At 37.1% G+C, this 275,540-nt stretch overlaps 2 protein-coding genes and 1 pseudogene across 4 annotated transcripts; 1 reads left to right on the forward strand and 2 right to left on the reverse strand.

The window, feature by feature from the left end:
- The first annotated feature begins 29,076 nt into the window (after nt 1–29,076).
- WDR45B (WD repeat domain 45B) lies at nt 29,077–120,131 on the forward strand. Of its 3 annotated transcripts, XM_072640904.1 has the most exons (11): nt 29,213–29,539; nt 44,088–44,142; nt 46,797–46,871; nt 62,074–62,175; nt 67,470–67,557; nt 69,257–69,351; nt 88,400–88,590; nt 89,835–89,920; nt 92,018–92,119; nt 92,915–93,036; nt 93,632–95,161. In XM_072640904.1, the coding sequence occupies exons 3-11, from the start codon at nt 46,814–46,816 to the stop codon at nt 93,736–93,738; spliced, it is 951 nt and encodes a 316-aa protein (XP_072497005.1). In that variant the 5' UTR covers nt 29,213–29,539; nt 44,088–44,142; nt 46,797–46,813; the 3' UTR covers nt 93,739–95,161. The 3 variants fall into 3 exon arrangements, with proteins under 3 accessions (XP_072497006.1, XP_072497004.1, XP_072497005.1); XM_072640905.1 differs by lacking the exons at nt 44,088–44,142; nt 93,632–95,161 and adding an exon at nt 119,987–120,131 and having other exon boundaries at nt 29,077–29,539; XM_072640903.1 differs by lacking the exon at nt 44,088–44,142 and having other exon boundaries at nt 29,077–29,539.
- LOC140530380 (14-3-3 protein epsilon pseudogene) lies at nt 57,184–58,685 on the reverse strand (annotated as a pseudogene).
- Nucleotides 118,139–230,773, reverse strand: FOXK2 (forkhead box K2). Its single transcript, XM_072640901.1, has 9 exons — nt 230,164–230,773; nt 150,647–150,841; nt 137,525–137,672; nt 136,587–136,733; nt 129,658–129,851; nt 128,585–128,760; nt 126,925–127,221; nt 126,486–126,695; nt 118,139–120,332 (listed from the first exon to the last, which is right to left on the reverse strand). The coding sequence occupies exons 1-9, from the start codon at nt 230,643–230,645 to the stop codon at nt 120,136–120,138; spliced, it is 2,046 nt and encodes a 681-aa protein (XP_072497002.1). The 5' UTR covers nt 230,646–230,773; the 3' UTR covers nt 118,139–120,135.
- Nucleotides 230,774–275,540: the final 44,767 nt, after the last annotated feature.

The raw sequence follows: 275,540 nt of genomic DNA on the forward strand, positions 1-275,540 counted from the left end.
TTTTGAAAGAACTATTTTCTTCAGTGAGCTTTTGAATCTCCTTTTCCATTTGGCTAATTCTGCTTTTGAAAGCATTCTTCTCCTCATTGGCTTTTTGAACCTCTTTTGCCAATTGAGTTAGGCTAGTTTTCAAGGTGTTAATTTCTTCAACATTTTTTTGGGTCTCCTTTAGCAGGAAGCTGCTCTGCTTTTCATGCTTTTCTTTCATCTCTCTCATTTCTCTTCCCAGTTTTTCCTCCACCTCTCTAACTTGATTTTCAAAATTCTTTTTGAGCTCTTCCATGGCCTGAGCCCATTGGGTGGGCTGGGACACAGAAGCCTTGATTTCTGTGTCTTTGCCTGATGGTAAACATTGTTCTTCCTCATCAGAAAGGAAGGGAGGAAATGCTTGTTCTCCAAGAAAGTAGCCTTAAATAGTCTTATTTCTTTTCCCTTTTCTGGGCATTTTCCCAGCCAGTGACTTGACCTGTGAATATTCTCCTCACACCCACCTCGCCTCCTGATCCTCCCAGCCAGCATTTGGGGACTGAGATTCAAATGCTGCTTCAAGCCTTAGGGCTTTTGGCGGGGGCAGGGCTGCTATTCAGTATGAGATTATGTTCAGATGGTCAGGTCGGGGCAGGGCCACCTCTCAGGCTCAGTTCCCTCAGGGGGTTTATGCACAGACCTTCCACAATGGATTCAGGCTCCCGCCCGCTTGGGGAGCCCCTGTCTGCAGCCGCCTCTCAGCTTCTACCTCCCGGGGGGGGGGGGGCCCGAATCATGGGGGCACCCCAGTCCCCTCTCGACCCGCCAAAGAGACTCTCTCAGCGACCCCCGTCACCTGTGGCCGGAGGGACTTGTGCGGCCGCTGGAGATCCCGTCCCTGAAGCCTGCTCAGGTCTGTTTCTCTTGGTGCCATGGCTGCAGCAGGTCTGGGCTGGGCTGGGCTGGGCTCCATGTCTGCAGCGCAACGGACCTTTTGCGAGAGGTTTGCAGGTCCCTCTGTGGGTGGAGGGACCCACGTGGCTGCTGGAGATCCCGTCCCCGAAGCCCGCTTGGATCTTTTCCTCTCAGTGCCGCGGCTGCAGCAGGGCTGCACTCAGCTCCCAGTCCCGGCGCCCAGTCCGCAGCGCAAAGGACCCCCTGCGAGAGGTTTGCAGGTCTCTCCGGAACAGAAATCTCCCTCACTCCAATATTCCGTGGCCTCTGGGTGCAGAATTCGCCATGAGTTACTCCCCTGTAGCCATTCTATGGGTTGTGGGTTCGGAGCTATGTGTATGTGCGTCTTTCTACTCCGCCATCTTGGCTCCGCCCCCCCCCCCCCCCAGGGGAGGGTTTTCAGGGAAGGATAATAAGTTTTGCTTTGGATATGTGGAAATTGAGGCACCTATGGAACATTAAGCTTGAGATGTCCAAAAGGCATGTGCTTTTTAGATCTGGAAAGTATGTGCATAGGTACCTGGTGAGAAGGAATACTAAGTACATTTCAGGAGTATAAGTATTCCAACATTCAGTCACAAAGTAAGTGTCAGAAGCAGGTTTAAAAAACACAGTTCTGATACTAATCTGCCTTATCACAAGACTTATATATGAGGAGTAAGAGCAGGCAGAACCAAATATAATTTAGTTCAGTGTGACAAATAATATTAAGCATATTTCACATTCCAGGAATAGTGGTGGACTACAGGAATACAAAAAAAAAAAAATGAAACACACCCTTCCCTCAAGAAGGGTATGGCATTCTATTAAGGGGAAACAATATGAACCAAATATATAAGTAAAAAATAAATACAGAGTAGTTTCAGGCAGCCCGCTAACAACTGGCAGAGAGGGAGATAAGGGAAGGCTTTTAGAAGGTGATATTTTAGCTAAGCTTTGAGGGGAACTAAAGATTCTGAGAAGCTGAGGTGAGAAGGAAAAGTATTTCAGGCATGGGACATAGCATTTGCAAGGTACATAGGTTGATAAGATGACTAGAAATAAGTGGTCATAGTCTTTGAGGATTTTCCAATTAGCTGGATACAGAATTGGTAACTGAAAGGATGGTGATGCACTGAGCAGAAACACAGAAATTTTAAAGCATTTCAGAGTCTGAGAACTTGGAAAAAGGTCTTTTTATCTGGCATATTTTAAGTAAACCCAAAAGCAAAGGCCATTTGGTTTTAATTGGAGATAGCCAAAGGGGTGGTTGGCAGGATGAGGAAGGGAAGGGCAGCAGGGCAGTTCACTGACCTCCCCTTTCCACTGAGGCTAAGCCTGATATCTCAAAACTAGACCAGTTAATCAGTCTCCTCACACTGGCACTTGATCTGACACCTTGACACAAGGGCAGCATACCAAGTTTATAATGGGTAGAATTAACCCCTCCAAAATGAGACTGAGAAGGAGTAGGGAAAGTATACAATAAGAGAACTTGTCTGGGAGCCTTAGGCACAATGGTATTTCAGCTCTGTCAGAAAGATGGAGTCCAGGATAGCATAGCAAGATTCTGCTCCCAGAGATTGGTACATGGTTGTGTACACTTTTCACCTAGAGCTCCAGGTCCATGGTTCAGAGGGACTTGAGGGCCATGGCCGTTCCAGAATCAGGGAACTTGGGTTTGTTCATTTGTTATTTATATATTTACATGTGTATATATATATGTAGGGAGGAATGGAGTCCTGCTTGAATGGATTTGATTAGTTTTCTACCCTGATAATCACAGGTAAGGAAGCCTCAGTCATCTAGGGAACTGGAGATAAAAAACACCAAACCTGGAAACTTATAGATAGACAGAAAACACCTAGAAAGCACCTCCATAAGGTGGTTCAGTGGATAGAATACTAACTCTGGAGTCAAGAAGATCTGAGTTCAAATCCAGCCTCAGACACATTCTAGCTATGTAACTTTGAGCAACTTACTTAACCTGCCTCAAGTATCCTGTAAAATGGGGGTGACAAGAGCATCTACATCCAAGGGTTGTTGTGAGGATAAAATGATGGTGGTGAAGAGACAATTTGGAAATGCCAGCGAGGAACAAAGAGAATTCCAGTTCTCCCACCTCAAATAGTAAGCTGGTATTGAGTAAAAATGAACACTGTGCTGGAAAGGAAAGCCAGGGAGGTTGTGTCATCAAGAAGGAGACAGGTCTCAGTGAGAGTCAGAAAATGGAAGGAGTAGAAAAGGAAAAGAATTAAAATGAAAGCAGGTTTTTTGACTATGGAGCAGATATTCTAGAGATAGTGGAAAGGATGAGTAGCTTTAGGTAGGATATTACAGGGAGGGTTGGGATTGGGAAAGGGAATAAGGGATTGAGGTACAGGGGGATGGAAAATGAGGTTTGAATGATGACAGTCAGAGGTTTCTGGAATGAGGAGGGTATGACTAGGAGGAGTTTGTTAATTAGTGATGAATGAATTCAGGTAGGTTTTCATCATCCATAGGGTTCTGATCTCAGCATAGAGTTCTTTCAGGGTCTTATAGTTCAGGTGATGGAATAAGAGCTGGGAGCTAAATGAATGGTGTATTTCCCTTTGCCTCAAAACGGGGGGCAAGAGAAGAACAAGCATTTATTTAGCACCTACTATGTGCTGGGCAATGTGCAAAGTGTTTTACCTATGACCTGACTATGCCCAGTTCTAACATGAAGACATCATTGAAAGGAAGCTTTTTGAGAATGCCCAGTTTGCTTAACAAGGAGCCCATATAGGCTGTCTTTAGAACTGGTGAGACTGAGCTATCGGCTGTCTTTCAGCTGCACTCTTTCTGGGATTCCTATCTGCTTTACATGGAAGCCATGAACTAAACCATGAAAAGGGGAACAACTTGACTTCCCCTGATCATCTCTCTTCTACCCCAGCTCCAATGGGTCTGGTGGTCTTTGTTTCTGTTATGTGTTGTGTGTCCTCAGTTTCAGGCACCAGAAGTGATTCTAATAGGACCCGGGAGTTGAAGCCATGGTGATCTTGGAGGTGATCATTGTAAGCAGGGTCATGCATCCAGCTGGCATGGAAGCCCTAAGAACTCACAGTACCTGGGACCTAAGCCTCAAGTGAGGTTTTGAAAGGAACTGGGACTGTGCTCTATGGAAACCAAGCTAAGCAATGAACCTAACCCACTTCTCCCATCCAGGGACTGAAGTGGTGAGACAAGATCACTGGCAAGAGGAATTAGTTTATGTATTTATGAATATCTGTTGGAAATAAATATTTCTTTTGTAAAAAGTCTTGTGTTATATGAAAGTATTATCTCATTTAATCTTCACAACAACCCTGTGAAGTAGGTGCTACCATTGTCCCCATTTTACAGTTAAGGCAACTGAGACAGAGAGATTAAGTGACTTGCTCAGTGCCACACAGCTAATAAGTGTCTGAGGCAGAATTTGAACTCAGGTCTTCCTGCCTCCAGAGTCACTGTGCTTCCTGGCTGCCTCTAAGACCAGAGGTTGAAATAACACATTAGATTTGACAATGAAGAGATCATTGGCAACTTTTTAGTAAACAGTTTTGGTTGAACGATAGGACTGGGATAGGATATTTATTAAGGACTTGCTATATGCAAGTTAGTATGTTAGGTGCTGGCTTTGAGGGGGAGGGTGGGGTTAGTGATGAATAAGCAAAAAATAAGCTATAAGATAAGATCCCAACCCTGAAGAGGCCTAGATGATCCTTTCCCATTGAAGAATAGAACTATAAACAAAGCTGACACAAAAAGAACAGCAAAATTTGAAAATCAGACTGTGGAAATTACGTCTCCTACGAATCATTCTCTACCAGAGACTTGGAGCCTTCACTGTGACACAGAGAACAGAATTTTCTGTCATTCAAAATAGGTTAAAAGAAATGTCAAAAGGTGTCTCTCTTTTACCTGTATAGTACTTATATGTTTATTTGCACCTTATAAAGATATAAAAAGTGCTAGTTGTTATTAAGCTGTAAGGTTATGGAGCCAGCAGACTGCCTTAGAGACCCAAAGTTATTTTAAGCTTAAGAAGCTATTTTTCCTGCAACATCTTGCTAATAAACAGAATGTGAAATAGTTCCAGGAGGTAAAAATAGCTATACCTTCTTTGATTTTTTTCATAAAATTAAAAAGAAAAGCTTACTTCTGGCCCCTATGCAAGCTATAAATTGTTCTAAACTGAAATGCATCTTATGTGGAATCCTCTTTGTTAAGCCAATACTTTGGGGAGAGGTTTAAATTCTAGCCTTGACTTGTTTCTCTCTCTCTCTCTCTCTCTCTCTCTCTGTCTCTGTCTCTTTCTCTGTCTCTGTCTCTGTCTCTGTCTCTTTCTCTGTCTCTGTCTCTGTCTCTCCTGCAATTTCAGTAATAAGAATTTACTTGTTTCTGAGCATTTCTAGTTAGTTGCAGCTTCCTTTGCCCAGTGCTCATCTACTTGAGCCTTGGAGAACCATGGGACTAAAACTCAGCTTTTCTTTCTAAGGCAGACGGGAGGAGCAGAAGTGATGGCATAAGGTGTTAACATCAAAGTGCAAACATGCTAAGATACGATAAGAAACTGGGGTGTGCATTGTGGCTCAATGGGAAAAGTTGGCAGCTGCTAACAGTGTGTGAACAAGGCAATAGTGGGCCATTGAGTCAGTATTTTAGCCCCAGTGTAAAACAGCAATGGCAATGCCTCCTGTTGTGTTCAGGCCTCAGCACAGTGGATGACAATATAGCCACTAGCAGCAGTGGGCAGTGGTATGGGCCCCAAGGGTAGCTGCAGGTGGCATAAGGGGTTCATGTCCTAGTAGCAATAAGCAGTGGTATAAGCGACAATGGAAACAGCTAGTATAGTGGCAATGATGTGGGCTCCAGGAGAGTGACCACTGGCATGGGCAACAGTGCAGACAGGCCCATCATAGCCTTTGCTGACTGTAACCTTGAACTGATAAGGCCCTTTCATATCACTGTTATTATAGTTCCTAGAAGTTCATGGAAAACTGCTTAGAAAGGGCTTAAAGGACCAAGGGCTGGAAATGTGTTGTCTTCTGTTGACAGGAGGAGGTAAAACTTTTTATCCATTCCTACTGAAGGGGGATGGTAATCCCTCATCAGAGGCCTCTAAAGGGACAAATATTTTATATTCCCCCCACTCCCTCAAAGGGACTCCTAGGGAGTACAAGTCCTGGTTGGCGGATCAATGAATACTAAGTTGAGATAATACAAAGTGAATTTCAGTATTGACCCTGACATTGGGACAGGTTACAGGTAATGATGTCTTAGCTATCTTATAGCAATTGTTTTCTTTTCTGGCCAGAAACTTTGAGCATCTTGCTCTCCCAGATATTTTTGTGATGGTAAATTAGGCCATATTTTGACTCAATTCTTACCTAGCCCTTAGTCATTGAATAGGTATTACCTCAGACAAACTGAGATACAGGAAAGACCTTAATTTAAAAAGATCAAAGTTGCCCATTGTGTCCCAGGCCATCATCAGTCATCTTGACTTCTGCCTTGTCACTGGACTTTGATGAGTCTAGAGGAGAGAGTGAGGCTTTGACTTTGCATAGTTCTGCCTCACTTAAGTCCAATTCAGTGCAAGTCAAGACATTGCCCTTGTGATGTCATTGGTCCTCTCTGAGAAGGAAGGCTCAACAACATGTGTAGTATGTTCCTCTTGTCTGGTGATGAGAATTATTAACTGAGCCAGAAGTATCACTATGTTCACTATAGTCCTCATGTTCCTGTGCTTCTCATCATCATTTTATAGCAGGAGACTAACTGAACTGTGAAAATTTTGCATTACTCATCAAATAGATGAGATCATTACAATCTACTAATGCTCAGCCTTTCCGATGGGGGTGGCCTGGGATTTCTGGTCTCTGTTCTCCACATTCTGTTACTCTGTCATTGGGCACATTGCCCGTTTTCTTTTTCTAGCTTTCCATTTTTGTTTTTCCTTTCCTCCTCCAGTGCCATGCTTCCCTATCCCTAAGGTTAGGGTTAACTAATAACTACCTTGAGACTATTTAAGTGGTGGAAAGTTCTCTAAAAGACCTTCAAAACCTTGCATCCAAAGGATATAGTAAATTTTTTGTCATGTAGGTTAAACTTGTTTTTTCTTTAAAAAGGTAGTGGAGCTATCTTCAAGACTTACTTGACCTAAGAGCCATTGATATAGCTTCCTTGGTTGAGTATGAAAACCATCCCATAAGGAGTCAGAGGCTCATTTTTAAGTCTTGACCAATGAACTAGTATAACCCCAGGCCCAAGGCTCATTGGTATGGGACTCTTGTCTTGTATTTAGGTAAGGGGCAGGGCAGAGTTAGCAAGAGCAGGAAAGAGAACTGTTCTGTTCTCTTTGTCTCTTTGGCCTTTGGGTTTTACAGTAACTTCAGCACTTCTGGCTTTCAGCTCCAAGAGAGAAGATGGATGATGCCAACCCCACTTCAGGTTGCTGAAGAAAAAGAGTGGGAAGAAGCTGATGTGAAAGGAATATGCAATCTCCATCATGTTGCTATATCCTACTTGCTATAGAAGAGACTTCAGGGAAGTTTCTCTTGGGTGAGATCTAGAACTGTCTTGGTTGAACTGAGCTACCTTGCTCCCAACAGATTTCCTTCAATCTGTATTGTCTGGTATGTATTCTCATACGTATATTTTCTCTAACTCATATGTATATTTTTACTACTTATTTGGATAAATGAATGTCTTAGTTAAGAACTATGTGTGTTCATTGTGGTACTGGTATTTGATAGTCAAGCCTTGGATATAGCTTGGGGCCCTACTTCTCCCCAAAAAAGAAAAAATGATCAAAAGTTAGCTTGAACCTGAAAACCACATTCCCCAGACTAATATTATTCAAGGGAGCAAATAGATATAATTGTAGCCCAATACTCCCTCTATCTGAGGGAAGCAGAATAACCAGGCCTCTGACCTCCTGCTTCCCTTCCTAGCAGGAAATAAAGTCTGGAACCAGGAAGAAGAGGATGGAGAAGTCTTGTCCTAGCTCCCTTCAAGCCACACAACACCCCCATGCTACAGGCTGAGGGACAACCCTTGCTATACTAGCATGGCAATCCAGAGGCAGGGAGACTGTGCTCAACAGAGAATTCTTGAGTCAGTGCATTCAGTAATTCTTGCTAAATGTCTTTCCTACATTATGACTGAGTAAATCTTCTTTTGTTAATTGCAGATGAATAAATAGTCAAAACAAATGGGGCATCAGGAAGGCAGAGAGAGAAGAGAATTTCAAAGAAGTCATCATTCTATATGAACACTTCCAGTTACAAGGAACTCTCTACTTCACAAAGCAAGCCTAGGTCAAATGATTACTGAATTGGATTGAGTTGAATGACTCTAATTATTAGAAAGTTCTTCCTTTCTTGAACCACTGTCTGGTTCCTTGTAAATTTAGGATCATAGGATCACATATTTAAAACTGGAAGGAGCCTCAGTCAATCCAATTAATGACCCTCTTGAACTTTCTCTTTCTGAGAGAATACATATTAAACATCTATTCTTTAAAGTTTATTTACATTTCTATTTCACTAGCACTGAACGATGGCTTAAGATGGAGTATGATAGAACATAACAATTTCTAATTTGTGTATTTTTTTTTGCTTGGGAATGAAAAGTTAGAGAGATATGACAGGTATATTATAGAGAGAAAAAGAATGAGATAGAAAAAAGTAGATCCTTTGTCAAAATTTATCATGGTTTTTCCTCATGGTTTTTGCCATTTTTTGATCATCTTCATGACAAAGTGCCTATTCCAGGGGTGAGGGTAGGGGGAGGGAGGAAAAGGAATAGCCAAAACGGTGGAGTGAAGTGAACATTTTTTCTGATATCTCCCAACACACTCCTCTAAATAACTTTTTTAAAGTGTGCTAAACTTAATTCTGAGTGGAAAAAAAATTAAAAAAAATTTCCAACCCAGGGCAGCTTAGGAAGACAGAAAGAAACCCTGGGGTGGGAACTAACCTGAGCGTAGTACAGAAGCAGGATGAGTTATGGGCCTTGGAGACAGTGGCAGCAGCAATGGGAACACCCAGCAACAGTAAGGGAATTGAACACCTGGTCAGAAAGAGATTTCAGGACACCCCTGTGCGAGCACTGGATTCAGAATTGGGCAATTCTATCACCCACCACCCAGTTCCTAATAATAGCACCAGGGTAGAGAGGAGTAGTTCTATTTTTGAGGAAGTAGAGCAATGATCATAACTCTTCCCAGATCATACCACCTTTGAAGTACCAAAAACTTACAGACCTCCAGATCTAGCTATGAAAGCAGTGGGACATAAAAGTCAGAAGATTAGGACAAACATTCTCCCAACTCCAAAAGTGAGTGGAGACAAACTCTGACATAAAGCCAAGAAATGGGCAGGAAAAACAAGCAAACAACAAAAAAAGAACCTAACTATAAAAAAAGCTATTATGATGAAAGGGAATCTCAACACATGAACTCAGAAGACAATGATATGAAAATATCTAGAAGCAGACTCAAAGGAAAAAAATGTGGATTGCACATAAGATCAACTAGAATTCCCAGAAGAGCTAAAGAAAGAGAAAAATTAAAAAAGCAAGACAAAAAATATTTTAAAAATTAAAATGGGGGTGAAGCCAAGATGGTGGAATATAAAGATGGACCTGAAGAAGCTCCCCCACATAGCCCATAAAATACCTGTAAAAAATGATGCCAAACAAATTCTAGAGCAACAGAAGCCACAAAACGACAGAGTGAAAGAGATTTCCAGCCAAAGACAGGCTGGAAGGCCAACAGGAAAGGTCTATTGCACTGGGCACAGAGCGGGGCACAGCCCAGCGTGGGTAGCACACACAGCACCCAGAAGAGGCTTCAGGGTGCCACCAGCGGCAGCATTTCCCAGATTGCTCAAATTGCCAAGGACAGCTTCAAAAGTCAGTGAGAAAGCTCCTTCACTCAGGAGAAGGGAACATGGTCTGGACCACCGGCAGCAGCCACTGTAGTGGCAGTATCCATTTTTAGAGCCCTCCATCCAAAGCCCCTGGGGGAATTGAGCAGTTGATCTGAATCTCAACCCTGTGCACAGCCCTGGGTTGAGGAGGAGGAGCACTGGCATGGTAGAGCTGGAGGCAGTTGTGGAGAGGGAATTCTACTCACAGATTCTGGGTAGAAAAGTTTTTCGTTGCTCCCAGATCAGCGCACAGACCAGGAGAGGCGTAAACTCCTCTCCCTTGATTGTGCCACCTTGGAGGAACTGAGAACTTACAGGTACCCAGAGTATACCCTCCTCCTGACAAAGGACTCAAAAGTCAAGTAACTGACTAGGAAAATGCCCAAAAAAAGGGAAAAAAATAAGACTATAAAAGGTTACTTTCCTGTTGAACAGGTACTTTCTTCCACCCTTTCTGATGAGGAAGAACAATGCACACCATCAGAGGAAGTCAAGGCTTCTGCATCCAAAACCTCCAAAATAAACGTGCAATGGTCTCAGGCAATGGAAGAGCTCAAAAAGGATTTTGAAAATCAAATAAGAGAGGTGGAGGAAAAATTGAGAAGAGAAATGAGAGCAATGCAAGAAAATCATGAAAAGCAAGTCAACAGCTTTCTAAAGGAAACCCAAAAAAATGCTGAAGAAAATAATACTTTTAAAAATAGGCTAACTCAATTGGGAAAAGAGGTCCAAAAAGTCCATGAAGAGAAGAATGCTTTAAAAAGCAGAATTAGTTATTTCAATCACAGATATCTTGCTGCTTTGAGCTCCAGTACAGTTCACAGCTGTGATGCATCCTGAATCACACAGAGCCCATCAGGTAAAAACTATATATATTCAGGGAGATTTATATTGACTTGGGGGAGGAATTTGCTTAAGGGAAAACTTGCTTAGGAGGAAGCTTGTTTACCTGAGCTTGCTTGTCAGAAGATGTTCACACTTTTTGGCACTGGGCCAATTAAGCACAACCTATGGGGTTGTGATACCTTCTGGCTCTGAACCTATTAGTTGGAAACTATATACTGAGTATTTTATTTTGGGGCTGACTCATGGGAAGAAAGTTTCTTTGTGATTTGACCAGGTGAGACTCTAGGTAGCCATTGTTAAGGAGTCCCCTGGCTTTGTGAACCCAGATGTTAGTGCTCTCTGGTCTGGTGATTAGGTGTCTATTACTCTTTTTAGACAGTTGGAGCCCTGTCTGTTGGATTCTTTCTTGGATACTCACTTCTTTCTACTTATCTGTCTGCATTGCTTAATTAAAGTAAGATTGTTGACCCCTTTGAAGTTGTCTTTCCTTTAGAAAAGCAGATCAAAGAACCTGTGCCCATTCCCTAATCACATTTCTCACATGAGCTGGTGAGAAGAGGGGGCAACTACCCCTATATCTTGATGGGGTCAATTGAGACAGGCAGAACTTGTGCTTCCCCTAAATCCCCTCAAGCCTCAATGGGGTCCAGTTGAGGCACACACAGCATTCCAGCTGGTGCATTCAACCCTAAGTTTCCTCCCAAGGTTCCCCATTCACTGCCCACTGCCCACCTACTTTGTAGGGCAAAAGACAAAGAAGGCATATTTTCAGTAATAACCTCACAAGTTTATATCACCTTATCCCTATATCTCACTGCACAGCCACAGTGAATGGTTTATATTATTTATTGTTATATAATGCTCTACAAGCATGGTGGAGATGTTTTGAACCTTAACTGTAGGAACTTATATCTAATACCTGGGAATAAGAGATTGTTACGGCTAAGGATCCTGGGAAACTGAACTCTAAGAAATAACAAAAATTCATTTTACACACACTAAAATTCATCTTACTTACACTAAAATTCACCTTACCTACATCTAGGTTGTTCAAACTGCTTTTATTCCTTCCTACATATATATATTGCAGTTCAATAAATTGATTTTATTGATATTTGAGAGTCTTTTAAGAACTTTTAAAATTTATTTTGTCTTTAGATCACTTCTATTTTTGAATACATCTCTTTCCTCCTCTTTTGCCTTTGTAACAAAAAATTTTTACAAAGGGGAATAAAAGCAGTTCAGCAAAACCAAATGTATCAACAAAGTCAGGCAGATCCAACATTCCACACACATTTTATTCCACCTCAGAATTTTCTTAGCTCTTCTCTAGGACAAAATTGGGTAATTATATTACACAACATTCAATTTTAGTGTACTTTTTGTTCTTATTTATATTATTGTAGTCATTTTTTGTGCCTACTTCACTCAGTTCATGTTTTCCCATGCTTCTCTGAATTTATTTTATTCATCATTTCTTATGGCACAATAATATTCCTTTACATTCATATACCACAGTTTAGTTGAAAATGAAAATGAGGAGATGGGAAGTTTATGGGTACAGAACATTGCATGTATTTTCAGATTTTTTTCAATGTATTTATTGGTTTTACTGACTGTTTTTCCTCTTCTACCACTTTTTTTCTTGGAAAAAAATATTCTGTGTTATATGGAATGACACTCTGGGAGGTCTGAGGAGGAGAGATATAGGAGGAAATTTAGGTAATATAAAAACAAAAAAATAATTATAAAAATTCATTTAAAAATAAATTGAAAATGAAAAAGGAATCTTTCCCTCTTCTGACTCCATCTTTATTATTATCATGTGCATTATTAGCTTGGTACAAACACTTTATTTCTCTTCCCTTTAGGTATCATGACCTGGCCCTCCTTCTGCCGTTACTATTTTTCTCACTGGTAGCACCATTCATCCAATCGCTTTCACTCAAATCCCTCAGGATAAGTAGATGTATGCATTAATAGAAGTAGTTCAAGGATCACATATCCCAGAATCTTGTGGACTAGAAATAGGAGGGAGAATAGATACAGTCCTGGAGCAGATGCAGGATCTCCTAAACCAGGACTATTCCCCAAGCCAGTGTACATGCAGAGGAATTATTTGGCCTCTCTAAGACCTTGGACTGAGTCAAATGAGACTGCAAAGAGAAGCCAGAGAAAACAGGGAGGACCAGGACAAAGAAGGAACATTGCTGTAGGCTTTATCTAAAAAACTTCAAACCTACCAGGGATGTGCTGGTGAATGTTTAACTACTGGCTCTTGGGGGGGAAATGTAGACAGACACACTTTTAAATTTAATATTTATTGTTAATATTTTTCTATTATGTTCTTGTTCTTAAGTCTAGACAAAGCAATAAATCAAGCCCTGATTTGTAGTTTGCCAATTTCTAAGGTATAATGGTGCAATGTTAATTATATTAATGAGAGTTAAAGATCTTCCCAACCCATTAATGGGCCTGCCTATGAAAGGCAGCTTGATTCAGGGAGACTTGTTTTGTAGGAAGGCCCACACCTTTTGCTAATTTCTAATGAAGCACTGATTCTCAATCGTTGTGATGCTATCTGACTCTGAAAAGAGTGAGGTGAGGTTTTGTTTTGGGTCTTACTCAGTGAAAGTGTTTTTTGGCCAGATGAGACTCTGGGTAGCCACTAAGGAGCCCCCTCTTTGAAAACCCATATGTTGGTGCTTCTCTCTCTGGTAACTGTATGTATGTAATGGTCAGACATTTGGAAGCACTGTCTGTTGGTCTTTAGTTCTCTGTTTGTATTTTCTCTGAAGTTCTGGGTGCTGACTTTTCTCCTTGAACTAAATGAATGATATATGTGTTTGATTAAAGTGATTGTTGACCCCCCAAAAGTTGATTTCCTTTTAGAAAAGAAGATCTAAGAACCTATACAGCAGGCCCTCCTGTGTATGCTGGGGTTCTTGCTGATACAAATGGTCACACTGAAAATTTAATAATCAGCTCTCTATATTCAGCTGGCTCTAGTACATCCCCCAAATCTCACTCACACTGCAGGAACTTCTTTATTGCTGGTTGTTCCATGCTACTAGACTAGGGTCTGAGTCCCATGTATTTATCTTTTTTTTGTAATAAAAATGTTTTTGTTCAAAATGCTTACCCTAACCCTAACTCTTGATTGTTTTCAGGTGAACTGAATTGAATATCTTAGAAGGGACCTAATTTTATTGGATTTTTTTGAGGGAGTTAATTTCTGTTGTTCCCAGATTTATCTGGGAAGGAACAAAACACCACTTGTGGAGGGTTGTTGATGAGTCTTCAAAATGGAACTTATTCAACCTGTGTTTAATTAATGTTATATTTATACAAATGCTAGCTTTTTTTTTTCTTTGGGGAGATCTGCTACACCTGCCATTAAGGTCATCATCATCAGCTCTTCCTACTGGAACTTTGGACAACTTGCTTCTGGGTTTCCTGGCCCAAAAACTTTTGCCTTATCTTACTGAGGTTCATACTTTCATGCCACATACTTGCTGGAGGGAGCCAAGCCCTTTCCAATGTCACTTTAGTGATGAAAAACAGAGAATCATGAAAACGTGCTTTAAATGCACAGATGATAAAAGAAATATACAAGGGGACACAAATCAAGGAATTTTGCTTCTATAGCAGTGTAGCTCTGAGGAACTTATCCCAAATCCAAATCATCCTAATGAGTCAGATCTCCAGAGCTTGGTTACTATGTCCCCTCAGAGTTCTAGCCTGAAGGATTGAAGTGCTGTGAGGTATAACTTCTAGTGCTACAAAAAATCATGAGTCTCCATCAGTATACTTCTCCTCAAGCTTACCATCTGAGGATCATTTTAATCAGTTAGTCTTAAGAAGCTAAGAAGGAGTATTTATTAAGGTGGTACAGTAAGAACAATTGATACAAAGAATTTCCCTCAGAAGTCTTGTTGACGGTATCCAACAACATTGCTTAAAATATCATGCTCAAAAGCATGTGGGCAAGCACACAGCCCTACTTTACTCTATGGGTGACTGGAAAACATGAGAGCATTATCCAGAACCCATACAAGCATGCCACCATGAAACTAATGTATAATAGTGATGAAACTCTCTGTAGAATAGTTATGAACTTCTCCAGGGAACCAAATTTTTTTGATTCCTTTGAGACCTTCACAGGGAAATATTAATAGAATCAATAGCAAAATTCAATAGCAAAGTCTTTTTGATTGACATTCAATGATCACAAATGGACTTAAGGAGGGAAAAATATCAATAATTAAATGATATTTATATATTCAATAATATGTAACTTAGGACCTAGGTTCCCCCCAGGGGTCACACGAACCAGGACCTGATCCCAACAAATCCCAATAAAGATTCTCTTGGGTTTATTGCTCCCATTATTTTAGCAAAGTCTCCAAAACAAAACTTAAGTAAAACTCAAGTTCAGATGTCCCTGAAATAAGGGCAACCATAGTCTCTGCATAGGAGAAGGAAAGGGCAAAGAAGGAAATGAAGGGGTATTAACCACAACAAAATAAGAGATTAATATATTCTATTTAAAATTATATTTAAATTTACATTTTCCTCAACTCCTCCACAAACACTAAATATTCTTATCTTCCTGAATTCAAATCTGGTCTCAGACACTTATTAGCTGTGTGACTGTGGGCAAATCACTTAACCTCTATTTGCCTTAATTTACCGGAGAAGGAAATGGCAAACTATTCCAGTATATTTGCCAAGAAAACCCCACAAACAACATGGTTCGTGGGGTTATGAAGAATCAGACAAAACTGAACAATAACACACCATCATATACTCTCCATCTTACTGGTTCTAAATCTGTAAAAACCCTGTTCCCATCCCCCACTACCCTTTCCCTTCTTCCCTCAACCCAACCTCACCCTTTAACATCTTACTCTAGATCTACCCTCCCCTTCCATTATGCTCTCTTGAATTCCTGCTTCATACGTTAAAAAAAAATTGCTTCCATCTTAAATCATTTCAATTCTCCTTCCATCTTCTTATAATAATTGAGATCTCTTCTTGATGACAGGGTATTCTCACAACCTTTTCCAGCTCTAGACTTTCATTCATATTCAGTAGCTCACTGGTCATGTTGGCTGAGTTAGAAAACTTCTTGCTCCCCAATGACCTCTGCTATCCTTTGCCACCATTATTCAATAACCTCTCATTCTTTAGGTTCGTTTAACTTACCTTTATCACTCAGTCAAGATTCTGGTAGTCGATACCTACCAATCTCAAAGGCTCTCTCTTTCCTTCCTTAAAGTATTCAGTGCCTGACTCACTTTTCCCTCACCAACTCCTACATTCATCCTAGGGGATTTCAAACATATATTCCCTCAAATACCCTCAATTCCCAGTTTTTCAATTTACTCAGTTCCTATGACTTCCTCCTCCACACACAGAGATGGTCTGGATCTTGCTATCATCCACAAGTGTTCTACTTCCATGTTCTCAGGTCCTTCTGACTCCTGCACTGGTGCTCTATCCACTGCACCACCTAGATCTCACCTCAGACACTTGACACTCACAAGCTGTGTGACCTTGGGCAAGTCACTTAACCCCAATTGCCTCATCCTGGGTCATCTCCAGTCATCCTGATGAATATCTGGTCACTGAATTCAGATGGCTCTGGAGAAGAAGTGAGGCTAGTGACCTGCACAGCCCTCCCTCCTTCAAAACAAAGTCAAGTACAAGTCATGTCATCATTTCTCTGATGGCATGGTCTTCTTTGGCAACCGAGGACAAACACACACACTTCCATCTTCATAAGCTTTGAAATTCCTTTATCTGATCAGAATCTTTTGTCATTCCATCTTTCCCTGAGCCTTACAAGCCTTAACTATGTTTTTTATCTTCATCATGACCTTCAGCACCTCCACTCCCAGTTCTTACTAGGCCATCACTCCAGCACAGAATACATTCCCCTTCCTTCCCTATTTGATTCCTTGCTGAATTAGTTTAACTCTACACTACCCTCTTCTCTTGAGTCCCTTCCCCCTTTATTGTAATATTAATCTTGTTCTGTCAGATCTTAGCCTTGGATTATTCTTATCATCTGCTGCTTTCACTTCTAATCATGTGCTAATGAACAAAACTAGAGAAATGACTGAAACTGCTGACAGGGTTCACTAGAAATTAATGTTGTATAATTTCAACTGGACCCTCACTGTGGCACAACAATCCTTTTATACCTCCCTAATCAATTCACTATTCCATTCACCATAGCAACCATTCCAAGCCCTTTTCATGTCATCTCAAACCTCTCATTATGCCTCCCCTCCATCCCCTCATAAAGTGAGAATCTTGCCTAATAGTTCACTCAAAAAATTGAGACCTGAAAAAGATTTATTGAGAGCTCCCTTTTCTCCCATCCCCCTCATCTCATATTACTTCCTCCACTATTTCTTCCTTTATCCATCTCACATGAAGAGCTGTTCCTTTTTGCCAAGGCAAATCCCTCTACATGTACAAGTAATCCCATTCCATTTGTTTTCTCCAGAAGATTCCCTCTCTTTTATCCCCACTCTCTCACTAATTTTCAAACATTTTATCTATTGACTGATTCCCTCCTGTCTACAAACAGGTCAATGTGTCCCCCTAGCCTCCAAAAATCCTCACTTGATCTAAACATCCTTCCTTTTGTGGTTAAATTCTTTGAGAAGGCCATCTATAATCAATGCCATCACTTCCTCTCCTCTCATTCTTTTCTAAATTGTCCTCCCTCTAGCTTCATAAAATGAAGCATGATGAAACAAAATGCTAATATATTCTTAGGCTCCAATAATAGAGGCAGGTATCACTTATACCTCTTTTTGAGGGAAGTTGTAGTCTGCCCTACAGGATCTGAAGTATTGTGTGTCATTCTGGATACCACCTTTTAGAAAAGACATGGATAAACTGGAAAATGTCTAGATGAGGCCATCTAGAATTATGAAGGAATTGGGCACGTTAAACCTGTCAAAGAGAAGATTTGGTGAGGAGACATGTATCTGATAGTTGTCTTCAAGTGCTCATATTTCTGGCATCTTATAGAGGTATTGAATTTTTTTCTGTTTGGCACCAGAAGGCAGAAATAGAAACAATGAGGGGTTACATCCAACCACTATAGAATCCAACAAGTAAATCCAATCTTGATATAAGAAGGAACTTCCTAACAGTAGAATTACCTAAAAGTAGAACCAGCTGCTGCTTTAGGAGTTAACGTGTTCTACATCACTGAGGGTCTTTAACCAGAGTTGGATGGTAATTTACCAGATAAATTCAATTTTGGTTTGGATATGGATTGAATTTGATGATCCCTGAGAGCCCTTCCAATTTTTAGATTTATGATTCTGAAATAAAAAAGTAAGAACTCTCAGGCTTCATTAATAGACCAGAGTGCCTGGGATGAGGGAAATGATACTCTGTTGTGGTTAGAACAACTCTTAAGTACTGTGTTCAGGTCTTAGAATGACACTTAGGTATGCCAATGACAAGATTAAGCATGTCCAGAGAAGGATGATCAGGATGTTGAGAGTGCTGGAAACCATACCATTTAAGTATTGGTTTAAGGTGGAGAAGTAAAGGTTTAGGGAAGAAATGATATTTATTTCAAATATTTGAAGGGCTGCTATTTGGAGAAATGATTATATTTGTTTCCATTTGGTTCCACAGGGTAGAATTAGGAGCAATTAAATGGCAGAGACTATTTTAGATTGGCTTAAAGCATTTATTAAGTGCTTAGGGTGTACTAAAGCACTAGAGATACAACACAAGAAAACAAGATGGTCCTCTCTTAAGGAGCTTGTATTCTAATGGATAAACACAATACACATAAAGGCTAGGGGGAAGGAGAGAGGAGAGGTAAAATAACTAGTGTGAAGTTGGAGCTGACTAGAGGGAAGTTAAAATTGTGGCTGACACTTCTGATATGGCTAATGTGGGCAAGGACTGGACAAACATTGAGTTGACCTCAGGACAGAGTCAGCCTGAGGGGAGCAAGTGTGGAGTTGGAGTGGATCAGAAAGTAAGCCAATAGGGAGAAAACTGTGCCTTGAATAAAAATATGGTAAATAGCTTATAATGATTGGTAATAACCATGTGATATAGAGGAAAGAACGCTAACCTGGGAATCAAGAAACATGGATCCTTGTCCTGATTGGAATTAATTTGTTATATGGACAAGTCACTTTGCCTCCCTGGGCTTCAGTATCCTTGTGATAAGGAATGATATTTATTTACCTAAACTGAGCAAGTTTCTCTTTAAGGGGATATAATAACTCTTCTCTGTTGTGCTGAAAATCTGAAGGGTAAATTTCAGTGAAAATGACAAAGCATCATAGGTAAACCTATTTCCACCCATTTCTTTAGCCATCATTTTTAGAAGATGGGAGAATTAAAGTATGAAATAAACAGAGGAGAGGACTTGGATTGAGCCTTTGTGGAAGAGTTGGAAAGAGGAAAGGCTCCACTTTCATCTTCACGACTGCTGTCTCAGAATACAGGTGATTTGCTCTTCCAGCAATTGATTATAATGATTCTGTATAATTTTTTATTGATCCTATTTACAGTTAATTGATTTTGTCCTGTAACTACTTAAGTCATGTTCTTTGTCTCTGAACTTAGTGCAGAAATTCAGTTGGTCTGTGATGAGGTAAGTTTAGAAACCCAGTTCTCCTGCTGGGTTCTATTCACTGTTCTATTTTTGGCTCAAGGAAGTCTGTTATCCTCGAGGAATGCAGGTAGACAGCAGACTGTCTGATCCAGTATCTACACACCACCAAGCTAGCCTTCAAGGATGTCTGGTCCACTATCCACTATTTCCTTGCAGGCGATGAACATTTCTTAGTCATGGGAGGGAAGGATGAAGTTGTTCTAGTCTCTCATTTCCAACTTCCAACCAATTATATTGTTCCCTGCACCTCAACTATATACCCAATCATGTTGTTTTCAATCCCATGATGTTGCCAACCCTGTAGCCAACTGAATTATTTCCTCCCTTCCACTGTTCTGTTCTTTGTTCTGTATAACCCCCAAATTATAAAAGGGGAGCTGTCCTTCTACTCAAGGTCACTGGCTTAGAAACTGAGGCAGCCATAGACCACTCTATTGCTAGGCTCACATCCTACTAATAAACTGTTATCTTGCTCAGAGAAAGTGCTAATGAATTACATAATCACAGAGCCCAATAGCCCCTAGCAATATTCATAGTGGTGGTGCTAAAGAAGAGTAGAAGGATACTCACATGTATTGATTATCTAACCTTGAACAAAAGAAGCAAAGGGTAAAAATATGCCATGCCTCTTAAGAGTCCAAGATGTCCTGTATCCTTTATTAGGAAGTCAGCAATTTTTGGCATCAGACCTACATAGTGGCTACTAACAGATCCTTATGGTAGAAGAAGATGAAGAGAAGACTACTTCTCTTTGCCTAGTTGTTATTTTGCCTGTTTGAATGCATGCTACAAGGCATTTCAGGGGCACCTGCTACTTTTCAGAGACTGATAGAGAAAAAAATTGGAGACAAGAACTACTGGTGTTGTTATACCTTGATAGAATCATTGTCTTTGGAAGAACATAAAGAAAGATTACTAAAAGTAATTGTAAAGTAAATTGAAAGCAAAAAGCTAGAGAGGCTAGAGAAAAGTTTTCCATTGACAATCACTGATTCTGTAGAACCTCAGTGAAAAATGCAGGTCATATTTTATTTCAATAAGATATGAATGCTGAGCCAGAGAAGAAAGAACAATTTTTAGCTTGGTCACATCAGAAGAATATTTGAGACATAAGGTCTTATTAGTGAAAGTTTGTTAAAGAATCATGTTGCTGTCACCAAATAACCTTACATATATATATTATATATGTATATACATATATAATATATATATAGACATGATTGAGAAGGCACAGAAGCAGAAAGATAAAAACATTAAATTGTCTCAAAACAAAAAATAACACTTTAGACACTGATGGACATGAATATCTGCTTCATACAGATGTCAGTATTGGACTATGTTGATCCAAACAAGCCATTCATCATGCATAAAAATGCCAGTTTGGAGGGACTGGGAACAGCCCTAGAGTGATGGTTATATGAAATCAGTTGCATTTTTGACCTGAGGACTGGATAATAAAATCTATTGCCCTGTTTACAAGCTAGAGTTCCTTTTATTGAGATGGGTAATTACTGAGAAATTAAAAGACTATAAGGATGATGTGAAGTTACAAGTATAGATTGACAGTGAGCCATTGACATTCTAATTTGTGCTAAGTTGGATACTGCTTGCCAGAGATGACTGACTGCACTAGCCAGCTATGAGTGTAATGTACATTACCAGGCAAGGAAGATTAAAATGATTGTAAATGCTCTTCCCTGAAGGCCACATGACATTGAAACTTCAATAAGAGAGCATACCAATAGCACACGTGAAAACTGTTTAAATAAACTAACCCTCTTTTCCTCAGTTTTTTGTGATGACTGATGAAGGAAGCAGATGAGTGATGGACTGTGTGAAGTAATATAAGCCAAGAAATGAGGTAGTAAAGTCAAAGCGTTCAAATCCCAATCCTCTGAAGGCATTTTTTTTGTCTAGATAATAGCATAACTTGGGGCTTTGCAACATATAACAGGACTTCTTAAACTTTTTCCACTTGTGACCCGTTTTTGTCTGACAAATTTTTACGTGACCATAGGTTTATAGGTATATAAAATAGGAATATAAATCAAACATTTATTGATAATAAATCATAAAGAAATTTATTTTAAAACAATTCTTTGGTATACATATAATTTTGCCATTTATTAAAGATGAAAGCAAATTTGCATACTAATGAGATGGATATGCTTGTTTATTTTCAAATGAAGAATTAAATCTTGGTGGAACATTTGATACTGCAGGATGTAGAGCATCTCCAAAGTTTTTTTGAGTTGATTGATATTTTGATTTTATAATTGTCAATGCTGAGAATGTTGCTTTGCATAAATACAAAGTACAAAAAGGACCATTTCAGAAATTGTTGGAAATTCTGTCCCAATCTCAAGCCAAAATTTATTTAATGATTTTTTTTTAGGAAACTCAAGTTAAAATTTAAAAACCTGTGTTCTTTCAGAACTTGGCAAATTCTTCTTGAACTTTTAATGGCAGATGACTGATGTTTTTTATTTCAAATGAGTATGGTTTATGAACCCAATTTAGTTTTTTAGAATCAAAGTTTGAAGGGAAGTATTTCTGAAACTGTGTTTCCAGGCTCTTCAGATGATCAGTTATAACTCTTGCAATTCAATCTTGGGAAGGTTATTTTCAATTATAAAATCATCTGAAACTGCAAACACTTCGGAAAAACTATTTTCCATCCTATTTTTCTATATGTTATCTTTTTTTTAGTAAAACTTCCAATTTTCTTGTAACATAAATATGTTACAATTTTGTCCTTGAAGCAACATATTTAAATCATTGAGTTTTTCAAAAAATATCTGACAACTAACAGTTTTGAAAACCATATGTCATCATGAAAAAATAAGCAAGATTGGATTTCTGCTGTCAAAAATATAACTTCTTTTCAATTTCAACAATATGTTTAAACTTCACCCTCTTGAGATCAGAATCTCACCTCTGCATATAGTAAAGCTTTTGTAATCAGAGTCCATGTCTTTGCAAAGGTTTGAAAACAAATGACTGTCAAGGACATGGCTTTTAATGAAAGGAATGATTTTGACAGTATTTGAGAAGAGTAACTTCTAACTGGTGATTTTTTCTTTGGACTACAAGTGCCTACTGCTGGATCATGCAGTGAGTACAAGTAATGTGCTCCTTGTCATCAGCTTTAACTTTTGCTACAAATCCAACATTCTTGCCCATCATTGCTCTAGCACTATCTGTACAGATCCCAATGTGATTTTTCCACTGTAAACCTTCATTTGTGAAAAATTCATTGATTTTGAGATATATATCTTCCCCTCTGGTGTGCCCTTCCAAAGGGCAACAAAACAATAATTCCTTTTGTATGCTTCCTTCATAAACATATCTTACATAAAGTAACAATTGTGCCATGTTAGAAATATTACTTGTTTCATCTAACTGAATAGCAAACTTTGGGCTGCTTGGTAATAAGCTGCTGGAATTGGTCATTACTAATTTAAGAAATTCTTTTGGAAATAGTATCATTCAATAAAGAAATGTTAGGAATTTCATCCTCATAACTTTTTACATGAACTATTTCTGACATTTTAATAGCAGCAGGTAACATAAGATCTCCTATTGCGCAGGGCTTTTTAGTTTTTGCAATTAAATAACTTTTGTAAGATGCAAGTCAATATTTTTTGTTGACAGTAACAATTTTTTTTAAAACGTTTTTCTTTACTTGAAGATTTAAAAGTCTTTCAAAATATTCCTTTGGTTTATTGCAGTATGCTGAATGCTTAGTTTTAAGATGTCATTTTAGTTTGGCTGGTTTCATGCTCTCTGAAGTAAAAAATCATTACAAATTAAGTAAAGAGGTTTTTAAATCCACATTGCAAAAATGAGTCGACATATTTTCTTTTTCTTGTCAATTTAGGTGTACTACAATCTGATAGCAAAGACTTTGGTGTATTGTCATCTTTTACCTGTTCATCTAAATTCAGCCATATATCCATAAATGAAAAATACTTTTGTCCTAAAATATAAATATTACTAATAATTTCTCAAATAAATACTAGCTTTAATGTATGAAATTACATTTATCTGTGCTTAAGTTAAAAAAATGATGTTCACAATTACATAGACATACAGAGGTGATGGTGGAGAAATAGTATTAAAAGGCTTTTGTCTTGCTGCAATTAAATATTTATGTTTCTGCAAAAGAAAGCAATAATAGCAATTTTTAAAATCAAATATTCTAACACAAGATATAGTAATTTGATACTTATATGCTGAGGAATGATGGTAGGAAATATTAAAAATCTTTCTGTAATTAAACTGTTATGTTTCTGTAAGAGCGGAAAACTTTGTATGTACAGTAGATTGGTAACATATAATAGTCTCGAATATGAGCCAAGGTGTTTCTGCCAGCATTTGTTGATGTTGCATAGTGTGATGGCATGCACAGTGCAAAGTATGCATGTTATATGTGCAGAACCAAGGCTTCAGTGAAGTTGCATGATACAATATGGGCAAGTCCTGCCAGAAACATCTTGAATTCATTATATGTTTGAACTTGAATTAATTTTTGGTCATTCCACATTCAGAAAACTTTTACTGTTGCCAGATTTTTTGTGACCCCCACATTCAGTTACAAGATCCTATATGGGGTCACAACCCACAATTTAAAAAGTGCTGCAGTGTATAAGACTGTTACTGATTTCATACTTAGTGACAGAGAGTGGCTGGTATTACCCAATTCGTATTGCTCTGTGACCCCACTACATGATGATTTTGGATCTATGGGTCAAGAGAGTACCCTAGAGCTAGTAAGAAAAGGATTTTAACTGACTTTTGATGGCAGGAGATGTCACCAAGAAGTACGTGTTGTATGCATAGTAAAGGACAACTAGTTTGTGTTGCATATTTAATAGTGTACCAGCAAACTTTTAGAAATGGTCTGCATTGAATTTTATCTTTGGAAGGAGATAGAAATAATTTTTGGTGGAACTGATCACATCATCACAGGCATCCCCAACAAGAAACTAGAAAGTTTCCATGACTGTTCAAATATGCTAGGATCCATTGGGACAAATGAAGAGACAGTACAGTACACTTCTCAAAGAAATGTCAGCTTTGGTTGGCATTAAGATATCAGACAAATATCTTACCACTCTCTAGGAGACTGATAAGCTGAAAATTTCAGTCATACACTGATAAACATGTTAGGCACACTGACACAAGATCAAAAATCTCAGTGGGGGCAACATGTGACTTTCCTAGTACATACACAGAACTTAACCCAGAATAATACCACCTTTGTTTGCTGATGTTTGGGTGTGGACCATGCCTAGCTAATATTTGTCTTTGGGAGTTTCTGAAGAGATTCGAGATACCTACAACCAGTATGCATCTTGACTGATCGAAAAACAAAAGGAAGTTTACCACCTTGCTACAATTTTAACTCATAAGTATAAAGTCTGCCTCACTCAGAAAGAGACATTTCAAGTGAAGACTTTACATACTGTATCCCCAAGAACTAAGACAGCCTAGGCCTTCTACAAGTTCAGGTATGGGAAGGCAGGACTATTGTTCTCATGAGGATCATGATCAGCTATCAAATAGCACCAGTGTGGGACAAACTGGTCAGCAGGTCACAGAAGAGCAAGGGCTATTCTACCTATGACCAAAATAACTGGGGAGACAATTACATATGTAGCCAGAGAGTAATACAAATTCTTACCAATGCAATGGATGCTTTGTATATAATTACGCGTTTATTGATGCCCTTATGCTAATTGCTGCATGCTCTTGTTTTATTTTTTCCATTTTATGTTTACTTGCTTTGTATTAGCATTGTGTATATCTTTTATAGTTTGTTGACTATGCTTAGTTTATTGTTAGCAATATGCAAATAATCTTACTGTTCTATATATCTCATAGCCTATAGTCATTGGCAAGACTTGGTCTGACTGATCTAAATTATTAAAGACCCTGGGATTTCTCTTTTCTTTTCTGGGGAAAAGAAGAAGCTGTCACAAGATCAGATCTAAAGATCAGAGTTTTTTCTACTATAATGAACATTTAAATCTCCTGGAGAGGAAAGAATACAAAATACCAGGTTATCAATTGTGCCACCTATATTTTTCCTGAGATTCTTTAGTACATAGCACAGAGGAAGGCCTTAAAATAATGTAGATTCTCCCCAAGTCACTAAAGAATTATCTAGGATTTGGGACCAATGGCTTTTCCAAACACACTCCAGTAGACTTTCTGAGGACAACAGATATCAAAACTGGGGGAGTTCTTTAGCTCTAATATATTTATCAGATGAGAACACATTTTGCCCATTTAGTCTTGATACATTTATGAGGTAAAAACAAATCTCAATCAACTGATTGGTTAATCAGTTCTAAACTTCAAGCTAAGTGTGAAAAATTCTTAGAAATCATTGGATGAATTGTATTGAAGTTTCATAGGAATTCTATTCCAACTGGGCAAGGAATTTGCTCAGACCCTGAGGAACTTGCACAAAATTAGGAGCTATCTCACAATCAATCAGAAAGAGACTTCAAGGGTCTGGCAACAGAGGAGTGGGGAGGTCTAGGCTGGGCAGTAAAGACTCTTCAGCACAGGGGCAACAGGAGAAAGAGGAAGGAGGACTGAGAAGCGGCACATCAAGGAGAGAATGAAGAGGGCTTTGGCATCTCAGAGCAGAAGATTCAGGTTGTTGCCACTAGTTTTATCTACCTTTACAAGGACTGTGGGAAGTTCCTTCTTGATCTGCTTTTTATCGAACATCTCACCTCTCATATCTGTTTGTCCATAAACAGCGTAATATATTCTTCTTTATTTCTTTACAAGTTGTTTCTGAATTTTTCGTCATCTTCAAAGAGGCCAGGGTATAGAAATAACGTTAAATATAAATCAAAGAAGAGAGCCACATCTCTGCCTAAATGTTAAGAATGTTCCTAACTTGGGACTTGGAGTAAATAATTACAAACTCAGAGGAGGGAACTACATGGAGCTAAGGGATCACTACGTTGTTTTTAGGCTTAAAATGAACTAATTGTTGTAATGCTGTATTATATTTGAAAGACTTTTTTTTGGTTTTATTTGTTTTTATTGATGATTTAGCTGGTATAAGGAATTTCTCTTAAGGAAATTACCTTTATCAAAGTATATCTCCAACTGTTTTGTAACTTGAAGCTAAATGTCTTTCCCAGGATCACAGCTGCAGTATGTATCAGAGGCAGAATCTGAACCCAGGACTTTTGATTCCAGAGTGAGTACATTTTCCCACTGCATCACTCTGCAAAAGCTAGTTCTATATTCACTATATCCCAATGTCGTTTCTTTCCTATATGTGTTATAAATAGGGCCCCCCTGAGCCCCACACTCATCCAGAGTGAGGCTCACACCCTGTCCGATAACAAAACTTAAGCCTGGAGTGGAAGAAGAATCTTTTATTATGGTCCATGTAAGAAGAGGGCACATTTCCTGCTATGAGAGAAGTACTCACCTTAAACAAAGAACAATACTCGAGAAATCAGGAAAGCTTTCATTAATTTTTACATTCATTCCCCTTGAATGAACTGGTAGCTCATTGGGGAGTACTACAGTTTGTTCAGATCGATGCAGGTCCCTTTACACTGTTCCAAAATTCAAATCTCCCACCTCACCATTGGCTAGAAGGAGCCTCCTGAACACCTCACTTCCTGTTCTCCTCTCTGGTAGGCTTCCTCTGAAACAGCTTGTCAAGCCTCCGCCCAAGTTTCTGACCTTTTACCTGACCATGCTAGGCCACAACTCTGATTAACTGCTATCACTTAAAGCTGGGAGGAGTTTTAACCCTGTGGAAACAGAACTCTTTCCATTTGTTTCTCACATATGCACACACATGCATACATACATATGTGTCTATCCCTAACAGCAGTTTTTATGGTGGTAATAAACTGTAAACAAAGTTGAATGTCTATCGATTGGGGAATGATTAAACAAAATGTGGTACATGAACATATGTGCATGGTTGATCAGAACCCCTGATCAATTAAATAACAATCCAATTGAAGAAATTACAGAGGGTCTGACTTTGAATGGCCCATTGCAGTTTGTTAAGTGTGTAAAAAGTCCATTTGGACTAAAGTGGCCACGTTTATATATTAAAGAGTCAAGAAATTAGATTGAGGATTGCTAGTGATAATGGGGCTCGACCCTGAATGAGCATTCTCTGTATTTTTTTTCTCTGCCTACTCATTTATGAGGATAAATGGGAAGGGTCTGAAAGGATTCAGTTGAAAAGAGAACTACTGTGGTGAAGGAGCTCAGTTCTTGAAGATTAGCTGAACCTCTTGGAGAGTGCAATAAGGTGAGTAGAGAAGTAATTTCTTCCTGTCTTCTGTTAAGTAACAACATGTAACATTTGCTCACATAAAATCTGAGATGGGAATTCAAGGATATTTACCTCCAGGAACCCAATGTTCTGTTTTGAAAAGAAAACTTGGTGCCTGAGGTTGGGATTCTGGGACATGCTGAGGAGATTGTGGGTGCCCAGGGAGATGGCAGATTTCAGTTGAAAATGGAGGGATTGAGAATAGGGGGGAGAAGAAGAACTGAGCAAGGCTAAAGGTTCTTTCTTAAAGTCTGGAACATAGTAGACCCTTAATAAACACTTGATGACAATTAATTCTAGGGGAAATAATATACAATAACTACAATAAAAAAAACAACCCCAAAACAATCTCTAAAATTCAACTGCACTCAAACGAAAAGCAATGACCAATTTTGATAGGAGACAACAGATCGACTTTCCTTCTGTGAGGGAAATGACTGACCTTGTACCTAAGACCCTGATAGGACAAACAGAAAAACCTGACAGGAGGCTTTTGGCTGTTTCCAGGTAAGAGTTGTTGCTTCTTCTAAAAGAGTTGTAGCAAGAAAAAGTCTATAGGCTTGAAGCTAAAAGAGTATGGCAGTGTCCGACATTCCTCTGAAAAAGATATCCAGGGATTTTAGTTGAATCAGAAGACTAATTTCCAGCTGATCTGAATCTAGTAGAGACCAGAGACCACCAGGGAACAGTAAGGGAACTGAGATAGCATGAACTAAAAGTCCTTTAGCAGTGAAGCCCAAGTTGATCTTCCACATGGTGCTTGACCACTCTCATCCCCATGTTATCTATTTGTACCTTATAGGCATTTGTGGGAGACTACACCTTAGGTTTATGGGGGAAATGCTTTATTGCTATTTTTAATACTATGCCATTTCATTAAATGCCTTCACTTGGAACAATTGTTTTCTGGCTGTTAAAGAGAAACACATTTGGGGGGGCTCCTTGAGCCCCTTTTAGGGGATGAGAAATTACACTATACCTTGAATCTGTGGGACCAGATCTAAGATTTGGGGCATAGCCCTCCCAGAAATAGTTTTTTTCTCACACATAAATATCTAAAGAGGTCTTCTCACTACAGTATATCCTCCATACCTTTCCAGACTGAAGGACTGGTCTTACTTAAATTTTACAAAAGGGGGTTGCTGGTTCTTCAATCTTTTTTGTGCTTTGGTTGCTTTGGCAGTCTGGTGAAGAGTAGGAACCTTTTCTCAATATATCTTTATATGCATAAAACAAAATACATAGGACTACAAAGGCAATCAGTTTGTGAATTTAAATGAATCACAATTAATCACATTGTGAAAATAAATAAATAAATTGAATAAAGATTCCATTTTTCCCATGCAAGTTCACGGACCCCCTAAAAGCTGCTCCCCTTCTCCCAGTTAAGAAGGCAGGCAGTAAGTAGGAGAGTCATCCCCAGGGAGAACACACCCCTCCCTCCTCACGCCCAGGGGGAAGAGGCCCCGCCCCGCGCTCGGTGGGAGGTCAGGTGGGGGCGGGTGTTCGGCGCTTGCTCTCTTTTCCTGGACCGTGGTGGATGTGCTCGGCGCTCTGCGGGGCTCCCTGGCGATGCTGGGGAACTCACTAGTAGGAGAAGCCGCGTTCAGCAGGCCGGCAGCCCGTCTGGCCTGGCGTTGTGGGGCTGTGGCAGAGAAGAGAAGGAAGAAGGTCCTCCGCTCGGCTGACAGGAACTGGCTTTCTCCGGGCCCCGGGGCGCGGCATCTGGAGGCGAGGATGAGGCGGTGACTGGCCTGGGCCGGACTCAGCCGAGCGCCATGAACCTGTTGCCTTCCAACCCTCACGGCAACGGGCTCCTCTTCGCGGGCTTCAACCAGGACCACGGTGAGGAGGCGGCGTCCGCCCGCGTTGAGCCACCCGCGGCCGCCTTTAGCCCGGCCTGCCCCGGGCCTTGCGCGGCTGCCGCCTTTCCCTCCCCTCTGCCTGGCTCGGCCCCGCAGAGCTCTTCGCTGACGGCCTCCGCTGTCTCCTCCACCCCGAGGACTTGCGGCCCGGCCCGGGGCGCGGGAGGGCTGTGGCCGGGCCCTGGGCCTTCACTCCGGCCTAGCGCCCGGGAGCGCCTCTGCCCTGGTCCCCGAGCCCGAGAGTGGGAGGCGATAGAGGAGGCCCGGGAAGCCTCGGGCAGCCTTTCCTTTCTCTTAGGCCTGCCTCGACTGCCCTGTCCTTTCTCTCCGCCTGCTGCGCCGCCCCCACCTCTACCTTCTGTGGTCTGTCTACTCACCTTTGCTTGAACTAGTTCTATCGAAAACCCCCTCCTATCCTTTTAAAAACAAACGAAAGCCTTTGGCCTAAACGGATAATCTGCTCTAAATAATGCTCCCCTCCCCCATATCGCAGGAAAACCCCCAGGAATAAAGAAATTGAGACATGTTTAATTTCCCACTTCTTTTTTCCATTTTCAGATTTCCTACCAACAGGACTTACAGGTACTGTCACAGAAGTTACCTGTGGTTGTAGTCACCATCCTCTAGATATAGATCCTAATTTTAAAAATGGTCACAATACTTTAATAGTTGTTGGTAGGAGACAGTTGTCCACCATCCTCTCCTTCCTGCTCCCCCCCTGCTTATTTAGCAATGGAATCAAATTACCTTGAGAACTACTTTCTGTGCGATGTTTGAAGAAAATCTTGAGAGTATTTCTGACTTTAAGTCAGTATTATGCTGACTTTTAAGTACAGTATTAAGTTTTATAGCAATGTTGGGTTGATGGTATTCATAAAAACAAATTTTGGGTCTCTGAGCTCCTTTTTATTTCATTATTATTCGTAGGTAGTTGGATCTTGGACTTAAAGCTGGAAGGGACCTTAAATACTGAGTTCGATCCCTTCATTTTTCTAATGAGGGACTGAGGACCGCAAGGTTAAGCGACTTGCCCAAATTCACATAGATTGAAAATGGCAGAGCCAGGATTCAAATGATGGTCTTTTACTTTCTAGTTAGTATCTTTGCATTCTTTTTGAATTTTTCCCTAAAAATTTATCTGTGGAAGTGGGATTGAGAGGGGAAGTCTTTTGTTATAAACTTTTGGGGAGAGAAGTAGTTTATAAATATTTTCCGACTTTATTAGTTAACAATTTATAATCAAGAAACAAATGAGCAAATGTATTTATCAAAAATAAATTAGTTTCTTTCCTTTCTGTATTCTTTTGGAAGCTTAGTCTTTTGAAGAGATGGAATAAGTCCTGATGTTAGTAGAGATAGTCACTTTGAAATAGAAAGCATAGTATAGTAATTGATTTAGTAGGTTTGAAATAGCTTTGTAGAGTTAAAAGTTGTGCAGATGTAAGTTATTATTGTTATTTATACTTGTCATTCAATCAACATGCATTTATTAAGTGCTTGCTACATGCTGGGAATTGAATGCCAAGACTGAAGTAAAATTGACCCTGCCCTCTAGGGCGTTGCATTCAATCAGGGAGACAACATGTACATAAATGTACATAAGAAAGAAATTGGTTTTAGGAGGAAGTAGGTAAAAATTAAGGATAATCAAATTTATTTTGGTTGGTAAATATCTTTTTGAAAAATATTTCCAGGATAAACATACATTTAGGTTTTCAAGCATTGACAAGTACATAAATGGTAAAATTAAAATGAAGTAATTTTTTTAAGTAAAGATAAAAAATGCAATACATTTAAAACAACTAGTCATATAATACAGACTATTAGATTGACATACTTTATTTTATTTTTTAAAGTAGTTTTTCCCAATTATGTGTAAGGACAATTTTTGACATTTATTTTAAAAAATTTTGAGTTCCAAATTTTCTCACTGTCACTTCCTCCCTCAGACAGTAAGCAATTTGATATGTTGTACATAGATTAACATACTTTAATATAAAAATTATATCTTACTCTGAGACAAGTGTCTCAGTTTGTAAGCTTGACTTTTTTTTATTTTGAGAGCAAATCCTGCATCACTCAGCGTTTTGAACTGAATGTCAAACTCAACGTGTCCAAAATAGAACTTACTATCTTTTCCGAATACTTATCTCTTTATGGCCAGTTTCTGTGTTCTTTATGCATTGTATGCATAGTATATACCTATTTCAGGGTATTCACATCATTTTTTCCTCCTTACCTAAAATATAATTGAATATAAACTTCTTCCATTCATTGTAGCTTATTTAGGGTAGCGGTGGTAGTAGCGTTTAGTGAAAAGCAAATGACAGTTTGCTCAAAGTGTGGAATATTTGTACTTAGTATAGAGGCTAGGGTTCCCCAAGGAGGCATAAGGATGTGGGATCCTTCTTTATGGGGTTCCTTGGGTTAGCATGCTTTTGGGGGAGCACCCCATGGGCTCATTTATTTGACCATATTAATTCAGGAATTGGGAATCAGACTGGAATGAAGATTTACTAAATTAATAATGTTAAGATTATAGTGGGACTACTTAGCCTCCTTAAGGAAGTAACTTTCTAAAAGCAGTAATTCTTCCATGACAATCTGTCTTGATGAATGGAGTTTAGTGTAGTTTATTGTATCAATAAAATTACAGGTGTGGAATTCTGGAAATTTTAATTTAATTGAAAATATTTGAGAATGAATGGCAGTCATCTTCATAGACCATAATGTCTAGCACATCATAACTAATATAAAGTAAAAATAAAACCCCAAAAGTAAGCTTATGAAGTAAGTAATAATGGTGATCAGAGAGACAAGGAGTAATGCTAAAACTTATGCTTAATCTGTAATTAAACTTCTAAAGTTTCCCCCCCCCTTTTTAACCATTCTATGTTATCTCCACTTGATCTAATTTTTTCTCAGGCAGATTGTACATCAGTTACATTACAGATTACAGTATGGATTATAGTATAGGCAAAAATGGCTCTTTATTGTCCACCTCAAAAAATCTCCTTGAAGAAAACTTCGTTTTCCACCCTTTTTGTTTTCTTTTGCTGTCTTTTTCTTTCTCTTGCATGTTTTCCTCTTTCCTGATAACTTTTCAGTTCTCTTTGCTCGATCTTCATCTGAGTCATGCTTGCTAGTCATGAGGGTCCCACAGGACTCTTTCTTGGTTCCTTTTCTATCCTATATCTTATCACCTTCCACAGATTCACTTGTTATCTTTTTGCTGCTGATTCTCAGATCTGCTTATCTAGCCCTAATTTTTCTGTTGACTTCCATTCTCCCATCTTTAACTTCGGTTTTGACTTGAAACCCTGAGGGTCTTCTCCTCCCAGAATGATTTTTTTTTTTTTACTAGGTAAAAGAGGCCTTTTTTTTTTTTTTTTTTTTGCTCCATTTCTTACCTATCCTTAATCACTTAATGAATATTGCCTCAGATAAACTGAGACTTGGGAAAGACCTGCTTAAAAAGGCCAAAGTCTCCCACTGCATCCTGGGCCATCTCCAGTTATTCTGATCTATATCTTGTCACTGGACCCCAATGACTCTGGAGAAGAGAGTGAGGATGATGACCCTGCCTCACTGAAATCCAGTTCACTTGCAAGTCATGACATCACCTTCCTGATGTCATTGGTCCTCTTCAGAAATGAAGGACAAACATCAACCACAACTGCTTATTGGACAGCTCAAACTCAGTGTTCTGTGCGCATCGTAAATTCAACATGTCCAAAACCAAATTCATTGTCTTTTCCCCCCCAAACCCCTCTTTCTTCCAAACTTCACTGTTATTGTTAGGGGCATGAGCATCTGTGGTGTTATCTTTGACTCTTCATTCTCTGTCCATTCTGTTGCCAAGTTTTGTTGATCTTTTTGCCTCCTTGATATCATCTCTTGATGATGCCTTATTCTCTAGTCTGACACTGCAACCATCCTGGTGCAAGCTGATTTCACCTCACATCTGGACTGATGCTGTAGCCTGCTAGTTGGTCAGTCTCACCATACAGTCTTACTCTTACTCTATTCAGCTGTCAAATGTGTTGCTAAAGCGTAGGTCTGACCATGCTGAAGGCCCACCCCCATTCACCTGCAGGATAAAACTTTAAATTTACTCTATGCTCTTCCTCCCTTTTCAGTCTTCTTAACACCTTATACTCTTCCATGTATTCTGATATCCAGTGACACTGGCCTCCTTACTGGGTCTCTTTCTTTCTAGACTCAGGGCATTTTCATTTTTTTCTTTTTCTTAAATAATTTCTTTAGTTTTTTTATGTCATCATAGTTTTCTGCAGTGTCACTTCTCCTTTACCTTTTGGAGAGCCATGCCATGTAATGTACTGTATTTTTTAACGAACAAAGAGGCAAAAAATCAACACAGCTGATCTGTTGGAACTCCTGCCTCCACAAAGGGGTGGATTGGACATGTTGTCTCATATCTCTTCTTTCCAGTCATTCCTGATTGATATAATTTTGCTACATTCAGTTTAGATTTTGTATGTGGTTTTACTTTATATTTACATTGTTACGTAGATTGTGTTCTTGATTCTGCATACTTCACTCAGCATCAGTTCATGTAGATCTTTCCTGGCTTTTCTATTTTATCACATTCACATTTCTTATGGCACAATAATATTCCATGATATTCATATACCATGGTTTGTTTAGTCATTCCCCAGTCGGTGGGGATTTACTTTGTTTCCAATTCTTTGCTATCACAAAAAATGCTGCTATAAATATTTTAGTTTCCATGGGGACTTTGTTCTTAAAAATGGCTTCAGGGTATAGAAATTTTCCTCACCTTTTTTTGCATAATTATATTTTGCTTTCCAAAATGGTTGCACCAATTCTTAACTTCACCAAGAATGCATTAGTGTACCTATGATCCCACAGTCTTACCAGCATTCGCAGTTGTCATTTTTTTTGGTTATCTTTGTCAGTTTTCAGGGTGTGAGGTGAATTCTTACAGTTGTTTTGATTTGCATTTCTCTGTGTTAATGATTTTAAGCATTCATTTAGGTGATTGGAAATACTTTGCAATTTTCCTTTTGAGAAATATTTATGTCCTTTGACCACTTAACTATTTGAGAATGGCTATTAGTCTTATAGTTTTGTTAATTGTTTATAAAACTTGAATCTTTATCAGAGAAATTTGATGCAAATATTTTTCCCTTTTGTTGCAAGCTTTTTAGTTTCATGTGATCAAAACCATCCATTTATCTTTCGTAATTATCTCTTCTTTATTTGGTTAATAATACTTCAGCTCCCTGTAGCTGTGGGAGGATCTCTTTCTCTTCTACTTTTTAATTGTATGATCTTTAATAAAATTAAGGTCACATCCATTTAGAATGTATTGTGTAATATAGTGTAAGATGACTTGGAGCATTTTCACTGGTGTGAAATGTGCCTTTTGCCTTGAATGGTCTTGCTTCTCATCTCTGCCTCCTGGCTGTCATCTCTGCCTCCTGGATTCCCTGGCTTTCTTCAAGTCCCAGCCAAAATTCCATCATCTATCAAAAACCTTCCCTGATCCCTCTTAATTCTACTTTGTGGATTATTTCCAGTTTATCCTGTAAAAGACTTGTTTGCATGTGGTCTCTTCTCATTAGATTGTAGTCTCCATGAGGAGAGGGACTTAATTTTACCTTTCTTGTGTATCCCTAGAACTTAGCACAGTGCCTGGAAAAGTGCCTAACATTTATTGACAGACTGACCACATAATTAGATATGCCAATCACAGTTAGTAAGGGTGGAAGTTTAAAATCTGTCTGTCTCTTATCCTTCTCTAACATCCAGCAGTTTTTGAAACTCTTATCTTGGTTTTTTTCTTTTACTTTCTTCTAAAAATTACTTTTTAAATTTAAATTTTTATCATTACATTAAAAAAAAATAACAAAAATGGATTTCGTCTCCCTCATTGAAAAAAATTTATAACAGATACCTATGGGCAAGCAAACAAATTTCCGAATTGACTTGGCCCCCAAATATGAGGGTGCTCATTTTGCACTTTCAGTCTATTGCTTCTCTGTCATGAGGTGGGTAGCCTGCTTCTTCACTCCTCTGGAATCATGGTTGACTATTAAGAGTTCTGAAGACTTTCAAAGATGTTTGTTTTTACGGTGTTATTGTGCTTTTAGTTTTTTATCCTTGACTTCCTTCTCCTGGTCTTTCTCTTCTTTATGTATTTAATAGATTGATGAGTTCATCATTTATGTTAACATTAACTCGTCTGTGACAGTATCTGAATCTGTATAACAAACTCTAACCTCTTAATTTTGTCCCCATCTTGTATTTTAAATTACCTCTGGACCATCTATTTAGATGACCTGCCCATTAGGAAGTCTCCAACTTACTTATTACCTCTTGCCAAAAGAATTCTCCCTTTTGGCTCTCTTGTAAATATTTTATAATTCTCTCAGTTTTCCAGGCTGAAGTCTCAAAGCCATCTTTGACTCCACATATACCAATGGTCTGTTTAAAATTCTCATCCTCCTTGACCTTTCTGTAGCTTTTGATACTGTTAATCACCCTTTCTTCATGGATATTCTTACCTTTCAGGATTTTTGTGACATTCTCTTTTGGTTCTTTTGCCTGTGTAATTTTTTCCTTAATTCTCCTTTATTTGATGAAATTCGTCTCAAATGCCTTAACTGTGGTTTTACCATATAGTTGTGTCCTAGGCTCTTATTTCTCTGTTCTTGTTCTCTTTCTTGGTAAACCCATCAGCTCAAAGTCTAACCTATCTCTGCACTGATGACTCTGAGATCTACATATCTTGCTCTTGTCTCTTTGCTGAACCCTAGTCCCACATCATCAATTATTTATCAGACATTTCCAGCTGATATCCTGTGGAAATCTCAAACTTAACATGTGCAAAGAAGAAATAATTTTCTTCTTTTTTCCCCTGGAATTTACCTCTTTTTTGAACTTCCTATTTTTGTCAAGAATACAACAAGCCTTCCACTCTGAAGGTACAGTTTTATGTTATCCTCAACCCCTCACTCTCACCTCCCCTATTTCATTATGTTGCCAAATCTTGTTGGGTGTGTTTCCACAAAATCTTTTGAGTAAGTTCTCTCTACTCACACAGCCACCACCCAAGACTGAGGTCTTCATCCTTTGCTTGGTATATTGAGGTAGCCTTCTGTGTGGTCTTTCTGCCACAGGTATTCTTCCCCCATTCCAGTCCATTCTTCACAATGCTGCTGATGTGATTTTATTAAAGTGTAGATGTGACCATGTCTCTTTACTGTACAATAAACTCCTACTTTAGAATTTAGAGCCTTCACAACATGATCCCACACTATTTTTCTTGGCTTTTTATGTATTTTTTCCCCTCACAAATACCAGTGGTCTAGCCAAACTGGCCTTTTCATACTCTTAATCTTTTTTTCTCCAAGACTTTGCATTTTTTCCCCTTCATACTCAGAATGAACTCCCTTTTCCTTCTGTTGATATCCTTAGTTTCTTCCAAGGATCTCTGCTGCGCTGTATTCTACAACTCTTAATTATTCTTTATTCGCTAGTTATCTTGTATCAGTTTTGTGTCTATTTACATGTAACTTTTGCCTTTGTGCCCCCAGCACCTAACAAATACCTGGCACATAACAGGTACTTAATAAGTACTCATTTGTTGATTGAAGCTCTAGTTTAATCTTAAGAGAACTGCATCCATAAGTGAGCATTTATTGACCACCCACTGTGTGCTAGAGCTAGACCCTCTGTTAGGTATTGGGAATTGTCTTAGATCATTGTAGTGATCTGGGTGGCTAAGTATTTAAAAGTTGGTCATTATTATAATGTTACTGTTATTGTGTACAATGTTCTCCTTGGTTGATATGTCTTCCCAGATTTTTCTTAAACCATCCCCTTTGTCATGTCTTATATATAACAAATATTCCAACACCATATCATATACCAAAAAGACTATTTTATGGAGAACTCACACAGGGCATGCATTCATATGGTCAGAAAAAGTGATACAAGGATACTCTCAAGGTCTCTCTTAAGAACTTTGGAATTGATTGTGTGACATGGGAGACGCTGGCACAGGACTGTTCAGCATGGCATGCCCCCTTCAGAGAAGGTGCCGTACTCTGTGAACAAGCCAGAATTAAAGTAGCTCAAAAGAATCGCAAGATGCAAAAATTTGGAGAATCTGCCTCAAATGTTCACATGAGCTATTTCTTCCCAATCTGTGGTAGAACACTCTAAGCTTGTATTGGTCTGATTAGTCACAGTTGAACACATTGTAACTTGACTGTAACGTGGTGATGTCATTTTGGTCATCTTCAAGAAAGAACAACTACAATTTGTTCATCCATTCCCCAAGTGATGAATATCCCCACAATTTGTAATTCTTTGCCACCACTATAAATATTTTTTATATAGGTCCTTTTTCTTTTTTTTTGATCTCTTTGGAATACAGACTTATTAGGATGATATTATGGTATGACTGGTAGAGGGTATGCACAGTTTTAAAGCCCTTTCGATATAGTTCCAAATCTTTCTCCAGAATGTTTGGACCAGTTCACAATTACACCAACAGTGCATTAGTGTTCCTATTTTTCCACATCCCTTTAAACATTTGGCATTTTCCTGTCATATTAGTGGATCTGGTAGGTGTGAGGTGTTACCTCAAAGTTGTTTCAGTTTGCATTTCTCTAATTATTAGTGTTTTATAGCATTTTTTATATGCCTCTTGCTAGTTTGATTTTCTTCTCAAAACTGCCTATTCATATCCTTTTACCATTTGACATTTGGGAAATGGCTCTTATTTTTTATAAATTTGGTTCAGTTCTCTATATATCTGAGAAATGCAGCCTTTATTAGAGAAACTTACTATAAATATTTCCAGTTTCTTTTGTTCTAATTTTGGATGCATTAATTTTGTGTAAAACCCTTTTAATTTTATGTAATCAAAATTACCCATTTTACCTCCCATGGCATCTCATATCTCTTATTTGTTTATTAACATTTTCCTTATCCATAGATCTTTTAGGTAATTTATTCCATGTCCCTCTAATTTCCTTATGATATCACCCTACATCTGCATCATTTACCCATTTTGACCTTATCTGGGTACACTGTGAGGTGTTTGTCTGTGCCTAATTTTTGCCAGACTGGTTTTCAGTTTTCTCTTCAGTTTTTGTTGAATAGTCATTTCTTGCTCCTAAAATTTGGATCTTTGGGTTTATTAAACACTAGATTATTGTGATCATTTACTCTCATTATTTAAATTATGTATTTAATCTATTCCACTGACCAACCAGTCTATTTCTTAGCCAGTACTAGATTGTTTTAATGATTACCATTTGGGATTACCACTTTGTAATAAAGTTTGAAATCTGGTACTATGAGACTATGTTCCTTCATTTTTTTTATTGACTTCCTTGATATTCTTGACCTTTTATTCTTCCAAATGAATTTGGTTACCATTTTCTCTGTTTCTGGAACACAATTTTATTTTAGTTTGAATAGTATTGAACTGAATAGGTAAATAAGTAATTTAGGCAGAATTATCATTTTTATTATATTGGTACATCTATCCATGAGAAATTATTATTTTTCTGGTTGTTTAGTTCTGTCTTTATCAGGGTGAAAAGTATTTTGTAATTGTGTTCATTTAATCCCTAGGTTTGTTTTGGCAGGTAAACTCCCAAGTATTTTTATACTCTCTCTAGTTATTTTAAATGGAATTTCTTTTTCTATCTCCTCCTCTTGGGTTTTGTTGATAATATATAAAAATGCCTTTTATTTGTGTTTTATTTAATATCTTGCAACTTTGCTAAAGTTGTTGTTTCAATTAGTTTTTTTTAAATGATACTCTAGGGCTCTCCAATTATACCATCAGATCAACTGCAAAGAATAATAGTTTTGGTTTTTTGTTGCTTATTCTTATTCCTTCAGTTTCTTTTTCCTGTCTTATTGCTATAGTTAGCATTTCTAGAGTGATACTTAATAATAATGGTGATAATAGGTATCCTTGTTTTACCTCTAATCTTACTGCAAAAGCTTCTGGCTTGTCCCCATTACAGATAATGCATGTTCTTAGTTTAAATAGATCTTATTTACCATTTTAAGAAAAGCCCCATTCCTATGTTTTCCAGTGTGTTTAATAGGAATGGGTGTTATTTTGAAAACTTTTCTTACCTTTGTTGATATAATCATGTGGTTTTTGTTATTTTTGTTACTGATGTGGTCAGTTATGCTGATAGTTTTCCTAATATTGAACCAGCCATAAATGCCATCTGGTCATAGTGTATGATCTTTGTGATATATTGCTGTGGTCTACTCGGTAGTACTTTATTAAAAATTTTTGCATCACTCTTCGTTAGGGAAATTGGGTTATAGTTTTCTTTCTGCTTTTTACTCCTTGGATTAGGTATCAAAACCATATTTATGTCATAGAAGGAATTTGACAGGACTCCTTTATCCATTTTTTCGTATAGTTTGTGCAGTATTGGGACTAATTATTCTTTAAATGTTTGGTAGAAATTCACTTGCAATTCCATCTGGTTGTGGGGATTGTTTTCTTAGGGAATATTTATGAATTTCTTTGTAGCTGCTTGAAGTATTTTCTCTTTGGTCTGCAGCTCTGGAACTTGTCTATAATATTCCTGGGCGTTTTCATTTTGGGATCTCTTTCAGTTGGTGATCAGTGAATTCTTCAATTTCTATTTTACCTTCTGGTTCTAAGATATCAGGGAGTTTTCCTTGATAATTTCTTGAAATATGATGTCTATGCTCTTTTTATCGTAGCTTTTAAATAATCCACTAATTCTTAAACTATCTCTCCTTGATCTGTTTTCCCCAGTCATTTGTTTTTCTGATGAGATAGTTTACATTTTCATAATTTTTTCCATTCTTTTGACTTTGTTTCATTGTTTTTTGATGTCTAATGGAGTCATTACCTTCCACTTGCCCAGTTCTAATTTCTGAGCTATTATTTTCTTCAATGAGATTTTATACCTCTTCCACTTGGTCAATTCTGCTTTTTAAGGAGTTATTTTCTTTAGAATTTTTTGTCTCTCTTTTACCAAACTGTTAATTCTCTTTTCCTAATTTTCTTCCATTTCTCTCATTTCTTTTCCCATATTTCCTCACTTATTTGATTTTTAAAATTAATTTTTTTGCTCTTTTTTTGGAATAGCTTTCTTTAGTTCTTCCAGGAATTCTTGTTGGGCTTGTGTCTAATCTGCATTTTTTCCTGTGAAACTCTGTTTGTAGATGTTTTTATGACATTTCCTTTTCATTTTGTGTATTGAGCTTCCATTTCTCCATGGAGCTTTTTATGGTCAGGGCCTTTTTTGTTGTTGTTGTTGTTTGCTCATTTTATCAGCTTATTTTTTTGACTTTGAACTTTATGTTTTTCTTGGGTTCTGCTTATCTCTGGGAAGGTCATTATCCCATGCTTCAGTCTTTTTTGCCCTATTATTTTCAGAGCTGGTTCTGGGGGGAGGGGGATCTTCAAGTTTTCCATGCTTCCAAGGTGGTACAATTTGGGGAGAGGTATGGTCATTGTTCTCCTGGTCTGCTTTCTGGTCCTTAACTTGTTTCCTTGTGACATCAAGTCCTAGTGCCTGTCTCTGATGCTCTCTGCTCTGGAACTACAAGCAGGACCCATGCTCACTTCAGACCCAAGTGATTCTCTTCACCTTATAACTGTGACCCGGAACTGGGTAATGGACAATGGTATTGCTAAGCCTCCTCCAAGAGCCTGCATTGGAGATCCTTTGTGATTTTTTTTCTGACCAATTGCCAAATCCCCTTACTGTCTTTGGATCCTGAGAGCTCCTAAAGCTGTTGCCACTGCCACATTCTCCAAGCACGCATTTGGTGTTACTGCATCTTTCAGTGCAGCCAGCCCCACCCCACTGTCATAGCTCTTTCCTGACCTTCTAGTTGTCTTAGTCTGGAAAAGTTTCTCACCCTGACCTTTTGTTGGCTATGCTGTTCCATAATTTGATTTGATGTGATATTTTAAAGTTATTTGGAGGAGAATGCTGGAAGTTTGGTTAGAATGTTCCCTACTGTACCATCTTGTCTCTGCCCTCTACAGTGAGTTCGTGAAATTTGCCTAGAAAAGTAAACTGAAGCTGAATTTTCAATGGTTTTAAATGCCAAGCTGAGGAGTTTGTGTTTTATCCTGGACTTAATAGAGAATCATTGAAGGTTCTTAAAGAGAGGTTGGAAGACATTATTTTTAGCAGCTGTGTGGAGGATGCATTGGAAGAGGGAGAGGCTGAAATAGAGGAGTCCATGTCCATTTAGGAAGGTGTTTAAATAGTCTTGTTGTGAGGGGATAAGGGTCTAGTGATGGTCAGGTGAATATGAAAAGAAAGGAGACAGGTGCAAGAGGTGTGCTGGTGAAATTCTTAATACTTAATAAACATAATGGAGTTTGAGAGAGGGGAAGAGTAATGTCAAACTTGTGAAGCTGCCCTTAGTAGAAGTAGGAAAGTTGCAAAGAGTAGTGGATATATAATGAGTTCTTTTTTTGAAAACTTAGTGAGTTTCAAAATGCCTGAGACATTGAAGAGGAGATGGAGAACTAGCAATTAGTAATAGAAACTGGAGGGGCAAAGTATAATTTGTAGTGTGACAATTTCAGGGGGTCGATTGAACTTTCAGAGTGAGAAGGCTTCTGTGGAATGGGGAAATGTTTAATAAAATAAATGAAAATGCAAGGCAGTGTAGTTGATTTGTAGATTATTAAGTCAATATGTTGCCCGCAGGGATCCATTTTTATTTGAGTTTCATACCAGTGGTGTAAAGGAAGTCCAGAGAATCGAAAGTGTAACTTGGAGAAGAATGAATGGAAGGAATGGTAACCAGTGTCAAATGCTGCAGCGGGTCAAGAAGGATAAGGACTGAGAAAAGGCTATGAAATTTTGGTTTCAGCAGTGCAGGCACGGTTGAGATTAAATAATATAAATTTTTATGGTAAATAGTTGGTATATGTAAGACAGATAAACACTAGCACACAGGAAGGCAAAGGTTCATCACGCTTGGTCTGGTCAGACAGGAATGACACTAACAGCTTCAAAAGGAGTAAATAATCTTACTTTACTTTAGACTAGTCTTCTCACAAGGGTTACTAATAATGGGAGCACCAACTCCTATAGCATTTCCTAATCATCCTTCTTTCAGGAGCTGGCGAGAAAGGGGTGCAACTACCCCTATGTCTTGATGGGTTCAAATCTTGGTGGGTTGAATCCAGACCGGCATAGTTTTTGCACTTTCCTAAATCCCCTCAAGCCTCAATGGCAGCTGATTGAGGCAAACACAGATTTCGCCCAAGTCTTAAATGGGGGCTGATCAAGGCACACACAGCATTCCAGCTTGTGTATTTCAACCCTCAGGGTTCCCCACTTCTTGACCAGTGCCCACCTGCTTTAAATGGCAATACACAAAGAAGGCACCGTGGCAGCAGTATCCTGACAAGTTTACATCACCTCATTCCTGTATCTCACTGCTCAGTCATAGTAAATGTTTACAATTTAAGCATAAATGTTTTTATTATTCATCATTATATAATGCTACGCAAGCGTGGTGGAGATGTTTTGAACCATAATCATGAGAACTCATATTTAATGTCTGGAAACGAGATTGTTATGGCTTTGAATCTTGAGAAGCTGAATTCTAAGAAATAATAACAAAAATCCACTTTTCACACACTAAAATCCACCTTACAGCATAGTTGTATGAATTTCTCTAGTTGTGTTTGACAGGACACTTGTATGAAGACAAAAGACTGATTCTGGGTGGGGAGAGTAAGGAAGAATAAAAAGAAAAGTAATACTTTAAGGTTACCATTGAAGAGGGAAAATATGCTTCAGTAATTTCCTGCGAGTGTCTCTTTTGGGAATCAGAGCAATGTTTTTGACAATCGAGTAAATACTCTAGCCTTGGCCCTGCTTGATTGCTGGTTTTGAAGGCTTCTGCCCTTTTTAGCCCTCACTACTGCTATTTTGCTCTAACTCACTCCATCAGTGCTGCAGCTTTCTCATACTCCTTTCCACAAACACTTGCATCCAGTAACACTGACCTTCTTGCTGTTCCTTACATGAGATGTTTCATGTCTCTTTTCATGTCTGTTTTCTCTATGTCTTTGCACTGACTGTGCCTATGCCTGGAATGTTCTTTTACCTTACCTCTGTCTCCTAGAATCCTTAAGGCTTTCTTTAAACTTCTGCTCAAATGCCAACTTCTGCAGGAGACCATTCCTGGTCCTCCCAGCTTAGTACCTTTCTCTTCCTAGTTTTTTCCATTTACTTTCAGTGTATCTTGTATGTGCCTGTTGATGTGCTTATTGTCTTCCCCATTCAAACGAAAGCTTCTTGAAGGCAGGGACTTTTTGCTTTTTGTATCCCCAGTGTTTGACTCAGTTCTTGGCATGCAACAAGAATTTATTGTTATTGTTAATACTACTAATGATAACTAGCATTTGTATAGTGCTTTAAGGTTTGCAAAACGCTTTATATTATCTCATTTAATCCTCATAACAACATTATTCCATTTTACAGGTGAGGACACTGAGGCACAGAGGGGATAAGTGACTTGTCCAGGATCACACAACTAGTGAGTGTCTAAGACAGGATTTGAACTCGGGTCTTATTGACTTCAAGGCTAGTACTCTGTCCACTTGCCTGGCTGCCTCATTTAATCAAATGTCCAGCACTGTGCTTAGCGCTGGGAGGGAATACAAAGAAAAAACAAAAACAATTTCTGCTCTAAAGGAGCTTACATTTTAATGGAGGTGATATGTATATTGATAAGTATGTATGAAATACAGAGTAGATGGAGATTCACCTTAGAGGGGATAGACCAGTAGCTGCTGTGAGATCTGGGAGGGGTTTCCTGCAGAAGGTTGATAGTTGAGTTGAACTTAGTCTTGAAGGAAGCTAGGAATTCTAAAAGGGGGAGGTAAGGAAACTGAAATGTACAGAGACATCAGTCATTGAAGAGCAGAGTAGGCTAGTATAGCTGTACTGAGTGCTGAATAAATATTTGTTGATTGATTTGTGGTTAGCTCTTGATCATATTGGGGCTTCTTCCAGTGTTTGTCCATTGGAAGTAATGCTTCCTGATTTTTTATAGATCTTTTGATTCTGTCATAGAAAATATAGACTCAGGAAATACTTCCCCAGTTACACTGGCAGGCTGATCTCTTACAGCACAGTTACATTCTACACCCCTCCCACCCCTCACCCCCCGCAAAAAAATTCTAGGTTAACCTCAAAGATTCAGAGAGTATTTTGATTTACAGCTTATGAGCTCCCATTGGTGTTCTTCTTGCCATGATAGTCTATGTCAATTAACCAGACCAAATTAGCATTTAGAGAGGGAAATTAAGTGAATGATTAATATCATAGACAAAAATACTGAAGTCAGAAGGATGAGTAATTTTAGAGGGAAACCCAGTTTCTAGTGGGTTGAGGACATTATAGTGGGGGAGAAAAGAGACATTAGACTTTCCTAAGAATTGTTTTGTTCAGTCAGCAACCATTTAGAAAGTACTTACTACGTGTGAGACACTGTTATAAGCATTGGAGATACATAGAAAGGCGAACATGGTACTTTCACTTATGGGGTTCACATTCAGATTGAGACAGTATGCAAAAAAGTTGTACAGTGAAAAGGCGTAGAGTCGAGGATCAGAGGTTGTGTTTGAGGAGTGTATTGAAGAAAGTAAAATGCAAGAAGACTGGAAAGGCAGAAAACTTTGACTTTAAAGGACAATCATGGTTTTCTGTCTGATCCTGATGGTAACAGGCACCCACTGGAATTTATTGAATATAGAGATGTTAATCAAACCTGTGCTTAGGAAGATCACTCTGACAGCTGACAAGAGGATAGATTGTAGTGGGAGATCCTGGAAGTAGTCCTGGTGTGAGGTGATGAGGGCCTGTACCAGCATAGGCTGTGTGAGTGGAGAAAAGGGGACCATATACATGAACAATGTTTTGATGATTGAAATGATGAAACCTTGGCAGTGAATTGGATTTGTGGTATATATGCAAGTGAAGAATAGGGTTTGGCCCTAAGATTGTTAAGATGGGTGAATGGGAAGATGGCTGGTACCCCTCCATAGTAACAGGAAGTTGAGAAGAAGGATTTTTGGGAATAAGAAGTTCAGTTTTCAGTATGTTGAATTTGAAATGACTGAGAGACATTTAATTCAAGATGTCTAAGATGTAATTTATGATGGGAAACTGGAGCTCAGGCTAGAGGTAGATAAATAGATCCAGGAGGCAGATAAATAGTTCTAGTAGTCACTTTCACAGAGATGATATGAACTCATCACTAATTAGAGAAATGAAAATAAAAACAACTCTGGTGTTCCATCTCACAACCCTTTAGATTGGCAAAGTTGACAAAAAGGAAAATGACAAATATTGGAGGGGCTATGGGAAAACTAGTACTTTATTCCTCTTCTGGTAGAGCTGTCAGCTGGTCTAGCCATTCTGGAGAGAAATTTGGAACTATGCTCAAACCTGTTGAACAGTGCATACTTTTTGATTCAACTATGCCACATACTCTAAAGAAATTAAAGGAAGAGACAAGGGATCCACATATATAGTAGCTCTGTTTGAGGTGGCAAAGAATTAAGGGTGAGCTCATCAATTCTGACATATTAATGTGATGGAATACAATTGTGCTATAAAAAGGAGAGGGCTGGTTTCACAGAAACCTGGGAGAAGAAATGTATGAAATAGTGTATTGAAGTGAGTAGAACCAAGAGAGCAATTTATACAGTAACAACAGTGTGAAGACATTCAACTTTGAAAGTGTCAGGTACTCTGATCAATACCTTGATGACTGTCACCTGATAATCATCTTGATTTCAGAAGATTTTGATGAAATAGGCCTCCCATTTCCTGATATCTCTATCAGGATTGATTAAATTAAGTCAGGTTGATTAAACTCAGAGTGTAGATTGAGACACATGTTTTGGACATGACTACCATGGAAATGAAATTTTGTTTTTCTTGCTTTCTGTATGAGGGAAGGGTTGATCATCTTTTGAAAAAGGTTGTAATTTTTAAAAATGAACTGAATATTTGAGAAACTGAATTCTACTTCACTCTTATAAGAGTATATTCATACTCTAATTTACTTTTAAGACTTTTATTTTTCAGATTCCACATCTATTTTATCCTTTGGGCATGATTTGATTAGTTAATAATGCCACAGAATTTATTAACATGTTTCTCTTTCATTTCTTGTTTTAGGTTGCTTTTCATGTGGGATGGAAAATGGATTCCGAGTCTATAATACTGACCCACTCAAAGAAAAAGAGAAACAAGGTGAGGAATGTGTGCCTTGAGTTCCTTCGCCTCCATTCTGAAAATTCTTTAATTTTTCTTCAGATATTTCCCTGGAATCTTTTGAAAAGAAAATATTGCTTCCACATCTCCTTCATAAACTTTAATGGAACATTTATTTTCTTTGCGTCTTCTCTCAAAACCTCTTGACATCGTCTTCTACTGTCTCCTCCTTTCCCCAGTCTCTGCTAATCTTTTATATATGCTCTTAGTCCCATCTTCTCCTGATTTCTCCATATTTTGACTTTAATCATCCTCTCCCTTTCTCTAATCTGTAACCTCTTCCTGTCTCCTGGTTTTTCCTCTACTTTCGAACATACTGTTGTATCCTCTATCCTGTCAAACTGTTATCACTCATGTTTTTTTCATCTAGACTTCTGGAAAAAGTCATCTACATTCACTGTCTTCACATTCTCTCTTGCTCCTCAAGCCTTTGTAGTTTGTTTTCTGACTTCATTTAACTGAAACCAAACTCTCCAGAGTTACTAATGATTGCTTAATTGATAAATTTGCTGGTCATTTTTTTAGTTTATCTCCTTTTCTGTCTGTCGACACTGTTGACCATTCTTCTCCTGAATACATTTTTGTCTCAGGGTTTTCTTTACTGGTTCTTCTTCTACCTATCTAACCACTCTTCTACATCCTTGGTTATTTCAACATTTGGCTCATGTCCCTTAACTGTGAGTGTTCCCCAAGCTCTGTCTTAAGCCCCCTATTTTTCTTTTTCTCCACACATCAGCTTCTATCAACTTTATATAGATGACTACCAGATCTATAAATCTCACCCCTTGGTTTCCCCTGAGCTTTAATGCTGTGTTGTTATTGCCTTTTGGATATTGAAACAGGATGTCCTGAAGACATCTCAAATCAACATATCCAAAACTGGGCCTGTTATTTTGCCTTCTAACCGTTTCCCTTTCCAACATCCTCTACTTCTGTCAAAGGTATCACCATTATTTGACTTAACAAATTTCATAATCTTGTTTTTCTCCTTAGCTCACTCTCTCTAACCCCATATGTCTAGTCAGTTGTTAGTTCTTGCTGTTTTTCCTGTCATTGCATCTCTTGCATCTGATCCTTTCTTCTTACTCACATAGCTACCACCTTAGCTCAGGCCATCATCACCTCTTGCTTAGATTATTGCAGTGGACTCCTATTTGTTTTCTCTGATTCAAGTCTTTGTTTCAGTATAATTTCCACATTGCTGCTAAATGAATTTCCTTAAACTCCAGTCTGACGTGTGACTCTCCTATGTGACCAGTTCTTATGGTTCTAGTGCCTTTAGGATAACATTTAAACTCTCCTGTTTTAGCTTTTGATTTCCTTCTCAACCTTGATGCAACCTGTTTTTTCCCTTTCTTCAGTCTGTGATTCAATCACCTTAGCATTTATTTTTCCATCCCTTATACGTTATGTTGCATTTCTGGTCCGTTTGCCTTTGGGGCTGTCTCTCACACCTGTAATTCAATTTCTTCTCATCTTTGCCTCATAGAATCTTTCTCTTTCTTTAGAACACAGCTCAAGTACCACCTTCTTCTACATGAAGCCTTCTTGATTCTCTCACTGCTAGTGTCTTCTCTCTCAAATTATCTTGTATCCAGGTACTTTGCAGCTATTATCTTTATTTTTATTTTCTCCCTTGTTACAATGTAAACTCCTAGTGAGTGGGGATTGTTTGATTTATTGTATTTGTATTTCCAGCACCTTGTACTCTGCCTGGCACATAGACTCTTAATAAATGGTTGTTGTTTGGTTGTAGTATTTGTGTTCCATTGACTTAACTTATATTATTAAGAATGTCACCTATAAGTTTTGGGAATTTTTAATGCAGAAGGAACCTCCTAGTATTTATAGTATTTTAAGTTTTAATAATTAAAAATAGCCATTAAAGCTTAAAACTGCTAAGATTTTTGGAACAGTGTACATAGTAAAATCACTGTTGCCTTTGTTAGAAGGAAAACCTAGATTTAACACTGATATTTAATATCTAATGTTACCCTGTGTTAGAATGCAGTGCTCTTATATCATGAACTTGTACAGAGGCCACATGAAACTTCATTTTCATGTCCTTTCATTAAATATTTTGGTGATGCCCTGGACAGAAATAGGGAAGTTCACAAGATGGACAAATTTAGGGGTAAAGTTAATGGAAGTAGTGGGGGCAGCTAAGGGATGCAGTGAATAGGATGCTAGTATTGGAGTCAGGCAGATGAGTCACATCTGGCCCCAGACAGTTAGCTTTGTGACCCTGGACCCTGCCTCAGTTTCTTCATCTGTAAAATGAGCTGGAGAAGGAAACGGCAAATTACTCCAGTTTCTTTGCCAAGAAAACCCCAAATGGGGTCAGGAAGAGTTAGACATGACTGAAAATGACTGAAATGGACATAATGGGTTAGAGATGTCCAAAGCAATTGGAGATGTAGGATTGTATATATAGAGTTGGGAGTCACCTGTCTAGTAATGATAGTTGAATGCATGAGAGCAGATGAGAGAACTTTAAGAAAAAAAAGGAAAGAGACCAAGACAATCCTGTGATATACTCATGCAGAGGAGCCAAGAATTGAATGATCATCCTGCAGAGGACCTTGAATTAGAAAGATTGGTCATATAATAAAATCATTTACACTCAATAGGCATTTATTAAATACCTACTGTGTGCTAGGCACTGTATTAAGAATTTAGGATACTAGGAAAGGAAAAAAAAAACCCCAATCTAAAAAACAGTTCCTCTCAAGGAGCTCACAGTCTAATGGTAGAGACAGCATGGAAACAACAATGTACAAATAAGATATGAATAGGAGATAATCTTAGAGTGAAGGCACTAGCATTAAAGAATCAGGAAAGGTTTCTTGCAAAAGGTTGTTTGAGGAGTATCATTATTTTTATGTTCAAGTTTCCTAGTATGAGGGCAGGTGTTAGAAGAAAAAGACAGAGTTAAGTACCTAACCCTTTGAGGAAAGAAGACTAAGTAATGCCCTGGAGGTTGTTAAATAACAGCTATCAGAATTGCAATTGGGTGATAGATATAGATTGAAGAATAATCCTCAAAGGTGTTTCTGAGTGATGGTAGTAGAGAGAGATCCTGGAAGTGGCAGTGGGAGCAGGAAGTACTCTGACTCCCCTTGGCTTGATCAGTTAGTCAGTTGTATGAATGAAAATGTAACCAGTGTTGGTGGTCAGGGAAGCTGTGTCATCAAGGGAGCTTAGTCTCAGTGAATGTTAGAAAACTGAAGGAGTAATAAACAATTTAAGATGAAAACAAGTTTGTTACTTATGGAGCAGACATTCCAGAGAGCATGGTTGAAGTGGTGCATATGATGGGGATGGGATGGATTGGGTTGAGGATAATGGGAATAAGGGAATGGTCAGTGGGGACCAGATGGACAGCTAGGTGGCATAGTGGATAAAGTGTGGGCTGGGAGCAAGGAAGACTTATCTTTGTGAGTTCAAATCCATCCTCAGATGCTAGCTCTGTTTAGGATAATTTATTTTATCTTTATTATGAATTTCAAAATTAGTATTTTTGGTAATTTTACAACGTATATAATTATTAGTGCTGTAATACATATGTGTGTATATGTACATATGTACATGCATATATATATACAATTTATAAATAAATATACACAAGTTCAGGGTATGTGATCAAAAATTTTTACTTAAAGGATTTTGGAATCTAAAAAGTTTGGAAATCCCTGACTTAAGTCAGTTATGTGATTATAGAGATATGTTTTCAGTAGTAAATTGTCAGGAAGAGTCTGCCATGGGTACATATGTTTAATATTTTTCCAGCTTCTATTTCTTCAGATGCTGAGTACCTAGAGTCCAAGAGTGTTGACATCGTTATTTATTAATGACTATTGAAACATTGTTAGATTTATACCGTTTTACTTTTAGAACAGAACTTGTCTACCTCTGTTGTTGTTCAGTTGCTTTTGACTCTTTATGACTCCATGGACCATAGCATGCCAGGCCCCTGTCCTCCACTGTCTCTTGAAGTCTGTTCAAGCTCATGTTCCTTGCTTCCGTGATACTATCTATCCATTTCATCCCTTGCTATCCCCTTCTTTTGCTTCAGTCTTTCCCAACATCAGGGTATTTTCCAATTGAGTCCTGTTTTTTATGTGGCCAAAGTATTTAAACTTCACCTTTTTTAAATTTGTTCTTCCAATGAATAGTCTAAATTAATTTCTTTAAGTATTTACTGATTTGATCTCCTTGTTGTCCAAGAGACTCTCGAAAGTCTTCTGCAGCACTGCAATTTGAAAGCATTGATTTTGTGGTGCTGAGTTTTCCTTACAGTCAGACTCTCACAGTCATACATTGCTACTGGAAAAGCAATAGCTTTGACTGTATCGACTATTGTTGGCAAGGTGATATCTTTGCTTTTAAGTTTGCTTTTCAGATTTGTTATAGTTTTACTTCCAAGAAGCAAGTATTTTTTGCTTTCATGACTGGATTCCCTGCCTACAGTGAGCTTTGAGTCCAAGAATATAAAGTCTGACGCTGCTTCTGTTTCTTCTCCTTCTATGTGCCAGGAAGTGATAGGACCATTTGCCATGAGCTTAGTTTTTTTTAATGTTAAGCTTCAAGCCAGCTTTTACATTCTCCTCTTTCACCCTTAACAAGAGGCTTCTTAATACTTTAACTTTAATTCTTCACTTTCTGTCATCAAAGTGGTATTGTTTGCATATCTGAGATTGCTGATATTTCTCTCAGCATCTTTAATTTTGACTTTTGATTCATCCAGTACAGCATTTTGCATGTTGTACTTTTGTTTATCATATAAATTAAAAAAGGTGACAATATACAGCTTTATCCTATTTCTTTTCTAATCTCTTCTGATGTGGTTTGGGGTTGCTGGGAACCCAGAAATGTTGGGGTACAAGGTGGCATCTATTTGGAATGAATTCATGCACTCAAACCTTTTTCCAGTTCAATGACAAGGTTTATTGTAAAGTCAGTAGAAGTGGGCAGGATTCCTAGTGAACTTGCAACTTAGTTGGGGTGAGACTGATGCTTATATACAAAAAAACAATGAAAGGAACTGGTTGGGATTAAGGAGTAGTGGATACATGGGAGTAGTCTGGGTTGGATCATGTGTGTGTTTGTCCTTTGTTACCAAAGAAGACCATGCCATCAGAGAAATGATGACATGACTTGCACTTGACTTTGTTTTGAGCAAGGAAGAGCTGTGCAGGTCACCCAGTCTCACTTCTCCTCCAGAGCCATCTGAATCCAGTGACCAGATATTCATCAGGATGACTGGAGATGACCCAGGATGAGGCAGTTGGGGTTAAGTGACTTGCCCAAGGTCACACAGCTAGTGAGTGTCAAGTGTCTGAGGTGAGATTTGAACTCAGGTTCTCCAGACTCATCCTGCACCGGTGCTCTATCCACTGTACCACCTAGCTGCCCAGGTTGGGCCAAGTGAGACAGTGAAAGAAATGTCAAGTGAACTAATTAAGTGACCTAGGTGGACTGGGGTGGGCCAGCTGCCTTGGGTGGTAGTGCCAGCGATCTAGGCTACTGAAATCTATGGGGAAAATTAAGGGACTGGGTTGCTTACAAAGACATAGTCTTTTCCTTTTAGGAGTCTAGGTCCCATCACCCCATCAGTTCCCATTTTTGTTTCAAACTATTGTTTCTTGCCCCTTATACAGGTTCCTTAGAAGATAAGTAAGATAATCTGATATTTCTATCTCTCTTGCCACATTTTGTTGTATAATATCATTTTATTCTGTTGGTACAAACAGTAAATTTTAAAAAACAATTTCTAAGTCTAATGTCAATATCTTTTATCAGATACTTATTTCTTTTGGTAGAGCTACTCGTGGTATCATGATCACTTCATTAGAGTTTTGGGAGACCTAACTCAAGAAGGAGGAATGTGATGTTTAAAAAGTTCAGGAGACAAAGTTTCTGGGTAATTTTAATCATTTGATTAATAAGGCTAGCATGTTGTTAATAAAAGAGGCAAGTAGCACTCTTGAATGTCAAAAACCCCTCCTTGTAGCGGGCTCACAGTTCATGTACTCTTGGAAGAGTGAGTATTCCTGAGGGTGGCAAATAGTTCTGATTGGTTTAGTAGTTAATGAGCTCATTCTAATGAGACTCTTGGGGGTACATGACTTGAATCACCCAAGTCTTGGTCAAAGTGATTTATCAATTTCCATATCACCTGCCTGACAAAAGGGAGAACCCACCCATTTTCTCAGACCTGTCTGAGAAAAACACAGTGAGCAGGAATCTACCTATTAGCCTGAACTTAGAATTTCTTGTAGCTTTTAGCTCTGGTAAGTCTTTGAGAAAGATTCCCACACTAGTTAATTTCTGGATGAGGAAGTAGAAAAGGGGAAAAACCAATTCAATAATTAGTTATTAATACAAGGGAGAAATAATCATTTTTCTCAGAAACCAAGCTGAAATGGAGTAGTTTTACTTGCTCAGATTGCTGGAAGCTGCTAATTCATGATCAGTTCTTCTACTTTAGCTGACCTCCCCATCCTTAAAGTTAAAGTAATGGGAAGGAATTGTGGCACACCTTCTCCTTAAATATCTACCAATCAGGGTTTCTCTGCTTCAGAGGAGTATCCTTTTGCAGTTTTCTTGTTTTTCTTGGATTGCTTTAATTTTTTTTTTACCTAATTTTTCTATCATGTCTCTTAATTTGATTTTTGAAGTCTTTTTAAAGTTCTTCTAAGAACTCATTTTGGGATTGTGACCATTTGACATTGCTCTGTAGGGTAGGAGTAGCTTTTTTTTCTTAACTATTTTCCTCTGAATATGAATCCAGATCTTCTCTATCCCTATAGTGGCTATCTATGGTTGGGTTCTTTCTCCTTTGCTTACTTATTTTTATTTTGCTTTACACATACTGAACGAAAGAGGCTGAGTGAGTAGAGAAGGAGAAGGGGAAGAGGGAAGGAGAAAAACCAGAGAATTGAACATGCATGCAGGCTATCCAGTACTGCCTTCAATGCTAATCTTCTGTGAGGGAAGGTCAAAGTCAGCAAGAATGAGCAGCCATGGATTGTGGGGCTCTTAGCAGCACCATTTTGGCACGGTTTGTAAACAGTTTTTACAGCAAAACCACAACAATAAACGTTCCAGTGCAACCTGTATCTTCAAGCAAAGACTCAATTAATTTAAAAAATTGGTATAAAGGGGGAGGAGCCAAGATGGCAGAGTAGAAAGATACACATATGCTAGCTCCTAACCCACAGCCCATAAAATACCTATAAAGAAGAACTCCCAACAAATTCTGGAGCAGCAGAAGCCACAGAACAACAGAGTGGAGGAGATATCTGTTCCAGAGAGACCTGAAAAACCGACATGAAAGGTCCGTCTCGCACTGGACCCGGAGCAGAGCCCAGCCCTGCCTTGGCCACGTTTCACTGAGAGGAGCAGTTCCGAGCAGGCTTTAGGGACAGAATCTCCAGCAGCCTCGCAGGTCCCTCCACCCACAGGTGCCAAAGGTCAGTGAGAGAGTCTCTTTGGCTCGCAGAGAGGGGAGTGGGGTGTCCCCCATAACTCAGGCCCCCTCGGGAGGCAGCAGCGGAGGCAGCAGCAGACAGGGGCTCCCAAAGCAGGCAGGAGCCTGGATCCATTGTTGAAGGTCTCCACATAAACCCGCTGAGGGAACTGAGCCCCTTGTGGCAGCCCTGCCCCCACCCCAGCACCTGAACTTAATCTCACACTGACTAGCAGCCCCGCCCCCACCCAAAGCCCTGAGGCTGGGAAGCAGCATTTGAATCTTAGCCCCCAAGCACTAGCTAGGCAGATCTGGAGGCGAGGTGGGTATGGAGAGGAAACTCAGAAGTCAAGTCACTGGCTGGGAAAATGCCCAGAAAAGGGAAAAAAAATAAGACCATAGAAGGTTACTTTCTTGGTGAACAGATACCTCCTCCCATCCTTTCAGATGAGGAAGAACAATGCTTACCATCAGAGAAAGACATGAAAGTCAAGGCTTCTGTATCCCAAACATCCAAAATAAATATTCAATGGGCTTAGGCCATGGAAAGAGCTCAAAAAGGATTTTGAAAATCAAGTTAGAGAGGTGCAGGAAAAACTGGGAAGAGAAATGAGAGATGCAATAAAAACATGAAAAGCAGGTCAACACCTTGCTAAAGGAGATCCAAAAAAATGCTGAAGAAAATAACACCTTGAAAAATAGGCTAACTCACTTGGCAAAAGAGGTTCAAAAAGCCAATGAGAAGAATACTTTCAAAAGCAGAATTAGCCAAATGGAAAAGGAGGTTCAAAAGCTCACTGAAGAAAATGGTTGTTTAAAAATTAGAATGGAACAGATGGAGGCTAATGACTTTATGAGAAACCCAGAAATCACAAAACAAAACCAAAAGAATGAAAAACTGGAAGATAATGTGAAATATCTCATTGGAAAAACAACTGACCTAGAAAATAGATCCAGGAGAGACAATTTAAAAGTTATGGGACTATCTGAAAGCCATGATCAAAAAAAGAGCCTAGACATCATCTTTCATGAAATTATCAAGGAAAACTGCCCTGAGATTCTAGAACCAGAGGGCAAAATAAATATTCCAGGAATCCACAGAACACCGCCTGAAAGAGATCCAAAAAGAGAAACTCCTAGGAACATTGTGGCCAAATTCCAGAGTTCCCTGGTCAAGGAGAAAATATTGCAAGCAGCTAGTAAGAAACAATTCAAGTATTGTGGAAATACAATCAGGATAACACAAGATCTAGCAGCTTCTACATTAAGGGATCGAAGGGTGTGGAATATCATATTCCAGAAGTCAAAGGAACTAGGACTAAAACCAAGAATCACCTACCCAGCAAAATTGAGTATAATACTTCAGGGGGAAAAATGGTCTTTCAATGAAATTGGGGACTTTCAAGCATTCTTGATGAAAAGACCAGAGCTGAAAAGAAAATTTGACTTTCTAACACAAGAATGAAGAGAAGCATGGAAAGGTAAATAGCAAAGAGAAGTCACAAGGGACTTACTAAAGTTGAACTGTTTACATTCCTACATGGAAAGACAATAATATTTGTAACTCTTGAAACTTTTCAGTATCTGGATAGTTGGTGGGATTACACACACACACACACACACACACACACAGCACAGAGTGAATTGAATAGGATAGGATCATATCTTAAAAAAATGAAATTAAGAGGTGAGAGAGAAATATATTGGGAGGAGAAAGGGAGAAATGGAATGAGGTAAATTATCTCTCATAAAAGAGGCAAGCAAAAGACTTTTTAGTGGAGGGAAAAAGAGGGGAGGTGAGAGAAAAACATGAAGTTTACTCTCATCACATTCCACTAAAGGAAGGAATAAAATGCATACTCATTTTGGTATGAAAACCTATCTTACAGTACAGGAAAGTGGGGGAGAAGGGGATAAGCAGAGTGGGGGGGAGGATGGAAGGGAGGACAATGGGAGGAGGGAGCAATTTGAAGTCAACACTCTTGGGGAGGGACAGAATCCAAAGAGAGAATAGAAGCAATGGAGAGCAGGATAGGATGGAGGAAAATATAGTTAGGCTTACACAACACGACTATTATGGAAGTCATTTGCAAAACTATACAGATATGGCCTATATTGAATTGCTTGCTTCCCAAAGGGAAAGGGTAGGGAGGGAGGGATGAAGAGAAGTTGGAACTCAAAGTTTTAGGAACAACTGTCAAGTACTGTTCTTGCTACTAGGAAATAAGAAATACAGTTAATGGGGTACAGAAAGTTATCTGGCCCTATAGGAGAAAAGAGAAGAAAGGAGGGATGATAGAAGAGAGGGCAGATTGGTGATAAGGGCAATTAGAATGCTCGGTGTTTTGGGGTGGGGAGAGGGGACAAATGGGGAGAAAATCTGAAACCCAAAATTTTGTGAAAATGAATGTTAAAAGTTAAATAAATAAATTTAAAAAAAAACCCCATAAAATTGGTATAAAATTCGGTTTAAACAATTATAAAAAGGAAAAATGCCACCATGTGCTCCCTACAATGTGATAAACCTCTCTCTGCTTCACTTAGAAGTCTAATGGCATTCCAGTGTAATATCCATTTCTAATGATTGTCTTGCCACATCTGGTACGGAGATGATACAGTAATGCTGAAAAAGCCTCTATGCAGTCCTGTTAGTGTCTTAAAGAACCTAAAAACTGGGACCAGTAAAATCCACAGAAATTCACTCTTACCTTTAGGAACTTTGAAAACTGGTGAAAAAAAAAAAAACCAAAAAACCCAAAGGGCAGGAACCTAAATTCTGAGACCAAATGTAAAAGTCAGATTTGATGGTTCTCAATGACAATGGGGAATTTTCGAGGGGTGGGATGGGGAGGAGTGGGGTGGTCGGAGATGAATTCTCTTGTTGGCTGTGATGTCTCTCACTGGTTTTCATCTTCCGTATACTGTAATACCTCTTTATTCTGTTCATCACCCTGCATATCAGTGTCAGGATATCATGTAACAACTGCATGATAAGTGTGGAGTTCTTATAGCTTTCTTCACTCAGCATATAATAGTTCTGCAATTGCATCATCAAAAGCTGCTTTTTGCAGGCACAGTCAGGGGAATTAAGAGTTTCCTAGTAGAATACAGAAAAGTTGAGAGCAAGACCTAAGCGGATGGGGTATGTTGAGAAGGTCTGTCATTGTGATATCACTAGCAGCTTTATAAGCCCCCAGGCTATTCTCTGCAACCTCCTTTCTGTCATTTCCTGTGGCACATTCAGCAAGATACCCGTGATAGTCCCCTTTCATTTTATAAAAGATAACCTTGGACTCACCAGTGTTTGCTGCTGGAATGAGGTATTTGTCCAGTACTTCCAGAATGTCACAACAGATTAATTTTAGTTGTCTCTCCCATTTGCCAATATTCCCAAATCATTTTTAGTTTGTCTTCTTCCTTGTTTTCTTCTTTCTGTTCAATGCTGCTGATTATCTGCCAGGATGCTCTTCTGGCTCTAATCACATTCTTATATGCAACTGTCAGTAGGTTTCTTTCTTCAGCTGTCAATTCCACATCCATTCCTGCTTTCTTCATTGATTTCCATCGTTTTGTCATATCACTTGGCCTGCTTGGCCAGTTTCACCTGGTATACCAGATCCTCCAATCACCCATAGTGGTGGTAACTTTGACCGGGTCTGCACAACAATAACAAACGATGGTGGCTCAGACTCTCTTGTCAGCCTCTCACTCAGCATCTGGGCAGCAAAGATGGTAGTGCGCCTTTTATATTGTTTTTAGCAACTTATTATTATAATCAGCTCTAGTCCTGGGGTATGGGGAATGGTTTCCCAGGCTTCAGGTTTTTCTGAGCTTTGTCGTAGTTCCAGTCTCAATACTCCTAAGTCACTGCTAGGTCCCCCAGCCACACTGTGTTTGCAAATGTTCTTGGCTCACTGTGGGCCTTCAGCTACAACCTTCAGCTCTCTCCTCTGTTCTGGAACCAAAATCAGGGACTCGGCTCTCCTGTCAGTACCTACAGCTACCAGTATACCACTACCCTGCTACTGCATTCTTTGTACCATGCTGTTCTCCTACACACAGACAGGGTGTGTGCTAGCACCTGCTAGCAGTCAGCTGGATCCCTGAACTGCATTTATTCAGCATTGGTGGACTTGGCATCCCTCAACAGGAAAGGTGCTTCAGTCTTCCTCTCCACAGATGTCTGACCCCCATACTGTCTGTGAGGTGAAAGTTCCTATGGCAGAGGCTGAGGCTGCTTCCCAGCCCGGCTGCTCCCAGGGTTGGTTGGTTGTTGCTTCAGCAGAGACTGCCTGGAGGTATTTGTACTTCACTTGGGCCATGCCTCTTTCTCTTGGAGTCTTTCCTGAGGTCTTCTCCAGTTGTTCCAGGAAGACCACTGCTCCACCCAACTCCTATTAATTTTTGCAGCTCTACATTCACCCTGGGACACTGTTTTGTCTTGTTTATGGAGGAAGTCTGGAGAGCATGGAATTTTCTTATTTACTTTACCAAAATCCTCATGAAATATATTTCTTGTTAATTTTGGGCTTATAATGAAATCTACTGTAATCAAACGTGCCAGAAACAGTGCCTGAAAGTATATTCTATTACAGTCTTTGCCTTTTTGTTGTTCAATTTTTAGTCATGTCCAACTCTCATGACTCCATTTGTGATTTTCTCAGAAAAGGTACTGGAGTGATTTTCCATTTCATTCTCCAGCTTGTTTTATAGATGACGAACAGGTAAATAAGATTAAGTGACTTGTCCAGGGTCCTACAGCTAATAAGGGTCTATGGCTAGATTTGAATTCATGAAGATAAGTCTTTCTGACTTCAGGACTGGCACTCTATCCACTGTGCCACCTAGTTCCCCTTTTGTCTTTTGGTTTTATTTAAATAGCAAAAATTCCCATGTGGATATAGTTTAGTTTCTTTAGAAATAGATCATCATCTTGTTTGACCAAGGTTTGACATTTAAAGTTAATATTTGGTGGTCTAAAACCTGTCCTTTTTAGTACCTTGTGCCCCCTTTTCCACCACAGAAAGAGGACATATAAGACTAAGGGAGCTTTTGTATATATTTCACATATTATTTGGTCAAAGAATTAGCAACTGATGGACCACTTATGTGGTTATGAACCTCTTCAGTCATAGCCAGGCTGGTCCTTGGATATCTGATATTCCATTGATGTCTTTCTAGCTTGGTAGAACCTCTCAAAACTTGTGCTGGCTTAGCTTTTGAGACCAGGCTTTCTCTTCATATCTCACTGAGACTTTTGATAGATCTTAGTGGAGAATCCTGTTGGGTAGTGGTAACATATATGAAAATGAGGGATTAGACAGTTCTCATTGGATATGAGAGTTGAATAGTATGGAAAGGTACATAATTTTGTTATAGTAAGTAATGTGTTCTACTTTATTACTGACTCAGTTATGTGTAGATGGAAGATAATTCTTATGAATAATTTCAAAGCAATATTTATATTAATGTATGAGGGAGAGGATGGGTTCTGAATGTGGAACTTAGCCTCATAGTTAAAAAAATCACAGTCACTAAAGTAGTTTATTGTCTATGTTGTGCAGACATAATGCTGAGAAACTCTTTATGGCAACACTGAGATGGGTAGTATAAATATTCCTATCTTAAATGCATGAGGAAACTGAGACTCAAAGGAAAAGAATGACTCCAGTTCTTTTGATGTTGGTACTGCTTGTCATTTTATTCTATATTCTCTTCTGCAAAGAAAGGCCTAAATTCATTTCTTTCTCTGTGTATGTTTTTAAAGTATTTGGTTCTTTGGGAGTTAATTGGTTTTTTGTTTTTATATTTAACAGATTAAGTTGTTATGATTTATCCAGTATAGTGGATAAATGATAGTAGGAGCAAAAAATGTTCTTAAAATCACTCTTATTCATGAGGTGACCTCTTGAATTTGTCACCTTTTTTCTACTGGCACCACAACCACCCTAGTCCATTTAAACCAGGTCTGTGAAAAATGGTGGGTTGCCACTGTGCATTCTCCTTTTTGTCACATGACCCTCAGCAATCAACCATGGTCAGTCTGTTTCTAACCTAACCTATCCGTGGCTCGAAGAAATATACAACTTGTGCAGGTCAGATTTAAACCTTGAATTGTCTTAGGAGGATTCTGAAGATCACCTGGCAGGATAAGTTACCAGACACTGAGGTCTTCGAACTAAACTGCCAAGCATTCAAACTCTTCTGCAGAGAGCTCAACTCTGATGGGCTGGCAATGTTTGAATGCCAAATGTATGCTTGCCAAAAAGACAATTTTATGGAGCACTCACACAGCACAAGTGCTCGCATGTGATCAGAAAAAGTGATATAAAGATACTCTCCAGGTTTTTCTCTCTCTCTTTTTAAAAGTTAATTAGTTAATTTTTAGTTTTCAGCATTCACTTTTACATGATTTTGAGTTCTAAATTTATCCCTCTTCCCTCCCCCTCCCCCAAAACAAGATGCAATCTGATATAGGCTATAAATGTATAGTCATATTAAGCATATTTTCACATTGGTCATATTATGAAAAAAGAATCATAACAAAAGGGAAAAGCTATGAGGAAAAGAAAAAGAAAATAGTATGCTTTGACCTGCATTCTGACTATAGTTTTTCCTCTGGATGTGGATAGCATTTTCCATCTTGAGTCTTTTGGAATTGTCTTAGATCATTGCATTGTTGAGAAGAGTTGTCTATAGCTGGTCATTGCACATTGTTGCTGTTACTGTGTACAGTATTCTTCTGGTTCTACTCACTTCACTCAGTAGCAGTTCATTTAAGGCTTTCCAGGTTTTTTCAAATTCACCTGCTCATCATTTCTTAATGGAAAAATAGTATTCCATTACTTTCATATATCACAGCTTGTTCAAGCATTTCCCAATTGACGGATATCCCTCAATTTCCAATTCTTGGCAACCACAAAAAGAGCTGCTATAAATATTTTTGTACACATGGGTCCTTTTCCCTTTTTTAAGTGTCTCTTAAGAACTTTGGAATTGATTATGTGACATGGGAGACATTGGCACAGGATCACCCAGCATAGTGTACCCTCATCAGAGAAGGCGCTCCATACAAGTTACACACCATAACTTGATTCTAGCATAGTGATATCATTTTGGTCCTCTTCAGGAACGAAGGACAACAACCACCTCTTAATAGGATTGTTGTCTTCTACCTGCTCTTTTCCTACCCTTTTATCCCCAAACTCTTCCCTCTCCAATGCATCTTTCACACAGTTGCTAAAAGATCATAGATTTTGTTTTATCATGTAGATCATATGGAAATTTGCTTAATTTTTCCTTTCATACAGTAAATTAGCAATTTTGAATTTTGAAGAGATGTATTTTTTATTTGACAGCAGATAATTTGTATTGAAGACATGTCTAGGATGTTCTCATAAGACAATTAGACGTTACTCCTAATATCTCATCTAAATAGAAACTTTTTATGAAGATGCTAACCAAACTTCTGATTATGTTTCCTGTTCATTATTTGTATTTTTATTTATTATATCAGTGCTACAGAGCACAGGTATAATAACTATCAAAACTTTGGTCCTTCTCATAACTTCCTGTCCTGATAATTCTAGTGCCTCTCTTCTTTTTTTTTTTGAAGGATAAGAATGCAATAATGGGCATTGCATGTGTTTGTTGAACTGAAGCATTGAGTTTGATGTGTTTTAACTTTTTTTAAAAAATAATTCTTTTCAGAATTCCTTGAAGGAGGAGTTGGCCATGTGGAAATGTTGTTTCGTTGCAACTATTTAGCATTAGTTGGTGGCGGAAAAAAGCCTAAATATCCCCCTAATAAAGGTACAGTAGTTACACATTTAATAATTTTTTACATTGTATAATACTTTTAATTTTCAGGGTGCTTTCATTTCTCTTTCCTAGTTTTATCCTGTGTTGCAATTTAATTTTAACAAAAGAGTAAACTGAGGCAGATCTCTGTGCAAGATAAGATTTATTATTATTAGCAGGGGCACACTGTCTGTCAATAAATAGGTCAGTGACTTGCCTTCATTAATTCCAAAGACCCCAAGCAAAAGAAAGTTCCCCTTATATAGGTTTTGGGGAATACAAAACAAAGAATGGAACAGGACCTCATGGAATTGAGGGCAACATCATTGGTTTTAGAGCTGAGGCACAGGGAATACCATGATCAGTTGGAAGTTTGGTGATGGGGTTAAATAACAACCCCCTTTCTTCTCTCATGAATCTAAGAAGTACTCATTGTTTGAGACCAGATGTTGGATAGTGCCCTAGACTTCTGGACAGCAAGTCAGACATCTGGAATGATAGCTTGGTGGAGTAAAGATATCAGGCCCCACTCTTTCTATTCACACACATTTCCCAAAGTTAACAGAATTCTTTGAGGTAAGAATAGATAGACTTTAAAATTTAACCTATTACAGGCCAGCTAAACTCTGAAATAAGTTCAGAGACAGAGAACTATGACTTAAGCAGTTACAGGACGAAAGCAGTTAAAGGGCAAAATCAATTACTTATAATAAGATAAAGAAGAAAATGATACAAGATTAATTTTAATCTTCTCACCAGTGAAGTACCAAAGAACTAGGAAAAAAAGTATGTGGTTTCTTTACCATCTCTAGGAAAAGAAATTACAAGTTAACCCATTTCCACAGTGACATGTGGGCCAGTTTTCATTTGCTAAGCCAGTACCTTTGAATTTTTTTTTTTTAAACAAAAGTATGAGGAATCTTTTTAAAAAAAAAATTAATATGATAATAGCCATATGTAAGTAAAAAGCAGCTTAACTTGATGAGTTTTTTGATAGACATTAAAGTTTCAACTTAATTGATAATTTAAATTGGTAGCAATGAATATCAGGTTCTAGTGAACCTAACAGATAAGCTTTAAATTCTATAATTAGTTCAATTTAGATAGGGAGTAGAGGAGAAAAGAGGAATTTGAAGGAAAAGAGGGTAAATTAGAGAAAGAGAAAACCAAAGATGCAAGAAAGTGAGAGATGCATGAACACAGGAGTATAGCCCAGATGAGTTATAATTGAAATATTTTGTCTAGTTTATAGCCTCCTCTTAATTTCTTCTGTGTACTTCATAATGTTATCACTGTCCCACTGTCCTTTGATTTTTTTTTTGTTAGCTGGTTAGCTACTGTTCACAGCTGTTTAGATACTCTTCTAAACCATTGGAGGTTCTATACTAAATCGAGTTAGCCCCAGAATCCTATTTCTTGGGTTGCCCCAATAGCCAGATGAGATGAAGGTGAGTGGCAGCATTCCTCATTATTAATTTTTAAGCCTTATTCAGAATGATTTGATACAGTTTTTAAGGCAATTATGTGGTGCAGGAGATAGGATGCTGAGCCTGGAAGACTAGAATTCAGCTTCTAGCTTCAGACACTTAGTAGCATTGTGACCTTGGGTAAGCTGCTTAACCTCTGTCTGCCTCAATTTCTCACCTGTAAAATGGTGATAATAACAGTACCTGCCTCCCAGGGTTGTTATCAAATGAGAAAACATAAATGTGTGTTTCTTTCCTTTTGTTTCCTTTAAGTTATTGTAGTAAGAGAGAGTCAGCACATTGTGAAAGGTTGGGCTTGGAATTTGGAATTATAGAGTTCAAGGTCTGCCTTTGACATATATTAGGTTTGTAACCTTGGGTAAGTGATTTAGCATTTCAGTGCTTTGGGTTATTTTATGAGGTTATAATTTATAGGCAAGTTTTGTAGACCTGCAGCAACAGTGGAATGAATTTCTGTACTGGGAGTTCTGAAGAAAAAATGAGGAAGTCACAGTTCTGGGAAAAATTATTGCAGTAAGAGAGAAGGAAACTGTTTAATTCTTTGAAAGTGAGGTGTCTCATATGTCGTTAGTGTTCAGCTTCTTTTTCCACATGATTTCTAAAGACTTTGATGCAGATTCATTTGTAGTATACAGAGCTAGTTGTAAATGTGCTGCACCCTAGCATTCCTTAGTATGGCTATAAAGATGCAGTGCTGCAAAAAGTTAACATACCTTCATGGGGTTACTTTGAGTTTGGTCAGATAATCATGTAAACGAGAGTTGTAAGTAGGAAAGTTATAAGTAGAAAATCACTCTGTCTTTGGGCTAGGGGGCAAGGAAATGATTCCCTCTTTCTGGTATTTTTTTTTTTATACTTTATTCCTGTTTTCCTGCATTCCAGAGATCAGTGCCAGTGTTAGCTCTTTTTCCATATTCTCTAAGATGTGCTTGGTTCTTTTACTGTGTTTTAAAGCAGTGATACTACCTCCTTCACTCCCTGGTTGCAGCATGGGAATGTTCTGGAGTCAGCTAAAACCAACTCACAGAATCATTGTTAAAATTTGGGTGTGAACATTTATGTCTTGGAAATCAGAAATTGGCCAACACTAGAAATCATGACTTGATTCGTTGTTGTGTTGATTGTCTAGGCTTGAGGAAGTAATGGAGAAAATGTTAATGATGCAGATTAAACTTAAAAATGTATTGTTAGGACAATTTTTCCCCTTTGAGCCCAGAACACACCCCTGAGTCAGTCCACAAAATACAAGGGGCAAGGTGTTGCAAAGGGAGGAAAAAATACAAAACATACTTTGACCAGTAATAGGATAAAGTCACTATAGTTAAAATGACATTTACTCTTTCCTTCACCTTCCCCGCTCTTTCTTCCTATACCAAGGAAAGTATGAACACCTAAAGATTTTGTGGTATAAAACTCCACTTACGGTGCGAAGTTGCCATAAGTTCCTTTTGTAAAATTTCCACTTTTTCTCACATACTCATCCATGAAGGGAAAAGAAGCCACTATAGTGCATCTTTTTCCTTTCCCCATTACTACTTTGCTACTTGTAAAGGGATCTAATGTTCCTCTATTCATTTGGAGGATGCTTATATGCATATATACATTGCTCTGCAAATACCAGAGGCTGCTTTTGTAGGACACTACCACTTCGAATTGATTGGTCTTTTTGTGTCCCCTAAAATCTTAAAAAATAATAATAATAATAATAATGCAGTTGTGCTTTATCTGTATCATGGAGGCTTTGCCGAAGACTCTGGGTTTTTCCATTTCTAATAAAGGAGAATCCAGAAATGATAACAGGCCCTTTTTGACAAACCTAGTCCTTTTGGTCACCCTCCTAAAGTGTAGTCTGTTTAGCAAAATGCATTCCATAGGCTTTTGCCTGTACTTGGTTATTCTTTGTCTCTTCTTCCAAACTGATTCCAAACTCTAATCTCATTCAGCCTGGGGATTGTTTACTCAGGGCCTATTAGATACTTAAAGCTGCTTCTCTTGATGGACACTTCTCATATCAAGAAGATATGTGAATGTCATAATTCTCTTCCCATTTTCCTAGGTCACTATTCTTCTAGCCTCTTGACCCCAGGAAGCATCAGTTCTGTTTCTTCAGACACACACGCACACACACAGACAGACAGATACACACACACACACACACACACACACAGACACATACACATACACACAGAGACAGACACATGCACACACACACACACACACACACACACACACACACACACACACACACCTCTTTGTTAAAATTCTTTACCTCAAGGCTCAGCTCGGGTGCATGTCCTCTAGTTTTAACCTGTTGACAGCACCTTATGTAACTGGCCGGTAACAGTTCTTTCACTTGAATGCATAATGCATTTAGGTTATAATATAAAATAACATGGAAACAAAATCATGTTAAGTGATAAAGCTCCATCATCCTTTACCTAGATAATAGATTAAGATGTGGGCCATATAAAAGAGAAAAGAAAAATATTTCTCAGTTCACTTACTATTTGTATTGGAGAGGTATTTGACCAGACTGATCAGAAGCTGTGGGAACTGGAAATGAGCAGAAGAAGTAGAATCATGACAAGGAGGAGCAAATATGGACTTTTATTAAATTGTGATTTATATGGAGAGTGCAGATCCAGGGGAGAGACCCTAAGTTCTTAACTCTTTATGGGGGCTCTCAACCTCAGGTTGTCACTGTAAATTTGAAGCACTGTATAGGTTTATGGAAAATGGAGGAGAGTGTTATTTGGTTCCTTAGCAGCCCATGCTCTAGTCTGTCATGAGAGGGACTTATCCATGGTAGTGCTGTAAGTCTATAGGACTGTGTAAGTGCCAAGTGGAAGACAGAGGCTTAGAGTACAGAGAAAATGGAAGTATCTTGACTATTTATGGGCTTAGATCTGAGTCTTTGTATTTTTTGGTTGAGCCCAGATCAAGACGATTCATACCTCATCAGAGAGTTCACCTTGTTCTGGAATTTCACCTCATGTCCAGGAGATAAAGAAATATTTTAGATCTTCCTGGGACTTAACTGACTAGGCACAGATGATATTAATACTGTTGCAACATAATTAAAATATTTGCTAGTTTTAAGAGGCAATATAGCTCACTCCTTTTGTCTTTAGGAAGTTCATTTTAGACATTGAGATGTAAATACAGTCATAAAACTTCAGACATTCAGTTAGGGAAAAGCATACTAATTTTGGTGGAGGTTTGGTTCTCTCCCTTAATTTGCATTTATATATATTGGACTCTGGTTGAGGTTACCATAAACTTTTGGGTAATATGTAGCAGGTTATATTGTCGTGTCCGTGGACAGACACCAGTAAAGTTAGGGAAAGAAGAAACATTTTCTTGGACCTTCTTTCAGTTTTCTCTACAATTAGAATGTGAGTGCCTCAGCAAGGTTTATGTTTTTACTTTTCTTTAAATCACTAATACTTAGCACAAAGAGTGGCATATAGTAAGCCCTTAATAAATGCTTATTGAGACCAACTGATACATCTAAAAGAAATTTTTAGACAAAAACTTCTAAGATTGACTGCACTTAGTAAGATCCTAAAACTTTAGGTTCTGAGCCATAGCTTATTTTACTTTTTACAAATGTATGTATTTTTTGGCATTAAAATTGTATTCTCAGTGACAGCTAAGTATTTATTTTATGATAAATTACTAATGAAAGCCTAAAATAAAGGACTCTGGGGGTGCCTGTACATTGAGTGATTTGGGATTCAGAGATAACCTTAAGATGAAACATGGCTAATTGTAACTTATTATAATTATTGTACTAATAAGCTATTTTTGACATTTCAGTGATGATATGGGATGATCTAAAAAAGAAGACGGTTATTGAAATAGAATTTTCTACAGAAGTCAAAGCAGTCAAACTGCGACGAGACAGGTAGGCTTCATATGCTGTTTAAAATAGAATGAAACACTTGCTCTCTATGAAGATAGCTGAAATATTTATATATGAGGAAAGAAAAAATTGTAAAAATCTTTGTGAACTATTCATTAAATATCATCCAACTGTAGTTTAAGATTCCAAGAGACGATATACGAGTATCTTTACTGTGGTGTTTCATGGAAAGCATTGATACTCAGCAATAATTTTGGAGGACAGTAATTGATGGATCTCAGCAACATGAGAAGTGTAAGAAATAGTTTCAGATTCAGTGTAAAGAAAAATGTAAAAAGCATTTTGGGGATGGATGCCTGAGTCTCACCAATGAGTCAGAATCTAAGCAGCAAAGACTTGGACTGGTGCTGTAACGTAGCTAGAGTTTAGAGTGTGTTAGCTTTTCTAAGTGCGCTGAACAAGAGACATGATGAAACTTTATTTATAAATTCCACTAATTTCTTGTTAATTTCACACATGTGCTAAAGTTCACCTCTACAGTTTCTTTTGGGAGTGGGGTAGCAGAGTTGCTAAGCTAGTTACCATAAATGTTAACTTGTCAAACAAAGGAAATATTTTACAGTGAAGGCAAATAGTTTACTAGAATAAAATAAGTATTGTTAAGCTGTTTTGTCAAAAAAATTTTGCTGGAATATTGTTTTCTCTCTTTTTTTTCTTTTTCATGGTTTTTCCCTTTTCTGATCCTCTTTCACAACATGACTAGTGTGGAAATGTGTTTAATGTGATTGTATGTGCAATTGCATGCCCTCTTGGGGAAGGGGGCAGAAGGAGGGGAAAAAATTTAGAACTCAAAATCTTATAAAAGGGAATGCTGAAAACTATAAATTAATAAACTCACTAGATAATGGCTGTTGGGATGATAAATTATTTTTAATCTCTGTAAACATTTAAAAGATATGTGTTTATATATGAATTTAAAAGAAATAGTTTAAAAAAATATGAGTTTAAAAGATGTAGTGTATATGAATCTGAATATATATGCTTTTCTCTCTCTTTTTTCTCTCCCTTCTCCTTCTGTTTCTCTTTACCTTTAATCTGAAATTATTTTATATACATATCATCATTCTGTAGAGCCAAACAATTATTGTCCTCCAGGATTATTGCTGAAAACTGCAGTGTTTTCCATGAAACACCATAAGCAAGATATAGTTATCCAGATGTGGGTGTGTGTATCAGTCCACACACGTAGAGATAACTGTATAGAAATGTAATACATAGGGCTATACATATGTGTATAGTTTATGTGTATAGCTATATAGATATGGACATATCTACACGAATATGTAGACAAAACTATATATAAATGCATGTATGTCTATACACAGAGAGACTTTTATAGAGGCCTTAATAGCTGAAAATGTATGTATGTGTGTTTATATTTTATATATTATTTATGTATGTATGTATTTATCCATCTATCCCTCTTATGATTAGTGTACGGATGGAATTTTAAAGTAATCAAATGCCTTTTTTTTGAAACATTTTCTATGACTCAGATTTTTAACTAAGTCAGTCTGCCCCAAAGAATTGGTGAGATTTTATTCTAACTCAAGAGTTTTTCTTTTAATGTATATTCTTTGTGGGTAGTGTATTTGAATTTGAAAGAGACAAGCCTGAGAACTGACTCTTTGACTTGAGTTTAATTTTTGAAGAAGAAATTGGGTAATGTTTTTTGTTTCAGAATTGTGGTGGTTTTGGACTCCATGATTAAGGTTTTTACTTTCACACACAATCCCCATCAGTTGCATGTATTTGAAACCTGCTACAACCCTAAGGGTAAGTCGTATGTGCTATATAATGAATAATGCTTTTTACAGTTAGCTAAAATACTTGTGTGCATGAGTGTTTGACCATATTATTTCCCTACTCATTAAACTTTAGTGGCTCTCTGATACCTCCAAGGTCCAAGATAAAGTCTTCTCGCAATTGGAGCCCTCCATAACCAAGACTCTTGCTATCTTTCCAGTCTTCTTACACTTTCTTTTTTTCAGTCTATGATCCAGTTATACTGGCTTACTTGTTTTTTGCCTACATATGACATTCCATCTGTTGTCTCCAAAACTTTGCCTGGCCTGTGCCCCCTACCTGAAATGCTCTTTAACTCTCAATTTGGAGAATAGCTCTTATTCTTATAAATTTGAATGAGTTCCTTGTATATTGTAAAAATAAGACTCTTATCAGAGAAACTTGATGCAGATTTTTTTAACCTGGTTGTATCTATTTTTTCTAATTTTGTTTTATATAAAAATTTAAAAAGTTTGTATATTCAAAATTCTTTATCTATTTTGATCCTTTCTGCCCTTTCTTTAGTCATAAATATTTTTCCTATGAATAGAACTGAAAGGCAATTTTTTTTCTTGCTCCTCTAATTTGTTTAGGATGTTATTCTTTATGGCTAACTAATGTATTCATTTGGAGATTTTCTTGTTATACAGTTAGTTTATACATAATTTTGCCGTACTGCTTTCCAATTTTCTCAGTAGGTTTTGTCAAATGATGAAGTCTTACCTAGTAACTGAGATCTTGGGCTTTCATATATTAAGCTACTGTGTTTGTTTACTTCTGTATTTTATGTACCATAATCTCTTCTGCTGATCAACTTTTCTTTCTTAACTAGTACCAAATTGTTTCGATGATTACTGCTTTGTAGTATTGTTTGAGATCTGGTATCTAGACTCCCTTTTAAAATTATTTCCCATAAGGTTTTTGACCTTTTTTCTTTATTTTCTCTAGCTCTGTAAAATAACCCTTTATTTGTTTGATTGGTATGGCACTGAATAAGTGAATTAATTTAGGTAGTATTGTCACTGTTATTATATTGGATTCTTCTAGCCATGAGTAATTAATATCTGTTCCATTATTTAAATTTGCCTGTATGTAAAGAGTGTTTTGTAAATGTATTCATATAGTTCCTATGAGAGGCTTGGCAGAGAGGCCCCCAAGTATTTTGTGCATTGTTTAGTTGTTATAAATGGAATTTATTTTTCTATTTCTTCCTGTTGAGTTTTGTTTGTTAGTTGAATTGACCTAAGATGAGTAGGTCATACAGCCAGTATGTGTCAGAGGTTGTATATGAGTCTTTGTGACAAAGAGGGCATCTCTCTTTCCACTATCTTGTATTTGTCAAAATCATTCTGTCAAAAAGTATTAAGCCTTTACTGTGTTAAGCATTTGAGGATATAAAGAAAAGTAATAACAATCTTCCCTCGATCTCTTACATTCTGATGAGGGAGACAACATAAAAATACCTGGACACACACACATGTATATAAATATGTATGTATGTATATATATGTGTGTGTGTGTGTATATATATATATATATATATATATCTCCAAGATACATAGTCGCTGGCAGGTAATTAGGCACTAACATGTGGCAAGATCAGGAAAGGCCTCATTTAGAAGATTGCATTTTAGCGGAATCTTTATGGAGGCCAGAGAAACCAAGAAGTGAAAGTGAAGAGAAAGATCATTCCTGGTATGGCCAGTACAAAGGCGCATAGGCAAGTCAATAAGTATGTATCAGGTGCTTGCTGTTTACCAGGTGCTGTACTAATACAAAGGAAGGCAAAAACAGACCCAGTTCTCAAGGAGTTCAGAGTCTAATTGGGGAGACAGCATGTACCTAATTATATATAGAAAAGATATAAGACACATATAATTGTGCATAATAACGTACTGCTGCTATGGATAAGTAATTTCTTTTTGTAAATTGTTGAATGATTACCCGATATCTCATTTGGTTACAATATCAAGCTTAAATTGGCTCAGCCTGGATTGGATGGCTAATAGACTGGATGACAATCAGACATCAAAAGGATCTTAACACACTGGAGCACTAGATTGAATCTAGTGAGATGAAATTTAGCAGGAATAAATGTAAAGTCTTGCACTCAGATACAAAAAATAAGCTGGCTTCACAAATATGAGATGTTGTAGGCATAAAAAGACGACAGTTCTGTAAAAGTTATGGGGATTTTAGTGGACTGGAAGCTCAATAGGAATCAGTAATGTGATGTGGCAGGCAGAATAGTCCATGTGATCTTTGGCTATGTTAAGAAGGCCATACCTTCCAGGAATAGGCATTTAATGCTGTACTCTGCTCTACCTCATCAGACCTTGATAACATAATCACCTTGATAACTGTGTTCAGTTCAGGACACTGAAGTTTAAGAATGACATGATAAGCTGGAGAATGTCCAGAGGAAGGTGTCCAGAAATGAGAAGGGCCTTGAATCCATACCAGATGAGGATCGTTTGGAGGAACTGGGTGTGTTTAGCCTAGAGAAAAGATATGTCGTGATTGTTATTAAAATATTTGAAAGTATGTAATTTTGAAGTTGCAGAGACCAATTTAGGCCTGATTAACAGGAAAAAATATCCTAATAATTAGAGCTGTCCAGAAGTGGTATGGGTTGCTTTGACAGGTGTTGTTTCCCCTCTTAGAAAGTCTTTAAGCTAAGACTGAATGATCATTTTTTAAGTATTAATTCTAATGAATTGGACTAGATGACCAGTGAGGTTACTTCTGTCTCTTTAATTCTTTGATTCTGTGCTGTGTAAAATCAAAAGCTTTCAAAAAAAATTTATTTTAAAAAATTAGAACATTGTCTTCAGTTATGCAATTCCTTCCCTGTTCTCAGCTGTCTTTGAAATATTACTAACAGTGGTTCAGTAGTATATCTCCTGCTGATTTCAATGCTTTAGGATGTGGTTCATCTGGGCCAGATATCCTGAATTCTTCCAGAGTAGCTGAATGCTCTCTTATCATCGTTTTAATTATATCAGGTATCACCTCCCTATCAGCCATTTTTGTTCTGATCTTTCCTTGCTACAGATTCTTTTCATTGATGTAGAAGACAGATAACAATTAAGTAGCTTTACTTTCTCCCTTGTCAGGTATATCATTCCGTTCACCCCATGCAATGGCCCTGTATAATCTTTGATATGCCACTTTACCCCAATAACCTCTTATTATCTTTAATTTTCCTTGCCAACCTTTGTCAGCTCTTTCTGAGCTTTGGCATTCCTTACAGTGTTTCTTATAGTATTGTTCCACAGTTTTACGTCCATTGTTACCTCCTGTTGCATGCATATTCTGTGCTTAATTTTTAAAAATCCGGGTTGTTGTTGAGTTCATTGTACATTTATATTGGTTTCTTTAGACCATTTCTGTTTTTCCTTTCTTAATAGAATTGACTCTCTGTCTTCAGAACTTGATCCTGAGACTTTCCTAGACGTCTTCAGCTGAATTCTCCTGTAGAATTATAGAATCTTGCTTATTTTTTTTATCTTTGAAACCTGCTTTCCTAAAATCTAGATTATGACTAGATTTCCTTTACTCTGTCACACAGCCTTGGAGGAACTTCCTCCTAAGATTCTTATCCCCTCCATCCCACCTCCAAACTCTTCCTGTAGGAGATACTGAGATCCAGCATGAATTACCTACCTCTTCTTGGTTATTTCATCTTTTGACAATAAAGTTTTCATTAAGATAAGTCAAGAAGTTTTTTGTTTTGTTTTTGCCTTGGAGAGTGGTCTAGCATTCTCTTTATAATCCAAGTCCATCAGTGCCATATCATTCCTGTGTACTAGACTTGTGATTTGTTTTCCCAGACTCCTCATCTGTTCTTCTGAATAGGTGGTCTACAGCTATCAACTAAATCAATTGTGTTTCTCACTGCACTGATCTTTTCTCTTTATGTGCATACATACATCCACATCCACATCCATACACAGATTAAAACATTCTGAACAAACAACAGTAAAATGGGCATTGTCATATAAGGGATTATAGTGATTGCTGATATTTTAAAGTGTATATTAAATCATCATGTATGTTAATTCATCAAGGCTGTCCTGCTTGTCTTTGATTTCTTTTGGCCTTCTTTCCAGTCTTCCTTCCATTGATCTTCACCCAGAACACATGTTCCCATGATGGTTCTTGGATTTCCTCACACTTATAAAAAGCTAAATGCCTTTTTAAGAAGTTTGAAATTTAAAAGCATAACAAACATGAACATGTTAATATTATAAAATAGACCTTCAGGCCACATGACCCAACACGATTGAAGACTAGACATTTTCTCTGATCTTCGTGACTTACCAAACCTATCCAAACTAAGAATTGTGTCCAAGAGGTGAACCAGTTCTAATGGTAGAACACCAAGAACCCCAGTGAGATAAGTCTGATGACTTAAAGTCAAAGAAGGTTAATACCTAATCCCTAACACACTTACTTAGCACTTCCTCCTGTACCAACACCCATACTTTGGCAGGACTGCATAATAGGACCTGTGGTCTTGTCATCTGGGATCCACACAGAGATTTCCTCATTGCTACTATAGCCTCTGCCCAAACACCAACTTACCTGCAAACTACTGTTCTGTGGCATCAAATAACAGAATTCAACTCTTCCCCATCCCCTGTTCCCACCTGTGTAGAGCAGGTGGAGATACAGAAAAGCAGAAGCTTGATATGCTTGTGGTGGAAGGCTACTGAGCAGTACTTAGCCAGAGAACTAAAGTAACCAGGGCAGGGCACTAGCATGTGTATGTGGTTTCACCAGGGCTCCCTCAGTTAATAATCACTTATTCATTCCCTACTATATGTAAGGCACTGTGCTAAGTGCTGAAGATACAAAAAGAGGCAAAGGGGATTTTGTTCCTTTAAGGAGCATAATCTAATCAGGGATTCAACAGACAACCAAGCTATATATAGGGTAAATAGGAAATAATTTGTAGAGCGAAGGCACTAGAATTCAAAAGAGTTAGGAAAGGCTTTCTGCAGAAGATGGGCTTTTAGTTGAAACTTAAAGGAATCTAGTGAAGCCTGACATAGATATGAGAAGGGAGAGCATTCCAGGGATAGATGACAGCTAGACAAATGCCCATAGCCAAGAGATGAAATGTCTTACTTGTAGAAAATCCAAGAAGCCAGTTTTACTGGCTAAAAGAGAATAATGTGGGGAGTAAGTTGTAAGAAGACTTGAAAGAGTGTGAGTGTGTGTTGGGGAGGTTATGAAGAGTCTTGAACACCCAATTGATGATTTTTGATCCTGGCTGTGAGAGAGAACTGCTGAAGTTTAGAGAGAGAGAGAGAGAGAGAGAGAGAGAGAGAGAGAGATATGATTGTACCTACACTTTAGGAAAATCAGTGTAGTGGATGAATCAAGAATGGAATGGAATAGGGGGAGACTTTGAAGCAGGCTATTGCAATAGTCCAAGTGTCAGAGGAGACAGGGGGCATATTTGAGAGATATTGCAAAGGCAAAATTGACAGGCCTTAATAGCAGATTGACTCGGGGCAGCGGGGGGTGGGGTTTAAGAGATAGGAGTCAAAGATAACACCTAGGTTGTGACCCTGAGGGACTAGGAAAATGATATTACTCTCTGTGATATTAGGGGAGGTGGGAAGTGAGGAGGGTTTAGGGGAAAAATAATGAGTTCAGTTTTGCATAAGTTGAGTTTAAAGTGCCTACTGGACATCCAGTTCAAGGTGTCTGAAAAGCAGTTTGGGGATAAGAGCTTGGAGGTTAACAGGGAGATTGAGGCAGGAAAGATAGATGTGAGAATCATCAGCACAAGGATGATAATTGGAAAGTATGGAAACTCATGAGATAGCCAGGTAAAGTAATATAAAAGGAGAGGAGAAGAGGGCCCAGGACAGAACCCTGTGGAATACCTGTGGTTAGAGGGCATAATCTAGATGAAGATTCAGCAAAAGAAACTTGAGAAGGAATCCATTGAGAGAAACTAGTGAATCAGTATTTTTTTTTGGAAGGGAAGGGCACAAAAAAAAGGAGATGGGGAGGAGAAAGAAGGAGGGTCTGATGTACCTTAATCAAGTCGGTGGTAAACAATGAAGGAAACTTTTAATTCATTTAGGATAGAAATACCAGAAAAGAAAGGGGGAAATCTCAATTCAGTTATGGGACTGGGTTCCTACTAAAAAAATACTCCCCATGAAAGGAGAGAATTATTCTATAGTGGGAGATGAGGACTTTACAATGGGATAATCTTTTGAGATTTCGTGCTTAGAAAGAATACTCAATACACTTGAGAAGGATTAGAGGTCCAAGGGGCAAATGAAATCTATACAGTTGGAAGGGCATAGCTCTAAAGGGAGATTTCATGGCAAATGGGAAAAATGATCATGAGGAAGGCAGGGGATATTAACTATATTCAGAGACACAAGAAAGTTTTTTTTACCCTGTGGCGGTACTTATGCTGTCTATATCTTCTTGTTGAAACTGGACTTCTAAGAGTGAGGCACAACAGAAGGAAGGAACAAAACCTATAGACATTTATTATAGGAGTGAACTCAAAATAGGTACCTTAGAAGCTTTAGTTCCATGAGTAATATGAAGACTAAAGAAAGAATAAAAGGCATGAGGACCCTGAATAAAAGAATAAAAGCCTTGAATAGGCAAGATAGATGATCAATGAAGAGATGAGACATACTTTTTTAAAAAGTGCAGAAAATTTTTAAGAAGCAAAAGAAGTTGAAGGGAAAGAGATCATGAGGGATTTTAGTTCATTTTAAGATGAAAAAAGAATTAGATAGCTAGATAAAAGGGAAAAAAAAGAAATAAGTAAAACATTGATAAGCAGAACTTGAAACTGAGGTTAATAGTGAGAAATGAGGGGATGTCATGTTGAATAGAAGAATTAAAATGAATGGGAGAAACCATAAAACAAAACAAAACATAATACAAAAGAAAATGGTCTGCTTCATTCTGTTATCCAGTTCCATAGTTCTTTCTCTGGATGTGGAAGGTGTTTTGCCTCTAAAGTTCTTCGTTAAAGTACCCAAACTAGTTGAAGACCAGAAGAGATCATAATTAATTCAGTCTCAGAAAAGGAAATAGAACTAGCTATAAAGGAACTACAGCAAACAAACAAATAAACCTCTCTGTTCTTGGTGAATTCTTATAAGACTTTAAAGAACAGTTCATGCTGGGGGGCAGAACCAAGATGGTGGAATAGGGGCAGCCACCCAGATGAACTCTCTTAACATTACCCTCCAAATAACTTTAAAATAACATTTCAAGATGCCAGAGTAAAGGCAGGGCCTTGCCTGAGCTCTTCACCAAACCCCTCCAAATGCCTTTAAAAAATGGTTCCAAACAAATTCTAGAGAAGCAAAACCCACAAAAAGACAGAAGGAATAACATACACACTCAATTGGATATAGAAACATATCTTACACTTCAGGAAAGTAGTGAGTAAGAGGATAAGGGAAGGGAGGATGATAAGGAGGGCAGATTGGGGGAGGGGCTAATCAGAAGCAAACACTTTTGAGGAAGGTCAGGGTGAAAGGAGAGAGAGAAGTGAATAAATAGGGGGTGAGATGGGATGGAGGGAAATACAGTCTTTCACAACATGACTATTATGGAAGTGTTTTCTATGACTACACATGTATAACATTGAATTGCTTGTCTTCTCAATGGGGGGGAGAGGGGAGGTAGGAAGGGAAAGAATTTGGAACTCAAAGTTAAAGTTGTTTTTACATGTAACTGGAGAAAAATAGCATAGTAAATTAAAAAACAAAGCCCTGCCAAATCAAATTTTGGAAGGCAGAGCCAACAGAGAGTCAGGTGAGATATTTTTCCAGTGCAAGAAAACTTAAGAGGTAGGCAGGAAAAGTCTGTAACCTTGCGGTGGGGGTGTGATGGAAGTCTATCCAGAGCTCACACATGCAGCAGCTTTAATGGCTGTAGAAGCAGCAGCAAATTTGGGAGCTCGCAGCTCAGAGATAGTAAGGGAGTTGGACAATTAGTCAGAAAGAGATTGCAGGGGGACCCTTTGCTGGCACTGGGTATAGCTGACACTGATTCACAACTGTGTTGCCCATAAGCAGTTTTATGTCAAAGTTCCAGGGCAAAGAAGAGCACTGGGGGAGTTACAGGGAAGCAGCAGCCATAATTACAGTACCAAAGCAGAGGGGAACTCTACTGCATGTAGCTGAAGGGCACAAGGACCCCTTCCTTGGTAAAGACCAGAGTATACAGACCAAGAGAGAAGTGACCATACCTCTTCCAGGATCACACCACTCCAGAAGCACCAAAAACTTGCAGACCCTTAGACCTAGCTCTGAAAATAGCAGCATGAATAAGCCTGAAGCTTGTGATGGTGCGAGAAATAGGCTAGAAAAATGAACAAACAACAAAAAAAGAATTTGACCAAAGAAAGCTGCTATGGTGACAGGGAAGACCAAGACTCACAAGAAGACAACAACGTGGAAACAGCTACCCTCCCCCACCCCCCCCAAAAAAAAACCCTCAAAGAAAAATGCTAATTGGACTAAGTCCAATAAAGAATTTCTGAAAGAATTAAAGAGTGGTGAAGAGGAAAAATTGGGAAAAGAAATGAGGTTGATTCAAGAAAATTATGAAAAGATATTTAACAGCTCGGTAATAGAGGTGCAAAAAATAATTAAGAAAATAGCACCATAAAAACCAGAATTGGCTTAATGCTGAAAGAGGCACAAAAATTCACTGAAGAAAAGAGCTTCTTAAAAAGCAGAATTGGACAAATAAAAAAAAAAGGTATAAAATCTCACTGAAGAAAATAATTCCTTAAAAATTAGAATTGGGTAAGTGGAAGATAATGAGTCCATAAGACAAAGAAATATGAAAACAAAGTTAAACAAAATTAAAACAATGAAAAAAGTAGAAGAAAATGTGAACTATCTTTTTGAAAAACACTAACTTGAAAAATAAATCAGAGAGATAATTTAAGAATTGTTGGACTTTCCTGAAAGCTGTGATCAGACAAAGAGCCTAGACATCATATTTCAAGAAATTGTCAAAGAAAACTGCCTTTGATATCCTAGAACTAGAGGGTAAAATAGAAATTGTAAGACTCCCCTAATCATCTCCTGAAAGAGATCCCAAAATTAAAAACTCCCAGGAATATTATAGCCAATTTACAGAGCTTCCAGGTCAAAGAGAAAATTCAAGAAGCCAGAAAGAAGCAATTCAGATACCGTGGAGCCATAGTCAGGATCACATAAGATGTAGTGGTTTCCATGTTAAAGGATCAGAGGGCTTAGAATATGATATTCCGGAAGGTAAAGGGGCTAGGATTACAACCAAGAATCATTTACCCAGAAAAACTGAGTTATACTGCATCAGGGGAATAAAATGAATGTTTCATGAAATAGAGGACTTTCAAGTGTGCCAGGTAAAAAGACCAGAGCTGAATAGGAAATTTGACATTTTAAAGAGAAGACTTAAGAGAAACATAAAGAAGTAAATATGAAAGAGTAACCATAAGGGACTCAATGAAGTTAAATAGTTTATAGTCCTATATGGGAAGATGATATATGTAACTCCTAAGAATGTTATCATTATTAGAGCAGTTAAAAAGAGTTTACATGGACAGAGAGCATGGATATGAGCTGATTTTGTTGATATGATCTCCCCCCAAAAAAATTAAAGTGAGAGAAAAGCGGATTGCACTGGAAGAAGGGGGAAAGGAGTGAGTGGTGGAACAGGAAAATTTTTCTCACATAAAAGAGGATGCAAGGAAGAACTTTTACAGTGAAGGGGAAAATGGGTGCGGCAGGGAATAGCAGATGAAGCTTGAACCTCACTCATCAGAATTAGTTCAAAGAAGGAAATTTATATTATACACACTTAGTTGTGGATAGAAATGTAATTTGCTACATAGAGATATAGGAGGGGAAGAGGATAAAAGAAAGGAGGGAAAGGTTACGAAGGGGAGTGTGGATCAAGGGAGGCAGTGGTTAGAAGCAAAATAGACTTTAAAAAGAACTGGAATAAAACAAGCATTTCCATAACAGTACAATAAAAAAGATGACTGCACGTGAAACTGCAAATCTACTCTGCACAACTTACTATTCCTTTCAAATATACAACAAAATTATCATGTAAATTCACTTTTCTTGTTTTCCTCCCCTCCCACCCACCTTAAAGATGGCCATCATTAGACACAAATAAGTAAATATGCATACTTTTATTTAACAATTCTTTCTCTAGATGCAGATAGTGGCTTCTGTCCTTAATAGTTAATTTGGGTGTTTTATAATAGTCAAAATAAGTTATTTGCTTAAAGTCGTTTTTAAAATGATATTGTCTATTACTACATACAATATTCTCTTGGTTCTGCTTATTTCACTCTTCATTATTTTGTGCAAGTATTTCCATGTTTTTCTAATATCATCAAGCTCATCATTTCTTATAGCACAGTAGTATTCTATTACTATCACATACCACAGAATAAAAGGAGAGAGAGGAAGAAAGAGAATATAATAGGATGAAGATAATCAGAGACCTACATTTTTTCAAAGGTGAATAGGAGTGCTGGGCCTGGAGTCAGAAAGACTAAGCTTCCTGACTTCCAATCTGTCCTCAGACACTTAACTGTATAACCCTGCTTGCTTTAATTTCTTCATCTGTAAAATGAGCTGGAGATGGAAACGGCAAACCACTCCAGTGTCTTTCCAAAGAAAACCCCAAATAGGGCCACAAAATGTCAGGCTCGACTGAAAAAATGACTCGACAACCACCACCAACATAGACAATGAAGTAATATCAAAAAATTTTATAGCAAGTTTTTCTGATGAAGTCCTCATTTATATATGCTGAACGTGAAGCTGTCAAATTTATAAAAATAAGAGCCTTTCCCCAGTTGATAAATGGTCTAAGAGAAGTACAAATTAAAACAGCTCTGAGTTACCATCTCACAACTGTGAAAAATGACAAATGCTGGAGGAGTGGAGGGAAAAATAGATACACTAATACACTGTTGGTGAAATTGTGAACTGATCCATCCATTCTGGAAAAGAATTTGGAAGTATGCCAAAGGGCCATAAAATTACATACCCTTTGACCCCATAGTGCTAGGCTTGTACCTCAAAAGAGATGAAGGAAAAAAGAAAAGGACTTTTATGTACAAAAATATTTATAGCAGCTTTTTTTATGCTGGCAAAGAATTGAAAATTATAGGTAAGCTTATACATTGGGGAATGACTGAACAAGTTGTGGTGCATATGATTGGGATGGAGTGTGTGTGTGTTTGTCCTTCATTCCCAAAGAAGACCATGCCATCAGAAATAATGACATGGCTTGCATTTGACTTTGTTTTGAGTGATGGAGGGCTGTGCAGGTCACTAGCCTCACTTTTCCTCCAGAGCCATCTGGATCCAATGACCAGATATGCCTCAGGATGACTGGAGATGACCCAGGATGAGGCAGTTGGGGTTAAGTGACTTGCTCAAGGTCACACAGCTAGTGGGTGTCAAGTGTCTGAGGTGAGATTTGAACTCAGTTCCTTCTACTTCAGCACTGGTGCTCTATCCACTGCCCTACCTAGCTGCCCTGGAATAGAGTATTATTGTACTATAAGAAATGACAAGGGGAATCATTTCAGGAAAAACATTCCAAGATTTATATGAACTTGATACAAAGTGAAGTGAGAAGAATGGGGAGATCATTGTGCACAGCAGCGTTGTAATGATGTAACAGTAACATAACTGTGAAAGATTTGCCTGCTCTGGTCAATACAATGCCCCAAGATCATTTCAAGTGACTCTTGATGAAAAAATGCTATCCACCTCCATAGAGAGAACTGAAAAACTTTCAAGTGCAAATCAAAGTACAATTTTTTTCACTTTAAAGAATTTATTTAAAATAAATTTTAAAAAATTAGTACCAATCTTACAGGAATTATTTCCTAAAAAATTGAGGAAAAAGTTTGCCATACTCTTTATGAGACAAATTAAGTCTTAATATCTAAATCAGGGAAGGAAAAAGGAACTTAAAATAATGTTAGCGTAATAATAGCATAAAAATAAAAGAACAAAAAAAGATACCAGCATCATTACTGAATATCAATTCAAACATTTTGAATAAAATCCTGTCATACAAACAGTCCTTCATCCTCACCAGTTGCATTCATACCAATGATGCAGTGTGGTTTAACATTAAGAAGACAGTTAACATAATCATATTAATTAGACAAATCCCAAATCTCATGGCTACCTCAATAGATGAAGACCTGTTTATGCTAAAAACTATACTGAAACACCTATTAATACTAAAAACTCCATAAAGTATAGGCTAAAGGTTTTTTTTGAGTAGCATAAAAAGTATCTATCTAAAACCAGAAGCAAGTATCGTATATATTAGAGATTTACTAGAAGAATTTTCTGATAAATACAGGAATAAAGCAAGGATCCCCACATCCCTTACTGTTATGTTATTGTCATCATGTAATATGGTTCTAGAAAGATCACCAATAATAATAAAGCAGGAGAAATACATTAAAGTTATAAAGATAGGGAAAGAGTAGTTCAAACCATCCCTATTTGGTGTTTACATGATGTTTACTTAAAAAATCCTTTTGTATCAGTAAAGATACTAATTGAGATACTTCATAGTTTCAGCAGAGTTGCGGAATTCAGAGTATAACCACAGAAAACAACAGGATTTCAAATAATGACAATATAAGAGGTAATCTCATCCAAAATAACTACAGAATACATGAAACATACAGGTGCCAGTTTACCAAGCACACAATATACTAGCATAGATTAACTTAAAAAGTGCTCCTTAAACAAATAAGGAGAACTTTAAAATAGCTGAAGGGGAATATTCAGTGCTCTTTTCTTGGCTGTAACAGTATAATAAAAATGATAGTGCTACTAGAGTTGGTTTTTGTTTTTAAAGTTTTAACAGTTAAACTAGCAAAGGGATACTTTACATAACTTGATAAAATAATAATTCATTTCAGAAGCAAAATATCTAAAATATCAGTGGAAATAATGAAAAAAGGTAGGAATGGAGGAGGATTAGCATTTCTCAGACCTTAAACTTTATTTTAAATCAAAGCATAAAAACCATTTTGTAATCCTTAAAAATAGAGAAGTATATCAGCAGAACAGACTGGATAAGGGACAATCAGAAACAATAACTTGCAGTTCAGTAAACAAGAAAAGATAAATTACTTAGGAACAAATTCGCTATTTGATTAAAAACTACTCTCCAAACTGCCCAAAATTAGGCTTAGTCCAACATATTATTCCTTATCACATAATAAATTCAAAATGGATTCTTGGCATACCATTAAAGAAATAAGAATTGTAGGAAATTATATACCTTTCACACCTGTGGATTTGAGATATATTGTTAACCATGTAAGGAATATAGAGACAGTTTCAGAAATAAAATAAATAACTGCATGAAAGTGATAATTTATGTACAAAAAAAATTAATGCCTTGTGGATGAGAAGACAAATGGTAATGGGCAAAAAAAACTATATCAAATTTCCTAGACAAGGGTTTATCATCTGAGATATATAGACAACACATATATGTGTGTATGCCTACTACAGGAATGTGAATTGAAAGATTAACCACACTGAAATCAAAAGTAAATGTTACAAAATTACAAAAAATAAACAGCCCTAAAGAGAAGAAATGAGAAAATATCCCCACCGCACAGCTTTGGAGATGTATTCAAGTCCTTATAGATATTTATGTATCTGTCCATGTATATATCAAGAGATAAACATAAGAACAAGTAGTTTTCCATAGGGGAATTTCAGTGTGCTAAAATAACATATGAAAGAATTGTACAAATCATTCATTAAGGTAAACACAAAGCAAGACATTTCTGAGCTTTTACCTAATACCCAGCCAAGTGGCAGTAAGGACAAAAGATGAAAATAGTCAGTGTTTTAGGTATTATTGGATTATAGGCACACTAGTGGCATCATTGCTAGAACTGGTGAATCGGTAGATCCATTTTGGAAATAAAGTGCTGAAAATGTTCTTAATCTTTGCCCCAGATGTTCAGCTGCTAGGCGTAGGAGTATCCCCAAGGAGGGATCATTGATAAGAAGAAAGTCTCCATACAACCAATATATTTGTAAAATAGTACCACTCTTTTTCCCTAGTAGCTGAGAATTAGAAATATCACAAACATCCATGAAAGATTATATATTAAGTGGAATATGTAGTTTGATTTTTAAGAAGTGGATATTAAATTGCTTACAGTAGTAATATAATTGCCCTGCTGTATCCCCATCTGAACTGCCTTCTATTCTTTTTTGCAATTAAAAAATTTTTCATTTAGTTTTTTCCTCATATTTATTGTGTATATCAGGGCTTCTTAAACTTTTTCCACTCATGACCCCTTTTCATGTTTTCGTAGTGTTGGGATTGTGTGGTGTGAGGGCACATGCAAGGCAAAGCGTACATGCTTTGTTTGCAGAACCAAGACAGTGAATTTGCAGGATGCAACATAGAAACACCTCAGATTCATTGTGTGTTTGATTTTGAATTAATTTTCGGTTGTTGCACGTTCAGAAACCTTTTACTGTTGCCAAATTTTTTGCAATGCCTTGTGGAATCAAGACCCATAGTTTAAGAAGCACTGGTTATATCGTTACCATCAACTCTTACCACCTTCTTTATATATATGCCCTTGCTTATCACAAATGAGTATAAGCAAGTAAAACGATTCAACACATTCTCATATCTGAAAATATATACTATATTTTGCACCTCTAGTCAATCAGTACTGTGCCAAGGGATAAGAGGCATGCTTCATTATTAGTCATTGCATTGATCATGCTTCTGAAGTCATTCAACATGTTTTTGAAATCTGTTCTTTTTAGTGTTTTTTTTAACATAAAGAATGTATTTTGTCTACAGTTTTTTCTGAATCTATTGTCATAATCTTGACATTTTTATTGTCTTGTTATAAATTTGGTCTACTGTGGTTATTGATGTTGATCAGTCATTCATTCATTCATTATATAAATCCAACCCACAAGTCATCATGTATAACATTTTGAATATGTTGTTATACTCAATTTTATTAAATATTTTATTGAATTTTTATGTCAGCATTCCCTAGAGATACTGGTTTATAGTTTTCTTCCTTTTCTTTATTTCTCACTGATTTGAGTACCAGGATTATATTTGTCTTGTAGAAGTTTGGTTGGATGCCTTCATTTTCTGTTTTTGTAAGAGAAAAAAAAATATAGTTTTGCAGTTATTTGAATGTTTGATATGAACCTATTTTACTTCCTCCCCATTTTTGGAATTCATTTTTGACTTGTTCAATTTTGTTTTCTTAGATCACTTTTATTGGCATATAATTGGGCAGAGTAGTTTCTGGCCGTTCCTTTATTCATCTAATGTGAGTTATTTTGCAATTTTTATTTTGATAATGTTTTTTTACTCACCATTATTTTTAAAAAATAATTTAAAGTCTCACATATTATTTTTGTTGCATTATAATAATCAGCAAATTATGTATTCATTATCTCTACTCTTCTATGTTATTTGGTGAAGTTTTTATGCCTCCACATATAGATAGTCTTCATAAACGTACCATTTACAACCGAGAAGTATGTAAATTCTTTTTCTATTCAGTAATAACCAGAGATTTATTATAATTAATTTTTCTAAAGTTCTAGTTAGGTCCTTAATTTCTTACTTGTATATGTTTTAGTTAAATTTTTCTAAATCTGAAAGGGGCACATAAAGGTGTTCTACTTTAGAATTTTGCTTTCTGTTTCTTCTAATATAGTTAAGTTTTTATGCAGTAATCACTAGAGTCCCCTCCTCTTTTTCTTAAATTCAAATCAGATCCTTTTTTATTGTATATCTTTTTGTTAACTTTTTCTAGGTCTAAAAGGAGCACTTAGAGGTCTCCAGTGATTATTATTTGTCTGTTTCTCCCTATAGGCAGATATACTTTTCATTTAAATACTTGTCTATGAAGCCACATTAAGTATGTATATGTATTAGTATTATTTCATTATATTATCTTTAATGATAATAATTTCTTTGCTTATCTCCTTTAACTCAGCTTAATTTTATTGTTGTCTGGTCTGAAATCGTAATGGCCACTTCTGCTTTTTTTGACTTCACCAGAGGCATGATAATTGTATTCAAGCCCCACATTTTAGTGCTTTCTAGCTCTTTATCTTTTAATTGGGCTTCTTGTAAACACCATGTTACAGCTTTCCACTACCCTTTACTCTGGGTGTATGTGTGCGCACACGTGCATGCACGCATGCATGCATCCTCAGCCCTTTTGGCTCTGCCTCCCTACATAGGTTTTAATGTCAGGAATGCTTTTGTTTCTGTTCAGACAAACGTCCACATCCCAAACCTAGCAGCTACCATAGTTTACTGTTAACATGGATCCCTGCTGAGATCCTCTGCTTTTTGTAGTTGTTCAGTCATTTTTTAGTTGTTTCCAACTCTTTGTGACCCCATTTGGGGTTTTCTTGGCAAAGATACTGAAGCAATTTGCTATTTCCTCATTTTGCAGATGAGGAAACTGAGGCAGACAGGGTTAAGTGATTTGTCTAGGGTCACACAGCTTAGTAAAGTGTCTGAAGCCATATTTTGAACTTTGAAAGATGAGTCTTCCTGACTCCAGGATGGGTGCTCTATCCAGTGTGCCATGTAACTGCCTGAGAGCCTGTTCAGCATGACTCAAAGGAAATTCAAGGAAAGCTGAGATAAAGAAAGCAGGCTGGGTGCTGCAACTAGATGTATAAGGACTGAGAAGTGAGGAATGTCTAGGGTTCTCTGTAGTTTTTGTTTTTTTTTCATCCTGTTGCCAATTTAAAACATAAACTCTTTAGCCAGCTATTTAAGGCTCTCTGTAGTCTGATTCCACTATACTTTCTTGTTTTTTTGTTTAATTTTAATCCCCTTTATGCAATCATTATTCTAGTCAAACTAGAATACCTCCTTTTCTCCAACATAGTCTTGCCTTTTCTCATTTTAATTTGCATAAGCCATGCTCCTTTGTATATGGGACATATCACTTTGACATTTCTTCCTGTTGAAGTATTTCTCTCTGAAAAAAAAATACTTCAACAGGTCCTTTGCCATTTCTTCTTTGAAGACTTTTTGTTTTTTGCTCTTTCGTGACACGCTTCCACGCTTCCATTCTGACATAATCCAAGCTAAAAGTATTATTTTTCTTCTCAGATTTTTTTAGAGTTCTTTTGGTGTCTCCTTTGCATTTAGCAGTATGTTTTGTGCCATTCCTTCGTTGTGTATTTGTCCTTCCCAACATTAGGTTGTGAGCTTCTTGAGGGCAAGGCCTCTGCCTTATCATTCTTCATATCCCTAGTGAATGAACACATTGAAAGGGCTTTAATAAGTGTTAAGTGAGATAAAATTGAACTTTTAAAGACAGTTGTGGATGGAGGTGTTTGAGACCAATAATGGCTATATACAGCATGATGTCATGGATAGAGATCTGACCTGGCCTTGGAGTCAAGAAGGAAGTCCCACCTCTGATACAATCAAGTCATTTATTCATCCAGTGTTCTGGGCAGTTCTTTTAAGAACATGATTTGCTACAATGATTAAAGACAATTACAGAGGACTCATGATGGAAAATGATGTATACAAATCCAGAGAAAGAACTAATGGACCCGGAATGTAGATCAAAGCACACTATTTTCACTTTCTTTATTTTTTCATTTTTTTTTCTCTTTTGGTCTCTTCTAATATGGAAATATGTCTTACATGATTGCACATATATAACCCATATCAAATTGCTTACTGTTTTAGAAAGAATGTAGGGGAGGGTGTGAGGGAAAAACATTTGGAACTCCATTTAAAAAAAATGAATGTTACAAATTATCTTTACATATAATTGGAAAAAATAAAATACTATTTAAAAAACTTGAAGTAGGTATAGGTCGTTTTGGTAGGGCAGGAGTTATTGGGAATTACCTACACTAATAAGATCTAGGCCCCTAAAATGGCTTCGTGTGTGTGTGTGTGTGTGTGTGTGTGTGTGTGTGTGTGTGTGTGTGTGTGTAAAAGGACTCAGAGGAAACATTAGTGCTCACCAGCCTCCTAGTTTGAGCACTGATTATTGTTCTTCAACTCTGAAGAATCTACTCCAGCAGTAGGGTACCTGTTTCAAAGCAAAATAACAGAAAATCATGGGAGGTGGGAATTTTGTCCTGCTCTGGTTTTCCTTGACACCAAAATGGAAATAAAAGTGTATAGAAAATATCCAAGGACATAAAGTAAGTGATTCTTTAAATTTCCAGAAGGTTTCAGTGAAAAGCCCTATTTTATTTAAAGCTAGCTTTGGGATTAGAAGGGAGTGCAATGGTGATAATTTAGGCACAAGGTCTAAATTAGGTGAAGAGAAGAATCTACCTCATGAACAGATAATTACCACCTCTTTTTTTTTTTTTTTTTAAATAAAGAAGCAAATTGAAAGCCCCTGAAGGAACTGTTATGTTAAGGCCTGTTATGTTCTCTTTGCCTCTCCTAACATTTTTTTACCTTCCTCTTTTCCTCCTAGTTTTTGCTAATTTCCCAATCTCTTCACCTTAGCTTCCCCCAAACACCACCCTATAGACTATGCTTAGTGAGCACCCTTCCAAATTTTGCTTTAATGATATCTGTATTGTGATCTTTTGAGAAATGTGGAACTTAGGAAGTATACCACAGACTGCACACTATTTTTTTTAAGGATATCCTCAGTGTTTAGTACTGTATTTAATTCAGAATCTGATAGGCACTAGGGAGCTTAATTGTGTCTCTCTAGCTGAAACTTTTGGGCATTCAAAAAAAAAAAAAGAAAGGAAAAGGAAACATTTCTGTGATTTGAGATGCTTAAATTTATTTTCCTGATTTGTTTTTGTTGTGATTGCTGAGAATTATGGAATCCTTTTTTAAAAAACAAAATGAAACAACACAGTTGGGAATATAGTGTGGAAAATGGGATGGCCAAATTGTAAGATTGGCTATTCACACAATCCTGAGCCTTTTTTCTGAATATTTTTGTATCTAGGTCTATGTGTTTTATGTCCAAATAGCAACAATTCTCTCCTGGCATTCCCTGGTACACATACTGGCCATGTGCAGATAGTGGATCTGGCCAACACAGAAAAACCTCCAGTTGATATCCCAGCTCATGAAGGAGTCCTAAGCTGTATAGCTTTAAATCTCCAGGGAACAAGAATTGCAACAGCATCTGAAAAAGTAAGCTTCAATTCAGAGAATATATTTGGGATTAATTTTTCAGTCTGTTCTACTACTTTAGGACTGCTTGACAGTTCACATAGTGTTATTGGGAAAGTTTTGTTTTAAGAGTGAAGAATTTTGTGGAAACTTTTTCTTATGCATAATCACTTATCTTGTATATGATATCAGGGCTAGATTCCAATTCCCTGTTCCTTTAGAGAACGTAATTGGTGATTAAATTGGTTTTTTAAATCATGTCCTTCATTTCACTTTTAATTTGAGTAACTTGTAAGGCTTCTTTGACATCTGTCTACCTTACGTAAGTCATTAGCTTATATCTTGGTTGCCACCTGGAATCACAGACAGTCCAAAGGTCATTTCTGCCAGGCTGAGGCCTGTATTACTTGATTGTGAGTGGTTGTAGGGAGGAGGAACAGTACAACAAACCCATCATTCCTAATTATCACTGGATTCAACTAATGTTAAACTAATGGGATGTATACTAGTTGATGGCTAAAGAATGTTGTTCATGAGCAGGTCAGGTAGCAACAGGAGATTAGCCTAGAATTAAACTTTTTCCCATAGGAATTTGCAAACTAAATGAGACAGTGAAGGATAATAAAATCTCAATGTTATATTGAACCTACAAATAGTAGTAACTGGCTGTCAGTCTGGTGGCCACCTCCAGAAGCACATTTGTCTTGAGGTTGGAAACCTTGGGTTCAAGTCCCACCTGTCTCTCCCTATCGTTGTGACCTTTCTTAACCTTTATGAACTTCAGTTTCCTCAACTGCAAAATGCTCATAATGATAATTGCCCTTGTTATGAGAAAGCATTTTGTAAAGCCCTTTGTGGCTGTGAGCTGTAACGGTGCAAACTGGCACATTGTGAAGGTATTAGTTCCTATGGTAGCAGCAAGAGACATCAGAAATCCTTACACACCCAGATTTCCAAGCATGGAATTTTTTTTATTGCTGGAGGTGATGTTTCTCTGTGTATTAAGAATATTTAATTCTGAATCTCCATTGTATTCTCAGTTCTAGCATAATATTGTTAGTGAGTTTTAATGCTAAGTGGAAAAATTTGGTTGGAAGATAAAGCAGTGCTAAATGACTTAGATTACTAAGTAAGAAATTATAGGAAGTATTATTTCTGAGAGGCTTACAGGTTATAGATTTGTAAGAACTATGAATCTAAAGCAGTACAAAAATGAACTGGACTTCTGAATCTTTGATAATGAGACACTTCACTGTTTTTCAAAGGGGACCCTTATAAGAATATTTGATACTTCATCAGGGCATTTAATCCAGGAACTGAGAAGAGGATCTCAAGCAGCAAATATTTATTGGTAAGAATATGATTCATTTGAATATAGGGGATTGAGAGAGAAGATAAGTCTAGTTTATTTCCTGGGAAATGGCTGGGTCATGACAACAGCTGTGTGATTTACAGCAGAGATGGTCTATAGAGAAACTCAAATAAGACTAGCTATAATTCTGATACCTTTTTTTTTTTTTCCAAGAAAGAATGGTTTTCCTGCGAGGCAGGAAGAGTCAGAGGCTGCAGTGTTGTGCTGTGGTTATTAGGCTCCTACTCATCTCTGGAAGGGCTTATTCTTTTCTGCAGCGTCCATCTAGTGACAGAGGGCAAGTGGCTTTAGCTCCTGGGACTTCATTGTGTTCACCAAAGCAGCCAACTCAATAAAGAGGATACCTAGTGCTTTTCACAGAATCCCAGAGTTGGAAGGAACGTTAGTAACCATCTAGTGTTCCACTCCCCTTCCTTCACCCCCTCCCACTCAAAGAACACCCACTGCAACTAAGGACTGATGGCAGAAGTTCACTCTTTTAGAAAGCTCTGATATTTATGAGTTTTTTACCTTAGATGAAGCCTAAATTTGCTTCTCTACAACTTCTGCCCCATTGTTCCTGCTCCTGCCCTCCAGTACTATGCAGAATAAGCCCAACCATTCTTCCACATTCCAAACCTGTGGATATCACATCCTCCAAGTGTTCTATTCTTCAGGTTAAACGTCTCATTTCTTCATTTCATCCTTACATGGCATGAGTGACATTTTTATTTGTAACATTCCCTGCCATGTTATCAAGTGGTTTGGGTCCTTTATAGAAGCTCTTTTGGGGTGTGGCCTCTAGACACCTTGAATTAAGCTGTATAGGCTCAAAGGCTAGATTTTTCCCAGGCATGGATAACTAAAAGCACAAATGTGTTGTTTTTTAAACAATATTTCTCTAAGTTTTAAATCAGCATGTGAAATAAGTTTATTTTAAAAGAATGGAAATAGGTAGTCACTAAATTCAGTCTGTTATGAGTCATTACTTATACTCTTGGCTTTTTTTTTTTTTTTTTTTTAAGAAAACCATTAAGATGAGTTTCAGCTGTGGTATTTTTGGCACAACAAAACCCTGGATGTTTTTCCTGTACCAAGATTCTTTGAAGTTCGATGTATCTGCTTACTTCAGCTTTACTTTGGCTTAAATTAGAGCTTAGGATAGCATCAAGGACCTTAAAGAAAATTTTTAATTCACCTTATTTGCTTTGTGTAATTAATATAGTGCCCCTTAAAGAGAAGGTTGGTGTCTTGCTTATGCCTGCCTTCATTGAGACTCCAAATCCCTATTGGCTTCTTTTCATGATAAAAATAGAAAAATCAGGCCACAGAGTGACCCTCTGAGTGTGCATCAAACTCCATAATGGTCACTTTCTAATCCAAAGGTTGATTTGCTGAGAATATTTTATATGACCCCGATTCCCTTCTTCCTTTATATAGGTACAGACACTGAATAGAATTTCTTAAAGCCACTTAAAGCCTTTTCTTAAAACACTTAAATGTTTTACACCTTGACATAGATCTTTAAGTTCACTCCTTTCTTAAGCATGGCCTTGATACCTTCAACCTTTAAAAAGATACTGAAACAAAAAAGGATAGTGTTGTCCATTTATATGATTTGTTACAAGTTTCTTGAGGACTGTGTGGAGAAGTAGTGTTTTGAGACTGAGGTGATCAATATTTGTTTTATCTTGTGTTTGTTAGTTTAAAGTGTGTTTGATGAAGGTACTAAAACATAAACTGAACTTTAAAAGAAGCCAAACAAAATATTTTGGGAAATATCAAAATATAAACAATTTTACATGACTTTTTAGAGTGTAGGGTAGGTGATTTATTTGAACTCCCCAGCATAACTCTGTAGTATATTTGACTGGGAATGGCAGGACTTAGGTTTTAGTGCCTATTTTATTACAGTCTATCTAGCTTTATGATATTGGATATATCACTTCTTTGCCATGGGCCTGTTTCATTATGTGCAGGAGATGTTTGGACTAAATGACCTCTAAAGTCCCTTTTATCTCTTATATTCTGTGACTCTGGCCCCTGGTTCCCCTTGCAATCTCAGCCTGCCAAAGTTCTGTTTTTGTTTTCTTTCAGTATTAATTTCAATCAGGATGCTTCACTCATCTGTGTATCAAGTGATCATGGAACAGTGCACATTTTTGCAGCTGAAGATCCCAAAAGAAATAAGCAGTCTAGGTAATGGTTTGGGGATTAAATTTTGACATCAAGTGAGATTCCTTGTCAATACCTTTGGGTTTGTATGTGATATGGTAATAGGCAAAGGCTGTCATCTGTGAAGTCAGCATTTACTCTATTTTGAGGGTTTTGAAATCTTACATAGTATTCTGTAACAAAGCAGTTGCATGTTAGAACTTTTATTCCCAGTGATTAAAGCCTCTGACCAGAAAGTGGAGGGTGCCAAGAGGATCCTTGGCTCCACAACTTTGGGAGAAAGACTTCGTTAACTCTCTGGTGCTAAGTTCTTTAGGTATCATCTGAGATTTGGAAGAGCAGACCTCACAAGTCACTTCCACCTCTAAATCCTACGCTCCTCAGTAAATTAGTTGGTTCAAGCAATATTGTTTTTAGATTCCTAGGATAGAGTGTTATTGGTAAGACTTCCTAATTTTTCACTTAACTTTGTGTATCTGTGATATAGGAGAGGTTGGATCCAGAAGATTAATTTTGTAGCTTGTTACTTCTGTTCTATTCAACAGTCTCTTCTGTGATTATATCACAAAACCAAGCATTTTCCCAAAAACAGTCTTTCTCCTAAATTGATTACAGGATGTAAAAGTAGAATGTTTTTCTTTAAATTTCTCAACCTGATTTTGAAATCACTTTACTGGCTGTACTAGATTTAGAAAGCACTTTAATCTGTTTATCCTGGGTTTAGATGGGTAACAGTTTTCAATATCATTAAATGTTCTGAATAACTTTAATCATATAATATAATCTTTCTGATCACTGTTTTCCCCTCCTCCTTCCCAGTTTGGCATCAGCCAGTTTTCTTCCAAAATACTTCAGTTCCAAGTGGAGTTTTTCCAAATTTCAGGTTCCCTCAGGCTCTCCATGTATTTGTGCCTTCGGAACCGAGCCAAATGCTGTCATAGGTAAGTTTCTTTTTGCAGTGTCATATGTTTAGAGAAAAAGTCCTGACTACCTTCTCTTTAATCAAGGGAACACATAAAGTTTCTCTCCCACAATCAGCTTTTGATTTCTGTCTACCAAGTGAAGGTCTTACAGATCTAAAGGAGAATTATCTTCAGTATCTCTCCTTCCTGCTTCTGCATTGTAGATTCAGTCAGAGCCTCAAAGTGCATTATTTGGAGAATTATATATGTTGTGAGCACCTAACTGGTCTCAACCATTTCTCTGAGAAATTCATAGATACTTTATCCTGTGAGTTATATAAAAATGTCCTGATGAGATAAAATATTTTCGTACATGTTGGCTATTCATTTTTCATCCAAAGAAACCACAATATCTACTTAGCTTAGGGGAAAAACAGTGTTCATTAGAGTAGATTTGGTGTAATGAGAGATGGTTTTGGGTATCTTCTGATAATTCTTTGAGACCAGCATTTAGTTTTCCAAGAAAGAAGTGTTGTTTTAATTTGTTGTTTTCAGATACAGTTTTGAAAAAGGAAGTAATAACCTTTAAACTTTTAAAAGAAAAACAAGATAAAATGGGTTTCCTTTTCCATAGCAATCTGTGCGGATGGCAGCTATTACAAGTTCTTATTCAATCAAAAAGGAGAATGTTCCCGTGATGTCTATGCTCAATTTCTAGAAATGACTGATGACAAGCTTTGACCTTGCAAGAGAAGTATTTGGACTGAAGTACTGCTGAGTTATTCTGCAACACTTGGAGGACTCAATATTAACCTGTAATATTCCCCAGTTCTGGTGGGATGCAGGCCTCACTGAGGAACAGGTTCCAGGGGACTAACTGAGAAGAGTCTTGATTGGGAAGTAATATACCATTATTTGATTTCCTTTTATAAGTGAGGCCTCACATTTCTAGCATGAATGGGAAAGGAAATAAATCACACTGTGCCAGAGTGAGCACTCAGGTGGTTTTTCAACTGCTTGAGCTTTTTCTTGGTTTATTTTCTGTATTCTAATGATGACGTTAGCTTTACAGGTTCATTTGTACCCTCTATACCAAAACAAGAAGGAGTTTTGTACAGGGGGTTGGACCAGATTTGGATATTGACATTGTATAGGCAATAGCTTACATCCTTTTCATTGAGCCTTTTAGTGGGGAAATGAACTATTTATGTAAATACTAGTTCTTGTAGTGTACAAGATTTTAAATAGAATAGTAAAACCAGCAGCTTGCCTTAGTACGGAAGAAATGAATTCCTTCTTCAAATCTAAAAACACAAAGAGGAAAAACACAACTAATATGCTTTAGCAAATGCAGTCTGAATACTTTCTCTACTTAAGGTCACCAATGCAGATTTGTTTTATTCATGTATACACATGTGCTGACTTTATATGTTGATGTGTGGAGCTATGAACATTAATGCAGAAGTTAGAACAGACTCTCCAACATTGCTCAGACTTATTGCTGACAGGAGTAATTTTTCCTCAGATAGAAATACAGTCCTGAGGAGAGTGAATCCATCTTAATTTCAGGGAAAAATAGAGTAAGTGGAACAAAATAACAAAACCAGATTTTTTTTTTTTTGAAGTTCTTATCCATGACTATTTCTTTCAGTTTAGACAGTAAGATTTGGCATTTATTCTAGTGATACCATACTGCTGCATTCCAAAGAGAGTGAGCAAGAGTGTATGAAACTCATTTCTATTTCCTTTGGTGCTTAGTTTGAGCACTTCACTGTTACCTTTCCCTATAACATTATTTCCTGCCACTGTTATAGAGGTGGCTACACACTAATTATTTTGGAAATGAAAGGCACATAGAATTTTGGAACTAAAGTAGAATATTATTATGGGTTCTGTGTTAACATTGCTTATGTGAGATTTTGCTTGATTGTAAATTACCTGGAGACTTAATTTCATGTGTTCCTGGTTTCACATCTCACTTGTCTAGAAGATCTGTAGCTGCAAGGTCTTTCCATTTTGCCTGATTCTTGACGGTGTCATGTAATATTGACTAACTTTTATGTAAAGTATGCATGTTCCTTTTGTGTGGGTTTAATCATGAAAATTCATTTTGCACATTTATTTGTAACATTTCTTTTAAATAAAAATGATTAATTTTGTTGTACTCTTCTGGTTTTGGGAAGCAAAACTTGGATATCACACATGAACAAAACCAAGATGATATGTTTTTCATGTTTTGATAGACTTCTGTTTAGATTCCACACCTTGGGAATAAAAATGTAGATTCTTGGGTTGTAGTGTGCATTGCTAAGGGAAACATTCTTGGAGGAGAAAGCAAAGAGAAAGCAGAAAAGTTAAGATATCTAGAAACTAGAATTTCAAAGATCCGTTTCCATTAATAGAAATTGCTTTTTCAGTCTTGGATAAAAGACAAGCCAGTCTCAAGTTTCTCCCTCCGTCCAGCACTTTTAGATATATCTTAACATGTTCTCGCCTGTCTGGTTATGGTTCTTCAGAGATGTACCGCAACTTCATCTACTACTTTCTCATTTATATGTCTCACAGGTAAGAGAAGAACTGTCAGTTTGGAATAGTACATAGTAGCTTCGGGCGTGTTAGATGGAGTGTTAACTGCCTTGAATAGCCTAGGGTCTTTCATTTGGAATGGAATTTAATTTCCTCATCTATAAAATGAAGGTGGTTAGATGAACCAATTGAGAACCAGAGAAGTTGTGACTGGTCCAAGGGTAGCCTGATAAAATAGCAGAGCTTGGTTTCAAAATTGTATGTGTGTTGCAAGTGCCCATGGAGCTAGCTACAAGCTGCTTGACAGATAGAAGACATATAAATAACTATAATAGGAGATAAATGCCAGACAATGTTATGTGAAGTCTCAATGACTAGAGAATCTTTTCCAGCTTCCTTAAGGAGATGATGTTTGAATTGTGTTTTAAAGAATGGGTGGGAAATCTACATATGAAAAGAGTCCAAGGACATTCCAGGCATGGATATGTAAGTTGTATGTCCAGAGAGTGGACAAATTAGTGAGGACCAGTATTAAGGATGTATTGAAGGCAAGGAGAGAATACCGAGGCAGAAAGAGACTGTTGTCCGGGCAGAAATTACTGGCGGCATTGAAATTATTCTGTGCCCTTTTCTCTCCCATATAGCTGAAGAGAATTTTTAAATTCTAAAAATTTAGTAATCATATGTAAAAACAAGCATATAGATCCTCCTGAAATGATTGTGAACTCCTTGAAGAGTAAGGCCTGTCTTTTTCAAATACCTGTCTTTTGGCTTTCTTTGTATTCACAGGTCCTGGCCTGTAGTAGATACTTAATAATGTAAAAATGAATCTTTTTTATGTTAATTTTAATAAGGCATAATCAGTCTTGTTTGCTTCCAGTGACCCTTTCTGAATTCTGTGCATTTCTCTGGAGAAAGTGTGATATAGTGCAGGGGTATTTAACTGGAATAGGAATGGGGCCATTAAACCCTACATAAGAATCTCTCAGGATGCATACCGACTTAGTTTTAAAATATGGTTTATTGTGTTCTTATTCATTTTGCTAAATATTTCCCAATTACATTTTAATCTGCTTGGGACTGGACTTCCAAGTATTGTGGACCTGTATTTTATACCTCTGAAGTAATAGAGAATTGGCTTTGAAGTTAAGGAAACCTTGGTTCAGCTCCTGCCTTTTACACATAATGGCTCTGTGACCCTGAGCAAATCTTCATCTCTTATTGTGCAGGCTACTCACTAAGCTTTAATGTGCAGAGAAAGTGCTGACCTGCATTCGCAGAGGGAGTTTGCTCACCTTAGAAGGTTCCTACGCCAATGAAATGATAGATTATTCCTACCCTTTATTTCTGATATTATTCATAGTTGTAGGTAGTGTTTGTTCCCTGTGGCTAGAGTGCTCTCTCTCTCCATTTCCACCTCTTGGCCTCCTGGCTGGCTTCAAGTTCTAGCTAAAATTCTCTCCTACAGGAAGGCTTTTCTCAGTCTTTCTAAATTCTACTACCTTGCCTCTGTTCGTTGTTTGCTACTCATCCTATACATAGCTTGCTTGTACATGGTGGTTTGCGTGTTGTAACCCCCGTTAGATTGTGAGCTTCTCAAGGGCAGGGACTTTTTTTTTTATATCCCCAGGGCTTATTACAGTTCCTGGCACATGCTGGGCACTGAATAAATGTTCATTGACTCAGTAGTGTGCGTAATGTTCTGATTCTGTGTGACATCATAAGATAGACTAGTTCTAGCATGAAGTCCTTGTGACCCCTTGTCTTCAGTGAGAAGGTAACTTTCAAATCTACTGCTAAAGAAGGAGATAAAATATCCATTTCTGTCAACAGTTATTCAACTGATATAGAAGTATCTGCTTTGGGAACATCTTAAATTCAGGCAAGACTTTTGGACACTGACTTAAGTTTGTTTCATTATAGTCACCTTGAAACCTGTGCTGCTCAAATTGACTATAATTTTAAAGCTACAAGCCAGGTGAGGTGGGTTTGAGGATGGCAATCGATCCTAAACTTTGATGTCCTCATCTTTAAAATGGGCATCATAATATACTACTCATCTCATAAGGATGTTGTGCAGAAAGTATTTTGTAAATCATAAAGAGCTTGTATCAGTGTAAGATGTAAGAAGCCAGAGGACTGACAAATCAGGAAGGGGCAGAAAATGCTTTATGGGGGGTGAATGTTTGGGTGGTGGGGGATTGGAGGGGTTTATGTGAGACTTGAACAAGGGTAGAGTAGGTTCTGCATCCATGCTGTAGTGGGGAAACATACACAAAAGCTTTCTTAGGATCCAAAGATCCTGGACTCCAGTTCCTTGAAGCATAATCAGTATGTTAGTGAAAATAAATAATCATCAACCCCTAGGTACCCCTTCCTTACCAGAAAACATTAGAAGGATGATGAAGCTGGAGACTAAGGCAGCTTCTGTCATTGATAATTTATATTATAGCCACCTGAATTTTGTTTTGTAGCAATGAAGAAAAGATTAGAACTTAAAGTCAATTTGGAGATTTAATAAATAAAATGAACTAGATAAAAGAGTGTAAGATGCAGCTGAGAGGTAGTGCACATACCTGCCTGTTGGACCTGGGCTCAGAAAGTCCTGAATTCAGATGTGACTGTAGGCCTTGACGAGCTGTGACTGGTGTAACTGGGCAAGAGCTTTAATTCTCTCTGCTTCCATTTTCCCATCTGTAAAATGGAGAGGATAATTACACCTACTTCATGATCGCTGTCAGGATAAAATGACAATACTTGTAAAATGCTTTGCTAATGTAGAATGCTACATAAATGCTATTGGTTATCTTTACTAACTTGGACAAGCCACTTTATCTCTCTGAAATGGTTTCCTTATCTGTTAAATGAGAACACTTCCCTTAGTTACATCTCACAAGATTATTATGTGAAGCTCCAGTCAGATGTGTGTAAAATGCCTTGCAAACCTCTATGAATGTCAGCTTTTATTGCTTTTAAAAAATAAGCATACCAGATTTTTTTTTTGTTTAAATGAATAAAATTCTTTTAAAGAAGACCTCTTCAAAGACATATAATTACTCCAATAATGTTCTTGACATTGCTAAAAAACTTATGGAGTGCTTCTGTGGTAGAGACTTTGGGGTACATTATTTTGAATATTCTCAGTAGTAACAAATAATTGTTTTTTAAAGGTATGTTGTTTTCTTGAAACAGTCAATTTGTGTTGCAAGATGAAGCTAGGAAACATTTTGAATCCAAAAAAAAGACACGACTACAGGACTCCCTTTAAGCTCAGAGAAGCTTTGAAGCCAATACCACTTGGATCTTTTAAACTATCCTTTTAAAACTTAAATACACATGAATAGACCAACTTCATTGCTTTTATGTAAAAAAAGTAGAAAACCATTAAGATTTGGAGTTTCTGTGATGACAAATACACTTAGTTTTCCAACACAGATATCCTTTATTCTTAGTACTTTTCCCCATGAGAAGAAAATCTTGGAATCTTGAGTATATTCCTTCTGAGGAGCTGATAGACTCAGAGCAATTATACAAGATAACAAGACTTAAAATTCCCAAGGTTTTCTAAGTTGCATAGACTGCAAAGGGGTTTCCCTTTCCCTGTGAATTGGAAAGATTTGAGATTTTTTTCTTAAATAGTGGCCACATTTGAGTATATGTGCAAAATAATATGGATCCATTACAGATCTGTTTCAATTCTGGGGAAAAGAAAAAAAATCAGATTGCCTTACATGCGCATTACTGAGTATTAAAGTCAGTGCAGTCAGTGGCTTAGGTAGCACATGGATGTCACTGCATGATGCAGAAAAACACAAAGAAAAAGGGACCTCAGTTAAGAAAGTTAACATGGTCATTAAGAATCTGACTGGTGTGCCAATTAAACTTTGCTACATCCCAGGAACTCTGTGAAAATACTTAAGATTCTATTAAATTTTACATGTTTGTTTCCCTGTTTTAAACATTATTTTCTTTCATCATAGTTTCTAAGAAAAATGTTTTTGGAAGGGCTGTGAATGTGTAACTGAGAAATACTTGTTTACAAAATTCTTGAAGCCAGAAGAAGTACAAGGAAAAAGTATCTCAAATGTGATTGGAGGAAGTTAGACTATGGTTTCTGGCTATTTACAGATGTGTTAGTGTGGCCCTATTAAAAGGAACCGATGTCCTTGTGAGAAACGAGCCTATCTAACAAGCCCCTAGCTGTGAGAAAGAAACATGCTCACCTAAAACAAAGAACAATACCTGTTGTGAAATCAGGAAAGCTTTTCTTAATCTTTACATCCATTCCTCCTGAATGAACAGGTAGAGTCTCCAGTAAGGTTATAGGAAGACTGCAGCACATTCAGAAAAATGGAGCTTCTTATACTGTTTTCCGAACTTTGAATCTTCTGCCACACTGCCCCCTGACCATATGACTTTATGTTCTCTCTGAAAGACTTTCCCTCAAACAGCTCATGGAGCTTGCACATTAGTTTCTGACCTCTCACCTGACCATGCTAGGTCACAGGTCACAACCCTTATCACCCAGAGCTATGGAAAACAGAACTTCCTTGTTTCCCATATCTGTTTTGGATATTCGGCCTGTAATTCATGGAGTTGCTTCCATATGGATAGTGGCTATGTTGGCCAAGCATTCCTTAGATGAAGAAAACAGTCCTGGGTTATGGATCTACTTCAGTCAGTTATGCCTTTTTCTATTTAAAAAAAAAGTGGATTATTTATGAACCCTTATAAACAAATCCTAGCTCTATCCCAAAGCTTTATACATATCACTATCACCTCACCTGTAAAATGGGAATAATAAAGATGATGTTTGTGATTCCCTAGGTGCTTTAGTACTTCAGAGTGGTTTTTCTCTCTCCTGCCAAATTAAAAAAAAAAACCAAACTACTTGGTTTAGCACCTCACAGCTGAGTTTCAGAAAACAGAGTCCCAAGGCACATCAGGAAACTCAAGGTATTTATGTAGTGGATTTGCACGAGACCCATATGTTGCATCCAGGTGCATATGCACTTGAATGATAGTTGTCAGGAAAGCAAGAAGTCTTAGAGCAGGAAGGCAAGATCAGCACATTTTCCTGCCCAAGGACAAGGCACTATAGAAAAGATAGCAGGCATTAGAACCAAGGACCGTGCTACTGTGAAAACATTCTGGCCTACCCAGGAGCTTCCTAGTATACTTTCTGCTAAAGCAGGAAATAATCCCATATTATAAGTAGACAGTACATGCACCAAGGTTGAAAAGGGATCAAGAAGTTGTTAGTTAATTACGTATACATCCTGATTATATGCTTTCAATTTAACAGAAAGAAGGTATTACTATACTTCCTACTTTGTCCCTTTTTCCCAAGGGAAAACTGGTTTCTATTGCTTGCACCTCTCTTAGTTTAAGCAACTTAATTTTCCAGATAAAAGAGATTGATATGGCCTATGCTATATATAGGCATGAGTTCCATATCTTTCCCAAGATCATGTGAAACCCTAAAAGTCAGCTAGCTGGCATAATGGATAGAGTGTTAGATGGAGTCAGGAAGACCCAAGTACAAATCCCGCTTCAGTTGAGGGATCCTCATCATTTAACCTCAGCTTCAGTGTCCTCGTCTGTGAATGCATCTCAGCACCACTGGATCAAATTGGATTACATTATATAATAAGGTGCTTTGCAGACCTACAAGTGCTACATAAATGCTAACCATTTTTGTTTTCAACCAGAAGACTTCTCACCTACCTCTTCCTTCCCTAGCTCTATTGTCAGTGTTTCATTACTTAGATGAGCATCAGCATGGAATGTACAACATAACTCCCATAAGGCTACAGCTTTGCTGGCCAGCTCCATTCAAACGTCTTCCATTGTAAGCTCAACAACCAAAAATTGAATGTACCTTTTTGCTAGAAACTTACTTCCTATTTGCGTAGTTTTTCCCAGTCATAGACGCTGGAAAGCGTTGGATTGTCTCTGATAATTCTACCTGCCTCCACGTTCAACAGTGCTATTAGTTCTTTTATAAAATGTGTTTGAAGTCACTTTGATTTTCAGTTCTGAATTATCTCCCTCCAACTTCCCCAGATCTCACTGGGAAGGCAAGACAAACAAAATATATACATATGTATAGTCAAAACAAATTAACACATTAGCCATATTAGAGAAAGAAAAGAAGGGAAAAAAGGGACAAAAAGCAAGAAAAAATGCTTCAGTCAGCACTCTGAGTTGATCAGATATCTATCTGGAGATAGCATGTTTTGATCAGAAATCCTTTGGAACTGTGGTTGCTATTGGTTTTTATAGCTGTATAAAGTAATCTTTAGTAGTTTCATTGGTATGGTATTGTATAAGTAAATAATTTAGGTAGTAGTGTCATTTTTATAATACTGGTTTAGTGTAGAAACGAGCAATATATTTCCATTTATTTTGATCTGTCTTTATTTGTATAAAGAATGTTTTGTAACTTTGCTCATATAGTAGTTTCACTTCTTGGCAGGTAAGGCTCCCAGATATTTTAAAGTGTTCATTATTTTAAATAGAATACCCAAGTCTTCCTGCTGGATATAATTGGTAATATACAGAAATGCTGATGGTTTGTGTTGGTTTATTTTATGTCCTGCAACTTTGCTAAATCCGTCCATTCAATTAGTTTTTGTGATTTTTTAATTAAAGCATCATATCTGCAAAAAGTTATAATTTTCTCTTTGCCTATGTTTATTCTCTTAATTTTTCTTGTCTTATTGCCATAGCAATGGTATTTCTAGTGTATTGAATAATAATGCTGATAGTGGACATCCTTGTTTCAATGCTGATCTTATTGGAAAGCCTTCAAACTTTTCCCAATACTTACCATTTTAAGGCAAACTTTGTTTATTCCGATACTTTTTAGTGTTACTTTTTTTAAAACAAAAATGACTTTTTTATATCTTATCAAAAAGTCTTTTCTACATCTATTGATATGATCAGTTATGTTTGTAGTTTTCCTAATACTGAACCAGTCCTAAATTTCTGGTATAAATCCAGCTTAGTCATAGTGTGTGATCTTTGTGGTGTATTGCTGTGATGTCTTTGCTAACAATTTATTAAAAATATTTACCTCAACGTTAACGAAATTGGTCTATAATTTTCTTTCTCTGTTTTTATTTCTTGATTTAGCTGTGAAGACTATATTTGTGTCACAGAAAGAATTTGGTTGAACCCCTTTGCCTATTTTTTTCAAACAGTTTCTGTAGAATTGGAATTCTTTAAGTATTTGATAAAATTTGCTTGTAAGTCATGTTGTCCTGGATTTATTTTTCCTTTGAGAGTTCATTTATGGATTCTTCAGTTTCTTTATCTAAGTAAGATAGGGTTATTCAAGACTTCTATTTTCTCCTCTGTCAATCTAGTAATTTATATTTTTGTAAGTATTCATGTATTTTATTTAGATTTTCAGTTTTATTGGCATAAAGTTAGGCAAAAGAGCTCCTAATAAGTGTTTCTTATTCTTAATGTTGGTAATATGATTTTCTTTCTTTTTAAAAATCAATTATTTAAAAGCTTATCTACTTTTTTCCTTAAAAAAAAAAACACCTAGATTTTAGTTCAGTGTACTTTTTTTCTTTCAGTTTGGCTAATCTTTCTTTTGGTTTTCAGGGTTTCTAGCTGGGTGTTTGATCTGGGGGTTTTTAATTTGTTGGTTTCCTATGTTTTTTTTTTTAAGTGAGCTGCATGGTCACTTAGGTGATCTACTCTTTGTATTATTGCCATTAGTAGCTTGGATTTCTTCTGAAAACTGCCTGTTCGTATCCTTTGACTCTTAATTAATTGGAACATGATTTTTATTCTTATAAATTTGACTCAGTTCCCTATATATCTTAGAAACAAGACCTTTATCAGAAAAATGTACTCGAAAGCTTGTTCCCCTCTAATTTCCTTCTTCTTTTCTATTTTTAATCGCATTGGCTTTGTTTGGCCAATTTTTTTTTTTAGTTTTATGCTTATTTCAATTTTAATTGTCCATTTTATTTTTTATTATGAACTCTTATCCCTGCAACTCTAGGTAATAGCTTCACTAATTTGCTTATGTCACCCTTTCTGTACCCATTTGGAACTGATCTTGGTATGCAGTATGAGATGTGGTCTTTAATTTCTTCCAGACCATTTTCCAGGTTTTCCCACAATTTTTGTTGAATAGTGAGGTCTTTACCTATTTTTACAAACAGTTTATACAATGTTGGAATTTACTGTTTTTTAACAATGTTTGGTAAAACAAATGAAAGAACATTTGTAAAAATCCCTAACAGTGCCTTGTCACATAATAGGTACTATTCAAATGGATATTCCCTTCCCCAAGCCCCCTATCCCCCTACCCCAATATTTGTTTGTAGATACATCGGGTCTTGGGTTTTGTTTTTCCTCTTAGTGTTCATCTATGGCTTCTTTATTTTCTTTTATTATAGTATTATTTAAATATTCTATTTACCACTCTGGTAATCTTTATAAATAACGTTTTAAAATAAGCATGCATTACTTTAAGTTTGTCAATTTTATTGGCATGTGGTTGGACAAAACAGCTCCTGGTAATTTCTTTTGCTTCTTTATTGGCTGTGAATTCACCCTTTTCTTTTTGGATAATAGTAATTTGCTTTACTAAATTTTATTAACTTTCCCCAAAACCAGCTTCCAATTTTATTTCTTCAATTAAAAAAAAAGCTTTCCATTTTGGCAATCTCATCTATGATTTTCAGGAATGCTATCTTGGTGTTTACTTGACTTTTTAAAATTGTTGGTTTTCTGGGGTTGTTGTTGCTGCTACAGGCTGGATTTGATAATCTGCTTTTTCTATTATTGAATTATTGAAAAGGTTAAGAGATCTAAATTTCCCTTGCAAGCATGACTTTGGCTGCATCCCTAAAATTTTGGTATGTTATCTTTAAGGAAATCATTACTTATATTATGATTTGTTCTTTGATCCACCCATTCTTTAGGATTAAGTTATTGAGTTTCCAACTGACTTTTGGTCTTTTCTTCAAAAGCCCTTTATTGAATGTAATTTTTATTGCATTATGGTGGAGAAAAGATGCATTTAATATTTTTGCTTTTTTGCATTTTCACAATTTTTTGATGCACTAATACATGCTCAGTTTTTGTCATGCGTAGCTAAAAAATAGGTATACCTCTTTCTCTTCCTTTTCAGTATTCTCCAGAGGCCTTTCATACCTAACTTTTCTAAAACTTTATTCCAGACTAGCTTCTTTCTTATTTTAGTCATATCTTTCTAGGTCTGAGAAGGATAAATTAAGGTCCTTCCTCTGCCAATAGTTTTGTTGGGTTTTTCCCTTCCTATAAGTTCTTTAACTTTTAAAAAAGAATATAGATGCTATGGTGTTTTCATATGTATATTTAGTATTGGTATTCATCATATCTTCTTTGCTTATTTCTTTTTAGGTTTATTATTTTTGTTGTTGCTTTGCCTGAGATCATGATTGCTATCCCTGGTTTTTTTGTTTGTTTTACTTCAACTAAAGCATACTAGATTATGCTCCAGCCCCTTGTTTTTAACTCCACATATTTCTTTCTTGCTTCACATGTGTTTCTTGTAAACAACATGTTTTTGAATTTTGGTTCCTAACCCATTCTGCTGTTTTCTTTCATTTTATGCACAAGTTCATCCCCGTTCAAATTCACCATGATGATAGCTAATTTTTTATTTCCTTCTGTCCTATTCTCTTATCCTTTACCTTTTCTTTTTCCTCTTTAAGATTTTGTTTTTGACTTATCCTTCCCTTTATTTACTATTCTCTCAATAATTTTCTCCCTTTTCCTTTCTTGTTGGGCAAAATGTATTTCTTTACCAATCATACCAATGGATATCATATTCTTCTCTCCTTTTAACATTTTAGATGAGTGAGGATCAAGTGGTGCCTGCTTCCCCTCTAAATAGATTTCTATTCTTTTCTCCATTCTTGTCCCTTACCCCTTCTCTGACTTCATTCTTCTTCTAAGATTACCAAAATGTAACAGAATTATTCCCAGGTCTGCTTTCTAATCATATTTGATGACCTCTAATGATGATAAGAATTCCTGGGGGTGACATTATTATTTCCCCATGTAAGCATGCTAACAGTTTAAATCCTGATTGTCCCTTAATATGGCTCACTCCTATTTTTCTAACTCTTGTGTCTGTATGTTAAATTTTCTACTCAGCTCTGTTTCTTTTTTCAAGAATGCTTGGAAGGCTTCTTTCATTAAAGATTCATTTTTCTCTCTAGGATTATTCTACAGGCATATCTCATTTTATTGTGTTTCACTTTATTGTGCTTCACAGATACTGCATTTTTTTACACATTGAAGGTTTGTGGCAACCCTCCATCCAGCAAGTCTATCTGTGTCATCCAAGTCTATCCATTTTTCTAACAGCATGTGATCATAACATCTGTGTCACATTTTGGTAGTTCTTGAAATTCTTTTTCATTATTATTATATCTATTATGGTGATCTGTGGTCAGTGATCTTTGATGTTACTATTTTAATTATTTTGAGGCAACACCAATTGTGCCTCAAACTTAATAAATGTTTTGTCACAGCTGATTAGTTGACAAATGTCTCACTGCTCTACTGACTGGCTCTTCTGGTCTCTTTTCCTCTCTTCGGGGGTCCATATTCCCTGAGATACAATAAGCCAATTAATAACCCTACAATGACTTCTAAGTGTTCAAGTGGAAGGAAGAGTCAGTTGATGTAGCAAACTGCATTGTTGTCTTATTTCATGAAATTGTCACAGCCTCCCCAACCTTAGCAAACACTACTCTACTCTGATAAATCATTAGTCATCAACATTGAGGCAGTAACCTCCACCAGCAAAAAGGTTACAACTCACTGAAGGCTTGGATGTTAGCATTTTTAGCAACAAGGTATTTATAAATTATGTACATTTTTAAAGACAATACTATTGCATACTTGATAGGCTATAGCTTAGGGTAAAAGTTACTTTATACGTACCAGGAATGCAAAAAATTTGTGTGACTCACTTTATTGAGGTGGTCTGAAACTGAACCCACAATTTCTCTGAGGTATGCCTGTACTCAGTTTTGCTGCAAAGTTATTCTTGCTTGTAAACTGATATACTTTGCCTTGGAATATTACATACCTCAAACTCTCTTTTCCTTTATTTTGATGGTTCCCAAATCTGTGACCCTGGCTGTGTTTCCATGGTACTTGAGTTCTTCCTTTCTAGCTGCTTGCAATATTTTTTCTTTGATTTTTGGAGCTCTGGATTTTGGCTATAATATTCTTGGAAGTTTTCTTTGGGAGTTTCTTTTGTGAGGTGACTAGTGGATCCTTTCAATTTATACTTCGCCCTCTGAGTTCTAAAAGAGCTCAGCAGTTTTCTCTCATGACTTCTTGAAATATAATCGCTTCTCGTATTTTGATGTTTTTATTTTTGAAAGTTGACCCTCCTTATGAACTAATTTCCTGTGTAGAATTTTAATCAATGGGTTCAAATACCTATCTATTCTTTCTATGGAAATTGTGAGATCTGCTTTCCAGAAGCCTAGGATGCATGTCAGACTATATTTTCCCTTTGCTGTCACAAATTCTAAGATGCTCCCAAAGTTCCTACACCAGCAGTAATTTCTTCCTTGTCAAGAATCAAATCCAGAATAGAAGTTCTCCTCATTGGTTCCTCTCTTTTTTGAAAAACTAAATCATCATTCAGGCTCTGCTTTGGCCAGAGAATGTCAGCATCTGTCTGGAGAATGGAATTCTCCCATTACTATTCTGTCATTCCTCCATTGTGATCTTTTTCCCCAAACTCATTTATTTTCAATCCATTTTATCAAACCACTGTCCTTGAATGTAAGAATGCACAAGGTTTTTAGAGGTCAAGAAGAATTCTGTTATAGGTAATGCTGTTTCTGATGTTGAAAAAGATTGAAGACAAAAGAAAAAGGCAGAGAGCAGAGGATGAGATGGGTAGATAGCAGAGGAGAGATAGTGGAGGATAGAAGAGCCTGACATGCTAAGGTCCATGGGGTCATGAAAAGTCAGATAACAGCAACAACAAAAATGCTACGTTTAATTTTAGCTAATTTTAAAACTGAGGTTTAAATCAAAAACAATGCCACTTATTTCCATGAAGTTTCAGTTGGAGATAGTTATAGGAGCACTCTGATAATAGCCAACACGTTTGGAAGCAGGAAAGAATAGTGCAAAAAGGTTGAACAGAAGGAAAATACTTGAACCCAGTTTTAATACTGGCTCATTTTCCCCTTTCTCCTATTGTGGGTAGCTTAAGAAGCATTCAGTTGATTAGAAGTACATAGCTTATAAAAGGCAGAAGTGTAGAAGTGTAGAGAAAAGCATCACTTTTCTTAGGTTAGGAGCTAGAAAGTAAATAAAAACTCAGGGCTGCACAGTAAGTTATGCTCATTCTGCATGCTGTGGGATCACCAAATGAAGTAATTTACTACTGTGTACTGTGTCCCTAATCTCCTCCACTGATCCGTCACTCCATTTCTTAGCCAGTAACAGATGATTTTCATGATTACTGCTTTGTAATATAGTTTGAATACAGTTTGGTACTGCCAGGCCACTTTCACATTTTTAAAATTGTTGATTCCCTGAATATTTTTGACCTTCTTTTAGATGACCTATTAATTTTTTGTTGTTGTTATGTAGTTTGATATGGCACTGAATAAGTAAATTACAAATTAATTCGGGTAGAATTGTAATTTTTATTATTGTTGTTGCTGTGTTTGTCCTTTGTTTTCGAAGAAGACCATGACATCAGAGAAATGATGACGTGACTTGCACTTGACTTTGTTTTGAGTGAGGCAGGGCTGTGCAGGTCACCAGCCTCACTTTTTCCTCCTCAGCCATCTGGATCCAATGACCAGATATTCATCAGAATGACTGGAGACAGTCCAGCATGCAATGGGAGACCTTGGCCTGTTTTGGCTAAGGCCTATTCAGGGACTCACTTAGAGTGAGGTAATGCCCATTCAGTGAATAGGCCTCTTTAAGAAGTCAGGGAATGGTCCCTTTAATGAGCAAAAGAAAAAAAAAAATGTCACTAAATCAAGCTGGAAGGGAAAGAGCAACAATTACTATTGATAATCATTCTTTAAGGCAGGAGAGTCCATAAAACAGCCATTAAGTGGAATTTGGGCAGGGTTCTGTTGTTGTCCAGTCTATGGGCTTCAGATTGCACTGGGTTTAAGATTTTGGTTAAGACAAGAATGAAAGAAGGAAGGAAGGAAGGAAGGGGAAAAAATGGCAGGAAGGAAAGGAAGAGGAAAGAAGGAAATGAGGAATAAAAGAAAGGAAGGGTGGGAGGGAGGGAAGGATGAAAGGAAAGAAGGAAAGAAAGAAAGAAGGAAATGAAACAAAAGAAAGAAAAAGGAGCAAAATAAAGAAAAAAAGGGTCTACCCCAAAGCAATTAATAGTTTTCCAGTTGTTTAAACTTGTGTGATAAGTATTTCATAATTGTGTTTGTAAAGTTCTTGAGTTTGTCTAGGCAGGTAGACTCTCAAATATTTTATGTTGTCTATAGTTATTTTATTTTTAATAGTATTTTATTTTTTTTTTACCAATTACATGTCAAGACAATTTTTGGCATTTTTTTTACAACATTTTGCATTCCAAATTTTCCTCCCTCCCTTTCTCCCTTCCCCTCTTCTGGAAATGATAGGCGGCAATTTAATGTAGGTTATACATGTGCTTTTATGTAAAACATAATTCCACATTAGTCAAAGTTGTGAAAGAAGAAACAGATTGTCTATAGTTATCTGAAATGGAATTCCTCTTTTCCTGCTGGAATCACACATACACACACACACACAGATTATATTGGTTTGTATTCAACAACTTTGCTAAAAGTTAATTGTCTCAATTATATTTTTAGTTGATTCTCTACGTATACCATCATGTGATCTGAAATGATGTTTTGTTTCCATATTGCCTATCCTAATTCCTTCAATTTCCTTTTCTTGTCTTATTGTTAAAACTAGCATTTCTAATACAATATTGAGTAACGTGACAATGCTTTACCCTGATCTTCTTGGGAGAGCTTCTTAGCTTATAATATAATGCTTGCTGATGGTTTTAGATACTCCTTATTATATTAAAGAAAGCTCCATTTCTTCCTATGCTTTCTTGTATTTAATAAAAATTGCTTTCTGCATCTGTTGAGATAATCATATGATTTTTGGTTTTGTTTACTGTTATCCCTACAGTTCACCTGGCATTGGTGGCATAAATCCCATCTGGTCATGCTATATGATCTTTGTGACATATTGGTGTAATCTCTAGTTTTTATTTAAATTTTTTGCATCAGTATGCATGAGGGAAATTCTTCCATAGTTTTTCTGATTTTGCTCTTACTGGTTTAGGTATCAGAATCATATTTGTGTCATAAAAAGAATTCCATAGGACTCTTTGTCTATTTTTCCAAATTGTATTGAAATTAATTGTTTTTCAAATGTTTGTTAGAATTCACTTCCATCTGGTCCTGGAGATTTTTTCTTAGGGAGCTCATTTGTGGCTTGGTCAGTTTCTTTTTCCAAGATCCGATCCTATTTCCTCTTCTGTTAACCTAGGCATATTTTTGTAAATGTTCATTGACTTTACTTAGATAAGTTTTATTAATTACTCCTAATAATTATCTTAATTTCATCCTCTTTTCATTTTTGATACTCATACAAATTAAGCAATGGTTTATTTTTGTTTTTTGTTTTTTTCTTAAAACTAGCTCCTAGTTTTTATTAGTCTAGTGAATTTTTTTTTTAACTTTCAATTTTATTAGTTTCTCCTTTTTCAGGATTTCCAGTTTGGCATCATTGAGGATTTTGCCCTATTCATTTACCATTTTTTTTTTTTACTGAAGTATTAGATATAAATTTTAAATTATTTCTTTGATTTTTTTCTTTGACTCCCTTGTTCTTTAGGATTAAATCATTTAGTTTCTGATTAATTTTTAATCTTTGCTTCCAGGGTCCTTTATTGAATGTAATTTTTATTGCATTATGGTCTGAAACATTTAAAGTTTCTGCTTTTCTGCATTTATGTGAGGTTTTTGTGTGCTAGTAACATGGTCAGTTTTTGTGAAGGTGCCATACACAGCTGAGAAAAAAGTATGCTCCTATTCCCCACTCACTTTTCTCTAGAGTCTTATCATATCTAACTTTAAAATTTTTTTATTTATTTCTGTAACTTCTTTTAAATGTTATGGTTAAATTTTTCTAGTTTGTGGAGGGGAAAATTGAGGTCCCCCACAAGTATAATTTTACTATTTCATCCTGTTACTCATTGAACTTTTTCTTGAAGAATTTGGTGCCATTTGGTACATATTTGTTTATTTAGTATTGATATTACTTCATTGTTTATGGTACCTTTTAGCAAAATGTAGTTTCTCTGATGATCTCTTTTAATTAGGCCTATTTTTTCCTTTTGCTTTGTCTGAGATCATGGTGGCAGTCCTTTCCCTTTTTTTTTTCTCCAGCTTATGCATAATAGATTTTGCTTCAGCCCCTTATTTTGCCCCTATGTATGTGTCTCTTTCCGGGTTTTTAATCCATTCTGCTATCTTCTTTAAGGTTGAGTTCATTATCACTCACATCATTACAATATATTTTCTTCCTTTCTATTTTTGGTTTATTCTTCCCACCTCTTCAGACTCAAAAGTCTCTTTTGCCTGTGACCTCTTAATCTGCCCTTCTTCACACAAATAGTCACATCTAAATAACTAGAAAAACATCAATTGCTCATGAGTAGGCTGAGCTAATATAATAAAATTGACAATTCTACCTAAATTAATGTTTACTTATTCAGTAACATACAATCAAACTACCAAAAATTATTTTATGAAGCTAGAAAAAATAACAGTTCACCTAGAAGAACAAAAAGTCCAGAATATCAAGGGAATTAATGAAAAGAAATGCAAGGGAAGGTGGTCTAACTGTACCAAATCTTAAATTGTAGCAGCAATCACTAAAACTACTTGGTACTGGTTAAGAAATAAAATGGTGGATCGGTGGAATAGGTTAGGTACACAAGACACAGTAGTCAATCACTGTAGTATTCTGCTGTTTGATAAATCTAAATCACTATTGATTAGAGAAATGTACATCAAAACAACTCTTAGATACCATATCATACTAGTCAGATTGGCTAACATGACAAAACAGGAAAATTATAAATGCTAGAGAAGATGTGCGAAAATTTGAACACTAATGCATTGTTGGTGGAGTTGTAAACTGATCCAACCATTTTGGAGAGTAATTTGGAACTATGCCCAAAGGGCTATAAAAATATGCATCCTTTTTTACTTAGCAATACCACTTCTGGGCCTGTATCCTAAAGAGATCATACAAATGGGAAAAGGACACACATGCTTAAAAATATTTATAGCAGCTCTTTTTGTGGTGGCCAAGAATTGGAAAGGGAGGAGATGCCCATCCACTGGGGAGTGGCTGAACAAGTTGTGGTATGTGAATGTGACGGAATACTATTGTGCTATAAGAAATGATGAGCAGGTGGACTTCAGAAAAACCTGGAAAGACTTATACGAACTGATGCTGAGTGAGGGGATCACAACGAGGAGAACATTGTACGCAGTTACAGCCACACTGTGCAATGACTGACTGATAGATTTAGCTCTTCTCAGCAATGTAGGGTTCTAAGACAACTTCAAAAGATTCATGATGAAAAATGCTATCCACATCCAGAGAAAGAATTAGGGAATCTGAATGCAGATCAAAGCATACTATTTGCACTCTTTTTTGTTTTGTTTCTTCTTTTTTGCGGTTCATTTCATTGGTTATAATTCTTTACAACATGGCTAATGTGAAAATATGTTTAATATAAATATATGTAGAGCATATACACTCTATATATTGCATACCATCTTGGGGAGGGGGGAGGGAGAAAATTTTAACACTCAAAAGCTTGTGGAACTGAATGTTGTAAACTAAAAATAGATTAAAAAATTTTTTTTTAAATTTGCCCTCCTTTTTCTCATCCTCCTTATCTCCCTACTAGGTAAGACAGACTTCTATACCCAACTGAGTGCAGTGTGTATATGTATTATTTCTTCTTTGAACCAATTGGTTTGAGTATTGTCTGCTATCACCCTCCCATTTCTTTCCCCATTGTAAAAGGTCTTCCTTGTGTGCCTCTTTTATGTGAGATAATTTTCTCCATTCTTCCTTCCCTTACCTACCAGTGTGCATGCCTGTTCTCACACCTTCATTATTTTTTTTGAGATCATCCCAATGTAATTGATGCACACCCATTTCTTCTATGTAGACGCCTTCTAATTTAACCTAAATGATAAAGTTTTTAAGTTACATGTATCATCTTCCTACATAGCAACATAAACAGTTTAACTATATGGTTTCTCTTTCATATTTACCTTTCTGTGCTTCTCTTCAATCTTGTTTGTCATTTTTTTTTTTTATTCAGCTCTGGTCTTTTCATCAGGAATCCTTGAAAGCCCTCTATTTTATTAAATGTCCATTTCCCACCCTCTGTTCACCTGAGTTTTGCTGGGTAGGTGAATCTTGGTTGTAGTGCTAGTTCCTTTGCCTTCCAGAATATCATATTCTAACCTGCTTTAACATGGAAACCACTAAATCTTGTGTAATGGTGACTGTGACTCTACAGTGTCTAAATATATTTTCTCTTTTCCCTGAGAGTTTTGGAATTTGGAATATTTCTAGGAGTTTTTCATTTTAGGATCTTTTTTCAGGAGGTGGTTGGTGGTTCTTAAAATTTTTATTTTACCTTCTGGTCCTAAGCTGTCAAGGGCAGTTTTCCTTGATAATTTCTTACAATATGATATCTAGGTTCTTTTTTTGATTATGGCTTTCAGGTAGTCCAATAATCCTTAAGTTATCTCTCCTTGATCCAGGTTGATGGTTTTTTTGATGAGATATTTCAGATTTTTTTCCAATTTTTTTCATTCTTTTGACTTTATTATTTCTTGATTTGCATAATTCTAATTTTTAAGGGATTATTTTCTTCAGTGAGTTTTTGTACTTTTTTTCTCTTTGGCCAATTTTTTAAGGAGTTTTTTTTTTGGCCATTTGACCAGTTCTATGTTTTTAAGGTGTTATTTTCTCCAGATTTTTAAAGGTGCATCTTTTATTAAACTGTTAATTTTTTTTCTTAATTTTCTTGCTTTACGCTCATTTCTTTTCACAATTTTTTTTTCTACCACTCTAATCTTACTTTAGCTTTTCCAGGAATTCTTGTTTGCCTTCTGTCTGGTTTGCATTTTTTTCTGTTTGTTTGTAGCTATTTTCATTTTTTCCTAATACGTTTTGATCTTCCCTGTCACCATAGTAGCTTTTTTTATGATCAAGTCCTTTTTTAATTGTTGTTTGTTCATATTTCTAGTTTATTTCTTGACTTGATGTTAAAGTTGGGCTCTGTTCTTAGAGTGTAGTTGGGCTCTGTTCTCAGAGTGGAGTTGGGGCACTTTCTTCAGCTTCAGGTTTTTCAGCTGTTATTTTCAGAGTTTCTTTGCAGGGTGTGTAAGTTTTTCAGTGGTTCCAAGGTAATAGGATCCCGAGAAAAGTTTGATTCCAGTTCTCCTGTGTTCACCAGTGCTTGTGCTCTTCTTCACCCAGGAACTGTAATCTAGAAATGTGTATGGTTAATGCAACAGGGTCCTATGCCCAATGCTAGCTTAGGGTCCCCTGTAATCTCTTCCTGACCAGTTGCCCCACCCCCTTAGTGATTCTAGTCTGCAGGCTTTCAAAAGTTTCTTCTGCTGCCACCTCCAAGACTTCTGGTGCTGCTGCATGTGCTAGTCCCAAGTATCACAGACCTCTCCTGCAACCTCCTAAGTTGTTTTGGTCTAGAAAAATGTTTCGTTCTGACCTTTTTTTTTTTGGCTTTGCCAGAATGGTGAATTATTTTAAAGTTTGGAGGGGGATGTTGAGAGAGTTCTCCTTCACCATCTAGCCTCTGCCCCTAGTTGGTGTTATTAGTAAATTGACAAATAGAATACATGTGTTTATAGTCTTAACTTATTGAAAGGAAAATGAAAACTTAGGAGGTTAAAATGTTCAAAGTAACATTACCTTTAAGATCATCTAAGATAATGCTTTTCTTCCCTCTTCATTTTATATATCATGAAAACTGAAGTTATAGGAGATGAAATAACTTGTCCAAGGCCATAGAGAAAATAAGTAGCAGACTAGAATGCTGGTTCAGTTGCCTGTTCTAGTATTCTACATAGCATTCTTCTTAAAAGGAAAAATAAATGTGGTCACTCTATAATGGAAAGATTGCATTTATTTTATTAATTTCAATATTAATTTTACCATTAGTTTTGTTATAGTTGTCTAAGACTACACTCCCATTAAGACAGGGGCTATATCTTATTTAAACTTTTTATCTCTAGTGTTCTCTGCTCACTTTTAGTTTATATGCTGAAAATAATATAGCTTATTTACAGTAGTCCCTCAGGGCAAATGCTAGGTGACTTCTCACCTGCACAAGTGAAAGCTAGTTAAAAAGAATACAAGTAGCATCCCTGAAGGAGAGGAGATAGTTCCAGCACCAATTTGGTTAGTAAGAAAAACACACATCTTCCTCCTTCCCTAAAGCTGCACAGCTTTAAGTCGTTTGAACCTTGTGGTATTTATAGTTCCTATGAATCCTAGGCCATGGCCATTTCGCCATAATTACAGGGATGGTTTTGCTGTTGGTGTTCATTTTTCCGTGAGTAAGTATCCCACTATATGAAAAAAATGAGGGTGTGGGCTACAGAGGAAGATGCCAAGCCCCTCACTTGGTCATGAGAACACAAGGAAGGTGGTAAGCTATTTCCCACTTAGTATGGTTGATTAGGGATCACCAGGGACCCATATTATGGTATACTTTATTGCTATTAACATGAACATCAGCATAGATAGGAGTGCATCATATGACGAAAGCAATAAATAACATTAAGCTTAGGCTAATGTTAAATGAAATTTGTAATCACCAAGACAGTTTAGAACAGTTAGTGGGTACAACAAGTAGCACGGTGAAACCTTTAAGACCAAAGCAATGGTCTGATAAACTATCTAAATCTTGAATTATCACAAGGGTTTCTTTCTTATCTCTATGCTTGGCAACAATCCATATTATTTCATGACTAGTGCATATAAGTCCCTTCCCCTCTTCCAATCTCACTGTCACTGTTGGCCCTCTGAGTAAGCATCTTCCTTCAAATAAAAACATTAGGATTACTACACATAATTTCCCAGGCAGTATTACACATATGTAATGTGTGTGACAGTCCTCAGATAATACAGTCTGAATATTTTTGGCCACAGCAACCTATGAAAACCTAAATTGAAGGGGATAGTGATATGCAACAATAAAAGTATCTACCCTGATAGATCAAAGATCTTTCATTATATTCTATACTTATCTTTCCCAAAGCTTTTTTCTTGACTTAGTTGCTTTCCAGTCTAACTTGCATAACCTTTTGTCACTACATAAGATCACAGACTGTACTATTAAATCAAGAACCTATTAGCAAGGGCAGACAGTTGAGTCTAAAGCCCATGTTGTCTTTTGCCAGCAAAAAAAAGACAAAACACTCCTGGACACAAACATACTTAGAAGACCTGGTATTGAAACACCAAGATCAACATGTCTAGTAGAGCTAAATGTTTGGGAAATGATGTTAGAGGCCAAAAAGCTTCAGTAAAAAACCTTTTCCTTGAATCTGTCAGCATTGAAGGATTCTGTTCCAAAAAATTTAATTCATCACTTTGACAAACATTAGTCTCTGCCCTGCTCCTTTTTCTGCAATCCTGACAAGACAGCCAAGGATAGCTGAACAACCACTGCCTTAGCTTGTGGATCTGAACCACTTTAGGAATACCAATGTTCACTTCTGAAAATATAGAAAAGTCTTTTTCAGCATGAGTTGGCTTGCATAAATTATGCATTATTATGTTCAAATAGAAGTTCTTTGAGCTATCTAGTTAGTATTTCAGTCTGATTTATTGAAATTGTAGCCCTACAAGGATTCAATCTTAGCTATTAGTTAAAAAAAGGTGGACTTGCATTGAGAGAATCAGTAAAAACTGAGTGTTCCTTGATACTAATCTCCATATTTTCCTACCACTTTCTGGATTGAGGTTATTGGCTACTAGTGGGTACAACAATCTACTAAGTTTCCTAGGAGATTTTTTGTTGTTGTCCCACCTCCTCCAACTGCAATACTCAGAAATGAGTACAAAACTCAAGATTGTTTTTCCGTCTCCCACATAAACAGGGTTACCACCTTTAAAACTGCAGTAACAAGCCACATGAGATTAAAACAGAATCCCATCTGCTAGCCCTGGTATCCGATTCCTGACTCCTTAGCCACTAGAATGTATATAATAGGCTATAGGCCAGTATACACTACTGTTCTGTCATGTGACAATCATAATAGCTAACATTAATACAGAGAGAAGCAAATAGGTAACTGTGGTTAAATTGGTTAGCACATTTGCCTTCAAAATTACAGGCTCAGGACTATGTTAAAATGAAATTTATAAATACTGAGGTAGCTCAGAAACTTGCTGGATAACAAAACAATCCTGAGATCCAACACACATAGGGGATAAATTATTTTTGGCAAATTGAAAACTGACTATATGCACATTTGGTAAAACTAGGAATCTGCTTTAGTGATAGACCTGTGAAGTAATGGCATCTTCTGAAGTGTGAAGTTGCATTCTGTGGGACTAGAAGGTGAGATAAAAGACTTTTAGAGTCTATTTTGAGGGTTATTGGGTAGAAATCACCTAGAAGAACCAGATATTAAACCTAACTCACACAGTGAACAGGACCCCAAATGGGATACGAGTCCATGGTTTTCTTCTATTCTGCCTTACTATGCTTATGCCCATAAAGCAGAAGATGGGGGAGGAGATATTTGGAATCCTCACGTTTGAAAAATGAGCTGTTTGGTCCCAGGTTTAGAAACATGATTTAAAACACTTTTTCCCCCTCTTTATCTGTTTAAAGTATAGAAAATAGAAAATCCCTTAATACCCTAGAAGAATCCTTTTAGTCCTATAGCAGTTAGGCTCAGGCATAGCTGTGAGGCTGCCTGAGACAGATAAATTCAAAAATATATAAACCTAGCTCATGAGTCTCTATTAGGAAGATGTGGATGTAGATGATGAGATGGCATAGCTGCCAACCTTAATGTATGCTCTAGAAATATAGTTCTATATAGATTTCAAGTGATTAAAATCTTTCCAAAATGCTACTGTCCAACTATGATCCTAAGCAGACTGATTCATCTTTCAAATTTATCTACCTCAATATTCCAGATTCTGGAGTTTCACAGGATGGCTCCATCTTCATTTTTGGTATGATTAAATAGGTACATGGTTCCATCAGTGCTGAAGTGCAATGCTATACATCCTATCCCTTTTCCCAAAATGACACTCTAATGGGGTAAATCTACATTCAGATGACCATTCTTCAAACTGTAAACCATTTGAGAGAAAGAAAAGAAAATAAATGAAAAATGGACTAACATATTTGTGTATTTCACACAGATTTTTGAAGAGGCAAATATAAGCCAGACACCTTTTCTAACTTTTGGTGAACATATTTTTCTGCTTGTTACACAAAAAGGCCTCATTCATATGCTGGATTTCATTTTTATTATTATTGTTTTTTTAAATGGCTGTTATAAATTCAGCTAGTATGCAGTAATTGTTCATAATTTTTAATATGTACGTCTGCAGTAACATTGTGACAGCCCCATATTGTGGATTGACATGATACTTAGTACAGATTTATCATATTTGGTCTTCAGGTAAATAATGAATTTCCAAAACTGCCTAAATATACCATTCTGAGCCGTTTTAGTCCATCAGGAAAATACAGGGTTTTTTCCTCCCCTTTTAAGAAAAGATAATTAAATACTGAAGTAACTACATTTAAATAGATAATGTTATGATGATTACAGGAACAACTCACAAATTCAAAATTAAGGCCAAAGTCTCATCTTCTGCTCCCACAGTAATCAGCTCTAAGGCACCAAATGCCAAGAGATCCACGAACTTTTTCCTTTTGGAAGGCATGTGGGCTGAGGTATGCTAATTCATCCTTTCTTTCTCATTCTCTGATCTTTTCTTCCTTTCTCCAAATAATCAAATGTTTTAGGGAGGAAAAATCAGCCTTAGTTTTGAATTCAAATATAAAGACAGATTAGAATCTCCTGTTGCAAATTAGAGAATTAGCACGATAGTTTGAATGCTCAACTGTAGAACACATTTAAAATATACATACATATGCATATTTTAAAATATACATATATATGTATATGTATATACATATGGAATCCTTTTACTGTGAAGTAGCATCTGCTCAAAAACCACAGCAGCTACTTTAATGGAGATACCAAATAGAAGGGCATAGGGCATATATTAACAGTTTTATTGACATAATGGTCAGATTAATTCCTCCTAGTGCTGAATATTTAAGTTTAAAAATATTGAATATACCTCTGACAAGATCTTTTCTTTAGAAGTACCTGTAATAAAAGGTTGTATATATTTTTAAATGAAGCAGAATAGTCCTGTTATTTTAAACATACACAAATACTAAGTGAGACTTCTTTTACTTAGACTGGAAAAATATGCCAGGGACAATCAAAGTCAACACAAAGTAACAAACAGCCAAAGGTAGCAAAAAAGAGAAATGGTTAAGTGCAGCTCTGGTCAAAATAATAGCAGTTCTTTACATCAGTTAATGGCTCACTTACACTGGAATTTCTAATCTGTTACATGCAAGCCCAAAGAAGCATTTGATCACTATACATTTTGATAAAATTGGATTAAGTTTATCAGGCAACTGCTAAAATATAAAAAAAAAAAATTGCAGATGTAATAAAGTAGCTTCATCTGAACAGGACAGATAGAAGGAAATCATTCCATCAATTAAAAAAAAAATCTTTTTTTGTGTGTTGCATGTATTTTATAACCAAACTAAATTCCACATGAAAAGTATTGTGATTCCAAAGTTTCCATAGTTTAAATGGAGTGATTTGAAATGTCAAAAGACCCCATTATTTTTCGAAGAAATGAAAGTACACTTCAAAAATTCCACATGTGAACAACAAAATACTGCATATCTATCAACAACTGCACTGGCTAGATTATTATGAAAGGCTAGCTGCCAAGATGGAGGAAATGGCTCCTTGCCTCTGTTCCCTTTAAGGAATATACAATCATTTGAAACAGTTTACACTAAGCGCTTATCATGCTGTCGTTACACTGAGATACTCAGTCCATAAAGTGTTTTTGTTTCTTATTATTTAAATTTAAAAGCTGCAGCTCTCCCGAACTCTGGAGCAACAGAGATCGTTCAGTTGGGAGGGGACATCACAGCCTTTAGAACAAGATGTTTGTGTTTTTTAGTTTGATTTTTGTTTTTAAATTACTGAGTTATAAGGCCACCTGTGTTTTCATTTTTGTTTTTCAGTGCTGAACATTGAAGTCTGATCACAGGGCCCATATACCCACTGGGTGAGAACGTGTTCCAACATTTTAGGTATTAAGTTAAATGTTTCCTTTTGGCACCACAGAGTTGATTAAAAAACTTTTTTTAAATATGAAAAGAAATCAAAGTTTTTAGTTTTGGATGCTTTTTTCCCTCACTGCTGAAGATTGTGTTTCCACATTCACAGCGATGACTATGCTTTCGCCATCTTCTGTTTTGATACGTTTCAGTTCTGGCTGCTCTGCCTGATCGCCATTCTGACGTTTGGTTGGCAGTGATGCTGACGCTGATGCGTGGGTTGCCAATATATGTAAAGGACTTGCAGCAGCTGCAGAGAGATTAAGGAGTTAGAATAACCACACATCCCTAATAATCACACATCTTTTTATCACTTGCCCAGCCAGGGGAACCCAGTACCCACCAAGTCATTACCTTACAGAACACTTCAAATGAAAGATTAGAAATGATCCTTAACATGCATCATATAAAACACTATCCCAACAAATATTTTTACAGAAAGCTGTGTGCCAGAAGGCTGCTCCATTTCAGAGCCTGATGGTGTAAATTTCCCTCAGCTAACACTGAGTTATGGGAATAGACTGTGCCCTTCTTCTTGCTGAAAAACTGTCATATGGCCATGTGGAATAAAGCATTCATCAGAATTAAAAATATGAGGACCAGAAAGAAAGACTTAAATTAATAAGTGTGTTGTCTAACTTGGCTTTAAAAAAAAAACAAACTAACAAGCTGATTTACTCAGCTATAAAACACAAATTTCTTCAAATTTGCTTCTTGATACACTAACATGAGCTCAACAAACATCTATTTAGGCTGAGATCATTGAAAAGATGTAGTCTATAGTATTTTTATATAGTTTTCTCTCAGGATAGAAGAAGCCAAGTCCTCCAGTTCATTTATAATTAATACCAAAGTTGAATCCAAATAAACAGAACTGACAAGAGATTCTCTATTGCAATGCTGTGGGTTGCAACCTCATATAGGGTCGCGTAACTGAATGTGGAGATTGCAAAAAATTTGATATGACAAAAGATTAATTCAAAATCAAGCACATAATGAATGAATCCAAGGTGTTTCTGGCAGTGCTTGCCTGTGTTGCATCACATAACTTCACTGTAGCCTTGGTTTTGAACACACAACACTTTTGCACCGTGCATGCTGTCATACCACACAACACGAAGCCAACAAATGCTGCCAGAAAGACCTTGGCTCAGATTCAAGATTACTGCACATCATGAACTGCAGTGTTTTTACTATACATACAAAATCACTGACTTGGGCTTAAGACAGAATTTCCAACAATTTCTAAACTACTTCTGCAATTTTGCAGTATGTATTTTTGCGAGGTGGTGTTCTCAGCATAGATTGTAGAATCAAAATACTGATCAACTCTGAAAAACTCTGAAGATGCTCTACATCCTGCAGTATCAAATATCACATCAAGATTTAATTCCTTATGTAAAAATAAACAAGCGCATCCATCTCATTAGTATGCAAATTTGCTTTCATCTTTAATAAATGGTAAAATTATATGTACAGCAAAGAATTGTTTTAAAATTAATTTCTTTTTGATTTGTTATCAATAAAAGTTTGCTTTGTATACCTATTTTATATACCTATATACCTGGGGTCACATAAAAATTTCTTGGGCAAAAAGGGGTAGCGAGTGGAAAAAGTTTAAGACCTGCTCCATGGTAAATGTTTTCATCTTCATCGATCCATTTGAAATTCCACTCAAAAAAAAAATCAGAGAAGTGACTTTTTTTCTTTACAATTTAAAATCCTAGTCTTTTCTCTAGAAAATAAACCGAATATAGATCTACTCTGCAGCAAGGATGCTGCCTTCCAGTAGTAGTCGAACTTAAAAGACTAATACACTGAACGATGCAACTTAGCAGAAGCCACATGCACATGCCTGTGAACATTATCTCTGAATACGTTTCCCCCCCAGTAAGCTCTTGGCACATGGTAAATTCCTAATAAATGCACACTAAATTATGTAGCAGTATATGTTTCAGCCACAAATTAAGTCCCTGAATAGGAAATAATAGTACAGATCTGCAGATAGAATTTGTAGGAATTAGGGATAGGAATTAAAATCTATGGATTTAGAGCTAGAAGGAATCTGAGAGGCCATCAAATACAATTTCCATTTTTCAGAAGAGTCACAAAAGAGATGTCACACAGTCTCAGAGCCATAACTTAAACCAGGTAGTTCTTCCTTAAGGCCATCCACTACGGCAGATTGCCTGTCTTGTAGGTTATCTCCATAACACAATGAGGCACTGGAGTAGGACCACATAATAGAGCAATTAATTACCTACTTTCTTGGATTTTTCTTTGTTTTATTCATGTTAGTCCTGCTTCTCCAACATTATAAACTACTTTCAGGCAGGGACCATGCCATCACTTCTATATCATTTTGAAACTGAGTAGTTATTGAATGAACCTCTGATTTCACAGTAAGTGGATCTTCATTAGATGTCTTAAATGTCCATTATAGTTTATTAGCATAACATCAGAAAGTTATTAAAGTTAAAATTTTCATTTGATTTTTGCTTTTGTAGAGTTATACATCTCTAGCTTGTAAGGGATAAACCAAAAAGCAGTATCTTTTCTACACTCTTTTTACAGACTAAAGCCTACTACTCATTAAATAAATTTGATTGTCCCATGGAGGTACATCATAAATCTACTCTGGGTGATTGCTGAATCAGAGTGTTTCTGGATTGGGATGCCAGTGAGAAAAAATAGAGGCTTTAAGTGGTCCAAAAACAAGTTGTCTAACACCTGTTTTGACTGCAGAGGTATAGGACCAAGGACATTAAAAACAATGGCAGGATTTAGTTACAAATACATGTAACATGAAGGCTGCCTGAGTCTCAAGGATAACTCTAAATTCTAGGTGGGCAGTTATACAGTGATGCTGAAAGTGATTGAAGATGATTAAGTGACAAGATAAATCTTCACTTATTTGAAGTAGTAGGGGAAACTTGGTAATGTCCAACAGAAAAGAGGAAAAGAAACCATACATATTTGAGGGCAGAGATGACCTGAAACAATGACTTGGAAGGAAGGAAAAATAGGAAACAAGGCTACAAAGCTATGGTAGTACTAAGTTGTGCAGAGCCTAAATACAAAGTGAAGTAAGAAATTTTTCTTAGAAGGAAAAGAGAGCTAAAAATTAGGAGAGGGCATGACCAAATCAGTGTATGAGGATTAGTTTGGCAAGTGTTATTAAAGATGCAGAGAGGAAGTATTGATAGGTAGTTATTGTAATGGTCCTGAAGGTCTATATTAAGGTGATGGCAGAGAAGAGTGGAGAGGATAGACATAATTAGTAACTGAGAAGGCTGAAGTGACAGGATTTGGTGACTAAGTGGACAAGAAAGGTGAAGGAGAAGGAAGTCTCCAAGATACAAAATTTTAAATATGTTGGTGGCAGTGTGAGAAACAGTAAAGTTAGAGGAGGAAGCAGTATTGGGGAAAAAAATAAGTCTGGCCTTGGGTATGATGAATGTTGTCTAATGTCCAATTTTAATTAATTTATATAAGGGTATTGAGGTCTGTTGCTCCCCCCATTAATTATTTATGGTAGCTAAAACTTTTCATCTTAGAATAAACATTCCTTATGAAACAAAGGAAATCAAGAGTAATTGAAAATGAACAGCTAATTCAGGAGGAAAAAAACCTAGAAATAAATTCCAATACCCTTATGTAAAATTAATTAGAAGAATTAGCTATTAGGCAAGAAAATATTTAACAAACACTAAGAAACATCAGAAACTACATTACAAGAAAGGAAATATTCCCTCAGGTGGTGGCTCTTTCTCAGAGAGGACCTACTTGTAGTAATTTAATCCAGGCACACAGATAAACACCATCATGAGGATAAAGATCATCAGTTACTTTCCATTAGCTGATGTTAACTTGGAAATTGTTGGGTTAATATCACTTTGAATTGATATATTTGGTCCAGGTAGCACATTTAAAATTTACAAGTACAGTGCAGGGTACGGTGTAATGTAATTTAGTAGGACACTAGGACTGCCAACTCTATCAGAAGCTCACCAATAATTCATAGCATTTTGCTTCATTTATATGTTTATGGGATTGAATTATTTTATCATAAGTAAATGCACAGAAATGAACAAAATATGCAAGCAGCACATATCAATACATCAGCACTGACATTACTTTCTGGACATAGAGGGAGTAAGTACTTTCCAGACTACCTAGAAAAATTGAAAACTTGCAATTTTCAGGCAGAGAGCTTTTATTAGGTTACTGTTTGTTTATATCTTAAGTTTTTGTTTCAACAAGTTGCAGGCTACTGTCAATGGACTTTGGGCAAGATTAAAGATAGAGTGGTTAATGTAATGTTAATGGAGGGTATAGGACGATACAGTGGACAAAGTGGTGGCCTTGGCATTTGGCAAAATCAGACAGTTTAAGTCCTGCCTCTGACTTGTCCTGGCTGTGCAACGCTGTGTAAGGCATTTAATCTTTCTAGGCAGCTAAGACTAAAATTTGTGGGAAAACTGCTCTTAAAGTACCTTTCTTATATCCTGAGTTCCCTACTCTGATAAAATATAAGTCTGATCAAAAAGACAAAATGAAATGGTTATAACAAAATATGTTATTGATATTCACATAATATAGTCTATTAATGTCATGACTATTGTCATTTTTAATGTAGGAGGCATTCACAAGTTGGCAGCACAGCATATGGAAAAAGAGCCATCCTAGAAGAGTCTAAAAGACCTGGGTTCAAGTCTTCCCTTTAACATATACTGGCAATATATGGACCTGGGCAAGTCATTTAAGCTTACAGTGCCCAAGCAAACTCTACAACTCTTAAGTTGAAGGGCAGTTTCCCATCTGCATGCTAATACTATTATAAGCCTGGAACCCTGCTCTCAAAAAAAAAAATAAACCAATAGTATTCATATATATTCCTGCTACTTTTCACCTTACCTAGTTCTTATTAAAAGAAAACAGACTATGGGTAGTTAGGTCTGTGTGACTTTTCACAGAATTAATCAAGAGGCTCCTGCCTGTGATTTGCTACCTATGTGACCATGGGCAAGTCACTTAACCTCTTTGGGCCTTAGTTTCCTCATCTGTAAAATGAGGGGACTAGGTTAGTTCATTCATGTCTATGATCCTTTATGAATTAGAGTACATGAAAAAGTATCTAAGGGAAGGGAAAACTGAGCACCTTTTTTGTTGGATTTTTTGGCCATGGAGAGGGAGTGTGGACAGAACTGGACAGCACCTGGTAAGAATGTCTTGCCCATGGCAAGCACTCAAATATTTGTTGGATGAATGATATTCAAGAAGCTATTGCTGGAAGCAAGTAAGTTCAGCATTTCTCTTATAGTTCTGACTTGATGCTTCTGCTTTTGGCTTCTCCTCTCTATACCTCTTCATCACATTGATCTATCACCTTGCTAATGCTTCTGGAGTAAGTTTGTGCTTCAATTGTTCAATGTTATTTCTCTAGCTATTGTTAATTTTGTAGTACACAAACATCTACTGTGGTGGGATTTTTAAATAATCTGTTGTTGTCAATACATTACATTTTTCATAGTCTTGCAGTGTTGCTTTGCAGGGAATCATTCAGGTAGAGAGGGCTGGCTAGAAATCAATAAGTAGGTTCAAATTGACTTGATTAGGCCAAAGAATCAAGAGAAGTTATTTCAGTACACAGTAGTTAGAAAGGGTTGACTACTAAGGTGGTATCAGGTCACAAAGTCTGACTAAGTGTTGTATAAGTAGTATGTTCGTTATGTCAAACTATCACGTTCATGTTTATGTTCATAGTTTCATGTTTTTGCCCCCTTTCCTCTAAAGCCAAATACAGTGTTATATACCCAGAAATGATATAAACTAAATTTATTTATTTACCCCATAAATTATATATTTTGCATATTATCTAGAAAATTTCACATCTAGATCATCTGGAATATTGTAGGATAATACTCGTTAGGAAATACTTCACGTAAGCCAAATACCACCATCTTCTGGGTAAATTACAGTGTCTATTCAATAAACCTACCATTAATACTGCTTTATAGATCAAACCAAATCAGAAAGGGAAAGTATGGAGAAGTTTCAGAAATTGTATCTTGTCTTGGAAACTATGGTTTGGTCCTGGAACACATGCATGTTTACAAAAATGGGTATTTGTTTTTGGTCATCACAAAGTGTTAGAACTTCTCATAGGATATAATTCCATAAGAAACAAAACCACAGCAAGGTCAAATCACAATGATCCTCTTCCATGTTATGAAAAATGTGAATATTGTCTTAGAAGATCAATCTAAGCACAAGAATTGAGACTCACAATTCATGATTTCTAGGAAGCAATTTTCCTCAAAACTTCTGTCCTTGTATGTTATTTACTCTCCCGTCCCCCCATATTTACAGCTGAATTAAACATTTCTTGGTGATTTCTTACCAGTGCTGACTTGTCCCTGGATTGCAGTGGTGACTGGTACTACATGTGTCCCATTTTGTGTTACAGTTTTTATTGGTAGCTGGTGTTGACCTAGAGGTGCCTGTTGCACTATGGTAACTGTCTGTAAGGGGGTGGTCTGCGATGTTTGAATGATCCGACTAGCAGCTCCTATCGTAGTGTGGCTAATAGCAGGAATAGGTTCTACTTTAACTGAAAGAAAATAATCAGCATTAACTGAAAGCTCAAAAAAATCACAACTTTCAAGTAAGCACATGCATTATATGATAAAAAATTGCTTTAAAACTAGGTTACATTTAAGAGAAAGTTACAAAATGTCTGGTTTTAGCGAAACTTCCCATTATTTTCATTCCCCAAAAGCTGAAAGACTTTAAAGTCTTTTCTTTTTGATTACTCATTTTTTTCTTCTTTGATTACTTACCTTTTACTTCTCTGTGGTCTCCATTTTCTTGAGGTTCTATCTTTGACTGGGTAACCACTGCAGCTTGAGTGACCACTGCTTGTCCAGCTACAGTGTAAGTGTTTGATGGAGCTAATCCAGTCACATTTGTGACTGATACAGCTGGTATCTGATGAACAACATGAACCGTCTGTACCACAGGTTGCTGGGACGTTGAGGTGGTAACAGGTGTTGCAACAGTGTAGGTGACTGGTTTAATAGTTTGTGGTAGCTGCCGTTGTACAGTAATTAAAACTGGCTGGCTAGACAAAGGTGAACCTGTCACGATCAAATACATTAATCATATATTTATAATTCCATTTTTATTAAGCACGTTTTTCCTCATCTAAAACATATACTCTAAAACAAATAATTTTAGTTAAAAAAAGAAGCACCTTAATTCCTATTAATTTGCAATAGTTACAGTTACTAGCTGTAACAAACAAGTGATGGGAAAATTTAATTGTTATAAGTACTAAAATAACTGAGTTTGCTGTCCATCTCCATCTGCATCTAGGTCTTCACAGCATCTACACTCCTAATTTTCTTTTTCCATGATAAATGGAAAGTCAATAATAGATTAGATACCTGCAAATTTAGGGCAGAATTGAGTCACACTCAATTCAGGTGAATAATTTCTTGCAACTGCAAGCAAAACAGAATTAACAGGGAAATGTAGCAATGTGGTTATAGAGTCTGTGCCAATCTTATCTGCTTCAGTTTTTACTAATAACACACAAAAAAACAGCACACACTGATTTAAATCATTAAAGGAGGGAAGTAGAAATTCTCTCTAAATGCCAATTTTAACAGTTGTGACATAATATTAAAAATTATAAATTAGTATCAGCATTACAATATTTAATTTTCAGTAGACCAACTTAATTAGAAATATTGATTTCTCAAAACTGCATGTTTCAAACACTAATGGGAAACTAATTTAGAATTCTACAAAGAAAATAAGACTGAATAAATAAAAGAGGGTAATATGGATATATAATTAGCCACAATTTTTCTAACCTTTTGGGCACTTTGATGCTCAAGAATACCTTCTTCCAAAAGATAATCCTTCTTCAGAGTTATCAGCAACACTACTGATTTCCAAGACCTTTGAATAACCACGTAGCTTGGATACTTTTTGGGATTTTAGAGAACCATATGTGATCCTTTGTACATCTGTTTAAACTGTTTAGTTTAGTAATTGCCTTGAGTACTTTTTTTATGCTTCGTTTCTCCCCATTATAAGAAATTTTTTGTATTCCATGCAAAAATGTTTTTGCGACTACCTGACTGGATAATTGTGAGGTAATTAAGTGTCAGAGCAGGAAACAGACAAATATTACTGTCCATTCATAACCTCTAAACAAACATGGTTCTAGAAGCATGGCTTTCATAATTTATAATACTGATAATGGTATTAAAAAGGCCTATGAAATCATATCTAGGTATTCATCATCAAGAATTAGGTTTACTAAACTTTAGTATAACTCTACTTCTTGCTATGGTTTTATGGCTTAGATATTTATGCTTTGTTGGATGACACCCATAAAATATGTCTATCAGATAAGGGTTAGATCATCTGAACATGATCTCCCAAGTATTTCTCCAATAATATTTGATACATTTCTTTCATATTTCTCACCTGGTGCACTCTGGGCAAACCGAGCTTCTTGTATTACTGCTAGTTTAGGTTGTATAGCACTAGGCTCAGGATCCATAGGGACTGGAGAGCCTTCCCTTGACAAGCTCTCAGGGGTTTGTACTCCACTGGAGTGAGCAGATAACACTCCAGAATGATTAGGAGAAGCTGGAGCACTTCTGTATTTCCAAAAAAAAAAAAAAAAAGAATAAAAGAAAGAAGCATCTAGTAACTTAAAGTAACTTAAAGCACTCAAGAGCTGCCTTGTCTTTTAACTTGCAATATGTGTACTTTGCAGAAGGGGGCATCACTTGTCTTCTGCCAACCGACTAAAACATTCTAGTAATTCTTATTTTCTATGGAACCTTTGTTAACTTAGATGTAGATTCAGAAGGAGACTGGATAAAGTCTACAAAAGAGACCATTTGGATGTCAGGTGGCATTTCTCCTCCATACTCAGTGCAGGCCAAGTGGTCCATGGAACAGTATTAGCTGCTTGCTCTAAAAAGAAAGAACCATTATGAGCAGCTCTAACTAATACAGTAAGACAATAAGTGGCCAGTAGTAGTACAGAGGGGCCCTACGATTTAAATCTTGGTCATTTCCTTCCATTTTAAAAAACAAAGCATGTCTCAAAGAAATAAAAAATGTATACATTCAATTAATTACAACTGTCAAAATAAAACTATGAATTAGCCATAAGTAGAGAGTTTAAGGATTAGCTTAAAAGATGCTTTTGTAGCCTAACAATTTTAATTACTTCTGTTGCTGAAATTTATAGTTTATTAATAGACACTAGCAATATGAAATGAAAAACAAATTCAGTGAAGTGGGTTAATCATTACTTGTAATTTTAATTGAAACTAAAACTTAAGATAAAGGCTGACCATGCTTTGGGCCCCTAGAGACATCATACCCATCTAAGAGTTTTACCCATTTTCTTTTTGTATCCCCTTCCCAACATTTAGTCATAAATGCATTTGATGTTTCATTTATTTCCAAAAGGAAATTTAATTACATTGAAGGTAATTACTAACAATTAAGTGAGGTCTTTTTGTTCATCTTTTTGTCCTTACCTAGAAGAGAGCGGTCCCAGAGGGGTTCTAAAGCAAGGTACTCCCCTAGGCCTTCTTTTCCTAAAAGCCTGCTCTATTAATTTGCTTTCAGAGGCAGGGTCTATCCTCCAGAATGAGCCTTTGCCTGGTTCTTCCTGGGAACGTGGTACTTTGATGAAATAACGATTCAGAGAGAGATTGTGGCGAATTGAATTCTATGGAACATAAAAAAATACGTAGAATTCATATATTTCTTTACTAAGAAGTTAAAATGTGGCCTAGTGTGTCTGGAAATGCAGAGGCTAAGTCTCTAGCTGCTGTGGATATGAGGGAAGAAAGAGCTTTGGAAACAGCTTTGGAAGAGTTCTGAAGTAGTTTCTATTGCTCAGCTGCTTCACAAGGTGAACAACAGTTAAATTCCCTTGAGCCAGGAACAGAGCGGCCACAACAAAAGGCTTAAAGGAGGAAAGAATATAGTAAAGAGAATAAAATGGGGGAATGACAGCAGAAGTCTGTGGACAAAACATGGATACATTTATACACTTTTCAAATGCAAAGCTTTCCATTTATAACAACTTAAGATGGAAAACAGGACTGTGATTTGGTAGCAGATCATGTATTAGATTATTTTGGTGACATGAACCTTTCCCGGATTGGAGACAAAGCTGATGTAAGTCAATTTTTAAACAACAAACAACTTTTCTAAGTTTTAGGTGCCTTGGGCAAAGGAAACAAATTAGCTCTATAGAAAAATTCTGGCAGAATAGCCAAGGAAGAATTAAGTAAGTTCAATCACGATCATTCATCATGCTTTTCAAAGCCCTTTTTCCATGTCATTTTACTGGAGCCTCACAACAATCCTGTGAAGTAAGTTATGCATCATTATCTCCTGCTTCCTAACCTAATCCATTCTTTGTTCTAGTACACCAGTCCTAAGTCAGCAGTTAATGGAATGTTTACTTACAGTTATATAAGCAACATAGCACTTCCCACTGAAACATGGAATGTTTCTGAATGTTTCAAGGAATTTATCTGAAAGCTACCCAAAGTGGGCTGCTATATGTTTGACAATTAGGCCAAACTAGAATAGATATCATGAATTTAAGCCAATACGTAAATTTAAGAAGTCTAATACTATGTTCTGCCAAAGTAATTAATAACTATTAAGAAAATTTCTACAACTCTCCAAAGCCCTTTCTTAAATTTCCTTATTACATTTTGGAATATTTCCAGAATCACAGACCCATTTGTGACATTTTGCCTTTATTCAATAATCTCCTGACCACATAATTCCTTGAGGCCTAAAGTGTACACTGTTACAGAAGGCTCGGAAGTTAAAATTTTGTCACACCAAAGATTAATCTAAATAAGTAGGCCATATGTTATAACGTATTTGGTTACCATATATTGATTATCTTGCTACTTTTAATGAACCCTGCTTTGTTTTCCCTGCCAAAGACTGCAATGGAAGATAAATTTATATCAACTGTTATTAAAGTCTCCAAGATTTTGGAACAGAAAGTAGAATCTAACAGATTTAGAAGACAAAAGAAGCAAAACCTGATAATATTCAGCACACAATTGTGAACTGCTTAATCTAACTACATTCTCTGATTGTCTAATTTTTAGTTCTATTTTAAAAACAGTTTACCTCGTGTCAGTATTTAGAGCACACACTCAGGAGTGATTCTTGCTCTATGTTCAGACTACTAGGCCACACTGTAAAATGGTATTAAGCAATACACAGAAATATTGATAACCACATAACTAAGGTACACATTGCAATAGCTGATTTGAAGTAAAACAACCTAAAAATTGTTAGAAAGATAAAAGAAAATTCATCACAACTGAAATCTAGAAGCAGGCATAAAATATTATTCACTATAATTAAGTTTCAAATATCAGTTATGCTTTCATTTTTATTCACATCATTTATAGGAAGAAGTGAAACTAGTTTTTCAAACCAGGGTAGCAGGGTAGGTACTGTTTTCAGTTTTGAAAATCAATGCTACTATATTTGCATTTTTACTCTGGGGTGTAATTTCCTTCTCTACCTCAAATTCAAGTTACCTACATGTCCCAGGCAAAATAAGGTCAAATCGTAACAGAGACATATGTTTCAGCCTATGAAACCAAGAAAAAAACAACACAAATGACAACAAAGTGAGAACAGTTGTTTTCTACATAAGGTAACGGCTTTGAAATTCAGTCACACTCAAGATTAATATTTTCCTATTACTTCTGGACAATAAAGCTGCACTGAATAAAAGTAATCTTTAAAGCACCTATGAAGATGTAATTTATTCACACTAAGTAAATCAATATGCTCCCATTAAAACCATTTCTATATCCCTCTATATCGCTTATCTTTGAAAGTCCAACGCAAGCCTCATGTCCTGCAAGAGGACCTTCCTTGACCTCTCCAGACCACAATGAAGTCTTTTTTCCTAATTCATGATACTTCTCTGGAATATTCCTTTTATTTTTCAATTATTTTACAAATTACAGATGTAGAACAGAAAAGACCCAAAGAAGTTATCTAGTCCATCCCCCTCATTTTATATTTGCAGAAAGTGTGTATTGTTTGGTGTCATTATTCTGCTTTTCAATTTTGGATGTCCAAACAGAAAGTAAGCTCCTTGAGAGTAATTACCCTTATTTGTATCCTGCACAAAACCTAGCACAGTATTAAGCATGATAATAGAAATTTACAAAGACATTTGAATAACCTTTATATATAGGTCTTCCTAAAAGATTAAGAATCAAAACATTTTGAATGAATTAGGAACAAGCTATAAATATATGCTGTCCTCATGAGAAGGTGAAATAAATTTGGATTTCACCAACTAATGGTTTTCCATAGTGGTGAATAATATATTGGACAGAGGAGAGGATATGGCAGGATTGTAAGACCATAAGCATGTAAAATGCATTGTGGTCAAAAAAATGCTTCAAAGAAAAAGAAATATGTCTTCTTTCCTAGAAGAATATCTGGAAATTGTTTAGCTCTTCAATAAACTCAGACCATTGATTTTCAATTAGAAGTTTATGCTGTATATTCTATGAAATAGATAAAGCATAACTCTTAGCCTATGTGTTTTATCAGTAAACTGATCTCTATAAAAGTGGGAGCTATGTTTTAAAACTTTTTTAAGGTGAGCTAAAGAAGTGAGAAGTCTGTGAATATTTTAAAAATTCTGTGGGGTGAAAGTGCACCGGTCCTGGCATCAGGAGGACCTGAGTTCACATCCCACCTCAGAACCTTACTAAGTGTGTGACCCTGAGCAAGTCACTTAAGCCCGATTGCCTCAAAAACAAAGCAAAGCCAAACGAAAACCCAAAGCCAAACAAAAGTTCTAGAGATCTGTCCAGCAGATCTCAAATGGTCTCAGCAAAGACAAATTAAAAACAGTTATTGAGCACTTACTATGTACTGTGCTAAATAACTGTGCTAAGCATGGTGTAGAGGAGAGTACCTGGACGAGAGTACCTGGACCTATGATTTCATTAATATAAGGAATTACAAGGAGAGGAAAATCCCTCTATCAATGCAGGTTGGCATCTTCTCCATAACAGAAAGTTACACTGAACAGTAGGTCACTCAAATTGAAAGGAATCTCTGCCCAACTGCATATTGACTTAGGAAACCACAAATTAACATTATTTGTGTTTTACTGTATTTTTACTTATTTTGTTTAACATTTCCCATTTACATTTTAATCTGGCTCAGCTGCATTCAGAGTTTTGCCAGCTACAAGTCTGACACCTCTGACAGAGCACTTGAACGGGTAAATGACTTGCACAGGGTAATGTAGTATGTGCAGAAGCTGCTAGGTCAGCTACTTCTCAGTTACTGGGGATATGAAGACAAAAAAACTAACCATCACTGCCCTCAAGGAGTTTATGTTGTATGGAAGGATATATCATGTAAACAGATAATTACATTTGAAACATATATAGTAAAAATATAATGTAATTTGGGGTTAGGAGAGATGATGGGGGGGAAGACAATTAGGAAATTAAGAAAAGGCCCCCAAACTGTGCTTTGAAGAAAGCTAAGCTATAGGATATAGCGCGAGAATGGGCGAAAATTTTAAGCATGGGAGACCTCAAGCTTTAGTGCTGTGTCAAATTTGATAAAAATTTAGATAAAAAAAATTAGATAAAAATAACTGCTTAATCATCTCACAGAGATGAGCCTCAGGTATGGGGCAAATATTTTATGTATGGAAAAGATATTTAATAAACTAAACTTTCCAACACAGACTGCCTATACAGTAATGGCCATTTATTTTTCAATAGGTCAAGGTCCCAGTGAACTCAAACTTTCAGAAGACATCATGAACCTAGAAGTAAAAAAAAAAAAAAATCCTCTGTGAAATTATCAAAGTTGGAGGCATTTAGGGTTAGGGTAGAAACTGAAGTTTTAAAGTTAACCTTACTCCAAAGAAAAGGCCCTACTTTATCATATTTTATTAAAAATAAAAAGTCCAACAAGCTGGTTGTAAATAGTATATCTGAAGAGACAGAAGTAAGGGAAGTGGGAACAAGAAAGAAAACCAAAAAACCCTCTAAAACTGTTGTTTATAATGATGGAATCCCCAAAAAAGTGATGTTCAGTAAGATGTTCTTTAGAATGTTAAAGTGACTTTATGAAAAAATTCTGAGGCAGTCCCATAAATATGAGAAAAATATCTAGGCATGTGAAAACAAATGTAGAAGCAACACGGCATAGAGAACTAGCCTTGGAGTCAGGAAGATGGAGATTTAAATTGTAGATTTACGACACATACTGACTATATATCTGAGTAAGTTCACTGAATCCCTCAGTACTCTAAGCAATTCTCTAAGACTAAATTGCAGACAAGTCTCTGATCTGCCTCAGTAGAGGAAATTTCCTCATCTAGGAGTTCCCTAGAGAAATCACAAGTCTAGTCCCTATCCCTATGCATTAGAGTACTTATTTTAGAGAGGTAGAATAGTGGGGTGGAGTCAGGAAAGAACTGTTCAGATTCTACGGCTGACATTTTACTAGGTATGTAACCAACAGAAACTCTGAGTCTCAGTTTTCTCATAACAATAAGACCTACCTCAGAGGGTTGTTTGGTCAAATAATATAAAATATATAAAATACTCTGCAAACTTTAAAACATACATCAAGTGACAATTTTGATTATTTTGTACTTAAATGTTTTTAATTCTTTTAACCTCTCTTTTAGCTTGGGTATTACATTGCTTAAAAAGGTATTTACAAAGGTAATATGGCATAGAAGACAGAAAGCTGGCTTGAGTCAGGAAGACCTGAGTTCAAGTCCTGATTCTGATACGTTAGCAATGTAACCACCGATATGGTATTTAACCTGTCAGTGTCTCCGGAAACTCCAGATAATTATAAACTAAGAGTTGCTCATCAGTATCAATAGAAACATTTCTACATTGGGAGTTCTCTACATGAATTAAAACACAAATTTGGATCAAAAATAAAAACAAAAAGAAAGCAAAATAAAATAAAGGAACATGGAAGTTAATCTATAGAATATTCATTCCACAAATTGCTGGGACTCTATAAGATTACTATTACTCACATTTACACCTGAAGAAATCCTACCAATGCTCACTGGGCTAAACTAAACCTAGTGACAACTACCTAAAGTTCAGGCAATTAACGTCTAGAAGGCAGCTCCATAGGGTTAGCCTTCCATCCCTTAACTTAGCTAAGTGTTTCAAGCCCATAGTCTCAAACTGACATTCAAATAGTCATCACTTCCCCCCAAAGATTTACAATTTTATATATCCAAAAACTTGTCTGTAACATTACTATAACAAATTTGAGAAGTTACTTTGAAAGAACTATAAACTTGAAATTTTATAGCTTGTTGGAACTTTCTAAAACACAGATGTATGGATCTCCCCAAAAATAAATCCTCAGAAATTGTGATTAAAAAAGGATGAGCACTACCTAAATCTCTTACAAAAAATGTTAAAAATCCCACCATAGGATATTTATTTATGTATGATATTTATTTGCATTGGAAAAAAATGCTAGGTTTCTACACTGCAAAAAGTATACCTGTATGCCCATAACTAGAGGCAGCAAAATGAGAAATGAAAAGATGATTTTCCAAAGGTACCATTCCCATCGTGTGGGGTTTTAGGAGACAGCCAAAGACAGTTTATCCTCCTTTGTTCGTACAATTATAACCACACATTTATTTTAACCTTTATTTAACAGTGAAATTCAGTTAGCCAGAACATCTGTTTTCTGAAATAAATGAGACATTGCCAAATAACTCAGCACAGATCATTAGTCCTTGATTCATTAAATCATGGTTCCTAAGGCATTTCATGAAGCATTTAATAATAGATCTGTATTTATCTGAAAACACTCTCTTTTAGACTTTTCCATCCTCATTCATCTGAATTAGTAAGATTTTCAATGTATATCAAATCTGTTTCTACAAATGTCATAAATGCAGAGAAATAAGTTACACCCCAACAAATGTCAAGGAATAAAAAATGAAAACAAGGACAACTAAACCTATGCAAAGTAATGGTTAAATAATAAGAATGAAATCTGTTTTGAGCATGCAGACATTAAGACATTCTTAGAAACATACATACTGGAATACAGTAAAAGATTGAGTTTATTATATAAGATGACAGAAGGAACATTGAAGTGGTAGTGATGTTCAAGCTTCACCTTTTTTTACAGAGATAAAACTGGAGCTTAGCTAGAATGTTATCTTTAGTATTACTATTATCAATTACTATGAATACCCAAGGAATCATATCTCATCTAATCCAGTTTTGAAAAGAAAGCAACAACAAAAAGCTGTTTATGAATTCTAGACAAAGGCAGCCTAATTTTTAAATTATTTACAACACATTAACTTTTTGTTCTATAAACAAAGTAACATATTAACAAAGGAAGGAAACAAAGTCAAATTTACCTGCCAGCCTTTATCTGCTGTCCTGTAGTATGGATAGTTTTTAGTTATGTGGGTATAAATTCCATTTAGTGTAAGCTGCTTATCAGGAGCCATGGTAATTGCTTGTACTATTAATTGTGCATAGGAATAAGGAGGCTTCGAATCATCCTGGTATTTAAAAACGACAACAACAACTAACTTTAAAGACTGAACACAGAATAGTAATATACATGACTTTTACTGTTCAACAATATAGTATTCCCAACAATGAATCTCAAACGGATGTGTGTAAGTTGTGTGTGATGGAGGGAGGGAGGGAGGGAGAGAGAGCGAGAGCGAGAGGGAGGGAGAGAGAGCGAGAGCGAGAGAGAGCGAGAGAGAGCGAGCGAGAGAGAGAGAGAGAGAGAGAGAATCTTAAAAACCAAATGTAGAAAATTTCAATTTACATTTAAGGAAAAAAATTTGTAAAATAGGGCATGCTCAATAATAACACCAAATTAATTGTTCAATCAACTCAGAAAACTGTGTGTTTGCGCATATGAATAACACGCACACACACAAAGAAGAATATATGAGACAAAAAAAAAATACTATCCAGTTCTAAAAGACTACTTAAAACTAAAAATATTAGTTTCAAAATAGCCATAATAATAGCTAGCTTTTATATAAGACTTTCAAGTTTACGAAGCAGTTTACATGTTATCTCATTTGGTTTTCACAAAAACTCTGTTCAGCAGGTGTTACTATTATCAGTATTTTACAGAATAGGACACTGAGGCTGAGAAAAGCTAGGCACACTTGCCCAAATAGCTAATAAGTGCCTGAGGACACATTTGAATTTAGGTCTCCCTGATTACTAGTCCAGCACTCTATCCACTGTATCACCTAGTCACCTACTAAGATATGTAAAGAAAAGTTATGTTTTATAAACTACCTCTGGTTCTGACACTAATACTTACCTTTGGGCTATCTCCACCTGAAGCTTCCTTGTCATTTTCTGACTGTGAATTATCAGCCATTAAATGTAGGTCAGTGGGTAGTACACGACCCATTTTGTACCCTGAAGAGCCTGCCCCCCGGGGACTAGATGGGCAGGAGTTTGCAGCACTACAGATGAGAAAAATAGATTCCTGTTATTTTGTTACATAATACAGTCATATCTCATTTTGTTTAAGCAGTTGTCTATGTCAGGAAAACACATGAATTTTAATACCAAAATTAAGGATGCGGCAGTATTTCCTTTAGAAAATGTGACTTTTACCAATATTCTATGAAATATAAGATTACAAAGAAGAATTACATTGAAATTTCAATTTTCCACTTACTCTCCTGCTGAAAAAAAGTCTCATAAAGTATTTCACCAGCATAATCCAACAATAATGTTTCACAGAATTTTTCCACAACTCCAAGTCTAATTCATTGTAGGCAATAACATAAAATATTATATAATTTGCAAATGACCCAAACTAAAAACAAATTACTCTGAGCATTTTAAAGTAAACACTTTTTCACTCCTATCCCTAAGGAAACTGTAGTGGAACTCTGGTTTTGTTTTTTGTTAAGGAAAAAAACATCATATTTCATTTGTACTTTTCATTAAATAACCTACACAAATAATTTTATTAACTTGAATTTAATTAGAATAAAATCAAGAATTCATTTAGTTTTGTAACACAAACACATTTTAAATCTACTGTTAATATCTTTTATAACTGTCACACTATAAAATCCAATTTGTAAAATAATAAGTTTTTACTCAAATTTTCTCAAAATATGGTATGTTTGTGATATTGCTTTTACAGTGTGGCAGTGTATTAAAAAGCACCCTTTTAGTTTCTCTGCTCTAAAAAGATCTTTCCAAAATCCTTGGAAAAGCAAGCCCCTCAGAAAGAGAAATCAAAAGCCTTTTTCTAGGGAAAGTGATTAAGAATGGTATCCCACCTTTTAACAAAAATTACTCTTTTCAGTGCCTCCTCACCCACCTGAAGTGATTGCATCCTTATTCATATTGACATTAATATCTATCGAGGATATTGATAGCTATCACAGAGAAGAGGTCCCTTTTCTTGACTCCAGGAATGAGGGAAGTGGTCCAGGAGAGAATGGGATGGTTACTGACTATTTTGGAATATTAACACAAAACTGTATTTTACATATTGCCATCTTTTCTTTATTCAAAATTTCTATAAATGATACCTGAAATCATCTTAGGGCAGAGAGTCATGTTGGAAAGCATCTGGTACCATGCTAGTTTGGACTTCTCTCTCTCCAAGCTAGAAATGCTTGGATGTTAGATAAAGATTAGATAAAATAAAATTGTTTCTGGCAGACTTGAGCCTAAAAATGCAGTGTCCAGTATTAATATTTTTTCTTTGATAAAAGCAATACTTTCTCTTTATAAGAGTTACAGCAGAAAATCCAGGTTTACACAATTAAGATATCTGAAAAATTTCTACCGTTTTGATAAATTGGAAGAATTCTTTATTTGCCCAAAGCCCACAGTTAGATTTTTCTGGTTCAAATGCTTATTTCAAGTCTACTAAAACTATTCTTGTTCACATAGAGTAATACCCGTTTTCTATGTCAAACAGATTTCTTTATCCGTTCATCATTAGAAATATATGTATTTAAAGTAAAATGAGAATTGATTCTCTAAGCAAGTGACTACTAAATTAAGTCAAAAGACATTTATTAAATGATTGTCACATTCCAGGAAGTGTGGTAAGGGCTGGGAACACAAATACAAGCAGAAAGAGAGTCTGTGCCCTCAAGGAGTTTACATTGTAATGGGAGATGACACTTAAAATTAGTAATACAGACTAAGACTTCATTAACACTTTTTGGGGCAGAGCCAAGATGGGGGAATAAAGGCAGGGACTTGACTGAGCTCCAGCAAACCAAACCCCTTGAAGTGCCTTTAAAAACGACTCTAAACAAGTTCTACAGCAGCAGAATCCATAAAAAGACAGAGTGAAACAAATTTGCAGCCAAAGACAACTTGGAAGGTTGGCAGGAAAGGCCTATGGTACCAAGGAAAGAGAGGAAAGCAGTCCAGTGCAGGCTAAGTCAGCACAGTCTGGGTTGCAGCAAACCCTGAGCAGGCCTCAGAGTGACTGAATCACTGGCAATAGTTGTAGTTTCCAGACTTTTCAGCCCACACACACCAAAGACAACTCAGAAGGTCTGCAGGAAAGGTCTGTAGCACCTGGGTGAGAATGGAGAGCAGTCCTGCACAGTCTGTGCCAACACAACCCCAGACCCAGCAAACCAGAAACAGACCTTGGGAACCACTAAACTGGCAGTGGTAGTGGCAACAGCAGCAGCTGCTGCCAGAACATCCTGCTCAGATATGGTAAGCCCAAACAGCTGGTCATAAGGAAATTTCAGAGGTCTTTTTACTAGCACTGGGGTAGGACTTTGTTGCTTTGCCCATGCTCAGATCTGGGTCAAAGTCCTAGGTGGAAGTTCCAGGATGAGAAGGAGTACTAGCACAGGAAAGTTTGTGGACATGGTGGAGGGGGAACTCTCCTCACAGTTCCAGGTCAGAAAAGAGTACTTTTAGTCACTCATAGACCAGAAAACAGGCCAGAAGAGGAGTAAACACCTCTCCTTAGATCATACCACCCTTGAAAGAACTGAAAACTTACACCCCACTGGAAGTATCTCTGAAAACAGTTGCACAAAATGCCTGTTTCCCTCCACCCTGGAAACAGAGCCCTGCTTTAATACAGAGTTAAAAATTCAAGTAATAGGCTGGGAAAATGAGCAAACAAGAGAAAATAACTCTGACTACAGAACATACACTGAGAAGAAGACAATAAAGCCAAAGCTCCTACATCCAAAGCCTCCGAAAAAAATATGAATTTGTCTCAGGCCATGAAAGAGCTCAAAAAGGATTTTGAAAATCAAGTAAGAGAAGTAGAGGAAAAATTGGAAACAGAAATGATAGTGATGCAAGAAAATCATGAAAAACGAGTCAACAGCTTGGTAAAGGAGACACAAAAAATACTGAAGAAAATAACACCTTAAAAAGCAGAATTGGACAAATGGAAAAGGAAAACAGAAAAGCTCGCTGAAGAAAATAATTCCTTCAAAATTAGAATGGAGCAAATGGAAGTCAATGACTTTATGAGAAATCAAGAAACAATCAAGCAAAACCAAAAGAATGAAAAAATTGACAACGATGTGAAATATCTCACTGGAAAAACAACAGATCTGGAAGACAGATCCACGAGAAATAATTTTAAAATTATTGGACTACCTGAAGGTCATGATAAAAAAAAAAAACAACCTGCTCATCATCTTTCAAGAAATTATCTAGGAAAACTGCCCTGATATTCTAGAAGTGGACAGTAAAATAAAAATTGAAAGAATCTATCAAAAAGAGATTCTAAAAGAGATCCCAAAATGAAAACTCCCAGGAATATTATAGCCAAATTCCAGAGTTCACAGACCAAGAAGAAAGTATTGCAAGCAGCCAGAAAGAAACAATTCAAAGTAAGGTGGAGTCATATAACTTAAAGGGATAACACAAGATTTGGCAACTTCTACAGTAAAGGACTGGATGGCTTGGAAAATGATATTCTGGAGTGCAAAGGAGTTAAGATTACAACCAAGATTCACCTACCCAGCAAAACTGAGTATAATCCTTCAGGGGAAAAAATGAATATTCAATGAGATGGAGGCATTTCAAGCTTTCTTGATAAAAAGATCAGAGCTGAATAGAAAATCTGACTTTCAAATATAAGACTCAAGGGAAGCATGAAAAGGTAAACAGGGAAGAGAAAAAAGGGCTTATTAAAGTTATACTGTTTACATTCCTAGATGGGAAGGTGATATTTATAACTCATGAGAACTTTATTATTATTAGAGTATATATAGTATATGGTAGGAGTATATATGGACCAAGGGCATGATAGCTAAAAAATAAAGGAGTGAGGGAGGAATATACTGGGAGAAAGAGAAAGGGAGAGGTAGAATGGGGTCAATTATCTCACATAAAAGAGGCAAGAAAAAGATTTTCCTGAGGAGGCTAAGAGGGAGGAGGGGGAGTGACTGAATCTTATTCTCATCAGAATTGGTTTTAAGAGGGAATACCATAGTCATATAGAAATCTGTCTTACCTTACAGGAAAGTGGGGTGTGTATGTGTATGTGTGGAGGGAATAAGAAAAGGGGGGGTGATAGAAGGGAGGGTACATTGGGGGAGGGGGTTGTCAGAAGCAAAATGAGGAGGGACAGGGTCAGAGGAGAGAGAGAATAGAATAGGGGGAATAGAATAAAGGGAAATATAGTTAGTTACAGTAACTATGAAAAAAATTTTGAAGCAAATTTATGATAAAGGCCTCATTTCTCAAACATAAAGAACTGAGTCAAATTTATAAAAATAAGAGTCATTCCCTAATTGATAAATGATCAAAAGATAATGATCATTTTCAGATGAAGCAATCAAAGCTATTTATAGCCATATGAAAAAATATTCTAACTCACTATTAATTAGAGTAATGAAGATTAAAATAATTCTGAGGACTACATAGCTATTAGATTAGATAAAAGGAGACCAAAGGTAAATGACAAATGTTGGAGGGGATGTGGGAAAAATGAGAAAAGGAAAAGCACTTACATGTACAAAAATATTTATAGCAACTCTTTTCTGGAGGCAAAGAATTAGGAATTCTAAAGAGGGGATGCTCATCAGTTGGGGAATGGTTGAACAAATTGTGGTATATAATTATAATGGAATACTACTTACAATAGGAAATGATGAACACGATGCTCTCAGAGAAACCTGAAAAGACTTATATGAGCTGATGCAAAGGGAAATGTACTGTGTACAAAGTAACTGTAGGATGATTAGCTGAGAATGACTTAGCTATTCTCAGCAATACAATAATCCAAGATAACTCTGAAAGACTTATGATGAAATATGCTATCCATCCCCAGACAAAGAACTGATGGTGTCTGAATGCAGATTGAAGCACACTTTTTTTAACTTTATTTTTCTTGAGTTTTGTTTTCTATGTTTTCTTCCACAACATGACTATTATGGAAGTATTTTGCATGACTACACATGTATAATCTATGTCAAATTGCTTGCCTTCTTAATAGGGGTGTATGTGTGTGGGGTAGTTTCAGAGGGAGGGAGAGAATATGAAACTCAAAATTTTAAAGATGAATGTTAAAAATTGTTTTTCCATGTAATTGGGGAAAAATAAAATACTAAAAAAAAAAAAGGAGACTGCATTAACTTTTTTGGCTGCTATGTCACACTGAGCTCGTAGTTCACTAAAAATCTTGTCACTTTTTTAGACAAACTGTTATCTAGTCATGACTCCCCAATCTTGCACTTGTGGAGATAATTTTTTTAAACCAAAATATGACTTTTCATTCATCCTTATTAAGTCCCATCTTGTTAGATTAGACCTAATGCTTGTCAGGATTTTTTTCATCCAATGTGTTGGTTATCCCCCATTTAGTGTTAGCTGTAAATCTGATAAACATGCCATCTATGCTATTTAAGACACCGATAAAAACTATAAATAGCACAAGTACAGACACAGATTGCTAGGGCATTCCACCTTTTCACTGAAGAAAATAAAGTGAATGTCTATATTTGGTCATCTAAACAATACTGAATCCTCAAAACTATATATCTCTATATCTTTTCATCAAGAAATTGCGAAGATTTGCTCAAATGCTTTGCTGAAACTTGGGCAATATTTGTAAGATTCTCAGTCTAGTACCCCCAGCACAAACAAAACTAAAAAACAAAACTGAAGTTAGTCTAGCATGACCTGTCCATGATGAAACCAAAAACACTGCTTCTTTTCTAGAGGTCCATTAATCATCCCTTTAATAATATGCTCAAAGAAAGTCTACATATCCCATTCTCCTCCTTTATTTTTGAAATTTTTTGAAAATTAGATCAATGTATGCCTTCAATCTTGTCTTCTCTCTCTTTACTCATGGTATTCCCTATGCTTGGGGGATATTTCTCAAACTTCATCTCCATCTATTAATATCCTTCCTCTTCCTTCAAGGCCCAAGTTAAAATGTCACTCCTTCTAAGAGTTTTTAATTGATATCTCCACCTCCCAAGTACAAGTGAACCCTCCCTTCCCCCCAATTTCTCACAAACCTTGGTCTAGACCTCTCCACTTACTTTTCTACTCTTTGTGTCACAGCTTCTTTCATGCTTGTCCTTCTGCTCCTTTCTCACCACCCCTACTACTACATAAGCTCCTTTAAAGAAGGGTATATGTGTATAAGGTGTATATACACATATATATGTATATATATGCATAGGCATGTGTATATGTACATGCACCCATATATATGTATATATTTATATTCTAGTTAGTACACAGCATATTGCCTTACATATAAATTCTGTGCCTATGCTTTGTAGGGTTTTTAGGATAAAAGAATGTTGTACACTGTCAAATGTCAAAGACCTTTTCTGGATCTATTGATATGATCATGTGATTTTAGATGTTTTGGAAATCATTATGTTGATCCTCCCCCTCCCCCACACACAATGTTAAACCATTCTTGCATCCCTAGTAAAAATCCCATTTAGTCATAATGAATGACTTCTTGGATAAATCCCTATATAGCCTGTTTGACAGGATTTTGTTTAATATTTTTGAGTCAACATTCATTAACAATATTAGCCTATGGTTTTCCTTTTGTGATTTATCTTTCTTTGGTTTAAGTATTAAGAATATATTTGTCTCATACAATGTTTCTGGTAGGGTAGTTTCTCAATTTTAAAGAGAATTTGTGGAGTATTGGTACTAATTATGCATTTAAAATTTAAATTAATAAAAATTTGTTGAACTGAAATGACTCTACTAAATAAAACCAACATCTGACAAAGTAGGTGACTTTACAGTAAAACATTATGAAATTAACATAAAATTAGAACTGAAATTGGTTTGGTTAGATATCACAATTTATTTGCCTTTAAATTTAAGTGACATTAAATGGATGAAGAGTTGGACAGGCTGGTTTCTGTTCTATGTAACAGAATACTGATAGCAAAATCCTTGGAAACTGATTTATACATTAAAAGAATTCAATACATTTTTATTAACATATATGGGTCAAAAGGATAATCAGTAAATATGTTTGTTAAAGTCCTGCTTTGTAGTTCTACTGTGAAAGATAATCATACTCATTTAAAGAAAAATCCAGGCCTTGATTAAAACTACAAAATGAAAATACAGAGTGAAGTGGGTGGAGTGGTTCCTGGGAAATGCAGGACTATAAAACAAACATAACTGTTTAAATCTAAGTGAATCACCATTTATTAACAAGACAACAAGACTGAACAGAAATGGAATAAAAATTTAAATCAAAACAAATAAATGATTACAGAAGCCAATTCAATTAGATCTCTTTCCACTTCCAGTTCCTTCTCCCCTTTTCTCTCTGTCTCTCTCTCTCTAGCAAAATGCTTATAGAACCCAGGTAAACAAACCCAAGCTCTAAGAACAGAGAAAAATTGTTTTTACTTTAATGACAGGAGAATATACTAGTGCTCCCTTTACTGAATGATATGTAAAATACAATTAAAATTCCAAACAATGATTTTTATTCTTAAAAACTGGTACTTGCTGCAGGAAAAAGGCATTTTATTAAAAAAAAACCAGCTAAGTACAAATAGACCCCTGCTTAATACAAGGCTAATGACTGTCCTTCCCTGCAGGTGATGTCATTCTTCATGATACAAATTTCTTAATTTTGTAGGATATATTAGAAATGCATTAATGGCATAAAAAATTAATAAGCTCCAAATTAAACAAAACATTTCTCCCCTTGACTATTACTCAAAAGACCATATCCCTCAACTACTCTGCACTAATAATGGAGAAACAACAACATGAATATAAAAATTGATTTCTATTTTTCACAATTCATTTCTTTTCCAGAGAAAATCTTTTTTGTACTTTTAAACTATTAATAATATTAGGAGATAATCAGTGAACATTCACTACTGTGGTAGTGAGAGCAACAGATTAGGATAATACTTTTCAATAGCAAGGGAAACCTAAACTATTATTAAAAATGTAGCAGGAAAAGTTACAGATCCATTAAGAGGGACTCTTACTTTTCTATTTGTTCCCTAAAATTTAGCACAGTGTTTTGTACATGGTAAACATTTAATAAATGCTTTATTTATTCATTCATTCACTCAAAGATTTAAGAGCTGGGCCTTAATATCTAGTTCATTTATTTTTAGGATCAGGAAACAGAGGTACAGGGTAGGTTAAATGACTTGGCTAAAGTATGTGTCAGAAGTGGGATCTAAATCCAGATCCTCTGACTCCAGAGGAGTCTTCTCTTTCATACCTCAGAATCACTTATTCTCAAAGTGAGTTCTTGAAAAATATACTTATTGCTCTTGAGGTAACTACTAAAAAAAACCACAACAACCACCTTTCAACTCCATGGTATCTGATTTTCTTCAAGAGACTTCTGGCTTTTAAAAAGATGCTTAGTCAGAGTAATACATGGTGTTAACTAGTTGAAAATAATATTAATAGTGTAAGCACAAAGAAGAAAAAGGCAGAATTGAAACTTGTCTGACTCCTATTAAGGCTCTCTAACTGCCAGAATAAAACAAATGACCTAAAGCAATGCTGTCAAACACAAGTAGAAGTAAACCCCTAGGGGCAGCATCTTGACTTAGAAAACCAAAAAATTCACGTAACCTCTCTAGTATTTTTATTTATTTTATTAAATTCCAAATTATATTTTAATCTGATCTGATAGGCTATTTTGCATTTTTGATCTAAAGTCTAATAAGAAGCATTATAAATTCATGTTATTTACCTTCAATTGGATCCTTACTGAAGCAAAATAATTCCTCTATTCCTCCAAAATTGATTCCCTAGCTCACTGCCCACAGAAACTATTCTAAACCTTTCCTATCCTCTCCAAGTCTCCTGCACCTTCCCTCTTCTTCCTCTCTATCAGCTGAGGACCTTCCCTCTTAATTTACTGAGAAAATTAAGGCCATTTAATGTGAGCTCCCTGTCCCCCCTATCTCCGCACCTCAAAACCTGTTAACACTTCCTTTTCCCCAGACTCTGACAATATGGCAGCCATTCTTATCAAAGCCAATCCCTCTACATGTACAAATGGTCCCCTATCTTCTGGTCTTTTCCAGGAGAATGCAACCTCAGTCATTCCTTTTCTCTCTCAGATCTTTAACCTCTCTTTTATTTACCTTCATATATGGCCAAATCCGCCATTCTTTAAAAACCTTGAATATGTCTTATCATTTCTAGCTACTGCCCTATATCTTTCCTCCATTTCTTAAACACCTTAAAAAGGCTATCTATACTTGCAGTCTCCACTTCACTCATTTGTTTCTCATTCCTTTACAATCTGGCTTCTGTCCATCACTCAAATGAAATTATTCTCTAGAAAGTTATTACAGCTCTTATTATAGATCTTTCCCTAGTCCTCATTCATCTAAACCTGGCATTTGACATTGCTGATCACCTCCTCTTCTGGATATCCTCTTCTCTCTGGTTTTCATGATACTATACTCTCTAGGTTCTCTTCTCTCTCTCACTGTTCTTTCTCCATTTCCCTAACCATTAAATATTTTCCAATATTCTGTCACAGGCCCTCTCATTTCTCTTTATATCTTCTCTGTTGATACCCTCATCAGCTCCCATGAGTTCAGCTGTCATTTTTATGTGAGTGACTCTGAGATCTATCTATCCAGGCTTTATCTCTCTCCTGAGCTTCAGCACCATATCACTTATTGGACATTTCAAACTGGACATTCTACTCAACTCAATATGTGGGAAACAAACAAACAAACAAATCTTCCACTCTTCCAAACTTTCCTATTTCTGTCAAAGGCATTATTATCTTTGTACTTACTCAGACTGATAATCTTAACATTATCCTCAAACGATTCTTTCTTGCTTTATATAACCAATGAGTTATCAAATCTTGCCATTTCTACCTCCACCACATCTTTAATATCCAAACCTTTCTCCACACACAATTACTACCTTAGTTTAGGTTCTCATCACCTGTCACCTGAGATTACTGCAACAGCCTCCTGTTTGATCTCCCTATCTCATATCTCTCCGTACTCTCATTCAATCTATACACTGCTGCCATAATGATTTACTTTAAGTAGAAATGTGACCATGTCACTATCCTACTCAATCAACTTGATTGGCTCCTCATTACTTCCTCTATTTAGCTTTTAAATCCCATTACATCCTGGTCCCAATATACTTTTCCAGCCTCAATGGGACATTACTACCCTTCCTGAACACTATAATTCAGCCAAATTGACCTGTTCTCTGCTCCTCAAATATAATATTCAAACACCTATCACCATCCCTAGAATATATACTCTCATTAGCTCCACCTCTTGGGATCCCTCTTTTCTTTCAAGATATGTTTTAAGTACTATCCTTCTACATGAAGTCTTTCTTAATCCACCAAACTCAACTGCTAGTGACTTTTCTTTTATTTAATCCCTTTGTATTTACTAGTTCTCTTTTTATTTATTCTACAATTACTAATATATTCATTGTTAAAAACTCCTTGGCAGTAAGTACTATTTTATTCTTTTACATTTCTATACTTAGTACCTGGCACATAGTAACTACATAGTGAATGCTTGCTGATTGATTTACTTAATTAATAAGACAAAAAATTCAAAATTATCAAGATTATTTAAAATATGGACTTACATAAAATATTTAAAACAAACTTTATTCTAAGTATATATTGAATCTTAAGCTAATGATAAATATGAAATCATAATGATTAGGAATACATTTAATAACTTAGATTTTGTTGCTGAATATGATGTTTATCATTTATAAAAATTCTCATTTTTAAAAATTTGGAAATACAATTTTTAATCTGCTTACCAATCCTTCAAATTAAGAATTTAAGAGGGTTTTGAAGCAATTTGCCAAAAATATAAAATGCAGTAACTTTGTATTACAGGTATACCTGGGAGATATTGTGGGTTTGGTTTCAGACCACTGCAATAACATGAATATTGCAATAAAGCAAATCACATGAATTTGGTACCCCAGTGAATATAAAAGTTATGTTTATACTATACTGTAGTCTAATAAGTGAGCAATAATATATATTTTTTGAAAAGGTACATACCTTAATTAAAAAATTCTTTATTGCTAAAAAGGGCTAACCATCAGCTGAGCCTTCAGTGAATTGTAATCTTTTTGCTGGTGGAGGGTCTTGCCTCATTGTTAATGGCTGCTCACTGAACAGGGTGTTGGTTGCTGAAGGTTTGGGTGGCTGGGGCAATTTCTTAAAATAAGACAACAATGATTCCACATCGATTCCTTTCACTTGAACACTTAGAAGTATCCATGGTAGAGTTATTAATTGGTGTAATTGAAATATTGTTGTGTCTCATGGAATAGGGTAGGCCCAAGAAGAGGGAGAGAGATGGAGGAACGGCCACTTGGTGGAGCAGTCAGAACATATATCACATTAATCAATTACATGGGCACGGTTCGTGGCACTCCAAAACAACTATAATACTAACATCAAAGATCACTGATCACAGATCACCATAACAGATATAATAGTAATGAAAAAGTTTGAAATATTGTGAGAATTACCAAAATGTGACACAGAGACACGATGTGAGCACATGCTGTTGGAAAAATGGTGCCAATAAGACTTGCTTGACTCAGGGTTGTCACAAACCTTCAGTTTGTAAAAAACACACATCTGTGAAGTACAATAAAATGAAGTACAATAAAACAAGGTATGCCTGTACTTTTACAAAAATAAGTGACTGACTTTAGGGAAGGGTGCAAATCGTTACTGAATTTCAACACAAGCCTTTGCAGAACATTGGTTTGAGACTGAGAATGAGAATGGGTTATCATGTTCATGGTTTAGTAATCATAGCCAATGATCCTTGGGAAGTACCGTTTTCAGCTATTAAAGTCATTAAAGCCATCTAAATAATCAAACCTTTGAATTACTGTATTACAAAGTATAAAACCAAGTTTAAAAAAATGAAACATACTGTCATTTAAAATATGTACACATATGAAAAATATATATTTTGTAGATATGTCTACAAAATATCAATACAAAAATAATTAAGAATGTTGATCTATAAGTTATTAATGTGTTAAAGCAAAAATTTTGTGAAGTAAAAACCATTATTTTAAAAATACTGTATTTCCTTATAGTTGTGTGTATACCTACATATATATATTTATAGGACATATGTAAGATTTTTATTGGGGTACATGCAAATGTATTTTTCTGATAGGACTGTGTGATAAAAAGCCTTGGAAATCACTATTCTAGATCAGTCTTCCAAGTAATTTGGTAGATTTTTATTTTAATATAATGTTCCTCTTGTCTAAATACAAACACGCACACACACACATACTATCCAATTGGGAAAGAAAACTACTTGTAATAAAATAGTTGATAATGGAAGATGATATAACAGAAGGAACTCTGGACTAGAAGTTAGGGTAGCAGGGTTTGAATTCGGGCTCTGCCACTCACTACCCTTGAGGCATTGGAAGAATAAAGCATTCAGTAAGTATTTATCAAGTTCTACTATGTTCTAGGATGAGTCAGCTACAGTGTCTTAGTTTTAGTTTCCATTTCTGCAAAATTAGGAAGCTGGACTAGATAACCTTAGGGTCACTTATAACTCTGACGTCTGATGTTATGAAATCAGAATGAGCTAGGTTGAGTGAGGGGTGTACTAAACGACAATTTTCCATCTCTTTTCTGGCTATAAAAGCATTTTTAATAACACTAAAGACAGATAATAAACACATAAACATAAAGAAAGATCTGATCTGTGCAAAGCCTAATAAACAGAAATCACACAGTTTCTGGTATCTTTTTGATATTCTTGAGGCTTATTTCAAAAATGTAACAAACAGTGAATTAAGCTAGCTTCTTTAATTTCAATAAAAATACTATTATTCAAATATATGGGAGTCTAACAAGTAAATTTTCTTTGCTTTTCTAATCACTATAGACAGTTTATGTAAATACTTTTTGAGAAGCCTTATAGTATACCTGATAGTTCCTGTGGGAGAAGGCAGAGGGCTGATCAGGTGAGCCATGTTGTCAGGAATGTTTATTGTTAAGGGAGTGATCTGCGGCTGCACAGGCTTCACCGGGGACTCTGGGGCCTCCTGTTTTTCCCTCTTCTCATTGGACAGTGCTGTGAATGTTATCTTGATGTTTGTGCTAGGAAATCTGAAGGTACATCTGAAAAATAAAAACAAAAAATAAGCATCTGCTTTTTATATACTGTATGTAAACGACTGTGGAAGGAAGGACAACTGAACAAAAACATTTTTAAAGAGTATCTAAAAAATGCCATTACCTAAGGAAAAGTTAAGAAAAAAGATTTTTTAGTTCATTCCTCCAAAATATTGGCATATGCATGTTCCTTTAAATATACAAAAAAGATTCAGTATATTATGTCATAATCTACACAAAAACTACCACTACCAAATTTCTATCATATTACATAGATGTTTTCTGAATAAAAACAGGCATGTTTTGTACCTTTAGAAAGGAATGAAAATGTGAACTGAATAAATCAATGAGCACTCAAAATTATATGCAACCATGAAATGTGTATGACTTTTAAAGTAAATGATGGAAAACATTTAGCTCAATAAATACATGTTTTTGAGAGGCCATGTGGCATGGTAGAGCAGAATCAGAAGGTCAAGTACCATACTAGCCACTTACTCTTGAGAAAGTCTCTCAGTACCTCAGGCAACTAACTAAGGCTAAGTTGATGAACAGGTACAGATCTGCATGACGTTGCCTCATCAAGAGGCAAATTTTGGGTCCTTACAAAATTAAAAAAAAAACAACCCAAACAACAAAAATGTTATCCCACAATTACACGTATTTCCTGCTGGCTTGAAACTGATTACAATCTTCAGTGGATAGAGTGCCTAATCTAGAGTTAGAAGACCAGTTCAAATTCAGTTTCAGACGTTAACTAGCTGTGTGACCCTGGGAGAGTCATTTAACTTTTTTTTCTGTTTCCTCAACCCTAACATAGTAATAATAATAGCACCCATCTCCCAGGGATCCTCATAACATCTGTAATGTACTTAGTATAGTCCCTGGCATACAGTATCACTTCATTTTATTTCAATTCCTTTCCTTCCATCCCTCCCTCCCATACCACCTACTTTAACATCTTCTCTACACCCTTAAATCTTCAGAAAATGGGGATAATTAACATGGTTTTCCCCATGTATTACTGTGGTATCACATGGAAAATCTTAACCCTTACCATCCAGAATTCATAGAGGGTAGCATAAAATTCAATGTATTTGTTTGCTGGCTTTATTTTTTTGTAAAGGGAAACTTCAACATCCCTTTTCTCATCATATCGCTTTACCTTGCCCCCTCCCCTTAATCAAATGAAAGCATTCATTAACATAAAGTGAAAACATGCATTAGTGAATTTAAAGTCATTTTTGTCAGAAGTTAGACACCTCATGTTTTTATATCACTTTACCTTTTAACAAATTAAAATAAAAATACAATTACTGCCTCAAACATCTCAAAAGAAACCCACCAGAGATGGGTTGAAGCATTTAAATGCTAAATAGCTACTCAAGTATATATATGTTAATTTAATAACAATAAGTTTATACCTTCTGGAGAAGGCTGGTGATAAATATAATATTATTCTTTCCTATTTGGCAGTTGACCAAATACTGAGATCACTAGGCCCATAGTCACCTTTTAATACCTTTCATATTTGACTGAATCAATGAAACATTATCAACAATGCTAAAATGAAACTATAACACAAAATGATACTTTATATAGTTCTAGTTTGATAAAGGAAACAGTTACTCGGTAACAGGTTTAAGAATAAATGCAATATTCTATGTAACAAAAAAGTAGATACTCTGCTATATACACTCTGTTCAAAGTAAAAACAGTCCTTACCTAAAGGAGTTCATATTCTAATGAGGAAGATATATAAACAGTAGATGGGAGGTAATCTTAAATATGAAGGCACTGATATCTTTGAGAATTAGAAAAGGGCTCTTAACAGAAAACAGGATTTCAGTTGAATTTTGAAAAACATCAGGGAAAATCAGAGTTGGATATGAGGAGGGAGAGAATTCCAGGTATGTGAGACAGCTTAAAATCACAGAGATCACACAATGATATGGGAGAGGTAATGTCAGGTGAAAGCAACAGCAAGTAGGGAAATGTAGCTAGATTGAAGCATGCATAAAGCAGAACAAAGTGTAAGAAGATAGGGAAAAGCTAGGAAGGGGATAGATTACCACAAACCTTCAATGGTAAATAAAAAATTTTATACTTGATTCTAGAGGTAAATGGGAATTTTTGGAGTTTACTGAGTGTGAGAGGAGACAAGATCAGATTCAGGCTTCAGGAATATCACTTTAGAAAATGAGTGGAGGATGAATTTGAGTGGCAAGAGATTTGAGACAGGGAAAATAATAAATCTATTGTAATAGCACAAATGAAAGGTGATAATGATTTGAAAAAGAGATTCAAAGGCACAGAGGTGAGGAAGGAGTACATTCCAGGCTTGAGGACAGCTTGTGAAAAGTCAAGGAGATGGAAAATAAAAAGTAGTGAACATAGTGAGAGTATATGAACAGGAGTATAAGGAAATCAGTCTGAGAAGACAGGTTGATGATGCCATGGCTTCATGATTTAAATACTTCAGAATACACTAAAGACATCAAAGCCCTAAAGAAGTGGTGCACGCACCTTGACAAGTCTCCATATTTGGTATAGATGTACACATATGTGTGTATATATAGTTTCTATTACCCAGTTAATTTCCTCCATATTAGCTTGGACTGAAATTTTCATTCTAAAATGCTCAAAATTTAGTTTCAATTAGTCATACTAATAGGACATCTCAAAGGAAAGATTCAAAGATACTTAAGATTCCACACAACATGACTACCCTAGGCTCATATAAATGTCACTTCAGGCCTCAGTTTATTGCATCATGAATTGTAATTGCTTGAGTATGTTACAGTGCTGCCATTATCTTATACTTCAGACATACATTCCCTAAGTATTTGCCAATCAGTCACCCTTTATGGATTCTTTCTCTCTAGTCATCTGTCCACTTGATTCTTACTAATAGTTTCTCATCTAAAAAAACTATTATTCATTTATTTTCAACTTTCTAAATTTTGAGTTCCAAATTCTCTCCCTTCCTTCCACTCTTCCTCTACAGATAAGGTAAGCAAAATTATATCAATTATACATGTGAAATTATGTAAAACATTTCCATGTAAGCCATCTCTCTCCCTCCCTCCCTCCCTCTCCCTCTCTCTCTCTCTCCCTCTCTCTCTCTCTCTCTCTCTCACACACACACACAAGCAACAACAACAAAAAGAAAGTGAGGAAGTTATACTTCAATTTGTACATGGTACATTAGTTTTGCCTCTGGAGGTAGACAGCATTTTTTTCATCATGAATCTTGTGGAATTATCTTGGATCATTGTATTGATCAGGGTAGCCAAGTCTTTCATGGTTGATATCATTACAACATTATTATTACTGCACACAGTGATCTCCTGGTTCTTCTCCCTTCATTTTGCATCAGTTTATATAGGCCTTCCCATGTTTTTTCTGAAATCACCCCCTTATCATTTCTTACAGCAAAATACTACCCTATCATGATCATGTGCCAAAACTTGTTTAGCCATTCCTTAAATGAAAAGCACCCTCTTCAATTTCCATTTCTTTACCACCACAAAATGAGCTGCTTTACATATTTTTGTATATATAGATCCTTTTCCTTTGATCTCTTTGGAGTACAGAATCAGCACTTGTATTGCTGGGTCAAAGGGTATGCAAAGTTTCATAGGTCTAAGGGCATAGTTCCAAATTGTTCTCAAGAATGACTGGACTAGTTAATAACTCTACAAGCAATATATTAGTGTACCTATTTTTTCTCAACCTCTATAGCATTGGTCATTTCTGATAGATCTGAGATGGTACCCCAGAGTTGTTTTAATTTTCAATTCTCTCATCAATAGTGATTTAGAGAATGTTTTCATATGACTATATAGATAGCTTTGATTTCTTCTTTTGAAAGCTGCCTATTTATATCCTTTGGCCATTTATGAAGTGAAGAATGGCTTTCATTTTTATAAATATGACCCAGTTCCCTATATATTTGAGAAATGATACCTTTGTCAGAAAAATGCTGCAAAAATTTTTTTGATATTATTTCAAAGGTACTATGCTACCTTTTAGGAAAATGTAGTTTTTCTGATTTATTTCTCTTATTTAGGTCTATTTTTGCTTTTGCTTTGTCTGAGATCATGATTATTACCTGTGCCTTTTTCACTTTAGCTGAAACATAATATATTAAACTCCAGCCCTTTTAACTCTGTGTGTGTTACTGTTTCAAGTATGACTCTTGTAGACAACACATTGTTGATTTCTGATCCTAATCTGCTATTCATTTCCATTTTATGGGTGAACTCATACCATTCACATTTACAGTTATGATTGCTGTGTGTTTACCTTCATCCTATTTTCTTCTGTTTATTCTGCTCTCTTTTTATCCTGTCCTTCTGCAAAAGTCAGTTTTTGCCTCTGACTACTGTCTCCTTTAATCTTCCTCCCCTTTACCACCCTCTACCATATTTCTTATGCCCTCCCCCTCCTACTTCCCTCAAGTCAGGTATATTTCCATATCCAACTAACTGTGCTCACTTTTTCCTTTTTGAAGCAATTTCAATAAGAAAGAGCTTCAAGCATTGCTCACCCAGCCCAATTTCCCCCCTACTATAAAAGCTTTCCTTTGTATGCTTATTTTAAGTGAGAAAACTTTATTTGCTTCTCCCTTCTTCTCCCGGTACAACACTCTTTTTCATTCTTTCACTTTTTTTGGGGGGGGGGGGATCATTTAAACATAATTCACTCCCACTCTGTCTATGTAGACCCTTAACAATGACAGAGTTCTTAGGATTCACAAGTATCACCTTTCCTAAACAGTTCAAACATATTAAATCCTTATGATTTCTCTTTCATGTTTACCTTTTAATGCTTCTCTCCATTCTTGTGTTTGTCAAGTTTTCTATTTAGCTATGGTGTTTTCATCAGGAATGCTTTCCTTTATTTCATTAACTATCCATTTCCTTCCTTGATGTATTATATTCAGTTTTGCTGGAGAGGTTATTCTTGGTTGTAAAAGTAGCTCCTTTGCCTGCTGGGCTATCATATTCCAAGCCCTCTGCTCCTTTAATGCAGAAGCTGCTAAATCTTATGTGATCCTGACTGTGGCTCCATGGTATCATTTCCGACTGCTTACAATATTTTCCCCTTGACTTGGGAGCTCTGGTATTTGGCTATAATATTCCTGGGATTTTTTATTTTGGGATCTCTTTCAGTAGGTGATTAGTAGATTCTTTCAATTTCTATTTTATCTTTTAGATCTAAGATATTTCCTTTATAATTCTTGAAATATGAAGGGTAGGCTCTTTAAAAAAAAAAAACAAACCATGACTTTCAGGTAGTCTAATAATCCTTAAATGATCTTTCCTTAATCTAATTTCTGATTTAGTTACTTTTTCAATATTTCAAATTTCTTCTATTTTTTTTATTTTTTGAACTTTCTTTTATTGTTTCTTGATGTCTCATGGAGTCATTAATTTCCACATGCCCAATTCAAATTTTTAAGGAATTATTTTATTCAGTGAACTTTTGTAGCCCTTTTCCATTTTGCCAAGTCTCCTTTTTTATTTTTGAAAAATCTTTTATAACATTTTTATTAAAAACTCTGAGTTCCAAATTTTATCCTACCTTCCCTCTCCCCCCCACCATGGTAAACAATCAGATATAGGTTATACATTTGCACTTTTGTAAAACATTTCAATATTGGTCATTTTGTTCAAGAAGACTCAAAAGAAAAAGAAAGTGAAAAGTAGTATGCTTCAGTCTACATTCAATCAATATCAGTTCTTTCTGTTGAGGTGGACAGTATGCTTCATCATTAGTCCTTTGGGATTGTCTTGGATGACTGTACTGCTGAGAATAGCTAAATCATTCACAATTCTTCATCAGACAATATTGCTGTTACTGTATACAATGTTCTGCTGGTTCTGTTCACTTCACTATGCATCAGTTCATGTAAGTTCTGAAATCATTCTGCTTGTCATTTCTTATAGCACAATGATATTCCATCATAATTATACCATAGTTTGTTTAGCCATTCCCCAATTGATGGGCATCCCTTTGGTAATTCTTATCCACCACAAAAAGAGCTGCTGTAAATATTTTTGTACAAAATGTCCTTCCCCCTTTTTATGGATGTCTCTGGGATACAGACCTAGTAGTGGTATTGCTGGATCAAAGGATATGCACAATTTATAGCCCTTTGGGCATAATTCCAAACTGCTCTTCAGAATGGTTGGATCAGTTCACAACTCCACCAACAGTGCATTAGTGTCCCAGTTTTCCCAAATCTACACCAACATCTAACATTTTTCTTTTCTGTCATATTAGCCACTCAATTCTACTTTTTAAAGAGTTCTTTTCTTCAGTGATTTTCTTTGTGTCTTTTGCCATTAGGCCAATTCTCTCTTTTTTTAAGGTGTTGCTTTCCCTCACTATTTTTTGGTTCCTCCTTTGCCAAGCTGTTGACTCTTTTAATAATTGTCTTGCATCACTCTCATTTCTTTTCCCAGTTTTTCCTCTATGCCACTCTTGTCTCTTTCTTTAATTCTTTCAAGAATTCTTGTTGAGCTTTTATCCAATTTACATTTTTCTTTGGATGTAGCTGTTTTCACATGGTTATCTTCTGAGTTTGTGTCTTGAGTTTCCCTTTCACTGTAGTGACTTTTTATGGTCACATTCCTTTTTTGTTGTTTTTTCATTTTCCCAGCCAATTTCTTGACTTTGAACTTTATATTAAAGTTGAGCTCTCTTTATCTTGGAGTGGGGAGGTACTGTTCCAAGTTTAAGGCTTTTCCATACTGTAGTTTTCAGAGCTAGTTCTGGAGATTTGGCAATTTTTTGGTGCTTCCAAAATATTGCAGTCTGGGGAAGGAGTGGTCACTGTTTTCTTGGTCTGTGAGGGGCATCTGCTCCCGTGTAGCCACAAGTAGTAGCCCTCCTCTCTGCCTTGGAACTGTGACCAAGATCTCTGGTCCTTTTTGGTCAACTATAAGTACTTTTCTCTGCCTTGGAACTGTGACCTAGAACTGCCTGTAGGCAACAGAGTTGCCAACCAGTGCCAGCTGCCCCAGTGCCAGGAAAGGATCACCATAATCTGACTAGTTGTCCAACCCCATTACCATCTCTAGGTTGAGAGCTCCCAAAGCTGCTACCACCACGCTATGCTGACACAAGTGCATGCTCCAAAAGGGCCTCCACCTCAGTGTCACAGACCTCTCCTTCTAACCTTTTAAGTTTTCTTAGGCTGAAAAACATCTCACCCCTGACATTTTGTTGGCTCTGCTGTTACAAAATTTGAAATGAGGCATTATTTTGAAGATGTTTGAAGGAGAATGCTGGGAGGGTTCAGCTGGGTTGCTGCCTGCACTTGACCATTTTTCCTTCATTCCCCCTCCCCCCCAACTGATAGTTTCAGATGTCAGTTTATGAAATAGACTGACTGGTATACTTCACTCTTCTGACATAACTCTGTTCTCATATGGTACATACAACTATCTCAGAAAAAAGTTTAACCATGTAGGTATCTTCAAAATTAGTGGTAGCCAAATGCTAGAGAACTCAAGAGTTCTTGGTATCTGAAACTATGTTGGTACTAAGCAACACTGTTACAGTGTTAATGTCCCTTATCACCAGGGCAATGCTATATTTAAACTATGCACATATTACCACTCTCCAAATGCTGGTCTCATAAAAAAAATGGTATTATAAAGACAGGGTACCTTATACAAGTAAAAGGGATCATCACAATATTTCACAGGCTAATAAAAAGTCTATGATAATTCAAATTTTATCTAGAGAAAAAAATTTTAAGTTCGTGTCCTGGACTTTCCTCAATATAGCAGAATATGTGTAACAGTAAGCCCACTTCTAACAAAGTTATTACAGCAAGGATGTAAAAAGGGTCCCAGCTTCACTACTGATAAAGAAGTTCAAGGAGAAACTACAATAAATGTGTTTTTATAGCCAGTGTCTGCACAAAGAGACAACTAGATGCTTGTGGGCACAGGGAAAAAGGTACAGCCAGGAAAGCCTGGCCTATGAGCATAAGTCATAGAAGCCTGCTATCATATGCACCAGGGAAAACCCAGACAAACACCTGGAGATGGGAGCATGTCATTCTCACCCTGCATCAGACTTCCAGCACACCAGCCTAACCTGTAGGTCCTTGAAGACCACAGAGCTCAATAATCCAGAACCCAGAAAATACAGATCAGAATCAAAAAGGCCCTGCTATTCCTTGCAAAAGTACACAGATGCTGGCCCTAATATGAAGTTATAATTCAGGAAGTAGGGCTAGGAAAATGACTAATAAGAAGCACTAAGAATAAAGAAATATTATGCATCTAGGAATAAGCAAAACAGAAAACCAGGAGAAGAAAATAACCCTACAAGATCTACAAGCAAGGCTCTTAAGAAAATCACAGATTTGCCACAAGTTCTATGGGAATTCTTGGAAGAAATTAATTAAGAATTTATAAATGATATATATTACAAATTAAATCAGGGCTCTAACGGCACAAATAGACAGCTTAGTACAGAAGGTACAAAATCTTAATTAATAGGTTCTTTGAAAAATTAGTCTGGACCAAATAGAGATCAATGATTCTACCAGAAAATAAGAAATACTAGAACAAAACTGAAAGCCTAAAAAAAAAAAAAAAAAGTGAGAGGTATGTCACTGATACTATTACTCCAAATGAATTCTAAATAAACACTGCTTCATTAAGTATATTTTTTCAATATCAGTCATTTATCTAGTCAACAAGCATTAAATAAGCATTTGCTACATGCCAAGCACTAGGTTTACAAAGAAAGACAAAACAGTCCCTGTTCTCAAGAAGCTTACATTTTAAAAAGAGACATGTGAATAACTAGGCATGAAGGACTGCCAGTACAAAGGAACAGAGGTAGGAGATGAAGGGTACTTGTTGTTCAAGAATAACAAATACACCAGTATGGTTGTATGATAAGAGTTTGTGGAGGAGAATAAAGTATAAGAAAACCAGAAGTATAGGAAGGGACCAGGATATGAAGTCAGACCATCAATAAACATTTATTAAATACCCTACTACTAAATGCCAGGCAATAAGTTAAGCACTGGGGAGAAAAGGAATGACAAAATATAGTCTTGCCCTCAAGGAATTCATAATCTAAGGGAGAAAGTAACATGCAAACAATTATGTGCAAAATACATATAAAAGATATATTTGTAAAAAGGTTAAGTTTGAAATACTCAAGAAAGGGGAGGCACTAAAATTAAGAATCAAGAAAGGCTTCCTATAAAAAGTGGGAATTTTAGGTAGGACTTCAAGGAAACCAGGAGGTAGAGATGAGGAAGGAGAGCATTCCAGAAATTTGGGACAACCAGTCAAATGAATGGATCTGGGGGACTCAGTGCTTTGTTCCAGCAATAGCAAGGAAACAAGAGTCACTGGATCATATTATACATCCAAGATGGAATATAAGGTATAAGAAGATTGGAAAGGTGGAAAGAGGGTGGTACCAGTCCACTGGTATGAAAGCAGGAGTTGGGGAAGAAAAACTGTGAGAGCGTAAATGCTAATGAGAGGATTTTATATTTGCTCGTGGGGGGAATAGGCAGGCACCCACGGAAGTGAGTAAGGAGGTGAGTGTAGAGGGGATGATGTGGTCAGATCTACATTTTGGAAAATGTTAGCAACTGAGTAGAGAATAGATTGAAGTAGGGAAAGACTTGAGGCAAGGAAAGTAGTTAGAAAGCTATTGTACTAATTCAGGAGAGAGGTGATGAGTGCCTAAAACAGGCTGGAGGCTATGTAAGGAGAGATAAATAGGTGTGTGAGATGTTTGTGAAAGCAGAAATTACAAGATTTGGTAATGAACTGGATATGTGGGGTGAGTGTGAGCAGATAAGAATGACATTCAGGATGTGTGTGATGGGTGAAGGGATGGAAATACCCTTATGGAAGGAAGGCAATTTCCTAATGCAACTCCCCTTGAATGGAGACAACTTTCTGCCTACACACAACCTCCATAAAACTTAATTCTGCCTTCTTCCATCTTCCTTTCTTCTGTGGTTTCCCTGGTGAAGTTTCCTCCCCTCACAAAACCTGACCCGTCCCAGTCTCTCTGATGTAGCTTCCTCACCTAAAGCCAATGAAAAGGCCAAGCCAGGTGGACTCAGGACCTCTCCCACTCAGTGGGTGCCTGAGACTAAACAAGTCCCTATAACTTGATGACTGCCTAACGGCTGCCTGACAGACATATTTCCAGATGGAAACATGGGGCCTGTGTCCAAGAAGCCAATTACCACCGTATCCTTGCTGCACATCCTTTCTGTGTCCTAGGGCAAAATAAGCCTCTTTCTCTGCAAAATGCTCAGTGACTCACAAGTTCCTCATTTCATCCCAATATCTAACTTACTTAAGAGGTTGCTAGTTCTAATTGTAATAAGGATGTTTGGGAGGAAAGGTAATGTTTTGTTTTAGGTATTTTAAATTTTAGATCCAGTTCGAGATATTAAAAAAGCAGCTAGTGATGCATGATTATAGCTCAGGAGAGAGACCAGGGATGGATATAAATATCTGGGAATCATCTAAATAGAAATTATAATTATACTCATGGGTGCTAATGAAATCACTAAGTGAGATGGTCTAGAGCAAAAAGAGAAGAGGGACCAGGACAGAGGCTTGGAGAACACACAAAGTCAGGGAGTATGACATGGACGAATATCCAGTGAAGAATACTGAGAAAGAACAGGTAGAAAAATAGAAGGAGAATGAGGAGAGAGTAGTGTCACAAAAATGTAGAAGAAAGAATATCCAGGTGAGGGTATTCAACAGTATCAAATGCTTCAGAAAGGCCTAGAAGGATGAGGATGGAGAAAAATTAGACAACTAAGAGATCGTTGAATATTTTGAAAAGGGGAGATTCAAAGAAATGATGAGGTTGGTGAAATAATCTATTTTATCTTTTGTGATTACTTGTAATCTTTGTTTAACCCCCTAGTCCAGGGATTCTTAAACTTTGTTATATCATCAACCTCTTTGGCAGTCTGGTAAAACCCATGGACTCCTCAGAATAATGTTTTTAAATGCATTAAACATAATACTTAGGACAAGAATGAAAAACAATCACATTGAAATAAAACTGGAACTTTCTTTCCATTTATGGAATCCCTAATAGCTATCCATAGACTTGATTAAGAACTCCTGCTCTATATTTCAAAGAGATCAAAGAAAAAGTATCTACATGTACAAAAATATTTATAGCAGCTCTTTTTGTGGTGGCAAAGAACTGGAAATAGAAGGGATGCCTATTAATTGAGGAATGGCTGAACAAATTATGGTATATGATTGTGATGCAATATTGTTTTGCTAAAAGAAATGATGAAGGGAAGGATTCAGAAAAAACCTGAGGAGACTTATACGAACTGATACAGAGTGAAATGAGCAGAACCAGGAGATCATCATACACAGTGGCAGCAACCGTGTAATAGTGATCAATTATGAAAGACTTAGCTACTTTGATCAATACAATTTTGAAGGACTCTTGATGAAAAATACTATATGTGTGCAAATTGAAGTATAATTTTTTTCATTAAAAACAAAAAAGAATCCCTGTCCTATTCCTAGTTTGGAAATAGACCTGCCTGACTGTAGGACACCATAGGAAAGCTGCAGACTACTGAATAAGCCTGAATGGATGTAGACAGCCTAGCTTCTTCACTTCTATCAGAAATCTCAAAATAGCATGAACCTAAATCATGATCAAGAAACTAGAATTATATAAAAAAAGTCAGCCAGAAACCCTTGAAGTGACCCACTAGAAAAGCTAGTGTCAGCACAGAAACACAGGTAGTCTTCAGAAGCTGCAAAAATTAAGGTGTCCCACAAATAAGGCCCAGGGTGGTGAGAAACCCATATCATGAACCTTGGAAGTAACTGGGATCATCAGTATTCAGCCCAAGACATGGTCAAGAGAATTCCTAAGACACATTTTAATAGGGAAAGACAACACATAAAGGGAGGAGATCCTGGAATCCTACACTCCAAAAGGAAAAAGATACACCCTTTTAAGCAAAAATAACTTATCCTGCAAAGTTGAATATCATTTTAGACATTTTCTATTGAGACACAAAAATGGAATTATTTGCAAGCCCCTGAATGAGCTTGTTTGGTCAGTGAAGGTTATGTAGGGGCTGACTCATATATCATCATACCTGGAGTTTAGGAATTTCTCAGAAGCATGGCAATTGGCAGGGTTCCTCTTAGCCACCTTGAAGGCTAAGCCAGCCTTCTGTGAGAGGCTTCTGGGCCCTCCTAAGGAGGGCCTCGAAAACACTAAAAAAAGAGTCTGCAGATATTCATATCTGATCAATGGATATGTGAGCAAGTTCCTCAGCCTCCAGGAGTTAAACTATGGAGTAGAAAGGAAAATAGAGGGTAGCCTTGTCCCCACTACCTCCCTTATGAATAGTGTCCTAGAAAATGAAAAGTCCCCAAAGCTATGGCCAGGGAATACTTCAAGGAGCCTGAGAACCTTGAAGGAAAATTCTATCCTCCCCCTACCTAATGTCATGATTACAGGATGGGGTGAGGGTGGGGGGATTATTAGGAATTTTACAATGAAGGGGAGGGTCCTCCCAAGGTTCAGGGGGTTCTTTTTCCTGATCATGGGCAATAGAAATATTCTAGGCCTGGAAGCACTGAGGTGAGATTACTAATGATCTTTGTTAGGCCTGAACTCTAGGGCAGCTGTAAGAATGGAAGGTGGCTCACTATGGTATCCCTAAAGGACAGCTTCCAGAGAAGGCTATCAGAGACCATGAGGTTATCCTAGATCAGGTCAGTCCAAAACCTACCAGGGAGAAACAGCAGTCTCTTAACTGTTTTATATATATATATATTCATAGATAAAACATGGTTGTTTCAGATATTATAAAGACAGAAAAACTCAAACCACAAGGGTGTGCTGACCCTTGTCTTTTCATAAGTCAGCATCTAAGCCTGTTTCCCTGAAGAGTAGGGAAGATCTGGAGGTCTGGAGTCATAGCTGTGAGGAAGGAGGTCTTGCTTAGGGTTATGATGAGGAAGGATTCACTCACTGGATGGGGAACCCAGGAGATTCCGGGGTCCTGGCAGGCTCTGATCACTTGTAGGTACACTACAAGTTTAGCAAGATCATTCACATAGCCGTATGCCTTCACTTCAGGGTGGTGTTCCTTGCAGGGCCTGACTTATCCTGGGCCTACTATAGTACTCTCATCCTACAGTATAGGGGCCCTCCCACATCATTCACATATTGTTTGCAATCATGATGCCCTGGTACGCCTCCATGTTCATTTCCTTTAAGGCTGACTTGAAGAACTCAGAGACTAGTTTTCTTACCACTTTAGTGCAAATATCACAAGCATTATTCTGCTGCCTTCATGTATGGTCTAGCAGGGGTGGGGAACCTGTAGCCTTGAAGCCACATGTGGCCCTTTAGGTCCTCAAGTGTGGCCCTTTGATTGAATCCAAAAGTCACAGAATAAATCTCCTTAATAAAAGGATTTGTTTTGCAAAACTTGGACTCAGTGAAAAGGTCACAGGCTCCTCACCCTTGAAATGCCTTCATGCATGGGGCCAACAATGAGCATCAGGCCATCTGTTTTCTTTGTAGTAGCAACTGTTTCCCAGTGATATAAGGACTAAATTCTCCAGACTGATGAAAGCCACATTCAGATTTTGTTTAAAAAAAACATCCTCTGCATTTGTGATGACTATAGTTTGGACTCGAGGTATTCATCTCACTGAATTCACAACAGACGTAATCATGAAGAAGCATATTGGACTGCAGCCTTCACTCCTTCAGAATCTGATATGCAGCAAGGGAAAGAGACGAGATTTCATTCACCAACACGTCAAATTCCAAATGCTGAATCAACCTCGGGAACCTGTCCCAAGACTTCTGGGATTCTTTTATAGAGAACTGAAATTTCAGACCTGAGTGCTTGATCCTAGCCATAGCCTCAATGGAGGTCATAGTCTCACAGTTCAGCCTCTGTGCCCATCCTATCATCATATTGGCACAAAAGGGGCAGGGAGATACCCCGGTTTGGGCAGCAGCTGGAAAACCACCAGCCTGACTTCCCAAAGGCAGTGCAGAAGCATCTGGAAAATAAAGAGTAAAGGGAGTAAGGTTTTAATGGCAGAGGTGGGGGGGTGGGAGAGGCAAGGAGGAGGAGGTTTCTTATTTATGTTAGAATGTTCAAAAAAGTCACATTAGTTTTATCATTTCTGTTGTCTCTCTTTTACAATGTATCTAATTCTCCTTTTTTGTGCCTATTTTGTGCTTATGTGTTAATTTCCTAATTTTTAAACTGTTTTAAAAGTTCATTCCTTCTCTTTTTCTATTTTGCTTATTTATGTTCTTTGGGATATAATCTTTTCTCTAAGGACTGTTTTAGCTGCATCCTTATAACTACTCCTAACCCCAAATGGGTTGCTAAACCCACTGAAAGAGCACTAGATTCTGAGTCAAAAGACTTGGATTCTAGTCTTTGGGTTTTATTATTTAATTGTTATGTAACCCTGTGGTGTAGTGGGAAGAGTATGGGCCCTGGACTCACAGAACTGGGTTCAAATCCCATCTCTCATGTATGACCTGTGTGACTTTGGGTAAGTCACTTCCTCCCTCTCTGGGCTTCAGTTTTCTTACCTGAAAAATAAGGAAATTGGACTAAATAACTTCTAAGGTTCTTTTTAAATACAAAAATCTATGGCTCTTGAATATTAAAAGTAATACCCTAAATAATTAGACAATAAGAAAAGGTACCTTTTATTATAGTTAGGAGATATATTAGTTAGTACATAGTATATAGTTAGGAGGTAAATTATTAGCCAAACAAAGAACAGAGACAATCACAAAATGTAAAACAGATCATTTCAATTACATGAAATATAAAAGCTTTTCCATGAACAAAACTGAGGAAAGAAAAGAAACAGAATGGGTAAAAATCTTTGCAAATTCATTGATTCATTCAATAAACATTTATTAAGCAATCTACTATGTGCCAGGCAGTGTGCTAAGCACTAAGGATACAAAAAGAGACAAAAGACAGTCCCTGTCCTTAAGGAGCTCACAATCAGATGGGAGGGACAGCAGGCTAACAAATATACCCAATGCAAGCTATTTATAGGATAGATAGGAAAGAACTAACAGAAGGAAGGCAATGGAACTCGATGGAACTTAAAGGAAGCCAGAGGGGCCAGGAGTCAGAATGGAGGAGGGAGAGCATTCCAGACATGGGCAACAGCCAGCGAGAAGACCTTGAGCTGAGAGATGGAGTCTTTTGTTCAGAGAAGAGCCAGGCAGTCAGTGTCTTGGATCAAAGAGTACGTATTGGTGAGTAAGGTGTAAGAAGAGTGGAAAAGTATGAGGGGGCTAGATTATCAAGGGCTTTGAATGCCAAACAGAGCATTTTCTATCTTCACCTTTAGAGTGTACATAGTTTATAGTTTAATATAGTTTAAGGATCTCAAAGATGAGAAAACTAGTTGAAGCTTTCTGCCTTGATCACTGAAAGGTTAAATAACTTGCTAAGACTTACTCAGAATGTTTTAGAGAAGGGGCCTGAACCCAGGTCTTTGTGACTTCAAAGCCAGCTCTATGCCATGCTGTCGTGTGTGTGTGTGTGTGTGTGTGTGTGTGTTACTCCCCAAAAGGTAAATGGTAAAAGGAGAAGAATGGTTCTCGTAAACAACTGGAGAGCACTGACAACTCTTGTTCTTAATAAAGAGCTCAGTACTTGGATCACAATTTTTTCTCTTTTTCCCAACTTCTTACCTTCAAATTAGGGGACTTCAACATAGAGTGCACAATGCTCTCACTCTAACCACTCTGTTCCTCAACCTGCTTACTTCCCATGAGCCATTCCTCTACCTCACCTCAGCCACCAACAAAGATGGTTATATCTCTGATCTTGCCATCACCCACAAATGTGCCACCTCCACATTCAGGAATTCCCAAATTCTCTTATCGAAACATAATCTTATTGGCTTTTCACTTTTCCCTCTGTCTTCCTTTACAAACCTCTACTCTTCATCCCCTCTCTGACTTCAAGTATTTTGATTCCTCGACACTCTCCCAAATGCCATCTCCCTTGCATTAGCCACTCTCCATCCTGATCTCTTGCTAAACAGATTCAACTCTGTACTATGCTCCTCTTGAATCCTTAGCTCCCTTATTATTTGGCCAACTGCACTCTGCCAAGCTTTATCCTTTGATCACTCTTGTCATCTGATCTATTGCCTTTCCTCTTACATATGTGCTGCTGAACAAAGGTAGAACAAAATTATGCAACTGTTCAGACAAGATCCATTACAAATTTGTCACATAATCTCACTGCTGCTAGACAATCCTTCTATATCTGCCTTATCAACTCACTATACTGCTCTCCACAGAGGTTCTTCCAAACCTTTTATCTCTTCTCAAACTTCCCATGGCTCCCCTTCCCCCACTCAGCTGGGAAACCTGTCTTATATTTTACAGAAAATATTCAGGCCACTTGCTGTGAGAGGCCCCTTTTAATATAACTCATATGCCTTCTGCCACTACCTCTGCCTTTGTCCCCATCCCATAAAATGAGGTGACCATGTTCCTTATGAAGTTTAATCCACCTCTCCACCTGCTCAAGCAATCTTATTCCATCTTGCCTCCTTAAACAGACTGCCCCTAAGTCATTCCCACTCAATCACTTATTTTTAATCTTTCCCTCTACTGGTTTATTCCATATTGTTCCCAAACATGCTCAGGTCTCCTCTATCCTGAAAAAACCCCTCACTTGATCCTACCATTCTTACATGTGTTCTGCCCTTTGTAGCTAAACTTGAAAAAGCTGTTTACAATAGATGCCTCCATTTTCTCTCCTCATACTCTCTTCTTAATCCCTTAAAGTCCAACTTCTAACCCATCATTCCACCAAAACTACTCTCTCCAAAGTTACCAATGATCTCTTAGTTGCCAATGGAATGGCCAATTCTCAAACTTCTTTCTCCTTAAATTTCTGTATGTAGCTTCTGACATGGCTGATCACCCTTTCCTCCTTGATATTCTCTTCTCTCTAGGTCTTAGGGACAACACTCTCTCCTAGTTCTTATCCTACTTTTCAGACTACTCATTCTTAGTCTCCTTTGTAGGATCTTTATCCAGATCACACCTCTACCCAGAGGTGTCACATTGGTTCTATCCTGAGTCTCTTCTCTCTATTACTGCATTAGGTGATCTCATCAGTTCCCATGGATTTAATTACCATCTCAATGCTGACAATTCCCAAATTTGCCAATTCTGCCCCAACCTCTCTACTGACCTCAAATTTCTAACTAACTTTTTAGACATCTCAAATTAGATATCCAGTAGACTTCTTAAATTCTACATGTTCAAAATTAAACTCATCATCTTCCCTCTAAACCCACCCTACCTCCTACATTCCCTATTACTGTAGGAGGCAACACCATCTTCCCAGTCCCTCAGGCTCACAACTAGGCATCCTCTCTCATTCCTCAATATTTCAACCTCTCTTCCCCCATATACAATCTATTACCAAGGCCTGTTGATTTTACTCTCAAATACACTCATTTCTGTCCTCTGACACTGCCACCACTCTAGTGCAGACCCCTATCACCTCACCCCTGGAACACTGTTAATAGCTTGCTAGTGGGTCTCCCTACCTCAAGTCTCTCCTACTTCAATCCATTCTCTATTTACCCACCAAAGTGATTTTCCTAAAATGCAAGTCCCACCATGTCACTCTCCTCCCCCAATAAACTCCAGTGACTCCCAAATATCTCCAAGATCAAATACAAAATGCTGTTTGGCATTAAAAGCCCTTTTAAGCTCTCTAATCTTCTTACAACTTACTCCCTGCCACATCCTCTTTGATTCAATGACAGTAGCTTCCTTGCTGCTCTATGAACAAGACACACCATTTCTTGGTTCCAGGTATTATCTATGGTTGGCCCCAAAGCCTGGAATATTCTTCTTCCTCATCTCTGCCTATTGCCTTCCCCTGGCTTCCTTTAAGTCTCAGCCATTTTCTTCAGGAAACCTTTCCCACCCCCTCTTAATTCTAGTGCTCTCCTTCTTTTAATTATTTCCTACTTGTAATGTATATAACTTGTTTATCCATGGGCAATTAGATGATGTAGTGGTTGGAGTGCAGGGTCTGGAGTCAGGAAGACTCATTGTCCTGAATTCAGATCCAGTCTTAGACACTAGCTATGTGACCTTGAGCAAGTCATAACCCTGTTTGCCTCAGTTTTCTCATCTGTAAAATGAGCTGGAGAATGAAATGGCAAGCCACTTCAGTATCTTTGCCCAAATAGGGTCACAAAGAGTCAGATACAACCAAAAAAAAAAAATGAGTGACCATAGCTTGTTTTTACTTATATATTTGCTTTGTGTATCTCCTATTAGAATGTAATCTCCTTGAGGGAAGAAACTTTTGCCTCTTTTTGTATCCACAGAGCCTGGCACTTAGTTATTGCTTAATAAATGTTGACTGATCGATTAACAAGAGAAATTTAAATCAGAACACTACAGAGTTTCACCAAACATCTGATGAATCGGCAAAGACGACAAAAGATACAGTCAATGTCAGAGGGACTATGAAAAGACCAGCCCATAAATGTACTCATGGTGATCCATCCATTAAGGAAAGCAATTTGCTCTTTTTTCAAGGAAAGTGACTAAAATGCCCATACATTTTGATCCAAGAAATCCCATTGTTAGGGACATATTCCAAGAATGTCTATGACAAAAAGTAAATTCCCAAATACACTAAAATACTTATAGTAGCTTATTTTGTAATAGCTCAGAACTAGAAGCAAATCAGATGTCCACCAAGTGGGTAATGACTAAAGAAACTGTCGTACATGAATAATGGAATGTTAGTGAATGAAAACAATAAAAACAGAAAGCCATGAGAAGATTTGTAGGAACTAATGTAAAGTGAGCAGAACCAACAAAATTATATACAAAATGATTACAGCAGTGGAAAGAATGACAACTAAAATCAATCAGAATTACAAGTTTGCAGTTACAATACCCAAGCTTGGCCCCCCCAAAAAAGATAAAAGGCACTTCTCCCCATCTTTGGAGGAGAGGGAACATGCATGTGGAACCCTGCATATGATGTCAGACTTTTTGATATGCTGATTAATTTGGCTGAACTGCTCTTTTCTCCCTTTCTTGTTTACTCTTTGTTATAAAGAATGTTTCTCTGGAAGGGGGCAGGAATATATAGGGAAATGTGTGACAGAAAAGCAAAACATATTAACAAACATTATTAGTACTGGAGGGAAGACTGAAAACAGAACGAATCAATCTGTCACTTCCTGAAAGAAATCTCTGAATGAAAACTCAAATTAATGTCAAATCCAGAATCTAGAGCTTCTTGGGAAAGAGACCATACTGTAAGAATCCAAAGAATTCAAGTCCTAAGGAGTCAGTATCATATAAGACCTAGAAGCTACCACTATAAAAGAGAGAAATGTAGAAAAGTGACAGAAAGATGGTTTCAGTTTACCTTGTATTTCCTAGCAAATATTTTGAAGTGGCATAAAGTAGGGATGAAAAGATGTCGTCTATAATGCATAGAACTGGAAAAGAAAGACTGGCTAAGGGCTGTATTGTTACTAAAAAAAGATTTTAAAAATCAATTCTGCATTTTATTTTTACATCACAAGTCATTTCTGATTATACTTTCTCCTATAATAAGATAAATAGTAAAGAAAACTTATATAGTGATCATATCTGATAAGGTACACAACATTCTGCCTTGTAGTCTCCTACCTGTACTGAAGGAAAGGTGGCATATTGTATTTGTTTTCTGGAATGATTTTTAAAAATTATTCAAAGTTACAGTTAGTGATAATTTACAATGCTGTATTCCTCATACATACAGACATCTACATATACACACATAAAATGAGTTCTGCTCATTTTACTCTGCATTAATTTATACCTTTCTTGCCATGTTTCTCTGAATTCCTCCCGTTCATTTCTCAATGCACAATAACATTCCATTACATTCGTTATTAGTACAGTTTGTTCAGCCAAGCCCCAATCAATGAGTAGCCTCTTTGTTTCCAATTCTTTGCTACCAAAAAAGTTTGGCTTATTTTAGACTTTTCTTTCTGCCTCTGACTTCCTTGCCACATCTGCTTAGTAATGTGATAATTGGTTCACAGGAAGTGAACATCCCTTCATAGTCACCTTCATTGTAAGTGCACTGGGTAAGTTATCTATAAAGAATTTACATAAGGATCTTGTGATCACAGACTTAGATCTCAAAGGAGGGAAACTGTGGGATGATGATAGGATGTCCTCATCCCACTGTCTATCTGGGCTCAGCTCAGTACAAACATCCCTATAAAACACCAAACAAGCACCAGGAGAAAGAATAATAAAGAAAATTAAAAATAGTTTGCCATCCAGTCCAGAACTGCAAGCACACATGCACGCGTGCGCACACACACACACACACACACACACACACACACACAAGATCACCAAAATCCTATCAAACTGAGAATAGAGAAAAGATACAGTAGGCTGAAAATGAAGTACTGGTCCCACAACAGGAGAGATCTTAGCAATACCCAGCATAGGGTAGCCTCAGAGCCCTGGCAGCATAAGGAGACAAACTCAGAGCATTATTTAGAAGGACCATGTCCAGCACAGCATCCAGTCAGCCTCAGATCAAATTAGCATCCAGTCTGCCCCCAAACAACAACATGAAACAGGGCCAAACAATTCCTGAAGAAGGAAGAAGCTTGTTGGTCTTAGCCACCACACAAGTTCAAAGGAGGCCTACCCACACACCTTTCAGGAGAATGAGCTGAGAAATGCCCACAGGGGTAAACCCACAAAAGAGTAATGTCACAAAATGTTCAAGTTGATCCTCAGAGAAAAGAATGTCCTGTCCCAAATGACTATAAGAATACTTGTAAGAAATGAAATAAGAAATACAAAATAGAATTATTGGGGAGGAAAGATTGTTAAGGAGAATTAATACCTTGGAAAAGTTAAGAATTGAAGGACTGAAGGGCCATTTTATAGAGATACTATGTCTCCCTGAGATCAGTGAGAATGAAGGATGTCTGAGGAGTCACACAAACTTTGGACTTCAGTGCGGGTTGGATTTTGAGTCCAACTAGGGCTTTTGAAAACACTTTGTGAAACATGATGAAATTTTGTTCACTGGGACAAGAGGCAGTAGAGAGAGACCTTGACTGAAAATTAGCAGACAGATGCTAGATAACAATATTTTTTTAAGAGCGAAAAAAAATTATAGGACAAGGTTTTTTTTTTTAAAGTTCATGTTCTTATAGGCTCAGTATCCATATATACAACTGTTTAGTTCGAGCTGGCTAACAAAATGGACAATAATACAAATAGAAAGTCTTATTAAGAAATGCATGCTCCTTAATCTGATAGCAAAATTATAATGAATAAAACTTTAAAGATGCAAAAATTATTAACATTCTGGATAAATATGAATTGATGTCTATCATAATATACATTTAAAAATACCGATTAAAAAGGCAGTATATCTCCCCTCTTCATGAAAGGCAAAAATGAAATGTAGTAAAGGACAAAATAAAACAAGAAGACCTAATTATTTAGTACTCAAGAGAGAATCAGCTACTAGATGTGACAAAGATGAATAACAGCAAAGGAGACAGAGAAGGAGCATTCAAAGAAAAAATATCAATTTAATGAAAACCTAGAGAGAAAAAAATATCTAAGAAGAGAGGGTAATCAAAAATAGCAGAGAGGTGAAAAAGAATGAGGATTGAGTAAAGATCATTAGCTTTAACAATTGTGAGATGGCTAGTAACTTCAGAAAGGATAATCTAATGGGATAGGCAATAAGGAAATACATACAAATAAGCTATATACAGTATAAATAGAATTAAGAGAGATTGAGAAAGGTCTTGTATAAAAGAAAGGATTTTAGCTGAGACTTTGAGGATGTCAGATGAGGCAGTGGCCAGAGGTAAGAAAGGAGAGCATTTCAGAACCAAGAGATGGCCAGAGAAAATGCTTAGAGCCAAGAGATAGTGTTTTAGATCTCACTTTTTTACTGGCAGCCTTCACCATCTCTCTTAATTCTAATGCCTTCTCTGTTAATTATTTCCACTTTATCCCATTTCTATATTTACAGCTTGCTTTGTACAAATGTGTTTGCATGTTGTTTCTTTCATTAGATTATCAGCTCCTTGAAAGCAGACTGTCTTTTGCCTCTTTTTGTTTCTCCAGTGCTTATCTCGGTGCCTGATACACAGTAAATACTTAATAAATGTTTCTTGACTGATTGATTGGAAAAGCAAGATGTCAGTGTCACTGGATCAAAGAGTATATGTGGAGAGTAAGGTGTAAAAAGAGTGGAAAGTTGGGATGGTTATGGATGACTTTTAACAAGCTTCCCTTCCTAAATCTTTTACTCTCCCACTCTTCCCATCTACTAGCTATTACTAAAACCTAGCTTTAGAAAGGGTGTCAGAGAGATGGTCATCAGGAGGGAGCTTGATGCCTATAAAACAGGTATTCCAGAAGGCACAGCAGAATGTGACATTTGGTTGGAAATTTGGGGTGAAAGGTTAAGGAATCAGGTAGTAGGGCATGGGGTTTGATGATGACCTACAGGGTCAGAATCACTATAATGCACAAGATATGATCAGGAGTGAGAATGTTCATTACTAAGTGAATGATCATCACAGGGCCTTTGGAGTCATGGTTGGTCCTTGCATTGATATGAATTCTTAATTCTTTAAAAGCTGTTTTTCTTTTCTTTCTAGGGTTAATATCCATGTACAAATGACTGCCTTGGTTCTGCTCACTTCACTCTACATCACTTCTTACTACCTAAGACTCCTTATATTTTTTTTCATCATTTCTTACAGCACAATAATATTCCATTACATTTATATACTGCATTTGGGCATTACCCAAATGATGGCCTTTCTTTTAGATGCTAGCTCTTTTCTTTTCTCTCTCCTGTCCTTTCCTTTACAGTTCCTTTCAAATCTTTTCTCCAGGATCTGGAAGTTTATTTTGTCTACTAAACTACCAAATTTTTTTGGACAAAGGGCCATCTGTCCATGTCTCCCTGATCTTATATGAGTGAAGCTGATGGGGAGGCAGGCTTAGGGGAGAGAGAAATAAGCATAAGACTTTACATTTATTTCTATTAAATTTCATTTTATTAAATATAGCCCCCCAAAATATTTGAATCCTGAGTGTTTTTCACTCTGCTGGTTGTCCCACTCAGCTTTGTGTCATCTAAAAATCAGATGACCATACCATTATCCAAATCATCACTAAAAATGTTAAGCATTATGCAAACAAGCACAGATCTTTTGTGTACTCTACTGGAGACCTTGTGTAACACTGATATTTTCTCATTAACTACTTGTGTAAAGCCATACAATCAGTTCTAAAGGGTTCTTAATCTTTTTGTGTCATAGATCTCGTCTGGTGAAGCCCATGGACCGCCTTCTCAAAATAATGTTTTTAGATACATTAAGTGAAACCAATTATACTGAAACACAGTTACCATTTTTTAAAAGTTATAAACCAGGTTAAAAATCTCTGATGTAGTTCTTTATCCTTTTACCTTTTAGTACATCAGGCAACTCTTTTAAGACTGTAAGTTACAGGATTAGCCCTAGCCTATTCCTTCATCACCACCAAAAGTTCTCTATATAAATGATTTTTGTGGATTTATTTTATAGCCTGTAACTTTGCTGAAGCTATTGTCAATTAAGCATTTTTGTTGATTCCCTAGGATTTTCTAAAGTGAACCATCATATTATCAACACACAGATTTAGTTTTATCTCCTCTTTGTATAACTTTATGCTTTTAATTTCTTCTCATTTCATTGTTATGACTAGCATTTTTAGAACTATGTCAAATAACAGAGAGGGAATAAGCACCTTTGCCTTACTCTTGTTTTAACTGGGAAAGTACTCCATTGCATTTGATGTTTGCTTTTGGATTTAGAGATATTTTTATTTTATGTGTGTGTGTGTGTGTTCCTATGCCTCTACTTCGTACAGTTTTTAGAATGAGTGTTGCACTTTGGCACTGAAATAATGGTGTGGTTTGGGGTGTTTCTGTTTTTAATATGACTAATATGTTCATTATTTTTCCAATGTTGAACCCATTCTTACATGTCCAGTATAAACTCAGCTAGGTTGTAATGATTTTTTGACTGAATTACTAATCTGTTTGACAAAATTTTATTTAAAATTACTGAATATTCATTAATGATATTGTTTTACTGTTCTGCCTTGCTTTATCCATCCCTGGTTGAGGTATCAGCACTATATTTGTCCTATAAAAACAAGTCTAGTAGACTTGTTTTCTTTCTCGATCTTTGAAAATAATTCTCATAGTATTAGTACTAATATTTCTATAAAAAGTTTTATAGATTTCCTGTGAATCCACCAGGACCAGGAGGTTTTTTTTCCTTTGGTAGTTTTTTTTTCATAGATAGTTGTATATCATTTTTTGAGACTAGATTATTTTTCTGTTTGGTCTTCTATTTGTGTATTTTACATTTTTGAAGATATTTCTCTATTTTGTTCACATTCTCAGCTTTCTTGGCACATAACTGTACATAGTAGATTCTGATAATTCTTTTTATTTTGATTTTGGGATTTTCATTTGCTATTTTGTGGATTTGATTTTCTGTATTTTTGTGCTCAATCAGGCTGGCTAGAGATTTATCAACTTGGTTATTCATCTTTTCAAAGAACTAGCTTTTAGTTTTGTTTTATCATTTCTATACTTTTTGGTGTCCAGCTTATCTATTTCTCCTCTAATTTTCAGTATTTCCTCTTTTGTGTTTATCTTGTATTTGTTGACTATTTTTTAAAAAATGCAAGTTAAATTCACTAATCCTCTCCTTTTCTATTTTGTTAACATATGTTTTCAGGGTTATTCTCTCCCCCGCCTCCCCCCACCCAGGATTGTTGCATCTCAGAAATTTTTGTTGTTTCATCATTATCATTCCTTTTCATAATTATTACTTTTATGATTTGTTCTTCGATGTACTCATTAGTTAGGATTTCATAGTTAAATCTCCATTTGGACTGCTTATTCCAGTCATGCTTAGGGCCATGAAAATTAGATTTACATTTTCTTCCATTTGTCTCACTATTATTAGAAATTTAGGATTTTTGTTGTTGTTCTTGTTTCTCTTTCTCTGGAAAGACAATATATGATCTCAATTTATTTTTTCTGAATCTACTTTAAGACAACCTAATCTCTCACAAGTTCTATTCCTCAAGCTCTGCCCCTATGCCACCCCCTGCTTGTTATCTACTTTTTGAGTTTTACTTATTAACTCCTTCTTCCTTCTGTTATATAATTCTTACCCTCCTTTTCCCCCTTTCATTTAAGTTATCCCTTAAACCATTGAGAACATCTCTCTATAGATTCTCTGCTTCCTTGGAGATCCACATGGTTCTCTGCCTCATTAGGTACTGATTTATTTCCCTTTTTCTTGCAATATTCATTTGAGGATGTTTGGAATAATTTAGATGTCTTAGAAGCTATCTTCCCATCTGTTATTAATATCTTCCCCGTTGGTTTATTTGCTTGTTCTCAAGGTTTTTAACTGTTTTCTTCTCCTTGAAATCTTTGATAATTTCCATTTTCCCCTTTATATTCCCTACAGCTCCCTGTCTGATTATTTCCCCCTTTGATGGAAGTTCCCCTAAGGACTCAAAGCTGAGAGGTGTATTAAGCCTCCTCCCACGGGGTTTAATCCCTGCTCCAAGTGATTTCTGAGGGAACAGAATTGGCTCCCACTAGATATCAGTCTTCTTTCCTTCATCCCTGGGGGAGACCACCCCTACTCTGGTACCTTGATCCAGTTCCTTCTGTTTCTTAGTTCTCTAAGTACTGCTGCAGAGCAGTGCAAATTCTGCCCCTCAGGGAGAGTAAGATTTTTGCTCTCTTAAGCTTCCAAGTCCTTCTCACTGGGTGGGGATGGTTAAAGTTGAGATTTGTTGCTTATGAACGGTGAAGTGAGGGCAGGGGTAGAGGCAACGGACTATGCTGGTAGAGACTGTAACAGCAGCAAGCAATTATTAAGTGGATCCCAGAGCACAAGCCTATAGATCCCTTATGCATCCCTGCCAGAGCTTAAGGACTGGTGGGGAAAGAGGATGCTGAATGACCATTTTAGGGATTAAAGACTGGCTTCTGCTGTTAGTCTATCATGCTGTTACCTCATTAGGGTTCTAGGTGTCATAACCTATGGAAACAGCTACAATTACTTTATCTCTTGAGTATAATTCTTAGTTTGGAGAAATCTGATAGATTGTGAGGATTAGAGATGATGTCTAGTCCTTCATTTTGCTGATAACATGACCAAGAAGACTCCCTATATAAATAAAATCACAAATCAGTAACTCACCCATCCTACCTACCTTCCCACACACTACCCCTCCCTCTTCCCACAAAGTGCCAGGCACTTTGTTTGGTGTTAGGGATATAATTCTATGCCCTCAACAAAATGCTTATGTTCTGTTGGAGGGATCAATATGGACACATATAATTATTTATACACTTATATAAAGTAATGGAAAGAGGAAGACACTTAGCAATCACTTAAGCTGAGCTTTGAAAAAACTCCAAGATTCTCCAAGGCAGATTTAAGAAGAGAAACATTATATGTCTTTGTAATTCATTTATACTGGAGGTTTAATATTGTCTATGAAGAGCAATACAGTCAGTAAACATTAATTAAGTGTCTACAATGTGCCAGGCACTGTGCTAATTACTAGGGATACTAAGATATTAAGAAAAGTAAAAGAGTAAAAGTAAAAGCTCTCAAGGAGCTCACAGTGACCTGCAGTAATTCTGAAAAAGTAGGTTGAAACCTGAATACAGCAGGCTATAACTGTCAAATAGATGTTTGTACTTTTTCCAATAGGCAAGAGGCTGCCTTGGGTCTTCCTGAACAGGGGAGTGACAACAGTTTTGTTCTTTAACAGTATTAACTTGGCATCTATGTAGATTTTGAATTGGTGAGGGGATACTGTACTAGTCCCTATAGGAGGTACTGAACACTTGTACTAACTAGCTTTGCGGTAGCATGTGGAGTAAGGGGAATGACTTATTATAAAGTGACTTACAAGAATTAACCCTGATTTCACTGAAAAGCTTCCAGTGTCTCTTCATATTTTTTAAAAAAAGTTAATCTTAGTTTATGTAGATTCTTTTAGTCCTGATAAGGAAAGGTCTTATTTCTATGCTTAAAATTTTTATGTGTTGCAATTATGTTAGGATTATAAAATACAAACCTTCAACTAATTGCAACACTCATTGTTGTTATAAGTATAGAAATAAAAAGACCATCCCTTAGCAGGTTAAAGCAAAGATGTTCATTGTATTTAGTATTATTTAACAGTATTAGGAACACTAACTGTGCTAGTAAGATAAGAAAATGAAATTGCGGAAATAATAGGCAAAGGGATAGCAAAATTAAATCAATCAAAAAGCATTAATTAAGTCCTACTATCAGAATGAAACCAGAATTTCTTAATTGTAAGAAATGTGTATCGTAATGGGGGAGATGAGAAGTATCTATAAAAATTTATGGGGCAAAAGTGCAAAATTAATAAGTACAAACACATACAAAGTTATTAAAAAGGAAGTAGTTTATCATTTGCAGATAATTTGATGGTTTACTTAGAGGACTCAAAAGTTTGAAGAAAAAATTAATAGAGGTAATCGCATTAGTAAAATAGCAAGATACAAAATAAATCCACAGAAATCATCAGCCTTTCTACTGTTTTAATTTTGTTGTTGTTGTTTATGAACTGAACAAATATCAACAAAATGAATGTTTGGCCAAATAAAATTCTTTGTTCAATGATTCACAAGTGGCTCTAATTATTTTTGTCACATGTACAAAGAAGAGAAACAAATGTATGTGAAACAAGAAATCTCTATTATATATTTTAATATTTCTCATTGCCACTCATTAAAATTTTTTTTTCTGCATTACTATCAACACCTCTTTGCCCATAAATTTCTCTGCCAAAAAATGAAAGCTCTCTTTTGTAATAAACAAGTATCCAGCAAGACAATACTATACACACTGGACATTTCTGAAAATGTATTTTTCTTTCTGTATTATCAACTTTTATTTCCATCACTTCAAAAGATGGTAGCATGCTTCATTAGTATTTTGGATTCATAATTAGTCTTTGCACTGATCAGATTTCTTTGAAGTCATTCAAAGCTGTTTTCCTCATCATGCTGTCATCTTTATGTATATTGTTCTCCGGGTTCTACACACATAATATTCATATACATTGTTTATCCACTTTGTTTCTAGTTGTTTGAGACAACTAAAAGAAACAGAGGTCTTTTCCCCACCTCTCTCTTTTTTAATATCTTTGATATATTTTGTAGTTGAATTGCTGGATCAAATAGTGTGTATAGTTGTAATAGCAAGGATCCTGGCATACACAAGAGGGCTGCTGTACAGATACTTAGACCTGCTTTTCTAAAAGGAAAGCAACTTTTAAGGGGTCAACCATCTACTTTAATCAAGCACATATATCATTCACTTAGTTCAGGGGAAAAAGTCAGCCCCCTGAATTTCAGAGAAAATACAGACAGAAATTACAACCAGAAAGACCAACAGACAGGACTTCCATCTGTCTGACCATACACAATATACACATCATTACCAAAGACAGAAGCACCAACATCTGGGTTTTCAAAGCCAGGGGACTCCTTAGCAACTACCCAGAGTCTCATCTGGCATGGCACACCAACCTTCTTTGAAGAAAATAAGCCCTAAAGTAAAACCTCACCTCAGAGTATATATATATATATACTTTTCAGAGCTAGAAGACAGGACCCTTGTGATCCAGTGCCTCATTAGAAATTAATAAAAGGTATCTGAGGCCTATTAATGGGTAGGGAAGATCTTTAACTTTACCCCCCCCCAACCATTAACCTTACATTAACATTACAATAGTTTAATAATTTTGGGGGGTTTAGCTCTAGATTACTTTCCAAAATTTTTTTCCAGTGTTTATATTAATTACTAAGAGAATTGTCCTTGCCTACACTTTTTGGAAACCCTAGTTTCTTTAAAGAGTCACTTCATGTTTCAGGTCATTTCTATTTCTGGTTATGACTGCCTTCTACCCCAAGGTTATATTATATCTTCTTCATATGTATTCCGCATATACCTGTATGTACATGTTATCTCTAACATTAGAATGAAAGTTCCTTGTTGGTAGGCACTATTTTACTTTGGTCTTTATATTCCCCCACTAGCGACTAGTATGATGAATAACATACAGGTGCTTAATAAGTGAATCAAAACACATTTACTAAGTAGTTAGATGGCAATACAAAAAAATCCCTGCCCTCAGGGAGCTTACAATCTAATGGGAGTGACCACATATAGAGAAATCAGTATGTATGAGAAAATACAGCATAAATGAAAGGCAACCTTAGAGAGGAAGACACTAGCAGCTAGAGGGGGAAAGGTCTCCTGCAGAAGGTAGATTTTAAGCTCAATCTTGAAGGAAGCCAAGGAAGATACAAAGACAGAAGTGAGGGGGTGATCATAGGTAACCACTGTAAAGTCATGGAGTGGGGAGATATAACAGGGTGTTTGAGGGACAGTAAGTCGTAGGGCAGGATGGCTGAACTTGGAAGAGTGTTTGATTGTTAGTAATATATTTAAAGACAGGAAAGAGAGGTAAGAGGTCAGGCTGGAAAAGCTTTATGCCAAAAATTATTATAAATTTGAGGGGTGGAGCCAAGACAGTAGAGTAGAAAATGCACATACACTAGTTCTTCCCCCACAGCCCATAAAATACCTGTAAAGAAGAACTCAACAAATTCGAGAGCAGCAAAAGCCACAGAACAATGGAGTGGAGAAGATTTCTAGCCCAGAGTGACCTGAAAGACTGATGGGAAAGATCTGTCTCACCGAACTTGGAGCACAACCCAGCCCAGCCTTGGCCTCGCAGCACTGGGAGAAGCAGGACCTCGCAGAATCTCCAGCGGCAGTGCAGATCCCTCAACCCACAGGCACTAAAGGACAGTGAGAGGGTTTTTTTGGCTGGCCAAGAAGGGAGCAGGACATCCCCATAACTCAGGCCTCCTCAGGTGGCAGCAGTGGAGGCAGCAGCAGATGAGGGCTCTCAAGGCAGGCAGCAGCTCGTATCCATTGCTGAAGGCCTCATCATAAAGCCCCTGAGGGAACTGAGCCCTGTGTGGCAGCCCTGCCCCTGACTAAAGTCCCTGGGGGGTTGGAGCAGCTCATCTGAATCTCAGCCCCCAGTGCTGGCTTGGCGGAACTGGAGGCGAGGTGGTTGTGGAAAGGAAACTCAGAAGTCAAGTAACTGGCTAGGAAAATGCCCAAAAAAGTGAAAAAAAAAATAAGACCATAGAAAGTTACTTTCTTGGTGAACAGTTGTCTCCTCCCATCCTTTCAGATGAGGAAGAACAAGGCACACTGTCAGAGGAAGTCAAGGCCCCTGCCTCCAGGGCCTCCAAAGGGAAGTTAAACTGGGCTCAGGAAATAGAAGAGCTTGAAAAACAAGTTAGCAGCTTACTAAAGGAGAACCAAAAAAATGCTGAGGAAAATAACACCTTTAAAAAGAGGCTAACTCAATTGGAAAAAGAGGTCTCTTGGATCAATGAGGAGAAGGAGGCTTTAAAAAGCAGAATTAGCCAAATGGAGGGGAAGGTTCAAAAGCTCACAGAACAAAATAATTCGTTGAAAGAGAGAATTGAGTTCAGGAAAATGAATGACTTTGAGATAAACCAAGCAGTTAAAAAACAAAACCAAAAGTTTGGAAAAATAGGAGATCATATGAAACATCTCATTGGAAAAACAACTGACCTGGAAAATAGACCCAGGAGAAACAATTTAAAAATTATGGGTCTACTTGAAAGCCATGTTCAAAAAAAGAGCCTAGAAATTATCTTCCATGAAATTATCTAGGAAAACTGCCCTGAGATTCTAGAACCAGAGGGCAAAATAAATATTGAAAGAATCCACCAGTTACCTCCTGAAAGAGACCCAAAGAGAGAAACTCCTAGGAATATTGTGGCCAAATTTCAGAGTTCCCAGATCAAGGAGAAAATCCTGCAAGCAGCTAGAAAGAAACAATTTGAGTATTGTGAAAATACAATCAAGATAACACAGGATCTGGCAGCTTCTACATTAAGGGATTGAAGACTTGGAATAGGATATTCCAGAAGTCAAAGGAACTGAGATTAAAACCAAGAATCACCTATCCAGCAAAACTGAGTATAATACTTCAAGGGAATAAATGGTCATTCAATGATATAGAAGACTTTGAAGCATTCATATTGATGAAAAGACCAGACAATTGGACAATTTGACTTTCCAACACAAGAATCAGGACAGGCATGAAAAAGTAAACAGGAAAGAGAAATCACAAAAGACTTTCTAAAGCTGAACTGTTTACATTTCTACATGCAAAGAAAATATCTATAACTCTTGAATCTTTTCTCAGTATTTGAGAAGGTGGAGGGATTGTACACACACACACATACACATATAGAGACAGAGTATAGGTTGTGTTGAATCAGAAGAGATGATATCCACATACACAAAAAAAATAAAATAAAAATTAAGGGGTGAGAGAGGAAAATACTGGGAAGAGAAAAGGAGAAATGGAATGGTGCAGGCTATAACTCATAAAAGAGACGAGAAAAATCTTGTTCAATGGAGGAGAAAAGGGAGAAGGGGAGAGAGGAAAAGTGAAGCTACTCTCTCCAGATATGGCTGAAGGAGGGAATAACATGTTCACTAAAATTTGATATGAAAATTTATCTTACACTACAGGAAAGTAGGGGAGGAGGCAACAAGTGGGGTAGGGGGAATGACAGAAGGGAGGGTAAATGGGAGAAGGGAGTAACTAGAAATAAACACTTTTGGGAAGGGACAAGGTCAAATGAGGGAATAAAAAAATAAAAAAAAACAAGGGGGGATAGAGTAGGATAGAGGACAATATAGTTAGTATTACACAACATGATTATTATGGAAGTCTTTTGCAAAATGACACATATTTAGTCTGTATTGAATTGCTTGCCTTCTCAGTGGGGATGGGTAGGGAAGGAGGGAAGGAGAGAAGTTGGAATTCAAAGTATTAGTAACAAATGTTGAGAATTTTTATTTCATATAACCAGGAAATAAGAAATACAGGGAATGGGGTATAGAAATTTATCTTGCCCTACAAGAAAAGAGAGAAGATGGGGATAAGGGAAGGGTGGGGTGTGACAGAAGGGAGGGTACACTGAGGGAAGGAGTAATCAGAATGCAAGGTATTAGGAAGTGGGGGAAAGGGAGTGATGGGGAGAAAAATTGGACATATTACAAAGTGATGTAAAAGCAATTAGTATTAAAACAATTGACTGAGTTAATTACTGAGAATAAATCAAAGACATCTTTAGTTTGGCGAAAAGAATTTTTGTCTAAATTTCCTAGAGGAAGGTAACCTCAGGTAAAATTTGGCATTGATGGAAAAGTTAAGGTTTTAATGGTAAATTTGATTTCATGATTGCTATTTAATTAGGAACTAGAACATGTATAGAAAGGCATGTCAGCCACTTAAGACTTGTCTCAAAAGATGTTCCTTAGCCAAAGTGAAATTACAGTCATATCTGAAACCTGTTTATTGGAACTTGTTATTTTAAGATGCTATGGGACTATTAAGTGACTGTTCTTCTGAGTCTAACTACAGGTATGGATATCAAGAAAGGTGGTCTGAGCCTCCAATCCATGATGCCAGTAAGCCTGTGAGATGCTGGTATGAATTACAAAAGGTGATCTCATGGGAAGGGTGGGAAAGCAGCTGTTCAGCCTGGGCTGAGGTAGGATTCTCCTGACTCAGTTTCCCCACTGACACCTGGCAGACTTTAAACCTGACTGAATCCAAGTTGACAATCTACTCCTTCCTGGAACTGACATGAAGTTGGGGAGATACTGATTCCCTGCAATGTCCCTACTCTTAGTGTCAATTTCCTATAGTCAAAAGGTTTGTGAGCTTAATACCAGATCTATTAAATTATAGATTGTTGGTAGGGGAACATCTGAGGTTATGCCTAAAATTAAGCTATTAGGCTTAGGACTTTAGACCAACAACAATAAGTTAGGGTCCTTTAATTCTTAGTAATACTGTGGAGACAATTAGGCTTGTGAATTTAGCATTCATAAATATTATTTGTGTCTCAGTTGGTTAATGTTTAAAAAAATTCTTTTGTGGTCTATCTTGTAAATGGTTTAAAAAGAAGTATCACCTGACCAAAAGTTGGAATTGTTTTATGTGATATGAATTCTGTTAAAAATGAAAAATTAAAAAAAATAAATAAATTTGGTCCAGAGGTAAATAGAGGGCCATAGGAGTTTACTGAGTAGGAGGATGATATTTTCAGACCTATACTTTTAGGAAAATCACTTTGGCAGTTATTTAGAGAATGGATTCAAGTGGTGAGAGACTTGAGGTAGGAGGTCTCTCTATCTCTCCAGTTAGAAACTATCACACTAGTGGCAGGTAAGAGCTTAAAAGAACCTAAACAAGAGTGGTATTTATGTAGGTGGAGAGAAGGGAAAGTTTGCTGGAAATTTTGTTGAGAAATATATGACATTGGCTACTGACTGAATATGTGAAGAGCCTAAGTGACTGGGAGGATGACTGTGATCTTGCCAGTAAGAGGGAAATTCAGAAGAGGGGTAGGTTTAGGGGAAAAGATAATGAATTCTCATTTGGATATATGTGATATGAACAGTGTTTTCCTGAAGCAGCTTCCTCAACTTCTTTCCCTAATCTGATTGACCCCGGCTTTTCTGACTTAGCTTCCTATCCAGGAAGTATTATAAAAGGTCAAAGCTGCATGTAAATAAGTACTCTCAGATCTGGCGGATAACTGAGACCATGTGAGTCATCCTGCTGTGATGATGACCAGACAAGTTTCTAGATGGATATGAGGGCTACGTAGAGAGAAGCTAAGTGCCACTGCTACTATATCCTTGCTGTGCAGACAAAGTAAACCTCCTTTGTTTGATGAATATCTCATTTCACCCCAAAATCAAATCTGAACTAACATGTTGAGTCCGAGGTACCTGTGGGACTTCTAGTTGAAAAGTTTCAGTGAATAGTTGGTGATATGAAAAAGGATGTGGATAGTAAGACTAGTACAAAGTTAGTGTCTGGCATTCCCTCACCCCCTCAGGTTGAGAGAACTGCTGCTGAGAAATTACTTGATTAAAGGTTCAAGGTAGATCTAGATTTTGGCACTGCCTTCCTTTAACCAATTTGTATTATACCTATGTCCTAGGAAGTGTCAAGCCTGCCTTCTGGCACGCATAAGCAGTAGGCAGTGTTTTCCTGATTAGGTGTCTTCGTGTGCGATTTGGGACAAGCCTAGCAGTGCTGTTGCCCTTAGGATATCTGTAGGTTTGTTAAGGTGAGAGATGGTGTGTCTGAGCCTAGATTAAACACCTCCAGGGAGTCATATCATAGAGAGGAGGTAAGAGAAAGTATGTCCTAACCTGCTTCAAATTAGCTAGGAGCGAGGTTTAGCTGTGTTGTACCCCTTAGGCAGAAGGTGGCACTAGAAATGTTCAGAAGTCTGGAAAGAAGCAAAGTGCTGGAAGATGCTGTGTCCCTACACACCTAGAGCTCATACCAAGTATGATCTGGCCATGTTGTGACATCTGGAAGCCAGAAAGTGTAGGGAGGAGGGAAGAGGTAGTCCATAAAAGCTTTCTGATCAATTAGATAAGTAAGATTTAGAAATAAATGTACAGAGCAGCTTAGTGTTTTGATAATGCCTTATTCAAAATCAAAACTCCTGGGAAAACCAGAAAGTAGTCTGTTGAAAAACAACTTTCTATCAGTATCTTCTGTTTTGTATCACAATAAATTTCAAAAGTATAAAACATGTAAATATCGTCACACCAAATCAATGAGAAGAGATTGGAAGATTGTATCTTACACAATTACAGATACAGGAAAAATTCATAACGACGCTATGGACAGAGGTCTAAAAATCAGACCATCGTGGTTATAAAAAATTAAAAAGCTTTCACAGAAATGAAATTAGTAAGTCTAGAATCAGAATATATATCTCTGGAGGTGGGGAGATAGAGAATCCTTGCTACAAATATCTCTGAAAGACATGTGACATAGAAAATTTCTATGTACTTGACATAAACCTCAAGATCGTTTAAGAGTCATCCTGTGGTAGACTAATAAATTAAGAACAATCTTCTAAAGAACACATAAAGAATATCAATAACCACCTGAAAAAATGTTTCAAGTCACTAATGAAAATGTAAACCATTGCAAGGTTATTACCTCAAACACATTCAAGACAGCAAAAATACAGAAATAAGGGAAAACTCATTGTTGGAGGGTGTGGTAATACAGGCAATCATATATTAATAAAAGAAGGTATTGTAAACTGAGTCAACAGTTCTGAAAAACAATTTGTAACATGTAAGAAAAGAACTGATGAACTCTGAATGCAAACTGAAGTATAACTTCCCCACTTTGCTGTTGTTTTTTTGTTGTGATATGGCTAAATTCATTTTGCATGACTTCACATAATTGATATTGTGCTTGCCTTCTCAGTGAGGGGGAAGGGAGAGAATTTGAATTAAAAAAAGAAACTATCAGTGAGAATCAGATGGAAAGATGACTAGAGAAAAAGATCTGTAAAGAGTGGCTGACTAGTTGATACTTTGGGGATGTAAGTTGAAAGTATTTGGAAAGGTAATGACAGCACTGTCACATACTCAAGCAAATATGGTTCCTAATGCAATAAACTGAACCCTGAAGTGACATTTATATGAGCCTAGGGTAGTCATGTTGGGTGAGATCTTAAATATTTTTTAATCAGATCTTGGTTTGGATCAGAGCACTGTAGCTTGTAGATGCAGCTACACTGCAGCAACTAACAGTCCCTGAGATGCTAGAAGAAAACAGTAACAGGATCAGCAAAACCAGAAGGAAAAAAATATAATCAGAACTCACCATGCACAGTTATATGTTAACAAAACTGATAAAACAAGAGGAATAGAAGAATATCTTCAAAAATATAAAACAGCCAAAGTATAAGAAGACCAGAGAGAGATGTTCAATAACACAAGGGGAACAAATCTAGCTATAAAGGAACTAGGGAAAGAAATGAAGTAAAATTCTCAGACCTAATGGATTCACAGAAGAATTCTATACATCTTTTAAAGAACAGATAGTACTTATACTCCATAAATTATTCTCAAAAACTCAGAAAGAAATTACCCTACCAGAATCCTTTCTGTGACAAATGTAGTCCTAATACCTAGGCCAGGGAAAGATAAAACACAGAGAGAAAACTTAGGCCAATATTATTAATGAACACTGACTCAAATTTTAAACAAAATTCTATCAGATTGCACCAATTTATCCAAGACATTATTCATTTAAGATCAAGATGGAATTATAACAGGGATGCAAAAATGGTTCAACATTAGGATAACAATAAACATAATTAATCCAAAACCACATGTTCATTTCAATAGATGTAAAAAAATAGATATTTTTAAAATTTATTTATTTAACTTTTAACATTCATTTTCACAAAATTTTGGGTTCCAAATTTTCTCCCCATTTGTTCCCTCCCCCCACTCCAAAACACCAAGCATTCTAATTGCCCCTATCACCAATCTGCTCTCTCTTCTATCGTCCCTCCCTTCCCTTGTCCCCATCTTCTCTTTTGTCCTGTAGGGCCAGATAACTTTCTATACCCCTTCACCTGTATTTCTTATTTCCTAGTAGCAAGAATAGAACTCAACAGTTGTTCCTAAAACTTTGAGTTCCAACTTCTCTTCCTCCCTCCCTCCCCACCCATTCCCTTTGGAAGGCAAGCAATTCAGTATAGGCCATATCTGTGTAGTTTTGCAAATGACTTCCATAATAGTTGTGTTGTGTAAGACTAACTATATTTCCCTCCATCCTACACTGCCCCCCATTGCTTCTATTCTCTCTTTGGATCGTGTCCCTCCCCAAGTGTTGACTTCAAATTGCTCCCTCCTCCCACTGCCCTCCCTTCCATCATCCCCCCCACCCTGCTTATCCCCTTCTCCCCCACTTTCCTGTACTGTAAGATAGGTCTTCATACCAAAATGAGTGTGCATTTTATTCCTTCCTTTAGTGGAATGTGATGAGAGTAAACTTCATGTTTTTCTCCCACCTCCCCTCTTTTTCCCTCCACTAAAAAGTCTTTTGCTTGCCTCTTTCATGAGAGATAATTTGCCCCATTCCATTTCTCCCTTTCTCCTCCCAATATATTTCTCTCTCACTGCTTCATTTCATTTTTTTTTAAAGATATGATCCCATCCTATTCAATTCACTCTGTGCTCTCTGTCTCTGTGTGTGTGTGCATGTGTGTGTGTGTGAGTGTGTGTGTGTGTGTGTGTGTAATCCCACCCACTACCCAGATACTGAAAAGTTTCAAGAGTTACAAATATTGTCTTTCCATGTAAGAATGTAAACAGTTCAACTTTAGTAAGTCCCTTATGATTTCTCTTTGCTGTTTACCTTGTCATGCTTCTCTTCATTCTTGTGTTTGAAAGTCAAATTTTCTTTTCAGCTCTGGTCTTTTCATCAAGAATGCTTGAAAGTCCTCTATTTCATTGAAAGACCATTTTTTCCCCTGAAGTATTATACTCAGTTTTGCTGGGTAGGTGATTCTTGGTTTTAGTCCTAGTTCCTTTGACTTCTGGAATATCATATTCCATGCCCTTTGATCCCTTAATGTAGAAGCTGCTAGATCTTGTGTTATCCTGATTGTATTTCCACAATACTTGAATTGTTTCTTTCTAGCTGCTTGAAATATTTTCTCCTTGACCAGGGAACTCTGGAATTTGGCCACAATGTTCCTAGGAGTTTCTCTTTTTGGATCTCTTTCAGGAGGGGATCGGTGGATTCTTTCAATATTTATTTTGCCCTCTGGTTCTAGAATCTCAGGGCAGTTTTCCTTGATAATTTCATGAAAAATGATGTCTAGGCTCTTTCTTTGATCATGGCTTTCAGGCAGACCCATAATTTTTAAATTGTCTCTCCTGGATCTATTTTCCAGGTCAGTTGTTTTTCCAATAAGATATTTCACATTATCTTCCATTTTTTCATTCTTTTGGTTTTGTTTTGTGATTTATTGGTTTCTCATAAAGTCATTAGCCTCCATCTGTTCCATTCTAATTTTGAAAGAACTATTTTCTTCAGTGAGCTTTTGAACCTCCTTTTCCATCTGGCTAATTCTGCTTTTGAAAGCATTCTTCTCCTCATTGGCTTTTTGAACCTCTTTTGCCAATTGAGTTAGCCTATTTTTCAAGGTGTTATTTTCTTCAGCATTTTTTGGGGTCTCCTTTAGCAAGGTGTTGACCTGCTTTTTATGCTTTTCTTGCATCTCTCTCATTTCTCTTCCCAGTTTTTCCTCCACCTCTCTTACTTGATTTTCAAAATTCTTTTTGAGCTCTTCCATGGCCTGAGCCCACTGAATATTTATTTTGGATGTTTGGGATACAGAAGCCTTGATTTCTATGTCTTTCCCTGATGGTAAGCATTGTTCTTCCTCATCAGAAAGGAAGGGAGGAGATATCTGTTCACCAAGAAAGTAACCTTCTATGGTCTTATTTTCCCCCCTCTTTTCTGGGCATTTTCCCAGCCAGTGACTTGACTTCTGAGTGTTCTCTCCACACCCATCTCACCTCCAGATCTGCCCAGCCAGCACTTGGGGTCTGAGATTCAAATGCTGCTCCCCAGCCTCAGGGCTTTCAGTGGGGGCAGGGCTGCTATTCAGTTGAGATTAAGTTCAGGTGCTGGGGTGGGGGCAGGGCCACCACACGGGGCTTAGTTTCCCTCAGGGGGTTCATGTGGAGACCTTCAACAATGGATCCAGGCTCCTGCCTGCTTTGGGAGCCCCTGTCTCCCGCTGCCTCCCGAGGGGGCCTGAGTTATGGGGGACACCCTACTCCCCTCTTGGCCAGCCAAAGAGACTGTCTCACTGACCTTTGGTGCCTGTGGGTGGAGGGACCTACATGGCTGCTGGAGATTCTGCCCCTGAAGCCTGCTCAGATCTGCTGTGCCCCCCCCCCCCCCCCCCCCCCCCCCCCCGGTGCCATGTGGCCAAGGCAGGGCTGGGCTCTGCTCCGGGTCTGGTGCGCGATGGACCTTTTGGGTCAGTTTTTCAGGTCTTTCTGGAACAGAAATCTCCTCTGCTCTGTTATTCTGTGGCTTCTGCTGCTCCAGAATTTGTTGAGAGTTCTTCTTTACAGGTATTTTATGGGCTGTGGGTTTGGAGCTAGCATATGTGTATCTTTCTACTCCGCCATCTTGGCTCCTCCCCCCTGGGGCTTAGTTTTTAGAAGAAGGTTTGTGTGCCAGATGAGACTCTGGGAAGCCACTAAGCAGCACCCTGGCTTTGAAAACCCAGATGTTGGTTATTTCTCTTTGGTAACTATGTGTATATGGTCAGACAGGTGGATCTGTCTGTTGATCTGTGATGTATGTATTTCCTAGGGTCAGGTAGCTGGAAGCCCTGTTTGTTGATCTTTATTTCTCTGTTTGCATTTTATCTGAAGTTCAGGGTGCTGACTTTTCCTCCTAAACTAAGTGAATGATATATATGTGCTTGACTGAAGTGATTGTTGATGCCTCAAAAGTTGCTTTCCTTTTAGAGAAGCAGATCAAAGACCCTGTACAACAGGCCCTCCAGTGTATGTCAGGGTGCAAGCTTTTACACTAGAATATCAAGGAAAATGATGAAAAGAAGTAAGGATGAAAGATGAAAAGCACTTCCAGTCCTAAAACTATGTTACAAAGAGGCAGTAATCTCAACCACTTAGTACTAGTCGAAAAAAATAGAAAGCTCAGTGGAACAGATTAGATAAGGGAGAATCTGAAACAACAGAACTGAACTAAGTGCTTAATAAAGTAGAAAAGATAAATAACTTAGGGAAAAACAACTGACCTTATTTCACTAAAAAAATATTCTGGGAAAATTGCAAAGTAGTCTGGTAGAAATAAAGTTTATATCAACACCTTAATACATTTTAAATGGACACATGATCTTAACATTAAAGACTACACTACAAAAAAATCAGAACAGAAATAGATTATATACCTCTCACAAGTATGGTTAGATGTATATTCTTATCCAAATGAGCCAGAGTCAGTTAGAAAACATAAAATGGATAACTGATTATTTGTAAAGGAAAAGCCATAAAGTTAATTCACTTGGGATAAGAAAGGAAATACTTGATTGCAAAAAAAAATATCCATCAAACTTTTCTGATCAGGGTTTGGTATCCCAGATATATAAACAATTAATAAATAAATACGAGATCAGTAATCATTAAAAGTGCAAATCAAAACAACCCTGAGATTTTAATTTATACCCGTGCCAATTGGAAAGCATAATAAAAAGTGGCAACGGTCAATGTTGAGGGGTTTGTGGAATAATAGGCACACAAACTGATTATAGGTGGAGCTATAAAATATTATGACCATTTTGGAAAGCAATGTGAAATTATGTAGATAAAATGATGAAAATGTCCATATCCTATGAACCAAAGATTCCATTTCTGGGCTCATACCCCAAGAAAACTATTGATAGAAGAAAGTCCCCTTATGCTCTAAAATATTTATGACCTTTCATGACAGCTAAGAACTGGAATAAAGTAGAAGCCCATCAACTAGGAAATGGCTGGCTAAATAAACAGTGGCACATGAAAGCAATGGAATATTATTGTGCTATAAGAAATGATGTGAATGATTACAAGAAACATGGTAAGATCTATATGAACTCATGCAGATGAAATAAGCAGAACCAAGCAAACAACATACACAGTAAGTGTAACAATTTAAAAGGAAAGAACATCAAACACTCCAAAAAAATCAAAAGTAAATGTAATAAAATTATTATCTTTCATGAAATTATCAAGGAAAACTGCCCTGATATTCTAGAACCAGAGGGCAAAATAAATATTGAAAGAATCCACTGATCACCTCCTGAAAGAGACCTGAAAAGAGAAACTTCTAGCAATATTGTGGCCAAGGAGAAAATATTACAAGCAATTAGAAAGAAATGACTTGAGTATTGTAGAAGTACAATCAGGATAACACAGGATCTGGCAGCTTCTACATTAAGGGACTGAAGGGCACATTTGCAACTACCCCCATTGTGCATGTCCTTTGACCCAACCATACCTGCTATGAGATCTATAACTCAAAGAGATCATGTGAACAAAAAAAATTATAGCATTTCTTTATGTAGTGTCAAAAAATTGGAAACTGAGGGGAAATTGGAAACTTAACAGGTGGGGGAGAGGGAAAGAATTGAAAATAAAATCATTTTTTTAAAAAGGTGAGGGTGAGTGGAGAAAGATATTGGAATGTGTTAAGGTCTTGAAAAATAAGTTGTGCCTGTGTGAGTAGAGAGAAGGGAATGTAGAACTGAACTGACTATATAGACAACTGATTCCAGTATGATAATACATCAATAACCAGTTGCTCCCTGGTATAGATATAATCAAATTCATTATTTTGGTGCTGTCATCTGGTGTGTCCTATGCCCAGGACATTCTGTCTTCTTTCTGTTAGAAAATACTTATACTACATAAGTATTAAGTATCCTAATTAATTTTACAAATCTTTAGTCTCTTTCATTTCTCAAACCCAAAATATAGTTTCCAAAACTTTTTTCCCCATCCTCTCTTGTATCCAACTTCATATGAAAGTCACAGAGTATCAAAGCATTATGTTGACTTGATTTCAAGAAAAAATACCTTAAAGAATTCTTCTACTTCTTCATCCTCTACAACAAGTGTTGCTACATAAACTTCAATTATCTTCATGGTGGTCATTTTGCTTATTTTCATCATTAGCAATGCAGGATGAAATTACCAGGTATCCCATGAAATTATTATTTATTGTTACCTTTGAAAACACAATTAAACCAACTCTAGCATTTGTTTCTACAAGAACCTGTAAACAAGCTTTCTGTTTAGCTGCTGCTTTCCTTTATTTTCATCAGCTCTATTAAATGAAAAAATGATATTGATGTGATTCAAGTCTTCTACGTGTGTAGCAATTAACTGTACAGTAGAAAAGAACTTTTATTTAGGAATAGTTGATGTTTAAGACTATCTAAAAACAGTGATTCTCAGCACCCTCTGCCTTCATTTCTTCCACTTCACAACCATGACCACAGAAGGCATATACAGGAATAAATGTTATTTTAAAATTTTCTTTTGTTCAATGTATCATGGCCAAATAATTAATCACTTAGAGACCACTCTATTAGTAATAAGTTTCTTGATTCTTAGCTAGATTGTACTTTAAGCTCACACTCCAGCTGAATAGCCTTCAAGAGCTCAGGGAAACCAATAAGATTTTGTGGAGTCCATACTCACATGGAAATATACTAATATTCCCAGCTCTACTCTGCCCAATTTAATAGGTAAAGCAAAAACTTGTAGAAATACAATTACAAAAATCTCTTTAAAGAAATAAAGAATAATTTAAATAAATGGAGGGATATTCAGTGCTCATGGCTGGGCAAATATAATAATCTAAACTGATTTAGAGCCAATGCTTTACTTATCAAATTATATTTGAATTTGAAGAGATATTTGGAAGAAAAGAAATCCTTAACTTTTTTTGTGTCATCAATCCCTTTGGAATTCTGGTGAAGCCTATGGATCCCTTCTCAGAATAATGTTTCTAAATGCATATAATACACAGGATTACAAAGGAAATCAAAAGTTAGGGAAAGTAAAGATAGTTTTTCCCATATAACATCACAGACCCCTTGAAATCAATCAAGAACTTCTGTTATAGAGCAAGATAGAGTAATAATAATTGATTTAGAGGAACAAAATGTCTAGAATCTGAAGGGAAATAATCAAGTCAACAAGCAATTATTAAAAAACTAATATGTGCTTGACTTTGTGCTAGGCACTAGTTTAAATACAAATACAGATAAAATCAGGGAGTTTACAACATGCAGACAACCATATATACACAAGATACATATAGATAAATTGGAAATAATCTCAGAGAGAAGGCACTAACGTTAAGGAGGACTAGCAAAGGCTTCTGAAAAAGGTGAAATTTTAGCTAAGTCAGAGAAGCCAGGAGAAAAGTATAAATGAAGAGAAATTAACACAGATGTCTAATTATTCTACAAAGCAGTAATCATAAAAACAAAACAGCTGTTTGGTGTTGGTTTTAAAAAACCCAGAAGAGTAGTTGAGTGGAAAAGACTAAAATAAGAAACAACTGGACACTTGTAGTTAAGATGGCAACATGAAAGGTTATAGAACCTGGTTCTCCCACTACATTCCCAATACATATCCAAAAACGACTCCAATGCAAGGCCAAAGAAACCCTAAGAGAAACAGAAGTTCCTCTAACTGGGCCAAAACTACTCAAAAAGACTGTCAGAGGCTGGGACAGGGGTTACACCAGGGAAGTCAGCATTACATCAGGTAAATATGTTTACAGCCTCCAGGCTTTGGATGAGGGAAAGCCATGGTAAAGTATTGCAAGGACTGAAAAGGGACAGAGAAGCCAGCACAAAATCCCAGTAAACAGACTGGAAGATGCCAGAGGCTGGGACATCAGGGAAGCCAGTAAACTAGGATAAAGCCAAGACCAAGAGGTTAGTGAAAATAAAGATGTCATTTTTTTTTCCCATTCAAGTTTCCCATCCAAGGGGGTAAGAGAGCCTCCTTCCATAAAGGAATACACAGAGAGGAAAGCACCAACCTGTGCACTCCTTAGAAGACAGAGAGACATAGCAAGAAACAGGGCTACCTCAGTAGCTGGGCCTGTGAGATCAAACGATCACAGAATCATAAATCTGGATCTGGAAAATATCTTAAAGACCACTAAGTCTATCAAACAAATAAAGAAACTGAGGCCCAAAAGATTAAGTGTCTGAAGTAGGTTCAAAACTAAGTATTCCTAACTACAAATCCAACACACTAACCACTATGTCACACTGTCTCTCATACACCTGAAACTAGCACAATCTCCAATATCCAAGTGGAGCTTAACAGGGCTATAACCTCCCAATAAGAGATTCTGCAAAGAAGAAACAAAGGTTGAGATGAGGATAGTTCCATAGTACAGCATTAGGATATTGAGAGAGAAGACCAGGATTGAAGCAGAAGGTGAGGCCTCATACTAATCACCCTAGCAACATCTAGGCTACATAAGAGAGAAGACAAAACTGTGACTACTCAAGCCATCCAAGAGTGCCAGAGTGAATGGAGCCTGACCCAGGCACAAAGACCAACTGTAAGAATGGAGACGAGAAAAAAAAATACTTTGGGTTCTGATCTCAAGAAGGAAACCCAGAAGAAGGAATTAGTTCCGTAAGTACAAGCAAAAAATCAAGAGAAAAAAAAAGACTTCGCCAGAAAGACAAGAGTACCACGAAGAAATGAAGCAAGGGATTAAAAAATGAATTACAGCCCCCAAGGAAAGAATTGGAAAGAGAATAAATAACTTAAAACAGAGAATAGAAAACCTGACCCAATCAAGAGGTTCTCTGAAAAATACATTGTGTCTGTTGTACAATATATTAATTGTACAATATTAATTAATTATTAAAATACAGTAAAAAAAATGTAAAAAGCAGAACATGTAAGATATCTCTGGTAGGCACACATATAAGAGGGTCCCAAACAAGCTAGGTTTTTTTCCCCCTTAAAAGTCAAGGAAGTTGTCCCTGAGGCTCAGCTGCTCCAATAGTCTAAGGTTTGAGCCAATGGCTTTTTGGTTTTTTTACTTCCTGGTTGCTAAAATATATAAAAGAGGCCAATTTCACAAGTATTTAATGCCCTGAACTTTAGATTTTTTTTCTGAAATATTATATTTTTATTCTGAAATTAACAAAGATCAAATAAAATGAGCATTTCCATATGCAAAATAGAACAAGAGAGTTATACATGAAATTATGGATCTGTTAAGAGGCTGGTCATTATACTCATCACTCATCAGTGTTTTTAAATCTTTCAAAATTGTCCTTTACAATGTTATTATTGCATAAATTCGTCTCCTGGTTTCGCTCATTGCACTCTATATAGGTTCATAAAAGTCTCGTCAGGTTTCTCTGAAACCAGCCCTTGCAGTGTTCTATTACATTCATATACCATAATTTGTTCATTCATGCCCCAACTGATGGGGACTCCCTTAGTTTCCAGTTATATGCCACTACAAAAAGAGCTACTACATTTATGTATGTATGGGCTCTTTTCGGCTTTCTTTGATCTGTTTGGGAGGGAGGAGTCTAATAAGAATTTAAATTGATGTTTGTTGAACCAGATAAAAAATAATAATGTGTATAGATCACAAAGTCTGCCTGTGCCTTAAAATGTTATTCTAATTTTATTGACACATTCTGTATCTACTTTAAAAAAAAAATCTTGAACTTAACAAATGCCAAGTAAAATCAGTATATACATTTACCTATCTCTCTATGAAAAGAAAAAGGTTTTACATGAAATGATCTCTATTATCCATGGTTTGCTTTTCTCTTTAAGCAAATAGATTCACCCTCTAGACTTACGTGTCACTTCTCCATCCTGATTTGTCATCTACCTGTGTCTGACACTTCCACCTCAATTTTTTTTGCTGGATCTTTATCCAAGTCTTACCCACTAACCAGGTCCCACACAGCTCTGTCCTGGGCCTTTCTTCTCTATTCCCTTTACACTATTTCATTTGGTGACCTCATCAGCTCACATGAGTTCAATTATAATTTCTCTATAGACAATTCTCAGATTTACTTATCCAGCCCTATCATCTAACTTTCAGACTCATGTCTCCAGCTGTCTTTTTTTAAATTAATAAATTTATGTTTTCAGTCTTTTTTACAATCTGTTTCATATATCTTAGATTCCCCACCCCCGTCTTCTCCCCTCCTTCCTCAAGATGGCATGAAATCTTATATAAGTTCTACACATACATTCTTATTAAATACATTTTCACTTTAGTCATGTTGCATAGAAGAATCAAAATAAATAGGAGAAACCATGAAAACAAAACAAAACAAAATATAACACACAAGAAAATGGTCTGCTTCATTCTGTGATCCAGTTCCATAGTTCTTTTTCTGAATGTAGAAGACATTTTGCCTCAAGAGTCCATTGGGAATTTTTTAGGTCCTTGTTGTGAAGGGCTGTTTACCAGAAAAATTCCTCACACACTGTGGTTGTTGCAGTACACAAAGTTCTCCTGGTTCTGCTCCTTTCACTCAGCATTAGTTCATGTAAGTCCTTCCAGGCCTCTCTGAAGTCTTCCTGTTCATCATTTCTTATAGCACAATAGTATTCCATTACATTCATAAATCACAACTTGTTCAGCCATTCCCCAATTGATGGGCATCCCCTCCATTTCCAGTTCTTGGTCACCACAAAGAGAGCTGCTATAAATATTTTTGTACATATGGGACCCTTTCTCACTTTTATGACCTCTTTGGGATATAATCCTAGAAGGGATATTGCTGGGTCAAAGGGTATGCACATTTTTTTAGCCTTTGAGCATAGTTCCAAATTGCTCTTCAGAATGGATGGATCAGTTCACAGCTGCACCAATAATGAATTAGCATTCCAATTCTCCCACATCTTCTCCAACATTTATCATCTTCCAGTTTTGCCATGTTAGCCAATCTGATAGGTGTGAAGTGGTACCTCAGAGTTGTTTTGATTTGCATCTCTAATCAATAGTGATTTAGAGCATGTTTTTCATATGACTATAGATAGCTTTAATTTCTTTCTCTAAAAACTGTCTGTTCATATCCTTTGACCATTTATCAATTGGAGAATGACTTGTATTCTTATAAATTTGATTCAGTTCTCTATATATTTTAGAAATGAGGTCTTTATCACAGACACTACTTGCAAAAATTCTTTCTCAGTTTTCTGCTTCCCTCCTAATCTTGGTTGCATTGGGTTAGTTTGTGCAAAAACTTTAAAATTTAATGTAATTAAAATTATCCATTTTGCACTTCATAATTTTCTCTATCTCTTGTTTGGTCAAACATTTCTGCATTCTCTATAAATCTGACAAATACACTATTCCTTGCTCCCCTATTGGTTTATAGTATCAGCCTTTATACCTAGATCATGTATCCATTTGGACTTTATTATTGTGTACGGTGTCAGGCATTGGTCTATGCCCAGTTTCCTCTACCCTGTTATCCAGTTTTCCCAGCAATTTTTGTCAAATAGTGAGTTATTATCCCAGAAGCTGGGATCCTTGGGTTTTTCAAACAGTAGGTTGCTATATTCATTGCCTACTGTGTCTTGAGTACCTAACCTGTTCCACTGTTCTACCCCTTTATTGCTTAGCCAGTACCAAGTGGTTTTGATGATTGTTGCTTTATAATACAATCTGAGATCTGGTAGGGCTAGGCCATGTTCCCTAGCATTTCTTTTCATTAGTTCCCTTGATATTCTTGTCCCTTTGTTCTTCCAGATGAATTTTGATATTATTTTTTTCTAGCCCTAGAAAATAATTTTCTGTTATTTTGATTGGTATGGCACTGAATAAGTAAATTAATTTAGGTAGAATTGTCATTTATATTATATTAGCTCATCCTACTCATGAGCAACTGATGTTTTTCCACTTATTTAGATTTGACTTTATTTGTGCAAAAAGTGTTTTGTAATTTTGTTCATATAGTCCCTGGGTTTGTTTTGGCAGGTAGACTTCCACATATTTTATAGTGTCTACTGTAGCTTTAAATGGGATTTCTCTTTCTATCTCTTGCACTTTGTTAGTAATATATAGAAATGCAGATGATTTATGTGGGTTTATTTTGTAACTTGCAACTTTGCCAAAGTTGTTTATTATTTCAAGTAGTTTTTTTACTTGATTCTCTGGGATTCTCTAAATATATCATCATTTCATCTGTAAAGAGTGATAATTTAGTTTCTTCTTTGCCTATTCTTATTCCTTCAATTTCTTTTTCTTCTCTTATTGCTAAAGCTAACATTTCTAGTACCATATTGAATAACAGTGGTGATAATGGACATCCTTGTTTCACCCCTGATCTTGTTGGAAATGCATCCAGCTTATTATCCCCAATACATATAATGCTTGCTGATGGTTTTAGGTAGATACTGCTTATTATTTTATGGAAGATTCCATTTATGCCTATGCTCTCCAGTGTTTTCAATAGGAATTGGTGTTATGTTTTGTCAAAGGCTTTTCCTGCATCAACTGAGATAATTATATGGTTTCTGTTAATTTTGTTGTTGATATGATCAATAATGCTGATAGCTTTCCTAATATTGAGCATTCCTGGTATACATCCTACTTGATCATAATGTATTATTCTCATGATAAGTGGCTGTATTCTTTTTGCTAAAGTCTTATTTAAAATTTTTGAATCTATATTCATTGGAGAAATTGGTCTATAATTTTCTTTCTCCGTTTTCGCTCTTCCTGGTTTAGGTATCAGAAGCATATTTGTAGTATAAAAAGAATTTGGTCAGACTCCTTCACCAATTTTCCCAAATAGTCTACATAGTATTGGAATTAACTGTTGTTTAAATGTTTGATAGAATTCACTTGTAAATCCATCTGGCCCTGGAGATTTTTTCCTAGGCAGTTCATTGATGGCTTGTTCAATTTCTTTTTTTGAGATGGGGTTATTTAAGTATTCATCTTCCTCTTCTGTTAATCTGGGCAATTTGTATATTTTTTAAATATTCATCCATCTCATTTAGATTGTCAAATTTATGGGAATACAGTTGGGCAAAGTAATTTCTAATTATTGTTTTAATTTCCTTCTCATTGGACGTGAGCTCACCCTTTTCATTCTTGATATTGGTAATTTGGTTTTCTTCTTTTTTAAAAAATCAAATTGACCAAAAGTTTGTCAATTTTATTGTTTTTTTAATAAAACCAACTCTTAGTTTTATTTATTAGTTCAATAGTTTTCTTAATTTCAATTTTATTAATCTCTCCTTGGGTTTTCTGCATTTCTAATTTGGTATTTACTTGGAGATTTTCAATTTGTTCTTTTTCTAGCTCTTTCAGCTGCATGCCCAATTTCATTGATCTCCTCTTTCTCTAGTTTATTCAGGTAGGCATTCAATGATATAAAACTTTCCCTAAGAACTGCTTTTGCAGCATCCCATAAGTTTGGGTAGATTGTCTCATTGTTGTCATTCTCCTGAACCAAGTTGTTAATTGTTTCTATGATTTGTTGTTTAACCCACTCAGTCTTTAGAAGTAGATTATTTAGTTTCCAATTAATTTTTTGTTTATCTTTCCATGGCCTTTTATTGCATATAATTTTTATTGCATTATGATCTGAGAAGGATGCATTGATTATCTCTGTCTTTCTGCACTGGATTGTGAGGTTTTTATGCCCTAGAATATGGTCAATTTTTGTATATGTGCCATGTACTACTGAGAAAAAGGCATATTCCTTTCTATCCTCATTCAATTTTCTCCAGAGATCTATCATATCTACCTTATCCAGAGTTTTATTCACCTCCTTAACTCCATTCTTGCTTATTTTGAGGTTAGATTTATCAAGTTCAGAGAGGGGGAGGCTGAGATCCCCCACTAGCATAGTTTTGCTATCTATTTTTTTTTCTGTAACTCTCTTAACTTCTCCTCTAAGAATCTGGATTCTATACCCCTTGGAGCATATATGTTAAGTAATGATATTGTTTTGTTGTCTATGGTGCCTTTTAGCAGGATATAGTTTCCTTCCTTATCTCTTTTGATTAGATCTATTTCTGCTTTTGCTTTGTCTGAGATTAGGATTGCTACCCCTGCTTTTTTTACATCAGGTGAAGCACAATATATTCTGCTCCAAACTTTTACCTTTACCCTGTGTTTATCCCCATTTCAAATGTGTTTCTTGTAAGCAACATATTGTTGGATTATAGTTTTTAATCCATTCTGCTATCTGTCTCTGTTTTATGGGAGAGTTCATCCCATTCACATTCACAGTTATGATTACTATCTGTGTCTTTCCCTCTATCCTCTTTCCCCCCATTTATGCTTCTAGTTTTTCCTTCACTCTTTCCCTCCACAATAGTTTTAATTTTTGACCACTGCCTCCCTCAGTCTTTCCTCCCTTCTTTCAGCCCCCTTCCCTTTTACTCCCTTTTCCCTTACTACTTCTTCCCTCCCTTTTAGCCTCCCCTCCCTTTACTTTCTCCTTTCCCCTCCAACTGCCTATAGATCTAGTTGTATTTCTATACTTAACTGAGTTTGTTGTTCCCTCCTTGAACCAAATCAGATGAGAATAAATCTCAAAACATGCTCATCTCCTTTCCCTCTTTCCCTCTACTGTAATATGTTTTTGTGCCTCTTCTTATGATGTGATTTACCTTTTTCTGCCTCCTCCTTTTCACAACTCCTATTACCATCCCTTTGCAACCTTAAATCACATTTTTATCATCATATCATTTAATTTATACCCACTCCCTCTATCTATGTATATCCCTTTTATATATCCTAATAAATATAAAATCCTCAAGATTAACAAGTACCATCTTCCCTTACAGGGATGTGAACAGTTTGCCCATATTGAATAACAAGGTTTTTTCCCCCCGTTTACCTTTTTATGCTTCTCTTGAGACTTGTGTTTGAAGATCAAATTTTCTATTGAGCTCTGACCTTTTCATCAGAAAGGTCTGGAAATCCCTCATTTCCTTGAATGTCTATCTCCTTGCCTGAAATATTATGCTTAATTTTGCTGGGTAACTGATCCTTGGTTGTAGTCCCAGCTCCTTTGCCTTATGGAACATCATATTCCAATACCTCTGATCTTTTAATGTAGAAGTTGCAAGGTCCTGCGTGATCCTGACTGTAGCTCCTCGATATTTGAATCTTTTCTTTCTGGCTGCTTACATCATTTTCTCCTTTGTAGAGGGCCGAGCTCTGGACCATGGCCCCCTGGTGAGCCTGGAGATGTCCGGGGGGTGAGAACCCGCCTTCGGGTGCTGGGAACGCCCCTTACGGAGCTGGCTCTGCCTCCAGGGCAGAACATGGGAGGAGCTACGGCAGGGTATATAAGGGGGAACACGGGAAGGTCAGGAGGACTGGGGTAAGCAATAAAGTGTAGTAAGCAGCCTCTTCGGGTGAACTGTTTGGTCATTCCCCTCCCCCACAGGAGGGGGCCGGAACCGTTGGAAGACCAGTAAAGCAGTTGGAGAGATAAGCTCCAGGTGACAGCTCAGGGCAGGCCCCAAGCAGCTGGCGCCCGAACAGGGACCGTAGGCCCCCCCGTAGCTGGGGAGAAGGACCAAATGCCCCATTAGTCAGCAGGCAGATAGGAGAGCCCCGCTGGAAATGCAAAGAAGTCGCTGGTGGTCAGCGCAGAGAGCCCCGCTGGGAACGGGAAGAAGTCACTGGGAGCGCAGAGAGCCCCGCTGGGAGCAGGAAGAAGTCACTGTGAAGCAGCATGAGAGCCTCGCTGATAGTCAGTGGGAAGAAGTTGCTGTGTGTCAGCACCTCGCCATTGCTCTCGATGCCCATGCTGTCCAGGATCTTCTTTGGGTCCTTGGAGTTGGGGGAATCGTTGCCGCCCAGGACGGCGAGAAGGTAGGCTGCCACACTCCTTCACTTGATAGTTCTGGAATTTGGCAATGATGTTTCTTGGTATTTTCAGTTTGGGATCTCTTTCAGGTGAACAGTGGATTCTTTTGATGACTATTTTGGATCTATGATCTCTGGGTAGTTTTCCTTGATGATTTCTTGGAATATATTGTCCAGGCTCTTTTTTTCATCATGGCTTTCTGATAGACCAATACTTCTTAGATTTTCTCTCCTGGATCTATTTTCCAGGTCAGTTGTTTTTCCAATGAGATATTTTAAATTTTCTTTTATCTTTTCAGTCTTTAGATTCTGTTTAACTGATTCTTGCTCTCTCATAGAGTCATTAGCTTCTACTTGCCCAATTCTAATTTTTAACAAATTGTTTTCTTCAATTAACTTTTGCATCTCCTTTTCCATCTGTCCAATTGTTCATTTTCTCCAGTTAGGTTCTGTGCTTCCCTTTCCATTTGTCCAATTTTCCCAATTAGGTTTTGTGCTTCCTTTTCCATTAATCCAATTTTCCTTTGAAATTCTTTCATGATTTCTTTATTCATATTTTTAAAATCATTGGCCAGTTTTTCTTCTACTTCCCTAATTTGGCTTTTAAATCACTCTTGAGCTCTTCCAAGAATGCTCTTTGGGCTTGAGACCAGTTCGTATTCCCTTCTGATGGGAGTACAGTGTCAGTGCTGACCTCTTTGTTATTTGTGTTTTGGTCCTTGTCCCCATAGAAAGATTCAATGGTCTTATCTTTTCTGGTTTGCTTCTTGCTCATGATGATTACCCTTTTCCTAGCTTTTAAAGTGGATCTTTGCTTCTGGAGCACAGGGGGCTCTGTCCTATGGGGTCTTATGCTTAGAACTTGAGGCTTTGTGTATTGTGGCCTCTGATTCTTTCAGCTAGGAGCTAGAACGTTGTAGTTTACCTGGTGTTGAACTGGCTGGTGTACCAAAGCAGAGGCCAGGTGAAGTCTTTCTGAGTTTCCCTGGAGTTATGCTGGAGCTAGCAATGTTAAGTGTGGGGGAGGGGTGGTCTAGCCACAGGAGGTTTCCTCTCCTGAGCACAGGCAGGCTCAGTGGTTGGTGAGCTCTGTTTGTGCTAGTGTCTTCCCAATTCCCCTAGCTGTGTTGAGGCAGGGCTGCAGTCCTGGTGTTGATGATTATGGGCTCCACCCCCACTCCCACCCCAGGGCTCAGGATCTCCTCCTGGTTCACTGAGGTGGGGCTATCTGGGACAGCTCTGGTCCTGCACTGGTCCCCTTCAGACACAGTAAGAGGGTCCCCCTTTGCAATTTTCCTAGCCTCATGGGTTAAGAGACTGTTTACCCCTTTCAGCTGATCTCACTGTTACCTGACTTTTCCTGGGGAAATATTCTTTGGGTTTTTCAAGGTCAACAAGGGGAGGGAGATAGCATTTATCGATCACTCCACCATCTTGGCACCTCAAGTAGGTGACTTACATTTAATCTGTGGGCTGATAGTCTCAGTAGTGGCTGCCACAGTTACCTGGGGTTCTGCGGTTCTCTCTTGCTCAGTTCCACTGGACTCCCGTCCTGGGCTGATATGTTTGAGATTCTGCAGTGCTGCTGCTTCAGACTGCCTGGGGCTTCCTGCTGGATTTTGTTATGGCAGGGTCTGCGTTGGTACAGCCTAGGGACTGTGCACTCCTCCAGCCCCGTGCAACAGATCCTTCCCATCAACCTTCCTCTCTATCCTGGGTTGGAAATCTGCTACACTCTGTCTCTTACTGGATCCTGCCACTCTAAAATTTGTTCAGATTCTCTTTTTAGAGGTAGCTGAAGGAGTTTGTCTTACAGCTTAGGTGAGCAGTTGCTCTCACTCTGCCATCTTGTCTCTGCCTCCTCCAACTGCCTAACAGACTTCTCAAACTGTATGCCCTGTAGACATCTTAAAATCAACATATCTAAAATTGAACTCATTATCTTTCCTCTCCAAACCCTTCTCACTTCTGAATTTCCCTGTTACTATCAAGGGCACCATCATACATACTACCAGTTACCAAAGCTAACAACTTAGGTGTTATCGTTGATTCCTCACTTCCTTCCCCTGCCGTATTCTATCTGTTGCCAAGTCTTACCAAATTACTTTTATAACATCTTGTGTATATGTCATCTTCTTTCCTCTGACACTATCTCCTCAGTGCAGACTCTCATCAGCTCATGTCTGGATTATTGCAATAGTCTGATGTTTAGTCTTTCTAATTCAAGACTCTTTCTATTCTAGTCCATCCTCCACTCAGCTATCAAATTAACCTTCCCAAAATGCAGATCTGATCATGTTACACCTTCTATTTGATAATCTCCAGTGGCTCCCTATCACCTCCAGGATCAAATATAAAATAAAACCCATCACAACCCGGACCCCTCCTGCCTTTCCAATTTTCTTATACCTTACTCCCCCCATGTATCCTTATGATCCAATGTCAGTGGCCTCCTTGCCTTCTTATAAAAGACACTTGACTACCAATTCTGAATTTTCACTGTCTCCCATGCCTGGAATTCTCTTCTTCTTTATTTCTTTCACCTAGCTTCTCTGACTTCAACTTCCATCCTATCTTCTATAAGAAGTCTTTTCTGATTCTACTTAATGCCTTCCCTCTATATCTCCAATTTATACTGTATATAGCTTGTTTATACATAGTTTTTTGCATTGTCTCCTCCATTAAACTGCATCCTCCTGTAGAACAGGAAGTCTTTTGCCTTTCCATGTATCCCTATAGCTTAGCACAGTGCATGGACAAAGTGAGCACTTCATGAATACTTAATGACTGACTGACTGATCTATGATGTGGTATAAGAAACTCCCAAAAAAGAAATTTCCCCTACCAAATAAAAAATTAGTACCTTCTCAGCACTAAGTAGTCTTAGAGAGTTGCATGGGGTACTGAAAGATTAAATGACTTATCCAGGGTCACAGAGACAATATTTGTCAGAGACAAGTCTTGAATCCAGATCTTCCTAACCACAAGGCCTATCATCTCATCCATTATGCCATAAGGCCCCTATTAAGGTCCAACAAGCAAATAAACATCTAATTTCCTGAAAGGTTTGGACAATATGGTCTCTTAAATTTCTCCTACCTCTAAAATTCTATCTATGAAGTGGTATAATATTACTGTGATAGGACAATGAGCTACATTTGGTAGGTGGCTTGTATTATCACTTAATAGTCACGTGCAAAAAAAAAAAAACAACAACAAAAACTCTCCCACAGGAGGTGGATGGTAATGAAACATAACAGGATGGTGCTCTGAATTTCTTGCTCTCAAAAAAGACCAGAAATATCATTAATGTCATCATTATTGGCCAACCAGAATGAGTTCTTATGAAGGGAGAGGTTATAAAGGTCATAGGTTTTTGTTACTATTTATACTAGATAGAGGGCTGATCCTTGGAACAATATTGAAATATGAATATATTTTATGTCTTCATTCAGGTAATAGAACCAAACCAAACTCCTAAGTTAAAAGAAAATAAGTATGGTAAAGGAATCTGTATTAGGAACACTTATAGTTTTACCCAATTCCAAATCAAATCACTCTGGAACTTTCTTTTAAAATTTATTCTGTCATCACTCACTAATTTAGCACTTAATCTCATTATATATATATATATATTTCTAAATACTTAATTTTTGTCCATCTGATTATTTCTCTCTTCCTTCTCAATCTTTTCTTTTCTTCCAAACTTCTGCCCTAATTAGGGAAATAAAATCAAAATTATAAAAACATGTTAATGCAAAAATGAATTTAAACTCTTGCTCCTCTTCCAGCATCAGGAGCAATGCTATATTTGTCTAGGATGGCATATGTGCAGGTGAATGCCATTTTAAATTATGAAACCACCATACCTGCTAAAACATGTACTAGAATAACCTCTGATAATGCAGAGTAAAGGGTTCTTTGCTTACAAAGTTACAAGATAACTTTGCTATCAAAAACTTTGTTACTAGACATACAATACAGCCTGAATTTTAAGACATTAGAAAAGTAGAGGCTACTGTATAAAAATATCCTTAAACACTAACTGAAATATAAGTGCAATCAATATAAGGTTCTTAACACTGTAACATTTCATTCTCCTTTTATAAAGGGATGAATAATCATTTGGTAACTAAGTAGCAACATTGAATCATACCACTAATCACACAGATTCTTTCCATCTGTGAAAGGTAATTTCTACTGGCATCCCAGGCTTGCGACTAGGCTAGTTTTTTTCCTGAAAGGCTGTTTCTGAGATTTGGTTGGAACAGAGAACTAGGGATCAAGCAGTTGACACAATCTCCTGGCTATGTGAGGTATAAAAGGAGCCAGCATCCTTCAGATTTGACGAATATCTGACTGTCTTCTGTGTGAGTCTGACCATTTGCTGACCAGACCTGTTTTTATATAGCAACAAGGGGAGAAGACTACCTGAACCTTGTTAAGTATGTTTCCCAGGTTAACACTACATAAACTTCCTTTTCGAGAAATAAGCATCTGATTTCATTCCAATCCAGGATCTGAATGATGAGACTGGCATAAGTCAAGCCTGGCCCGAAACATTTGACATTTGTCGGTAGGATTGGATTAAGATGAGCTTGTGGTTTCCTTTACTGAAGTGGAAGGAGATATGAAGGAAATAGAGTTTGGGGTGATCAGGTGGCCCCACGTGGAAACTGATCACCCTGCAACTGCTAATTCTCTCAATGGGACATGTGCGGTGGGTGACATGGAAGATAAAGAGAGTGCCAAGGCCAATATTATCTCTGATTACTGTTAATGGTCCTAGATCCCCAGCACAAGAAATATGGGAATAAATGGTGTGTACTGAGACAGCCCTTAAGTTTTTAAGGATTATGCCTTGAATATAGAGAGGCTGCTGATAGATTTAGTAACTTGCTGATACAATCAACCATACAGAGCCTGAGAATTCCATCTACTTAGGCAAAACATATTCAAATATCCCTAAGATAAAAACAAATAAGGACCCTAATAAGGAGACAAAAGGCAAAGAGGTTCTCTGAGATGTTAGGAGCTCTCCACCAAGGTACTAAAAACTGCTTTTATATTCTTTTTTTTATCCTAAGGACCCAAAATCTGGGTCCCAAAGCAATCCACCTGGGGAGCAAAATTAAGCCAAACTACCCCAGATTTACTTTCAACAATCCAGTTGATAGTATGAGGGTGTAAGGAGGCAACTCACGCCTCCCAATTCCACAATAACAGAATAAATTAAAGAGGTAATGTGAATGGAAGCTGGGATAACAGTTTATATATATAAGTATGGTCTTTGACCCAGAGGTCCTGTTGGAAAATTTGTTGAATTCTGCTAAGAGTGGGAGTATAAAAGAAAAGAAGAATGTAGAAAGAGGGTAGATGAGAAGCAGAAACCATTAATGATATTTAGAAAGCTTCAGACTTATCCTATACTACCCTTTCCCTGCTCCTCCCTCCACAGAAGGGTGAGAGAGTTAAATAGACTTTTACCACTAAGCAACTTGGGGTGGGGGGGGGCACTTCAAGAAAAGTTTGAACAACATCCTAATGAGTCATTGGAACAATGGTTATTTGGAGTGTGAGGCAATGCACTGCCAAACCTTGCCAGGCGCAATTTCTTTGGCTTAGAGGACTTGCTAAATGAAGACTTTTGTAAAGCCAGTTAAATCAGTCAGAGGCAGAGATGAAAACTGTCCTTTATTCTTTTTCAGGTGGCTAAAGTAGCCACCTACCTGTACATACCTGGCCCCCAAAAGATGAGTTCCTATTGAAGTTGATTCCCTTATGATGGTCTGTAAGGGAGTAGTAAAATTCCTAAAAAGAGAATGGTTTGGTAGATTATCTCTTGCTGCTCCTTATGACCTGTCACACTCTGTGACAAGCCAACACTACTAGCAGCTAGTTAAATCCATCCTTTTAGGTGAAATACACCCTTCCCTCTTCCCCTCCCCAGTGGCATAATGCTTTAAACTGTGGACCTCATCCAACACCACCATGAAAAAAAGCATGGACAAAAGAATTATGGAAATTTAAGCACAAGATTGTCAGTCACAGTGGTCATAGGGACACATATGGCTGCCAGTGCAAAGAGGCACTCTGGGGACAGTGCAAGAAGTAGTACCTATGTGTCATTATGATAGATGAAAAGGGTGCCAAAACAGGTTTGGCTATGGCTCCTGAAACATACAGCTGATAAGCCAGTAACTGATGATCAATATATTAGATACTAGCATAACTATGCTACAACCTCTAGCATAAGGGAAAATAAGGGCCCTTCACCCTCAACTAAGGCCAAAGAATTTCCCACGCCTTCCACCTCACTTGAATATCAGCAGCCAAATTACTATAATAGGAGGGCACTCGCAATAGGTCCATTAGGGAACTCCAATTTCCATGGGAGAACTTGGGGAGCACACCATTATGGGAAGGAGCATCATGAGTTCCTGGGAACAGTACTCATACAAATCCTTTGAGCAAACCTTATGCTAACTATTGTCGATAGGGTCAAATGAAAAATTTTTTTTTTGTTACCCAAGCCATCCAGTAAAGTTAATACCAAATCAGGTACTGGATCCCAGAAAGGTTTGTAAAAGCTAGCTCCTCCCTAGTAATGGAGATCAAGGAGGTCTGAGTACTTTGCTATACCAGCTCCCCTTACAATAATTACGTGTTAAATGGTACCTGGCAGCATACAATGGGATGCAGGGAGCTGAAGAAAGTTGTCATGTCCATCACTGCAGCCTGTCAAGGTGGTAGACAAAGTAGCCCAGGTCCTGAGTATGGGGCTGCTGACCACTTAAATGCTTTTTTCTCTAATTTGTGCCTAAGAAGAGTCAGGAGCAGTTCACTTTCACATGGAAAAATCCAGCACATCTTTATCATCCTTCCCTAGGGCTGCTAGAATTCTCCCTCATACTGCCACAATCCAGTGGGTAGCAATTTGAAAAAGCTTCTTCCTGAAAGCACTGATGCCCATCATAACATCAATGACATAATGTTGACCAGATGGGAAAATGCCATAGTGGCAGAGGCCCTGGGTGAGATAGTGGTCTATATGAGACAAAGGGTTGGAGATCAGCCCTAAAAAAAAATCCAGAGTCCAACATACTGAGTTGTTTTGGAGACTATAGTGGCTGGGAATAGCCCAGATGGTATTCTAGCACAATACTAACATTCATTTCCTGCCATTCTCAGACATTTAATGAACTCTTAACTTTCAAAGAACTGACATTCCCCATGGATATCCTAAGGGTCCCCATTTACCCAGTTACATGTAAGTATTCCTTTTTCAAATGGAGACCTGAACAGGCTACATCCCTGGAAGATGTGAAGCAAGCCATCTAGCAGTCTCCTTCCTTCTGCTCCAGCTTCTCCATTCCTGCCCCAAGGTCTTTATGGAACCATGTTTTTAAAAATCTCCATCTACTAAGCACAATTAAATGTTTTGGAAGGTACCTAAGAATGGCTGGACCAAATGATTAATAGGTTCTTGGAACTTCAAGCTCTCCCAAAAGTGCCAAAGAGGCCACTTGTTTTATCCCATGTTTAAAAAATGATGATGCAAGATTCTACCTTGTTCACTGAGGTACAGTTGTTACTGAAAAAAAGAAGCAGGGTCATACCATCAACCTTCATCCAGTTACCTGTTATAAACTGGGTAGTACAAGATGTGATGCAGTGAAAGAAGCTCTAAAATTTGAGTCTTAAGACCTGAATTTGAATCCTGGCTCTGTCACTTGCTATATGATCTTAGGCCTCAGTTCCCTCATCTGTAAAATGAATAGGTTGGATCAGATATACTCTAAGACACCTTCTAGCTGTTGCTCTATAATTGTGAGATTCTATAAAATCATTTCTCTTACAAGATGGATGGGACATAACAGCACTCCATTGTTAAATGGATCACACTTGCCTGGGTTCCTTCACAAAGAAGCTTCAACTCAGAAGACACAGAGGCCCTCAGTTCAAGTCCCAACACCTAGACTCTTCCCCTACAATTAACCCCTACCTACTAGGACCTGGATCCTGAGTAATGTTGCTTTACCAGATTCATCTACAGCTATGCTCACTATAAGAGGGGCATGCACAACTGCAATTCAGCCATTAATCAAGTTACATGTAATACCCTAAGGAACTGTGGTCCATATCTTTCTTAGTATACTGAGCTTTAAGTTGCATGGCTGACATAAGAAAGAGCCCTGAGTGATAGACTGGAAATGATCTTTATCTACACTGATTCCTGGGTAGTGGCTATGGGTCTGGCTGAGTGATTTGGGATCTGGAAAGAAAATATGTAGAAAATCAAAAGTTCTACTATTTAGTGTCAGGATCAAAGGAAGAATTGTCCTGATGTCTTCTACTGCATGCAGTTATTTGTGGAGCACCTCTCATCACTCATCAGGGACATCATCTGACTTTTACTGAATTAAACTAGATTGATGGCATTATGAGAATAGTACAAGGTGGAAGAATTAGAAATTTTCAGGCCCCTAGAAGTATCTGAGAAGAGCTGTACAAAACTCCTGAAGCTTGGGACAGTACACCCTACACACTGGAAGCAGAGTCCTATCTTAACAAAGAGAAAGTTAAGTATTTGGCTGGGAAAATGAGCAAACAGTGTAAAAAAATTCAGACTATAGAATCTTACTTTGGTGACAAAGAAGATCAAAATGTACAATCAGAAGATGACAACAAAGTCAAAGCTCTTACATCAAAAGCCTCCAAGAAAAATATGAATTGGTCACGGGCCAAGGAAGAGCTCAAAAAGGATTTTGAAAATCAAATAAGTAGAGGAAAAATTGAGAAGAGAAATGAGAGTACGGCAAGAAAATCATGAAAAATGAGTCAATAATTTACTAAAGGAGACCCAAAAAATGCTGAAGAAAATAACACCTTTAATATTAGACTAACCCAAATGGCAAAAGAGGTCCAAAAAGCCAATGAGAAGAAGAATGCTTTAAAAAGCAGAACTGGCCAAATGAAAAAGGAGGTCCAAAACTCACTGTAGAAAATAATTCCTTAAAAATTAGAATGGAGCAAATGGAAGCTAATGATTTTATGAGAAATCAAGAAATTATAAAACAGAATCAAAAGAATGAAAGAATTGAAGACTGTGAAATATCTCATTGGAAAAGCAACTGACCTGGAAAATGGATCCAGGAGAGATAATTTAAAAATTACTGGACTACCTGAAAGCCATAATCAAAACAAGAACCGACACATCATCTTTCAAGAAATTATCAAGGAAAAGTGCCCTGATTTTCTAGAACCAGAGGACCAAATAGAAATTGAAAGAATCTGACAATCGCCTCTTGAAAGAGATTCCAAAAGGAAAATTCCTAGGATATTGTAGCCAAATTCCACAGTTCCCAGGTCAAGTAGAAAATATTGCAAGTAGTCAGAAAGAAACAATTTGAGTATTATGGAAACACAATCAGGATAATACAAGATCTAGCAGCTTCTACATTCAGCTATCAGAGGACTTGGAATATGATATTCCAGAGGTCAAAGGAGATAGCATTAAAGCCAAGAATCACCTACCCAACAAAACTGAGTATAATATTTCAGGGGGAAAAACTGATGTTTAATGAAATAGAGGACTTTCAAGTATACTTGATGAAATGACCAGAGCTAAATAGAAAAAATGACTTTAAAATACAAGAATCAAGAAAAGCATGAAAAGGTAAACAGGAAAGAGAAGCCATAAGGGACTTATTAAAGTTGAACCGTTTATATTCCTACATGGAAGGATCATATTTGTAACTCATGAGAACTTTCTCAGTATTAAGGTAGCTGGAGGGAATACACACATACACACACACACACACACACACACACACACACAGAGGCAAAGGGTAAGTTGAATATGAAGGGATGATATCTAAAAAATAAAATCAAGGGGTGAAAGAGGAATATATAGGGAGAAGGAGAAAGGGAGAGATAAAATGGGGTAAATTATTTCACATAAGAGGCAAGAGAAAGCTTTTACAATGGAGGGAAAGAGAGGAGAGGTGAGAGAGAATACTCATTCTCATTATATTCTTATTCTCTTCATATTTGGCTTAAGGAGGGAATAACATACAAGGTATCTTACCTTGCAGGAAAGTAGGAAGAAGAGGATGGGAGGGGGGTAGGGATGACAGAAGGGAGGTCAGATTGGGGAAGAGAATAGAAGCAAACACTTTTGAAAAGGGACATAGTCAAAGGAGAGAATAAAATAAATGGGGGGGGGGCGGGACAGGATGTAGGGAAATATAACTAGTCTTTCACAACATGACTATTGTGGAAGTGTTTTGCATAAGTACACAAGTATCACCTATACTGAATTTTTTGCCTTCTCAATGAGGGTGGGTTGGGGAGGGAAGAAGTGAGAAAATTTGGAACTCAAAGTGTTAAAAACAAATGTTAAAAATTGTTTTTACATGCAACTGGGAAATAAGATGTACAAGCAATGGGGTACAAAAATCTATCTTGCCCTATGAGAAAGTGAAGGGTAGGGCAACAGGAGGGGAGTGTGATAGAGGGGAGGGCATACTGGGGGAAGGAGTAATCAGAAAGCATACCATCTTGGGGTGGGGGGAGGGAAGAGATGGAGAAAAAATTTGGAACTCAAAATCTTGTGGAAATGAATGTTGAAGGCTAAAACAAATAATCAAGAAAATTTTTTAAAAAAAAATTAGTCAGGAGGCATTATTACTACTTAATAGGAAGTACTTAATTTGGGGCCAAGCAGTGTAGTTTCAAATCTTTCCCAGCTTCTAGCTTTGTAGTACTGGAAATTTCTACAACTTAGTTTTTTCATTTCCAAAGTCCAATGTGAGTCAAAGATCTGGAAGTTTGTAAACAAGTTAGAAAATATTGGATACAGTTATTGTAGAAGACTTTCTCCTATGTGAGGATGGGTACTGTTCAATTCAGAGAGGCTCCTTTCCAGCAGGCTGGCCACAAAGTGATAAATTCTTTAGTCATGGCAAACCAGGAAAAAAAGAAAAATCACCCTGTAGCAAAAGATGTAGTCTTTTGCAGCAAAACATGTAATCCCATGTTTCTCCCCTAAAATTTAGTTCCTGTTAACTTCATGATGAAATATTAATAAATATTTTTAATTGATTTTAAAAAAAGAAAAAGAAAATGATCCCCAAATATCTACAAGGAAAGCCTCAAAGTAAAACACAGATTGGGCATAAGTCCAACCAGAATTCCTTAAAGACATAAGACAAGAGTTTTTAAAAAGAGCTAATAGAGATGCAAAACCCAAATGTGGTAGAAGAAAAAATGGGAAAAGAAATGAGAGCTGTGGGAGATTTGAAAAGAGAATTAACCACTTGGAACAAAAGGTACAAATTCTTACTCAAGAAAATAACAAATGACCAAATGGAAGCTAATGACTCCATGAGACAACAAGAATATTAAAACAAAAAAATATATAAATATACATATATAAACAAAAAAAATTAAAAACAAAAGAAAAAATAGCAGATGAAAATGTGAGATATCTCACAGCAAAAACAACCAATAAGGAAAACAAACTGAGTAAAGATAATTAAATAATCATTGAACTGCTCAAAAGTCATAAATGAACAATCAAAAAACATACAGAACCAGAGAGATTTATAAGAAATTCTACCAAATCTTTAAAGAACAATTAATTCTAACACTATATAAAATTTTTGAAAAAATAGGAAAAGAGGGGGGGACCTACCAAATTCCTTCTATGACACATATTCCTTCTATGATGCCTAGACCCAAAAAAGACCAAAAAAAAATTCTAGACCAAAATCCTTAATTATCTTTACTGGTGTAAAAATTTTAGACCATAACAACATATCACAAAGATTATACACCATGATCAGGCTAGATTTATGCAAGAAATACAATGTTGGTTCAACAGTAAGAAAACCATAAAAACTGTCAACCATATTAATAACAAAAATAATATGATTATATCTAGACATTCAGAAAAATTTTTGCAAAATGCACCACTTATTCCTGTTTGAAAGCACTAGAATGCATAGAAATAAATGGATCTTTCCTTAAAAAAGAAAAGTAGTATCTACCTAAAGCCAAGAGCCAGCATTATGGGTAGATAATGGGATAAGCTAGATAAGTGGGATAAGACAAGGACAAGCTAGAACAGTGCTTCTTAAACCGTGGGTCATGACCCCATATGGGATCACATAACTGAATGTGAAGGTTGTGGAAAAATTTGGAAAGAGTACAAGGTTTCTGAACATGCAACGACCAAAAAATAATTCAAAATCAAATGGGTAATGAAAGGTGTTTCTGGCAACACCTGTCTGTGCTGTATCACATGACTTCATGGTAGCCTTGATTCTGAATATACATGTGTACTTTGCAGTATGCATGCTGTCATGCCACACAATGCCAATGGATACTGCCAGAAACGTGTCAGCTCAGATTCAAGACTACTGTATGTTATGAACTGCAGTGTTTTTACTGTACATACCATTTTCTGCTCTTACAGAAATATAATAGTTTAATTATGGAAAAGACTTTTAATATTTTCCCACCATCATTCCTCAGCATGTAACAAAGAAGTATATCTTTGCATTGTATTGTTAGAATGTTTGATTTTAAAAATTGCTGCTATCCCCTTCTTTTACAGAAATATGTTTTTAATTACAGCAAGCAAAGACAAAAGCCCTTTAATAATATTTCTCCACCATCACCACTCTGTGGTTATGTAAGTGTGAACATCATTTTTTAAAATTAAGCAAAACAAATATATTTTCATAAACTAAAGCTAGTATTTATTTGAGAAGTTATTGGCAATATTTATTTACATTTTAGGACAAAAAATTTTTTTTGGTTATGGATAAGTGGCTAAATTTAGACAGAAGAGGTAAAAATACTGATGAGAATGCAGCAGTCTTCGCTACCAGGTATACCTAAATTGACAAGAAAAAGAAAATATGTAGAATAATTTTTGTAATATGGATTTACTTCTAATAATGATGACAGTGTAGAAAAACCTCTAGGCTTAATCTGTAATGAAGTTTTGGCTGCAGAGAGTATGAAACCAGCCAAACTAAAATGACATCTTAATACTAAGCATGGAGCATATTGTAATAAAGCAAAGGAATATTCTGAATGACTTTTAAAATCTTCAAATAAAGAAAAACAATGTTTTGAAAAATTTATTACTGTCAACAAAAAGTATTAACTTGCATTTTACAAAACCTCTTATTTAACTGCAAAAACTAAAAAGCCCAATATGATAAATCTTCTGTTACTTGCTGCTATTAAAATTTCAGAAATAGTTCATGGGACAAAGTACGGGGATGAAATTCATCAAATTCCTTTATGAAATAATACTGTTTCCAAAATAATTTCTTAAATTAGTAATGACCAATTCTAGTCACTTATTACCAAGTTCAAGGGCAGCCCAAAGTTTGTAATTCAGTTAGATGACAAAGTTGTTACTTTATGTAAGACATGTTAACAAAGGAAGCATACAGGAGGAATTATTGTTTCATCACCGTTTGGAAGGGCACACAAGAACTGGGGGGAAAAGAAACCATATATATATATGTGTGTATATATATATATGTGTGTGTGTGTGTCTTAAAGTTGAAATTTTCACAGATAAAGCTTTACAGTGGAAAATTTGCATTGGAGTCTGTATAGACAGTGCTGGAGCAATGATGGGTGAAAATGTTGGATTTGTAGCAAAAGTTAAAGCTGGTAGCAATGAACATTTCACTTTTACTCACTGCATGATCCATAGGAAAGTACACATAGCCAAAACTACATCACCAGGGTTAGGTGTTATGCTTTATGATACTATCAAAATCACTACCTTCATTAAAAGCCATGCCCCCAACAGCTGTTTGTTTTCAAACCTTTACAGAGACGTAGATTCTGATTATAAAAGCTTATTACATGTAGAGGTAAGGTGGCCCTCGAGAGGATGAAGTTTAAACAAATTATTGAAATTGAAAGATGAAGTTGTTATATTTTTGACTGAGCAGAAATTCAATTTTGTTAACTTTTTTCATAATGAATTATGACTTTCAAAACTGTTATTTGTTGAATATTTTCAAAAAACTCAATTATTTAAACATGTTACTTCAAGGAAAAATTGTAACATTTATGTTAAAAGATAAAGCTGAAAGTTTTTCTTAAAAAGTTAATATATAGAAGAATAGGGTGGAAAATGGTTCTTCAGAAATGTTTACAGATACAGATGATTTAATAATAGAAAATAACCTTCCCAAAGATTTAATTGTAATAGTTATAATTGGTCATCTGAAGTGCTTGGAGATACAATTTCGGAAATACTTCCCTTCAAATTTTGATTCTAAAAAACTAAGTTGGGTTCGTAAACCATGCTCAATGGAAATAAAAAGTGTCAGTCATCTGCCATTAAAAGTTCAAGAAGAATTTACTGAATTATCAAGAGACACATGTTTAAAATTTGAGTATCCTAAAAAAATCATTAAATGAATTCTGGCTTGGGATTAGTACAAAATTTCCAACAATTTCTGAAATAACCCTAAACATCCTTCTGCTATTTTGAACTATGTATTTACACACAGTGGCATTCTCAGCACTGACAATTATAAAATCAAAATATCTATCAACTCTGAAAACCATTGAAGATGCTCTATGTCCTGCAATGTCAAATATTCTGCCAAGATTTAATTCTTTATGTAAAAATAAACAAGTACATCCATCTGGTTAGTATGCAAATTTGCTGTCAACTTTAATAAATGGTAAAATTACATATATACCAAAGAATTGTTTTAAAATACATTTCCTTATGATTTATTATCAGTAAATATTTGATGTGTATACCCATTTTGTATACCTATATGTGACCCAGGTGTCACATAAAAATTTCTCAAGCGCAAAAGGGTGGCAAGTGGAAAAAGTTTAAGTCCTGAGCTAGAAATCTTTCCAATAAGATGAAAGGTAAAGCAACAGTTGTTAATCACCACTATTAGCCTTCATAATAATGGAGCCAAAAATGCTAAGTCTTCCAAGAAAACAAGAAAAAGAAATAGAGGGAAAAAGCGAAGGTCAAAAGGAAACAAATTTAATCACTTTTTGTAGATGATATGATAGTTTCCTTAGAGTACCCTAGACAGCCAACTAAAGAACTAATTGAAACAATTACCTTCAGCAGAGTTGCAGCATGTAAAATGAACTCACAGAGATCAACAGCATTTTTGTATACTATCATTAAAATTTAGCAGGCAGACAGACAAGCAAGGAAGAGGGGAGGGAAAGAGGTAGGAAAGAAATAAGCATGTATTAAGTGCATACTATGTTCCAGGCACTGGGCAGAGGGCTTTACAAATCTCTTATTACACAAATAAAAATAGATTTAAATAGAGAAATACCAATTATTCATGGGCAAGCAAAATCAATATAATAAAAATGATAATTCTACTTAATTTACTTATTCAGCGTCATACTCATTAGACTACCCAACGATTACCTTACATAGCTAGGAAAAATAACAACAAAATTCATCTGGTAGAAGAAAAGGACAGGAATATGAGGAGAATTAATGAAAAAAAATAAGTTGGAAGGAAAGGGGCTTAGCAGTACTGAATCCAAAACAAAGCCATAATCATCAAAACAATTTGTTACTGAGCAAGAAATAGGTTAATAAGTGGAATAGATTAGATTGTTCATTGTTGTTGTTCAGTCTTTTCGGTTGCGTCTGACTCTTCATGACCCCATTGGGGGTTCTGGAATAAATTAAGTATACAACATAAAGAAGCATACAAACACTGTAGTCTACTATTTGATAAATCCAAAGATCCCAGTTATTGGGGGGGGGGGGGGCGGGGAGAATCACTTTTTAACAAAAACTTTTGAAAAAACTGGAAAGCAGTCATAGAAAACAGGTATCAGATAACATCTCACACCATATACCAAGAAAAGCTCCAAATGGATACATGACTTAGACATCAAGGATATTATCATAAACAAATTAAAAGAACCTGAAAGATCCCGTCAGAGCTATGGCTAGGGGAAGAATGTATAAACAAAGAAATAGGTTCACAGGAGGCAAACTTTGACTACACTAAAGTTTTCTTTTTTTTTTTATAAAGAAAATCAATGCCAATGCAGCAATTAGAAGAGAAGTAGGTAAAATAAGGGAAAAAACTCTGCAGCAAGTTTCTTTTATAATCTCATTTATAAGATACGCAGGGAATTGGATCAAATCTATAAGAATGAGGCATTCTTCAGTGGACAAATGGTTAAAAGATATAAATAGACAGTTTTCAGGGGAAGAAATTCAACCTATAGAGAGCCATAAGAAAAATGCTCTAAATCACTAATATGTAGAGAATTGCAAGCAACTCTGGGGTAACATTTCACACCCATCGGATTGACAAAGTTGACAAAAATAGAAAATGGCAAATATGTAAGGACTGCTGGGGGAAAAAAGTACATTAATGCATTGTTGGTGGAGACAAGAACTGATCCAGTCAATTTCAAAATCAATTTGGAATTAAGCCTAAAAAGCTATTAAACTGTTTTATTAGCTATTATACCCAGCAATATCTCTACTAGTTCTATTCTCCAAAGAGATCAAAGAAATAGAAAAAAGATTAATATGAATAAAAATATTCATAATACCTCTTTTCATGGGGCACCTAGATAGTGATAGAGTTCTGGGCCTAGAGGTAGGTAGACCTGAGTTCAAATTCACCCTCAGACACTTACTAGCTGCATCGCTCTGAACAAACCTTGTTTGCTTCAGTTTCCTCATCTGTAAAAGGAAATGGCAAACCACTCTAGTAGCCAAGAAAACCCCAAAAAGGGTTCTTAAAGAGCCAGACATAACTGAAACAAAAAAAAAAAATAACCCCACCTCTTTTTGTGGTAGCAGAGAATTAAAAAATGAAGGGTTATCTACCAATTGGGGAATGATTTCAGGAATGTGGCCCAGCAATAGTTGAAATGAAGGCTTATCTTGCAATTATTCTGCCTCTGGACATAAACTTAATGAGATCAAAACTAAATCTGGATCTGATTTACTTCCCCTCCCAACTCAGATAGAATAGAGAGGATTATGCCCCCCAAGATGTTGGGAGAAATCATTATACTTTATTTTGCGTTATATTCTTAAAATATATAATCTTTTGTAAAAACTACCCATAGTTAAGTGGTTTAATGAAATAAGGGTACTAATCATTGGCCCCTAAAAATGAGAGGATCACAGATGGTAGGGAAGCAAACCGATAGTAATAAAGAAGCCACCCCAAAACACTGACTATTTAAGAACCCCAAGGGAGAGATATAACAAGTCTTGATTATAGAGATTACAATCAGAATTAACCATGTTACACAAGTTGATGTCCATCAGTTGGAGAATGGTAATGGAATGTTATTGTGCTGTAAGGAACAATGAATATAATAAATACTGAGGGGCATGTAAAGAGTTATATAAACTGATGCAAACTGAAGTAAGCAGGAGAAAAACAATATAGAAAATGGTCAGTACAATATAAATGGAAAGAAAAATAACACTCAAACACTCAAAACTGAATGCTTTGAAATTATAATCACCAAGTTTGGACTTAAACAGAATAGAACGGAGAAAAATTTATTTAAGCAATTCCTAAGCGCTGGAGAGCCAAAGAAAAATTAAGAGTCCCTGCTCTCAAGTTCATATTCCAACTGGGTGGACACATAAAAGGGTTCTATTTCATGGTATATAAAAAGGTCAAGTGGTACTTAGTTCTTGGCAAATAAAGTAGCAAACAGATGATCCTCAACCAAGAGATTAATGGATCCAAGGATCAAAAGGGGGTGAATCTCTGGAATACTTTCATTAGAGGTGAGAATAGCGGGAGTCAGTACCCAGGTGAGAGTAGGTGTGTAGCACCTGATGGGAAATGGGCAATGGATGTGGGGCTGGAGAAAGATAATATCCATGGCCCACCATCTTGGTGGCTGGTGGTGCTGATCCATGGCTGGACCACCTACTAGCAAGCTGGGGTAGGAGAAGGGAAGGTCTCTGACTATCCTGCAATACTAGTCCCAAATATCAGGCTGCCCTAAAGAAAATGAAATGAGAAAATACCTCCCTCTGCTTCTTTGCACAGAGGGTCTAGAAATATAATTGGAAACTAGACTTTTGTATTGATTGGCTTAGATACATTATGACAGAGTATGGGATTTTACCAAATGATTTCTGACCTGCCCATTATGCAAAAATAGACAAATGGCCACAATTAAAGGACTTAACAATTATCAGTTCAAGGAGAGCGTGTTTTCCAGTAGGCCATGAATCAAAGAATATGACACACCTCCAAATTTCCACCAGAAACAGGTACTTACTCATCTCTTTTCTTGATGTGGACAACTGAGTAGGCAGTGATTTTTTTGTCCAAAGTCCAGGAAAAGTAATCAAATGTCATTGTAGAACCCTATGATCTGGGCATCTCCCTAGTTCCCTTTGTCCCACCCTTAAAAATATTTTGGTATTTGGAAGTCACTTTTAACAAGACAATATGAGAAAGGCAGAAAGAAACTAGGTTAGTCAGTACACACTGCTAGCTCCAACACATACTGCACCCATCTGCATTCTTCAAGACCTCAGCTGCAGAATTTTATGCCCACTGTTGAAAAATTTTAAAAGAAAAGTTTTCTTGCTCACACCTACAGTAAGGAAGTCAGGGGAATGATACAAAAAAGTAAAGGTAAAGTGGCAACAAGTAGGAGACCATGGTCTAAGAAGGCATACTAGGTATGTTATATAGTTCTATGGAAATTATTTTTTCTTTTTTTTAATATTTATTCTAAGAGACAACTACTTGGGAGAGAGTGGAAGGGCAAATGTATATGATTTAAAAACATAAGCTATAAACTTAAAATTTATTTAAAAGATAAAAGCAAAATAAAGAACTAAGTGACAAGAATCGTAACAATCTTGTCAGTCAGCCAATCAATAAGCATTTATTAAGCAAAAACTGCCTCTACCTTAAAGGAACTCACATTCTAATAGCCAGGAGTTAACCTCAGCAGGGGAAGCATTAGCAGCTAAGGGCACTAGGAAAAGTCTACTAAAGTAGGTATGATTTGAGCCACATCTTGAAGGATACCAAAGAAAAAAATATTTGGATGTGAGGAGGGAAAGCATTCCAGGTAAGAAAGACAAGCAGTTCAAAGGCACAAAGATAAGATAGAATGTCATATGCAAGGGGCCGTGAATAGAGGAATAGAATTTAGAGGGCATGGAGGGGAATAAAGTCTAAGTAAGGTGCTGTGTCATAGAGAATTGTAATTGGAAAACATACTTGATCTTGATTCTAAAGGTAACAGGGAGCTACTAGAGTTTTCCTGAAGGGTGGAGAGGGGAGGGAGGATGAAATAGTCAGACCTGTATTTTAAAAATATCACTTTGGTAGTCAAATGGAAGATATCTATTGCAATAGTCTAGGAGAAAAGTGATGAGAGCCTGAACTGAGTTTGTGGCAGCATAAGAGGAGAGAAGGGAGTATGAGTTATTTTGTAAAGGTATAAAATCTGGAAAAAGACTAGTGAGAGTGAGGAGTTGAAGATGGAGTCGAATATGGAACAAAGGCTACAAGACAAAGTGACTGGAAAGAGGGTGGTATGTTCAGTAGCAATAGTGAAGTAGTATGCTCAACAGGAAAAAGAGAAGGCAGGGGCTTTTGTGGAAAAAATAAAGGGATAAATAGAAGTTTGGGGAAATTCCCTCTGAACCCACTCCATCTATATGATTTTTTGATCAAATTTGATTTTTAATCAATTATTTGATACACCTAAGATCCCAGCTATTGGGGTAATAAATCATTATTCACAAAAATTAGTTGCAAAACTGGAAAGCAGTCTGGCAGAAATGAGGTACAGACCATCATCTTTCATAGTATACCAAAACAAACTCCAAATGAACAAATGATTTAGGTATAAAGAATAATATGTAAAAAAACAAATTAGAGGAATAAGGAAGAAATTACTCATTAGATTTGTGGATAAGGAAAGAGTTCATAATCATTTGGGATGGAGAGAATCATGGAACATAAAATGAACAATACTGATTATATAAAATTTAAAAGGTTATAGCAAAACTGATACAGCTAAAATAAAAAGAGAAGCAAGTAAATGGAGGTTGGGGTGGGGTGTAAAGTAACCTTAGTAATAAGTTTCTCTGACAAAGGTCTTATTTCTAACATATAGAAGGAATTGATCCAAATATATGAATCATTCCCCAACTGATAAATGGTCAAAGGACACAAATAGGCAGTTTTCAAAGGAAGAAATCCTTTGGCTATCAATAGCCACATGAAAAAATGCTCTAAATCATTTACAACTAGAAAAATGCAAATTAAAACACCCTTTGGTGCTGGAGGGGCTCTGGGAAAACAGACACATTTATGCACCATTACTGGAATTGGAGCTGATCAAGTCATTCTGGAGGTCATTTTGGAACTAGGTGCAAAAAGTTACTAAACTGTTATATAACCTTTGACTCAATGATACTAAGTATATACTCCAAAGACATCAAATAAAGAGGAAAAGTACCCATGAGGACAAAAATATTATCTGAGCTCCTTCCATTGTGGCAAAGAACTGGAAATGATGGATACCCATCAATTGGGAAATGACTGAATAGTTCATGGTATATGAATATAATGGAATACTACTGGACTTTAAGAAGTGGTAAAAGAAACAGTTTCAAAGAAACCTGCAAAGACTTGTGTGAACTGGTGCAGAGTGAACTCAGCAAAACCAGCAGAAAGACTTAAGAGCTCCAATCAATACAAGGATCAATCTTAATTTCAGAGGACTCACAATGAAACATGTTATCCTCCTGACCCAGACAGACTCATGGTACAGAGTAAGAAATGTATTTTTTGGACATGGCCAGTGTGGGGATTTGCTTTGCTTGACTATACATAATCATTAAATGGGTTTTGTTTTCCTTTCTTTTTCAAAGGAGGAGACCATGGATTTTCTTTCATTGAAAAAAGACAAATTATTTATCTTAAAGCAGAAAACGGAAAGGGCAGAAAGAAGCACAATTAAGCAGGACAGTTTTGAAAGCTATATGTTGATTTTATTATGTACTTAAAGACAAAAAGAAAGTGATCATTATGGAGACTTGCAGTTTCATATGCAATGATCTTTTTCTGATCTGCTGTGTGTACGGAAATGCCAATTTGTTGTTCAGCTCAGAATTAAAAGAAAAAAAACATCAGATTTGGCATTTAAGAAGTCTTTGGTAACTTTGGATAGAAAAATTTTAATTAAATAATGAGATCAAGAGCCAAAGTGAAGAGAATTTCCAGGAGAGTGAGAGGAATGGGAAGGAGAAGGACTTAGTGTAATGGCTTCTAAAAGAAGTTGACTAAGGAGAAAAGAGAAATAGAGTAAAGCTAGTGGAATGGGAGAACTGAGGGGGTTTTTTTTGTTTTTTTTTTTGTTTTTGTTTTTAAGGACTGGAGAGATACTGGCATATTTGTAGGCAACGGGGAAGGTAAAAAGGTAATGAATTACATTTTGGACACGTTGATGTTATGGGACATCCAATCTGATATATTCAATAGGAAGCTGGAGATGTGAGATGAGGAAAGAGGTAAAAAATTATCCATTAAGATTAAATGGTACATAGTAAGTAGCCAAAACACTGATAACACTTAAAAAAACTAGTTACATAGTTGTTAACTGCTTACTATTTCTGCCTAATTACTGTTTTTGTTTTGGTCAGACCTGTGATTTGATTAATGTAGAGAACACCTTAAAAAATTTGCTCCATCAATTAAAATCTGCCATTATTCTGCAATTCAGTCTTAGACAGTTGCTTGGGGGAGAGGGGGATAACTAAGAAATCAAGAGGCTTGTCCAGAATCACAGAACCCACATGTCATCAGAGGTGGAGTTTGAACCCAGGTCTCCAGGACTCCAAAGCTAGTCTCTCTATACTTTATTCTGTAAGTCAGCTTTTGAATAAAAATCTAAAGTGCTCATCTTTAAGTTTGTTGTCAATCTATTCACAACTTAAAAGTTAGAAGAATCAGCATACATTATCAACAAAAAAAAGAGAAAAGAAAGGATAAATGTTGGAACAGATTAGTATATTTTATTTTATTTTTAAGAATGTCCTAAACATGGCTCATTCACTTCATGAACACAACAGAGAAATATACAATTAGTGGGAGATATAAAACATGGTTTCTGCCCTCAGAGCTTCTTGAGGTTGGAAGAACTGTGATAAGTTTTTTTAAAAAGCTGCTATATATTGCTATAAAGAGAAAATACTTTTCATGGACAAGATGAAGATGGAATGCTAAAGACTGGAAAAAGTAACTTTTACTAATTAAACTCATTTTTTCATTGAAGGCTGTATCATAACCACTGTCAGAGAAGTACAGTAATTAAGATGTAAGATTTGAGCATTTACACTGTATTTTTAAAAAATCCACCCAAAAAATGTTTTGAGGATTTTCTTTTTACTTCCAGTGGGCCTGGAAGTCTTGCCTCTTTTGATGAACTCTTGTAAATATATATTAATATATTGAGAGACAGACTTCTTTTAGAATCACAGAAATTACCAAATAAAGATAGGATACTGCAACACAGCACTATACTTATGAGATGTCACCAAAAGTAATGTATCTAAGAGAGGAAGATAAACATTCTTCAATGGCCTGAGAGCTCACTCATAGAAAATGGGATATAATAAAGGGAAGGCTTAGAAAAATGAATTGTTTGTTAAAGGCAAGCTTAATATCCAATATGAAAGAATTATGGTTTCATAATAAAAACAGTATCAAAATCCTGTGAACTCAATGCCAAATCCAATAAAAACAAGCGACTGCAGTTTTTTTAATTAAGAAAATTTTTAAGATGTAAAAAGTTATAAGTTATACTTATTGTATAAATCAAATAATTATTTTACTTTGTCAAGTAATTCATACTTATTTGTACCTCAAATTGTGGCTATGATCAGAAATGTGCCTAAGACTACAATAAAGGTAATTTCCAGAGGAACCCAAAACTGCAAAAATTTTAAGTCACAAGGCATTCCAGTGAAACATCATTTTATTTTTCCATTAACTGAACATCATATGTTTGTTGATCTAAAAACAACTAGTCACAATTCAAATGCTAAACAGTAAGCATTCAAAGTTTTTAGGTCAATTTTTTGTACAAATTATTTAAATGAAACTTCATGCAAATAAAGCATAAGTTCATTAATCACATTTTTAAATCATCTTTGAAGTGGTGAAATGCAACATAACTGAACTAAGTAATGTCATATTATATCTCATTTTCATAAGCATCCTTACAGAAAAGTTTATCATATTTGCTCTTATTTTTGTGAAAAATTATTACCTTGTAGTAATTTGAAAGTTTATACAGGCTCAGATTGTAAAAACAACAAAGATACCAAATCACAATACAGATAATTCTCACTTTAAGTAAATTCAAGTTATGCAAATTTGACTTTAAGTAAATACTTCTGAAAGAAATCTTCATTCCAAAAAAATATTTATTTAACTTTAATGTGTGTAGTACTGTGCTCTCCTTCCCTTCCAGCTCCTCAGCTGGGAGCTTCACAGCCTCCCATCACTCATCAAAAAAAAAAAAATCTTCCAAGTGAAAGCAGAATAATGGCTCACTTTGGATCAGGGGCTTGGATTGAGTCACAGGGGTGGGGAACCTATAGCCTTGGGGCCACATGTAGCCTTCTAGATCCTTAAGTGTGACCCTTTGACTAAATCCAAACTTCACTCACAGAACAAATCCCCTTAATAAAAGGATTAGTTCTGTAAATCTTGGACTCAGTCAAAAGGTTTCACCCAAAGACCTAGAAGGCTACATGTAGCCTTGAGGCCACAGGTTCCCCAGCGCTGGCTGAGACTCCTAGCACCGAGGGAGACCTTTGCCCTCTCTGCCCACCTGCCCTGTCCATCTTGTGTCCGATATCCTGTCTGTAGCCTGTCCCCTCTTGTCTGTGTCTCTGTCTCTGTCCAACTTTCATATGGCTGGCCCCACCCCATATTCCTCCTCCTGCTCTCACTTCTCTGTCCCTGCCATCATGTATTTTTGAATGACGTGGTAGCCCCCTCCCTTTGAAGGCAGACCCCTACAATATGTAAATTAGTAGATGTCTGCCGGATGTCCACAAAACGCAAGAACTATCTGTTTAAGTAAAAAAAAAAAAAGGCCGATCACACTCCTCAAAAAATAAAAACTTTTCCCTTCATACAGAAATCAAGGATTCTTTCATTCCTTCTGTTCCCTAAACAAGGTAGAAAACTAATAGTATGGAATTATTTAAAAGTTAGACTCCCACCATTTAATTTACAAGTTAAAAGATAATGTCATAGAAGTTAGACATTTTTATTACTGATCTAAACACTGGAACATTGACAAGCAACTATTTCAGCACCAACAGCAGTATCAGTTTTCCAAGTAAACAACAAAAAATTTAGCCTTTCCTATGGTGAAACGTAGCTCTTGAAAGCAAACTCAATCTTTCTATTTAATGATTAAGTAATTTATGGTCTAGTAAATTTAAATTCTTGTAAGCTTAATTTTAAGGAATATTATTCAATATATTATATTTACTTTATTACCTTCTTCAGTACTTGCAGGATCTACGATTTATTCAATGTGGGTACTCCAACCACAACCCCTTTATGACTTGGTACTCAGTCTTTGAGACTTGATTTGGCTAAAAATACTATCAAAATGACAAAAAAAAATTTATACACCTTATCCAAATTAATAGTCGTAAAGCATAACTTCATGTCACTCTGAAGTTTATTTTAAAGACCAGATAGTTAGGTTAGTAGTTTTCCTGTCTAAATTATAAATTTTCTGACTACAAAGAGGCTTTAAAAAATATTGGCTACAGCATAGAGGACAGAGCTATACCCCCAAAAGCCACCCAGCCAAAATAGATAATCTTTAAAAAAAGACTATAGGAATACTATCTATCCTGCTCCCCTCACGAAAAAAAAATTCACTCAGAAGTTTTAATTTAACCATTCCCTCACAATCCTATCCCACTTTGGTTTACCAGTCATTGTACTTGCATTAATGTCAACTCTGCTTTGGAAACAAAGTTGTTAAGTCAACCAAATGGAATTAGCATAATAGAAAAAACTTGATTTGTGTTCAAATACTATTACAGCCAAGTTTAAAATATAAACAATAACCATCTTACAATATCCTGTTCTCTATCCCTCTCCCCAAATTTGTCAATATGGCATGTTCAACTATAAACACTATATAAGAAAAAACTATAGTTAAGGCTTAAACTACAAGTATATTTTTAAACTGTGTATGTATATGTGTGTATGAGATTGTTTTTTTCTACATTCACAGGAATTTAAATGTAGATTCTAAATTAAATTGCACTTGAACTGTACTTTGAATTTACTTATTTGCACTCAAATTCAGTACTTAATCAGTCACAAGTAGAAAAATCAGAAACATGCTTTAAGCATAATTAAGAATTTGCTAATTGTCTCAAATAACTGTGTTTTGAGTTAGGCTTACTTTTAGTTTCTGAAAGGAATATGTAACATCAAATTAAATCCTTAAGTTAAATTGAAGACAAGGATTTTGATAATCATCTACCCTTCCCTATTGTCTGGAATCAACAAAACTACTTAGCCCACTACTAATACTACTAAATTTTGTCCTCTGACCTTTGATTGCAACTATCATATTAAATTGGCATGATTCATCTCTTGAGCAAAGAAGTTTCTTTTCAAAAACAAATACTAACGATTTTACTTACAGAGATTATCACAGAATGTTAAGGAATTAAGACAGACAGGAACTGACATCACTAAATCTTGCATTTATTCTCTTCTACATTGCAAATAACCCAATGTTTTCCTAAATTATGATTTCTGATAAGAACAGAATTACTAAAGCCCCTTTCAAATTGCTTTAATTTTGTCTTATTTGACCCAGCTAAGAGGTATTTAGCAGATTTTCAAATGCTGAAAATAAAGGTTATGGAATACAGAACTTCCAATCCAATACACCACTCAAAAATCATTTCAAACTCAGGCCTGCTATATAATAAAAGATTCTCTTTTGACTACATAAATAAACCATTATTAGAATTCATTCAAGGCAAACATTTTCTCCCTCTACAAGACTTCTGGAGTGAGATGACAAATTCAAGAGAATTATTTAAAAATCACAATTTAAAACCTTCACAGAGAACAAAGATATTTGTTAATGAAAAATTGTCATAAGATATTATCATCTATTTGCAAACCAGGAAACAGTACAATGGTAAATTTATTATTGAGAAGAGCATTCTAAAGCACTTACTATCAGTTGTTTTGTTTTTTAATGAGCACATGCCTCCTACATCCTTAAACAGTAACTTGGGGGGAAAAATCAAATAATCAAGACTTTTTTTTCACTAAATAAGGCAGAAATAATTCAGCATATAAATAATAACTACAAATACAATGCTCTGTAAACAGTCCCTTTAGGAATAATTAGCATTTCCTAGAGAGCAAGTTCGAACCAAATAAATATTAACCTACAAAAATCACAGTATGAAGAAAAGTTGATTTTAGTACTATTGCATTGACTATCATGACTGAGGTACTTGACACTTTAAAATCAATACTTTTCCATCATTCAAAAATTTAAATTATCTACCACTAAAATGTCTAAATTAATGCCTTTAAAAAATGTTAAAGGCATCTAAATTTTGAGGTTGAAGGCATAAACTTGTTTCAAGCGCTTTTGAACACAGGCTATTGGAAAATACTGTGTGAAGTTAGTCCCATGCAAATTTTAAAAATGTTCACTATTATTAAGCAGTTATCATTAAGATAATACTAATTTCCCTCTCGCCAATGATGACAAGAGTACTACCTATTATAAGATTTTCCATAGCTTCCAGAGAAGATTAAATATTTGCAGAAAAAAGATGCAAAACTATCAAGAGGTGTTGTGTAATACCCATATTAGCCCATTTAACAAAAATCAAGGATGGACATGAACAGTTTACCAATGATTTTAGTGCTAAAAATATAAACAGTACTAACTGAGGTTTACATTAAAAACAAAACAAAACACCCTGGACAGCACCTGACAGCAGAGAACTAAACTTGGCATACCAGAAACATGAGAACTGAATGTTGGAAAAGCAGTCTATACGGCAAAGCTACAGCAAAAAGGCAAACCCACTGGGTGCTAATGTAGAAGCATGACCTGTACTACACACCAAGGAAATTAGAAATGATCATGGCGAGCTGGTGGGGCTGTTCAGTGACAATAAATACTCCATTCACTGGAAGACAGTAAGGCATGCAGCAATCAACACGCAAACCACTCCAAAAGCGCCCTCCCAGGCAGCACGGGAGATGGCTGCATCTCTTGGGGAAAGTGCAATTCATTTGAAACCCAGAGCTGCCCCCTTCTCTACAGCATCCCGGTTCCTACCTCACCCTTACGTCCAGCTGGGGAGTCCTTACTACTGCTGGAAGGGTGGGGGGGAGGGATAAGCCCCAGACGGCAGCCTGGGCTCCCAGAGAAGCCCCGCAGGAGGGGTGCAGCAGAGAAAGGAGGACTGATCACTACAGAAGGAAGTCACCAAGGAAGGATGGGGAATGTTGGGGTGAGCAGACGCGAATAAAGAGGAGCGAGGAAGTTTGTGGGTTCGCGGGGAGCAGGCGCCCTGGATCGCCGGCTGGGCTACTCACACTCGGGGAAGCTGCAGCGGGGGGGCCCCCCGCCTCTGGAACACGCCGTCCACGAAGACGCCGTTCTTGCCGAGGCAGCGCAGGTAGAAGTCTCCGCCCGTGCCGGGGTCCTCGGCCGGGCTGTGCTGCGAAGGTGGGGGCGGCGGGGGCGGCTGGGGCAGCTGGGGCTGAGAGGGTGGCTCCTCCGCACCGGAGGCCACGGGGGTCGGGCTGCCGCCCGGGGGAGTGAAGATCTCAAGGTGGCGCCGGGAAATGAAGCTCGAGTGGCCCATGCTCACATCTACGGAGCCCTGCGACGAATTCCGCCCGATCGTCACCGACCGCTTCTTCATCAGATACTCGAACTCGCGGCCCTCCAACCGGGCCACGGCCCAGTCCCCCGGCGGGGACCCTCTACAGCCGCCACCGCCGTCACCATCGCCGCCACCGCCGGACCCGGGCGGGGGCGCCGAACCTGTGCCGGAGAGCATCGCCGCCGCCATCCCGGGGCCTGGAAGGTGGGAGCGAGGAACGAGGCTGCCCGGAGCCGGGCGAGCGAGAGCGAGGAGCCTCGAGGCCCCTGGGTCGAAGCCCACGGGCGGAGGCAGCGCTGGTGCTCGGACTCAGCCGGCCACAGAGGCTGCACACACCAAGGGGAGGGGGAGGGGAGGGGGAGAGGGAGGGGGAGAGGGGAGGATTAGATGAGAGAACTAGTGAGAAGGTAAGGGGGGAGGGGGAGGCGGCGAAGGGGAGAAAGGGGGGAGGGAAGCGAAGTGAAAGGCTCAACTCAGCTTGGCAGCGCTGGCGTCCCGCCCCTCTGGGCCGGTGACTGACAGCCATTGCTCCCCATTAGGAATGCAGCACGGCAATGGGGCTATCGACGACGAGCCTATGGCAGGGAACATCGGCCATCAGGTTCGGTTGTAGGGCGCCCCCCCCCCCCCCTCCCCCCCCAAAAGCTAGGCTTTGGGAGATACAGAAAACCCGGAGCGGCCGAGCATGGAATGTGGGTTCTATGCACTAAACCCCGGCCTGGCTAGGGAGGCAGTGGCTGTCCCTAAACTCCGGGAGGAGGGCGCTACGAGGTCCAGAAAGACAAGCTCCATGGCTCTGGGTGGAGCCGCCGTAGTCGTTAAACATGTAGCCAGACCCTCAAGGTCACGGAGGGGACGGAAGACATGACAACTGTTTTCCTTCTCCTCTGAACCCTCCACCCTGAGGAGTAATCTGAACGTGGCCTTCCGGCGGCTTAATGGTGGCACGGAGTTCCAGGTCCCAGACGTAGCAAAGGGCACCGCAGCTGCCCAGGATGCGCATGCAGCTTGCCTTTGCCACCGGGAGACCTACGGAACCAGAAGAAGTGGCACTTGTCTCACTAGCCACCAGATCACCGGGGTGTGAAGGACCAGCCCTTGTGGAGCACCTTGGGGTTCAGGCCTAGCCTGATTCCGAGGAGCTCAAAGGCAGTTGGCATAGGTGTCACTCAAATCCTTTTCCCTCAAGAATCTGTAAGGACTTTGGGGGAAATATTTATCCTTCTCTTTTTGCACAAGGATAGCTTAATAATCTAAGGTACCACCCTGCTGTAGGTTACAACAGTCACTAAACTTAAAATGGAAAAAGGGAGGAATTACTGAAACTTAATTATTTACTTAATTAACAGTAACTAAATGTCTCTCCACCTGTACCAGCTTCTTACAAAAATTCGAAGATACTTTGTGTTAAAGGATGTCCAAATCCCTTCACTTCTCTAGGCCTGTTTCTGATCTTTAAGGGTCTTTTTCCTATAGATGTCAGCAGGGATATCATGTGGCAAAGCTTTGAAAATCACACATGTATCACAAGTATTATTACTTAGCTAATCTGGCTTATTGGATCTACTCTGTGGCCCAAGGGAAAATAACACATGGTCCCTGTCCACAAGGAATTTTCAGTCCAGTTGGAGAAAAAACTACACAAATGAAACAATTAGTAGACTAGTAGGTACTCCTAAATAGAAATGATAAACTGTATGGTACAAACATTTATTCAACAGCTATTTATTAAGTACTTGCTCCCTGAAACCTCCATTGGAGAAAGTTCCAGCACCAGCCATGCTTACTTCACACCTGTAAGCCTCTTAACTCTCCAGACTGCTTTTCCATCTTTCCCCTGCACTGATGCCTCCACTATAAGTACCCACCAACTTTTCAGCTCCCTTTTATGTGTTGTTTTTTCTCTTTAGAAAATAAACTCCTTAGCAATTTGAAACTATGCCCAAAGGGCTACAAAAATGTGCATACCTTGTGACCCAGCAATATCACTTCTAGGACTGTATCCCAAAGAGATCATAAAAATGGGAAAGGGTCCTATAGGTACAAAAATATTTATAGCAGCTCTCTTTGTGGTGGTCAAAAACTGGAAATCCAGGGGATGCCCATCAATTGGGGAATGGCTGAAGAAGTTGTGGTATATGAATATAATGGAATACTATTGTGCTATAAGAAATGATGAACAGGAAGACTTCAGAGAGGCCTGGAAGGACTTATATGAACTTTTGCTAAATGAAAGGAGCAGAACCAGGAGATCATCGTACACAGTAACAGCCACAGTGTGCAAGGAATTTTTCTAGTAGACTTAGTCCTTCACAGCAATGCAAGGATCTAAAACATTCCCAAAGGACTTGAGGCAAAATGCCATCCACATCCAGAGAAAGAATTAAGGAATTGGAATGCAGAATGAAGCAGAATATTTTCTCTTGTGTTTTGTTTTCTTTGGGTTTCTCTCATGGTTTCCCCCATTCATTTTAATTCTTCCTTGCAACATGACTAATGGGAAAATGTATTTAATAAGAATGTATGTGTAGAACACATATAAGATTGCATGCTGTCTTGGGGAGGGAGGGAGGAGAGAGGAGGAGAAAACCTAAGACTTATGGAATTGATTGTAGAAAACTGAAAAGAGATAAATTAATAATAAAAAAAAAAGAAACTCCTTGAGAGTAAATGCTTGAATTTTTACTTATATTTGTATTCCCAGCACTTATAGTACCTGGCATACAGTAAATGTTTAATAAATGTTTTTCTATCTACCTGTTATGTGCAAAGCATTCTTAAAACCTAAAACATAGGTCTGATCATCATGTATGCACACACACACACACACACACACACACACACACACACACACACTCAGTAAATTTCAGAGGTTTCATAGTGCCTTCAGGAGTAAACACAAACTGCTCTGTTTGACATTGGAAGCCCTTCATAACCTAGCCCCCCTCTTAGCTTTCCAGTATTCTTATACCTTACACCCTGACATATACTCATTAGTCCCATGACACTGGCCTCTCAGCTGTTCCCCAAACATGACACTCCATTTCTTCCTTTAAGTTCCAGCTAAAATATCTACAGTAAGTCTTCCCTAACCTGTCTTAGATGCAGTGCTTTATTTCTTTTATTTCCTATTTATCCTGTGTGCAAGTCATGTCATCATTCTTCTGATGGCATGGTCTTCTTCAACAACGAAGGATGAACACAATCCCGTGAGTAGATGCAGCTGGCTGAATGCTAGCTGGGTAACTCACCATCTCCTCTCCTGTCTGCCTCCCCCTCCCCTTCCTTCTCCTCTCCAAAAGAAGGTAAACTTGGATGGCCAAAAAACGCCCAGTTGAATTGGGTTTTACTGGCTCTTTTGCTATTTCCCTCCATTTCCCTCTCCTCTCCTCTCCTCTCCTCTCCTCTCCTCTCCTCTCCTTACCTCTCCTCTCCTTTCCTCTAATGTCCTCTCCTGTCCTCTCCTCTCTTCTCCTCTCCTCTCTTCCCCTCTCCTCCCCTCCACTCACCATTCCCCTCCCCTCCCCTCTCCTATCCTCTCTCCTCTCTCCTATCCCCTGTCCTGTCCTCTCCCAAAACCTTAAACCTACTGCACTCTGAAACTGGGACTCCATTGGGGCCTGCCTGAGGGCTCCTCTGGACTCTCCTAGCTTCACAGTGATTATCAGTAGTAACAGTTGCTGTTTCCCAACCAGCCTGATGTCTTTCTTTTCTTGCCCTCATTAAAGGGGTCACTTAAACGGGCTACGTCCTAAATAGGCCTATTCAATGAATGGGTGTTGCCTCACCCTAGGTGAGTGCCTGCAGAAACCTTGGCCTAAAGGGCTCAAGGTCTCCCAGTGCATCCTGGGTCATCTCCAGTCATCCTGAGGAATATCTGGTCGCTGGATTCAGATGGCTCTGGAGGAGAAGTGAGGCTGGTGACCTGCACAGCTCTCCCTCACTCAAAACAAAGTCAAGTGCAAGTCATGTCATCATTTCTCTGATGGCATGGTCTTCTCTGGCAACAAAGGATGAACACAACAATCCTGTGTATAGTGTGCTTTCTATATATTTGTTTGCATGTTGTGATTTTAAACTCCTTGAGGACAAGGACAGTCTTTTGCCTCTTTTTGTATCTCTAGTGCTTAGCACCATACCTGGCAGTAGCTAATGCTTAATGTTTATTGAATTGAATAAAACCTTAAGGAACTGCTTCTGGGTGTGTACCCATTCCATTCATTTGTTTAATAAGGTTCAGTCCTGAGAAGGAAAGGAAGGGAGAGAGAGGAAAGAAGGAAGGAAGGGAAAAAAAGAAAGGAAGATAGAAAGAAAAAAGAAAGAAAGGCAGGAAGGAAGGGAGAAAAAAAGCAAAGGTTTATTAAGTTTCTACTATGTAATACTATTTACTAAGCACTGTGCTAAATACAGGCAACTAGGTAGCTGAGTGGATAGAGTGGCAGGCTTGAAGACAGGAAGACTTACCTTCCTGAGTTCAAATATGGCCACAGATACTAATTGTGTAACCTTGGACAAGTCCCTTAACCCTGTTCGCTTCAGTTTCTTATCTATAAAATGAGCTGGAGGATGTGGCAATTCACTCCAGTATCACTGCCAGGAAATCCCCAAATGGGATCACAAAGAGTCAAACACAACTGAATAACCACAACAAGAGTGCTAAACACTTTCCAAGCATTTCAGTTGATCTGTACAACAACCCTGTGAGGTAGGTGGTACTGTTGTTTTTCCTCATTTTATAGTTGTAAAAACAGGCAGAAATTAAGTGATTTGCCCAGGATTATATAGCTAGTAAGGAGACTAGATTTGAACTCAGGTGTTCCAGACTCCTGGCCCAGTGCTCTAAGGCTTGAGGAAGGCTGCCTTTAATGAAAGGGGCTAAGCATCCTGTTCTCACACATTTCAGTTCATTAATCATCTTCAACATATGACAAACCATTTCATTTGCAGTTTGAATCTAGGGCCTTTCCCCAAAAAGGGGTAGTAAGAAAGTATTCAATATACAATATAAATATTGGACCAATAAGAAGAAAATATCCCCATATACTCCAAAATATTTACAGCAGCACTTTTCATGATGGTTATAAACTGGGAACAAATTAGACGTCCATCAATTTAGGAATGAATAAACAAATGTGGCACATGAATGTAATGGGATATTACTGTGCTGTAAGAAATGATATGTACAATGAATATAGAGAAGTATAGAAAGATCTATACGAAATGATGGAAAGTGAAGTAAACATAGCCAAGAAAACAAGGTATACAATGTAAATTGAAAAAAAAAACAATTATGCACCAAAAAACAAAGAAATAAATATAACAGTTATAAAGATCAAACAAAGCCTGAATGAAAACATATGAGAAGACACTCCCAACATATCCCTTTGTGGGTGGGGAGGACCATAGGTGTTATACATTACATGTATTTTTGGACTTTTTCAATGTGTCAATCAATTGTGCTAATTTTTTTTCTCTCAAAAAATATTATTTATCATGTGAGATGGCTCTCTGGGATAACTATGGTGACATAAGAAACAAACAATGTCAATGAAATCTTATTTTAAAAAAATTAAGTATACACAAAAGGAATGTGAAACATGGAACACAATTATACATTTGACCAAAAAACCCCTAAAAACAGGATTCAGTAACCACTTATAACCACTGCTACAATTGACTAAGAGGTTGTTACTTAAACTTCATCAGAACATAAAATAATTTCTAGAATTGCCAATTAGGTATCTTATTTTTTATTTTGGTCTTGCATAGTCAGAACTCGCAGCATATTTCTGCGAGTGAAGACCAAGTTTGGGGAAATTATCTTGTGAATAGTTGTCTTCTCCAGTGCATAAGCTTTCCTACTCACTACGCTACCATTGCAACCTCCTTCTCCTTTCTTTGGATCCAAGACATCCAGGCTTCTTCACTTCATAAAGTTGCCTTGGAGGTCTATACACATCCATCTTGAGCTGCATGTTTCCCTAAGATCAGGAAGAAGAGACACAGAAAAAGAACCCTACCCAGGCTCAGGTATGCTTAGGCAGGAAATACATTTCGATGCTATGTGTGCATGGCTGGATGGAGAAGAGGGTCAGCTGAGGCAGAGCCAAGATGGCAGAGCAAGAGAAAGCATTAAAGTCAAGCTCTCCCCCAACACTTCCTCAACAAAGATCAAGAGAATGAACAAGAATGAATTCCAATTGGGATATGCAAGAAGAATTTCAATGAATTGGGGAGATGGATAAGTTTTCAGACACTAGAGGGGGGACAACAACTGAGAGAGTTAAGATAAAGCAATAGAAGAAGATTCCAAGGGATAGTTGAATAAGTTCTGTGTACAGGAACAAGTATTCTTTGGTAGTGCCATCACCCCTCAGTGCTAGGTTACAGATACAGGGTGGAAATGAGAAATTGTGAACATTGCCTGAGAAGAGAATAAGGTCTAGGAAGCACATGGTATGTATGGTTCTGATCCCTTCGGCAGAGGACAGTGTTGCAGGTCAAAAGCGAACTGGCAGTTCTGTCACTCCAAACCTGCAAAACTTCCCAGTGAGCCAACAGTGACAGAGTCAAGCAGCAGTCTGCTGAAAATCCCAACTGAAAACAAGCAGATCAATACAATCCTGGGACAGGAACTCAGACCAGGACAGCAATAAACACACTACTCCACTCTCCTCCCCACATACAGTCACACTATTTTGGGAGCACCAAAAGCTTGTAGACCCTTAGCTGGAACTGTGAAAGGAGGAGAAGATGCTATGAGGACAGAAGATCAGGTCAGATATCTCTTGAACCCCAGAAGTGTGCAAAGCACAACACTAACATGATCTAAAGTAAAGAAAGAGGCTGAAAGAATGGGCAATTCACAAAAGGACCTGGCCATAAAGAGCTCTTATGGTTACAGAGAAGCTGTAGACACAAACACAGAAGAGAATTACTCAGAAAAAAAAGTCTACAGTCAAAGCCTCAAAGATAAAATGCATCATAGATACAAGTCCAACAAGAATTCCTGGAAAAGTTGTTTCTTTTTTTTTTTTTTTAAAAGAGTTAAAGTAGCTTTAAAAAATGATTTAAAATCCAAATGAGAACAATAGAGGAAAGAATGGGGAAAAAGGCAAGAACTAGGGTAGAAAGATATAAAAAGAAAATTAAAAGTTTGGAATAAAAAGATACAAAATTTTGCCCAAGAATGTAAATCCCTAAAAATTGTAATTGGTCAAATGGAAGTAAGCGACTCCATGAGACATCAAAAAAATAATGAAATAAAGTTGAGACTAAAAAAAATAGAAGAAAAAGTGAAATATCCCCAAGGAAAAACAACTGACCTGAAAAACATATCTGGAAAGATAATTAAAGAATCACTTTAATGTGATAGCCATGAATAAAAACAAGTCTAGGCATATTTTAAGAAATCATTAAAGAAAACCACCCAGATATTCAGAACTGGCAGGCAAAAGAGAAATTGAAATTCACCAGTCACTTCCTGAAAGAAATCCCAAAACGAGTTATATTTTAAGTCATTTATCTGTTATGTTTTAGCTGAAGTAAAAAAGGCAGGGATAGCAATCACGAACTCAAAAAAAAAAAAAGCAAAAACAAAAATGGGTCTAATAAAAAGATATTAACAGGAAACCTACATTTTGCTAAAAGGTATCATAGACAATTAGTGAATATCATATGAAACATATAGTCATCAAATCTCATAGCATCTAAATTATTAAAGAAAATGTCAAAGGAGTTATAGGAATAAGTGAATAGCAAAACTATAATACTGGGAGGTTACAATTTATCCCTCTAAGACCTAGTTAAATGTAACCCAAAAATAAAGAAGAAAGAGAAGTTAGAAGATAAGAAGAAAGTCTTGAATAGAATTTTAGAAAAGTTAGAAATGAGAGTTGTTGCTGTTGTTCATTCAATCATGTCCAATTCTTTGTGACCTTATGGACATCATAGCACATTAGGCCCTTCTATCTCTTGAAATCTGTCCTAGTTCATATTTATTGTTTCCATGAAACTATCTATCCATCTTATGCTCTTCTATCCCCTTTTCTTTTTGCCTTCAATCTTTCCCCTCATCAGGGTCTTTTTCAAAAAGTACCATCTTTTCATTACTTCAATTTCAGCTTCAGTATTTGATCTACATTAATTTCTTTAAGTATTGACTCCTTGCAGTCCAAGGGACTCTCAAAAGTCTTTTCCAGCATCACAATTTAAAAGTGTTGATTTTGTGGTGTTCTACTTTCCATATTGTCCAACTTTCACAGCCACGTATTACTACTATAAAAACCATAGCTTATGGACCTTTCTCAGCAAGGTGATATCTCTGGTTTTTGTTATGCTGTCCAGATTTTCCATAGGTTTCCTTCCAAAGAGCAAGCATTTTTAAATTTCATGGGTACAGAGTGATCGTTGAGCTCAAGAATATAAAATCTGACATTGCTTCCATTTCTTCTCCCTCTATATGCCAGGAACTGATAGGACCAGTTGCCAAGATTTTAGTTTTTGATGTTAAGCTTCAAGCCAGCTTTTGCACTCTCCTCTTTCACCCTCATCAAGAGACTTCTTAATTCCTCTTTGGTTTCTGCCATCAGAGTGGTTTCATCTATATATCTGACATTATTGATGTTTCTCCTGGTAACCTGAATTCCAGCTTTTGATTTGTCCAGTCTGGTTTTTAATATGATGTACTCTGCATATAAAGTTAAATAAATAAGATGACAATATTGATTGGTTGTTCTCAAAGAGGACCAAAATGCATCATTATGTTCGAGTAGTTACAGTGTATCCAACTCTGGCTGATCAGACCAAGATGAGCTCAGAATGGTCTGCCACAGGTTAGGCACATATAGTCCATGTGAACATTGGAGGTGGACTCTCTAAATCTGCACATCTCTCATTTCTTCTGAGCTACTTCAATTCTTCTTTGCTTAGAGAGCACAGTACCTTCTTTTATGAGGGCACACCATGCTGGGAGGTCCTATGCCAGTGTCTCCCATGTCAAACAATCAGTTCCAAAGTTCTTAAGAGAGACCTTGAAAGTGTCCTTGTATCACTTCTTCTGATCACCATGTGGACACTTGCCTTGTGTGAATTCTCTGTAAAATAGTATTTTAGACAAGCATACATGTGGCATTCAAATAATGTGGCCAGCCCATCAGAGCCGCATTCTCTGCAGTAGAGTTTGAATGCTTGGCAGTTAAGTTCAAAAAAGGACCTCAATGTCTGGTACCTTATCTTGCCAGGTAATCTTCAGAATCTTTCTAAGACAATTCAAATGGAAGTGATTCAGTTTTCTAGCATTGCACTGGTAGACTATCTAGGTTTCACAAGCATATAACATAGAGGTTGTCACAATGACTCTGTAGACCTTCAGTGTGGTAGTCAGTCTAATATCTCTTCTCTTACACACTTTCCTTCAGAGCCTCCCAAACACTGAGCTAGCTCTGGCAATGCATATGTCAATCTCATTGTCAGTGTGTACATCCTTGGAGAGTATACTGCCAAGGTAAGTGAACTTAGCCACAGAATTAAAAACATCTCCATTTGACAATATATAGCGTTGTCTCCTTTTCCAGTCTTAAATCAGTCAGTAGTTTCATGTTTGGTTTTAAATGTTGCTTCTTGGCCTGCACACAGTTTCCTCAGGACACAAAGAAGGTGATCTGGTATTCCTCTTTGAGGACTTGCCACATTTTGTTGTGATCCACAGAGTCAAAGACTTTAGTGTAGTCAATGAAGCAGAAGTAGATGTTTTTTTCTTAACACTGTTGTTTTCTCCATAATTGTGACAGTACACACCCCAACATACATGGGGGTTGCTATCACATGTTATTTGATCTGCTTCTCTAAAAGGAAAGGCAACTTTTGAGGAGTTAACAAGCACATGTATAATTCAGTTAGTTCAGAGGAAAAAGTCAGCACCCTGAACTTCAGAGAAAATACAGAGAAATCGAAAGTCAACAGACGATTCCAAAATGCCTGTCCATTAACATACGTACATCTTTACCAGAAGGGGAGCATCTGGGTTTTCAAAGCCGAAGAGCTGTTTAGCGGCTTTTCAGAGTCCTCATCTGGCCAAACAAACACTTCCAGTTAGCAATCCCCAGAGTAAAACCTCACCCTCAGAGTATTTATACACTTTTCAGAGTTAGAAGGCATGATTTTCTTACCCAGTCCCTCAAAAGAAAAAACAGAAGGTACTTGGGACCCTCCTATAAAATAACTCCCCTAATGAAACTTCCCTCAATGGCCAGGCCCATCAATGTGTGGGGAAGATCTTTAATCACATTATTCAATCAAAGGCACTTTTAGTAAAACAAAAACAGCAAAAGATTCTACTCTGCTTGGCCTTACAATAATCCAACAAATATTGGCAATTTGGTCTCTAGTTCCTCTGCCTCTTTGCAGTTCACATATTGCTGAAGTCTGCTTTTCAGAATCTTAAGCATAACCTTGCTGATATGTGAAGGGAGTATAATTGTTTATTCTGGAAAACATTGAATAAGAATAGAAAGGAATATACCTATGTTTGGCTGTGTGGCACATTCATAAAAATTGACCATGTCTTAGGGCAGACCTGCACAACTTGTAAACAGATAGGTTAGATTAGAGACACATTGATGATGATTGGTTGCCATGGGTCACATGACAAATAGGAGTGCACAGTGGCAACCCTACATTTTTTGCTGGCTGCCCAAAATCCTTTGGCAGGCCACAAATGGCCCAAGGGCTATATGCCATGAAGGCCTGTATTAGGGCATTAAAAAAAACCCTTGCAAACAAATGCAAAAAAGCAGAAATATTAAATGCACACTTTTCAGACCATGATGCAATGGAAAATACATTCAACAAAGAACTTTTGAAGCAATAATTAAAAATTAATTGGAACTACATGACAATCTTAGAGAATGAGTGTCATATTATAAAAACAATCAGTAATTTATCTAAAAATAATTATGTGTCATGTACCAAAATTTGTGGGATACAGACAAAGCAGTATTTAGGAAGAAATTTTTATGACTAAATGATTTCCTCAATAAAAGAGAAAAAGAGCAGATCAACAAATTGGGCATTCACAACTAAAAAAAAAAAAACCCCAACAAATTGAAACTCCTCAATTAAACACCAAAATACAAATCCTAAAGTCCAAGAGGGAGATGAAGAAAACAAAAGGAAAAAACTCACTCAACTGATAAATTTAACCAGGAGCTGTGTTGTTTTTTTTTTAACAATAACAATAAAATTGATAAGCTATTAGATAATTTGATTAAGAAAAAGAAAGAATAGAACCAAATTATTAGTATAAACATGAAAAAGGTGAATTGACAATCAATGATGATGAATAAAAGCAATTATTAGGAGTTATTTTACCCAACTATATACCAACAAAATGGATAATCTAAATGAAATAGATGAACATTTACAAAAATATAAATTGTTCAGATTAAGAAAACAGGAAACATGGGGCAGAGCCAAGATGGCGGACTAGAAAGACACACTTACCCAGGGTCTCTTCCCACAGCCCATAAAATACCTGTAGAGAGGGACTCTCAACAAATTTTGGAGCAGCAGAAGTGGAGAACAACAGAGTGGAGGAGATTTCCAGCCCATGGTGACCTGAAAGGCCCATGGAAACATCGGTTGTGGACGTGGATCACGGCAAGGGGAGCCCAGCCCAGCCTTGGCCTCGTGGCGTGGAGCAATGAGACTCTGGGAGGAGGACACCTCAGGGGTGGAATCTCCAGCACCAGCAGCGAGTCCTCAGATCCCTCAACCCACAGGCGCCAAAGGTCAGTGACGGGGTTTTTTCAGCTGGCCAGGAAGGGAGAAGGGCCTTCCCATAGCTCCAGCAGCAGGCAGCAGCCACAGAGGCAGCACAGCAGCCCATACGGAAGTTCCATTGTTGGAGCATAAAAACCCCTGGGGGCACTAAAGAGCTGAGTCTTACCTCAGCCCTGGGTGGAGGACCTGGGCAAGCTGGTCTTTGTCTCACACTGAATGGTGGCCCTGCCCATCCAGCTTATCTGAAAACCAGCCCCCAGTGCTGACTTGGGAACTGGAGGCCAGGTGGCTGAGGACAGGTAAATGCTAAGATTCTGGGCATAAAAATCCCTCTCTGCATCCAGACCAGTACGTGCTTAATCCTGCCACTTTGGAGGAACTGAGATCTCACAGATTCCCAGAATATAACCTATTCTTGACAAAGGACCCAAAAGTCAAGTAACTGGTTGGGAAAATGCCCAAAAAAGGGGAAAAAAACCAAGACCATAGAAGGTTACTTTCTTGGTGAACAGATATTTCCTCCCATTCTTTCAGATGAAGAAGAACAATGCTTACCATCAGGGAAAGACATAGAAGTCAAGGCTTCTGTATCCCAAATATCCAAAATAAATATTCAATGGGCTCAGGTCATGGAGGAGGGCAAAAAGGATTTTGAAAATCTTCTTATCAAAACTTCTTATAAAAAAACTTCTTATAAAAAAAAACTTCTTATAAAAACTTCTTATAAAAAAAAAAGTCCCAAAGGTGGTTCTCAAGGCAAAATGCCTTCCACACTCAGAGAAAGAAATATGGAAGTCATTCACAAAATGTAGCAGATCATGTTTGTGTATGTGTATGTGTTTGTGTATCATGTTTTGATTTGTTATATGATTTCTTTCATTTATTTTAGTCTGACTACATAGCATGACTATAGTGAAAATATACTCAATAGGAAAGTATATGTAGAACCTATACAGAATTGTATGCAGTCGTGGGGAGGGAGGGGGGTAGTGGGGGGCAGGTGTGGAGGGATAAAATCTCAATTGTATGGCAGTGATTGTTAAACATTAAAAAATAATAAAAAAAATAAAATCAAGTTAGAGAGGTGGAGGAAAAGCTGGGAAGAGAAATGAGAGACATGCAGTCAAAGCATGAACAGCAGGTCAGCACCCTGCTAAAGGAGACCCTGAAAAATGCTGAAGAAAATAACACCTTGAAAAATAGGCTAACTCAATTGGCAAAAGAGGTTCAAAAAGCCAATGAGGAGAAGAATGCTTTCAAAAGCAGAATTAGCCAAATGGAAAAGGAGGTTCAAAAACTCACTGAAGAAAATAGTTCTTTCAAAATTAGAATGGAACAGATGGAGGCTAATGACTTTATGAGAAACCAAGAAATCACAAAACAAAACCAAAAGTATGAAAAAATGCAAGAGAATGTGAAATATCTCATTGGAAAAACAACTGACCTGGAAAATAGATCCAGGACAGACAATTTAAAAATTCTGGGTCTGCCTGAAAGCCTTGATCAAAAAAAGAGCCTAGACATCATTTTTCATGAAATTATCAAGGAAAACTGCCCTGAGATTCTAGAACCAGAGGGCAAAATAAATATTGAAAGAATCCACCAATCACCTCCTGAAAAAGATCCAAAAAGAGACACACCTAGGAAGATTGTGGCCTAATTCCAGAGTTCCCCTGGTCAAGGAGAAAATATTGCAAGCAGCTAGAAAGAAACAATTCAAGTATTGTGGAAATACAATCAGGATAACACAAGATCTAGCAGCTTCTACATTAAGGGATCAAAGGGCATGGAATAGGATATTCCAGAAGTCAAAGGAACTAGGACTAAAACCAAGAATCACCTACCCAGCAAAACTGAGTATAATACTTCAGGGGAAAAATTGGTCTTTCAATGAAATAGAGGACTTTCAAGCATTCTTGATGAAAAGACCAGAGCTGAAAAGAAAATTTGACTTTCAAACACAAGAATGAAGAGAAGCATGAAAAGGTGAACAGCAAAGAGAAGTCATAAGGGACTTGCTAAAGTTGAATTGTTTACATTCCTACATGGAAAGACAATATTTGTAACTCTTGAAACTATTCAGTATCTGGGTACTGGGTGGGATTACACACACACACACACACACACACACACACACACACACATACACACACACACACACACACACACAGAGAGAGAGAGTTGAATAGGATGGTATTATATCTTTAAAAAATGAAATTAAGGGGTGAGAGAGAAATATATTGGGAGGAGAAAGGGAGAAATGGAATGGGGCAAATTATCTCTCATAAAAGAGGCAAAAAAGAGGGGAGGTGAGAGAAAAACATGAAGTCTACTCTCATCACATTCCACTAAAGGAAGGAATAAAATGCACACTCATTTTGGTAGGAAAACCTATCTCACAATACAGGAAAGTGGGGAATAAGGGGACAAGCAGGGTTGGGGGGATGATGGAAGGGAGGGCATGGGGAGGAGAGTGCAATTCGAGGTCGACACTCATGGGGAGGGATAGGATTAAATGAGAATAGAAGTAATGGGGGAGAGGATAGGATGGAGGGAAATATAGTTAGTCCTATACAACACAACTATTATGGAAATCATTTGCAAAACTACACAGATTTGGCCTATATTGAATTGTTTGCTTTCCAAAGGGAAGGGGTAGAGAGGGAGGGAGGTAAAGAAGGTGGAACTCAAAGTGTTAGGATCAACTGTCGAGTAATGTTCTTGCCACTAGGAAATAAGAAATACAAGTAAAGGGGTATAGAAAGCTATCTGGCCCTACAGGACAAAAGAGAAGACGGGGACAAGGGCAGAGAGGGATGATAGAAGAGAAAGCAGATTGGTTATAGGGGCAATTAGAATGCTTGGCATTTGGGGGGGAGGATAAAAGGGGAGAAAATTTGTAACCCAAAATTTTGTGAAAATGAATGTTAAAAGTTAAATAAATAAATTTAATAAAAAATTTAAAAAAAAAAGAATTAGAAATTGAGGGAATCCCCATCAGTTGGGCATTGTAGTATGTAATCAGGATGGAATAGTATTGTATTATAAGAAATGATGAACAGGACGCTCTCAGAAAAACCTGGAAAGATTTGCATGGACTGATGCCAAGTGAAATGTACTGTGTACAAAGTAATAGCAATATTATAAGATGATCAGTTGTGAATAACTTAGCTGTTCTCAGTATGACAATGATTGAAGAGAACTCTGAAGGACTTATGATGAAAAATGCTATCCACCCCTAGAGAAAGAACTGATGGCGTCCAAATACAGATTGAAGCATAGTTTGAAAAATTTTACTTTCTCTATATTTCTTGAGTATTTTTGTCAACGTTTTCTTTCACAACATGACTATTATGGATATGTTTTGCGCAAATGCACATGTATAACATATCAAATTGCTTCACTTCTCAATGAGGGAAGGTTGGGAGAAAGGGAGAGAATTTGGAACTCAAAGTTTTAAAAACAAATGTTAAAAATTGTTTTTGTATGTAACTGGGGAAAAATAAAATACTAAGCTATCACCAAAAAAAGTAGAATTGGTCAAATGGAAAAAAAGGTACAAAAGCTAACTGAAGAAAATAATATGTTAGAAAGTAGTATGGGGCAAGTGAAAGCTAATGACTAAATGAGACAACAACAATCAAACAAAGTCAAAGGAATGAAAAAACTAGAAGAAAATGTAGAATGCCCCACTGGAAAAAAAAATACTTAACCTGCAAAATAGAATCAGGAGAGATAATTTAAGAATTGTTAGACTGCTTTAAAGCCATGACCAGAAAAAGAGCATAGACACCATCTTTCAAGAAATTATTAAGGAAAACTGCCCTAATATCCTAGAATCAGAAATAGTCATTGAAAGAATTCACTGATCACCTCCTGAAAGAGATACTAAAATGAAAACTCCAAAAAATATTGTAGCCAAATTCTAGAATTATCAGGTCAAGGAGAAAATACTGCAAACAGTCAGAAAGAAATAATTTAAATGTCATGGAGCCACAGTCAAGTTTACACATGACTTAGCAGCTTCCACATTAAAGAACAAGAGGGCTTGGAATATGATATTCCAGAAGACAGAAGAGCTTGGATTACAACCAAGAATCAACTACCCAGAAAAACTGAGCAAAATCTTTCAGGGAAAAGGATTGAAATTCAAAGAAATGGGGAACTTTCAATAATTCCTGATGAAAAGATCAGACTTGAGGACTTCCAGGAGCCAAGATGGCAGAGTAAGAATTAAATCACTCTCACTCTCCCTTATTGACCTCTGAAAGCCCAGAAAATATTGCCCCAGGAAAATCCCTGGAAAAGCTGATCCAGCAGACAGATGGGATGCAGCAGTCTGATAAACTGGGAAGTTTTGAGGATTAACAGGAAAGGACCCTCTCATTCTAGTGGAGGGGGAGCAGTAAAGGATGGGAAGTATCCCAGCAAGTCAGCAGCAAGCCCCTCCTCAGTAAACCAGGGGGAGATCCTGAGCCCCAGGGTGATGGAGCAGGCAAGTGCCAATACCAGGACACCACAAGTGCCTTGGTACAGGCAGGAGAACTTGTAGACACCAGCTCAGAAACCACCACACATACTGGTGGGCCAGCATTCTCTAACAGCCAAAACTTCCAGGGTTTTAAAGAAGCCCAGGTGAGCAGGTATCCTCTAGGAGCGACTCCCTATCCCCACCCAGAAAGTTTCAGTGTGGCTGAGCTCAGTCCAGCACCAGGTAAACTTCCAGACCCCTATAGCTTCCAGGTGCCAGCACCTGAGGCCCCAGCACACAAAGCCAGTGACCAGGCCATAGGTTCCCAGCACAAGAAGCTTGGATTAGTGCCCCCTGTGCTACTGCAGGAGAGCTCAACTTTAAAAGCCAGGAAATAGACAAACACCATGTGCAAAAAGCAAAAATGATCAATGACCAGAGATTTGTATAATATGGATAGGGAAGATCAAGGCACAAATTCAAAATAGGACAACATTATCAATATACCTACATCTGAAACCTCAAAGGGGAATATGAACTGGTCTCAAGCCCAAAAAACCTTCGTGGAAGAGATCAAGAAGGATTTTGAAAGTCAAATAAGAGAGGTAGAAGAAAAATTGGGGAAAGAAATGAATGGTATGCAAGAGAAAGTAGAAGCTTGGAAAAGGAAGGACAAAATTGACCATAGAAAACAAGTTCTTAAAAAAATAGAATTGGATAAATGGGGTAAAAGTACACTGAAGAAATTAAGTCTTGAAAAAGCTGAATTGGCCAAATGGAAAAGGTGGTACAAAAACTCACTGAGGAGAAGAACTCTTTAAAAAGTAAAATGGAACAAATGAAAAGGAGGTACAAAGTCTAATTGAAGAAAATAATTTGTAAAAATTAAAATTGGAGTAATGAGTCTATGAAGTATCAAGAATCAGTCAAACAAAAACAAAAGGATGAAAAAATAGAAAAAAAACATAACTAATTGGTAAAGCAACTATTCTGGAAAGCAGATCCAGGAGAGATCATTTAAAAATGATTGATGTACCTGAAAGCCATGATGAAAAAAAGAACCTGAGTGGCATCTTTCCTTTCTTTTCTTTTTTAAATAAAATTATTTATTTTAGTTTTCAACATTCATTTCCACAAGATTTTGAGTTCCAAATTTTCTCCCTATCTCTTTCACTTCTTCCCCAAGATGGCATGCATTCTGCTTACCCCTTCCCCCAGTATGCCCTCCCTTCTATCACCACTCCACTATCCACTTCCCCCCTTACTTTTTTTGCAGGACAAGATAGATTTCTATACTCCATTTCCTGTATATCTTATTTTCCAGTTGCATGTAAATACAATTTTTATCATTTGTTTTTAAAAGTTTGAGTTCCAAATTCTCTTCCTTCTTCCCTCCCCACCCACCCTCATTGAGAAGGCAAGCAATTCAATAGAGGTGATACTTGTGTAGTTTTGCAAAATATTTCCATAATAGTCATGTTGTGAAAGACTAACTATATTTCCCTCCTTTCCACCCTACTCCCCATTTATTCTGTTTTCTCCTTTGACCCTGTCTCTTTTCAAGTGTTTGCTTCTGATTAGTCCCTCCCCCAATCTGCCCTCCCTTCTAACATCCCTCACTCTCATTCCCTTCCCCCTTACTTTCCTGTAGAGTGAGATACCCAAATTGAGTGTGTATGTTATTCCCTCCATAAGCCAAATATGATGAGAGTAAAGTTCACCCATTCCCCCTCACCTCTCCTCTCTTCCCCTCTATGGTAAAAGTTTTTTCTTCCCTCTTTTATGTGAGATGATTTACCCCATTCTATCTCTCCATTTCTCCTCCCAATATATTCCTCTCTCACCCCCTAATTTTGTTTTTTAGATGTTACTCCTTCCTATTCAGCTCACCCTGTGCCATCTCTATCTATCTATCATCTATCTATCTATCTATCTATCTATCTATCTATCTATCTATCTATCTATCTATCTATCTATCTATCTATCTATCTATCTACCTGTCTATCTATGTATCTCTCTATGTATCTACCTATCTGTCTGTCTGTCTATTCTCTCCAACTACCCTAATACTGAGAAAGATCTCATGAGTAACAAATATGATCTTTCCATGTAGGAATGTAAACAGTTCAACTTTTTTAAGTCCCTTATGATTTCTTTTTCCTGTTTACTTTTTCATGCTTCTCTTGATTCTTGTACTTAAAAGTTAAATTTTCTATTCAGCTCTGATCTTTTCATCAAGAATGCTTGAAAGTCCTCTATTTCACTGAATATGCATTTTTCCGTCTGAAGTATTACACTCAGTTTTGCTGAGTAGATGATTCTTGGTTTTAATCCTACCTCCTTTGACCTCTGGAAAATCATATTCCAAGACCTCTGATCTCTTAATGTAGAAGCTGCTAGATCTTGTGTTATATTGGTTGTATTTCCACAATACTCTAATTGTTTCTTTCTAGCTGCTTGTAATATTTTCTCCTTGACCTGGGAACTCTGGAATTTGGCTACAATATTCCTAGGAGTTTTCCCTTCCCTTTCAGGAGGCAATTGGTGGATACTTTCCATTTCTACTTTACCCTCTGGTTCTAGAATATCACAGCAATTTTCCTTGATAATTTCTTGAAAGATGATGCATAGGTTCTTGTTTTGATCATGGCTTTCAGGTTGTCCAATAATTTTAAAATTTTCTCTCCTGGATCTATTTTCTAGATCAGTGCTTTTTCCAAAGAGATATTTCATGCTGCTTTCTATTTTTTCATTCTTTTGGTTCTATTTTATAATTTATTGATTTCTCAGAAAGTTATTAGCTTCCATTTGTTCCATAGTAATTTTTAAGGAATTATTTTTTCAGTGAGTTTTGTATGCAACAATGGTGGTCATGAATATGCCAGCACAGTTCTGAATCACAAAATACAATAGACTCTCCTCATGGAAGACAGAGCGAAAACATTTGTTCAAACACCAGAAAGCCAACATCATAGGAACAAAGAAATCCATCATAATAACCAAGAAATTTATACATTATCACACCTTCCCACAAACAAGCATCCTCAAGCAAAATGATCTTCTCTCACCCACAGCCAACTGTCTGTTTTCTTTCTCTTTCCCAGCTCTGACTAGTCTGACCTATTTCCTCTCAGCTCTGCTCCAGCTCTGCCTCTTTCTGTTCCATCCTTCCTGCTCCACCCCTGCAAAAGCAAGCACCCCAACGTACACAAGAAAGCCTGCTGTCACAGGTTCTTTGATCTGCTTTTCTAAAAGGAAATCAACTTTTGAAGGGTCAACAAACGCTTTGATCAACCACATGTATCTTCACTTAGTTCAGGGGGAAAAGTCAGCACCTTGAACTTCAGAGAAAATACAGAGAAATACAGATCAACAGACAGTGCTTCCAGCTGCCTAACATAAGCCATACATATATCATAGATCAACAGAGAGATGCAACTGTCTGACCATACATACATAGTTACCAGAGAGAAAAGCACCAATATCTGGGTTTTCAAAGCTAGAGGCCTCTTTAGCAGCTGCTCAGAGTCTATTCCAATCAGTAAGCTGTCAAAAAACCTCACCTGAGAGTACTTATACATTTTTCAGAGCCGGAGGGCATCAAAACCCTTGAGAACCAGTGAGAACCAGTGCCTCATTAATAAAAGGTGTGGCTCTTCCTACAAACCTTCCCAGGTCCATTAATGGGTGGGGAAGATCTTCCCATTAAGAAGCAAAATTATATTAACAATAAGCAAAAGTGCATTATTAATACAATCCCTTCCTGTTCCAGCAAGCTCCTCCTACCACAGGCTTCATGTGACTTAGGCTTCCATGTGACTTCAGCAGGTCACACAATTGGTCTATTAATGAGTGGGAAAGGTCTTCCTATTCCATTAGAAATTCATTACATTGCATTAAAAGTACATCAGCAATACATCTGGCCCCAAGATCTTTCATATCCATTATATAGGTCAATGGGGCAATTGGTATCAACAGAACTTTACAGCAATATAACAGGGATAACAAAAAAATAAACACATAAAGCAATATCTTGGAGTGGGGCTTGAGCACAAGCACCTCATAACTCTCCTCTCAAACAAATGGGGCCCAACATTCCTTGGGGTAAGGGGTGAAGGTCTCTTCTTCCACAGTCACTTCCTGCTGAGCTGTCCCGGCCCCAAGAGGTCCCATTTGAGGGGTCATTTCCTCAGCTGGCATCCAGAGTTTGGTCAATACCACATTCAGGGGTGACACAGCACATTGGACAAGGGGTGACATTCAATATAAGTAATCAGGCATAAGCAGGTGGAGGGTATTAAACTTATGGAAAACAAATCTGACAAACAAGATGAAGAGACAAAAAGACAAAAACAAGGAGACAATAACCAGAAGCAGGGTAGATAGAGGTTCAGCCATGTTTCTGGAGTCCATGACCTACTATCACAGCCTCATTCACTATTGTTTACTGTTTTCTAATTTGCAGTTTTGGGGTCATCATTCTGGCTACAGGTGTATTTTCTTTAATCTAAGCTGGGGCCTGGCCAGTTTCCTATTCTCCCTGTAGGTGTGACAAACTTGGATACAATTTTCAGGAGGATCTGTAGGGGCAGTTCTTATTTCCCTGCTCAGTCTAATATCAAACCCCCTTTCTTGGTACATTTTGTGTAGTTCATTAGTTGGAATGCCATCTATTCTTCCAAAATCTACCTCTACTCTCAAAAGAGTAGTAAGCAATACTTTTCTTGTCAATCTGTTCTGGCTTTAAATCTGCCGGCTATTCACTCTTCTCTCTCAAGGAAATTTATCTTTTTCACTGATTCTCATCATTCAAGACACCAATGATTCTCCCATTCTTTGGGTGAACTGACTCAAAATATCCATGACCTCCTGCCAAGTAAAATCCTCGTTTATCTCCCTAAACACTGTGTTTCCCCCTTGGTTCTCCTGTTTTCACCTTAGTATTGGGGCTGCCTCTATCTGAGAAACCTTCCCCTCTAACATTGTTTCATTTTCCCCCTCTAACTTTGTTACATTTCCCTCCCACTCACTCTCTTGGTAGTTGTCACAGAGGCAACTAGGCCGGGTCTGTTCAAAGGTTGCTTGCTCTTTTAAAGGAGAACCCAAATGCTGGGAATCCCCATGCAAACTAGCTAACACTTTTTCCATCTGAATTTTTTCCTTCAGCAGCTTGCCTTTGCTTTTACACATAATATGGTAACCTGTTAATAAAATCTATCCTCTCCTACACACCCCTGCCAGTTCTTTCCCTGGTTTTATTGATATTCCTTGCAAACATCTTTTCTGTAACCTCAGTTCCCACTTTTCACAGCATCCAATGCTTTTAGCTCATCCCTTGTTAGGGAGGAATAAAGTAAATCTTCCTATCATGGGACATCCATTTCTTACTCTAAAGCCTTTCTGCCTCCAAATAGAAACTTTATACCCTGCGATTCTGTTCATGATGTCAAATGTATCACTAAGGCAACATTCACAGAACCAGTGGTGGCTATTAATATGCCAGCATAGTTCTAAACTGCAATGTATAACAGACTGTCCATATAGAAGACAGAAGAAAAATATTCAAACATCAGAAAGCTGAATCCCAACACCAGAAAGTCAAATCTATCATAGCAACAAAGAAATCCATCATAGTAAACAAGATGTCTATACACACTATCAGGCCTTTCCACAAATGAACACCCTCAAGTAAAATGCCCTTAACTCACCCACAGCCAGCTGTCTGCTTTCTTTCTCTTTCCCAGGTCTGACTAGTCTGAGCAACTTCCTCTAAGTTCTGTTCCAGCTCCAGCTCTTCCTCTTCTACCCTTCCTGCTCTACCTCATCTTATTCCACCCATTCAGCAAGCTCCTCCCACCACAATCTTCATGTGAGTCAAACTCATGTGACTTAGGCTTCCATGTGATTTAAGCAGGCCACATAGGCCTATTAATGGATAGGAAAGATCTTCCTATTCCATTAAAATACATTAATTCCATTAAAAATACATTGACAATACAATCTCCTTTTCCATTTGGTCAATTCTACATTTTCAGGAGTTTTTTTCTTTAGTGAATTTTTGTGCCTTTTTTCCCATTTGGCCATTTCTGCTTTTTAAGGCATCTTCTCATCACTGGCTTTTTGTACCCTTTTTTATAATTTGGGCCAGTGTATTTTTTAAGGTGTTATTTCCTTCAGTACTTCTTTATGTCTTTTTTTTTTTTTTAACCAAGCTGCTCACTCCTTTTTCATGATTTTCTTGCATCAATCTCATTTTTCTTCCTAATTTTTACTCTGCCTCTCTTACTTGATTTTCAAAATTCTTTTGGAGCTCTTCCATGGCCTGTGATCAATTCATATTTTTCTTGGAGGATTTTGATGTAGGAGCTTTGACTTTTCTATCTTCTTCTAGTTGTATGTTTTGATCTTCTTTGTTACTAAAGGAAAATTCTATAGGCTGTTTGTTACACTATTTGTTCATTTTCCCAGTCAAATACTTGATTTTCTAACACTTTGTCGAAGTAGGACTCTGCTTCCAGTTGAAGTTGGGGTGGGGGTGGGTGTACTGTCCCAAGATTCAGGGATTTTGTGCAGCTGCTTTCAGAGATATTTTTAGGGGCCTGTAAAGTTTCAGTTTTTCCAGCCTGGTATGTTCAAAGGAGAGGTATTTACTCCTCTCCTAGTCTGTGATCTGTGAGTGACCACAATCTTTTCTGCCTTGAAACTGTGAGGAGGATTCCCTCTCCACTACCACCACACCAGCAGTTCTCCTCACCCCAGTACTGCCACCGAGGACTGCAACCCAGATCCAGCAGGGTAAAGCAAGGAACCCTGTCTCAGCAACTGAAAAGAGATTCCTGCAATCCCCCTCTAATCAGTCATTTGATCCCACCACCATCTGTGGTCCCAGAGTTCTAGAAGCAGCTATGGCTGCTGCTGCTGCTGCTGCTGCCATGGCCACCACTACCACCACCAGTTCTACCATCTCAGCTCTGGGGTCAGACCCCCTTCTCTCTCACCCAGGTGCCACAGAGTTTCCCACTGATCTTCTTCGTTGTCTTTGGCATTTGTGGGTTGAGAAATCTGAAAACAGTCACAGCTACCAGTGATTCAGTTGCCTGAGGCCTGCTTGACCCCATCTGTGCTGGCATGGCCCACACTGGACTATGTTCTACTCTCAGCCCAGTGCAGTAAACCTTTCCTGTCAACCTTCTAGGTTGTCTTGGGCTGAAGACTTGCTTCACATGATCATTTTGTGGGTTCTGTAATTCTAGAATTTGTTTAGAGTCATTTTATAGGTATTTGGAGAGGTTTGGGAGAGAACTCAAGTAAGTCCCTGCTTTTATGCTGCCATCTTGGCCGCCTCCCCACTGGACAGCATCTTTTAAGAAATCATCAAGGAAAACTGTCCTGACATCCTAGAACCAGAAGGTAAAATAGTCATTAAAAGAATCCACCAATCACCTCCTGAAAGAGATCCCAAATTGAAAACACCAAGGAATATTACATCCAGATTGCAAAATTATCAGATTAAAGAGAAAATACTGCAAGTAGTCTGAGAAAACAATTTAAATAACATGGAACCACAGTAAGGATTATGCAAGACCTTGCAGCTTCTACATTAAAAGATCAGAGAGTGTGGAATATGATATTCTGTAAGGCAAAGGAACTTAGATTATAACCAAGGATCAACTACCCAGTAAAACTGAGCATAGTCTTTCAGTAGAAGGGATTAACATTCAACAAAATAGAAGACTTCCAAAACTTCATGATGAAAAGACCAGAGCTCAACAGAAAATTTGATCTTCAAATACAAAACTCAAGAGAGGCATAAAAAGAGAACAGGAAAGAAAAAAACAGCATTTTATTAGTAAGGGCAAACTGTTTAAATCACACTTGTAACTCTTGAAAACTGTATTGTTGTAATGACATTTAAAAGTGCTATGCAGAGAAAGAGAAAGTTGTGGGTATAAGTTCACTTTGATGTGATAATAAAAAATCAAATTAAGTGTTGAAAAGGGATTGTAATGGGAGAAGAGGAGAGGAGGGGTCAGAAAAGGGTAAATTGCATTACACGAAGTGGCACAAAAACCTATTACAGTAGAAAGGAAAGAAGGGGAGAGATGAGCATTGTTTGAACCTTACTCTCATCCGATTTGGCTCAAAGAGGGAATAACAAAATCAGGTATAGAAATCTAACTTACCCCATAGGAAGTGGGAGGAGAAAAGAGAAAGAAAAGACAGGGGCGAAGAGAGAAGGGAAGGAAGAAGGAGGAGAAGAAAAGGGAGGGGCTGATAAAGAGGGCATACTGAGGGAGGTAGAGGTCAAAAGCAAAATTCTAGTGAGAAGAAAAAGGGAGAAAGGAGAGAGAATAGCATAAATGGTGGCGATTAGGATGAAAAGGAAGACACAAATAGTCACGAATGTGATTGGAATGAAGTCTCCCATATAACAGAAACTGATAGCAGAATAGATTAAAAAACAATATGGTCTTTATTAGAAACACATCTGAAGGAAAGGGATACACACAGAGTAAAGGTAAAAGACTGGAGCCGGATACATTATGTTTCAGCTGAAGTAAAAAAGAAGAGGTAGCAATCCTGATCTCAGACAAAGCAAAAGAAAAAACAGATCTAATTAAAAGAGATAAGGAAGGAAACTACATCCTAAACATAAATGTACTGAGTGGTATTATATCATCCAAATATTTGGAGGAGAAGTTAAGAAAGTTACAGGAAGAAATAGACAGCAAAACTATTCCAGTGGCGGAATTCAACCTCCCCCTCTCAGAACTAGATAAATCTAACCACAAAATAAACAAGAAAGAAGTTAAGGAGATGAAAACAGTTTTAGAAAAGTTACATGTGGTTGAGCTCAGGAAAAAACTGAATATGGATAGAAAGGAATATACCTTTTTCTCAGTGGAATATGACACCTGCACAAAAATTGACCAGGTACTATGGCATAGAAACCTCACAATCCAATGCAGAAAGAGAGTCATATTAAATACATCCTTTTCAAATCATGATATAATAAAAATTATGTATCAAAAAGAGCAAAGGAAAGATAGACTAAAAATGATTTGGAAACTAAATAATCTGATCCTAAAGAATGAATGGGTCAAATAACCATAGAAACAATGAATAATTTCATGCAAGGGAATGACAATAATGAGACAATGTACCAAAATTTCTGCAATGCAGCTAAAGTAGTTCTTAGGGGAAGTTCTATATCTCTAAATGCTTACATAAATAAACTAGAGAAAGAGGAGATCAATAAATTGGGCATGCAACTTAAAAAGCTAGAAAAAGATTAAAAATTAAAAACTCCTCAATTTAATACTATATTAGAAATTATGAAAACCAAAGGAGAGATTAATAAAATTAAAATTAAGGAAACTATTGAACTAATAAATAAAACTAAGACCTGGTTTTATGAAAAAATTAACAAAATAGACAAACCTTTGGTTAAATTGATTAAAAAAAGAAAGAAAACTAAATTACCAGAATAAAAAATGAATAGGGTAAATTTACCACCAATGAAGAGGAAATCAAAAGAGTAATTAGGAGCTATTTTGCCCAACTGTATGACAATAAATTTGACAGTCTCAGTGAAATGGATGAATATTTATAAAAATCTTAATTGCCCAGAGTTTTGGAAGAGGAAATAAAACACAACTTCATTTCAGAAAAAGTAATTGAACAATCTGTCAGTGAATTCCCTAATAAAAAAATCTCCAGGGCCAGATGGATTTACAGGTGAAGTCTGTGTGTGTGTGTGTGTGTGTGTGTGTGTGTGTGTGTGTGTGTGTTTGTCCTTCGTTGCCAAAGAAGACCATGCCATTAGAGAAATAATGACATGACTTGCACTTGACTTTGTTTTTTGAGTGAGGGAGGGCTGTGCAGGTCACCACCCTCACTTCTCCTCCAGAGCCACCTGAATCCAGTGACCAGATATTCATCAGGAAGACTGGAGATGACCCAGCATGAGGCAATTGGGGTTAAGTGACTTGCCCAAGGTCACAAAGCTAGTGAGTGTCAAGTGTCTGAGGTGAGATTTGAACTCAGGTCCTCCTGACTCCTGCACTGGTGTTCTATCCACTGCACCACCTAGCTGCCCCCACAAGTGAAGTCTATCAAACACTTAAAGAACAATTAATTCCAATAATCTATTTGGGAAAATAGGAGTCCTACCAAATTCTTTTTATGATACAAATATGGTGTTGATATCACCATATGTGATATCAACACCTAAACTAGAAAGAGTCATATCAAAGAAAGAAAATTATAGACCAATTTCACTAATGAATATAGATGCAAACATTTTAAATCAAATATTAGCAAAGAAATTACTGAAACTTTTCATGAGGATAATAAACTTTCACCAGATAGGATTTATACCAGGAATGCAGGACTGATTCAATATTAGGAAAACAAGCAGCATATCGACAACAAAACTAAGGGAAATAAAAGTGATTATCTCAATAGATGCAGAAAAAAACATTTGACAAAACACATCACCAATTCCTAGTGAAAACACTGGACAGCATAGGCATAAATGGAGCCTTCCATAAAATAACAAGCAGTATCGGGGGGTGGAGCCAAGATGGCGGAGTAGAAAGACACACATATGCTAGCTCCGAACCCACAGCCCATAAAATATCTGTAAAAAAGAACTCCCAATAAATTCTGGAGCAGCAGAAGCCACAGAACAATGGAGTGGAGGAGATTCCTGTTCCAGAGACCCCAGAAAACCTCTCGCAAAAGGTCCATCGCACTGCGGACCCGGAGCCGAGCCCAGCCCTGCCTTGGTCATGGGGCACCAAGAGGAGCGGATCCAAGCAGGCTTCAGGGACAGAATCTCCAGCGGCCACGCGGGTCCTTCCACCCTCGGACCCCAAAGGTTAGTGAGAGGGTCTCCTTGGCTTGCCGAGAGGGGAGTGGGGTCCCGCCATAACTCAGGCCCCCTCGGGAGGCAGCAGCTGAGGCAGGAGCAGACAGGGGCTCCCCAAGCAGGCAGGAGTCCTGATCCATTGTTGAAGGTCTCCACATAAACCCCCTGAGGGAACTGAGCCCCATGAGGCGGCCCTGCCCCCACCCCAGCACCTGAACTTTATCTCACACTGAATAGCAGCCCCACCCCCGCCCAAAGCCCTGAGGCTGGGAAGCAGCATTTGAATCTCAGACCCCAAGTGTTGGCTGGGTGGATCTGGAGGCAAAGTGGGTGTGAAGAGAGTATTCAGAGGTCAAGTCACTGGCTGGGAAAATGCCCAGAAAAGGGAAAAAAAAATAAGACTATAGAAGGTTATTTTCTTGGTGAACAGGTATTTCCTCCCTTCCTTTCTTATGAGGAAGAACAATGCTTACCATCAGGGAAAGACACAGAAGTCAAGGCTTCTGTATCCCAGCCCACTCAATGGGCTCCGGCCATGGAAGAGCTCAAAAAGGATTTTGAAAATCAAGTTAGAGAGGTGGAGGAAAAACTGGGAAGAGAAATGAGAGACATGCAAGTAAAGCATAAAAACAAGTAAACACCTTGCTAAAGGTGACCCAAAAAAATGCTGAAGAAAATAACACCTTGAAAAATAGGCTAACTCAACTGGCAAAAGAGGTTCAAAAAGTCAATGAGGAGAAGAATGCTTTCAAAAGCAGAATTAGCCAAATGGAAAAGGAGGTTCAAAAGCTCACTGAAGAAAATAGTTCTTTCAAAATTAGAATGGAACAGATGGAGGCCAATGACTTTATGAGAAACCAAGAAATCACAAAACAAAACCAAAAGAATGAAAACATGGAAGATAATGTGAAATATCTCATTGGAAAAACAACTGACCTGGAAAATAGATCCAGGAGAGACAATTTAAAAATTATGGGTCTACCTGAAAGCCATGATCAAAAAAAGAGCCTAGACATCATCTTTCATGAAATTATCAAGGAAAACTGCCCTGAGATTCTAGAACCAGAGGGCAAAATAAGTATCCAAGGAATCCACCGATCACCGCCTGAAAGAGATCCAAAAAGAGAAACGCCTAGGAACATTGTGGCCAAATTCCAGAGTTCCCTGGTCAAGAAGAAAATATCACAAGCAGCTAGAAAGAAACAATTCAAGTATTGTGGAAATACAATCAGCATAACACAAGATCTAGCAGCTTCTACATTAAGGGATCGAAGGGCATGGAATAGGATATTCCAGAAGTCAAAGGAACTAGGACTAAAACCAAGAATCACCTACCCAGCAAAACTGAGTATAATACTTCAGGGGAAAAATTGGTCTTTCAATGAAATAGAGGACTTTCAAGCATTCTTGATGAAAAGACCAGAGCTGAAAAGAAAATTTGACTTTCAAACACAAGAATGAAGAGAAGCATGACAAGGTAAACAGCAAAGAGAAGTCATAAGGGACTTACTAAAGTTGAACGGTTTACATTCCTACATGGAAAGACAATATTTGTAACTCTTGAAACTATTCAGTATCTGGGTACTGGGTGGGATTACACACACGCACATGCACACGCACACGCATACACACAGAGACAGAGAGCACAGAGTGAATTGAAGAGGATGGGATCATATCTTAAAAAAATGAAATCAAGCAGTGAGAGAGAAATACATTGGAAGGAGAAAGGGAGAAATGGAATGGGGTAAATTATCTCTCATAAAAGAGGTAAGCAAAAGACTTAGTAGTGGAGGGATAAAGAGGGGAGGTGAGAGAAAAACATGAAGTTTACTCTCATCACATTCCACTAAAGGAAGGAATAAAATGCACACTCATTTTGGTATGAAAACCTATCTCACAATACAGGAAAATGGGGGATAAGGGGATAAACAGGGTGGGGGGGATGATGGAAGGGAGGGCATGGGGAGAAGAGAGCAATTTGAGGTCAACACTCATGGGGAGGGACAGGATCCAAAGAGAGAATAGAAGTAATGGGGGACAGGATAGGATGGAGGGAAATATAGTTAGTCTTATACAACATGACTATTATGGAAGTCACTTGCAAAACTACACAGATTTGGCCTATATTGAATTGTTTGCCTTCCAAAGGGAAGGGGTGGGGAGGGAGGGAGGAAAAGAAGTTGGAACTCAAAGTTTTGGGAACAACTGTTGAGTATTGTTCTTGCCACTAGGAAATAAGAAATACAGGGAAAGAGGTATAGAAAGTTATTTGGCCCTACAGGACAAAAGAGAAGATGGAGACAAGGGCAGAGAGGGATGATAGAAGAGAGAGCAGATTGGTGATAGGGGGAATTAGAATGCTTGGTGTTTTGGGGTGGGGGGAGGGGACAAAAGGGGAGAAAATTTGGAACCCAAAATTTTGTGAAAATGAATGTTAAAAGTTCAATAAATAAATAAAAATTTAAAAAAATAAAATAAAAATAAGGGGTGAGAAAGAGGAATGTACTGTGAGAAAGGGAAAGAAAGAAGCAAAATGAGGCAAATTATCTTACATAATGAGATGTGAAGAAACTTTTTCAGTGGAGGGGAAGGTGGGGAAGATGTGTGTATGTGGGTAGTGCTTGAACCTTACTCTCATTGGAATTGGCTCAAAGAGAGAATGACATACTCATTCGGTTGCTATACAAAAATCTATCTTACCTTATACGAAAGTAGGAAGGGAAAAGGATAACAGAAAAGTTGGAGGGAGTATTAGAGGAGGCAGTAGTTAGAAGCACAATGCTTTTGAGGATGGACAGGGTGAAAGGAGAGAGAGTAGGATAAACAGGGGAAAATAGGATGGAGAGAAATTCACCGTAATAATAAATGTGAAAAAACATTTACAGCAAGTTTCTCATATAAAGGCTCTATTTCTCAGATACATAAAGAACTGAATCAAGTATACAAAAATAAGGACCATTCTCCAATTGATATTCAAAGGATATGAACAGGCAGTTTTTACATTAAATCATCAACATTACTTATTGTCATGAGGAAAAAAATACCCTAAATCAATCACTATTGATTAGAGAAATATAAATTAAAACAACTCTGAGGTACCATCCCACACCTATCAGAATGGGTCACATGAAAGAAAAGAAAAATGACAAATGTTGGAGAAAATGTGTGAAAATGATATACTAATGCACAGTTAGTGGAGTTGTTAGCTGCTTCAACTATTCTGGAGGAATTTGCAACTATGTTGAAAGGACTATAAAACTTGTGTACCTTTCGATCCAACAATATGACAACCAGGTTTGTATCCCAAAGAGATAGAAAACAAAAAGGGAAAGAATCTATATGTACAAAAATATTTATTGCAACTCCTTTATTGGTAGCAAATAATTGAACATTGAATGGATTCCCATCAATTTGAGGAATGGCTAAAAAAGTTGTCATATATGATTGTGATGGAATACTATAAGAAATGATGAACAACATACTCTCAGAAAAACCTGGAAATGTTTACATGAACTGATGCAAAGTGAAATCAGCAAAACCAAGAACACTGTACACAGTAACAGCAAAATTATATAATGAACAACTGTGAATGACTTGGCGATTCTGAGTAATACAATGATTGAAGATAATTCTGACGAAAAATGCTAACCTTCTCCAGAGAAAGAATTGATGGAGTTTGAATGAAGATTGAAGCATACTTTTTAAAACTTTATACTTCTCCTTCTCCTTCTTTTTCTTGTTTTTCGTCTATGTTTTCTTTCACATGACTGTATAGAAATGTGTCTTTCATGACTGCATGCATATAACCTATATCAAATTGATGGCTGTCTTAGGGAAGGCACAGGATAAGGAGAGAGGGAGAGAATCTGAAACTCAAGATGTTAAAAAATGAATACTGAAAAATAGTTTTTACACATAATTGGAAGAGAAATTAAATATTAAATAAAAATATATCTAGAAAAACTAAAACCTTTTAACATGTTTAAACCAATTAGAGGCAAAACTTAAATGGAATTTATTCTGAAATACCAGAAAATGGAACCCTTTATTTTAGTATTTCTATGTTGTAAGTAATTTTACAAGGTACTTGTAAATATTAGATAAGATTTAAACCTTTCAATCAGAGAAACCTTCTAGAATTCATTTTAGAGAGACAACAGGTGATAAGGTCAAGAGATATATTCTTTATTGCTTTGCCTAAGCTTCCAAGATCCTTGGGAGATTCTGATGCAGTTATGCTATTGCCAGACATTCTGATGGAAAAAATTAGTGCTATAAAGTTTTAAAAAAGAAGAACAACTTGTGATCACTCTAGAAAATAAATAAGGTCTTTATTGATGCCCCAGGAGAGCATCATGTCTCTTCAGTTTCAACCCAAGATCATTGACAAGATATAATCTAGCTGCCCCAATTCAAATTTCTACAGTTGGAGGCAGAGCCAGGATGGTGCAGTAGAAGCAGGGACCTACCTGAGCTCTCTACCCATACTCCTCAAAATACCTGTAAAAAATTACTCTAAGCAAATTCTAGAGAAGCAGAAGGCAGAAAATGACAGAGTGAAACAGATTTCCAGCCCAAGACAATCTGAAAGGCCAATAGGAAGGGTCAATTTACACTGGGCTTGGAGTGGAGTGCAACCCAGTTTGGGCTGCACCAGCACAGATGGGACTAGAGCATCAAGGCGCTGAATCACTGGCAGCTGTAGTGGTTTCCAGACTTCTCAACTCACAAAGTTCAAAGACAGCTTCAAAGGTCAGTGGGAAAGATCTCTCACCTAAGTGAGAGTAATGTGGTCTGGAACAAGCCCTATCTCCAAGCCCAGGGTGGCAGCAGCCACTTCTGCAGTGGCTGCTTCTGGAGCTCTTGGCCTACAGACAATGGGGGAATCAAGTGGCTGATCTGAGTCACAGTCCTGGGTGGTAGTCCTGGGGTGGCAGAGTTGGTGGCAGCTATGGAACGGGAATCCTATTTGCAGTTCCAGAGCAGAAAAGAGTTCTTTTGACTGCTCACAGAAAAGAATGCAGGCAAGGAGAGGAGTAAACATCCCTCCTTTGATCATACCACTTTGGAGGAACTGAGAATTTACAGGTCCCTAGAGACAATCTCAGAAAACAACTGCACAAACCCCATGAAACTTGGGTCAGCATACCCTTCACTTAACAAAGAGCTTAAAAGTTAACTAAAAAGGGGGAAAAATAAGACTATGTATAGAAAGTTACTCTCTTGGTGAAAAGGTATTTTCTTATGATGAGCAAGATCAAAGCATTCAACCAAAGGAGGATCAAAGAATACAACTGGAGGAAGATAGCAAGGTCAAGGCTCTTGCATCCAAAACTTCCAAGAAACATGTGAAATGGTCTCAGATCATGGAAGAGTCCAAAAAGGATTTTGAAAATTAAGTTAGAGAAGTAGAGGAAAATTTAGGAAGAGAAATGAAAATAAGCTAAGGAAATCATGAAAAACAAGTCAGCAGCTTGCTAAAGGAGACCCCCCCCCCCCAAATGCTGAAGAAAATAACACCTTTAAAAATAGACTAATCCAAATGAAAAAAGAGGTCCAAAAAGCCAATGAAAAAAGAATGCCTTAAAAACAGAATGGGCCAAATGGAAAAGGACGTTCAAAAGCTCTCTGAAGAAGACAATTCCTTAAAAATTAGAATGGAGTAAATGAAAGCTAATGACTTTGTGAGAAATCAAGAAATTATAAAACAACCAAAGAATGAAAAATTACAATGAATGAAAAAGACAATGTGAAATATCTCTTTGGAAAAGCAACTGACCTGGAAAAGAGGCTCAGGAGAGAGAATTAAAAAATCCTTGGTCTACCTGAAAACCATGATAAAAAAAAGAGCCTAGACATTATCTTTCAAAAAATTGTCAAGGACAAGCTATTGCAGAAGTAGAATCAGTAGTAGTTGTCAATTGGTCAGATTTGAGAGATGAGAGGGAAGAATGTAAAAAGCTTCAATGATGCTAATATAATAGAATCTCTTCTTTGATGCCTGGAGTTTCTTGCCCATGTACAAATGTCCATGAAAAAAATTTTCATGCAACTTCACTTTCCCACTTTAGAAACTTCATACCCATCAAGTTTTCATGAATCATTTCTGGGATGGAGTTTATTCTTCTTGGAATCCTTTGTTACCTTCAAAACCTCTGCTCAAGTTCCTGAAAAGACCTTACATGAACTGATGCTGAGTCAAGTGAGCAGGACCAGGAGAACATTGTACACAATAACAGCAACATTGTGCAATGACAAACTTTGATAGACTTAGCTCTTCTCAGCAATACAATGATCTAAGACAATGCCAAAAGACTAATGATGGAAAATACTATCCACATCCAGAGAAAGAACTATGGAGTCAGAACACAGAACGAAGCAGAGAGAGAGGAAATGCAGTAGCAGTAGCAGCAAGAACAAATTTTTTTCACCCTTTAATGAAAAAAGAGGACAATAATGTCTGAAAATCCCAGCATCCTCTATAAAACAGGTTCTCAAAAATTTCTCAGAGTAAGCCTAATGTTGCTACAGATGCCATCACCAGAATCTGAAGGGAAATAATATTTCAACTACTATGGACAACATAAAGGTAAGCTTCCATTTCAGCACCACGGACAGATAAGTCATAAAATGATCACAGACAGACAATTGGGACCTGGAATTCAAGATCTCTATCAACTTAGTGGGAGTGAAAAACCTCTAATATTCCTTCATCTATGTCTACTGAAAATTTTGTGAATATCCTAAAGAATGATATCAAAATGTCATAATTTTTTGTGTCACCAGTAGGTTTTAATTATTAAATTGCTGTCACTAAAAAGTTGTGTGTGAGGACACACACAAAAAAGCAATTATCAAGGAAAACTACCCTGATATTCTAGAACCAGAGGGTAAGATGAAAATGGAAAAATCCACTAATCACCTTGTGAAAGAGATCTCAAAATGAAAACTCCTAGGAATATTGTAGCCAAATTCCAGGTCAAGGAGAAAAATAGCAAGCACCCAGAAAGAAACCATTCAAGCATTGTGAAAACACAATCAGGATAACATTGAATTTACCAGCTTCTACACTAAGGGATCAGAGGCCTTGGAATATGATATTCCAGAGGTAAAAGGAGAGAATTAAAACCAAAAATCACCTACTCAGCAAACCTGAGTATAATACTTCAGGGGAAAATTGGAACTCCATTGAAACGGAGAACTTCCAAGCCTTCTTATTGAAAAGACCAGAGCTGAATAGAAAATTTGACTTTCAAATATAAGAATCAAAAGAAAGATGAAAAAGTAGATAAGAAAGAGAAGCCATAAGGGACTTATTAAAAATGAACTGTTTACATTCCTACATGGAAGGATGATATTTGTAACTCATAAGACCTTTCTCAGTATTAGGGTAGTTAGAGGGAATATACATATACGTACACATATATGTGTGTTTATGCATATTATATATGCATGTGTAAATGTGTGTATATGTATGTATAGTTGGAGGGCATGGGTTGAGCTGAATATGAAGGGAAGATACCAAAAAAATAAAATTAAGTGTTGAGAGAAATGTACTGGAAGAAAGAGAAAGGGAGAGGTAGAATGTAGTAAATTATCTCACATAAAAGAGACAAGAAAGAGCTTTTAAAATGGAGGGGAACAGGGGAGAGGTGAGAGGAAATAAGTGAGCCTTACTCTCATTGGAACTGACTTAAGGAGGGAATAACACACACAATCTTTTGGGCATCGAAATCTATCTTACCCTACAGGAAAGTGGGGGGGAAGGGGATAAGAAAGGGGTCAGTGACAGAGTGGAGGGCAGATTGGGAGAAGGGCTAATCAGAAGCAAACACTTTTGAGGAGGGATGGAGCAAGGAGAGAATAGAATAAACAGGAATAGGATATGATGGAGGGAAATACACTTAGCAATTGGAAGTGTGAAAAAAATTTTGAAGCAAGTTTTTCTGATAAAGCCTTTATTTCTCTAACAAATAGAGAACTGTATCAAATTTGTAAAAATTAGAGCTATTCCTTAATTGACAAATCATCAAAAGATATAATCAGTTTCCAGGTGAAGTAATTAAAGCTATCTATAACCATATGAAAAAATAGTCTAACTCACTGTTGATTGGAGAAATGCAAGCTAAAACAATTCTAGTTACTACCTCATACTTACTAGAGTAGATAGCAAGACAGAAAAAGTAAATGACAAATGTTAGAGGGGTTGTGAGGAAAATGAGATATTAATGTACTATTGTTAGAGTTGGGAATTGATGAAACCATTGCATAGAGCAATTTGGAACTGTGTCCAAAGGGCTACAAAACTATGTACACCCTTTGACATAGCAATATCACTACTAGATCTCTGTCCCCAAAGAGATGAAAAATCAAAAGGAAAAGAACCTATTTGTACAAAAGTATTTATAATAGCTCTTTTCTGGGGGTAAAAAAATTGGAAATTGATGGGATGCACATCAATCGGGGAATGGCTGAATAAGTCGTGGCATGTAATTGTGAAGGAATGCTATTGTATTATTAGAAATGATGAGCAAGATGCTCTCAGAAAAACCTAGAAAGGCTTATATGGGTTGATACACAGTGAAATGTACTGGGTACAAAGTAAGAACAATATTGTAAGATGATCAGATGTGAATGACTTAGCCATTCTCAGCAATACAACTGCGGGAAAATGAAATACTAAATAAAAAGAGATAATAGCACTAAAGTAAAAAACTTGACTGTTTATACATTGAACCTATGGGAAATAGGGGGTTAGGTTTCCATGACCACCAAAAACTGTAATCCTTCACTAGAGATTGCTGAAAATACACTTTTCTGCCTACACTTCTTTGTAACAAAACATTAATTCTGCCAATATATGAACTTCTCCTAACTATGAAATACTCCACAAAGTACGGTACACAAATTAAAGTTAATAACATACAAAACATTTTTTCTCTTTAGTAATTTCCTAGAATTTTGTGACTGTTTGTACTATCTCAATAAAAAAAATTGATTTCAGACACTATTCCCTTTTCATAATATATGGAATTTATGATTCCATACTGTGCAGGAAATAAAATTCTTAAAATTGTAACTTTTTAAAATCTGACTCTTACCTTCCACTGTATCAGATGGTGGTGTGAAAGTTGACATCCTGCTGTAAACCTCTACCTTGGTCATCCTCTGAAAATCAAGGACTTTATTCATGCTATCAAAAGACACCACGACTGTCAAACTCACAACCTCACCTTAAAGCCCAAAGAACTTACACTGAACTTTAGGGGCATAATTGGAATACAAAGCTTGAGTTTTAAAGGCAAACAATGAAAATATTCAACAAATGCATGGGGAACTCTTTTACAACAGAAGGGATACCAGCCACTCCAAAAACTTGTATTTATCCTGCCTCTTACTTTTTACTCTACTGCACATAGAAACAAATCTGGAATTTCTAAGAAATCTGTTTCGATTTATGCATTTATACATTAGTAGCCCCTATAACATTAGCTCTGTAGATTCATTGGGCAACTAAAATATTAAGTAAGAGTTTTCTAAAATTTTAATTAATAAAGACTAAGCACTGCAGATACAAAGGAAAGCAAAAATAGTTCCTACTATCCGGTAGTTCAAAATCTACTGGAGAAGACAACATGCAGACAACAATGTACAAAGAAGATATATACAAGATAAGTTCCTTCAGAAGGGAGGTACTGGTATTAAGGGGTATTGGGAAAGGCTTCTTGCAGAAAGTGGGATTTTATCTGAAATATGGAAGGAAGGCAGCAGACTCCTACCTATTTCCTTAGTTCTAGTTTCAAAATCAACATTCTCCTTGACTTGAAGTAATAGAGGAGAATTAAATATCTTAAAATTTCCATTTACATTAGGGGATTCTATTTTGCTTTACTTGAAACTCAGGTAAAATATTCAATTTTACACCTCTTCCGGGGTTACTCCCCTAGGTACTTTCAAAAGTTGAGTCCTCAAAGGGGTGACTGCTTTCAGTTCTAACATATTAGGGGTGAGCCTAACTCCTAGGTTTGAATACTGACTCTGCTATTTTATAATTGTGGGCAGCTTGTCGGGTTTTGGGCCCAAAGAGTTTGGGCAATTCATTTCTATTCTCTGGCCCTCATTTTTATCACAGGTGAATGAACTAGATCATCTCTAATGTCCCTCTACCTCTAAATCTTTCTATTTCCCCCAAATTTCACCACATTGCCTCCTTATGCATATGTGTAGCCAGTCTTCTCCTGATTCCCTAATTCAGGGTACAGTCATGTCTAACTTCAAGATATCTCCATAAATTAATATTTGAAATTATAAAACTAATAAATTAGAAGGTATTAGTCCTATATTTCTCACAACTCCTTCTGGCCATTTTATAATTAGAACACTATTAATTCAGGCTCAATGTTAGGACAACATTAGGTATTTGCCTAATTGGGCAAAATCTAAATTGAACAGTTAGCCAAAGGAAGTTTATTTTGCCCTAATGGAGCAAAGATATGTGACAAGGATACAATGACACTTAGTTTCTCTAGACTCAACTTTCTATCTCCAGCAGAAATATGCCTGGTCATCAGGGTGGAGAATGGAGACTTGAGAAGTCTTCAAAAATCACCCTAGCCATAGGGGCCACAATTCCATGTGGAATTTTCTCAACACCTAGTCTATATTTGGTGATTACATTTTAGGCTTGATTGATTGATTCTGTGACCAGCTCAGTTGAGGTGTCTGGGCTTTCTGTGATTGTACTGAGATGGGACAGCTGGGATCCTTCTTTACATAAAATATTTTTACAACGATCTTACCATTTATTTCCATATGTAATACAAGCTGAAGCAAAGGAATGAAGGCTAGGAATTAATAAATTAATAGGGTCAAATAGTGTTTCACTTCTTTTCTTTAATTAATAGGTTGTCATATGCTTAATCAAATAATCTGTCCTAAATCTGGGTCTCAAATGTGAAGTTTCCCATTAACAGCAAAAAAAAAGAATACTGACAAGTCATTTCTTGAGTGATAAACTTCCATAAATAAATAAAGTTGCATTGCAAATACTAATTGAAATTTGCATTTATGGGAGCAGTCAGTTGATAAACATTTATTAGTATTAAATAAGTTTTACAAGTTCCCAAGCTGCTTTATTCACAGCAATTGTTTGCTTTAATGGAAGAATCTTCCAATTGATAAAATTAAGACCTTACAAAGTAATTTGTTCTTTTCCTCTGTAAAGAAGGCAAGTGGAAATACTTTGCATGCATCACCGAATTTAATAAATCTGGGCAAATAGTAATATTAACTTCCTCAGACTTCAGTAAGAAACATTGGAATCAATGACAACAAAGAAAAGTCTGGGTTTCTATTTTTTGTATATCCGAGATTCATAGCCTGATATAACATCACTTCTGGGATACTGTCCCAACTTGGCAATCAAACTTTTCCAATTGATGGGTACTCCCTTAGTTGTCAGTTCTTTTCACTGCAAAAGAAAAGTGTTGATCTAAGTATTATGAAGTTTCAGAGAGTGTAGGTAAGCACATTTAATTAAAAAGATTAGAGAAGCATTCATGAAGGAGTTAACACTTGACCTGGGACTTGGAGGATGGCTAGGATTTTAATAGGTAGATGAAGGGGAAGGAACTTCAGGTAGAGGGAGAAGCATTAGCAAAGGTATGGAGGCAGAAAATCACATGGCATATTTGGGGAACACTGAGAAGTACAATGAATAAAAGAAGTAGCAGAGAATAGAAGATAAGACCAAAAGAGAGAGTTGGGTAATATTGTGGAAACTTGAATTCTAGACTGAGAGGAATCTGGACTTTATTCTGTAGGTCATTTATAAGAGCCACTGAAGTTGTCTGAGCAAGGGAGTCACATGAATAGACTGTGCTTTAAGAAAATTAGTCTGAAAGCAATGTGTAGAACATACCTAAGTAGTGATTCTTTAAATGCTTGGGGCACCAGTAAAGATGATACTCAAGCATACTCAAGCTAGAGATAATGAATAGTGGTGGCTGTAGAAATGGAAAAGAATAGACAACAAAAAGTAGAATTCATTGAACTTGGCAATTAATTGGATATGGGGGGAAGAGGGAAGGAATTTTAGTAATTATTGATAATGTCAAGTTTTTTAGTTTAGGTGATTCAAAAAAAATGGTGCAGTTGTGAATAGAAATAAGTAGTTGGGAGTGGAAAGATGAGTCAGTTTGCCGCACGTCTGAGGGGCCAAAAGGACATTCAGAAGCTTGGACCTCAGTGACGAGCTTAGAGCTTAAGGGAGATTTGGGAGTCAGTGACATAGAGGGTTAATAGGTTTTTTTTTTTATTTTGAATTTAACAAACATCAGATTAAATGCACATAGTAGAATAGAAAAAATGAAATTGCAAATCTCTATTATTTATGCTTTTAAGTAAATAGTAAATTCAACATGTAACTTTCAAACCTGTTCTCCAATTCTGTGATTCTTTCTGGTCTTCCCTCTGTTATACTCTGTGATTTAAAGAAGTAAATGACCCACTTCTCTTTCTTTTCTTATTCTTTGAACAACCCCACTCCTAGATTCCTCCTCTATTGCATTCCCTTTCCCCCCAAAAAACCTAAAAGAAAAGTAAAACCCTTTTTAATAAATATGTGTAATCAAGGAAAATAAATTCCTATATTGACCATGTCCAGAAATGTATGCTTCAGTATGCATTTTAAGTCAGTTACTTCTCACTCAGGGTTACCATGTTTCATCATTTGTCCTCTGGAATGCTTTTCATTGTATTGATTAGAGCTCTGAAGTTTTTTTGAAGAGAAAGAAGCCATAAAGGAGGAGAAATAGAGAAGTAGGAAAACCAGAATATTACAAAAACCAGTTGAAGAGTTAATTTCTTTATTTCTTTTCTTAAGTATTTTTTCCAATTGTATGTAAAGACAATTTTAACATTCATTTCTACAGAATTTTGAGTTCCAAATTCTTCTCTTTTCCTCCCCTCCCCTTTCCTTAAAACAGTAAACAATTTGATATATGTTATATGTGTGAAACCATGTAAAACATATTTCCATATTAATCATGTTGTGAAATAAGAAACAAACCAAAAGGGGAAACACATCCACACAAAAAAATGAAAAATAGTATGCTTCAATCTTCATTCAGACTCCATCAGTTCTTTCTCTGGATGGTTTTCTTTCATGAGTCCTTTGGAATTATTGTGGGTCATCGTATTGCTGAGAGAAGCTAAGTCATTCATAGTTGATCATCACATAATATTGCTGTTACTGTGTACAATGTTCTCATTGTTCTGGTCATTTCACTTTGCATCAGTTCATGTAAATCTTTCCAGGTTTTTCTGAAATCCATTTGCTCATTATTTCTTTTAGCACAATAATATTTCATTGCATTCATATACCACAGCTTATTCAGTCATTCCTCAACTGATGGGCATCCCCTCAATTTCCAGTTTTTTGCCACCTAAAAAAGGAGCTGTAGATCTTTTCTCTTTTTTATGATCTTTTTAGAATACAGACCAAGTAGTGTTATTGCTGGATCAAAGGGTATGCACAGTTTGGTTGCTCTTTGGGCATTGCTGCATAGTTCCAAAGTGCTCTCCAATTCACAACTCCACCAACAGTGTCCCAATTTCCCCCGCTCCTCTCCAACATTTATCATTTTCGTTTTCTATCATATTAACCAATCTGATAGGTATGAGGTGATACCTCAGAGTTGTTTCAATTTGCATTTCTCTAATCAATAGTGATTTAGAGCATTTCTTTATATGAATATAGATAGCTTTGGTTTCTTCACCTGAAAACTGCTCGTTTCTATCCTTTGATCATTTATCAGTTGAGAAATGACTTGTATTCTTACAAATTTGACTTAATTCTCTCTATATTTCAGAAATGGGGCCTTTTTCCGAGACAACTACTGTAAAGATTGTTTTCCAGCTTTCTGTTTCCTTCTAATCTTGGTTGCATTTAATATAAACAAAACCTTTTATATTTAATTTTAATTTAATATAATCAAAATTATCTATTCTGCTTTTTCATAATGCTCCCCATCTCTTGTTTGATCATGAATTCTTCCCTTCTCCATAGATCTGACAGGTAAACTGTTTCTTTTTCTCCAAATTTGCTTATAGTATCACCCTTTATGTCTAAATCATGTATTGATTTTGGCCTTATTTTGGTATATAGTAGAAGATGTTGATCTATACCTAGTTTCTGCCATATTGATTTCCAGTTTTTGCAAGATTTTTGTCAAATAATGAGTTCTTATCCTAGAAATTGGGGTCTTCAGGCTCATCAAGCACTAGGTTATTGTAGTCATTTATTATTTGTGTCTAGTGTACCTAATCTATTTCACTGATCCATCACTTTATTTCTTCGCCAGTACTGGATGGTTTTGATAGTTGCCACTTTATAATATAGTTGAGAACTAGTACTCCTAGGCCCTTTCCTTTGCATTTTTTCATTAATTCCCTTGATTGAACTTTTGTGGTTTATTTTGCTTTAAAGAGTATTTTACTTTTTCCTAAAATTACAAATCAAGAAAAAATGTAGCATTCATTATGATAAAATTTTGAGTTACAAATTTTTCTCCCTCTTTTCCTCCCTCCCCTCTCCTCTTCTGAAAACAGTAGGCAATTTGATATAGTTCATACATATGCTATCATATAAAACATATTTCCATATTCTTCATAGTTGTGGAAGAAGAAACATTTCAAAAGTAAGAAAAAAATGAAAAGATGGAGCCAAGATGGAGTAGAAGCATGAACCTCTTTGAGTTCTCCCCCCAAAGCCCTTAAAATACCTGTAGAAATGATTCTAAACAAATTCTAGAGCAGCAGAAACCACAAAACGACAGAGTGAAACAGATTTCTAGCCCAAAACAACCTAGAAGGCCCACAGGAGGGGTCTACTGCAACAGGCTTGGAGTGGAGTGCAACCCAGCATGGGCAGTGCCAGCACAGATAGGACTGAAGCAGGCTTCAGGGAGCTGAATCACGAGCAATTGTTGTGGTTTCCAGATTTCTCAACCCACAAACACCAAAGACAGCTTTGAAGGTCAGTGAGAAAGCTCTCTTACCTGTTTCTACAGCTCACAGTCTACAGATGGTGTGGGAATCAAGCTGATGATCTGAGTCTCAGTCCTGAGGGGTGGTTCTGGGGTTAGGAGGAGTGCTGTGATGGCGGATCTGGTGACAAGTGTGGAGAGGGAATCCTACTTGCATTTCCAGGGCAGAAAAAAAATGCCTGTGGTTACTCACAGAGCAGAGTGCAGACCAGGAGAGGTGTAAACACCTCTCCCTTGGTTATTCCACTTTGGAGGAATTGAGAATTTACAGTTCCTAGAGATATCTTGGAGAACAGCTTCACAAAACCTCTGAAGCCTGAGGTAGTATACATTCCACTTGACAAAGGCTGAAAAGTCAAGTAATTGGCTGGGAAAATGCCCCAAAAGGGGAAAAATAAGACTATAGAAGTTTATTTTCTTGGTAAAAAAGTATTTTCTTCCATCTTTTCAGATGAGGAAGCTCAAAGTATACAACCAGAGGAAGAGTAAAATATACAATGGAGCAAGGTCAAGGTTCCTTCATCCAAAACCTTCAAAAAAATATGAACTGGTCTTATGGCATGGAAGAGCTCAAAAAGGACTTTGAAAATCAAGTAAGAGATGTGGAGGAAAAATTGAGAAGACAAATGAGAGTGTTGCAAAAAAATCATGAAAAAATGAGTCAACAGCTTTCTAAAGGAGACCCCAAAAATGCTGAAGAAAATAACATCTTTAAAAATAGACTAATCTGAATGGCAAAAGAGGTCCAAAAAGCCAGTGAAGAGAAGAATGCCTTAAAAAGCAGAATTGGCCAAATGGTAAAGGAGGTGTAAAAGTTCACTGAGGAAAATAGTTCTTTAAAAATTAAAATGGAGCAGATGAAAGCTAATGACTTTATGAAAAATCAAGAAATTATAAAACAGAGCTAAAAGAATGAAAAAATAGAAGACAATGTGAAGCATCTCATTGGAAAAGCCACTGACCTGAAAAATAGATCCAAGAGAGATAATTTAAAAATTATTAGTCTACTTGAAAATCATGATCAAGAAGATAGCCTAGATATCATCTTCCAAGAAATTATCAAGAAAAACTGTCTTGATATTTTAGAACCAGAAAGTAAAATAGAAATGGAAAGAATTCACTGGTCATCTGCTGAAAGAGACCCCAAAAGGAAAACTCCTAGGAATCTTGTAGCCAAATTTCAGAGTTCCCAAGTCAAAGAGAAAATATTACAAGCAGCCAGAAAGAAACGATTCAAGTATTATAGAAATACAATCAGGATGACACAGGATTTAGCAGCTTCCACACTAATGGATTGGAGGGTTTGGAATATGATATTCCAGAGGTAAAGAGAGGAGAATTAAAACCAAGAATCACCTACCCAGCAAAACGGAGTATAATACTTCAGGGGAAAAATGGAATTTCAATTAAACAAAGAACTTCCAAGTATTTTTGTTGAAAAGACCAGAGCTGACTAGAAAATTTGACTTTGAAATACAAGAATCAAGAGAACATGAAAAGGTAAACAGGAAAGAGAAGCCATAAGAGACTCATTAAAGTTGAACTGTTCACATTTCCTACATGGAAAGATAATATTTGTATCTCATGAGACCTTTTTCAGTATTAGGGTAGTTAGAGAAAAAAATATATATGTGTGTGTGAGTATGTATGTACACATATATGTATATGTATTTGTGTATATTATATGTGTGTATATGTTTGTGTGTATGGGTATATATTTGTATGTGTATGTGTGTATATATATATATTTGTGTTTGTATGTGTATATATATATACACACATACATACATGCATATACACACAAAAATACATACATACATAGACAGCGGACACAGGTGAGCTGAATATGAAGGAAGAATACCTAAAAAATGAAATTTACTGTTAAGTGGAACGTACTAGGAGAAAGAGAAAGGGAGAGATAGAATACAGAAAATCATCTCACACACAAGAGGCAAGAAAAAGCTTTTACAATTGGGTGGGGGGAGAGGAGATGAAAGGAAATAAGTGAGCCTTACTCTCATGGGATTTGGCTTAAGGAAGGAATAACACACACTCGATTGGGTATGGAAATCTATTTTACCCTGCAGGAAGGCAGGAGAAATGGGGATAAGAGAGGGAGGTTAATAGAAAGGATGGCAGATTGGGGCAAGGGGTAATCAGAAGCAAACACTATTGTGGGGTGACAGGTCATGGGACAAAATGGAATAAATGAAGGGCAGGACAGTATAGACAGAAATGTGGTTAGTCTTTCACAATATGACTGTTATTAAGTTTGTGATAATGATTGTGACTTCCTAATATTTGAATTGTTTCTTTCTGACCACCTGCAGTATTTTTTCCCTTGACCTGATTGTTCTGAAATATGGTTATAATGTTCCTTGGGTTTTTATTTTGGGATGTCTTTCCTGAGGTGATCAGTGCATTCTTTCAATGCCCATTTTGCCTTCTGGGTTCCAGGACATCAGGGCAGTTTTCCTTGATAATTTCTGAAAGATTCTGTCCAGGTCCTCCTTTTGATTACGGCTTTCAGGTAGTCCAATGATCCTGATATTGTCTCTCCTGGATCTGTTTTCCAGATGATTTGTTTGTCCCATGAGGTGAGGGGTTGTAGCAGCTAAAGGAAGAATTTTAAAACAGCTATAAAAGTCCAGAGCAGCTCTCCTTTCCTTTGACCCTAGGGAAGAAAAAGTGTACTTAAAGAGAAATTTAGATCGTGGCTGAAGCTCCCACCTCTAAGCCAGATTCTGGGCTGAAGCAATAGGATGAAGAATGATTAGGAGGCTTAGAAGGAGACTAAGAGGACAGAAATAAGATTCTTCCAACCAAAGGAAAAAGACTAGGGCTGTAGGAAGACAGGTGAGGTTGGGGATTCCCCCATCAATTTTGGTGTGGGACTGGGAGTTGAGGAGGAA

Source organism: Notamacropus eugenii, chromosome 2 (assembly GCF_028372415.1).
Source record: "Notamacropus eugenii isolate mMacEug1 chromosome 2, mMacEug1.pri_v2, whole genome shotgun sequence".
NCBI classification, from domain to species: domain Eukaryota; kingdom Metazoa; phylum Chordata; class Mammalia; order Diprotodontia; family Macropodidae; genus Notamacropus; species Notamacropus eugenii.

What these genes read in the sequence shown, in the direction of transcription:
- WDR45B (XM_072640903.1), top strand. Translation starts at nt 29,473, where the DNA reads ATGAACCTGTTGCCTTCCAACCCTCACGGCAACGGGCTCCTCTTCGCG. An exon ending in GTCAAACTGCGACGAGACAG is followed by an intron (nt 67,558 to 69,256) that starts GTAGGCTTCATA and finishes TTTTTGTTTCAG; the next exon opens with AATTGTGGTGGTTTTGGACT. An exon ending in CGAGCCAAATGCTGTCATAG is followed by an intron (nt 93,037 to 93,631) that starts GTAAGTTTCTTT and finishes CCTTTTCCATAG; the next exon opens with CAATCTGTGCGGATGGCAGC.
- FOXK2 (XM_072640901.1), bottom strand. Translation starts at nt 230,645, where the DNA reads ATGGCGGCGGCGATGCTCTCCGGCACAGGTTCGGCGCCCCCGCCCGGG. An exon ending in TCTCCCACAGGAACTATCAG is followed by an intron (nt 137,673 to 150,646) that starts GTATACTATAAG and finishes TCTCATCTGTAG; the next exon opens with TGCTGCAAACTCCTGCCCAT. An exon ending in GTTTGCCCAGAGTGCACCAG is followed by an intron (nt 127,222 to 128,584) that starts GTGAGAAATATG and finishes TGATCGTGACAG; the next exon opens with GTTCACCTTTGTCTAGCCAG.